The 288,358-nt window shown below is 37.3% G+C and overlaps 2 protein-coding genes and 1 non-coding gene across 7 annotated transcripts; 1 reads left to right on the forward strand and 2 right to left on the reverse strand.

The window, feature by feature from the left end:
• Positions 1 to 6,998: 6,998 nt before the first annotated feature.
• Positions 6,999 to 128,233, reverse strand: PTPRC (protein tyrosine phosphatase receptor type C). Of its 4 annotated transcripts, none has more exons than XM_053909091.1 (33): positions 128,107 to 128,233; positions 127,910 to 128,025; positions 73,146 to 73,160; positions 70,102 to 70,299; positions 67,459 to 67,593; positions 64,529 to 64,672; positions 63,714 to 63,770; positions 62,263 to 62,289; positions 60,300 to 60,518; positions 58,162 to 58,290; positions 56,661 to 56,801; positions 50,891 to 51,010; positions 50,342 to 50,497; positions 48,247 to 48,458; positions 42,967 to 43,027; positions 34,470 to 34,578; positions 33,725 to 33,759; positions 30,972 to 31,081; positions 30,433 to 30,523; positions 30,266 to 30,342; positions 26,450 to 26,486; positions 26,256 to 26,353; positions 25,428 to 25,553; positions 23,440 to 23,597; positions 23,084 to 23,219; positions 20,836 to 20,985; positions 16,386 to 16,476; positions 15,002 to 15,135; positions 14,213 to 14,347; positions 11,798 to 11,920; positions 11,397 to 11,575; positions 9,500 to 9,635; positions 6,999 to 8,159 (listed from the first exon to the last, which is right to left on the reverse strand). In XM_053909091.1, the coding sequence occupies exons 2-33, from the start codon at positions 127,980 to 127,982 to the stop codon at positions 7,884 to 7,886; spliced, it is 3,888 nt and encodes a 1,295-aa protein (XP_053765066.1). In that variant the 5' UTR covers positions 127,983 to 128,025; positions 128,107 to 128,233; the 3' UTR covers positions 6,999 to 7,883. The 4 variants fall into 4 exon arrangements, with proteins under 4 accessions (XP_053765066.1, XP_019286218.2, XP_053765067.1 ...); XM_019430673.2 differs by having other exon boundaries at positions 50,342 to 50,500; XM_053909092.1 differs by lacking the exon at positions 64,529 to 64,672 and having other exon boundaries at positions 50,342 to 50,500.
• LOC128778942 (U1 spliceosomal RNA) lies at positions 56,990 to 57,153 on the reverse strand. Its single transcript, XR_008424801.1, has one exon. It is a non-coding gene; the product is annotated as a U1 spliceosomal RNA (small nuclear RNA).
• A 90,195-nt stretch (positions 128,234 to 218,428) lies between the features above and the next one.
• ATP6V1G3 (ATPase H+ transporting V1 subunit G3) lies at positions 218,429 to 243,674 on the forward strand. Of its 2 annotated transcripts, none has more exons than XM_019430659.2 (4): positions 218,429 to 218,570; positions 230,904 to 231,004; positions 238,244 to 238,443; positions 239,744 to 240,012. In XM_019430659.2, the coding sequence occupies exons 1-3, from the start codon at positions 218,489 to 218,491 to the stop codon at positions 238,415 to 238,417; spliced, it is 357 nt and encodes a 118-aa protein (XP_019286204.1). In that variant the 5' UTR covers positions 218,429 to 218,488; the 3' UTR covers positions 238,418 to 238,443; positions 239,744 to 240,012. The 2 variants fall into 2 exon arrangements, with proteins under 2 accessions (XP_019286204.1, XP_019286200.1); XM_019430655.2 differs by lacking the exon at positions 239,744 to 240,012 and adding an exon at positions 243,559 to 243,674 and having other exon boundaries at positions 218,434 to 218,570.
• Positions 243,675 to 288,358: the final 44,684 nt, after the last annotated feature.

Below are 288,358 nucleotides of genomic sequence, written 5' to 3' on the forward strand. Positions count from 1 at the left end.
AAGTGAGTATGGTAAGCATAGGAATATATATTTTAAAATGAATAAGAAGAAAATCAGGTGAGTGGCTTCTATTTTTTTTCTTTTTGTTTTCCTTCTCTTTTTTTTTTTTTTTTCCAGAAAAAGAGTCCATGGAATTTGATGAAAGTAGTAGCCTTGGAGAGGGTCTAAGTGTGGAAAAACACCAAGAAAGAGAGTAGAGGAAATCAATTTTGAACTGAAAATAATCCATACACCACACTGTGGTCCTGAATCAGATTTGGAATCACCCATGTTTGATGATACCAGTAGGAAATTTAAGTGTTTGGTGTCTTTTTTTTTTTTTTAAATAACAGTAGTTTCAGGCAGGGAAGCTGCAGGAATGGAGGAGAGAACAGAATGGGGGAAACAGGACTAATGCACCCTCAGTTGTCAGTTGGGCAGGAGTGCTTGTGGGCCAAGATGGTTTGCATAAGTATTTGAAGTTAAGGTACAGAAAGGAAAGAATCAGGATGGGAAGAAGGGCTAGAGTTCTCCGTGGAGTAACTAGAAATCCCAGACCATACCCAATTCTTACTTCTTTTGTTTTTGTTTTCTCTTGTGGAAATTAATACTAAAACATGTCTTGCACTTGTAATAATTTCAGTGGCTACATAAAATCACCAAACGTAAATCTCAGATGATATTCCCAGAGAGATATCTTATATGTAAATCTCCATAGAATTATGTTAGCTAATGAATAGCCTACAAAGCGTATCATCTTGCAGTGCTACATAAAATTAATCTCTCCCTTTAACATTGTATAAATGTAGGGTTGCTATTATTTCTGAAATTCATATGGGCTCTGAATCGCTACAGGACAGTGAATTGAAACATATTATAAAAATCTGTAGAAATTCAGTGGGTTTTAGTAATATGACTAAACTTGTCATTGATTTGACTGGTTTTTGACCTTTTCTAACTTCCTGCAGTTAAATTGTGAATAAATATTTTGTGACCTCTTGAAAGAACAAATAGAGTTTATTTCCTACTGATTCTCACCAAAGAGAAATTTGACTTCCTTGATTTAATGCTACTTTAAACAAAGGGAAAACTGTCAAAGCATGCTTTATTTACAAAAATAACTTGTTTCATTTAAAAAGTCATTTTATAAAACTAAAACAGATTGTGATCCCAGATGAGAAACATTAGTCCATCTTCAGGGAAACCCACATACTTGCACACACACACTGAAAAATCCAGGCCAAAGTTTCCTGCTTTTATATCACTGCTATATATTTACTCACATAACTGACATGACCCTAGATGTTGAAAAAAATGCTTCTTGTATGTTGAACCAAACGTGATTCGTTATGGTGTTCGTGTGTTCTTCAAGAGGGAAGCAGAGTTATTTCGGGTTGCCAGATATTCAAAGATAGTATGGGGATCAAAGTCAAGGTGCAGCATCTGAGACAAAGATCTCATGGATTATTAAAGACTTGTCACCTAATCAGTGCATCCCTGTGGGAAACGAATAGTGTGGAGGGGGAGGAAAGCATTTGTTTTTTTAAAGATGCTGTCAAAATAATAATTGCTACAGTGTTCTACAGGGTGTTACTTTAAGTAACCTACAGCTCTTTGCTATTGTTTATGAAGGTCCACTCCAAGATGCAACAAATGATGGAAAACTCATTGACCAAGGCTATTTAAAGTAACTCAAAACAGATAATAGATGACCATTAAGTTTAGTTTTTTATTTCTGTTAATTATGAAAAAAATCCAAATTTATGGTATTAAATCTTCTGCATATTTACCATCCCTGAAAGCAAACAATTAAATATCAGTGGGAACTCCTTTATAAAAGGATTTACTACCTGTGAATTTCTTATAAATATAATAATTCATTTCTCTCCTTTCTTTTTTATAACTTATAACACATAACAAAATCCATGAAATGTAATTCGTGAGGGATAATACCGTCTGAGTTAATGAAATATCTGAATTATTGATTACCAGTAAAAATTCACAGTACACAGTTACCCAAGTATACCACCAGGAAACCCTAGCTTTGAGCCTATGTCAACCAGTGGGACGGACAGGTTCTGTGGGTATCCTGATACTATCCTACTTTTCATTCCAGGTCTTAATAATGGGCAGATTGGTTCCTTTCCTAGTGCCACATTTTGTCCCCCCTTCTTAGGGTATGTATGCAAAAGATTACACAACCATAAAAATTCAAGACAATGCTTATACTTTTTGATGGTTCATCTGCCTCTATAGATCTGATTTGCCTGCTGTATATGAGAATATTAATGAACCCAATAAGCCCTCCTTTCTTGGAAAATTAAATATGTATACCAGAGGTCCCACTTTTATTATGGGAAGAAGGTGTATATGAACCAAGAAAGCACTGGTTTTTCTAGAGGGAAATGCATGTGTGATTTCACATGGAAAATCCATTTCCAGTTACCTGGCATTCTAAGTTTGGGGACAGCTGGGTCAGAAGAACCAAGCTCCCTTGGACTCACTTACCAGAGAGAGTGAATGAGTCATACTCTCCATAAATGTGGTTTGGATTTTATGGTGCCCTGTTAACTTGTTTCAAATACTGATTGATGGGTCCTCTGACAAACACAATGAAATGTGATCCAAACAGTAAGAACTTGTTCTGATTACCAAATCGAAGGACAATGGAACAGTGACATTTGTAATTTATTGTTGTGTTTTATTTCCTGGCACTCACTTTAGCGATGAGGTGATCTTTGTTTATATGTACTATGAGAACAATCCTTTCCCATGGATGTTTAAGAGTGTGTTTATTTTGTATAATAATTTCAATGTTATGAGTTCAGCTAAGCTTACTATGTTGTGAAGTGTTGTTGAGTGTATGTTACACGTGGTTTTGTTTTTGTTTTCATTTTAATCATGGCTAAAGAAAAGACAGAAAATAAATTCAGATTATTTTCTTCACTAATTTTTCAAAACACACAAACCAAGTTGATACTCAGAGCCAGAAGAGCAAAAGGTTATGAACATAGCCTATGGTGCCAGTAAGAGCTGCTTCAAATCCTGGGTCTGTCACTCACTAGATGTGTTACAACAGGCCAGGTACCAAACTTTTCTAAAGTTTAAAAAACTTTTCTAAAGTTTATAGACAGTTTCTTGCCTATAAAATGTAAAATGGAGATACTAAGAGTCTGTGCTCTATAGAATTTTTCTTGGCAAACAAATGAGGGTAAAGCAATTAATAAAATACCAGGCGTGTATTATGCCTCAATAAACATTAGTTATTACAATATTTTTTATTTTTTTGGTTAAAAGTAATGACATAGCATGAATATCCTTTGGGCTAGTAGTGAACCAACCAACCAATCAAACAAAAAAACAAAAAACAAAAACAAAACAAACAAACAAAAAAGCCAATGCATTTGCCAAGAAAATGTAGAGAGAAATGTTAAGAAGTTTACTGAAGAATGATTACAGAAAATGGACCCTTAGCAAAATTAATCTTTTCACCTGAAATTGGAAATGAAAGAGCTGAGTTCTGAATGTGTCTTCTGGAAGAACCTTTCAGATTGTTCCAGTTGTAAAATTTGTATAAGAGAATGAAAGCACAGCCTTTTCTACTTATTTCAACAAATATACGTTTCCTTTGAAGTTGTACATGTGGAAGTCTTCATATCAAGGAATATGTTACAATTAAGCAGGGACAATTACCACCCATTTATTTTGACCTAATATAGTTCAATGAGAACATTTTATAACAAATCTCCAGTGTAAAGTAAAAATTAAGATCAGTCCTAGTTAGTTAAAAGAAATAATAAACTTTATATTTTGTGGTTTTTTAGCAAAATTAGATATGAAAATTTCAAGGGCGTCTGGGTGGCTCAGTCGGTTGAGCGCCGACTTCGGCTCAGGTCATGATCTCGCGGTCCGTGAGTTCGAGCCCTGCATTGGGCCCCTGTGCTGACAGCTCAGAGCCCGGAGCCTGTTTCAGATTCTGTGTCTCCCTCTCTCTGACCCTCCCCCATTCATGCTCTGTCTCTCTCTGTCTCAAAAATAAATAAACGTTAAAAAAAGAAAAAAAAAGATATGAAAATTTCACTGTACATGTATTGGAGTTTTGGGTAGAAGCTTACACTTCTAAAATTACCATTGCAAAGACATTCAGCTAATCACTACACACAGTTTTACAATTTCAAGGGACTATTAAAACGTATATCTCTTGGCTGAAAATATTTATCACTGTAAAACGTTAATGATTTGGGAGCTCAATTTTTTAAAAGATTTTTTTTGTGTGTTTATTTAATTTAAGAGAAAGAGAGAGAGCACAAGCTGGTAAGAGGCAGAGAGGAAGAGAGAAAATACCAAGCAGGCTCCACGCTGTCAACACAGAGCCTGACACAGGACTCGATATTATGAATGGTGAGATCATGACCTGAGCTGAAATTAAGAGTCGAACACTTAATAGCTGAGCCACCCAGGTGCACCTTGGGAACTGAGTTTTAAGAACAGTAAACGTATCTTTTATTTCCAATGATTCCTGGTACCAGAAATAAAATAAACTTTAAAAGAAACGTAACCTAGTCTCTTTTAGCCCAATAAATATAAAACGGGATCCACAGCCCTGTCCCTAAAATGGACCAGATTTTATTAAATTGGAACTTTGCACTCAATTTTTCTAACTAGATCTTGGAATTACTAATGGCAGTACCAAACTTTAGAAAATGAGTCTTTTCTATCTCATGGTAGATTCTCTAGGAACGCAACCGGTAGTCATAGACATGAGTCTATAATTCACACATTATTTTTTTTCAAATAAAAATCATAGACATATAATTCTATGTTCTAATGCAGTGAGCCCTACCTTCTGACTGGTATACATTCTCAAATTTAGTGGGCCTTCTGACCTCCTAGTCTATCTCTCCCTTTACCACAACTTCTCACTTGAAGAAGAAAACAAAAAAGTTTCCAACTCGCTTTTTAAACTAATAGAAACTACCATGGATCTATTTTCTAACTATTTATTTTGTTATCTTCTCAAAAGGATGGACTCAAGTGGAAAATACACATTAAAAATACACAGCATCTACATTTGGAAGATGTCACTTGCAGCTGAAACCCCAGAGGAAAACTTTACCTGTAGACTATTTAAAATTCAGAACTTTTGCTGTTTGTATTTTGAAGCAGCTCACAGATAAATAATCACAGTTAACACCAGTCTACCGCATATTAAAACTGTGAATTTTAACATTATCTAGTAAATGGCAACTGATCACATTTCAATTGGAGAAACCAAGGTATAAAATCTGGGTGATTAATTTTTTTTTAAATTTTTTTTTTAACGTTTATTTATTTTTGAGACAGAGAGAGGACAGAGTATGAACGGGGGAGGGTCAGAGAGAGGGAGACACAGAATCGGAAGCAGGCTCCAGGCTCTGAGCTGTCAGCACAGAGCCTGATGCGGGGCTCGAACCCACGGACCGTGAGATCATGACCTGAGCCGAAGTTGGCCGCTTAACCGACTGAGCCACCCAGGCGCCCCTCTGGGTGATTAATTAAAGAAGTGAAAGCAAGCTTTCTTTTTGTTGCCCATAATGGATGCTTCTCAACCCCCTTTTCTTATTAATAAGTAAGGAGACAGTAAATAAACTCAGTATAAATTAGAAACTATTGTTTCATTCTAAAATTCACCTCTTCTCATAGTTAACAAGGTACTATCCAATAATGTAAGAATTGATTCCTAATTTCACATGTCCAATAAAAGAATTAGAAAGATGAACATAAGGTAAATTGAGTTGAATGGAAAGCAACTGATGATGTATAGTTAAGACACTTAAAATCAGTCAGGAGAGAGAAGATACAGAAAACCGAGCCAACCTAAAGGTAGTGGAATTAATGTAATATGCTGATGCAGAATTCACCAAAAACAGTGTTCTTCATTATTTTTTGAAAAATACCATTTTTCTTAATTTTTTTATAGATCCTAAGCAATTGTTAGACCATGGATCTTTTAAAGCAATTGAGACCTGTGACATTGTTGTACAAATGTTCATTGCATTAAGCTTATATTTTAGTATGTGCTTACATGGTTCATATATGAACATGTAACACAATATGTTACATATAAGAAAATATAATGATTGGATTTTATTATGATTATTGATGTCAATCTCTGGTAAAAGCAGTCTAAGAATTTTTTTAATTTTTATTTACATTCCAGTTAGTTAATATACAGTGTAATATTCGTTTCAGGTGTACAATATAGTGATTCACTTCCATACATCACCCTGTGCTCATCATGACAAGTGCCCTCCTTAATACCCATCACCTGTTTAACCCATGCCCACACCCACCTCCCCTCTAGTAACCGTCAGTTTGGTCTCTGTAGCTAAGAGTCTGTTTCTTGCTTTGTCTCTCTCTTTCTCTTTCTCTTTTTTTTTTTCCCCTCTGCTCATTTGTTTTGCTTCCTAAATTCCACGTATGAGTGAAATCATGGTATTTGTCTTTCTCTGATTGACTTATTTTTCTTAGCATAATACTCTCTAGCTCCACCCAAGTCATTGCAAATGGCAAGATTTCATTCTTTTTTAATGCTGAGTAATACTCCATTGTGTATATATATCACATATTCTTTATCCATTCATCAATCAATGGACACTTGGGCTCTTTCCATAATTTGGCTATTGTAGTCTAAGCATTTGAGAAATTCAAAGCAAATCACTTCTGTTGTGATGAGCACTGGGTGATGTATGGGATTGTTGAATCACTATATTGTACACCTGAAACTAATACAAGACTATATGTTAACTATACTGGAATTAAAATAAAGTAAAATAGAATGGGTAAAATCAAAGTAAATGTACTTGGGTGAAAGCCAAGGATAAACTTTAGCATGGAAAATATGCATGTGCAATATTACATTTCTCATATCGGGATTGCATTCCATAAAAATAGCTAGATTAGGTTTCAAATGTAAATATTTCACACAAATACATTTGCATAATTCTATTTTTATCCTATGAATATTAATATCTATTGCATTTGTTTAAAGATGTTTATTTAAATTCAACTGCAACACACATAATTTTTGGTCAAAAGTATCAAGCAATGAATTTCACATATTATACAGAGATTACTGCAAAATTATAAACACCATGTGAGTATAACAAGATAGGCTTGCTTGAAAATTTTAAATTAGATTAAATGAGCTTGAAAGATAGGGACTAAATGCTAACATATGGAATGTAAGATTTCCAAATTTTAATATAGTTAACTTTCTTGTAGTAACTACACAAACACACACACACACACACACACACACACACACACTACTTTTATGTCTATTTCTAGAAGTAAAATAGTAAACTATAAGATTTATATGAGTAGAACAAGGAGGACATCTTGAGGTCGTTTCAGAAATGTACATTTTATTCTTAGATCCCACACACAATTTATGATTTAAAAAATAGGTCCTTTAAGCTAAGTTAATATGTTCAACATAAAATGGGTTTTTTCTACAAAAAAAGGCAAGGTTTCTCAAAAGCACTTAAATTCACTTAAAAGCATCCTCTCTCCCTTTCCTGTTGCCATCTCTGTTTCTCTCTGTCTCTGTCTCTGTCTCTCTCTCTCTCTCTCTCTCTCACACACACACACACACACACACACATACACACACACACACACAATCTAAGTCTACAAAGACGTTATTTTTTGCTTAATCGTGGGTAAAATTTTAACATATGCAAAAGACTGTACAAAACATTTTGGCAAAACTATCTTAAATATGTTTCTACTGTAGCAAAATAGAAATTTCTCACAAATATTGGTCCAATGCACTTCATTAATCCACTGTTTATCTATTTTGCCATTCTACTCCTAGAAAAATAGAAATCACACAACACAATGAGTCCTGTATACATCTTTTCCTATGCACTTTGAGTTAAACCTGGACTCGCAGGACCATTGGCGGAATGTTCTGGCTCCTCAGGGCTACTTGTGACTTTAGCACCTTCATCTTCTTTATTTCCTTCACTGGCCTTATCAAGGGCATCAGGTGAACTAACACAATTAGCATCCTGTTTTGCTTTGTCCAATTCATTATCAAATTCAATTTTATCTTCTTGATTGTTGCTTTTCTTTATTTGTCCATTCTGGGCAGGATAGGCACTAGCGATGATATCGTATAGGAGTTGGTATTGCTCCTAGTAAAAGAAAGAAGCAAGAAAGATTATGTAATTATTATAAAGGAGGTTTATGTAATTATTTGTATATCAGATGAAAATTAGCAAGAACTATTAATTTACTTGGAAGTCTTGGTCATTCTTACTTGTTCATTCCCCTCACAGGCCACGAGGTGTCTCATTTCCGTGACATGGCCCAAGATGCCACTTTTTGAGGTTAATGCTTCAGGAAGCCTATCCTGATCCCCATAGGTTAAATTAAGTGCCCTCATTTGTGTCCTTGTTATAATCTCTGTCATTTCAACTACTACACTGTTTAATAAATATCTGCCTTTTCCTCATGCTAAATGGTGAGTCTTTTAATGGCAAGAGCACATAACAGGCACTCAGTACACTTTTAAAATCAATATATGCAAGTTTAGTGTCATACATAATTAAAAGCTGCATATATTTGAGTGAGTAGCTAAGTTTATATGGCGACTGGTTATTAATTTCCAGATTGCCCTCTGCCAGCTGCAGAAGATCCATGCTTGATTGATTACAAAACTGCCACACTTATTATCCTCTCTGAATCCACACTTCTTTGCAATGTGACTTTGCAGACCCGTTCGAGAAGAGGCGGGTCGATCTCCACATTCTTAAAGCTGAGCTGCCCCTGTGACTTGCTTAGATAAGAAAACGCAGAGGAGGACACATTGTGCCAGTACCAAGCCTGAACCTCAAGGGGTCGCGCGCCCTGCCACCCTACCCCTTGGAGATCTACCGCTTTTACGTGAATATGCGTGGGCTTGTCTTTTGGAGACAGAGAGACCTGCATTCTACTCATCCCTGTTGCCAGAGCTAAATGCCAGCGACTGCCAATCTGCTGGTCGTAGAGATCATTTTGGACAAGCCAAGCTTAGTGGACATATCAACAGCAGCAAACCTATGAGTGAGCTTGGTCTAGATTGGCTGAACCTGACGTCATTGGCAGAAAGATTTCATTGTTCCCATATACTATTGAACTATAATAAATGTGTTTTTTTTTTCTGCCACTAATTTTGGAGTGCTTTGTTACACAGCAATACACATTAATACAGGCGTAAAGATGGGGGAAATTAGGGAATTCATGAGCGCTTGAAGAAATGTCTGACATGAATTGCCATAACAAATTGCTGGCAAGCTCCAGTTAGGTCTCTTATTTATATTAATGATAATTTCATGTGAATCGTCATGTAAAAAAGGAATATAAAAAAGAATAGAACAGTGACTAGAAGACAAGAAAAGGAAAAGAAAGGAGAGGATTGGAGAAGAGGGAGAGAGAAGAAAGCGTCAAAATAAAAATGCAAAACACATCGAAAACAGCTATAAGGTCTACTTACAAATGTGGGAACCATTCCTGGTCTAGCTCTGCGCAGAGATTTTACTACTTGAAAAACATCTATCACTTCTTCTGTTTCTGCACTTTCCAAGAGATTTAACAAAGCACAAAACAGTCCTGTTTGCTGAGATCCATCTCTGTAAGAGGGAAAAAAAAGATTTAAAAAGAAAATAATTCTACATTTTATGGAAAAAGTTATATTAGAATAAAAACTGAAAGGGAGAGATAGAATGCATTCTTCACTTCATGTTTATTGTAATTATAGTATTCCAATCTTGTAAGAGCAAAACATTTCTGCTAAATCCATTTTTCGGGCAAATTTTTTCAGTTTGAGACTATAATAATCTTATACTTAAAAAAATAATTGTCTTAGGCTTTAAGCATATTTTTTCCTCTGTTTAACACCTTATAGATCATAACGCATTTTTATTTACATCTGAAGTTATTAGGACAACTTTCATAATTCCAATTTGCAGATGAGGACATCGAGATTTAGGAAAAATAAAGACATGGCTAGACGCTCTGGAAAGCAGTGTGGAGGTTCCTCAGAAAATTAAAAATAGACCTACCCTATGACCCAGCAATAGCACTGCTAGGAATTTATCCAAGGGATACAGGAGTACTGATGCATAGGGGCACCTGTACCCCAATGTTTATAGCGGCACTCTCAACAACAGCCAAATTATGGAAAGAGCCTAAATGTCCATCAACTGATGAATGGATAAAGAAATTGTGGTTTATATACACAATGGAATACTACGTGGCAATGAGAAAAAATGAAATATGGCCTTTTGTAGCAACGTGGATGGAACTGGAGAGTGTGATGCTAAGTGAAATAAGCCATACAGAGAAAGACAGATACCATATGGTTTCACTCTTATGTGGATCCTGAGAAACATAACAGAAACCCATGGGGGAGGGGAAGGAAAAAAAAAAAAAAAAAAGAGGTTAGAGTGGGAGAGAGCCAAAGCATAAGAGACTGTTAAAAACTGAGAACAAACTGAGGGTTGATGGGGGGTGGGAGGGAGGGCAGGGTGGGAGGGAGGGCAGGGTGGGTGATGGGTATTGAGGAGGGCACCTTTTGGGATGAGCACTGGGTGTTGTATGGAAACCAATTTGACAGTAAATTTCATATATTAAAAAATAAAAAAAAAAAAAAAAAAAGACATGGCTAGAAATCAATGAAACCAGAAATCCTGGACCCAATATTTTGTATATTATTAGAATGCATGCTTTTCTCCTCTCTTCTGTTTCTCTAATGCTTTTACAAATGTCCACATTTCTGGATCAATCGAAAACTGATGCTTGGTGAAATTTTTCATTAAAAAGAGGACAACTCGATAATTTACCTAACTGTGAGAAGCATGTTACATTATAATAAATATTCAATTTAAAGAATATGTTATTAGCAGGATTTTATTTATTCAAGTCTTTTCAGTTAATATACAACTTATAATATGTTTGCTGATGGCAAAGCGTTGATTCTTCTGGATTCTGTTAACACCTAATAGAGTGGATCAGTGCATAGAAGCATAAATAAAATGTAATATCCATCCATCTGTCTGTTCATGCATTCTTCCATTCATTCATTAACTCATGCAGGACATATGACATTCCAGATTCAATGTTAGGCACTGGGACTGAAAGATGATATGACACTGGTAGTAAGAAATTTAGAGACTAAAATGATTACACTATAATCATTTCTATCATATTTCTGTAAGAGCTATGCTGTGGGAGCAAACCTGAGAGAGTGACTGATTCCACAAGAGGCTTTCAGGGTTTCAGTGTGGGCCTGCATTTTATGTATTAGCATAAATAATCTAACGGGAAGTGTGGACCATGAAGTCAAGCATTATGAAGATTTTTTAGAGAATATGCTATCAAATCCCACCCACCCGCAGTGAATGAGGAGAGGCACATTCTTGTGATGCTTAGTTCCTTCAGTGGAATTCTTCTTGGGAAGTTTTTCTTTGAGAATCTGAATCATAGAGATTAATTCTTTGGGTTCTGGAGGAAGCTCATCCACATTCCAGTTATTATACTGGTACTGGTACACAGTCCGAAAATCTTTCCTCTAAAACCAGAAAAGAAGAGAACGTTAACTCACGTAAGGTTCAGTCCCTCTAATAACTTGATAGTCACATTTTCTTCGCAATTACTTTCATTTAACTCATCTTAAAGTTATAATAAAACATAATATACATTTTGCCTTACTTTTATAGAGTAATGTTTATTAGTTCTTCTACCAGACCAATCACCAGATCAAAAATATATACTCCTGAAATTATTTATGTACCTTGGAATGTCTCAGTTCAAATACACGGAGGGTATAAGCTGAAGATTGGTTGGTGTCTTTCATATCAACTTGTATATCTCCATATGTCTGCTTTCCTTCTCCCCAGTACTGAGCACAGACTTCCTAGATAAGAAAGAGCATGATTCAACACCTTCTTCACAAGTGTTCTGTTTGCTTTTTAACACATTGAGATCACCTCTTACTGTCTCCATCTCTCTCCTCTCTCTCTTTCCTCCCATTCTATTAAGTTGAAATTACTAATTGTGTTCTAAAATTAAAAGCTGTACATAAAACTCTACAATCTATCTTAAGTATCTTGGACATCCATTCTACAATACCTGGTGTTTGCTTGTGCAAATCAAGGGAACTGAGAAATACCCAAAGTGGCCAGGACATCACAGGAGTGGCTCTGTCACTGCTAGTGTAGGTCTTTGAGATTTGTTTCTCCCTTCCATACCCTTATTATCACCTCTTCAAAATTTATAGATTGAGCTGGTGTTGATCATGACCCCTGCCATAACAAGTCTCACTGTCCCTCCAGTGGTCTTTGAGGAAAGAGATTTCATCCTTTAGTGCTTTGTCGCTGTATCTTGATGACCAACACCATGAGCAGTTTTTTATAAGTTAACTGCAAATCTAAGTAAAGGGTCAGATTGAAGAGTAGGTGGGTCACAAAAGTGTGTTCTCTCCCTGCAAATGGCTCTGTACCAACTACAGTCCCACAACTTCTGACAACAATAGGCAGATGCCTAAACTACCATTTCATTTTCCAGTTTTCACAGTTTGATGAAAAATATAATTGCTAGAATACCATGCTGGAATTCCTAACAAGTTATTTAAAAAAAAAAAAGTAGGGTGTCTAGGTGGCTCGGTTGGTTGAGCGTCAGATTGTGGCCTGGGTCATTATCTCGTGGTCCATGAGTTTGAGCCCCATGTGGGGCTTGGAGCCCCATGTGGACAGCTTGGAGCCTGTAGCCTGCTTCGGATTCTGTGTCTCCCTCTCTCTCTGCCCCCCCCCCCACTTGCACTCATGTGTGCTCGCTCTGTCTCTGTCTCTCTTTCTCAAAAATAAATTAAAAAAAATAAAAATAAATAAAAAGGAAAAGAAAAAAACCCCATAAAATAAAAACAACATTCTATGTCAGGGATAGGGAAACAAAGAGAAGACAGAGAGAAAGAGAAGGCATATAACTGCATACTTATGAGAGTGTTCATTAAATAGGCTTTAACATAGGGGCGCCTGGGTGGCTCAGTTGGTTAAGCGTCCGACTTCAGCTCAGGTCATGATCTCTCGGTTTGTGGGTTCGAGCCCCGCGTAGGGCTCTGTACTGACAGCTCGGAGCCTGGAGCCTGCTTTGGATTCTGTGTCTTCCCACCTCTCAGCCCCTCCCATGCTCATGCTCTGTCACTCTCTGTCTTTCAATAATAAATAAATGTAAAAAAAAATTAAATAAGCTTTAACATATGCCATATAATGTGTTAGGTGCTAAAACTAAGTAAAATCTACTAGCAGAGAAATTTAGATAACTCAAGGTATTAAGCGGAAGATCAAATACATGTCATAGGCATTAAGCAGATCAAAATAGACCTTAGGTTCACCTCCAACTATAGAATTTTATAATGCTGAATATTACATGAACATAAAGAAGGCAGGATTTAGATAAATTTTTAAGGAGTTCTATCTAACTAGAAGAAAAGGATCAAAATGGGAATAGAGGGCACATTTAGATATATGAAATGCCAGTAAATTAAGTCTCAGTGATGAAAATGTAGATTGTGTGTTAAGATTCAGTCAGAAAACCTTCTTGTCCAGAATAGAAATTATGGAAAACATAAAAATATGAAGAAAATGGAAAGATATATGAGGGTCTGATTATTGAGGGTCTTCAATATCAAACTGAGGAGTCTGGTTCTCATCTTGAAGAAAATAGGAGGAAAACGTGTCAGTTGCTACTTGTTTGTAGCAAGGAGCGACACAGAGACAGCTGTGCATTAGATGATCCACAGTTGGAGGTGGCTGGGTGGCTCAGTTGGTTAAGTGTCCGACTTTAGCTCAGGTCATAACCTCACGGTCTATGACTTCAAGCCCCATATGGAGCCACTTCAGATCCTCTGCCCTCCTCCCCCTGCCCCTCCCCCGGCCCCTCTCTCTCTCTCTCAAATAAATAAATAAAACACAAAAACAAACAGACAAGCAAAGTTGATCCGCAGATGGTGTGCAGTACTAGACAAGGGCCACATGAGAGATGGTCAGAAACCAGACATGAGTTGCTAGCGGCCAACACTGGGATGGAAGATGGTCAGGAGGAACAAAGGCAACTGTGTAACAGAAGGGTCAAAAACACTTGGGTAATCCAAGAATGGCGAATGATATTTTATGACAGAAAAACAAAAAATATTCTTGAAAGTACAAACCTGGTCTCCATTCTTCAGCCCTGTCAGCATAACAATAACTTTGACTTTTCTTTGGAATATCATCTGCCAAAAGTCACCAATGGTCTCTTTTAGTGGTCCCTGAGCAGCAATCATCACTTCAGGTTTCCAGTAACTCTTTAAAAGAGAGAGAGAGAGAGAGAGGGAAAGAGAGAGAGAGAATCTGTTACTCTCGCTCACTGGTGAGAGAGCAGTGGATTCTTAAATATTTGGAAATATTGTCACTTAATTTGATATCCATGCTTTCATATAAAAACATTAAGATTCTTAGGTCCTAGGAACAATGTGGTATCTCTATGTAAAATACTTATTTGGTTTATGACAATACTTAGCTAATAGTATGAAATCAAGTTTAGAACATACACTATCCTAACAAAACTAACAAGTTTTCCCTTCCAAAAAGTTTTAAAAAGTTAATGTGGTTGAAAAAGAAAATACATAAGCATTTCAAATTTCTTCATCATGTCTCTACCTAATTGATGTATTTTCTCAAACTGTATTATTTTTCAAACTAATATGAAGAGTCATGTTTGTCATAAATTGTAACTAATAAGCATTGTTTTATTTTGTATCAACCCATTAGGTTTGGATACCGTTAAGTCTTTCAGTAAGTTAAAATATAGTATTAAAAATTAACACTTTTTTATCAATTAATATATAGTTATGGCTAAGCTCATAATTCTTTTATAAATTCACTTAATGAATGGCCATAGTAATATAGTAGATTTTTCAAAGGGTTAGATCCTGGGCTTTGGAAATTTAAGTACCTACCATTATAAATGACGCATTGATGTATTTACTTGTTTCCTCTGAGTCACTGTCATCATCAGAAGATTCCTCTGAATCATGCTCACTCTCTTTGCTCATCTCTAGTTCATGTTTAAGTGGCACTCTGTTAAAGTCATCTATGTAAAATAAATTAGTAGTAAGTCTCTTTAAAAAATCAAATCTCTGCTTGATTGTCAGGTAGAAATTAGAGAAGTGACAGACTGCATCATGAAAATTTACTAATCTATATGAAATGAGACCCTACATAAAATTCAGTTCTTAGTGATTAACAGATTATAAAAATGCAATCTGAGAAAAAGAAGGTCACCAAAAGTTTCTTGGAAAAACATGGGATATACCTCTGTGTTAAACAACGGATAGATACCATAATATTCCAATATATCATTCGATCTTTGACACATATACTTTAGTTTCCCATGAACTATCATCATTCTGCTAGATATAAGCTTAAATTCATAAAGAAATTAAAGAAATGCATGGTTTAGGTAAAAACCTAATTTCTTAATTATGTCAATTAACATCAAATTAATAATCTAATAAATATCTCAGATGACTTATTATTTAATCAACAAAATTATTTAGTCCCATAATTTCTCACTTTCTCAATCTCTTTAATATATAATTTCCTAATCAGATGATCTGATTAGCTATATAACCATCAACTCCAGATTTTGAACTAATATTTATAAGGACTTCAGAAATTAACTAGGTCAACCACATATTGATATGATTTATCCAGCTGTCTAGCTTATTAGCTTGGGTTATATTTTCTCCATGCTAATTTTACTTTATGCCAATGAATAAAATTATAGTTTTATCAGACATTACCTACCAATTCTTAAATAACAGAATTCAAGTATGGAAACTGTACATGCTTTGATCTGTTAAATTTGATGATTAACAGTTTATAAGGTAGTTTCTACCTACTGTCAATCTCCCAGATAGAAGGAAGGGGTGAAGAGAACACAGAAAGAAAAAAAGAAGTAATTTTTGCTACTGGCAATTACCCTGAAACAAACAACTGAAATCAACTAAAGATGAGAAATAGTAAAGAAGACTAGGCCTTTTTTTCTCCCACCTGCAGAGGATACATCTTTCTGACAACGCATTTCAGAAATAATTGGTAGAATGAAAATACTGAATACAGTCTATCCTCCAAAGTCCAAAATTCTTTGGAATTGGACTTTCAAAGAATTTGTTATAATTCAATATAAACAGACTCTTAGCTATTCTCTACTGTCAATCCAATGTTGAAAATTTGCTTCAACGTAATTTGTGTGTGTGCATCTTACATTAAGCAAGTCCGAAAGAGAGTTTAATTTTATCTAATACCAAAAAAAATAAATAAATAAAATGAACTACATACATGGAATGATGTTAGAATTCCTGTTTTTACTTTTATTTTGTTCTTGATTTCCAATGTGCTGTGTCCTCCAGCTCCTATATGAGGGAAGTCTCTGAGGGTAAAAAATAGAATGGAACACTCCTTTCAAGACGTAAATATTGCTTTTGTTTATTATTGTGACATAAGATGCTCCCTAAAGAAAAGTATTTCATCAAGTTTTGTGAAATTTACATGCATTTCCCATAGTTCACAATTTTTACATTTGCCTCTGAATTGTTCCTTTTAATTGTTCAAGCATTTAATATGTATTTTTTTAATTTTTTAATGTTTTATTTATTTTTTTTGAGAGAGACACAGAGTGTGAGCAAGGGAGGGGCAGAGTGTGAGGGAGACACAGAATCCGACGCAGGATCCAGGGTCTGAGCTGTTAGCACAGAGCCCGACACGGGGCTCGAACCCATGAACTGTGAGATCATGACCTGAGCCGAAGTCAGTCGCTTAACCGACTGAGCCACCCAGGCGCCCCAGCATTTAATATTTTTGACATGGAAATTTTGAACTAAATATATACAATTATATAACAAAATATGTTTCCTACTAAAGAGCTGCTGAAAAGCAAAATAGCATGGTTTGTTCTTGTATAAGTTGAAGCACTATGCAGATGTTGATTATTATCCATATTGCAAGAGGTAACGGTAAATTATTTTTAAATGATCATAAATAAACTCTCCAGATACGGCATTCACGGGAGATTTGGCTCATGCTTCAAATAATTGATAATTGATTTGTTTATGCCTTCCCTACTGCTTTTCCTCTCACTCACAGTTGCTAATCAGTCAGCAAGACCTATCATTTCTGCTGGTGAAGCTCTCAAACCCTTTTGCTTTTCTCTCTTTCTACTTAGCACAGTCCACTTTAATTTCTCACTTGAAAATGTCAACAGTTTCTTCACTGGCCTCTTTATCTTCAATCTCACTTGCTCTAATCCTCTTAAAACTTGAAACAGAGTCCACTGAGGCTCCTCAGAGGTCTCCCATCATTGGTAGGAAGTATTCAACCAATCCCTTTACTACTGCACAAAAACCTTAGGGAATGCACTCTTGATTGTCCGTCCCGCCTCACCCTTTGATAGGCCCCTTCCACTACAGCCAAACCAACGTCCTCAACTCCCCCTGGGAAGGGGTTGAATTGTCCTGAATCTTAGCAGATTCGCACGTGTGTTTTCTGCTTGGACTGCCCTTTCCCTTGTCACTCTAATTTCTACTTGCCCTTTAGCTATCAGTTTAAGTGTCCTTTCTTCTGAAAGGTCTTTTTGCTTTCAGCCCTTTCTCCCCATTGGTCCTTAAATAAATATTTGTCAAGTGGATGAATAATCTAAACCAAGAGAGCTCATCATGTACAGTTTAGCAGGATTTTATACACATACAAACATATGTGCATGTGGATGTACATGTGAGTGTGTGTGTATATATATATATATATATACACACATATGTATATACATATATATATATATTTTTTTTTTTTAAATATGGTTTGCTCTTTCAAACTAAATATGGCACCCTGTTTCAAACCCCATTTATTGCTGTGTAACTGAATGAATGAAAACCTCACCATTGAATACTAGGCCACTTGAACACTTCCATGAACTGCTTGAAAGCTGATGCCTTGGAAAGTATTACAACCCTTTTTTTGCTCTTGTCTGAACAGTCACCCAGTGGTCTCTTCCCTCTAGTCAATACCCAGTATTATAGATAAAACTAATGGTTCGCCTTCCTTGGAGACATGGAGGGGTTTTCACACCTCAGCCTGTGCTTGTTTCAGTTGCTACAAGTCTAAGCCTCCCAGGGCATCCATATTCTCTAGAGCTCTACTCCTAAATAATTACCTAAATGATTATTCTAAAATACAACAAACTCAATGTCTTATATCCCATCAACCAATGTCTTCCTCTCTGCCCTCTGGTGCTCATGGTCTGTTGTCAACAAACTGCCATCCATCTTAATGCTTTTCTTTCAATAGTCCCTTCACCTTTTGTCTGGGGAAGGGGCAGGTGCACCAAGTGAAACTTGAGTGCCCCTTGAGAACATCGCCAAAAATGCAGTAGCTCTTTAAAAAAAAACAAACAAACTGAATTCTCCCCTCATACCCCATATACTTCACAGCGTGAAAAGATATGTGCTGTCGGTTTCTACTTGTAAACCATTTCTACTCCTTTCTCCTTCCAAATACCCAACTACTTTGATTTTCCTGAAATCACGTCACCTTCCTTTAACCTTTTTTAGAGGCTTCAGGTACTGATTACTGGATCATCCCACCTCCTTTAGTTTCGGACTTGTTTAATTTTTTTCCCCAGGTCAGTCATCATTCTTGCTTACTTCTACATTGACAAGCATGATCTAGCCAACACTCTAGTCTCTTCACTTCTTAGCTTCTTTACCTCCTATGACCTTTCCCTCTACTCCTCTGCCATCCACTTTCTCCATTCTACCTTTTTAAGTTTCATTTCAAATGTTCATTTAAAAATTACAATTTCAACCATCCCATTATTGAAGATTACCTCTTTTCTTCCCTGTCATTTGTTCTAGTATCTTCAGTTTAGCAACGTGCAAGTCTATCAAAACTTCCCATATACTGTCCTTAACATTTTCTCTATGTGCCCAATGTCCTTCTGTGGCCAGTTTGCTCTTTATCATCCACCACTGTATCATTCATTTGCAAACACCCTCAATTTCTTCACCTGGGACTTTCAAACTGTCACGTTAAGAAATCCTCTATGGGAGTGGGGGATGGGCTGGGTGGCCCAGTCGGTTGAGCATCCACCTTCAGCTCAGGTCATGACCTCGAAGTTTGTGGGTTCAAGCCCAGCATCAGGTTCTGTGCTGACAGCTCAGACCCTGGAGCCTGCTTCAGATTCTGTGTCTCCTTCTCTCTCTGACCCTCCCCCACTTGCCCTCTGTCTCTCTCAAAAATAAATAATAATAAACAATTCAAAAAAGAAAAAAGAAATCCTAGATGGGTTTAACTCAACTATCTGCATGCACAGCCCCTGTTTTCAATGTTTCTGTAGAAAACAATGAAACCAGATGACTCTCTTTAAATTCATGACCATAAATTTCAACTTTCTACTTTGATATAACTATTTCATATACTTCCCCTTTCTGAAGCATAAGCTCTGCTTTGCCCTTCTTATTCCTGTACCCCTAAAAGTTTAACTGATGATCTCTTGCTTCATACCCTCTTTAGAAAAAGCAGGCAATTGGATGAGAAATGCCTCAACTTCCTATCACCAATTCTACGAACTGACCAACATCTCTACTCTCATCTTCTTTCTACCTTTATGCTTAGATGGAATAATTTCACTGCTCCCATCAGTTATAGTCTCTGGGTTACACTCTCTCACTATGTCTATCTGCAAATCACTTTGACTCTTATGCCCAAAATTGTACAAAGGGAGCAAAATTGTACACAGAGCAAAAACCCAATCATATTTGTTCAGTGAAAGAAGTTCCTCTTTCTTTTAGGGGCTTTACGTAAGAATGTTGAAATGGCATTCATAAATGTTTCCAAACGGCATATAGGGGGGCAAGCAGAGTTAGTGTACTGAATACGCTTGATTTATCAGCTGAAAGAGCAAGAAAATAGCAATTAAACATCCTTCCCCTCAAGACTGCTCTGGTAGACTGCTAGTTCTTACACGATAGTACAGGTCTTCTGGTGGATTGTGTTACGTGGAGATTATTATATGCTTCACCTCCACCCCCCACCTCATCCTTACTTTGAGCCAAGACATTAAACAATTCTGCATCCGATTAAAAGCATGTTCCTGGTCTTGTGAAACTCTCCAATTTGACCAGTTTGGCAGTTCACAGACAGTTTCAGTAAACTTGATATCAGTAGTGAAAGAGAAAAGGTACAAAACATTTTGTTTGGACAACTGAGCAATCTGGAGATAACTCCACAAATTCTTGGAATGAGTGAACTACATCCTAGGCTGGCTTTCAGAGTAATTGCCTAATAAATAGGTTAGGACACATGTATTTATCCTTTAGTTTCTGTCTACCAGCTCCAGCCAGTTAAACTTCCTAAGTAGTCATAAACTCCTCTAATTATTTCCTTTACAAACCCAAACCAGATGTAGTTTTAAAAGGTGAGATGCTACATTGCCTTTGGCAGACCAATTTTGTGGGTATTACTATTATTTTGACACTTTATTTTATACCAGCTTAATGAGAAATAGTTAAAAGGGGAGGGCTGGGGATGCATTTCTAGGCTTAAACAAGTCTCCTGCATAACAGCTGTGTGCTTTTAGGTATTTCTCTTAAACTCCCTTTGTCTTAGTTTCCTCATCTGTACTCCATTGGTTACGGTGAGGCCCAAATTCAGGAATCATGCCGAATGCACACCCCCAGAAAATAGCCCTCGTGAAAGTTAACTTTAGTAACTATTATTATTGCTATCACATCATTACCTGGAATTCAGCCTCTAGGGGAGACGGCTCACTGGGGGGATCTCTTTTCTTCATGTTAAGTAGATATGGATGTAATTCAGACAAACTCACTTCTGTTTCCCCAAATTGGTTGTATTCCACCAAGGCCTGGTGGATCAAGATATACTGTGCCTACAATTTCAAAGAAAAATATGGATAATTAATTGCTAACTTCTAGTCTTATGAATCATATTGAAATAAATTATGCATCTCTATAATTGTGCTCAGATTGGGACAATGTTTGTAAAAGAAAACCAATGCCCATAACATTTGAATAGTATGGAATTTGGCTCTCACAATTCTCTGGAATGTGAGCAAATTCTACTTCAGATCATTTTTGCAGAAAAAAAAATAGCTTGGTAAATAGATTAAACATACACTATGTAGTGCATAACTTTTATTTGATTCCTAAAAATTAGAAAACATTACCTGTTACTTCCTTCAGTGACCATTATTGAGCCAGTGAGTCAAATTACTAATATATAAAACTATAATAAATATCTAAGAGGAAAAAAATCAAATTGATACTCCATACAACACATTAAAAAAAAAGCTTTCTAGAATCTTTTAAAATAAAGAAAATTATCAAGAAAAACACAATACTCCAAATCCACATTTAACAACTCCTAACATTTTTATCATATTTGAATCTACTATTTTTAAATAAGTGACAAATTTGTGATAACATTCAAGCCTCTTCAACTACTAATGTTAGTTTCCTGAGTTTGACTATATCCTTTTAGCCCATTTACTTTTTCCACAGGAAATAAGTTTTCCTTTTGTTCCTGGTTGACAATCTATTTTTATTCTTCTATAGTGACACCCATGTATCTGTAAGCATTGTACAAATTTGTGTGCTTTTTAAAAATTGTGTAAATTGGGGCGCCTGGGTGGCTCGGTGGGTTAGGCATCGACTTCAGCTCAGGTCATGATCTCACGGTTCGTGAGTTCAAACCCCGCATCAGGTTCTTTGCTGTTAGTGTAGAGCCCACTTCGGATCCTCTGTCTTCGTCTCTCTCTGCTTCTCCTCTGCTTTTGCTCTCTCTCTCTCTCTCTCTTTCTCTCTCTGTCTCTCGAAAATGAATAAACATTTTTTAAAAAATAATAAATAAATTAAATAAAATGGTATAAATAATATCTTACATGTTTCATTTGGTGACTTTATTCACTCTTTGTTTTCATCTGAACATGTAACCAGATAGATAGGTACAGACTAAGATTATTCCTTTCACTGTAGCATAGCATGCAATTGTGTGTCCACGTATTGTTTGCCCTTTATCCCATAAAGTGCTTCCTTTTTTTTCCCTTTTGCTGTTCTATCAATGCTGAATTTAACATTCTTTTTTTTTTAAAGTTTATTTACTTATTTTGAGAGAGACAGAGTGTGTGTGTGAGCAGGGGAGGGACAGAGAGAGAAAGGGAGAGAGAATCCCAAGCAGGATCCTAGCTCTGAGCCCAGTGCAGGGCTCAGATTCACAAACCGTGACATGAGCCAAAACCAAAGTTAACCAACTGAGCCACCCGGGTGCCCCCAATGAACATTCTTGCACGTGTTTTTAGTTATGCACATTTACAAGTGCTTCCCTTGGGTATAGACATACATGTGGAATTGCTGGGTCAAGTGCAGGTATTTTCAATAATAACCATCACTTACAATTACTGGTTACATACTTGTGCCAGAGACTTGCCTATGCATTTTCCTTGGATTACCTTTGTGTCATAGGGTAAATATATCACTGTGTCCATTTTACAGATGACTTAACTGAGGCACAGAAACATTAGAAACTTGTGAAACTGTACATACCATTAAGAATTAACAGCAAGATAGGAACCTTGGAAGTCTACTTCAAAATCTGGGCTATTATTCACTCTACTACTCCGTGTCCCTAGCTCTAATTTTATGAGATGCTATCAAATTAGTTATCAGTGTTTTTGTTTATTTTTTTCCTTTCTAACATGTGTAAATGGTATCTTATTATTAATTGGTGTGCTTGTTTGTTCACATATATTTATAATCATCCTTCTTCTGCAGGACTTTCAGCCACTAACGCGAAATGTTCCTAACTATAATTGGTGCTTATCAATTGATTTAGTTTTCATGAAATAAAAAGAAAACTATTTTCACTCAGTTGAGAAGAATTTGGATTTCTTTTAAGATCACCATTCCCGCCACAAAAAGACTTCAGTCAAAAAGCAAAAGGGATAACAGTGATTGAAGGGGAGCACATACCTCCACTTGAACCATCAGGCACCTCTGTCGCCTTAGCTTGACGACATAACCATAAACGTCCACTTTGTTCTCTGCCTCCAGGCCTTCTAGCATGGCGTCAATTCCAATATAAGTGCCTGTGCGTCCAACACCAGCACTGACGAAACAACAAGCAAACAAACAAACAAACAAAGTGAAGGCATGATCATGGCGGGGAAATGAAAAGACAACAGGGGTGAAGCAGAGGAAAGGATAAAAGTCTCTCCTCACAGACTGTTTTCCAAAACAGCAATCGCCAAAGGGAAGGGTGTTCTCTAACAGCCCAAGAGGAAGAGTTGGGACAGCACTGGTGCCGGCCTTGGGAGTTCTCCATGTACCTGCAGTGCACCACAATGGGGCCACTGAAGAAGTTGCTGAAAGCGTTCACTCTCCTTCTCAGCTTGAGGAGCAGGTGAGGATCCTCAGGAACCCCGTGGTCAGGCCAGCTGGTGAACTGAATGTGAGTCACCTCTCTTCCGGTTGCTTTTTCTTTTTTCTAGGGGAGAGATAATTTTTTCTCTGAGATGATTTTCTTGCAAGCAAATTATCTGACATACATAAGTGGGGGCAGGGGGGAATCCAGTATCAAAAACTCCTCGTGCAAAGGTTTTCAGCCATTATTACATGTTTCCTTTCCAATCAATCACCAGGAGTTGAGATGTCATGCAGGGGTGGCATGCACTAACCAGCAAGCAATAACTTACCAGTAAGGTAAGCAAGGTGTGGTAAGTTCGTGGAAACTGCTGGGAACTTTCATGCTGCCATGCCAAAACCAAACAGCAAAAACAAACACACACACCAAAAAATGGGAGTGTGGGTAGGTGGAAAAAGATATGACGTAAAGGCCATTCTCACAGCTCTTTGAAATATTTCCACTTGGTAGGCCAGCAAATTTTCTTCATGTGAAGAAATTCTGATTAATTGTTCTGTTAATGCTATACTTCTTAGCATTAGAAAGGTCAGCTCAGACTGTAGAGAGACAACTGAGGAAACTCAGTCCCAGACTATAGCTCGTATTTGTCCCAACTTCAAGATAATCACTACAAGATGAGTAATTCATAGTTCTCTGACCTGGTGTGAAGAAGAACCACCTACATTTAGGTAACAGAAGAAACAACAAGACTTGGGTGGTTGTAATTGTCTGATGGGAAATGATTATGTTAATTAAGAATAATGATGAGACTAATCAATGCAACCAGATCTACATATTACCCATAAGTATGGATGGGGTGGGGGTGTCATGCCTAAGTCCATCATGTATTTAACCCCAAATATTGGTGGTGGAACCACTGTTCCATAGCCCTCTGTGGCCCATAGTAGTTAGTAATGCCATGGGAGCCTTAGAAGGCCTTGGAAGAAATATATAATTGAAAGGGGTTGTTTTTGCATCTTTAAACAGCTTTAAGATATATTCACATAGCATAAAATTCATTCATTTAAAGTATAATTTTTTTTATCATATTCCCAGAGTTGTACAATCATCACCACTATCTGATTACAGGACATTTTCATTACCCACTCCCAAAAGAAACCCCTACTGATTACAGCCATCCCTCTTCCTGCTTCACCTCCCTCAGTTCCAAGCAATCCTAACCAGCTTTCTGACTCCATAAATTTGCCTATTCTGGGGACGCCTGAATGGCTCAGGCGGTTAAGTATCTGACTCTTGATGCCGGTTCATGTCATGATCTCACGATTTGTCCGACATTAAGCTTTGCACTGACAGTGCAGAGACTGCTTGGAATTTTTTCTCTCTCTCTCTCTCTCTGCCCTCCCCACTCTATCTCTCTCAAAATAAATAAGCTTTTAAAAAATTTGCCTATTCTGGATTTTTCATAAAAACAGTATCCTAGAACACGTGAGGACCTCTGTTTTAACTATTATCTAAAGCCCTACCGACTGTTTTTTTCCAAACTAACATTTTATCTTTACTACATAGTTAGTGCTTTGTATTTCTTACAGTAGTCTTTAATTGTGCCATGTGTATATTCTTTCCATAATGGTAATTAATAGACCAGTAGAGAATAAGGGCCATTTTACCATTCATTCGATAATTCAGTCATTTATTCAACACAGTTAAAGAGCTCTTTTCTTTATATGTCAAGAGTCACAGAATTATAAATACTTTTGATAGGACTTGGACAGACAGATCCTACTTTCACCAGTGATTTAACTTGACCTGCTGGCTTGTGTTCTAACCCAACTCCTCCTCCTGTAGGTTGTTAAAAATAATTTTTCTTAGATATAATTTCTCACATTTAATTCCATAATTGTATTTTTAGACAAACCGTATGAAAATAAAAAATATGTGATGAAACAAACTCACGTTTGTAATGTTCAACTTCTGAATGATATAATCTGGACACCTTTTGTACTCGGTGATCTTTACCACAACATCTCCAAAAGTCCGTGTGCCCTCTTCCATTGACGGCCAGTATTCGGCACACTTGTTCTATATTTTAAAAAATATTAATAATTTTTGTTTTTAATTTAAACAAATGTATGTATTAAGACTCTTTCAAAAACAAAACAAAAATCATCCATCTGAAAGTCTCAAAACATTCATGTATTCTCCTTTAAGTACATATACACCTTAAGCTGTGATGCTTGAAATGTATTCCATTTCCCATTAATGGCCCTGATAGATTTCCTTCATACTACGTAGCCAGAGGATGATCTTCCCAGGCTTAGCTGCATATTAAAAGGAGATGTGCTCGGTTGTCAGCAGAAATGATGTGGTTGCATGTGGTTAATTTCAGGCTGGAGGATAGGGAGGCTTTCACGCTTCCTAAAGTCCCATTCCATGAATTACCATGTATCTGCCCAAGGACAGTTTTCTTTCAAGTATTCTCAAGTACTTGTGAAATCATTTCACAGAAATGCACTAAGCTTGTAACAATAGTGCAAAGAAATAGGAGTCAAATGTAAGTCCAGCAATTAAGCAGAAACACTTAAATTTTATTCATATATACATATATTTAGGTATGGACACTATTTTTCTACATGTGTAAAAAGTTCAAATCAAGTGTCATACTGATTAAAATAGAGAACTCTCTGTTTTTGTCATCCAGCACGTGTGTGTGTGTGTGTGTGTGTTTTGAAATATGATTCAACACTCTTTTCCTAACCCCAACCTTTACCCTATGAATCCTACCCTGTTTCCTTCTTCACATCGAGTGACCATGACAATGACTGTGGCTTTCTGTTCCCAGATCATCCTCCAGAAATCATCAACAGTTTCATCCCTGGGACCTAGGAAGTAAATAAACACAAACTGATAAGAAATATTTTCTTAAAAGCGCTATGAAACAATTTTCAAAAAGAGTGTTAGACTGTCAGATAAATTACCTTGTGCAGCAATGTATTTCCTGGGTTCTTTGAAACCCTGTTCAAAAAACACACAAAGGCATATCATTTACTGAACACTCAATTATTTCTTTATGTGCAAAATCATGAGTTAGAGGAAGTTAATTTAGATCCACCGTCTCTTGGTTGTGGATTTCTCTGGACATTTTCAAATCATAAAGGGGATTTTATTAACTCATGGTCACCCTTTAAACTGTACCAAACATGTTAGCACTTACAAACACCATTCGTGACCTTTATGTATCTTTGCTATATATCCAAAACAATTTTGAAAACTGGACTTCATCCTCATCGGGATGATGCAGCAATTTACAAAAGTAATCCAGACATTATCCCCACACATCTACCTTTTAACTAGCGCTGGGATAGACCACCGATTCCCTAGACTCCTTTTCTGCCATTGTAGATAAGAGAAAGAGTGACTTTAATTTCATTACCTACAAGGTTTGCTTTTTCCACTCCTATTACCAAGGCAAAGAAGGAGGACAGAGGCAAATAAGATATTGTGCTAGTTTCTTCCAAATTATGTCATATTCCTTAAATTCACCTCAGCAATCAGAGAAGCCCTTCAGAGAGATAACCTTCGCCCATTAGATGAAATATTGTTACATGGGCCAACCTTCTCCCATTAGGTGAAATATTGTTACATGGGCCACAAGACTTCAGGATTAATATTAGTAACTTCTTGAAACTTCTATCTCATGACATAGTATTATTTATACATTAGCTCATTCAACACTTATTTATTAACGGGCTACAATATGTCAAGTACCTATCTAAAAGCTGAGACACATTTTTCAGGAGCTCCTAGTTCTGCTGGAGACAAATAAGTAAAAGTCGATACCATAATTCCCACATATATTTGAATAGGAAATATAAGGGGTTTTTCTCAGAGATTATCTAAATCCTTATAAAATCTTCTGTCAATTACTTTACTTTGAAAAACAATGTTTGGAAGAAACCCTATATACTAAAATAAATATCAATGCTAATTGTGAAAGCCTACAGAAGTCACCTGCAGAATCGGTTAAAATGGAGGTCAAAATTATGGCACAGTACTAGTAATTATCTTTAGACAATGACCTCACATTTGTAACTGTTGCTTGTGATTATAAACAACCCTTTGAGGATAATATTAAAAAGGAATGAAATAAGAAATGGTATAAGAATATCATAAGCACATGTCATTTGTTGCGTGGGATAGAGCTTACAAGGACAACAGCAAGCAAGGATACAAAATTGTCTTGTATCAAACAAAGTCGATGGGAGGCAGGACATTAGTACAGGTTAAAGTGATGTCTTTAGGGACAGAATACTTGAGAAGAAGAGTCCCAGCCCTGCTTCCACTTGTAAAAATGTTTCATAAATGATCTGAATAAAAAATATTCTTAAATATTTTTTTTTCATTTTACAGAATATGTGTGTAGAGGATCGAATAGCATTTTTCAAAACTCATATCTACTCAGAACGTCAGAGTGTGAGTTCATTTGTAAATAAGGTCTTTGTGGAAGATAAGGCTATACCCCTCTGAGGCTGGGCTCTAAATCTAATGACTGGTGTCTTCTTTTTTTTATGTATTTTTTTTTACTTATTTTTGAGAGGCAGAGAGAGAGAGAGAGAGAGACAGTAGGAGTGGGGAAGGAGCAGGGAGAGAGGGAGACACAGAATCTGAAGCAGGCTCCAGGCTCTAAGCTGTCAGGACAGAGCTTGAGAGGGGGTTTGAACTCACTAACCGTGAGATCATGACCTGAGCCGAAGTTGGATGCTTAACCAACTGAGCCACCCAGGAGCCCCAAATGGCTGTTGTCTTTATAAGAGAAAGGAGACACAGTGCTGTAGAATCACACAGGGAAGATCATGTGATCATAGAAGCACATTTGAAGGTGATACAGGCACAAGACTAGGAAGGCCAACGATTGCCAGGAACCACTAGAAGCTAGGAGAGGCAAAGAGCAATTTCCCCCAGACCCTTCAGGGGCAGCTGACTCTTGTCTCTGCTGACACCTTGATTTTGGATTTCTTGTCTCCAGAACTTTGAGAGAATACTTTTATGTTGTTTGAAGCCATCCTGTTTGTAATACTTTGCTATGTCGGCCATAGGAAACTAAGATACCATGTGAATAAATAAATATATAAATAAATAAATAAACAAACAAACAAATATAATTTGACCATTTTACCTACTCCACTAAAAATTTATATATTCATGTACATCGAAATAAGCAAACCTCAGTTTCAATGTCTTTCTGCAAGAAAAGCTGGTGAATTGCCTTATAGCATAGTATACAATTTGTCTACTATTTGACTGTCAAAAAAACTTTTTTGGCATTCTTCATATATTGCTGGTGGAATGTAAATCAGTATGACCCAGTGGAAGACCATTTGGAAATATCTTTTAAAATTGCAAATGATATTCTCTTTGGCCTAGAAATTCTTCTTTTAGTATTTTATACTAGATACACTAAAACCCATTGTAAAATAGTAAGTCAAGATTTTTCATTGAACCATTGTTTATAACAGAAGATTCTAAACAGATTTAATGTCCATTAATATAGGCACTTATTAACTAAATCACAATACAGCTATACCATGAATAACTCATAAAACATAAAAAATGCAGAAATTTTCTATGTCCAGGGTCAACAAACTACAACTTATGCCTGATTTTGTTAAAAAAAAAAAAAAGTTTGGAATGCATTCACATTGTGTATGGAATTGTGGCCACTAAACTTCAGAGCTAAGTAGTTGTGACAAAAATGGTATGTCCTGGAAAACCCAAAATATTTGTTGCCTGGACTCTTACAGAAAAGATTTGTCAAACCCCGTTCTTGTAATGATATTATTGTAATGTATGGTATTGTAATTATTATAAGGATATATCCATATATATCTTTATTGTATCATTACTATATATATATATACACAAATCACATAACTTTACAGGTTTATAAAGCATGGCACAGAAAAATGTGAATATTATGTTAACACTTTTGGATAAAGAGAAGATAACAAATGTAAGTGCCTTTGGACTGGATCAATAAGAAACAATATAGAGGTTACCTTGTGTAGTAGGTGGGAGCATTGCACAAATGGTGGATTGGGTGGAAAGAAGCTATTTTTCAGTCTCCCTGTTTTTACACTGCTTATTTTTTTTTAACGTGTGATGCATTACTTATTCAGCAATTATATAATAAATAACATTTTAAAATATTTTGGATAAATTAACCATATGCAACATCTATTTTTGGCTAAATATGACGAACAAATGATCTGGGACAATGAAGCATATCTCTGCTGAAATGCAATGTTATGTAATTGAAGAACAACAAGTTGGAGTCAGGCTGACCCGGGTTTGAATCCCAACTCAACTTTTTACTGATTGAATGAGGATAAGGATAACTAATTAACCAGAGTCTCCCAGTCTTCACCTCTACAGTGAGTATGGTGTACGTGGTCGGGGCAAATGTGGGGCTCTTATGAGAAATACATATACAGATCATTTAGTCTAATATCCAGCACAATAGTAGGCACCAGAGTATTTTAATTATTAGTATCACTCTTGGTAGAGAAAAATTTTATAATATACCTAGCATGAATAACAAATAATAAATAACTATTCCTGTAGATATTAATGATTTTGTTGTTTATGTAAGTGACATGAGGAGTTTACTTCAAACTATTTCTAATAATATTTCTAAACTTTTGACATGACAAAGAAAGAACTGAATGGAATGTATAGATACAATGACAAAACAACAAAGACATAAAATAATCTGGCAGTTATGCGTTTTTACTCACGTCAATATAGCTGGCATTTATATAATTTGATCCTGCATCTCCATTTATATCAGAGAGTTCAACACGGTTGTAATCATCTGTTCAAAGAAAAGAAATATAAATAAGTGAAATAATGAATAATAAAGTAGCCTAAACATATAGAAATTCAATTCTCAATGAGTACTTACAAGGAAGGATGTCAACATAACGATTTTTGTTCTGGTTAAAGGGTTTTCGAGCATCCTTGATGGAAAACTTGCTAAATACCCGTGGAATGCTCTGAAAGACATAATGGTCCTTTGGGTCATGGCAGATTCAAGAAAAATAATTTTCCCCTTGCCACTTACCATTTTGAGCAAATGAGACATCCTGGAACGTATTTCTTTTTTGCTGATGAACAAGTTGCATGGAGTAATTGAAATTAACATTATTAGGAATTATGCAAAAAATACTAAAAATGACTGATGGGCTACTTTGAGAATAAAGTTGTGACACAACTTTATAACTAATAATGATAAAATAAAGAATTATTTTGAAATATTTGCCAGTTTCATGACTATGACGATCTCTTCTGGTCTATAAATATCTGCTGATAATATCTGTTTTGACTATGTTGCTAGATTACGTAGAATAAATTATAAAGACAAATCATTATATAATACATTTAAAATGGAATTATCCTGATAGTTGAGTAAATTTCTCATCACGTATCAAGAAGAACACACACCTGGAATTCAGCCAGAAACAGTCTTCCTTCATCAGCAATCTTCCTCTTATAAGTTTCCAACAAAATATCTGCATGGATTGGCTCCACACTCATCAGTTGCTTTTCATCATCTTTAAACATATTAAGGATTCATGACTAGGGTTATGTCCATCTTTCAAATGTTCATACAAATTTCATTAAATTTATCGCTTGGATTAATCCTTTGCTTTTTCCCTTCTCACACATACTACCTGGAAAGTCTCAGTCACATACAAAGATTCACCTATGACTTCTAAATGTTGTACTCCAGACCTCTTCTGGGCTTTATTTTAACCTTTCAATCTCCCAGATTTTCCAAAGGGTTATCGCACATGTACATCAAAGTCAAAATGCCCAAAGTAAAAATCATTTTTCCTTTACTCCAGTATTTCAAATCTCAGTAAACAAGATCACCATTCACAAACTAATTTAAGATGGAAACTTCCACAGTTATAGATTTCTCCCTCCCTCTCCATATCCAGCAGGTGACTGGGTACTTTCCATCCCTCTGCCAGTGGTCAGGTGCAGGCAGGCCGCCTCATCCATGTAACTACATCTTCCCAAGTCCTCTCCTTGTCTCTAGTTTTTCCCCATACTGATCTGTCTTTTAAACTGCTGCAAATTAGTCTTCCGAAATAAAATAAAAGCATGCAACTTTACTTGTTAAAAAAAAAAAAATCTGACACTCTTATTAGTGTTTCATTGACTAAATGCTAAGGTTTGAACACATAACGTAATATAACAATTACCATACTTATTTATCTATATCATAGTTATTATTTTTTCCTTTCATTATTTCCACGTTTAAGTTATCATGAAATTTTGTAAACAGACAAGTAAGAGAATATGATTAATATCCTTATACTCAAGACTCAGCTAAAAAAAAAAAAAAGAGCTTAGAGTGGGAGAGAGCCAAAGCGTAAGAGACTGTTAAAAACTGAGAACAAACTGAGGGTTGATCGGGGGTGGGAGGGAGGGGAGGGTGGGTGATGGGTATTGAGGAGGGCACCTTTTGGGATGAGCACTGGGTGTTGTATGGAGACCAATTTGACAATAAACTTCATATATTGAAAAAAAAAAAGACTCAGCTTAATTTGCTAATCCCTTTATACTAGGCTATGAACAAGTTGTGTTCATGTGTTAGGCCTCCAGAGTACGAAGCACTTTATATGGTATGCTTGCTTAATAACTTACTAAGGAGTAAGAATACATATTACCCATAAAGAGCTACAATTGTATATGGCTCCTGAAAAGCAAAGTTTCAGAAAATTAAGCGAATATAAACTGCCACTCATGTAAAAAATGTGTTTCTCCTATTCACGTCAGTGTTCTCTATCAGATGATGCAAGACGATGTCCATTAAGGTTGCACATTTGTCTTAGTGTCTGCAGAAATTTCCGTCCAAATACAGCTATCAAATTGGCCGTGTACAGTCACTTCTTTGGGTTGTTGGGAACCTCTGGTATTCATTCGTTCTGAACTCAAGGCCACCTTTGAGGTTTTAGAGGGTTTGGGTAAGTTCTAATGCATGCCAATGGACAATTAGTACGAACTTTGAGATAAAATGCTTCTTTGACCCCCCCTAGTCTGCTCTGACACCTTGAAATTGATTCCCCTTCTCTGCTCAGGTACTTGTTACTCTTGTGCTCTTCATTCTTCCCTCAGGCTTTCAAAACGAATCCTCAGAACATTTCATCTCATTCATCTATGCATTCTTTGACATTTATTGAATTCCATATACTCACATAGATACTCCGGATAGAGCAGTGAAATGAAGGGAAAAAAATCTCACTTTCACATCCCTAGCTTACATTCTAGTCATGGGAGGATAGTTAACAAATAAAATATATAATGCAATATCAAGTAGTGATAGATTTTGCAATGGAAAATAAAGTCAATGAGAGGTTCCAAAGAACCAACACTAAAGCTTTTGTTTACTGATTTGGTACCTGCTTTTGCAGAGGGAAAGCTTTCAGAGATAAGTTAAAACAAGACAGAAGAGTTCTTAAATTTCTCCTGTCTTGACTATGAGGAGACAGATCATTTTATTTATTGTAAACAGTTTCAGTCTTTACCTCTATCCCCTTTAATGGATCAAAATCACATTTAAAAAATGAAAGAAATAATGTACAGGTTGAAAAAGAAGGGGAAAAAATGGGATTTCTTTTCCTCTCTTAAGTCAAAATGCATGTTTTGTCATGTCCTTAAATGGGCCTTATGTGGAAACAGCCACCATCCCACCTTTTAACCTTTGCAGAGACTTGACCACACTTACTACCTCTATCTCTATGTGACTTTTTGTCTACTCTTGGACTCCCTTATTTGTTGGCCTAATGTCTCCCCACAATCTTAGGTGACTCAGATGCCTGCCTTTCCCACTCACAAGCTTCTATCTTCTATCTTTCTCTAGAAGCATACACATTCAACCACTATGGCATTTACCAAGTCATTGTCATATTTGCTGATACTTCTGCCTTCCTCTATTAGATTTTCAACCCTTTAAGAGCAGGGTCTGTGGCCTATCACTACCATATATTCAGCTCTGGCACAATACTTGCCAAATAGTTGGAAATTCATAGTACTTACTAATTGAATAAATAGATAAGTGAATCTAAGTTTCTTCATTGTATCAACAGAGGAAGTCTAGGTTAGATAAAAAATGTTGAATTCTTATTTAAAACGAATAGATTCAAATATGAGGAGGATATTCATCAGTAAAAAATTGGTATACTTACCCCTTTCAACAAGTTCCTGCTGTTCATCTATATCACTGTGAAAATAAGAAACGTAAGTGTCTATATTTTTTAAGAAACATAGAATTCAATTGGGATTTGATTTATATTTAATGAATGTATTGAAGGAAGGAGGGAATGGAAGCGGGAAGGATAAAGAAAGAAGAAAGGACAAGAGAAGGGGAGACAGGAGAAGGAAGAGAAGGGAGGGGGAGGGGGATGAGGAAGGAAGGAGCTTAGCAGGGGAAAGAGGAAAGAATGAAGGGGAGGAGAGGAGATGGAGGAGAATGGAGGGAAAGAAAGAAAAAGGAAGGAAGGAAGAAACCAACCAAGGGTTGTCTGCTAAACTCAGGTAAGTGACTAAATTATTTTATTTTAAAATTCTTGTTTTTCATAAAATATGGTTGTTCCTGGCCAAAAGAAATACCTATAGTTCCCTCGACACTTCTTTCTTTTCTTTTTGCCTCTATCATTTCTACATCCCTTTGACCCACTTTTAACTAAAAGAATAAATACCTATTCTCCCCCTTTGTTATTATTTAAAAAAATCTATAACAGTATTACTGTAGAAAATGTTACTCTTTACTACAAACCAACAAGATGTTGTGAAGTTTTTGATCAAAAGTTCATTGATGAACTGGACTTAATGCTGCTTCTCATTCTATACGTAACTGGTTCTAAACTTGCCTCATAGATAGATGTCTTCATCATTATTACTACTATTTTTCATTTTGAAATCAACTCTTACCTGGACCTTCTGTTGCGCAGGTCATAGATTTTGTAGAGAACGAAAAGCAGGGCTAAGAATGTCACAATGATCAGAAATACCAGAAATGCAATCAATGCTTTAGAATTATCTAGAAATGAAACATAACACATGAAAGGAGATTATTATGTCAAATACATTGCTGGGTTCTTTGAATAATCACATTTAACATACTTTCATTTTTATTATGTCCATGTCTTTTGAGGCTTTCAAACAAATAAATTTTTTAGCATGAAACCAAACACAATAAATTCCTGATATTGTATATTTTGCCCATATTATTCAAAACAAATAAAAACATCTTATATTTTAAGAAAGCAATTAGAATACAGAAGAGAAACTCTCCTTCCACAAAATGCTATTCTTTTATGCAATGCTATCATTTAGACTTAATTCTCTTTCTTTCAGTCACTCCATTTGGAAGGGATTAGAGAGGGAGTCTAGTTATTATAGATCTCAGAGAGAAACTCATTTGGTGTAACTTTATGTGCACAAGTGGATAGCCTCCCACAAAGATCACAAAGGCTTCTGTCCCACACAGATAAACTTTCTTACCATTGAGGTATAAAATCAATTAACCGAAGGACAAATTGTTTCTTTCTACCGTTAGGATTACTTATCCTGATGTAAATGTTCACCAGGGTTTAATGGGAAATCATACCCTCTTCTGGAGAAGGACAGAGAAAAGACAGTGTACTGGAAACATCCGTTGCCCTGGGGGAGTATCTCCTACTTTTCATATACAATGAAAGGGCAGAGAGGAATGCAGTGAAACCAGGGCCTCACTTGGGAGCTAGACTGCTTCAGTTCCAACCCTCGCTGTACCACTTCCTAGGTGGGGCTTTGGCTAGAATCTTCATTATGTTTGTGACTCCATTCCCTAATTCCAAAAATGAGGTTAAATGAATTGATTTACAATAAACACTTGGCACGGTGTCTTGGACATACAAGGACTAATTACTCACTATTCAAAAAGAAAAAAAAGTTTTGAGTCCTACTGTATGCCAAACACTGATTTAGTTACATAAGATATCTCAGAGAACAAAACAAGGATCCGTGTCCTCATGGAAATGACCTACTGACACGACAGACACTTAACAGTGCACATAATAAATAAGCAGATGGTAACGTAGGTTAGAAGATGATAAAGACTGTGAGCAGGTGAGAGAGTTAGCTAAGCAGATATCTGGAGGCTGCCTGTTTGAGGCAAAGGAAGGGTAGGGCAAGAACCCACAGGTAGGAGCATGGCCGGCATGTCCAAGGAATAGCCAGAATGCCAATGTGGCTGGAGTGGAGCCAGTGAAGGGTAGCAACAGGAGCTGCCACGTAAGAGTATGACACGGAGAGGGGAGAGGCAAGGGCCAGATTTGTAGGGCCTGGAAGCCATTTTAATGATACATTAGCTTTTTTGTTACACAGGCAGCACCTGCAGGATTTTGAGCAGAGAAGTGATATACTCTGACTACACATTTTACAGGTTTTTAGGACTACTCGTTGAGAATGCCATAATCCAGGCAAAATATGGCAGTGGTTCATACCAGGTTGGTGGCTCTAGAGTGAGTAGAAATAGTTACATGAAGTTATAATTAATGGCCATCAGGAAGACTGTGGGTGCAGCGGAGAGCAGGAGCTCACTTTTGGATTTGTGAATTTGAAAAATAATTAGACATCCAAGTGGAGATGCCAAATAGGAAGCCTGAACGTGCAAATGTGGAACTCTTGTACCATAAATCTTGCAATAAAGGGTCTGGGGCTGGACATAAATTTGAAAGTTTTCATCATGGAGCTGTTATTTAAAGGTAGAAGATTGAATAATTCACCAGGAAATTAAAATTAGATAGAAAGGAAAGAAATCCCAAGACTAAGTCCTCGGACACTCTAATATTAAAAGTTTGGAGAGGAAAGATAGAACCAGGAAAGGAGACTAACAAGTGAAATAGAAGAAAATCAAGAGCGTGTCCAGGAAGCCAGTTTAAAAGGAAGTCTTTCAAGGAGGAGGGGGTAATCAACTATGACGAATGGTGTTGATAAGTCAAATTCAATGAGGACTGAGAATTGACCTTTTGATGTACTATCAGAGAAGGCATTGTTGGATTTGACAAGAGCGGTTCAGTGGAATAGGCAGACCCAAGAGAAAAATAGGAAAAGAACCAGAGGCAGTCAAAATACAAATCTCTTTCATAGAAGCTTTACTGTTGGGAGGTGGGGGGTGTGGAGATGAAATAAAGGGGTGGCTGAAGAGGAAATAGTGTCAAAAGAAATATTGTGGTTGCTGTTTGTTTTCAACAATTGCATACCGATTAGACTTATCTAGCACAGAAGGGAAATAATGATGCAGGAGAGAGAAAAGAAAGCTGTTGGATGTGGGAATTGGGCGATTCCCACATTGGAATCAATTGGGATCAAGGGATTCAAGAATAATTTCAAGGGTGATCATAATGATTGATTATGAGTTTACATTGTATATGGAGGGATTGGAGGACACCAAAGGGATGTGGAGTGGTGCACCAGTGTTATATATTGCTACTATGGTTTGCTCTGGCTAATGGAGATAGGAAAGGAAATGATGTTCTTACTATTTTAGATGAGGAAATTAAAATTCAGTCATCCTAAATCATGGGTTTTTTTTTTAACTTTTTAACGTTTATTTATTTTTGAGAGACAGAGAAAGAGCACGAGCATGGGAGGGCAGAGAGAGAGAGGGAGACACAGAATCTGAAGCAGGCTCCAGGCTCTGAGCTGTCAGCACAGAGATCGACGGGGGGCTTGAACTCACAAACTGTGAGATCATGACCTGAGCCGAAGCCAGACACTCAACTGACTGAGCCACCCAGGCGCCCCCTAAATCATGTTTTTAAAACAATACAGGAATAATACATTTGAAGCAGTTTGGTAAGACTGAGAAGACTGGGTATGCTGGGTATTTAATCAGCCCTCCTTTCTTTCTTGTGGCAGAGATTGGCTAATGCTGAATCCACCTGTTTTCTTTTCCTTCTGAATCAGCTTTACTTGCTGTTCAGTGTAGCCATGTGACTGAGATAAAGGTAGAAGTGAGATATGTTAGTTCCAGGCCTGGTGCTTAAACCCTCTGGAGAGATGTTACACACTCTCTTCTCCAGGTTGCCGGATGGATGTTGGCAACCATAGCAAAATTAGAAGCTATATATGAAAAACGGAAACGCTATGTCAGCCTAGAGTTTTGAATGAATATGTAGAACCTACCTACACGCACCACCTACACGCACACAAACACCTACCAATTGGTGTAGGGTAAGAAATAAATTTCAATTCTGTTAAGTCACTGGGATTTGGAGGTTTATCTGTTAAAGCATCTGTGGTTACATTAATTCATGGGTACCCCTCATTGACCCCATACTTACTGAGAAGTGCTACACTGGGATAGTCTCTAAAGATACAGCAGAATATAAGGCATGAGAAGTTACCAGTTCTAAAGAAATTTTCATTCTTTTGGGGGGAAAAAGTGCTAAACAGGTAAACCAACAAATAAAATAATAATGTATTTTCCTTAGATTTATGAAAGAGTGAGTAGGTGGAAAAAAAGTAAGGGGAACTTATTTTCTACACGTTCAGGAGTGGCCTTGGGCATGAGACTTTCTATAACCTGAAAGATGGAAATGACCCAGCTAAACAGACAGCTGCCAGAGACCATGTGTCTCATGTTCAAAATGTCTATAACTGGAAATTCTTAATAGTAAGAATAAATTAATTTCAAATAGAGACTGGCAGATGTTGGACCTGAGTTTGAATTCTGGCTCCACCACTTCTTTGACTGGAAACAAAAAATAAATTGATTGAATTATCTAAGTTAAAATTTCCTCGTCTATAAAATGGGAACGATTTTATTTTATTTAAAAGGATTTTGTGAGGATACATGGGTTGTATTGAATATTTTAGAGAAGTTCTTATTGCAATAGACTCCCAAAATGACCCAACGTGTTTTTCTCAAATTCTTTTCACTAAAATTATCAATAAACCTGTGATTACTGGTGTATATATTGATCGACATGATTGTTTCCAGAATTTGTGGATAAAAACCTCATCAGAGGAACAATCATCTAAACTCATCCACCTCAAGGAAATTACTAAAATGAAAGCATGTTACGAGAAAAACAGGACACCTTGAACTGAGATTTTGCAAGAAACTGCCCCAAATGACTATGAGTAAGCGTTTCATTCCATAGCAATTAATTAGGGTCCATTCTACAGAAACATTAAGTAGCTTCAGACTTGTCTTGATAAACTTATTAATGATAAAACAACCAAGACCTCAGATATATATCATGACCTAAGAACATGTCTCTCTCCCTTCTTTCCAGGAATTCTGCTAATATTAAAGACCTAACAGTGGCATAGATCCATAATGCCAGAAAGAATGGGAGAAGGGAAATTAGAGTTAGAGAGATTTCAGCAAGTTTTGGAAGGTAGAAAACAAAGGAGAGAAAGCCAGCACCAAAATAGCACACTGCATAAGATCCATACCAGTTACCCAGAATGCCTGAGTCTCAAATTTGGAGGCACATAGACAGTGGAAATGAATCATAGGACCAAAAATGGTACAGTTGAATGTCCATTTACAGAGAAACCAAACACCCTTTGAAAAGACACTCCAGGGAGGAGACAGAAGTTTATTCTCTGAGAAAATTGAAAGGAAAAGGTTAAGAGACTCAAGGTAAAATCAGGCTCAGAACAGAGCAGGGATGTGGCCCAGGACTGAGATTAGGAGGGCAAAGCCAGTGTCTGCCTATGAAATGGTTGAACACCTGTCCCTCTGCCCTACTATGGGAAGAACCATTCCCCTACACTGTAACACTACTATAAGAAGTATTACATTGATTAATTTCCAGAGATAATAAATGGCACTGGAGAAAACAAATCATAAATATTACAAGGAATCTCCTCAATCAACAGTCCCTGGAAGGGCTACAGAACTTTTTTTTAATAATTTATTATTTATTTTTTAAATTTACATTCAAGTTAGTTAGCATATAGTGCAACAATGATTTCAGGGGTAGATTCCTTAATGCCCCTTACCCATTTAGCCCATCCCCCCTCCCACAACCCCTGCAGTAACCCTCAGTTTGTTCTCCATATTTATGAGTCTCTTCTGTTTTGTCCCCCTCCCTGTTTTTATATTTTTTTTGTTTCCCTTCCGTTATGTTCATCTGTTTTGTCTCTTAAAGTCCTCATATGAGTGAAGCCATATGATTTTTGTGTTTCTCTGACTGACCAATTTCACTTAGCATAATACCCTCCAGGTCCATCCACGTAGTTGCAAATGGCAAGATTTCATTCTTTTTGATTAGGGCCATAGAACTTCTAATCAACCTTTTCTATGGTCTCCCTGTAACTTTGATCAAACTGCTGATAAGAACCGAACTGTCAAAGAAATCCTCAACAATAAAGGGGGGGTTCCAAAATAATAATTTGACTTAGGAGTTCCAAAATGGGACTAACAGGAGCTCCAGAAGGATTACAGGAAAAAAAAAAAAAAAAGTGGAATGAAAAAAAATTTCTCAGAGATAGAAGTCTCCAGGTCACAAAAGCCAACAGTATACAAGAAAAGACTCATGCAAGACAATGAATAAAGAGGAAAGCCTAAAAGTCCCAAAGAGAAAAAAGATATGAGAATACAGAAAAAGAACGAGAAACAGGATGGCATTAGAAAGTAATACTGGATGCAGGAGAACGAAACAGAAATACTTTTTCAATACTAGGTTTTTAAACTCAGAATTCTATGCCAGGTCAACCTATGGATCAAGTGCCAGAGTAGAATTAAAGCATTGCATTTTTATGTGTGCCAGAATTAGAATATTTTCTTCTTACACTAGAGAATATATACCAGTATTTTTTTTTTAACAAATGAGATTCAGATGTAGCAATTCTGAAACAGGAAACTAATGAAGGAAAATTTTACCACAGTAGCTAAGCTGTACACCTAGGTAGTCCAAATCAGTACAGGAAGAAAGGGCCCCAGGAGCTCTTTCGGGAACATTGTCAACGTGTGGCTAATGAAGTCTTATGCCAGGGAAGCTCAGCAAAACTTTTCTAGGAGGTGCATTCTTGGCAAGTCACAACCCAAGACTTCTCCTGGTGAAGACATTACTATTAAAACCTCATTCTGTCATTTATCTATTACAAAAATGCCATCGTGAGTGAAGTCAATAAAACTTTTTCTGCTTGGTGAGGAAGGGACCATGGGAGAACACTCTAGCTCCACGGACATGGAAATCTGATAAAAGCGGAATGTTAGCTGCCTTTCTAGGCAATGTTGCCAATGACGAAAATGATCCCTGGTTGCTCAACTGTACCTGGACAGGAAGATTTATGTGTGAACCACACTGTCCTGGTGCAAGCCCCGGTTTTCGGTCTCCCTGAGTGGAGTAACCCAGGGCACATCTCATTTTTGGGCACAATCCCTGTGGCATGTCTGGAAGCTACTCCCAAGCAACTATTCTAAGAGATACCGATTCCTTTCTTAACAGGGGGCTTCTAAGCAAGGGCAGCCAGCACACCCACACATGTGACCCAATTCTCTCACATCTCACTTGCCTCTGGGAGGGTCAAAGAACAGTTCCAGGGCTGCCATGGGCACTGTGACCACTATCGCTACCCCCCGCTTGCTGGCGCACTGTGTTTTCTGTTCTGTGTCTCCTTGAGTGAAATGGTATCACATCTGGCCTAGTAAAATGTGAGTGAGTGTGAAACGTCCAGTTGAGTCTATGACTCCCAAGAGTAGGTGCTGCAGCTAGAAGTTATCTGCATAGGCAGAAAAAAAAAATTCAATGGAGTTGTTTTTATTGTAAGGAATTATAAAAGAAAAGTATTTATATGGAAATAAAATCAAAGCTATCCGGTTGAATTTGGTGGGCATTTAGTATTAGAAGCTTTTATTTAATAAATCAGAGCAGGAAGAATGGAAACTTTACATGGGACCTGGGACAACAGTTTGGAACATGAACTTTTATATCTTTCCTCTTTTCAGAGACTTTGGGAAATAAGGCATTAGTGCTTGCACACATGCATGTGTGTGTAAGAGAGTAAGACTGAGACATTGCAATGATAGCATCAGAAACTGTCTAGAGTTGGAGTGCCTGGGTGGCTCTGTCAGTTAAGCACTTGACTTCAGCTCAGGTCATGATTTCACGGTTCATGGGTTCAAGCCCCGCATTGGGCTCTGTACTGATAGCTCAAGCCTGGAGCCTGCTTCAGATTCTGCGTCTCCCTCTCTCTCTGCCCCTCCCCCACTCTCTCTCTCTCTCTCTCTCTCTCTCTCTTTCAAAAATAAATAAACATTAAAAAAAGTAAAAGAAACTGTCTACAGTTGATAACACAACACAGAAATTTACATCATTTAATTTAATTTACAAACATACAGATGGTGAACAAGCTGAGAAACTTAAAACAGTGTACTGCCTTCTCCCTCCGTAGGATGAAATCCATGGGCAATGTTACTAACTCTAGAAAGAGGAGCAGCTAATATTCTTTACCCCTATAGAGATAACCATAAGAAGAACTGAAAACAGAAATTGTGAAAAGTGGCTGTCTTGGTGAGCAGGACAATGAGTGGGGAGTGGTGACACACAGCTGTTATTGTCATTGTTATAATGACATTTAAGTTTAAGTGATTTTTTTCTATCTGCAACTTTATTTTGATCAAAATATTTAAAATAGCAATGATAAAAAATTAAATCGCCATGTTGTTATTAAGCGATTTTTATCTTAGCTGTAGTTAGGTAAATCCGGACAGATTTGTATCTAATGCCTGCCTCTACCAAGCTCAACTTTGAGGGACAGAATAAGACAAAATAGGTAAGTCTCCAAAACGGTACACAAAACAAACATGTTTTGTTAACAGTCATGAAAAATGTCATAAGCATACTCATAATTTAAGTCTATACAGATACATCCTCTTACAAATTGTTTTATGAAATCTATCCTTTAATAATGTAATCTCTTAATTGAATTTAAAATACTGTATTTTACAGGGGACGGATTGATGGTTGCCAGAGAGATGAGAGGCGGGGCGGGGGGGGGGGGGCAAAATGGGTGAAGAGGAGTGGGAGATACAAGCTGCCAGTTATGGGATGAGTAAGTCACAGGAATAAAAGGCACAGCAGAAAGAAAATAGCCAACGATATTGTAATAGTGTTATATGGTCACAGATGGTAAGAACACTTGTGGTGAGCATAGGATAAATTGAAGAGAAGTCAAATGACTCCATTGTACAGCTGAAACTAATGTAGTATTTGTGTCAACTACACTCAAATAAAACATTAAAAATAAAACAATATTGTTTTATTCACCTACACATGTTTTTTTCAGAAAACAAAATATTACCTTGATAGGAAATATATAAACATTTAATAATTAAATATAAGCACGAATGTAAAATAATAAAGGTTTGTAATGTTAATATATATTTTAGTATAATATAATAAAGAGCCACAAAATGACTTACAAGATGTTGAATGAAAAACAGATTCTGGAGTTCCATCATGGCGTCCGTTGTTGTAATAGACCTGGATTCCAGTAATAAAACAAAATAGTTTTCTAATGTGAATTTATCTATCATGATGCAACACATACATTATTTCTCATACAATGGTGTCGATTTTAATTTAAAATATACAGGTTAACTTTAATTTAAAAATAGAAACCTCAAGATTATGTCAATGTCTTATTATCAAATAGTTTTTCAAAGAAAATATTCAACAGTGAAAAAGACATAAAGAAATCTTAGCTTATTTGGCAACAACAACACCAACAATAATAGTAGTATAATCGGCAAGAGTAAGTGAAACTGAAGGAATAAACTCCAACACATCAAATTCTTCAAAGCTTAAATTTAAAATTCCCTATTGATAGGCTAATATCTATACATTTTATTTAAAAGGGAAACTACCATGTACTGTTTATAAAAGTTACACACAAAATGAACATACAATTTGTAAAAGTAAATAGAAACAATATGACAATCACAGTGTTTATAATAAATTGATATTTAGTTCACAAGGGTTAAAATTATAAGGATTGATACCCCCAAGTGATACAAGGTAAAATCTACAGTATTAACCTAACTAGGAAAACTCCCTGTGTCTCATAATATTGAATACAAATAAAGCCAAAACAATTTAGTTATACAAGGGAAACTGAAAAGAATAAGAGAGCAGTAAGAGGCTTTGGCAAAAAAAAAAAAAAAAAAAAAAATAGGTAAAAACAAATCTGAATAATATCATTAAAAGATAAACATGATACATTTGGACAATATATATCTAAGTTTTTACCCTTTGGAAGATATATAATTTCCTCAGTACTCACAGAATATTTGTAAATATTCATTATACATTTAACTGTAAAAAATACTCCATTAATTCCAAAAAATAGAAATTGTAGGACTTCTGGGTGGTTCAGTTGGTTAAGCGTCTGACTTTGGTCAGGTCATGATCTCGTGGTTTGTGAGTTCGAGCCTGCATCAGGCTCTCTTTTGAGAGCTTAGCATCCTCTGTCCCCCTCTCTCTGTCCCTCCCCTGCTTGCACACATTCTGTTTCTCACTCTCAAAAATAAATAAACGTTTAAAAATAATAGAAATTATAAAAGCTAATTATCTTTTAAAAGCTAGAAACACTATCTCTTTAAAAAACAGATAAATTAGAAATTCTTTCCAACTGTAATATAAATTCTTGGGAAATAATGATCAGAACATTCTACTCTAAAAATCCACTTGTTAAATTTTATGTCAGTCATTGAAAAATTAATAATAATAGGGGCTCCTGGGTGGCTCAGTCGGTTAAGCATCCGACTTTGGCTCAGGTCATGATCTCACAGTTTGTGAGTTCAAGCCCCGTGTCAGGCTCTGTGCTGACAGCTCAGAGTCTGGAGCCTGCTTCAGATTCTCTGTCTCCCTCTCTCTCTGCCTCTCCCCCACTCTCACTTTGTCTCACTCTGTCTCTCAAAAATAAATAAATGTAAAAAAATTTTTTTAATAAATAAAAAAAGAAAAATTAATAATAACACAGGCATGGGATACAGTCAAAATTTTACCAAAGGACAATTCATAGTTTAATTTTTCTTTTTTTGTTGTTTTTTTTAAATAATAAAAAAATAAAGAAACGGACCAAAAATGCTTTCAATCCCAAATTAGCAGAAGAACATAAAAATAAATCTACAAAAAGAAAAGTAATAAATGGAGCAATGATAAAAATTACTTTATTAATCTGTTAACCAGAGATCACAATGATGAATAAAGCTAAAATGATTGATCCCTCGTGATGGCATAAATGGTGTAGTGGAGACAGAAAGAAACATGAAAATGAATTATGGTACATGCAATGAAAAAAACAAGAGACAATCTTTTGAAGGCTGGGGAAAAGAATGAATAACTAAGTAATAATCTACTACTTTGAATTTGAATGTTGTATTTAAAAAAAAAATTTTTTAACGTTTATTTATTTTTGAGACAGAGAGAGACAGAGCATGAACGGGGGACGGGCAGAGAGAGAGGGAGACACAGAATCGGAAGCAGGCTCCAGGCTCTGAGCCATCAGCCCAGAGCCTGATGCGGGGCTCGAACTCACGGACTGCGAGATCGTGACCTGAGCTGAAGTCGGACGCTTAACCGACTGAGCCACCCAGGCACCCCTGAATGTCGTATTTTAATATGATGTTTACCTATATTTTTCCAGAATAACTTATATTGATGAATGGGAGAAGAAAATTCTAGAAAGAGAGAAGTACATAAGGTAAAGTACCTATGGAGAGCAAATTCTAGGTGCATTTGAGAAACTGAAAATAAATGGAGCTTAATGGGTGCTGGAGAAGTAATGGGAGATGAAGTATAATGTACATGATATGTAATAACAAAATATTTCTTTTATATGGATTATGGGAAAAATATAAATCCACAAAGTGTAAAATGTCTGAAAAGAACAATAATATTGAAAAAAAAATGGTTCTGAGAGGATTCCTCTGTGTTAAGAGGATTAAAAAAAATTTTCAGAGAACAAATCATTCCTATACTATTTAAGGTTATAAAAAGGCAAAGAAACAAGAAAATGTGCTATTTATCAGGTTAGCACAACTTTTATAGCAAAGTATACTAAGAATGATTCATGCCCACACCTATACAAATGCCTGTGCCCGTCATCTCTACCCACTTATTGAAGGATTTCATTTATGAATGTCTATTCATAAAGACTTAAAAAATTAAGCCTTTGAATTCAATAATGCTTTCAAAGAATAATACACAGTGACAGAGCAAGACTTTTTTTCTTGGAACGTGACATGGTTTATCATTACAAAACCTATCACTATAATTCACCATATGAACAAATCATATCATGTCATCACAACCATGGCATCATCTAATATAGTACAATAAAAACACAGGAAAAAGTCCAACCTATGTCTGATTAAACAAACAAGAAAGGTTATATATTTATAAATACATATGTTTTTGTATATAAACATATGTATATATAAACATTTCTTTAAGTTATAAAGGATATAAGGTCAATTGTCAACATTATTTTGAATAGTCAACTATTGACTGTTGAAATTTCCATTAAATCAGAAATAAAACTGATAGATCTGACTGAATAAAAATAAAAGGAAAAATTGTGTATGATTTAAAGTGTTATAAATAAAGTTAAAAAGCAAACTACAAGCTGGAAACAAAACTTGCAACTTATATGACAAAGAGTTTAATATCATTAATATCCAAAAACTTCCCCAAATAAAACTGGACAAGGGAGCAGCAACAACAAAAACTGTAGTTATCTTCGACAGTAAATAAAGAAAGCCATTCAAACAAAAAGAGATGTCAATACCATATCTCACCTACTCAACATCAAAGAAAAAGAAGGCCATGCCCAGTGTTGATGAGATTCTCAAGAGCAATTATTTAATAGACTGTATGGGAAGGGTAATTTGGTAACTTACAGGGAAAAAAATTTATCACAAAAATTCTTAAAATACAAGTAAATTCCTTTTGACCCGATACCTTTATTTCCAGGAATTTATTTAAATAGAAATCATTAAAGACACATTCAAAAATTGTGCTATTTACCAGTAAGTGTGTTAATTGATTGTTGTTTATAACAGATGAAAACTATAGTTAGTAGAATGTTAAAAAGCCATATAATAGAATCTTAGGTGACCGTTAAAAATTGCATTGTAGTGAAATACTTAACATGGAAAAAGTTCATGTTGTAGTGATATATGAAAAATGTAGGTTACTAAACTATGTGTTCAGAATGTTGATAATATATATGATGAATATATATAAATGCACATTACAATATTATGAAAGTTGTGAGATAATGGAAAATACATATTGGTTTCTGCCCTTGGTTCCTGGCACAGAACTCCTGAAACCCTTATAATTTCCCTGGTAATAGGAGTGTTTTTCATTCTAATCAGGTGACTGGGTGGACTCCTGGATGGCTCCTGGATGAGGGCTAGTCATTAGAAAGCCAAAGCTATGATTAGAAGCTTGGAATTTTCACCCCAGCCCCCCATTCTCTTGAGAAGGTAGAAGGGCTGAAAATGAAATTAATGATTGGTCACATCTACATGATGAAGCCTCCTTAAAATACCCCAAAGAAGGTGGCTTGGCGGCTATCAGGTTGGTGAACACATCCATATCATGAAGGTGATGTATCCCAACGTGATGGGGACAGAAGCTCCTGTACTTGGGACCTTCTCAGACATCACCCTATGTATCTCTTCATCTGACTGTTCCTCTGTATCCTTTATCACACATTTCAATAAATTGGTAAACGTAAATAAGTGTTTCCCAGAGTTCTGTGAGACACACTAACAAGCAACTAAGCCTGAGGAGAGGGCCATAGGAACCCCTGATTTATAGCCAAGTCAGACAGAAGTTGAGAGTAACCTAGGGACCAACTACTGGTAGTTAGAGCTGAAGTGGGGTGGAACAGTCTTGTGGGACTGAGTCCTTAACCTGTGGAATCTGCCACTATCTCCAGGTAGATAGTGTCAGATTTGAATTAAATTGCGGGATACCCAGCTGGTGCCACAAAGACTTGCTTGATGTGGAGGAAAACCTCCACACAAATTTGGCGACCAGAAGCATCAGAAGGGTGGCGCTGCACATGAATTGTACAGGAGACTCACAGAAAAGAACACACAAGAGAAGAGGGAACTACGGGTTTTCCCTACAACCAGGGCCAAGACTGAGTTTTTCCATTTCAGAAACACATTCATAAAATATGATCAGTAGACAGTAAGCTTGTAGATGAGTTTTGTTTTTTTTAATTCTCCATGTTCACTGGTATTTCCTAATATTTATTTCTACTATTTTCTAACCTCAGTGCACCTGTAAAATATTTTGCAATTTAAAAAGTCATGTTAGTAAAGATTAAAAGTCACGGTAAATAAAACATTTTGCAAAGTAATAATCTATTGTGCATAAATTTAAATTAATTTACTGTGTATAAAATGTTGTGCTTCTTGACACAGGCGCAATAATTTTGCTATGAGTAAATTACATTAAAGGTGAAAAATACTCCAACAAAATATTTGCTTGAAACCATTGTTCTTAGAGCTGGGGATAAGAAGTTCGGAGTCAACCATTTAAGACTTTAAAGTATGATTTCATTAGACGAAGAGTTTCTAAAGCTCATGTGAGCATCAATTGGTCTTAGTATTATTGAAGTATGGTGTAATAATCAGTATAATGTACATTAGTACTACAGTTGAGGATAGAAATTATCTTACCTTAAATTCGTATTTTGTTGAATATTGAAGATATAGTACAGGGAAGTGGCAAGTTTTTTGTGACTCATTTTTAACAAAGGCATCTCCAGTTTTGACTTCCATATGGTAGGATCCATTACTGGGGCCTTTAAAGTCCGAAGGAGGATCACACTTCACAAGAATACTATTATCTGATATCCGAGAAGCAAGTAAGCGCCTGACTTTGGTTGGCTCTATCAAAACGAAGGAATATTTGTTACTTTAATCACTTTGTACATGCATATTTAAATCAGTTGGCAATATTTGTGTACATTATAAATTATTATTTTAAAAAATTTTTAATGTTTATTCATTTTTGAGAGACAGAAACAGAGCATGAGCGGGGGGGGGGGGGGGCAGAGAGAGAGGGAGACACAGAATCTGAAGCAGGGTCCAGGCTCTGAGCTGTCAGCACAGAGAATAACGTGGGTCTCAAACTCGTAAACCGGGAGATCATGAGCTGAGCTGAAGTCGGTCGCCCAACGAACTGAGCCACCCAGGCACCCCCAATATAAACTATTTTCAGCATTAATTTGGAGATTATGGATGAAGAAGCTATAATAGTACATGCATCAAGAAGCTGTACCAAAACATCTAAAAATAAACCCCCCAGTCTTTCAATGAATATTAGCATATGTGTTATACTTGAAGTCATGGGACTTTGTGCCATCCCCTAAGGAGAGTATACACAATTAGAAAATAGAAGGAAAGAGGGGGTAGAGAAGAGGGGAAGAAAGGTGCAGGGGAGAAGAGTGGATGATAGAGGGATTCTGAAGGCCTACATACAGTAGAGTTCTTTGGTTCTTTTTTTTTTTTTTAAGATTTTATTTTTAAATAATCTCTACATCCAACACGAGGCTTGAACTTGTAACCCTGAGATCAAGAGTTGTATGCTCTACTGTCTGAGCCAGCCAGGCATCCCCAGCTTCTCCGTTCTTGAGGTGCTTACATTATCCTAGTAACTACCTACCTGGCTGCATTCTTTAGGAGGAGCAACAAATTATCTTTGTTTGCTATGACTTCACAGAAATTTAGGAAAATAGCAAAACCATAAAGCTCAAGGATCTGGACTTTTAAAACCAGAATCTAAATTACATTAAATTTCATGAAGAGCATTCTACATCCATCCCTGAATAAGACAATTTTTCTTCATGAACTTGGTGCCAGCTAAGGTCTCTGGAGCTACAGATACTGCCTTACACAGGGGTGTTTCTTCTTTCCTGACTTAATGGAGTTAACATTCACCACGGAGATAGATCTAGCTTTAGGCCTGGAAAATATGGAGACATCATACAGGTAGCAACAGGAAAATGCCTTTGAAAGGAAACTTCAAATGGAAAAATGTGCCATAAAATAAAACAAGTAGTTCGATGTAACAAAGAGAAGACAATGCCAGTAAGTTACTGTATTTTATAAGGTAAGCGGGTAAGTAGAGGTTAGCAAGTGAATGCTTTGTGGGTGAGATGTTATTAGGTGTCTCATTGGCAGTTACTAGTTCTAGATAATAAAGAAAACAATAGATAATGCATTTTTATCTATGTTGGTTAGGTACTTAAATTGCCTGAAATCTTAAAATTGTTCCAGTTAATATGGCCTCAAGCTTCATTCTTACAAATCTGTGATGGTCTATGAAGAATACAGAGAACCCAGGGTAACAGTTTAGAACATTATTGTATTTTAAATTATTATAAACCCTAGATGTTAATAAATGTGCCAGGTCAATGTGTTTCCCCAATGAAGCATAAAGAAAGATGGATTGTATACTAAAAAGTTCATACTGGGGTGCCTGGGTGGCTCAGTCGGTTGAACATCCGACTTCGGCTCAGGTCATAATCTCACAGCTTGTGAGTTCGAGCCCCGCGTGGGGCTCTGTGCTGACAGCTCAGAGCCTGGAGCCTGCTTCGGACTCTGTGTCTCCCTCTCTCTCTGCCCCTAACCCACTAACCCACTCACATTCTGTCTCTGTCTCTCTCAAAAATAAATAAACATTAAAAAAAAAAAGAATGGAAAAAGAAAAAAAAGTTCATACCTTGTTTCTTGCCATTCACAGAAAGAAGTATTAAGACTTATAACTTACTATCTTCAAGTGTTCGAAAGTCACATGTCACAGCAGGTCCATCACGTTGTACTTTTCCCATGGTGGAAGCCTTTAATGACACACTGTACTGTGTATAAGGTTTCAAATTTTGCAAATTATGTTCGGTCTTCTCTTTACCCAGAACTGTGCAGTTTTCTCCTCAAGAAAAAAAAAAAAAGGAAACATTTAAGTCATTAAAACTCAAGATTGCCACATATTTAACTTGCTGTGTACATTAAATCATTTTGAGCTGACTCTAAACTGAGGGATTAGGCATTTTTTTTTTTTTTTGCTTCTTTGTGGGCCTGAATAAGGAGTTCAAACTGTGCAACTCATATAATATTTGGAGGACAATAATAAGGATTATCTTCCTGAGGGTTTCTTTCTCCAGGCTTTAGAGAATAAAGATTGAATTTAGAGTGTAAAGATTGTACCAGATAACAAGGCATCGTATTTCTGTTGTTGCTCACTAGTTCAATCCACATTGCTAGCACTTCCCACTTCTTGGTTCATCTTTCCTGACATGGAATTAAATCTGACTCAAATTACCTGAAGCATGCAGCAAACAAAAAACATAATTATCAAAATAATCTTCAGGGCTTTCCCAGGTGATCATTGCTTCTGTTGAGTTTGTAGAGTTGCATGTAATATTTGGAGGTGCTTTTGGACCTGTTAAAAAATAAGAATGAAATATGAAATATGAAAAATAATACGTGGAAAAACATACTTTGTATTATAATTATGATTATCAACAGTCACATTTTAATTATGAGTTAATTATGAAATTAAAAGAAAGATATCTAGTCTCATTAAATTTGCTTTAGAGGTCGCTTAACATAGGAAATGTCACTCTACAGTGGCACTATGGAGCCCAAGTATTCCACTGACCTAAAATATCTGCAAATATCCTCTTCCTCTCAGATATAGTATTATTGTTCATCTACCTTGGAATTCCTAGATTTCACTGTGCTGAAAATCTGTCACTGGTAGTACTGATAAACTTAACTGTCATTATTTGGAAACTTCCAACTTGAGATGAAGAACGTAATAAATGCTTAAATCAATTTATGAGGTGTAATTTACATTAAAACACACCAATTTGAGGTAAAATTATGACTTCTGACAAGCATATTCATCTACATAACCACCACCACAATCAAGCTCTAGAACATCTCTATCATCCCCCCAAATTTCTTCTGTGTCACCTCCCAGGCAACTCAGCTTCTTTGCCCAACCCCAAGCCCCCTCTGAACTTTTCTCTGTTACTAAAGATTCAATTTGTTTCTTCACCCACTTCACATAGAGAAAATCAAATAGTACTTTTGTATGTCTATCATACTGCACTCAATATAATGTTCTAGAGATTCAATTATGTTGTTGCATGTGTCAGTAGTTAGTTCTTTTACTTCATGAGTAGCATTCCATTGTAAGGATCCACCACATTTTATCTATTCGTTTAAGTGTTGATGGGACATTGGGACTGTTTCCAGACTTTCGGCTACTAGGAGTGAATCTGCTGTGAATCTTTGTGTAGGAGTCTTTCTGGAGAGATGTTGTTTTTTCTTCTCTTTGATAAATACTTAGAGTAAAATTTCTGAGTTATTACATTACATTCACAAATAGTATTGTTGGTTATTTTGACGTTAGCCATTTTAGCGGGTGTGTAATGTCATCATCCTCTCATAGTTGTTTGTTTAATTTTTTTTTAATGTTTATTTACTTTTGAGAGAGAGAGAGACAGAGTGTGAGCAGGGGAGGGGCAGAGAGAGACAGAGACACAGAATCAGAAGCAAGCTCCAGGCTCCCAGCTGTCAGCACAAGAGTGTGGAGCCTGCTTAAGTCTCTCTGTCTCTCCTCCACTCCACTTCCCCAGTCACGTGCTCTTTCTCTCTCTCTTTAAAAAAAAAAAAAAATCCAGTTAGGCTTCTTTGTAGAAATTGACAAGTTGATCCTAAAATTCACATGGAATTCCATGGAAAGTTGAATACTCAAAATAATTTTGAAGAACAAAGTTGAAGGGATCATACTTTCTGATTTCAAAACTTATATCAAGCAGCAGTAACCAACAGTGATCCTAGCATAAAAATAGATATGTAGATCAACAGAATAGAGCTGAGAGGCCAGAAATAAGCTCATTATTATTAATTTTTTGACGATGGTGGCAAGACTTTTCAATGGGGAAAAGATGGTCTTTCTAGAAAATGGTGCTAGAACAAGAGAATGACTGCATCAAAAGAATTAAATCAAACTCTGACCTCACATCATATACAAATATTAACTCAAAATGGATCGATAGTGTAAAATTTAGTAGAGAAAATTATCAAATTATTAGAAGAGAACATAGGAATAATTCTTTATGGCTTTGGATTTGGCAATGGGTTTTTTTTATAATTTTTTTTTAACGTTTATTTATTTTTGAGACAGAGAGAGACAGAGCGTGAACAGGGGAGGGGCAGAGAGAGAGGGAGACACAGAATCTGAAACAGGCTCCAGGCTCTGAGCTGTCAGCACAGAGCCCGACGCGGGGCTCGAACCCACGGACCGTGAGATCATGACCTGAGCAGAAGTCGGACACTTAACCGACTGAGCCACCCAGGCGCCCCTCTCACCAGCATCTTAAAAAAATTTTTTTTAACGTTTTATTTATTTTTGAGACAGAGAGAGACAGAGCATTAACGGGGGAGGGGCAGAGAGAGAGAGACAGAGCATGAACGGGGGAGGGGCAGAGAGAGAGGGAGACACAGAATTAGAAGCAGGCTCCAGGCTCTAAGCCATCAACCCAGAGCCCGACTGCGAGATCTGACCTGAGTTGAAGTCGGATGCTTAACCAACTGAGCCACCCAGGCGCCCCATGGCAATGGGTTTTTAATGTGACACCAAAAGCATAAGCAAAGGAGTAAAAATTGATAAGTTTGACTTCATCAAAATTAAAGTATTATAAATTTCAAAAGTTATCAACAAAGTAAAATGACAATTCACAGAATGGAAAAAGATATTTGCAAATGATATATCTGACAAGACACTTGGGTCTAGAATATATAAAAAAACTCTTCTAACTCAATAAAAATTTTTCTAAGTGGGCAAAGGCTTTGAATAGATAAAAGAACAAATAGCTAAATGAACAAATCAGGAGACTATAGATGCTGGCGAGGGTGTGGAGAAATGGAAACCCTCTTGTGCTGCTGGTGGGAATGCAAACTGGTGTAGCCGCTCTGGAAAACAGTGTGGAGGTTCTTCAAAAAATTAAAAATAGAGCTACCCTATGACCCAGCAATAGTACTGCTAAGAATTTACCCAAGGGATACAGGATTGCTGATGCATAGGGGCACTTTTACCCCAATGTTTATAGCAGCACTCTCAACAATAGCCAAATTATGGAAAGAGCCTAAATGTCCATCAACTGATGAATGGATAAAGAAATTGTGGTTTATATACGCAATGTAATACTACGTGGCAATGAGAAAGAATGAAATGTGGCCTTTTGTAGCAACGTGGATGGAACTGGAGAGTGTGATGCTAAGTGAAATAAGCCATACAGAGAAAGACAGATACCATATGTTTCCACTCTTATGTAGATCCTGAGAAACTTAACAGAAGACTATGGGGGAGGGGAAGGGGAAAAAAAAAAAAAAAAACAGAGAGGGAGGGAGCCAAACCACAAGAGGCTCTTAAAAACTGAGAATAAACTGAGGGTTGATGGGGGGTGGGAGGGAAGGAAGGGTGGATGATGGGCATGGAGGAGGGCACCTGTTGGGAGGAGCACTGGGTGTTGTATGGAAACCAATTTGACAATCAATTTCATATTAATATAAATAAGTAAACAAACAAACAAACAAATAAAGTGATGCAGCCAGTTTGGAAAACAGATTGGCTGTTCTTCAAAATGCAAAACATAAGGTTGTCATATGATCCCCACATTCTAATCCTAGGTATGAACACAAGAGTAATGAAAACATATGTATACACAAAACTCGTAAATGAATGTTCATAGCAGCATTATTCATAATGGCCAAAAAAGTGGAAAAAACTAATCAACGGATGAACAAACAAAATAAGGTATATCCATACGATGGACTATTATCAGGCAATAAAAAAATAAACTGAAACATTGATACATTTTGCAACATGGAAGCACCCTGAAAACATTATGCTAAGTGAAAAAAAGCCAGTCACTAAAGACAGTATATTATACAATTCCATTTATATGAAATATCCAGAATAGGAAAATCCATTGAAGCAGAAAGTTGATTGGTAACTGCGTAGGTGTGGAAAGCAGGAGAGAAATGAGAACTGCCTGCTAATAGATATGGGGTTTCTTTTTGGTGTGACAAAAATATTCTAAAGTTGATTCTGGTGATGATTGCACAACTCTTAATATATTTAAAAAAACACTGAATTATATACTTTAAGTGGGTGGGTCATATAGTAGGTGAATTAACAAAGTCTTTTGTCTTGTTTTTAAGAATGTAGCTTCTTGAGGCACCTGGGTGGCTCAGCTGTTTTGAGCGTCCAACTTCGGTTCATGTCATGATCTCACGGTTCGTGGGTTCAAGCCCCGTGTAGACTCTGTGCTGACAGCTCAGAGTCTGGAGCCTGTTTCAGATTCTGTGTCTCCCTGTCTTTCTGCGCCCCCCCCCCCACCACCCCCGCTCATGCCCTGTCTCTGTCTCTCTCTCAAAAATAAATAAACATTAAACAAAAAAAGAATGTAACTTCTGTTGCAATGGTCTTGCAAAAATTCCCCCTTTCCTGAAGTAAATGGTATGTAAAATGGTTTAATTGCTATTTTCTAAGGTTGAAGGATTCTTACATTATTGGGATAAATCTTATTTCATGATTTATGATTATGATTATGATTATTAAAGACCTACTTTTTTAGAGCATTTTTAGGTTCACAGCAAAATTGAGGGGAAGGTAGAGAGATTTCTCATATTCCCCTGCCTTTGCCCATGCATAGTACCCTCATTACCAGCGTCGCCCACCAGGGTTTACAAGTGATGTACCTACACTGACACATCATTATCTGCTAGAGTCTATAGTTCATATTAGGACTCACTCTTTATGTCATGTGTTCTACAGGTTTGAGAAAACGTATCTTATGACATGTAGCCATAATTATGGTACCGTACAGAGTGTTTTTATTGTCTCCCAAATCCTCTGTGCTCTATTTGTTTCACCCTCCCCCACCTCGTCCTGGCAGCCACTGATTGTTTAACTGCTTCCATAGTTTGGCTTTTTCAGAATATCATATAGTTGGAAGCATACAGTATGTAGCTTTTCCAGATTGTCTTCCTTTCACTTAGTAATTAGCATTTAAAGTTCCTTCGTGTCTTTTCATGGCTTGATAGCTCATTTCTTTTTAGTGCTCAATAATATTCCAGTGTCTGGTTCCACCTACTGAAGGGCATCTTGGTTGCCTCCAAGTTTTGGAAAAATTATGAATAAAGGTGCCATAAGCATCCCTGTGCAGGTTTTTGTGTGGACATAAGTACCAAGTAAGTATTTGACATAAGTATTTGAGTAAGTACCAAGGAGTGTGATGGCTAGATTGTAAGGTAAGAGTATGTTTCGTTCTGTCGAAACTACCAAAACATCTTCCAAAGTGGCTGTACTGCCTTGCATTCCTCCTCTCTCTGCTCTTCTTTCTTTGGTGGTTACTCATAAATTGTCATACACATAATTAACATACTTTTCTAGCAGACTCTAGACTGGAATCTCCCTCCTTCCACTGAATAAGAGCGGAATTTTAGGACTTTTCACTTCCTTTCCGCCCCCGCCCCCCATCTCCCAAAAGCTATTATTTTCCAAAATGGATCTTTCTAATTGTCATTAGCTATTATAGTCTTGTTGTTATTTATATTGCTTGCATTTTAGTAACACTAATTATCATATCGCCACCAATCCTTAGATGCGCCACTGTGTTTTCATAGCCATGTGCCCACTTCTATCAAAGGCAGGGTTTGCTAGAGGGGCAGAGGGTGCAGGACGCACCAAGAAAGGAACATGGCTGCAGGAAGAAATGGGAAGTAAGTGAACAAACCATTTCATGTACCTCAGTTTTGTGTCCACCATAAGCTCATGATGGCCTAGAATTTGCAGTTTAAAAAAACAAAACAACCCAACCAACCAACCAAACAAAAAAACTTGTCAAAGGTTTGGATCTTCTATCATCCATTTTTGAAATTCTACTTTAAAAATTGATACATATCCATTTCCTGAAACCCTTTCTCCAAATCTACAACATCATTTTCTTTGATTCTCAAAGAACTGTAAGAACATAAGAAGAAATTTTACATATACATGTAAGTGATATACTCACTTCCAACATCTGTTTCAAAGGTTTCATTTTTGTTCAAAAACTCGTTGGCCCCATACGATACTTTTAAATTACAGGAATAATTTTGTTTAGGTGAAAGGGGTTCCAAATAAGTTTCGGTCTTATTAGATGAAGAAAAGTTAGCTGAAAGAAATAAGTATCATGTATCAGTACATGTATGAATACAATAATCATATTTAACTCTCTCTTTAGATTTCATATCTGTAATAAATATCTATTAGATTGAAAACTTTAGCAAATAGGAAATAAGTAAAAGATACTAAAAACTACTATAATAATGCATGATTTTGCCACACTCAATTTTTTTTTTCCAGAGGAAAGCGCAAACTCAGTCCCCCACTACCACAAATTATGCATTCGAGTTACCCACATTTGAGGAAGACGCAGGGGTCAGTGCATCTGGAGTGCAATGGATAAAACTCACCCTGGGAAAACCACCTTCATGATCGTGGTATCTCCCCTGCCAGATAAGTACACCACACTCGATTTTAAAGAAAATATTAAAAAGTCTAACTGAATTTGAGAGTGTCTCTAATTTCACTGATGGAATGAGTTCTCTGTTCAGAAACTAAGAATCCACCTGAGTTAGCCTTTGCCTAAGAGATATTTTAAGTACACCATTACTTTATCATCATTTCATTATAAATCTGTTCTTGCTTTCCTCATACCGCTCGTATCATAGCTATGAAGCTTCTTTACAACACGATGATTGCAATCAGTGTCACACTTCATCCTTTGTGTAGTGTGTGTGTGTGCATGTGTGTGTCTGTTTGCCTTGCCAAATACGGCTTAGCAAATGGCTTTACATCAAGGGAGAGTTTCTACTTTAATAAATTCAAATAAAAAGAAAAAAAGTAATTCATTAATTATTAAAAAGAACTGGTATCTCAATTATTGTCCCCCTTATGAGCCCAAACCCATATTCCTAGAGGAACTGATTGTGTTTTTCCCACTTTTCTTTCATGTAAATGTTCTTGAGATTGTCCATGAATTTTGTTGATGGAGGGTTGACCACATACATAAACTCTTGAGTCACATGATCTTACGTTTGCTTTTCTTTTTATTCTAACAGTATGTGTGTCATATTTTTTCTATGGCACCCTTCCCTGACAACCTTTTCAACAATGCCTTGTGTATAACAGTTGCCAAGAAAATTCTTATAAATTAATTGACTTTTGCTATTTCAAAGATTATTTTGGGGGAAAGTATTTGTCTATTTTGTGAATTTGAGTGGTATAGACAATACAATGTTTTGACTCCATAAAACCATAGACCAAAAGGGAGTGAAGGAAGGTAGAGGAAGGGGAAGAGTGGGGGGAAGAGGAGAGAGAGAGGGAGAGAAAGAAGGAAGGAAAGCAAGAGGAAGGGAGGGAGGGAAGGAAGGAAGGAAGGAAGGAAGGAAGGAAGGAAGGAAGGAAAGAATAGATAATATCTAGAACAACTTTCTACCATAAAAATATTCCAATCAAAGCTATATTCTTACCACAAGTAAGTACGTGTGTAATCTTTTTTTCCTCACAAGTAAAGTTTTTCTTTTTTTCCAGTCTTAAACAAATAGAAGTATTTGCTTTTGTTGGCTCTGTACAAGTTTTCAAATAGAAACTTTCAGGATCTGTCAAAAAGAAGATATAGAAATAGATGATTAATGATTCATAATGTGTGCCATATGTTCAATTAAAGTCTCTGAAACTATATTCGTGATATAGTCTTTGAGAGCATTTAGTTTTGAAAGTTTTGAAAAACTCCAATAACTCGGGGTTTAACATGCCTCAATTATATAGCTTATTCTTTTTTTAACATCACACATTTTGGAAAGCATTTAATTGGCAGCATTTTATTTAGAATTTATCTTACCTTTAAAAAATGGGACCCAAGCAAATTTCTAGATGAAATTGAATTTTTTTTGCACATTTTAAAACACTCACTTCATTTGTTCTTACTTATATCTTCAACTTTTTAATTTACTCTGTGATTTTTTTTTTATTAAATGACTATTAGAGTATGGGGGTCCTGTCTTGGAGAATACGTTTTTTAAATTGTCATTTTCTGTTTCTAAATGATAATTTATTTCAGTAATATTTGGAGAAAATGAATAAGTTACATGACATTTTTCCGAAAATACCAAAATTTAGCCTACTTTTTAAACTTTTCATTCCAGTTAGTTAACGTACAGTGTAATATTAGTTTCAAGTGTATAATATAGTAGTTCAACACTTCCATACATCACCCTGTGCTCAACACAAGTGAAGTCCTTAATCCCTAACCACCTCTTCAACCCATCTCCCCATCCCCTTCCACTCTGCTAGCCTTTAGTTTGTTCTTTATCGCTAAGAGTCTGTTTCTTGTTCTCTCCCTCTCTCTCTCTTATTTTTCCCTTTGTTCATTTTGTTTCTCAAATTCCACATGTGAGTGAAGTCATATGGTATTTAACTATTTCATTTCACTTTATACCCTCTAGCTGTATCCATGCCGTTGCAAATGACATATCTGATGAAGGGTTAGTATCCAAAATATATACAGAACTTATACAAATCAACACCCTACACACAAATAATCCAGTTTAAAAAGGGGCAGAACACTTTAACAGACATTTGTCCAAAGAAAACAGGCAGATGGCCAACAGACACATGAAAAGATGCTCATCATCACTTATCATCAGGGAAATGTGAATCAGAACTACAAGAGCTATCACCTCACACCATCAGAATGGCTAAAATCAACAACCCAAAAAACAACAGGTGTTGGTGGAGAAAAAGGACCCCTCACACACTGTTGGTAGGGATGCAGACACTGTGGAAAACAGTATGACCCTTCCTCAAAAAGTTAACGATAAAACTACCTTATAATCCAGCAATCTCCTGGATGGATATTTCCCCAAACAGTACAAGAACATTAATTCAAAGGGATACGTGCATCCCTGTGTTTAAAGCAGAATTATTTGCAATAGCCAAGATACGGAAGCAAACTTCAACCTATTTAAATGTTAACAAATCAGTGTTCTTGAATTATTATGTGATGTGAAAGAGTAGACAAATGTACACAGTTCCTGAATCCCTTTTCCAAAATGCATTTTGTTATATTCTTTGGTGTAGGGGGCTTGATACCCTTACCCCCTTCCCCTTCTCAGCAATAGGTGAGCCGGCAGAAGTGGTTTGATCACCTTAACATGATTATAACTCTCTTTTTTTGTGTGTGAAAGTAGTTTTGTTCTTTCCACAAACATCAAATCCTTGACTTTGGGGTTTACCCCAATATACTCCAGACACACTTGTATCTAGAAGAATAAATATGTGCACATCTATATTTAATGACTTGAACTAAGTACGGAGGGGGAAGAAAGCTTATGGGTAATCACTTATCCACAGTGGGATAAGTCGTACCTAATCTACTTGAAACACTCTGTAAAAGGAGTATAGGGAGGGAGTAAGGGGTAAAGAAGGCTTATGAACTCCTAATTTCACTGGGTTAGAAGAACAGAATGTTCGCCCACTAGCGTCCAGCTGACATCTTTCCCCTCACCCCTGTTCATTTACCAGACAGATTCCTTCACCCGCTAGAATGAAAAACACGTGGAATTGTATTCTTTTGTAAATATACAAATAGAAACCAATTTATACTTACCTGGTGGTATGTCCAATTCTATAATTTTATTTGGAGGATCACAAGAAGTATGACTGATAGTAACATTCTTATTTTCACATGCTGGTAGGTTATGGATCTCATTCATTTCACATGTGGCATTTTCACACTTCACATCATCGCTAACATTTAGTTTTGCTATAAATGAATTACTTCCATAGTCATAACGATATTTCACACTGATACCTTTATATTTCTCATCTGAAAGAAAATAAAAATGTGGATTCCCTTTTTAAAAATTTTTCAGAATAAGCTTACATCAAATGCAAACGCTTTAACATAGATTTTCAAAAGTATCAAATATCTAACAAAATGTCCCCAGAAACATAAAAAAAAAGAAGAAACACATCAGGTGTGTCCATGATTATTTTTTCAAAATTCCCTTTACATCGACTGCCTATCAAGGACCTCAGCTTTTAAGTTTATACTTGGATGATTAATAGATTAATGTCTTATCTCCGTAACTCGACTATATGTTCTATGACAGCAAAGGCCAGTGTATTTTGAACACCACCATAAACCCAAGTCATTACATAAAACCTGTCATTAGCAGGGGCACACTTGCTTGAATTACTTGTTGAAATGATACACGAATGAAACATCTGATGAATTTCTTCTTGCTTTATCATTTCCCTTACTTCCTAAAATGCAGTTGTTGATTACCTATTTCTCCAAATTTGTGGAACATTAATTCAGGGGCCACAGCCCTCATTATTCCTTTACTTAGGTAGAATTATTGATAACGAACCCTCTTAAGTACCTCCCCTTAGCGCTATGTTGCATTCTCTTCTTTGTTTAAAAAACATTGTTGAATGGTAAAAAATATCTTTTCAACAAATACTAATTTGTCCCTCACTTTCAATCCAATGAACATTATTAAGCCCTTATTATGTTTGAGACACTGTCCCAAGCACTAAGAATACAAACCATCGGCCTTTAGAAATGTGGAGTCTAATGTGGAGACCGACATAGACGGGTGGCTGCAGACGAGCAAACCCCTAAAATAAGAATGTGTACAAAGTAATAAGGGAGGAAATTAGGGAGAAATCTAGTCAGAGTGTAAGGATAGGAGAGGCTCTCAGAGGAGGTGGGTGACTCAGTTTGTATTTTGAAATATGATCGGGACATAGAAAAATAGATGGTGGGAACAGGGGTGCTGGATGAGGATAGAGAGGAATTCTAAGTGGAGAGGAAGAGCAGGAGAGAACACGGACGCATGATGTAAACATTATGTGTTTAAGAAACTGTAAGTAGTTTCATATTAGTTAAGTGAAGAACGTCAAGAGGCGATAACACAAGAGGAATATGATCATAAAAGACCATATTAATTAAGCAAACATATGAAGGCTGATCTTTACATTATAACGCACGGACAGCTACTGAAGGCAGAGACTTCGGTGGTGAGATTTAGCAATGTGCGGAGGGTTAAGCCCTGACCATGAATGACTACTTTCACTGGGAAGAGAGTAGGAACGTGCAAAGAGGGTTGTACAAGCTGTTCTCAAACATCTGCTTTGAGCCAAACCCTGGCAAGACAGAAGGACAGAGAGACAGAGACAAAAACAGATTCTTTTACTTGATAAGCCTTGAAGACATTCTCCACATTTCACATTTATTGTTACAACGCATCCTTAACTCCTGCCACCCCAAAGCAAGTTTGGTATTTTCCACTTCACACACACTCAATCTGAAGTTAAGTGGTTTCACCAAAGTTGTTTAGCTAGTAATTATTAATTCTGGTGCTCAAAACTTATGTCTGAATGTGACATCAAAGTTTCTTGCCTCTGAAGGACACAGGCTCTTAAGATTTGGAGCTAATCATTGCGGGGAAATGGGAGCCAGTGAGTCTAGCTTGTTAGTGGCTCCTGGAGGTTGGAATGAAGAAGCAGATAAGGAAAATGCTATTCTAAAGTGATATATGCTGCCTCCAAATTAACAAACTTACCACATGATTGCTTAGGTGTAGTAGGAACTGTAATAGAAAAAAAAAGAGAGAAAGCAAATTATTAAAATTTCATTTACAACATCTCTGCTATGGTCGTTTGGGGTGAGGAGGTTTACAATGCTTTCAACTTCATAAATTGGAAAGTCTGTGAGTTAGTTTTAACATACAACACAAAGTTTTGTACAATGTACAACACAGTGCTTGGTATAATGCTTTAATCTCAAAACTTCAAATGTTATAAACTAATGAGCTAGTTCTGTAAGACATTTTCATGAGTTTAACCCAATAAACATGAAGATAATAATGATAATAATAATAATAATAATAATGTTGAGGTTTTTTCCAGCACACATTCGATTATGGCGTGGTGACTTGGCTAACCATTCATGTACCCAAAAACATGTAAAGGTCCTCTTCCCCTCGATTACTCCCAAAATAGATTTATATCTGGGGCGCCTGGGTGGCTCAGTCGGTTAAGCGGCCGACTTCGGCTCAGGTCACGATCTCATGGTCCGTGGCTTCGAGCCCCACGTCGGGCTCTGTGCTGACAGCTCAGAGCCTGGAGCCTGTTTCAGATTCTGTGTCTCCCTCTCTCTCTGCCCCTCCCCTGTTCGTGCTCTGTCTCTCTCTGTCTCAAAAATAAATAAACGTTAAAAAAAAATAAAAAAAAATAGATTTATATCATTATAACCCCTAGAGAGTTCAGTTGACACTTTCGTTGAAAAAAAAATCAGAAAATAGGCAAAGGCGGCTTCACTCTCTAGTTTAACTTGTGTAAGTTCTTTGTACCTATAGTGGATCCAGGGTAGTGAATGGCTCTTTCAACAAATTGAAACATATCGTGGGGGAAGCATATTTGTATTTAACTGAAGAATGGGTGGAAATGTGCCAAGAGATCTTGCCCATCCGGTCTTTGAGTTGGAAGAATTTGGGAGAGGACCATGGGCTTGCCCGCTCTGCCATGGCCAGCCCACTGGCCGCCACCGCCAATTGCTGGGTCCGTTCAGATCTCTTGCCTTTGCTTGCATGGTCCATGCCACATGACTGGAGCTCTGCACTCAATCTTCTGCCATTCGCCACTTGGAACGGGGAGTCCCATGGATAGGCTTGTTCTTTTTCATGCTAATACCTAAGCCCACTCTTAGAGAAAGAAGTCATAGTATTTTTGATCGTTTTTCTATGCCTTTGCATAAAGCACACAACCCTTGGGGGATGTCATAATGATATGAAAAGATATCACAGTAACATTATGCCCTGATCTCACCAGCTATTGCACGGCTAAAATATGTGTTTTAAGACTAACTGCCATTCCGCAGCCCCCATCATTCGAATACTCAATTGACTTTCTCAAAAAAAACGCCCCCCGAGAGAGCAAATGGAAGACCCTTCTACGAGCACATCCCTGGTACATGGTAGTGGTATGACTGCATGGCTGAGGGTAAGATTGTCACCTGTTTCGGAAGCAGTCATAATGCTTGTTGCGGGTGACGTGGACGTAAGACTCTGATCTGCAAGGAAATGAACAGAGAATAAAAGTTAGTGAGTTTGTCATAATGAAGGGCAAGGGAAAAACTCTTCAGCAACGATACTTTCTTTCTCTCCTAACTGAATCACTGGAATTGACACTTGCTCCTTGTCAAAACAGGAAAGTGAGCCAAAGCCTTATCTACCTACCAATGGCCCTTTAAGATAACCAATAGTTCCAATAATTAGAGCTTGAGATTCAGTAAGTTGAGAGAAACTGTTCATTCGTTGGTGTAATTCTTACCTGATGTGCAATCTTCCTCAAACTACTTTCTCCTTCAATAGCTTCCTTATTTTAATTACTAATAAGGATCCCACTTATTCTTTTTAAATACTCACTGCCTCCCAGGCATTTTACATATTTGGTCCTCACATCTATCCCCTAAAATGAATATTACAATATCTATTTTTACAGAAGGGAAACCATCACACAAAAACTATTAGTAGCTTGTGCTAAAGTCAGCCAGAAAGTTAACCAGACTGGATTGGATCCCAGAGCTATATGACACTAAAGTCTATTTTCTTTCTTCCTTGCCCTGAACTTTCATAATATGAATAACAAAACGAAGCACGCCCAGAAACAAAGCTTACTGGCAAGTTTACTTTGGCTGATTTGATATCGGTATGTGAAACGTCGCTGCAAATAATATTTGGTATGAAATACGTAAAAGAACTGCATTCAGGTCTCAAATTTCCAGTTCATTACCCACAACTCAAAACCCCTAGAGCACCGCGGGCAAACCTGAGGAGTTATCTTTGGTGGTGATGCTGGAGATGAGTGAGGGTAGGGCAGCAGAGCTGCTGAGTGCGGGGCTGAGGGTCGCTACTGGTGTGAAAACTGTGTCTGCAGGGAAGGTGCTGGGTGGAATCGTCTCTCCTGGAAAACCTGCAATCAGAAAGGCCATCATCACGGTCATCCGTTTTCGCCACAGAAGGGCAACGGCCAGACATTCAGCGTAAACCGAGCATCGAGGCTTAGGCCAAGCAACGATTGAGCACGTAGCTGTCTGTGTTCTGCAAAACTGAATGAAAACCAGCCAGGCCTGCAGAAGTTTCACATTGTGCAACTCAACGCCTAGGCAGCTTTGTAATCAGAGCACCACTTGTAAAATATTTGGCACCTGAGGAGACAGCTGGTTTGCACAAGCCAGGGAGGCCAAGCTTTCCAACCAAGGGATGCCTTAGGTGATGGCGAAAATGCACCCAAGCGACAGAGTGGGGTGCTGGCTTGCGGAGCTCTGGGTGGCAAAGGGTGTGTGAAGGTTGGAAGAAGAGGAAGCACAACGTGCCATGTGCTGGAAACCTTGCCTGGGGGGCACCTCCCTGGGGAGGCCTTTCTGGGTGCAGATGCCTAGCTCTAATTTTCTTACATGAGAGCTGAATGGGCTTCTGCCTTTGCAGCTGCTGAGCTCAGGGTGTTTTCCTTTCCAGGTGGAGGTTACAATTCTACTTTCACTATGTTGATTGCCCTCGCCAGGAAAAAATCAAATTGGTTTAGAACCAAAGAACTTCTGCATCATCCAGACACCATTTCCTTATTTTCCAAGCAAACCTAAGCAAATACGTATAGAATTAGGTGTCGTAGCTGAAGAAACTGCACAGCGTATTTGGTTAGGACTTGTCGTTGCCAAGCTTCAAAGCACCCAAGGCATGCTACATCTTCCTGCAGACATCACACCCAGAATTCCGACACAAGCAATCAGTATGTATTCACTGGATGCCTACTAGAGGACTGGAACTCCGGTAGTTGTCGCGGCAAAAACAAAGGACATGCTAACTAGCCTTTATTTGACCTTGTTTGGTTATTTCCCTGTCATGGTCCCTGGGGTCATCAGTTCAATGATACAAGATTAGTCTTGCATTTGTAAGATTCTCAGGGTTTCGGAAGAATGAAACAGGCATGCACATTCTGGAAACGGTTTCAGGACAAGCATGCAGGCATCGTCCAATTATAAACCGAGCACAGTCCGTAACTTCACATCTACAGCCATTAGCAATGAAAAGGCATCTTCCAAAAATTTGAGTTTAGGTTCTCAGCTCAGTCTTCAAAAGCCACTACCTCCCCTGCATGTAAGTAAACCATAGAGTAGAATGAATAACATAAATATCAGTTCTGCAGTTCTGGATCCCCAGAGAAGGTCTCCAACACAACACAGAGAAGGGTAGGAAGGTTTAATTTTTCTTCTAAAAAAAAAATAGACTCAGAAATGACCCTCTGCTGAGCTTTAAAAATCAGTGGGTTTGGGGTGCCTGGGTGGCTCAGTTGGTTAATAGCCCAACTTCAGCTCAGGTTGTGCTCTCGGGGTTTCTGAGTTCAGCTCAACGTCAGGCTCTGTGCTGACAGCTCAGAGCCTGGAGCCTGGATTCTGGTCTCCCTCTCTGTCTCTGCTCCTCCCCCACCTCAAATAAAATTTAAAAACATTAAAATTTTTTTTTAAAAAATCAGCAGGTTTGTCTTTCTCCTTCTTCCACATTCTTTCCTTCTCTTTCACTGGCTTGTTCTCTTTGCCTCCCCTAAGAGTCCCTTGTCCTCATGCTGTTCTAAAGCCCCTGCTTTTTCAATTTTCATCAGGTTAATGAATCCTAATCAGTTTTTAATTAGTGGAATTAGCCACCGTGAGAGGAAGAATTTCTTCATGAGGACACGTAGAGTGGTTTTTGCAACAACCACCCCCTACAGGCCAGTCCTCTTCAGTTATTTTACAGCTCCTTCTCATCTGTAACTTCTGAATCTGTGGCTTTGCTAAAAGTTCCAGATCGTCTTACTGTAGTTCTCGTGGTAGCTGGAGTGGGCAGAACAAGGCAGGGAAGGGAGGGCAACTCTTTCCCAGGTCACTTTAAGTTTGTGCATTTCCTGTAATGATTTTTGTGCCAACGGAAGACTTTTAATACCTCATAATTATTCTATTTGATATGTTGGACTTCCATATTTGATTCATGTTCCAAGAAAGGCCACTTTAGTGCCTGCTCCACAGGCTTTCCCATTTATATCTTTTTATTTTCAGGCATTGAAGCCATCACATTTTTATATATGTCTGTGTGGATTTTTGTCTTTCAGGATAAAAAAAAAAAAAAAAAGTCAACATGAAGTGACTTAGACCCTGATTTGGAAAGATAAGGGAGGGAGTATTTTGCTTTGTTTTATATACATACAGAGATGCTAAGCTGAATCTTAATGTTTGGATGGGGAAAATGAAGCATCTATTTCCTTTTTCCCATTCTTTTAAAAAAACAAACTGTGGTTACAATTTCTTAGTGGCTTTCACTGAAAATGGAAGTCATCTACTCTTCAGGATTTTGTTTATTGGTTGGAAGTCTATTGGTAACATTTCATACATACTGTTCTTTATTATTAGCAAAAGTTTTCACTGTGCCGTGGGTCTTGCCCCAATATGAAGAAACGTATAGAACACCCTGGGTAACCATTTATTCCGGAACAGGTTTTTCCTTTATTCTGCGAAGTCTCATTCTTTATTATTTCATCTGTACTAGAAGGACCTTAGGTAGGTGTCCTCATAAACTAAGGATAAACATGAAAGTATGAAATACCAAATTCACCAACTAGCGAGTGCTATACTTTTAACAAGTGGTTGGATTCCCTGACACCGCTCTTAACCACAGGCAGCTGTCAGGCTCTTTCCACAGTTGCACAAATCTAAAAGCCCGGCAAACCTGATGTGTCATTCTTCCCCGGAGCAGGGGTGAGTGCGGGAGGGATAGCAGTGCTGCTAGGTGTCTGCGTGTCAGATCCGGCAGAGGGCGCCTGCGAGTCTGCGTGCGTGGGGAAGGGAGGCGGCTGTGTAACTCCTAGGGTAAGAAAGTGAAATCGTTTCAGTATTTCCCTACTGCAGATGAAACATTTAAATACTAGGACATTATCAGCATCTTTGTTTACCAAACCGTGAAATGACCCAATCTATTAAAATGTGTGTCTGCCTCTATTTAAGTTCGCCTGGCAGGAAGGTGGCACCAGAGTTCTTCATTTACATATTCCCAGAGGCTTCCTGGGGTCCTGTTGAAGTCATAGATGACTCAGGTTTCCAGGTGGCTTTTTTTTTTTTTTTTTAACCTCCAAGTCTCTGTGAGCTTTTTGGATTCTCCTTCAACTTTACGAACTGAAAGTTGGGGTGTTTCTTCGTAGGCAGAATCAGTAAAGAATCCCTCAGTATACAATATGCAAATCGTAAAAAAAAGAAAAATAGAAAAATGGACAAGACATGTAACAGACATCTAATATACGCAATGGCTAAAGAGTGTATGCAAAAGTGCTCATCACTATGAAATTTTTTGATGTTAAAATAAAATATCTTAACTATCATACTGGCAGAGTTTTGAAAGATTAATAATATCTAGTATTGGAAAAGATGTGGGGAAACAGTTGCTCACACACCCACATTCTCTCAGAGAATCACATGTCTAGAGTCTGTAGGATATACCGCCATGGATAAAATGGTATGGTACCTTTAAGGATCAGGATTTGGGAAAATAGTATTTTCAATGTGTATGTGTGTAAATACTTTATATATATACATATACATATATGTATATATATAAAGTACATACTTTATGCATATATATATATGCATAAAGTATGTACTTTATATATATACTTCTATATTGATATTTTGCAACTGCATTAAATATTTTTGTAAAAATAATATCACATAATTAAGTTTAATGTTATGCAAACAGATGCTTATTGTAATGATTTTTGAACAATTTTGAAAACGCTTGAAAATATTATACTGTTAGAAGCATGGATTAAGGGATTTTTTTTTACCTATGTATATCGGTAAGCAGGAAAATTGGATTGTATTCCACAATACGAATCAATTGCGAACATAAATTAAATAACACATACGATTCTATCCCAGTAGAGAATTGAAATATCACCGGAGAGCAAAGTTATTTTGTAGGGAGATCAAATGTCTTATTTTATTTGAAAGTGTAAGAAACCTTCCAAGCTAATTTCACCATCAAGTTAGTATTTTACTATTATTCATCCTTATTTCCAATCTTTTCCATTTTAAACATTTTCTCTTCACATTTTGCTTCATAGGGAATATTATATGTGTGTGTGTTTGTGTACGTGAAGCTAAATGTGAAAACTTTAAAATAGAAAACTGTGTGACATCAGTCCGTCAGTAAAAAAGTTTACCCTGGAATGTTCTACCTAACCATTAACACCCTCATCCTCACATTCTTTTTGTTAAAATTTTGGGCAATGAATTCAAATGCCTGCAATGTTTAGATAGATCCTAGCCATTACTCTGCTAAGGTGGAAGGAAGAAATGGAGGAAAGATTGAATTTACAGTTCTGTAATCAACATAAGGAGGCATTTATCATTTAATTAACTGCTTATTATGGCCAATAAACTTCATCAATATGGTATTCAAAACACGACAATGTACCCCTCCACCAAATTTCTGAGACAGTGTTGAACATACTTGTTTTTCAAACTAAGATTAATGGCACTGTTAAGCGAATAGCTTAGTCTCTAATGTCTATAAACCTGTTTGCCTCAGAAAATGACAACATAGCACATTATTTCAGAAAAGGCATGAACAACCCTCATGATGGTGGATTTATGTGCCAAATACACTGGCAGACCTAGCATCAAATATAGAATGAGCAAACCACAGATTTATTGGGATTCTGAAAAGCATCAGTGGTCTTCACTGGTAAAAAATACCTCCCACATCACTGTTATGAATGTGGTCACATTCCCTTCAATTCTGCCCTAAGGCCCACAACCTTGATTAATTTTTTTAATGCCAATATCCCTGGAGGAAATTCAAACAGCAAAGCTGGATTATTGATCCTCGGTGTGGTTTTTCAAAAATAAATTGTTTATCTCCAGTAATTTCTGGTATTGAGATTGTGGAGTTCAACAAAGAAAAATTCTACTTTGGAATTACAGCCAGGGAGGGCAAGACTGACAAAGTGCTGAAATACCGAGTTCTGACCCGGCTGGCACTGCAGAAAACCCAAGTGAGCAGAACAGTGGCGATGACCCAGCACATGCAGTTCACTGGCTACTGGAGAAACTCCCCTCCCCCTCCCCACCAGCCTTACTTGCTGGGGCTTCCCTCCCTCCCTGTCCACCGGCTCCTCAACAACTTGCCTTCACTACTTTGGTCAGTCAAAATTGCATGAACGCCTGGATGTTCTACACTTTACATGCTTGAATAAAACCACATTTGTAGAAACTGCACACGTATTTTAAAGAAAAACAGTTCTGATAACTTTCAGATTCAAAAAGGAAGACAAGTTCTCCTAAACTCATTTCAGTTAATTAACACCTCTGTGCCGACCTGTCACATTGAGAGTATTAGCATTATCCAAAGAGTTCAGGAAGTCTTCAGTTGAAGGATTGTCTGGACTAAGAGTAGGCGTGGTCTCTGAGGAGTTATATTCTCTTTCAGAGATGCTTGTAAGTGAGAATGCAGTGGTGCGGGCAGGTAAGGGGTCGCTTGGAGCCAGAACACTGGGCTTTTCTGTTGAGTTCAGTCCTATTGTATTCATGGGAGATGGAAAAAGGAAAACAAAATAAATACATGAATCATATCCTGCAACATATACTCATCTGAGTTAACTAACTCCCCAGTCCACTGCAGTGTGTATATAAATATATATACATATATGTGTGTAAATGCACACACAACATACAGAGATGATATACGGCGTGTGGTAGTATGTATATTTTACCAAATACATAGATAGATAGATGGATAGATAGATAGATAGATAGATAGATGCATACAGAGGTATATAGACTTAGATATAGTGGCTAAAGATAGAAATGGGGAAATAAAGTTGAAAGCAGCTATTCCCTGCCTACTTCCCTTTGGATTGCTGGTTTCTTAACTGTCCAAAGCAGTTGGGTTCAGAAGGACGGAGCACACACATAAAGAAAATCAATTAACAGAAATTGTAAAAAAAAAAAAAAAAAAAAAAAGAAAAAGAAAAAGAAAAAGACTTACCAATGAGCACTAGAGAAAGAGAAAGTTTAAAGGGGATTATTAAGAGGACTAGTGTTTCTAGGAAAACAAAAAATGAAAAATAAAAGTTCTAGGTACACACTGATTTTTTTTTTTTACAATTTTATTTTTAATTATTGTTGAAGGTAAAATGAAATCAGTGTTTACCAAATACAAATAAAATACATCCAAGCCTTATTGAACTGCCCCAATGACAAGCACATAAAATAATGTAGAACTCTTCTGTGGTTACTGAAATCCAAAGTAATTTCAGTACATTTGTTACAGTTGTTATTTTCCAACGAAAATTTTCAATCTCTAGAATTTCATAACCTAATAACACACAAAGCAACGTATTTACTAACAAACCTCTACCCGAGATACACGTCAACATATCTAGCAAAGTGATAGGCAAGTCACCCCTTCCTGTCTTCAGTGTAAAATCCTAAATCCTACTTGACTTATTCTCTCACCTGCTCTTTGTTGAATAAAAGAAGGGACAAGGGTGGAGGCAAAGACAGGAAGAAGACAGATAGGGACAGAGATTGAGAAGATGAAAGGGAGAGGGGGAGGGAGCTTAAAATTATGTGCAATAACATTAATATACTTCCATCATTATAGACGTGAACAATTATTAGTTTGTTGCTTTTAGGTTAACCTATCTTTGGTTTTGGCAGGATTCCAATGATCCCCTGTGCTCTGAGAGAAATGTGATGTTTTCCCTTTATCACCCACTCCCACTTATCTTTTAGATTTGAATTACAAAAAGACTAGAAGGAAAACCACTCCAAATACCTCGCATAATAGTGTTATGCTTTGTTGAAGAGTAGCATTCCTAAAGATTATATATCATCAAGTAAATTCAGTCCAAGGTCTATGAAAAAACGGTATTCAGAAAACTACCCTCCTACCTAGAAGCCTTAATGTTCTTGCACACATCTTAAGCTCACTGCACATCCCCTGGTTCAATAAATAAGACTTTAATTCAGGATGAGAAAAAATGCTCCGATTGCCAATTCTACATTGGCCTTCATCTTCACTTTGGAGATACTACTGGTTTCCACTGATCACATTCTTGTTGATATTTGCAGGAAGCCATTCTCATTGGCATTTGGGGTCACTATTTTGACTTACCTGATGTCATCATTTGGATGTGTCATCCATCATTTTATAACAGTGCAAGGATAATGGAAACTCCCTCAATAAGGTGGTAAGTCGTCTGCATTTTAAACATTCACCCCCATTCTACCCCATTCCCAATCCCCTCCTGCAACAATAACCAGTTTATATGGTTGGAATGAACTTAATCATTTGTAAAAGGTGGAAATGCTAAAATGGATGAGAGTAGCTGGCATAAACCAATCACAGTTGCTATACCTTAATGACTTTCATGTATTTATAAAGCTTCTCTACCATACTATCCAACCGTAAAATTCCAATATTACATGTTTTAAAAAATAAGAGAATGTGCTTCTTATGCAGATTCAAAAGCATTTTGTTAGTATTCACATGCTTCCTTGTTTCCATAGTTTGGAATGAATTTTCATTTATTTACAAAAATAATTCCTTTAATAACTCAATTTGCAGAACATTTTGAATGTACCTAACTAGAACCGCATTAAAATGATTAAGTCAGAATTGTCTTAGTGGCTTTACTTACCTTCTCAATGCATACTTCAACTGTATGATGAATCAGGAAATCAGTAATACATTTTACATAACACTAACATTTAAGTGATATAACTTATTTTTAACCACATGAAATGTATGTTTATCTCTTATTTTTGCATATAATATGTATGAATTTATTTTTAACATCTTCATTGTTTAAATTTAATTGGTCTCAGGATTAGAATACTCATTAAGACTATTAATTCCATTGTGACAATAGAATTTGAACATGATTATTACAAAATATCTTACTACTCTCAAAGCTTTTCTTTTATATATATGTATATACATATATGTATTTGTATATATACATATATAATATGTTTAGAATTCTAATTTCTCAGATAATTCTTTAACCAATTTTTGACTATAAAGTTTTGCGACCTAACTTGAATTATTTGCAATGTTAAAATTTAAAAAGAGATTGGAATCCTGCTATGCAATTTATTGTCAAGTTTAAGAAAAGCTATAACTTATACACAATAATATATTCAAGTAGTTAACAAAATTTATATGTTATAAGCAGGAATATTAAGAACAAGAAAGTGTCAAAAACATTTTCATAATTCAAGAAATAATTCATAATGATAACATTTGTCCTTGTAAAATGATTTTACTAGACAATAATAGAAAACTCTATCAACATTAAATATATAAACTTTGCAACAAAATAATAAAATAAGTAAAATGAAAATATTAATTCTTACCAGGACTTTCTTCTCCTGAAAAAAGGAAAACAAACATCTATTAGAAAACTTCAAATTTCATAATACATATGTAAATATAAGTTAAATTTCATAATACATATGTAAATATAAGTTAAATTTCCATATATACATCATCTCTGTGTTAGTTAACATTCACAGAGGGGCAATTTTCAGTACCTTTTACCACTGAAACTACATTCCTTCTCTTAAGGTCATGTTTACAATGTCCAAGTGTGTTAAAACTATGGTATTAGTTTTTGACTTCTCAGGTAAAATAAAAAAGTAATAGAATAAAGGAGAGCTATTAGAATTAATCTCAAGCCTATAAAAGACTTTGGACTTTTTCCCCATATGCATTCATTTATTTAGATAATGATTATTTATTGAGTGCCTACTGTGTGCTATATGCCACATACTAGCGATACAATATGACCAAGGTAGAGACATTTCCTGCCCCCAAGGAAGTGAAAGAAGAAATAACTGTCATGATAATTGTAAAGAATTTAGCATATTGCCACATTCAAAATATTCGAGTTAGTTCGAGTGTATAAACACATTTCATATAATACACCTCTTTTCTTTATCTGAGAAGTATATAAGTTTTTAAATATCTAAAACCATTTTGGGGGCGCCTGGGTGGCTCAGTCGGTTGCGCGCCTGACTTCGGCTCACGTCATGATCTCGCAGTTTGTGAGGTCGAGCCCTGCGTGGGGCTCTGTGCTGACAGGTCAGAGCCTGGAGCCTGCTTTGGAGTCTGTGTCTCCTTCTCTCTCTCTCTCTCTGTCTGCCCCTCCCCCACTCACAGTCTGTCTCTCTCTGTCTCTCAAAAATAAATAAACGTTAAAAAAAAATGTAAAACTATTTTGATATGTCCCTTCTCAATATAAACATCTAATTCCTTGGAACTTCAAACAAGTTAACTTGATTTAGTTAAGTTTAAACCTATTTATTGTTTTGCTAACTTGATATTAGGTGCTGGGTTTGAACATGTAACAGGTATGGTCCTTTGCCCTAGGAAAAATTACAAACTGTAAGATGTATACAGATAGATATCTACATATATATATAGCTCCAATGGTTTGCAAGATAAAGAGAGAGAGAGAAAGAGAGAGAGAGAGAGAGATCCAGTAGTCTGCAAAGACATTTAAGTCATAGGTGAACCTGATTATGACTAATAATTAAAATTCCTTCCATTGGCGATCAGCAAGAATTACACAATATGAAGAGGAAGCGAAGCAGCTGAAGCTATGTAGCTAAGAGCCTTGCATATAGTAAGTGGTAGATAAGTAATTGTTGAATGGTTTTAAGCATGTGTAAATGCAAGGGAGAAATCAAACAGATCTGATGAAAACACCTTTGGGAGAAGAGCCAAGAGCAAGCCTTATAGGCCACGAAAAGAGATTGAATTTTTTCCTGAGAGTGATGGAAGTCATCAGATCAATAAATATAGAAGAGAAATCAAATAGATTTGATGACAGAAAAAAGAGGAATCTTAATGTTGCCTTTACTAGACCCATCACTAACTCCACAGACCATTATACTCTGTTCTCATTTATTAGTTTGTTACCGCCAAAACATGTAGCATAAATGGTATATAATATGTTATAAAAAGGAATTGCGATTTGTCACATATTCATTATGGAAATGGAAAAGGAATATTGGGATAATAAGGAACTTTCTTTTTTTAACATAAGAACCATGAATACTAGAGTAAATATGCTAGAAATGTTCCAAACAGTAGACTCTTCATCAGGCCACATGCATGTTAAATGCCCCAGAGATATTAATTTAATTCTAACTGGTTCAAAAGCAATGAATGTTTTGAAGACAATATGTGGTGTATAGTATTTTAATTCAAGTTTAGAAAATGGTAAATTACCAAAATGGAGAAGACAATTTCTACAGATGTGTCTTTTTAAGAGAATAATTCAGAAATGATACTTTATTGTTATTAATTGCTAATATGTATTGAGTGTTCATGGTGTATGAGGCACTATAGGAAGCCTGTTGCTTGTATTTTCTCTCTTAAGGATCACAACACCCTAAGAAATTAGAAAAGTCAAGTGTCTTGGCTAAGTTCCCAAGGCTGGTATATGCTAGCCCAGACTTGAACCTGAGCCTGTCTGACTCTGCAGACATTGCTGTCAATCCTCAGGCTTCCAGCTTTCCTCATTAATTTATCCTTATAGCTTTTCCTCTACACCTGACCTTTCAACATGAAAATTCTTTTAGCCAATGCTTTAGGCTACACAGAGATTGATACTTATTAAAAGCCCATAGGCTAAATAAAAAAACCTCTTAATCAGTATCGGACTACAGAATACATGACTAATAATGTTACAAATGCTAAAATAAACTTGACCCTAAATATAGACATTTGCAGTAAATTATAGTTTTCTGGATAAATGCTCTATGTATGGTATAGACAAATATTGGAGAAAAATCAGAAGTGTGCCGGTTTAATTTACTGAAGAATATTATTTTGACAGGGAAGTCAACCAAACTACAGTAACAGTAAACAAAAGTACTATAACGCACAGACCCCATGTTTATCTGTGAAGAGACTTCCATAGCTTGGAAACAGAAAAACAACTTATTTCTATATGTGTATCTCCATCTATGTATTTCTGTTCTAATCACGGCCCCATTCAACATTTCCCCAAATCCTTTAATCTTCAATGCAACAAAATTTAACATCCATGGCAAATAACATATATCTAAAAATGGATCACATTTTCCTTTCATGCTTACTTCCCATAAAGGCTTCTTAGATTGAACGTACGTTTTCCATTATACCCCTTTAGCTCAGAATCTGATTCTAAAGTCCTCCACTGAGTGATTTTCAGGCTATTTTGAAATCTTGTAGCTTATTTTAAGGTTTATTTCATTTTCTTTATTGAGTATCACACACACATACACAGTCTTTTATCTCTTTGAAAGAAAATTCCAAGTCCAGCATCACAGTTTAGACTCAATAGAAGACTAAATTTATTCTCATAGTCACAAAATCCCTATAAACAGATTTTCAATCTCTGTAACACTTTCAGTCAACATGATAAATCACATGAAAATTACTTAGGCACTCAATAAATCTTACAGAAGCTCACTAAAATAAAATTTCAAAGATGAAAACCACTTCCAAATTTGAGCTAATGTCCTGAAGAAAATATTCAGGAACTACAGCAGTGTGATTGACATTAATTTCAACAAGCCATATCTACTAGATTACATAAAATAAAAAAATGTTCAATTATTTTTATTTATTTATTAATTTTTTAATGTTTATTTATTTCTGTGTGTGTGAGAGCGAGAGACGTAGAGAAAGAGAGGGCACAGGTGGACGTGCACTGAGGGAGGGACAGAGAGGGGGACAGAAGATCTGAAGCAGGCACCACGCTGACAGCAGAGATCCTGATGTGGGGCTCAAACCCACGAACAGTGAGATTATTACCTGAGCTGAAGTCAGACACAACTGACTGAACCACCTAGGGGCCCCAATTTTCAAATTTTTTTAAAAATTTTATTTATTTTTGAGAAACAGAGAAAGAGAGAGAGAGCATTGGCAGGGGAAGGGCAGAGAAAGAGGGAGACACAGAAACCAAAGCAGGTTCCAGGCTCTGAGCTGTCAGCACAGAGCCCAACGCAGGCCTGGAACCCACCAACTGTGAGATCATAACCTGAGCAGAAGTCAGACCCTCAACTGACTGAACCACCCAGGTGCCCCTCAATTACTTTTAAAATATCAAAAAACTTAAGTACAAATCTCAAAGTAGGAACATATATAAAGACAACCTACATGAAAGAGCCTAGTTAAAAATCTAATATCTGAAGGACATATCCCCTCCAAAAACCATCTAATGACTTCCATAAATGTAAGCATGCAGTAACAAATACTTCCATGGAGACTATTTCTACATATCAGGATAAATAGGTGAAGCTACTTAAATATTTAGAAGAGACTGCACTATCGAAGATATCTCTATCACATTTTGCAATTCTTCCTAAATTATATGAACAATGACTTCAATTGTCTATTATATTTCCATATGCAGACATTATCAGAACATTACTGAAACACAGGAAGAAGCAACTGTGCTGAAACCTCATGATTAAACAGTCCGACCCTATCAGACTGGTTATACGAAATCTTTAGTTATTTCATGACCTACTCATTCTACTGCAGGTCAAAGACGGATCTGCTTGGCCAATGTGAAGCGAAAGAACTAATGTAGTTATCTCAGCCGTTTGGCATAGGCAAACATCCCCATACTCTTTATGCTCTAGTTCACATATAACTTAAAAGCAACCATATACTGTTAGTGGAGTCAGACTTGGAAAAAGCAAATAAACGTCTGCATAAAGTACTTAATAACTAGTGCATAATAAATACCTATTTAATATTAGGAAATTGTATTAATATAAGTACCATTAAAATACATGCAAACATTCTATATGAACAATGCTGGGAGGGTGTGGAAAACAGGTAAAGAAAATAGCAGTGGGGATTAAGAGGGCGTGTGTGACAATAAAGAGAAAGCACTGGTACTTCTAAAAGTATAAACTGCATTGAGCACTTTTAAATTCTATAAACACAGGAGATAAATATAATAAAATAGACCATAGTAATAGACTTAGTATTTCCATATATTATCTTTTGACTTCACTCTTCTGGGATAACATTTTCTGCATTTTTTTTTTTTTTTTTTTTAAAGGGAAGTGCCTGTTTTCATTATTTAGACAAGGGAATATTTAGAAATATTCCAGTAGGTGGCACCATAGCTCCAAAAATCTGTAAATCATGGTACACGCGCTCTTTTCCATGTTAATCCTGTGTGAATTACCAGTGGAATTGACTAAGTACATTAAACAGCTGAACATGCAGATAACAGAGCACTGGATCTTCAAAGCTTCTAACACGTGTATTGTTGCTGAATTTACCTTTTCCAATATGTTTCCTTTACAACTCAAAATGTTTAAGTGATCACAAATCAAAGTTACCTTGAAGTCATGCCCCTAAGTCCCTGTTCAGAAATTTCATCAAAAACTGGGAATCAGTCGAGTGAAAATGACATTTCAAAAGACGTACTTGGGCTTTAAATACCATCCATTCCCAACCCCACCGCTGCCCCCACCCCACAAAAAAAAAGGAAATGGAATGCCATTTCCAAAGGGATTTAAACATGTCTAATTCAGCAAATCTAAGTACAAGGACAGAAGGGTGAAACAGGATAGATGAAATAAATACGTATTCTCAGCATCTGCCCTAAAAGAACAGTGGCATGTTTTGAAGGCTGAGAATGCATATCTGACCTCTATAAATATAAAGGCCATACAAAAGTGAAGTAAGCACACCAAGACAAAAATTAAGGGTCAGCGAAAACAGATATGCCTGGTTTTCCTTGTTTGGTAAGGCGTGATAATAATAAAGCACATAAATAAAAATGAAAGGATTCTACTTTTAGTTACTCTATAAACCTGGTATATGGTTCACAGACAGCAAATCCCACAAATTACATCAAATTCATAAGTTCTATGGAGTAAGCACTCTGAGCAAGGGACAGACAAGGTTTTATCCAGATTTCATAGAAACATGGGAAATAGTCTATCCTCCATTAGCTTATCAGTAAATATAATAATCACAGAGGCAGTTTTACTGAAATGTTATGTATCAGACACCATGTTAACATCTTTGTGTGTTTTTGTATTTACTCATCCAAGCAAAGCCAGTGGATTAGCAATTATTTTTCCTATTTTGTAGAGAATGAAACTAAGACTTGGCATTTAGTAAATTTCTCATAGTCATACACCCAGGAAGTGTTGACTTTGAAGGAGTGTCTGTCTAATCACAATTTTCTTCTGCTTCACTCAGACTTTATGTTAAAACATTGGTTGTATTGTGGAAATGCCTGGAATCTCATGAATGAAACAGCTACTGCTTACCACCAGAAAATAATTTCAGAGATTTCAACTTCTACCGAAACATAGGATGTTAATATCTATTGACATGTAGTTCATTTGATAGATAAGGAAACTAAAACTCGGGAAGCTTAAATGCCTTTCTGATTTCGTGCAATTTAGTAAGACTCGTGATTTCCAAGCTCCACCAATTATCACAGAATTTCAACATACTTTAAATAGAAATGGACCTTCAAGGGGCGCCTGGGTGGCTCTGTCGGTTTGGCATCCGACTTCAGCTCAGGTCATGATCTTGCGGTTTGTGGGTTCCAGCCTGCATTGGGCTCTGTGCTGACAGCTCAGAGTGAGTCGGGAGTCTCCTTCAGATTCTATGCCTCCCTCTCTCTGCCCTCCTTCTCTCTCTCTCTCTCTCAAATAAATAAACATTACTAAAAAAAAAAGAAAGAAACGGACATTCAAGAAACAACTAGACCCAAGCCTCTAAGAAGAAAGATAGAAGGCCAAATAAACAGAAGAGAGACTTGGGAGAAACAGAGACAATGCAAGGAGCAGCAGAAACCCTGAAGCGAACAGTCGTTCATATTGTCAGAAATGAGACAACATGGCATCCATGAGCAAAGAACAAGGAGTTATAAAAAGCAACATTTCAAGATCAAGAAAGGAAGCCAATAGTTACTGGATAAAACATTTGAAACGAAAAAGAAAAAAGAAACAGCAGTACAACAGGAAATATCATTTAAATGCCAAAATATCTTGAAGTATTTATGTTTGCTTCTGGAAAGCAGGAATTGAGGACGGGAAGTGGGATGGAGACAAAGGACTGACCTTATGTACTATAAACCTTATAGTACTATCCAGACTTTCAAACTACACATACACACATGCACACACACTTGAATAAAAATATAAATAAAGTTATCAGTATGTAAAATTGAGGATAAAGAGGGCAAATGCATAAGGCCTGGGGTGGAGGAAAATCAGGGAATACATTACTTTAAATATAGCAATCATACCTAGGTGTTTTCTAAAGAACTTGTGTGTGAAACATCACAGATATTCTTGTTTCATTGTGAGCACATACGAGTTTTCAAACACATTCACCTCTAAAACCAGGCATACATTTATATGTCTTTTATATTTGGCTGAAAACATCATATTATCAATTTTAGCCATGCTGATTAAATAAATAACAATATTAATAAATCCAAGATGATCATCTGTAAAAGATTGGTTACTTTGCCTTATTTTTTATCTTAAAATATTTATCTCTATGTCACTGTGGGGCGGGGGGATTTTAGGAATAGCCAGATTATCACTTCCTGTCTAATGATAGTCAACCTGAGATCTTTGATTTAGATTCACAAGTCTTAAAATGTCCCACAGTCAAATTTGTTTCAGAAATATTTTGTGCTACATGTCCCTCAGAGACATTTATTAAGTGTTAACATATTAAGGGCAAAGAGAAATTTATGTAGCTTTGTTTAATCAGAATCTCCCAGAGGTATTTGCCACCGGTCCATTTTTTTCCAAGGACATAATGTACACACTATCATGAAACAAAAGCACTTTGGAACCTCAATGGAACACAGTTTATGATTCTGGTTTGGATTAGTTATATATAACTTCACGTGTGTATAAAGAGAAAGAATAAGCAGTGTTATAATCCTGATAAATATAAAATCAGGATTTGTATTTGCACCAGATTAAAAATTCAGATTAAATTCCGTGAAAAATTCTGAGCTCCACCTGTCCACATGCTGATTCAGTAGGTTTGAGGTATGATTTGGGTTCTAGTAATTTCTCAAAGTTCTGATGGCAATCATGGTGGGGCACATGGCTTAAGAATGATTCATAAAGCTACTTCCCTTATGCACGTATAGTTAACCCTTGAACCACACGGGGTTGAACTACACGGGTCCACTGACACGCAGGTTTTTTACAGTGTGGTACTGTAAATGTATTTTCTTTATAATTTTCTTAAAAGCATTTTCTTTTCTCTAGCTTACTTTATTGTAACAATACAGTATGTACTACATATAAACATACAAACTATGGGCCAATAGACTGTTTTTGTTACCAGTAAGGCTTCCAGTCGAGAGATGGCTACGAGTAGTTAAGTTTTGGGAGAGTTGAAAGTTGTACTCTGATTTTCAACTGCAGGGCGGCTGGTACCCCCTTACCCTCCTGTCAGATTTACAGGGCATACCTCAGAGATATTGCAGATTCAACTCTAGACTACCACAATAAAGCAAATAGCGCCATAAGAGAGTCAAATGAATTTTTTGCTTTTTTTAGTGCATATGTTATGTTTATACTACACTGTAGTCTATTAAGTGCGCAATACCTTGGGTCTAAAAAAATGTACATACTTTAATTTAAAAATACCTTAGTGCTAAAAAATTCTAATCATCTGAGCTTTCAGCGAGTTATAATCACTAATCAAAGTCACCATAACAAATACACTAATAATGAAAAAGTTTGAAATATTGCAAAAACTATCAAAATGTGACACAGGGCCATGAATTGAGCAAATGCTGTGAGAAAAATGATGCCAACAGACTTGCTGGAAGCAAGATTGTCACAAACCTTCAATTTGTAAAAAAATCCAGTATTTGCAAAGTACAGTAAGACAGTGCAATAAAAGAAGAACACCTGTATTCTCCTGTTAAATGTCTTCTTGTTTCTTATGAAAATGTCTGTTTTTATTTCTCTAAATCCAGGCATAAGTATCTAATTTATAAAAAATACCTCAGATAGCAAAAACTTTTTAATTATATTAACAGGGGCACTTGGGTGGCTCAGTCAGTTAAGCATCTGATATCAGCTCAGGTCATGATCTTAGGTCTTGTGGGTTCGAGTCCCACGTCAGGCTTCATGCTGACAGCTCAGAGCCTGGAACCTGCATCAGATTCTGTGTCTCCCTCTCTCTCTCTGCCCCTCCCCTGCTCACACTCATACTCTGTCTCTCTCTCTCTATCTCTCTCAAAAATAAACAAACATTAAAAGAAATTAATTATATTAACTCCTTAATGTATGTTTTTTGTAGCTTTTGGCTTTCTCTAGGATAGAGTAAGATTGTACGCAAAGATACACAAAGAATCATCAAAGGATGTTTGTACAAGTGGTGAAATTGATTAGTGTCCTTAGTAGTATTGATAATACCATTTAATAATCAGCTACTATGTTGATGACATTCCTCTTTTTGCAGATGAAGTCTCAAAAAATAAATTTGTGCAAGGCTAGAGAACTCAGACCAGAAGAGTTTGATTTCAAATGTACATCTGACACTAAAAGCCTCATGCTTATTCAACCATACTGTGCTCGAAGGGAGAAATATTTATGCTAAATCCAATAATTGTGCGAAAGACCCATCAGAGACCCAAGCATGAGTACAATATCACGGATGAAGCATTAAAATGGGATTCAGAGTTAAGTCACACATTAAAATGTATTTTTAAAAAGTGCAAATTGCTGAATAATGACCTTAAAAGAGTTAGAAAAAACATTTCTTTAGGGAAAAAAAAGTGAGGGGGGAGGGTGTGGACAGGCATATCACCAAGTAAAACTGGGGTATGGACTTAGCCTTCATTATTTTCACCCACATCTTCAAGAAAGGAAAAATAGAACATACTTGAAAATGCTTTACGCGTATTACATCTGTGCTTTAAAACAACACAACACAACAAGCTTGTGCAGATCAAACCTATATCTTGTGGAAGTGGGTGCAGGAGTGAATGGGTGGGCGAATGAATGGGGGGTGAATGAGTGGGGGGTGAGTGCATGGAGGGGTGAGGCCCCACATGGGGAAGAAGTCTGCCAAGAAGAGTAAGCACTGTGTGTTTACTCCAGGTCTGTAGTCAGTGACTTAAAACACCACCCACGAACCTCTCTAAATGAACCAGGACTGAACTGTAAATGATAGTAGTGTGTGTGTGTGTGTGTGTGTGTGTGTGTGTGTGTGAACTAAATACAAGATAATAAGAAATAAACAGAAAATAAATACAAGGCTATGGGGAGTCCGCCTACCAAACTAGACTCTTATCTCACAAACAGAATCGCATGTCCGCTGAAGCTGCACAAAAGCCTTCTCTCCTGAAAGAAAAGGCAATAAAAGCAAAGGCTGATAAATGCACTGCTACCTTCTCATTTCCCCTTAATGAAAACTCTGAACAGAAACCTTTGATTTACTTTCAGAATCATTAAAGGAATCCCAGGCATAACGGGAAAAGCTACACTTTCAAATAGAAAAGGTTTTCAAAATGTTGTTCTCACAAGTGTGCTGTTTGCACAGCTAAAAGCTAACAGCAGTGTCTTGACTGCTCTTGTGGTTTCTTCTCTTCGGTGTACTTCTGTTTTTCTGATTCGAAGTCTTTATAGGAAAGGAAGAGGCACATCTCCTGCGGTTAAGCACACAGCGCTTCCAAATGGTGAAATGGGTTGCCATAGCGCCAGCATAATCAGCCCTATCTCAGGGTTAAACCACAACTTCTCTAGTTGATGTTGAAGCTGTCTGATTATACATTTAACTGCTACCAAAAAAAAAAAAAAAAACAACAAACAAAAAACAAACAAACAAAAAACAAAAAACAAAACAAAAAAACCCTGAATTTCAGGTTGATTTGCTTTTGTTTCACTGAAAAGGTATTTCACAGGTAGGCTGATTATTATGATAGTGATGTTTCACTGAGCAAGCACTCCATTTTGAAAAACATTTGCAAGTGATATTTTAATGAGGAAAAAAAATGGTAGATCCGATCGTATCTTTCATAACATACAAAGTGACCATCTCTTTGGCCAGCAATTAACGTTGATTAATCAGTCACATAATGAAACTTGAGGAAAACAGATTACAAAAAAAAAAGAGAGAGAGAGAAGAAGACACAGGTGTTTGTTTATTTGTAAATAGAGTTCAGATTCCTTTTACTTCAAGATTATGAGAGGACCGGAGAAAAGGCAAGGATATTTCCCATATCATCACATAGGAGCACAGCTCTCCCACGATGACAGTCTACCTCACATCCCGTGCAGACAAAGGTAAATCAGTCGAGCGACTTCCCTAATGTCGCACTTGAAGCCTTATGAGAGGTGATGCCCAAAAAACACAGAAATGGAGAGGAGCATTTTCCTGCCTTGCCGCGTTACCTGGCATACTTCAGCCCTGAGAGGTAAGTGGTAATATCAAGCTGAGTATTTCTACCAATTATCTCACAATCTGACTAAAAACAATTGTTTCATGGTACAGGAAGTATTAAAAAAATATATTAACAGCTCCTGCATTTGCTACTAACTGCATAATGCCACCTCCTAGGAAGAGAGAATTTAGAGCATTCGTTTCATGTCATTCTCTGAGCTTTAGAACCTAGTCCTTGACACCTGGGGTCTGTGCTTCCTTTTCCTTTCCACTGTTTGACCCTAGTCCAAGTAGTTCTATTTCACTGACTTTGTGTGTGTGTGTGTGTGTGTGTGTGTGTGTGTGTGAGCTCTATGCCCATTCTGGGGCTCGAACTCACCACCGGAGATCAGTAGTCTCATGCTCCACCAACTGAGCCAGCCAAGTGCCCCTGTCTCCTTGACTTTTACACTCAGTTTCCAAGCTGCAACTTCCTCCCTCCCTTCCCCGTGCATGTTAGAGATTGCCACATCAGTCTACTTTTTAAATGTACTGATATGTTTCCTGTTAAAATATGCTTAATTCCAAAATTTTTACAATCATTGTGGAAAGCCCTTCACACTCCATCTCCAACCTGCCTCTCCAATGATGTTATCGATGTGCTTAAATGAAGTCACTTTTTTCATGTGAAATTTAGTTCAGAGGTAACTTATTGTAACCCAACAAGTTTCAGCACATGGCCCCTCTCTCCCTTTCAGTTTAACATTTCGCCCAGAATACCATTCCTTCTTTTACTGACTCTATGTCGTAGCCCTTTCAAGACACTGTTCAAATTCCAACTTCATGACCACTGTCCTGGTCTTCTCAGACCACCGAAGTCTCCTAATATTTACAGTAATAACCACGTGTGCCACTCACAGGGATGCATATCATAAATTGACTTATGTGATTAGCTATCTTTCATAGAGCGTTCCAGTTAAGATCATAGACTTTGGAAACCACACACAGAAGTTTGAATCTCTCGGTTGCAGCTCCCTCACTATGTGACCTGGGGAAAAATGACATACTGTCTCTGAGCATCGGTTCCTCATCAGTTAATCTATAATATCTACTCATAGGGTTGTTATAGCTTTTAAATAAGACAAGACAATGTTTGTGAAGTTCCTACTAAGGAAGTAAGCCCTGAGCACTTCCTCACTTAGGAGCCCAACAACTGGTAGCGATCATTGTTATTCATCATCATGATTACCACCTGGAGGCATTTGACTTAACTCGGTTTGGGTTTCTTAAGGGCACTGCTGAAATCAGCATCTCTTGTATCCTACACAATAACTAGTTTATGAAGATACATAATACATATTCTTGGTTTTAATCTTAATATTGTTTGGGCCTATTGGTCCCATGTTAACAAAACTTTGAGCAATGTAATTTTGAAACTCATTGTAAGATGTGGCATGTGTAATTTCTCATTTCATAAGATGGTATTGCATTTCCTCTTGGCATTTTCATATACTTTCAGATTTTCATATATGTCTATATTTATGTCACACAAGGAAGAGCAAAATGCAAAACTATACCCGGAAAGAGCTGGGCTTTGCACTGTACTCAAACTGAGGTGGGTTTGGATCCTAGCCCAGCCACTTAGGGCCTTGTGTGGGATAAAAGATGTTTGGGAGTTTTATCCTCCTTGTACGTAGAGATAGGATCATTATACTTAGTGGATGTGTAGTTTGATAAGAGGATTCGACGGAGTAATACTTGCAGGGGACTTTACAAAATGGATAGCAGGCACACAGGTGGTGTTAAATAAATGTTCATTACAGTTAACACCAGTCTCTCCCTCTGCCTTCTCCGTTGAATGGCCATCAATGGACACTTTTCAAATGACAGTCGGGAATCCAGTGATATCTAAAACTATATTAAGAACGTATCGGGACTGAGCCATCTATGTGTATAAGTGGTACACGAAACTTCATTTTATTTTTAATTATGAGTCAGATAAGAATCTATATGTGCCTACTATCTTGAATTCTAGATTTTTGCATAATGTCTCTATTATTATGCAATTTTTGCTCATCAAGGAAGAAAAGAAAGTGAGTTATATTCCCAGATTATAGTATTTAGTGTGCCCCTTTGCTTGAATATGCTTATTACATTCAATTGCTGTATTTTATCATATTCCTTTTCCACTCTCCCTCATCCTTTGGAAGCCATCAAAGAAGTTTTATCAAAACCAAGGCTCACTCGGCGATCAAACAGAATGAAATCTTGCCATTTGCAACAACGTGGATGGAACTAGAATGTATTACGCTAAGCGAAATAAGTCAGTCAGAGAAAGATATCATATGATTTCACTTATTTGTGGAATTTAAGAAACAAAACAGATGAACATAGGGGAAAGGAAGGGAAAATAAGATACAACAGAGAGGGCAAAATACCATAAGAGACTCTTAAATAAAGAGAACAAACCGAGGGTTACTGGAGGGTGTGAGGTGGGGGGATGGGCTAAATGGGTGATGGACATTAAGAAGCACATTTGTTGGAATGAGCACTGGGTGTTCTGTGTGAATGATGAATCACTAAATTCTACTCCTGAAACCATTATTATACTCTATGTTAACTGACTTGGATTTCAATAATAATAATAAAAAAGCTTTTGAGTCACAATAAAGATCTTGACTTCCAAAAACACATAATTTTCCAATGACCTATCATCTATGATTCTATTTTCATGCCAATAATGGAAATGGCTGTATCCCCCAAGTTCTGAATCCTAGGGTTCCCCTTACAAAGGTGCTCAGGCGGTGTCTGTGCCTTGTAATCTCGGGGGCCAGCTTCCTGCAAGCATCCCCCAAATTACCTCAGAACCCTTTCACGGACTGATAGAGATCTACCATATGTTTCTTACATTTGACAACTATACACAAAAAGTATCTCACAGGTGGATGGAAAAGGATGTGGCCCCTTTTCAGACTCCTACTTAGTTTACGTTTTCTCCTTATTGATGCCCAAAAGTCGAAAGAACACCTTAGGCTTATGGTACGCCTATGTCAAAATAGTCACCATTTAAAATCTGAGGACATGACTCCTCTGGGCTTGGGTCCTCCATAGTGTGTGCGGTGTTAACTTGAGCTTCATACAGCACGTCAATGCTCTGCGTATGAAATTAAAACCGGTTGGACTAGATCAAGTGGTTTAAAAACAACCACAACAATTATAAGTCCCTCAACAACATTTGGAGAATGGGCCTATACTGGCCTAAATCAGATGACTTATTACTGGGTCTGTTTCTTACTCCAACCATTTCTTTTACTTATTTGTATACTTCAGGTGAAATTTTAATCTCATATAGCATCCATAGCCTCAGTTGTGAGGTACAGTCCTTGACTTTGAGGCAGGAATAGGATGCTGGTCATTGGCACAGTTCTGGAATAATGCTTCTAATATTCTCTAGTTCTCCTTGTAAATGGAATCAGCAGTAACAACAGAAATCACCCCACTCATTTCAGATCCAGGAATGTAGCCACTGGTGGATACAGCTAGACACGAAGGAAGCTGCTTTCCTTTCATAGTATTAAAACCTCCCCAGAAAAAAGGACCCCATATTTTTGAATTGTCAATTCCTTAACATATTTTCATAACTTATATGTAATTTACAGAGATAGAAAAATATGTTTATGCCTGGTCTATGACAAAGATATCTGGTTCTTGATACAATATGTCATTTCATGTCATAAAACAAAGACTAATTTGGATTGAAATAATTTTTATGGGAAATCTTATAAAAAGTTCATAGATTTAGTTTCTTTTTCTCTTCTTCTGTGTGTTATTTTGTCTCTTTGTGAGGATCTCTTCCAGTTGATCCTAATGAAGGCGGAGGTGAGGCTAAAATTAAGTAGGTCCTCATTGTTAGTGGATATTATCAATGACATATACTTTTTTAAAAGAATAAAAGCTAAATGTTGATAATGAAGTAAAGGTATTTGAGGCACATTTATTGAGAAAGCTTTGGGATTTTTTTGTACTAAAAATACTTTTTTCATAGTCTGTTACCTACTTCAACAAAATTATGTTCTCTTGAAATTAAAAAAAAAAATTTTAATGTTTATTTAACTTTGAGAGAGAGAGAAAGAGAGACAGACAGAGAGAGAGGAACAGGTGAGGGGCAGAGAAAGAGGGAGACACAGAATCAGAAACAGTCTCCAGGCTCTGAGTTGTCAGCACAGAGCCGGGGCTCAAAGCCACAGACCATGAGATCATGCCCTGAGCCGAAGTCTGACGTATAACCGACTGAGCCACCCAGGCACCCCCATTCTCTTGAAAATTTAGATGTTTGTGACTCACAAAAATTAATTCCATGTCAAAAACTATAATTACTATATTCATAAAGTGAGTAGAACTGAGAGATATTCAGAATTTTCCAAGGGTGACTACACAGTTTGTTAAGAGTCATTTTTTCCTTTAAACCCTTGAAATCAGGCCTTCAGATCAAAAATAGGTGAGATTCACATGGTGTATGACCATTCATCACTTGCTTAAAGGGTTGTGCCGACTAATGGTGGCAATGCTCAGTCTCTGTAAGTAGAGTGTGGATTCTCATGGAGTAGTTTTAGAATATAAGGTAGAATAAATTTTTTGGTAAGCAAAATACAGACACTTTGATGCATGCATGGGGAACAAAGTCTAGGAGCATATACATCATTATATTAGCATTAACTATGAAATATTATTAACTATCAACATTATTATCCATGTAACTCACATATTTCTCTGTTTAAATTGTTAATATGCACCGATTGTGTTGGTAATTAGAAAACTAATCCTGATTGTAGGTGTCCAAGAGAAATTTCTTTAAAATTACATTTAATTGGTTTTGATAAAATGATCGAAAGAAAATAAAAAGAAGGGCACCTGGGTGACCCTTGTCAGTCAAGCGTTCAACTTTTGATTTCAGCTCAGGTCATGATCTCAAGAGCCATGAGACTGAGCCCCACATGGGGCTCTGTCCTGGCAGTTCCAGATGGAGCCTGCTTGGGATTCTCTCTCTTCCTCTCTCTCTGTCCCTCCTCTGCTCATGCTCATGCTCTCTCTCTCTCTCTCTCTCTCTCAAAATATATAAATAAACATTAAAAAAAAAGAAAATAAAAAGAAACAATTTCTTTTAGAAGGTAAGGATCATGTTATTGAGTATCTTTAATTTGTGGATGCTTCAATAATTTGCTGACACATTTGTAATAAGTCAGAACAGTTGCCCTATTGAGTATCAGAGCACAGAGCAACATCCTCTTAAAACGAAGCATATAGGGGCACCTGGGTGGCTCAGTCAAGTAAGCGTTTGACTTCGGCTCAGGTCATGATCTCACGGTTTGTGAGTTCGAGCCCCTCGTCAGGCTCTGTGCTGACAGCTCAGAGCCTGGGGCCTGCTTCGGATTCTGTGTCTTCCTCTCTCTCTGCCTCTCTCCCGCTTGTGGTCTGTCTCTCTCACTCTCAAAAATGAATAAAGATGTAAAACAAAATTTTTAATGAAGCATATAAAATAGCAGGACTGGGAAAATGAGAGAATACTTAAAATCACCTGGAGCTCCACCCTAGTAGCAGAAATAGTGGCAGTAATAATAACGATGACGATGGTGATAATAGCTAATAGGGAGCCCTCACCATGTGCTAATATTACACTGACGTGCTTAAACACACTGTCCCTTCGTGAAGCATCATGCCGCCCTCTGCACGTTCCTTGACCAATATTGATCATCTCTCCCACATATGTCCCAACCCTCTCGCTTCAAGATCACTATTTCTTTAATATATGTCCTGGGAGAGGCAAGGCAGTATATTAAAATTACCATGGACTAGAGGGCCACACAGACAAAGTGCATGGTCTCCTGGTCCATGGTAATGTGGTAAAAGGTCCTACTTCTTACTACCGCTAGAATTAGTCACGGAGAGTAAGCTTTGCCTTCTTATCTGAAAACTGGGTAGATAATCCCTATCTTGCAGTGGTGTGGTAAAGATTAGAGATATGTAAAGCATCAGATATGTAGTAAGCATTCCCAGTAATAGGCAGAGGTTTTCATTGCAGAAAAACTATAGCAAATTTGGGTTGGAAGTTTCTGTAAGGAAATAGGAATTCACTAATATCTGTGGAAGGGGATCTACGATGTATGCTCAATCGCGTGAATTTCAGAGGGGCAGTGACTAGAATGTCAGTGAGAAAAAAACAACTATGCTACTGATACAGCTGAGTAGAAAACATGGGGGCCAGGAGTAACAGATCTCCAAGTCAGTGTCATTGAGAAACTCAAATGGTATACTGTTAGTGACAATGCTATAAATTACCCAGTCATAAAAAAATGATAGTTTAATAAAATTCTCTTGAAAATTACTTAAGATTAGCATCTCTGTTGAAGAAAGAACCTCACAATTCATTTCAATTTGGACATCAGGAAAACCCAGATTCAAAGATGTTCTACAAAATATCTGACTAGTAACTCTTCGCAAGTTTTCATGAATAACAGGGAAAGACTAGAAAGTTGTCACAAATCAGAGAAGGCCAAAGAGACAGGAGGAAGAAATCCAAAGTGGAGCTCTAGATTCGCTGAAACAGCATAAAAATGACATTGATGGAAAACTGGGTGAAATCTGAATGATTATTTCTTAGTTTTAACAAATGTTTTGTGAAATTTTTACATTAGAGAAAGTTGAGTAAAAAGTAAATGAGAACTTTCTATTCAAGTTTTAGGTAAATCTGATATTATTCTTAAACTAAAGGTTATTTTTTGTTTCTATAGTTCAGACAAAGATGAAGCAACTTTCGTTTCATTTAAAATAGAATATTTTTGAGATTGGGCATTTTCATTGCACATCTGATAAATGTTTGCAATAGTGACTCCAGTCTTCACACAGTCATAATGTAGATGCCATAAGTAACGATCCTAAAAAGACAATGTTATATATCAAGCCATGTTTAAGGAATCAAAATTTCATGACTGAAAGATATAATAAAGCTTACCTAACCACCTACCGTGAAACTACTTTCTAAAATCCCTACAGAGGGAGTTGGGTGGGGGCATGTGTGAGAGAGATAAAGGGCATTAAGAGGTGCAAACTTCTAGTTATAAAATAAATAAGAGATGAAAAAGTACAGCGTAGGGAATATAGTCAGTAATACTGAAGTAAAGCTGTTTGGTGACAGGTGGTGACTATACCTATGGTGGAGAGTACCGATGAATGTATAGAACTTTCGAATCAGCATATTGTACACCCGAAACTAATGTAACATTGGGTGTTAGTTATCCTCCAATACAAAAAAAAAAAAAAATACAAGAAAGAAAAAATCCCTATTCACTAATTTTGAGTTCATTCTTAAACGTCTTTATTGAAAATTCACTCACAACTTTCTGTGGATGTCTGTAGGATTTCATTATCTAAATCCGAAATGGCAATAAACATGAGATGCTGCTCCAGTGCCCGTAAAAAAAAGGATATGGTCTTTAGGCCAAAGAGGCAATGTCATTTCTACTGTCCAGAAGGAATAAGGAATAGCAGGGGGAAAAGGGTCTTTGGTTTAAGAAGATAAATCCAGATTAGGTTGAAAGTGTTTAAACAAAATTGGTTTCTCAAAAAAAATTTGTTTGCTACCTTATGGTGTACCAAATGAAAACACAGAAGTTTACTGATCTATGAAAGAAGCTTGTTTTTAGGGGTTTTGCCCCCATGTTAATACATGATTTACCCAGAGCATAAAAATCATTTAATTAAGACAATATGTGGACAGAAGTATATTGTGGGCATCTCATGACTTCAGAATCCTTAAATTTGAGTTTGCCCTTTAAAAAGTACCAGCAAGTAGGGGTGTCTGGCTGGCTCAGTTGGTAGAGCATCCTAATCTTGATGAGTTTAAGCCTCATGTGTGTGAGGCTTTAGAAAGAGAGAAAGAGAGAAAGAGATAAAGGAGAAAGAAAGAAAGAAAGAAAGAACGAAAGAAAAAATACTAGCAAGTGTGTATGTATGTATGTATTTTACAGTATTCCTGGGGAAATATTTTTTCACTCTGAGAGTATATTATTTGGTAGTCATTCATCATACTTTGTTTATTTTCCCAAAAGATTGCTTGCCTTAACAATACTGCAAGAGTGATAAAAATTAACTCTTTCATTTTTGTGAACAAGCTAAGGGTGTGAAAAGGGGTTTTGCCTCCATCATGGAAACAATAAAAAATAATGTCTTTTCATTTATTTAAAACAAACACTTTACTCTTTATTCACTCAATAAATATTTTCAAATCTCTATTACATATAAGATACCATTGTTGAAGCTACTAGACAGATAATCCTTGGCCTCAAACAACTCACAGCCTCACTCACCAGACATTTGGTACACCTAATCCTTGGCCTCAAACAACTCACTTGCTAATAAAAATAGCAAATTATATAGATGCAGTCATAATAACAATTAATGTATACATAGTTCTTATTATGCATCAAACACTATACTAAGTTATCTATAATATCTGTAAATATGTACTATATATATTAGCTTCTTAATCATTGTAATCATATGAGATATGGATAATGGCCATCCTGATTTAAGAGATGAGGAAAGCACAATAAGGCATACCAAAAAACTTGTCCAAAATCATTCAGCTTGTGAGTAGCAGAGACAATATGGATCAAAGTCAATTCTTTCAACCACTAGGCTATAACCAACCACACTGTGAGATGCTAAGTGCTATGGGAGAGTAAGCATAGTGTGCGATGAAAGCCAAGAGAAAGTGCCCAACCCATTCTTGGGGTAAAAATGGAAGACTCCCTGAAAAAAAAAATGAATGTCTAATTTGAAAAGGAATTAGGCAGGAAGGAAAGATGAATCCTTCAGAGAAAGAGAACAGTGTGGTCCAGAGCTGAAAACCTCATACATTTCAGAAAGTAAAAGTTCTTCTTGGCTAGAAAGCAAGATGCAAGGTAGAAAGGGACTAGAAGTGTTTCTGGAAGGGAAACATGATGCTGCTGCTGAAGGACATCCTATTATATACTAAGAAGTTTGAACATTATCCACAGGCAACAGAAATTACTGTAGAGCAAGGAGTAATCCAACTCATGGTATTCAGGGTAGAGTTTAGGCATGCCAGATATGGATATGGGTTAGGAGGCTGTAAGATGTTTTTAAAATGCTGTTGACATACTTTTGGCCACAATTAACAGAAAAAAAAAAAAGAAGATACTTCAAACAGAATACACACTAAGGAGTTTATTGTTTCACAAAAAGGAATGAATTCAGTGGTTCAATAATGGTTATCAGAGCCTGGGTTTCTTCCATATTTTTCCTCTGACATTCACAGAGTATGGGGCCTAACTGCCCCGAAGATCTCAAAATGACTAGGTGTCACATTTTCATAAAATAACAACCAGAGACAGGAAAGGAACCGTTTTTCCTTTTGTTTCCTTTTAAGACTAAGGAGGGCACTTGGGTGACTCAGGGGGCACCTGGGTGACTCAGTCGGGTTAAGAGTCTGACTCCCGATTTTGGTCCAGCTCATGATCTCACAGTTCATGAGATGGAGTCCTGCACTGGGTTCTGCTTGGGATTCTCTGTCTCCCTCTTTCTCTGCCTCTCTCTCTCTCTCTTTCTCAAAAATAAATAAACATTTTTTTTAAAAGCAACTAAGGACAGTTTCCCCCAACCCCCTTTTTGTTTTACTGGTCTAAATTGCATCACTGTCAAAGAGAATATAGTCACCATGATTCATGTTGACCAATCAAGACCTAAGTCGAGGTCACACAGAAATAGCAAAATCTGGTTGAACTTCAAGTCACATAGAAAGGCATAAGTAGCTAAGTAATTAAATAAATACAAAATAAGTTTATTTTAAAAAAAATGAAGCTTCCATTAGTTAGAAAACACAGAGGTGTGAGGGATAGCAATCTCAGAGGCTACTGTAGGAAGCAAAGTGCTCTGGAGTAAGGCGGTGGCAAAGGAGGTGGACAGAAGTGAATATTTCAAGAGATATGAAGAAATTCAGAATAGGTCCTAAGTTTCTGGCTTGGGCAATAGTGTAGAAGCTGATAGAATTCACTGGTATAGGAAAAATGAGAATAAAGCAGGTGAATGGAAAAATATTTTGAGTTCAGTTTTGTTAATGTTGTCTTTGAAATACCAATGAGATACCATTGAAAATGCCTAGTACCCAGTTGGACAAATGGGCCTTCAATACAGAAGAGACAGCAAAGCTAAAGATACCCATGTGGAAGTCACCACTTAATAGAAGACAAATTAAGCAATGGGAGTGAGTGGTATCACCCAGGAGATACAAATGCCAACGTTTAAGGAGCTATCAGAGAGAGAGGAGCCAGAGTACCGAGATGAATAAGAAAACCCAGAAAAGGTGGTTTTAAGTTTTATGGAAACCAGGGGAGGAAAGAGTTTCAAAAAGAAAGAAATTGTCAATAATTTCCAATGTCTCTGAGAGGTGAAGCAAGTAAACACTCAAGCTTGGCCCATTGGATTTAATGTTTTAGAACCTTGGGAACAGGGACAGTGATACTAGTGTATGCATGTATGTACTTTCAGTGGCATGCTGGGAGAAAAAGCCAGAAAGTAATAGGTTGGTAAGTGAATAGGAAGTGAGAGAGTGTAGACTGTGAGGCTGGAAAAAAAAAAAGAAAGAAGGAAAGAAAGAAGGAAGGAAAGAGAAAGAAAGAAAGAAAGAAAGAAAGAAAGAAAGAAAGAAAGAAAGAAAGAAAGAAAAAGAGAAACTTTAAAAGCTCTGTGAAGGAGGGGTGCCAGCTGGCTGGCTCAGTTGGCAGGGCACGTGCGACTCTTGATCTCAGGGCCATAAGTTCTAGCCCCATGTTGGGTGAACTTGTACTCATTGCAATTCTCTCAAAATTGTGTTTTGATAATTCTATTTGTAAATTGTTTTGGGGTCTAAGGAAGTAAAGCTTTAGATCTAACAAATGTAATGTAAAATTAAAACACTTAGAAAAAACTTTAAGGAAATTCCCTAATGTTTTTAGTATGTAATAAATTCATCAGGAAGTTTCTTTACATTTTTTTTTAAGTCTTTGTTTTAATGTTAAGTACTGGATGGGTCCAAAATTATCTTGCATCCTGTTTTCTATGTATTCCTTCAGTGTTGTTTCTTTTTATTGCCAATCTTTCAACTCCAATCTGATCAGGTTTCATATTTAAGAAGCTTTATACCTAGTAGGGTTGTATAACAATAATAAATTATTATAAAAATGTTGTCATGGAGATTTTGTCTTCCACTGTCTTTCCTTTAAAATGCTAAAGAAAATCAACAATAGAAACATTTATATTTAGTATTTAAGGCTGAGTCTGTCATGTGGACTCTAGCTGAGCTATGCCAGGGGTGTATTTCACTCATGACCTAATTTATAAAATGTCTGTATCACTGTCAAAACTTCTGAGATGCATAAAAAAAGTAAATTCAAAGCAGAAGCTAATAATATTACTTCTGAGTTCCTTTAGCATGAAAAAACAGCACTTGTTCTTACAGTTCTGAATTAAGATGCTCATAATAGAAAAATAAAAGGGGAACATATCTTAATTCTTCTTTACTAAGGTCTTTTGAGTGAGGTCAAAGAAATATCCGATTTAAATTTATGCTCTTTTCAAATGTAATTTTCAGGATGATAAGAATGTGAAGAAAGCAGTGAATGATAAGAATGGAGAAGAAGAAAGTATAGTTTGGAAAAAATGACTCTATTGTTCATTGGACTTTTCAGCTCAAAGACTAGCTTATTAGTTCGGTTAAAATACAACTTGAGTTTTAAAAATTCCCCAATTGTATGTCATTGTACAAGATAGGTTTTTCATTTGCTTGGGGCAAAAGGGGACTCTGGAGCCCTGGATTAGAGGCTGGCTCTGTTTCTAACAGAATAGGCAAGTCAAGGATGCACCATATCTTCGGTTTCCATAGGATTCAGCAGTAGGGTGTTTAACAAAAGTTAAAGTTTACACTTTACAAATGGAGGAGAACATATTTTTTAATGTTTAACCTTTAAATCTAATTACATAATTTCTTTCAAAAGCAGTAAGTCAATTTATTTCTCAGACTTTATGATTTGAAAATCTTGATCAAATAACTCCATTACCTTTCCACTTCTACATAAATGAAATCCATAGGTAGTTTCTAAGCCATCAAATTATTTCTTTTTAAAAAATTTTTTTAACGTTTATTTATTTTTGAGACAGAGAGAGACAGAGCATGAATGGGGGAGGGTCAGAGAGACAGAGGGAGACACAGAATCTGAAACAGCTCCATCTCTGAGCTGTCAGCACAGAGCCCGACACAGGGCTCGAGCTCACGGACCACGAGATCATGACCAGAGCCCAAGTCGGACGCTCAACCGACTGAGCCACCCAGGCGCCCCTAGCATGGAATTATTTCTTAGAGAATCAGAGAAGTTAATTTTTTTCCAAGCATATAACACCTTCTGGTTATGGTTAAAAACAAATGTGAGGGGCGCCTGGGTGGCGCAGTCGGTTAAGCGTCCGACTTCAGCCAGGTCACGATCTCGCGGTCCGTGAGTTCGAGCCCCGCGTCAGGCTCTGGGCTGATGGCTCGGAGCCTGGAGCCTGTTTCCGATTCTGTGTCTCCCTCTCTCTCTGCCCCTCCCCCGTTCATGCTCTGTCTCTCTCTGTCCCAAAAATAAATAAATTAAAAAAAAAAAAAAAAAAAAAACGTTGAAAAAAAAACAAATGTGATATCATTTTCTCTGTGAGCACACACACACCCACAAGCAATGGGCATCTTCATGAACTAAGAGCAATTCATTTAACAATTCGCTAGATGGATTATTGAAGACTTATGAAAGTGAAGAATGAAGACACGCGAGGCGTCTTAAAAACCTAGTTTTATGAGTCCACAGCCGAGTAGGTAGTAGCAAGCAAGAAAGGCAGAAAAGCATAAAAGGAGGATGTTGGGTGCAGGTGGGTGGGTGTGAGCGCCAGAAAAAGCTGGCAGGCAGCCAATGCGAGCATGACCCGTCAGAGATAAAGAACCTTACATAGGAATCTGGCGGCAGAGGAAACAACGCTAAGAATTAGTCATTTCCAAACATACTCTAAAATCTACCACAATTTGAATTCTGAAAATAAGCATGTTCATTTTGTGTGTGTGTGTGTGTGTGGTTACTATGCAAACACTTAGCTATTTCTTTGTAATTTTTGCCCAATGTGATAGTTGTGGGTACTATTTCAACCATGTTATTTGTACAGAAGTCATTCCTTTGAAACTATTCCCATTAGGCTGAACCATATAAAATGGTTTCTTTGTAGGTCACCAGCAATGACCACACATCATCATTTCCACATGTTTCAGACTCTGTCACATGTCACCCAATGAACATTTGAAAATACCTTCTAGCTAAATGTTTCATAGCCTTCCCGTGGTCTTGTTGCCACTCGCATTCTGAATGAATGGCAGGGTTTTGTTAAGTTCTCTTCATCTCCCTTCAGTATAAATCTGTTCACCATAAGGCTCCAATTCTTCCATTAGGAGAAATGGATTCCTCAGTTCTGAAAGGCTAGAACATCTACCTATGCCCTTTGGACCCTGATATCTCTATGACTCCATGTGTATCCAATTTACAGTCTTAGTTTTCTCTGCTCCTCTACTTCTGCTCTTAAACGTATACTTCCCACCTAATCTGGAAGAATCTTTGATTTTTCCTAGAGTACATTTTAGTGCTGCTATGGTGCTCTTTCTTCCCTTTGAGAATCACTTTTCCTGTTACGGAATCTGCCTAATGCCTTCTCACCCATTCTCATCTTAACCTTGATCATTTGTCTTTCCTCCAAACCATGCAATTGGGATTATTATCCTCACTTGGTATTTGCTTACCAAAAGCAAGGGCCCTTTTCTAAGTCCTTAGGTCCCCTTACTTCCTTTTTTCTAAATACTGCCCATTCTTAGTAGTGGTATGGAAGGTGCTTGGCAAAATTGAAGCACTCAGTTTGTATGCAAGTTCATACTTCAGATGCCTCAACGACTTCTATTTCTTCAGTGTGTTATGCCCTCCCTTGTCTTCTTTATCTAGCTAATTCCTATATGGTGTTTAAGATCCTAAGTAAAATAAAATAAAATAAAATAAAATAAAATAAAATAAAATAAAATAAAATACAAAGTTAGATGACACTGTATTATGGTACCATGTCACTCTATGGATATGTTTATATAAAACTCATCACATTGTGTTTTTACATTTGATTTGGGTACCGGGAATCCTCTTCCCCCAGGTAGTCATATGGCTGTACTCTCTCCATTTCTGTTCTTTGTCCAGTGTCTGCTTCTGTAAGGCCGTGCTGACCATGCCACAATTAATATTTCACTGTTATGAGAGCCCATTTTAATTCTGTTGTCTGTGTCTAGAGTTATCTCCAAGCTAAATCCCTGAGTAATTTTCTAACATTTCTTCCTTTACTCTGCAAGCAAATATAGTACCAGCTCACTCACTCTATCTTGTGTTTGTTTTTATTACCATATTTTCTCATCCTGTGTACTGCCTAGAATTCTTGTGACACAGCGACTATTTATGCAAATCTTATGATTTAAATTCCATCAATTACTTGAATATTTCTCTGAACATTCCAGTTTTCATTGATATCTTTCTTCTGTATTTCTATGGCATGTTGTGAATTGTTGGTTTGCATACCTGCATGTGTGTGTGTGTGTGTGTGTGTGCGTGTGTGTGTGTTGTCCAACAAATAGAAGAAACATATTTTCAAGGCAGATACTGTGACTTCTCTGTCCTCTTCTCAGTGTCGAGCTCACTGCTTTGCAATTAGTAAGAATTCAATACCACATCTGGAATGACTGAATGAATGGATAAATGCCCCCACCTTCTGTTGTGCATCCATCATTACTGACAGATTCAGTAATGACTGATGACTGACGGAGTCATTACAAGCAAACCAAAATCTTGGCTTTCCAAATTCATTTGGCCGAAGAAGTTGGGATCTTACCTCACCACTAATTGTAAGATAGAACTGTTCCCATCTGAGGCAAGCTTACTGTTGTTCTTTGATCTTTGGGCATTACGAAGCTTGTCTAATAAAATGGCCCTACTATAGATTCAATCACATGCAGTGACCACTAGCTGTAGCAACTAACAGACAACGAGAAATACTCAAAAGCTATTCATAAGCCCATTCTTTTTTGTCTAGTTCTACAACAGAGTCTGGGACGCTAACATTTTCTTTCTCAATGCTTTGTTCTCACCCTTTATAGCAACGGATGGCCAAATGATGTATTTCTGGCCAATAAGCGTACACAAAGTCTCTGGAAGAAGGTTTTCATCCCTGAATAAAGAGGCAGAAGCTCATTAGGAAAGATATCTTGCTACCTAGTCCTTCTCTTTCTTCTTGCCTGGAATGTAGATGAAAGGTGTGGATGCACAGCAGCCATCAAGAGACACGAGATGGCAAGCATGAGGACAAAAGCCTATATAACAGGATGGTAGAAAAGAAACATGACAAGAGATGGGGTTGCTTAAGTCTTCCTAATATCTTTCTGCCAGCCATGGATTAAATTCTTCTAGATCTCTAGTTGTGTAGCTCCTCTCTGTTTAAACCACTAGTAATTATATTTTATTTTGCTTGTAAAATGAATACAAAGTTGACTGATGCAGTAACCCACAGGATTATGACTGAGTTTTCTTGTAGTCATCCGTTTTTGAGCAACACTGTATTTAACTTCTAAGATAAATAAAAATAAATCTACTATTTTTAAAAGTAGAAATGTTGAGAGTCTACCTTGAAAATAGTATTATGTTAATTGAGATCACTTTTGCTCTTCGAATATATCATGGTGTTAACTTCTGTGTCTGATCTTGCTAAGACTGGATAAAATCTGTCCACTCCCATCTCTGGTACAGACCTCTGCATATGTAAAACCTGCTCTTATATCATCTCTCAAACTAAGTTTCTTAGATTAGAATAACTTTTAGTTTTACATTTACTTCAGCATCTAGACATGTTTAGCAAATGCTTTAATTATTTCCTTTTCTTTATAAAATAGAACAGTCTTACTAACAGTTTCTTTAAAAAAAAATGGCCCTGAAAAGATCTGCTACATCCAAAGAATCTGTTTTGGGGCCACCATGATCACCAAAAGAGTCTTTTCCCTGTTCCTGACCTCCCCTTCTTACTCAAGCGAAAAAACATACTACTCCAGACACACGTTTGCCTCCTCTTGTCCAAACGTCTGTGAGTAGATGTCCACAACTCTCCCTACATCTTTCAGTGTGAATATTTGAACAGACTGAGGGATAAGGAGCTGCCCTTTGTAGATAAACTAATGGCGATAGAAACACTGCATGTACTGGAGCTTTCTTCCCAGGTCTAGGAAGAGATTCACTCATATGTCTCCATATTCTCATTTTATCCTTCATGTGCCAATCAGAATGCATTTTCCAACACTTCAACACTTTGCCAAATAGGATTCTCAGTCTGTGCCATGGTATTTATTGCCATGCACTACATTGAACATACTTGAACGTTTCTACTGTGTTTATTGATCAGAGGGTAAGGAACCAAGGAAGAGGGACACATGAACCAGGTTCAGAGTTTTCTTATTCTTGGAGACACATAAGTTCTCGGAGAGATGATGAAAATATCATTACAGTCACCCGAGTTACCTTGAGGTGGGAATCTGGGTCAAACTGTCATGAGAGACAGCCACTGCAGAATGTCTCTGCATGTACTTTGGGGACTTGGCTGCTCATTGCACGGCTTACTGTCTTTGCCTCCACCTGGCTCTCACTCTACTCATGACTTATTTGACTACTTGGGCCTATTCTGATGTCAAAACATACCCATCCGAATTATAATAAATAATAGAATGTATTTCCTTATGAAATATATTCAAGGGATTTATTAAACTGCTATGAAAGGCTACAGGAATACTCCAAAATGGTGCCCCTTGTCCTGGCTCTAATTCCATTCAGATTTAAAAGATTCTTTTCCAAATGGGGAGACGTGAATTTTTCATGATAGATCTCCCAGAACATCAGCCTCGAGAGGGTAAAGATCATACTTTTCTTCTAGTTATCATAAACCGCTGTTGATAGGTGAGTATCACAAGGTCAAAAGGAAAGAGCTACTCAACCATCTCATCCAGTGTTAGAAATAGAAGGAACATGAGGAGAGGGGCCAGGGTGGTGGGACGGTAAGTCCTTGACTTGTAATCTGGCAACCCTCAGGGCCAAGTTAGCCTCAGAAGGGAGATTTTGTGTTCTTTTCTGAACAGCCTGTTCCACAGCTTCACATACACAAGCCTGAAATAAACTCCTGAGACAAAGACAGAAAATAGCTCACGGCTTTTCTGAGTTGGAATTTTCTAAACTTTCAAAAAGCATTCACTTAAATATCATTAAAGCCATTCTACTTGATGTTGTCATCAAGTAACATGACTATTAAAAATTCTTCGTTGACAAAGAGAAAAAAGCAGTTGTTTTCTGTAGGGAAATTGTTTCTACAATGAGATAGTTATACGGGTACAAGGAAAGATCATGTGCTCTGAAACCAGTTCTCAGAAATACAGATAGGCACTTGGTTTTTCTACACACATAGCAACTTTAAATCATTTCTTGCCAGCCAAATAATTTTTATTTATTTATTTATTTATTTTCGCTGTCAAAACACTTCATAGCTACAGCAGAATTCATGTCAAACAGCCGCTTTGAACAAGCATTTTCCCATTTTTATACATTTCCCTTTAAAATGTGGGAAGATGGTCTGTTCCTTATTTCTCACAGAGGCCCACAAGCACTGTCGGAGAGAAACAGAATGAACACCCACACTCGCACTTCAATTTTCCACAGAACAATTTTCTTAAAACATAAAAGTTTATCTGGAAGTATGAAAGTTATAGTAGACACTGCCTTAATTAATATTATTTCCTTCTTCTTCACCCCCATATAATCTTACTATTTGATATACCACTCTTTAGGTGATCTTAAAGGCATGTGGCGAGGGTTGGGGGGGTGGGGGGAGGGAGGTTTAGTTCCAAAGCATTGGAAGTGTTTATTGCTGTTATTAACGTTGGAAAGTTATTTTGTTTGTGTTCTCCTATTCTGTTGTAGACATGTAACATGGTGTCATGCAAAAAGGAATAATAATGAAAAGAATGATAGCACAATAAAGCTCATAATAGTTACTGACATATATTTAATACTTTCTATGTGCCGATCATTTATTCTTTAATACCTGTAAAGTAGGTACTCAAAGTACCACCATTTACTGATAGGAAACTGAAGCATAGAGGTTAAACAACTTTCCCAAAGAAATATAATAAGTGGTGGAGCGACAAGTTAACTCCAAGAAGTCTAGTTATTAAAATCCACAATCTTAAAAAAGTAAAAAAATAAAAAATAATATACAAAGACCCACCAGGTCAGTTCTGCGTTTGGAGGAAGGCTACAGGTCTCCGGTGTCCAGGGCTGGGCATTATCTGTTAGACTAAGTAGGCTTCTCTATTGTTTTAATTTTTTTTTTTAATTTTTTAAATGTTCTTATTTGTTTTTGAGAGAGAGACAGAGCACAAGCAGGGGAGAGACAGAGAGAGAGGGAGGCACAGAAGCTGAAGCAGGCTCCAGGCTCTGAGCTGTCAGCACAGAGCCAGATACGGGGCTCGAACCCATGAACAGCAAGATCATGAGCTGAGCCGAAGTTAAGCTGGATGCTTAACCGACTGAGCCACCCAGGCGCCCCTATTTTTTAAAAAATTTTAATGTTTTATTTGCTTATGAGAGAGAGAGTGCTGGCAGAGGACAGAGAGAAATGGAGACAGAAGATAAGGAGCGGGGTCCACACTGACAGCAGCAAACCCTATGTGGGGCTCGAACCCAAGAACCCCAAGACCATGACCTGAGCCGAAATCTGACGCTCGATCTACTGAGTTACCCAGGTGCCCCAGACTAAGTAAGCTTGTAAGTGAAGTTTCCATTGACTGATTCCAGAAGGTTGCCAGTACCTCAGATCGTTCCGACCCGGGATTGTTTCCTTCGACTTCCACAAACCTACCTGTGCCCTTTTACACTTCACAAGAAGTTTAAGCTTATTTAATTGGATAGAAGAGCCTTATGGCTAAAAGTGTTCTCAGAATTCTATTTTTTAAAGAAAGATAAAAAGTTAAAGACCATTATTATTCAAATTGTTACCACTCCCAGCTTGGGTTTGCTCCGTTAATGGGCTGAAAAGAATGAAATTCAGCAAGGTGTAGAGGAGAGCAGGTGTACTCAGCAGGGCTCAGGTCTAGGGAATTCAGAATTACATAGAAGAAGTAGTCGTAAATTCCATCCTGCCTGCAGTGCAATTGTGTTGGGAGAATGTCTTCATTCAACAATAGACTGATCACAGACTCAGGAGTCTGTTGCATTTCCTAGGTGCAGAGACCTGGGAAGTAAAACACAGCTGCTTCATTTCTCCTAAGGCAAAGGGGTTCGTGTTCTGGCTAGGACCATGGTAATTCTGCGCCCCTCTCTCACATTTGCACAATGGACACAGGGCGTAGTTACAGCAACTGCACAAAGGGAATGTGTAGTCCAGAACGGGAGCCTGCTATATAAAGTCCTCAAAGTTAAGGGAGAAACCACAATTTTCATAATTCCTGTGAAAACATCTAGATGAGACAGTTGCAGAGGCAGGTATGTTAAAAGAACACAAATGTAGCTGTCAAATAGCTAAGAATGTCTGTAGTATCTGGAAGGCTGTCCTCAAAAAGGACAGAGTAAAACTGGTCAGTGTGTGGAAAGTTACTGTGGATTTATTTTTTTTTAATTTTTTTTTTTCAACGTTTTTTATTTTTTTATTTTTGGGACAGAGAGAGACAGAGCATGAACGGGGGAGGGGCAGAGAGAGAGGGAGACACAGAATCGGAAACAGGCTCCAGGCTTCGAGCCACCAGCCCAGAGCCTGACGCGGGGCTCGAACTCACGGACCGCGGACCGCGAGATCGTGACCTGGCTGAAGTCGGACGCTTAACCGACTGCGCCACCCAGGCGCCCCAAGTTACTGTGGATTTAAAGCTGAAAAAAAAGACAAGAGTATCCGGCATAAAGAGAGAATTAGTTTGGGTTTTTTTTCAATCCTCATAATTACTTTTTTCTTTCTTCTCTGTCTCTCCATCCTTTTCCATTTCTCTCATTGCTACCAAATAAACCGCTCCTACGTATGACATCCTAGTTTTAGAATAAATATCGATATTTCTGTTTATACTAACCTAGGCTTATGTTTATATTTTTATATACTTATCTAAACACACGGCTCCCAGAAAATTCCTAATCGAAATGACTCTGGGATTGAGCTGTTTGGGATCAAATCCTGGCTCTGTGTCCTATTAGCTATGTAATCGTAAACAATTTATCTAATTTATCTGTACCTCACATTCTTTATCTGTAAAATGTGGGTAATAAATATATGTACACACAGGATTATTGTAAGATTTAGGTGAGTGATTGAATATATTGCCTTAATCACAACATCTAGCACTTTCCAAATACTGACTATTGTCTGTCTATAATTTTAATTTTTTTTAATGTTCATTTATTTTTGAGACAGAGAAAGAGCACGAGCAGGGGAGGGGCAGAGAGAGAGGGAGACAAAGAATCTGAAACAGGTCCCAAGCTCTGAACTGTCAGCACAAGAGCCTGACGCAGGCCTCGAACCCACCAACCGCGAGATCATGACCTGAGCCAAAGTCGGACGCTTAACCGACTCAGCCACACAGGTACCCCTGTGTGTCTGCAACTTTAATGACTACACTTACTGATATTATTATTAAAATAACCAGTACAGTATGGAGGAAACTTTACTTGAACCTGGTTAGGTTTGACTCTGAGATTGCTAGTGTTTTGTACGATATAAAAAGTTGGCTAACCCGATGGACAGGGTAGCCTCTCCATAGCCATTTTTTGGAATATGTATGTTTGTTGAGTCAAGGTCCCAGGTTCCTGAATTTCTGTGCTCACTCTAGGGTAACACGCATTAAGAATGCAGCTGAATTCCAGAAGTATTCAGAAGAGGTTAACCCGAGGGCAGGAGGTAGGGAGGGACGTCATATAGCATGCCAAATATAGAAAACTGAAATGAAAATGCAGGCTATCTTTTTCTAAGAGGAAATGTGTTAGAATACAAGAAATACATTTGAATACTGAAAATATTATTATATGGAAGAAAGTATATGCAGCTGTGAGGGAAAGAATTTTATCCAATTGGTTTAAGTCACTGGTTCTCAAAGCGTGTTCCGGAGACACAAGGGGGGTCCCCAAGAAGCTTTCAAGGCGCCTTCAGAGTCAAATTATTTTTATAATAATACTAAGATATTATTTGCCTATTTTTTTCTCTTACTAGTAGAAATAGATGCTTTCAGCGGTTATATGGCATATAACATTTCAACAGATAGAGTGTAAAAGCAGATATGGAAATCTGGATACCTTCTACTAAGGCAGACATTAAAGAGATTTGTAAAAAATGTATAACAGTGCCACTATTCTTATTAAATCTTTGTTCTGTAATATGTCATTATCTTTTATAAAAATATGCTATTTATATTAACATGTATTGGCTTTATAATTATTATTAAATTAGCAGTAAATAAATATCTTTACATTTTCAGTTTTAATATTCATTGTGGCAAATATACATATAATCCAAATCAAGAAAATATATTTCTTCACGGCATATAATTATGTTTAAAAGTGGAGCTTATTTTCTTTCTAAGACCATTTAAAGCATACTGAGGTTAAAATGTTTGAGAACCACCAGTATCAGCTATAGGAGATTTAGAAAGCACCAATTTCAAATAATTTGAGTGATTCACCATTAAACTAGGCTTTTCATTTAAAAAAAGAGGCTTTAGAATATGTTCAAACACTGAGGGTTTGTGGTAAAATGGATTACATACATTGACCTTAATGGCCTCTAAGGTTTCTTTCGATTCAGATTGTACAATGCCCCTCCAAAAGGAATTGAGAAAGGAGCTTACTGAGAACATTGTTCTCATAAGGCTGCTGTGAAAGTTGGTAGATAGGCATGTGGTTAGGGGTGGAAGTTTTGGGGTGAAGCAAAAAAGTGAAGAGTGCAAGATAATGTTCACTTTGAATCGCTGTGCTGCTGGTAGGTTCTTTGAAGAAGATAACGCGGTTCAAAGTCACCCAGAATTTATAACGGGGATCTCCTCCTGGGAGGATGAACACTGATTTCCATGATGGCCCCCCAAGTATACCTTGAACATTCCAGAAACTAATAGTTAAGTGTTTTTCAGAATGGAAAATAGACAGAAGCACATCCTCCTCTAGATAGGCCACAGCCGACAACCTAGTAACTTCTACTTATGGTCCTGGTTCTAACATTTGCATCAACTCGGAATACATCTATTCCTCTCCTCTTCCATATAAATTGGGATACAAATTTAAACACAGCTGCGTGAAAGATAAGCATGCAAACCATATGAATGCAAGTCACAGAAGAAGCGATGCAAATGATGATATACAGACGAAAAAAATAAGAGAAATCAAATTAAATGCAAAATAGAAATTTTAAGAATTACCAGTTGTACTTATAAAATTAACATATGTTTTCAAATGAGGAAATTAAACTCCAGCAAATGTGTGCAAAAGGAAACTCATACGTTGCCGGGGAGAGCTGAGCAAGAAATTTTTTCTGACGAGCTGCTTATAAAAATGCACGAAGAGACTTCAGATGTTCCTGGTCTTTGACACAGAAATTCCAGGTCTAGGACCTGATCTTAACCAAATGGTCATATAGCTATAGATGAAGGTTTCTGTATAATCATCTGCATTTTCAGGAAAAAAACTGCCAAAATAGTCTTCTTTGACTACAAACTAACGAACTAGTTGCACAGAAAAATTAAGTAGAATATCCTTGAGGCCCAATTTGGTTCGGTCGTCAAATATACATTGTCCATTTTTTTCAGATAATCCCCACTTATGGTGGCCTCAGAGGAAGCAAGGGCCCCCTCCATTTCTCCACAATGGAACACCTCCTTCCTCACGGAGAAGGGCACACGTCTTAACCACCTCTTTATATTCTGTGCCCTGGCGTAGAGTGATACATGTGTCGAATACTTGTGGGACAGGTGTCTGTCTTTTCTACAAAATAAGCAAATGATTATGATGGCACAGTACGTATCCAGAGAAAGAAAGAGAACAAGAAAGAGAACAAGGCAGAGGGCAGAATAGGAAGAAGCTGCTACCGTCTTAGAAACTGAGGCCTCCATGTGGATATGACCCTATGCCCAGGGGTCACGGGGCCATCTTAAGCAGCTTCTGAGTTTCTAACCTTCATGAAATATAATGTCACATCTCCAAAAGTGTTTATTTTCCATGAAATAACTTGCTCCTTCATTTTAAGTTCATCATCAAGATTTTTTTAAAATGTTCATTTTGAAACATCTTGTCTGGAAGAAAATTGTTTCTGTCGTTTACCACGAAGGCAGATTGCTGCCTGCCAGTGCAGGCATTTGCTACATGCTTCTGTCAGGGACGATTGTGTCATGTACTCAACTTACCACTCTCCAATGGTTGGACAAAAAGTACTTTTTCTTCTAGAGACTTTTACTCCAAAGGGAAGGGAGAATTGGGTTTCTTTTCTGATTATTATGTGAAACAGCCAGAAAACTGTGCTTGATTCTCTAAAGTCTTCACAGGAGGCCTTGATTATCATAATTTTCCAGAAACTGGTATAAGTAGAGAAGATAAATTCCATTAAGTCTAGTCGTGTATATATATTTGTGTGTGTGTGTGTGTGTGTCACAGAGAGACAGAGAGATATGTTCCATTTAGTATTCCAAATACTGAAGTGTTAACCACCTTTTTGGGGGTGAGAGGGACAGGAAAGGGTGGAAGACACATAGAAAATGTGTTACCTTCATCCCTAAAAGGTCAAGCAAAAAGTTGCATGACATATACCACTTCACACAGAAGAAATTTTTTTTCATATACTAGAGATTTTGTCTCAAAGAAGGAAAATATTTATGTATTGTATTTCTTTCATGAGTACAGCTATCCACATATTGCCTTATTTTATACCCTCCTTATGTAAGAAAGTAACATAGGGGCACCTGGGTGGCTCGGTCTAGCTGTTGATTTCGTCTCAGGTCATGATCTCATGGTTCATGGGATCGAGCCCCATGTCAGGCTCTGTCCTGACAGGGTCCAGTCTGCTTGGGGTTCTCTCTCTCTCTCTCCCTTTCTGCCCCTCCCCTGCTCATGTGTGTGCTTATTCCCTCTCTCTCTCAAAATAAATGAACTTTAAAAAAAGAAAGTAACATGATAAAATAATACCCAAATTCAGTAGTTTGCTATTATTCTATCAGCATATCAGTCATCAGTATCAGTCTATCTATTCAAAACAGTCTAAAATATTCCCATGATACCGAGTTATCTCAAAGACTTATAGGGGTCCAACCATTCATTCATTTTTTTATTAATTAATCAAATCTATGTTTAAAGGCTACTGTGCAATGTCAGGCACTGATGATACAGAAGCAAATAAGGAAAAGTTCCTCGTCAGCGGAGATTGCAACATTGTACAGAGAAACTGAAAGGTAAATAAGAAAGGGCTTTCCAGTGAGACAGGGATCTGAAAAATACCCCTGTGGGCATGTGGGATGGCAATCTACGTGACTTCACACCTCTTCTCTGGGAAAGTAAAAAAAAAAAACCCAACAAACAAACAAACAAACAAACAAAACACAACTGTGCTGTTCCACAAAGCTGGTTATGTGGTTACAGCTCAATTTACCACATTCATGGATAACCATAATTAGACTATTTCTGTATAATTATGGAAGAGATGCCACCAATGTATATTTTATGGGGTACAGAGGTAGCCAATGGCAACAAGAAACCTAAAACAATTCACTCAGGATGAGGACAGGGATGTTAAAACATGAGCAACAATTCTGAATGGATAGAGGGCAGCTGAAAAGAGGGAAGTGAAGAAACGCGGTAAAGATACAACACTGACTTGGGCATTTAGCAAAAATGGACTTTCCTCTCAGACTTCTGTTATTTCTATGTGGGTGGAGATTGAAAAAAAAATAAAGCAAAAATTTTCTCACAATGTTTTGCAACTTCTGCTTCCGGACTCAGAATCCAGAAGTAGCAGCAGGGGTAAAAATGAAAACATTTTTTTATATTTTTAAATGAGAATTGATTTTTATCCACAAAACTGACTGTACTTTATTCAGGAATGTTTGAGATTTTAGATGAATATCTATAATGAATCTATTTTGTTTAAAATGAAGTAATAGTTTTTTCGTGACATCCTTTATCTTAGCTTGGGGAAAAAGATACAATGGCCACTGTTTGACTCCAATAAAAACAGAAAGTAGTAAAGTTTACAAGAGCTGAATTTCTTTAACGGAAAATAATCTAAAGCACCAGTAATGTGGTGACAGTATTCCGTATCAGAAAAATATTTTTTCCTATTAATCTTTTATCAACTAGTAAAATTGGAAAAATTAAATTTCTGAAATATTAATTATCAACACTGTGATTAGGAAACAAACCCAGCTAATTTCCTCTGCTTTAATAATCAAATATTTGGGGTCTCAGTCTAAATTATGCTTTACTGGAGACAGATAAATCATAATACTTATTTTAGATAATAATGCACATATATACAGTAAGTGTAAAATGATCTTCATTCCCTCATATGATGGTATTAAAATGTTCAATAAAATGAAGAAAAAGATCTTCCAATTTAAGCAAAGTTGATTTTCCCTCTTTAACTTAATCTCCTTTTCTTCTGCATTTTACTGTTACTTCCGTATAGAAGTCTACCTACTTTAACTATTTCTAGTCACAGGATGTGGCTGCCTCGAGTTTTATCTCCATCTGGCAAAACATAACCAATCTATCTGAGCTCTCAGCTCCCACTTTATAGCACCCAAACTTTCCTTGGGCACCCACCCCCCCCCCAGACCACCTGCATGACCTGTGTTTCTCCTAAAACCATAAATCAGTAAACTTCCTTGGGGAATTTGTAGCAATGTATGAAAAGTAACTCTGTGGTGTGCAGAGTGTGGAGTTCATTAGATTAGCTCTCTGGGCTGCTGTCAATTGCTAAACACAAATTTCCAGTGTCCCTTTGTAGCTCCTGTGCATGCACTGTCTCTATAGGAGGCTCTCATCCTCTATGGGCAGGTATCTAGATCCACTTGGCCGGGGGGGTGGGGGGGGGGGGTGGGGTGGGGAGTGTGAATGGAAGAGGGAAGGAAAGGCAAGCAGCAAAATCTTTTAATTGAAAATTGAGGGTAATAAGAGTCAGTCTATTTCTTCTCTGTGCAAAGGATGAAAATATACCTGTGGCCGTTTCACTATGAAATACTTAACATTTCTTCTAGAAAACCTTACCAGAAATAACTGTCCTTTACAGTTGAAGTGGTCTTAGAAAGAAACATAAATAGTGGACACCTATGATTTGAAGTGAGTCTCTACTAATCTATGAAACAATGACTAAAGTGTTGCTGTGCCTTTTGGTACAACTGGCAAATACGTAGGTAAATCTTACATGAAAAAATTTGCTAATTACATTGAATAGTCTTAATATCATTTTGTTAAGTCTTCCTAAACCTTTCTAATATTTACTATTTCATTGATACTATAAATATCTTACTTGTGAATATTTCTGATCCTTTAAGTTTCCAAAAATTATATGATGTCCCCTTTGGTCACTATACCAAGTACACAACAAACTTCATGGAATAATGCTTAGCAAGTGCTTTCTAATGAAGCATCTAAGAGTTGACCATGTAGTCTGGAATAGCACAATGTTGTTGCTGGATAAGTCCCAAAGAAACTATTTCAAGTAAATTAGTGGTTCTAAAGGAAGGTGGCAATTTTGCCTGCAAGGGACATTGATTGCCTGGAGACATTTTTGTGGATTGCCTTGACTGTTGGGCAGGGACGGGGGGGAGGTGAGCTACTGTATCTAGTTTGTAAAGGCTAGAGATGCTGAGACACATCCTTCAATACACAAGACAGCTCATTTATCCAAGCCAAAATATCAATCAAGTCGAGGCTGAGAAATTGAACTAAGCAATTCATTTCACTGAAAAGGGAACTGAGGCTTAAATAAGTTAGATAATTTAGCCAACACCACATATCAGAGTGTAAGTCTAGCGAAAAGGATTTAGTGCTAGACTTAGGATTCAAAGTTTGTCCCTGAATATCTACTCTGATATTCATTTCACTATAGCGGGCAAACCTGATAAATGGGAAAAACTTTATGATACATTAGAGGAAGGCTGGACCAAGTTCCTTCATTTTTGGTATAACATGGACAAGTCATTAAATGTTTTAGAGTTTCAGTTTTCCCATTTGTAAAATAGATGAGTTAAACCAGATGATTTCCAGTCTCCCTTTCTCTAAAATTGTATTGTTGTGTAAATAATGAGGGCTTATATTATTGCAATATCCAAATTTCCAAATTCCCTTCCTCTTTCTTTAAAATTTCTTCTCTAGGAATCTGAACTCAAATAAAGGCAGGAAATATTGCTGCCACTTCAATAGAATCCTGTGTCTTGAACAATACTTGACTCTCTGTAAGTAGTGAAGAACATGATAAAATTTAAACTCATTATCTAGGGGCGCCTGGTGACAAGGTCAGTAAAGTGTCCAGCTTCAGCTCAGGTCTGTGGGTTCGACTCCGGCGTTGGGCTCTGTGTTGACAGCTCAGAGCCTGGAGCCTGCTTTGGACTCTGTGTCTCCCTCTCTCTCTGCCCCTACCCCCAACCCCCTCAGACTCTCTCAAAAATAAATAGACGTTAAAAATTTTTTTTAGTGAACTCATTATCTAAAAATAAAAGGCATCTTCATTTTCTACTGTTTTAACGTGAAGACAAGTTCTTCTGGTCCTTTTATATCCTGTGCATGTATTAACTTATTTTGACTATATACCTAGAATACAAAGACCATAAAAACAAAAGAAAATCAGCCATGTGAATAGCAAAGTGTTGTTAATTAATTCATTGAATTGGTTTGACAGATACAACCCATTGATATATTTCCTGAGGTAAAAGTTCCCAAAGTATTTATGGATCTGTAAATTCATTCTTAGCAATTTAAATATCGTAGACAAGAAACATTGATCACTTTTTAAATTTTTCATTCTAATACTCATGTATTTAGAGCAAAAAAAAGACCAAAGTTGCTTGTCATATGTTACATTTTGCAGACTGAAGAGTTCAGTAGATCAATTGCTACGATTGTAAAATAGAACAATAGATAAAAAGAGAAAATGTATACTTGTCCTCTCTCACTGAAAACAAAACTAGTATTTGTAATATGTGTGAATAAATTTTGGGCATGCCATATAGCCCCTCACTCCTAATTATTTCAAATCTCCTTTCATTATAACACAAGAGAGTGAAATTTTAGATGTCAGATTGCTTTGTTCTGCTAGCTAGTTTTTTTTTTCAATTGGAAGAAAATAAGGTATCATTTAATTTTTTTTTTTCACAAAAAAGAATTTTAATCTTCCCCGTGCACCATCATTATTGTTAACCTTTGGACATTTTAACAACATGTTTATGGATCTTAAATCAATGAACATTATGGAGGAAAACATCTGTGGTTCTAATACTTTAGACTGGCTCTTCATATCATTTTCATACAAATTTTAAAGTGATTTTAAAAACTAGCCATTGAAAATTTTCTAATTCATTGTTAAAACATTAAACATGAAAACTATGTCAATGTTACAGACAAACATGAAGGATGTGTATCTGTTAGAAACGATTATTAGAAAGGCCAATGGAAGGAAATGCTTCCTTACCCATCAAAGCCAGATGTTTAGCCCATAAAGTGGAGGCTTAGAGTGAAGGACAAGTTATGGTATCTGATATCCTTCAGAAGTGTTGCCTCAGGGAAAATTCATGGATGAGGAAAGCCAAAATAGATTTTAAAATGAAATATGCTTTACTTTTGTTTTACAGGAATTATAGAAATATATTTTCAATTAAATAAGGAGTAGACTAATGGATGAATTAAAATCAAAAGCACATGATTTTTTTCCAGAAACACCATTAGTTACATATTTTTATTTAAAATCTAAAGGTCATAGTTCAGTAAAAAAAAAAAAAAAAAATAGGTCTATGGTAAGCATTTTCTTTCATAAATTGACAAAACATATACCAGAGCAAAGAGTCTACAAAATCATGGCCTTGTGTGTGCACTGATTCTTTCTTCTCCTTCATCTATTAGCTCTTTAACAAATACAGCCATTTGTAGGATAGCTTACTTACAAACGAGGAATCCACATGGACAGTGGCTTGAACATTTCATATTCCTATACTTTGACTTAGAGATTCATACGCAAACCATTTCTTATTTTTTCAATCAAGGTTTCAACTTGTGTTCCAAGTCTTAAAGTGAGAAAGCAAGAGAAGCTAATTATAATAGTAATCACAGAACTTCTGCACTCCTTTATAGTTTTGCAAACACTTAACGCATGTAACATTTCATTTCATTCTACTTTATGCAGTGATTTCCCACTCATTTGCTAAAGCCACCCTATACTTAGAAACGTAAATATTAAAATTTAGTTTAAGAGAAGGTATTCTATTAAGGACAACAACAAAAAAGACATTTCGGACTCTGAGCATAATACATTCTTTTTTCTTTTGGAAAACTGACTAATTAAGATAGATGAGAAAAATATGTACAGTTAGATTGATGTTAACAGAAAATGTCTTTGGTTTTACAGTGCTCTCGAAAAATAAAATGTGGCAAAACTGGCACAAATTTTACATTTGACAACTAAAGATATTTTTATTATTTTTGTTTCCTTGTCTTTGAAGTACTCCTTATATTGTATCTGACTTGTTCCACTTCCAGAATTTTGAGGTTCCACTTGTCTTTGATCTCCCCCAAGCCATTCTCAACAGCTCTTTCATCATGCCTCTAGCTGCCCTCAACATAAAACCGACTTCTTTTCTTAGAACAGGGATAATCTTTTATTTCAAAGGCTTTGGTATTTTCTGTTGCAGATCACCCTGAAAATATCTTTAATCCTCCTCTGTTGGGAGCACCTCTCTTCCCTGAACCTGTAGATGGACTGGTGGGTTCCATTTGTTCTAAAGTCACCAGGGGAGACCACAGCTCTTCACACTGAAATGATACTGACTCCTTTTTTTGTTTTGTTTTGTTTTTAGATGGACAGTTATTTCCATCATTCAAACTTTTATCCTTGAAACAGTGGGCAAAACAAAAGTGGTATTTTCTTGCGTAAATGAGGTGACACATCTTAAAATGGATTACTTAAGTTTACTAGGCTTCCCCCCCCCCCACTCACTACTTACATACAACTAAATTTTTCTGCTTTACAGTAAATTATGCTTTCTGACTCACTGATGATAGTGCCTACATGTGTGATTATGTTTTTTCCACACACTAAAATATTGTTTGCAAAACACTGATTCGTTTTTTCTCATTCCCTCCCTCTCCCCCATCTCTCTCTCTCTCTCTCTCTCTCTCTCTCTCTCATTCTTTCCCCATCACTCTCTCTCACACACACTATGAAGCAGATGTGCTTAGCTACTGCTTTATATCCCTATGAAAATGAAGCAGGGCAGGAAGAGAAAGCTGCACAACTTTCTCCCGTGATGAGCCTTTTCAATATGATTTCATTTTTGAGATCATAGCAACATCCAACCCGCCCATTTTTCAACTTAAGCAAAATACTCTAATACAAGAGCAAATATCAATAGTATTTAGATTACTTACTCTTTTGGCTTAGCCACAATTCTGTTCCCCTCTATTCACACTCATGACCAAGGGTTTATCTGAACGTTTATTTAATACACTGACCAATTAGAAACAAAATGTAGAGATATAAGGCTGAATAGGACAGTGCTAGCATCTGTTAGAATGCCAGGCACAGGGAAGGAGCTGATTATTACTTCCCTCTCTTCACTCCTTTCTCAATTTTAGTATTTAAAGTTAGAATAAGAAAAATTAAAAATAGCGATTCCCTTTTAGGATATGATAATCAGTAAATGTTCTAAATATTGGGAAAGAAATTAACAAATTTACTGATGTTAAAGACTAGTATAAGCTAGACTCCATAATGATTTGTATACTTAAGTTAAATGAGATCACATTTATAAAATGTTGAGAACGGTGCCTGGCACATGGTAGCACTAGTTTCTTATTAAGGAAGAATTTATCTTATTAACTACCTACACCTGTTAGTATACAAACAAGTTGCTATAAAGCTATATGTCTTTTAAGAAAAACTTCCAAGCCTGAAATTAAAATATTATATCTATAATTGTATACATATATATATACATGTATATGTATATAATCTATCAACCTGCGTAAAAATATGCCATGCAAGAGATTCAACACAGCATTACCTTTTCAAGACACTTTCAGTTAAATTTCTAATTTATTATGAAGTCTCGATGTATTTTACATAGTTTTTATTTAAAAAGTTGTTTTAAGTCACAGCTTTCTTTTTTCTAATAGTTAAGCTCCCAAGGAAGATATATCTATCTATACACACACATACATATGAATATATACATGTATACATATACATATATATTTAATTCTTATGAATATTGTGACAAATTATTTTCATACTGTTGCGACAATATTGAAGTCAAATAAGGAAAATTGACATTAGTATGTTCCCAATCACTGTTCAACCAACCTTTCAAGAGACACGATTTTGGACTTTTATGTGAAATTAACTGGATTCTCATTATATGCCAGCAAGCATGCTCAGCCCTTTACAACCATTAGCTCTGTTTCTCAACATCCAAGTCAAAATATTTTTGTTTTCCTTTTCCACTTTGGCTACCCCTTCTCACTTTCTTTTCCTAGGCCCTCCTACTAATTCCACCAAAATATGAAGTGTTCCAGAGCTCGGAATTAGGTCCTCTGTACTCCATCTAAACACTCTTCTTACACTATCACATTCGGTCTCTTCGCTTTAAATTCCATCTGTATACAGTGACCTTCAAAGGTATTACTCCAATCAAGAGCTGATGAACCCCATACTCTTAACTCCAGTTGAAATCTAGATACCTCTAATTGGATGTCTACTGAGAATTAAAGCATTAATATATATTAATATAGATAAGACAGAACCCTTGATTGCCTACCCCAGCTGGGGTGTTTTTCATCCTAATTGCTCATGAGAAAAAAATGAGTCGTTCTGTATAACTTTATGTTTTCTTCTACCCAGCAACTTCTCTTGATCCTATATACACCTGTCCTTTATTCCCCCTTCCACTGCCAACACTTGGTCCAGATACCATCCCCTTTCTCTTTTCCACCAATCCAAATGACTCCTAACTGGTCTTTAGGCTTTAACTCACTTCTAATCTATTCCCACAGCAGCAAGTGTCGTCCCTTTAATATCGAAATAAGATTAGCTCATTCTCTGCTTAAAACGTCCAAATAGCTTCTTCTGTTTACACTTAAGGTAAAAATCCAAAGTCTTTCTATTTGCAACAAGGTCCCCAAGGAGCTTCCCCTGTGTGTATCTCTCCAACTTCACCACGAACCACTCAGCCTTTATCCACCATAGTGCAAGCACCTGACCTCCTTTCCTTGTCTTGAACCCACCATTTTTTTTTTTTGCTTTTTCTGAAGGACCTTTGCACCTGCCAGTTCCTCTTTACATAAATCTTCACATTCTTGTCAGCCAGCATTAGTAGCCTAATGACACTACTTCAAAGAGGCCTTCTTTAATCACTGTCTAAAAGGCCATTTTGCTCCCTGATCTGGCCTTCTGTACTATCATACCACACACACTGTTTTATTTCACACACTTATCAATATCTGAAATTTCCTCAATTATTTACTTGGTTTTTGTTACCTCTTTTACTAAGATGTAAGTTTCATGAAATTTGGTACCTTTTCTGTTTCATTTACCACTGTGTCAGCACTTAGAATAGTTCCTACCACATAGTCAGGGTTCTATGTAAAAAATGGCTACATCAGTGAGTAAGTTATCTCGCTTAATAGCTACTGCTATTATTATTATTATTATTATTATTATTATTATTATATAGATACAGAAACTGAGGATTTGAAAGGTAATTTCCCTAATGTTTCTAATTGGAAAGGTCAGGATGGGATACAGGCAACATTTCAAAAACTGATTTCTTATGCACACTGAAGGTAGGGCTTGTTTGAATCCAACATTTCTAGCTGGATCTCTTTACTTTATTTTCATCAGCTTCCTGACACTTTTCTTTTGCTTGTCTGCCTCCCACGTAGCATCACTCCTTCTCATACTCAATGCTCTGAACTAATATCTTCTGTTTATTTTTTTCTTAGCCATTATATATCTTGAACATACTTAAAGTTTCAATAAGTAAACTCAGGAAAAAATAAAAACGTGGTCACTCAAAAATAGAAAGATTTAGGGCTTATTAGTAAAAATCTTAGTTTAAAAACTAAAACAGGGATTTGGAGACCTAAGTCTAGAATTCAAAGTAGAATACTTGACCTAAATTATTTGATTGACAGCCCACATTTATCATAGTAACCAACATTTTTTCTTTGTTTTCCCTGGAGTTTTAACCGGCTTGTCCATGGAGTAGAAAACTGTAAGGTAGCTCTACCCAATTCATTTCACATACCTCTTGGATAAGTATAAAAAGCTTATCTTGTGTCTACACTTCCTGGAATAAGATGAGAACCTTATGTGTTTTCCATGATCAAAGTGCTTAACAAAGGTCAAGTTACTTCCCTTGCACTTCAAAACCAAAAAAAATCTAGATACTTTGGTAAATTATTCAATGGCTTTCACTTTATGTAATATCAAAAACAAATTAGGTTGGGGAAAAGCCATTCGTTCCATCATATCACTCACCTCCAGATAGACTCAGTGGTGTACCTTGTAAAGCTCCTTTTCGAGGTGATAGTACCACATTACTTTTGCATTACCAATGTAGTGTCGACATTCATAGTAAATACAAGTCCATTAAAGGTGCCTTTTCCTTTTTATAAAAGACAAAATCTTAGGTGATTGAGATCTTGTTAAACATATGGAGTTTGCTGGGTTCACAACGTTTCACCTTGGTAGCTAAATTAGCTGGATGGGGCTGAAACACATGTTTTACACACATGACCTCTGAGAAACTACCAAGCACCTTTCAGTCTTGGGGTGATTTGCCTGCCATCAAGTACTCATGTCTTCAGTTACCTGGTTATTAGGCTGACCACGAAGAAGGCTGAATAACCCAGGGGAAAAAGAACAGACCTAGAGTCAGACCAACCCAGGATGAAATATCAGCCCTTACTAGCTGATGACCTTGGAAAATTACAATGAAAGCTCACCAAAAAAACTTAAGGGTTTGTTTGTGTGGTGTGTATGTGTGTAGGTTTTAACATGTCTTTCCAAATGAAGCCCTTATTTTCAGTTCAAATCACAAAACAAACAAACCAAAGATAACTGGGACTTTTTGGCTAATTCCTCTTTGCATCTACCACCTTTATTTATTGAGTATCTGATAATAATCTACACAACTCAGGGGCGGCTTCAGAACTTCTATAACTGAAAGCCTACAAAAGCCCAGTTGGAACAGAGGCCTAGATGTTGTCTGGCAAGAACAAAGCTTTTTACTTAGTGTATTATATGTAGATTTAAAAATAATAATTTTTAATCTGTAATTTATGAAAGATTGAGAACACAAATAATTATCTCTTGCGATGTATATTGTTACTTTGAGGAGAAAGCTTATGGAGTAATTGGAAAATTTTAAACCCCAAGCAGCCACTGCCACAGTAAGATTATAGACTTCCCAAGAATAGGCATAGAATATGGCATTCCCAACTGAAGATACAGGGAAAGCACTCATAAAATATTTGTTCATGAAATGAATTAATGCACAAGTAAACAGATTTCACTAGACTAGAGAAATAAAATATTCAGAAAGTTTTCAGTGTTGATTATTGAGAATTCATGAGATTTTTATTTGCCTATTTATTCATCTCCATGTTTCTCAGCTTGCCTTGATTATCTTAGCTGCATAATGGGATATGCAGCTTTAGACATAGCACATAATCAAAACCGAGATAAAGAACAAGAGAGAAAGAAAAAGTGTAAGCAAGGGTTTTAAGTAACTTCTACTTCCTGAACATTTCATGTAGACACTTTATCATAAATAATTCACTAAAATAACAACAACAAAACGACAGACTTAAAATGGTTTTTATGAGTTGTTAAGCACTTTCTGCATATGAGGTTAGATTCCACTGGCAAACTATCCATTCACTTGACAAGTTCTGAGGACCTACAGGCACTCTCTGGTAAATAAGTAGAAACCCAATGATAATCTACATGAGCTCACCAGCTGCTATGGGAGACAGCCAAATAAAGAAATCTCCAAGAGGATTATTCACAGATCATCGCAGCCAACGATGATCAGGAGCAGAGCAGGAGTGTGCACGAGGGCTGCCCAGAGGAAATGACCATTGAACTCAATCTTGAAGAGCAGTTATAATTTTCCCAGTTAAATATATATATATATATGGAGGGAAGAAGAAACAGCATGGCCAACAGTTTGGACACAAGAAAACATATTTTTGGGAAAATGCAAGTTACAACAGGAGTATACAGTTGACCCCCGAACAGCACAGGTTTGAGCTACGCAGGTCCACTCGTATGTGGATTTTTCTGATAAATACAGAATAGTACTGTAGATGTTTTTCTCTTCTTTATGATTTTCTTAATAACATTTTTTTCTCCAGCTTATTCAAAAGAATACAGTATATAATACATATGACATACAACATATGCATTAATCAACTGTTTATGTTATCAGTAAGTCAACAGTAGGCTATAAGTAGTTAAGTTTCGAGGGAGTCAAAAGTTATACATAGATTTTTGGCTGTGTAAGGAAGGCATCAGTGACCCTAATCCCTATTGTTCAAGGGTCAACTGTAGAGTACATGTCACTAAGTAGTTACAGATAAAGTTGGAAAAATATGCAGGGATTCAATTAAAGCTGTGTACACCATGCTAATAGCCTTTATTTTTCCTAAAAGTAGAGACAAAAGTAGAATGATTTGACACTGTATGGTGATCCCACCCACTGATGTACACTGGGGACATTAAACTTATCATCTTGATCCTTCTCTTTAATTTTTGCTGTACCAAGTAGTAAGAAGTTGGCACAAGGTGTATAAGCTACTAAGAATGCCATAGAGGAGCGCCTGGTGGCTCAGTCAGTTAAGCTCTGACTTCAGCTCAGGTCATGATCTCATGGTTCATGGGTCTGAGCCCCACATCAGGCTCTGTGCTGACAGCTCAGAGCCTAGAGCCTGCTTTGGATTCTGTCTCTCCCTCTCTTTCTGCCCCTCCCCTGCTTGCACTCTCTCTCTCTCTCTCTCTCTCTCTCTCTCTCTCTCTCTCTCTCTCTCAAAAATAAACATTAAAAAGAATACTACACAAATGAACAAGATTTAAAATACAATTCTAAACTGTACAGCAGTCTTGTAAGTATTTCTAATGTTTCCACTGGCTACTTGAGGAGTAACCAAAACTCGTAAAATCTCAAAATGAATCTTGCTGAAAGAGCTCTCAATCACAAAATGATTATTACGATAGAAATAGCAGCACAATATAAATTTGAAAATGTCTAATACTTCCCAATGTAAAATTTGACAAAGGTTAAATAATTGCATTAAATCAATTACATTTTGTACAACATTGAAAGGGAAAAAGAAGGAAAGGAAAGGAAAGGAAAGGAAAGGAAAGGAAAGGAAAGGAAAGGAAAGGAAAGGAAAGGAAGGAGAAAGAAAGAAAGAAAGAAAGAAAGAAAGAAAGAAAGAAAGAAAGAGAAAGAGAAAGAAAGAAAAAAGAAAAAAAGAAAGAAAAGCAATGGTATAAACTGAACACAAGTAATGTTGTTTCTGGCTAAAATGGAAGAATTAAGACTTTTTGGGAAATTTAGATCCGTCTTATTTGACAAAAAAATAATAATAATAACACTTAGAAATGTGATAACCATAAAGGAAAATTCCTAGAGGCATAAGTTTATAATCAGTACAATTGGATGTGACTAAAAATTGATTCATGAACTTAACAGTAACTGGAAAAATTGAATGAAAAATAACACTATTTAACACTAGTTCAGTAAAATTCTTTAATGAAAACATTGGTAATGATTTAACCAGACTCTTTAAAAAATACTCAGGGAATTAACTTGGCTTAATAAAGATTTTTTTTCTGTGAAATTTGTTTTCAAGGAAAACTCATAAGTGTAGGTATATTCTAATTAAATTCTTATTTTCTTCAACATCTTTAGGATCACATCATGGGTCAGTATGTTCTCTATCGAATAGAGAGCCACCAAAGAAAGGATGTACAAAGGTGAGTTTTGCCTTTTACAGGGATTATCCCAGTAGAGGTAGGTATGAGCACACTAGGGACTGAAGAGAGGCAAGATTGCAGGCTATTGTTACAATAAGAAATAATAATAATCTCTAGCAAAGAGTTGGATTTGCAAACTATTTAGGAGGTAGAATCCAGAGTAGCCTGAAAATCCCTAAAACAGGGGATGCAAAGTTAAAAGAACTGAAAGATCTCTAAGGGTTTATAGTTCTGCCACATAGCCTAAACTATATCTCCTCTGAGTCTCTCAAAGGAAGAGATGTGATTTGGAATCAGATGTCAATGATAAAGAACTGAGTGCTGTGATTTTATGGGATCACATGAATAAAACATACAACTTTGCAGGGTATCTCATAGTTTCAAAGCATTTTCACAAATATTATCATTTTTAATGCTTATAACATTTTATAGATGACAAAACTGCATATCAAAGATGGAAAGCCATTTGAATTGAGATCATAAAATTCGTAGAATTAGATTTCTAAAATGCTTCTCAATCCAGATGCCATCTCCAGCTCAGAATGGCACCTGCTTCATTTCCTATGATGCTTAGTATTTCTTTTATCAATAAGCAAATTACTGTTTGTTTGTTTGTTTGTTTGTTTAAGTGGAGATATTTAAAATACGGTGACCACACTTTATTGCCATGATATAGTACCTTTGCTTTCATTTCTTAACATCATTGTTATTTATATAGGATTCTCTGTTCTATTTTCATGCCTATAAGGACAATTTATTATTATTATTATTATTATTATTTACAATGCAGAGAGTTTCTTCTTGTATATCAGTGCTCTTTTACATTCACCAGAGTAACTGTTCATTTACTAATACATATGAGTGTGATGCTGAATTGCCCTTAGCTCTTGATTTGTGCTCTGGTATTAACAGATTACCTTTTTGGAGGGCTAATGATATTCCTGTAGTTGTTCATATTTTGGTTGGAAGCAGTTTTTTCTAATATACAAACGGCGATCATTTTCATTTGAATATCATTGCATACAGTTATAATTTTATCACATAGTATATATTAGGAGAAATTGAAGTTTTGGAAAAATAACTTTTTCATTTCAGATATTTGTGTCTCATTTTTAGTAGGAAATAAATGTTTATTTTTTTGTTTTTATTTTTTTAGGAAATAAATGTTTAATCTTTAAACACTGTAGAGCTAAGTACCACAGAAGAATTTCAAGTTCGAGTTGGGTCTTCAGTAAAGAATCTAATAAAAGCATTGATAATCTTGTTCATTACCTTTTCAGAGGTGAATCAATTGAAGATACTATAAATGCACATAGAGAGTGCTTATATATTTCCCTAACATTGACTTTATATGTATTTATGCTACGGTTTTCATTCTTTATCTTTTCTTGTTTTGTTATTATTCCTGAACATTCAATACTCTCTTATAATAGTCATTCCACAGACTCTTGACAGATTGGGTTTGAAGTAGCACATTGACATATAAAAATGAGTGCGTATTAAAAACTTTAGGCAATAATTAGATATTTTCTCATCTAAATATTGGTTATAGCCATGTATACAATATACGTCTATATATTTCAGTATTATGCAGAAATAGATATCACATCATATGGCTAAATGAATCGCTTGCAATATTCCATTTTTTTCTTCATCCTTTTTTAGAGTATTACGTTTACATATATAAAAGTTATAGCACTGTCCTTTAGTAATCAGTAAATAGTATGTGGTTGGGTATCTAGTACCAACAAAGCTATTTAGAATAGACTGAAATTAAGTTTAAACTGAGATTTAGCTCCATTTCCATTCCAATTTTATCCTGTGTAAATACTCCCATAAATTTATAAGATGACTGAAAAAAGATCAAAAGTCTGTGGGGATAACAAATTCTTTCCTCTGCACCAAAGTGACTTACATTACATGATCTGAACAGAAAACCTTGTCTGTGTTCACACTGTGCTTTCACCAACGAAATTGACCAACCTGACCATAAATCTCGGCTTCGTGCCTATCCAAATTGAGATTTGTTATCACATTATTGAGGAAGAAATGATGCCCAGACTCTCTACAAATTTTCTGTGTGCACACAATGTGATGCCATCTTCCACCTGCCCTTGAAAATAGTCCCCCAGCCCTACCAGTGTCCATGCCTGAATTTGCAAGGACTGGATCTGATTCCATTTGTCTTGTCCCCATTAGATGCGTATGCCCCTGCCCCTGTCTCATTCCTTACTTTTCTTCCTATAGGCATCTGTATCTGAAAAACAAAACTAACCCTCCAAATGAAATGCCACTAGCCAAAAACGTCCAAAGAGTAGGCCAGGGAAAATTTGGGAATAACATTCTTGAACTACAGATTTTTAAGAAGTTAGGATGGTATTTCCAAATAAGAAGGAAAAGAAGGAAATAGCAAAATAATAATCATGAATTAAATTCTTAAGAAGGCAAAGCCTATAAAGATCCAGATTCAAAATCATTTTATTTAATCTTGACGACATTGTCTAACTCTATCTTTCCACTTTGTCGTTGGCTAATTTTTTCATCTCAAGCTTTGTCTCTTCTTCTGTCCTCTCTTTCTGAAATTCTTTGTACTCATCCTCTCTCACCTCCGTCATTATAATCTTCAGTTTTGTCAAAAAACGCCCATTGCTTTGTCAGTGTCTGGTAAATCAGTTACAGATGAGAGTTTCCGCTTTCACACAGGTTACAATAGAAGTAAATGCACTCATTGGTAGATAATAATACTAACACTACCACCATCAACAAATTGAATTAGTATGTGGAAAGTGTCACGGAAAGGTGGTAACAAGTGTCCAGTTTCAGTGGAGATACTTTGTGGTATGAGTGACGGAAGAGAAATAGAACTATCGCGGAGCCTTAGAGGTCCAGAGGAAGTGTAGACGAGCCAAGCGGTGTTGCAACTGGCTACTGCAAGTTCTAGTTTAATGAATCATACAAGAAAAAAAGAAAAAACAATCCCTGCCCAGCTACAGGCCCAGCTCCTAGCTCAGTGGTGGACTCGGTTGTTCTGGCAAGGAGTTGAGCACGTATACCGAAGACAATGAGAAGATACCAGAAGGTGTTTTGTTTTGTTTTGTTTTGTTTTGTTTTGTTTTGTTTTGTTTTGTTTTCCCCCTTTTCTTTTTAAGGTGTAGAACAAGGAAAGAAATGAATGAGACTGCAGGTAGATTAGGAAACTATAATAATATTCTAGGTAAAACATGATAAAGGCATAAATTAAGGCAATGTCGATGGAATTGAAGAAGGGGAAAATATTGTAGAGACTGTTAAAAACTAAAATTACAAGACTAGAGGAGGAATTAAATACTTAGGGCAATGAGTCTGGAGATGAGGAATCAGGATTGTCAACACATAGCAGGTCTTTATAAGGAACTCTAATGATAGAAAATAAGAATAAAACTGACCAAAGGTTAAAGCCCATAGAACCCCAATATTTAAAAGCAGACAAATACGAAGAACCAGAAGATAGATAGGTAGATATATGTGTGTGTATATTATAAACTCACATATAAAAACTAGAATATATATGTGTGTGTATCTGGATATGTGTATTTATATGAAGAGTGTAGAAAAATCTATATTCCTACACTAGCTAATTGTCACTGGTTGACGTCTATGAAATAGCCCAGAATAGAGAAAAGACTTAGCTCAAGCTAACCACTCTGACCCTCTCTTTAGCTACAGAGAGCAAGAGAGAAAAAGGAAAGACAGATTCCTAAGTCCACCTTACCTTTTCCCTTACAAAATGCCTTTCAAGTTCTGGCAATGATAAGGATCACAGGCAGATTTTTTTAAAGAAAAATATCTATAAAAAGTTCATAAAAGATAAATTGTGGAATATTCAGAACTAACTGATTGCTAATCAAATGTCAATTCATACTTTGTATTGAAAACTTGTGTGATGTTCAAGGCATAGTACATGTTTGTAACATGAAATATTTCTTTAAATGTAGATGGAAAAATGAAGAATTATGACCAGGAAATGACTCTAAAGTGATATGACTCATAACTCACATAACATAACCCATGTACCCTAGCTGGTATGGTATAGAGTGATAGATTTCGCCTGCCATCGCACCTGGTTTAAAGTCAAAGAACATTCATCATTATCTGCATTCTCAAAACCATCATCGTCTCCTAGAATTATTTAGAAATGTTCAACAGAGTTTTGGTTTCCGGCTATCATGGCAAAGAGGCACAGAGCAAAGAGATTGCAAACTTTTGTGTAAAACTCACCCCAGCATGATTGCCATGGCAAAGTTTAACTTTGCCTTTCTGTATTTGTATTTTAGGGATTAAATGACATATCTGAATTGTGCATATATTTGTCCATTAATTGATGTCTGTCTACATTTGGCTCTACTTTTTTATTCCATTAGAGTACACAATATAAATGTGATGCCTAAAAGCCTAATATTTCCTATGATCCCTAAACTCAATTTTAACACAGTAAAATCAAAGATAATGATCAAACTTATTTGTTGCTAATAAAGAAAAATATGTAATTTAAAGCATTAATAACTTCCCAAATCCTACATTGAATCACAAAATGACTCTCAGAACTTTAAAGGATGATAAATGAGATATGCAGACGCAGATGATTATATCTACTTTTTCCAAAAAAAAGTATTGATTCCAGGAAGACTATCAATGCCTTTTAGAAAAATGTTTGCTCTCAATATTTACATAAACAATTGAAGTTAAGCTTGATCCTTCAAAATAAATCTATGTATATCTCTCCATTTATTTAAGTACAAATTGTTTAGCAAAATAGATTCAAAAGTTTCTAGATAATTTTATACTTTCTTATTTTGACCATAAGTTCGAAGATATTTCTCATGGTAAAAATCCTTAATTGACTGAGTTGAAATTTCATAGTGGTTTCCTCTGTGTCCTACAAAATATTTCAGTGTTTCTTTGTGCTCATTTAGAAATGCTTTGCTACCGTTCTTGAATGAGGATTTTTAATGAATATTCATTCTGATTTATGATAATCCACATATTATTACCACCCTGCTAAAATCATTATTCATTACAGTTTGCTTTTGATCATGATAGCTAACTTTACAGGGAAGTTCCCTTGATAGACATTTTCTGTACTAAAACAAAACGCTGTATCCATACAAAAAATTTTAGACCACCTTTGCAGTTAAAAACACAACAGTATCTTCCACTGCTTTCCACTCTCCCTGATTACACAAAATACCAACTGACCACATAACCAGCTCAGGAGGTAGCTACCGCCCTGCCTTTTAGAAGAAGGAAGAATGGTGGAAAGTCGAAAACAGATTTCAATGAATTCCAGTAAGCGAGACTTTTAATTATTTTTCTTTTTTTTAAACTTCTTTGGATTTTCTGCAAAAATGCCACTTTCAATGTCCTTTCCATAGTGAAAAACAACTTTTAGATACTACATCATATGGAGTATATTTAACATAATTCATTAGTTACATTTAACAATCAACTGAAATGCACTCATGATCCAAACTGAAACTATTCAAGAAATGTCCATTAAATGGATAGCATGTAGCCAAAGATCTCCAGCTTAAATGAGTACTTGAGATCCCCATTACATTTTCCTACAGAAGACAGCATTTGCATGATTCCTATGAGTTTAAGTATTTTTACTGCATCAAGGCTCTAATATTTACCCATCACCCAGGAAGGGCGGTGGCCCCGTAACAATTTCCAAGGCAAATAATCACTAAAACTACTGAGAAGAAACCAAAATCTTGATTTAAAATACATTCTGTGCTAAGAATATGCATAAAATGAAAATTTTATTAAATTCCCAAATGGATTATTTAAACTATCCTATAGATAAGTATTCAATAAAATATTTTAGTAGTAATCAAAATTTGAGGAAGCAGACTCCAGTTCAAAAAGAAAGAGTGGCTTACATGCTACCGAAGCCATATTATGACTCAAAAAAGGCATTTTCTGTTAAAAGGATGAAAATTCACTTATTTTGTCATTAAGATCTCCTCAGATTTTCATAAACTTATGTTTACGCGTTTGAGGGTTAAGTAACAGCATTGCTTTTGTAATATCCTTGAACTGAACACTTTGCAAACAAAGATACAGTCAGACAAGTTTCTTTTAAATTGTGATTTTTTTCCCCCAAACATTTATGCCTTTTTAAACAGAAACAATGTATTCTGTCACATAGCAAGCCAGGTCTCTCTGAGCTCCAATAGCCTTGACCATTTTCTCGTGAGCTTCCTCATTTCCAGTCACCAACACTTAACTTATTTTTATGTCTATTTCAAACCAATATCCCTCCACAAGGAAAAAAAAATAACTAAGGACATATTAATATACTTGTACTTACCTGTAACAAACACGCCTGTATCCAGAAAGGCAAAGCCAAATGCCAAAAGTTTAAGCCACAAATACATGGTCATATCTGGAAATCAGCTGTATTCCTATGAAACAGCATGCGTCCTTCTGAAAGGCAAAATAATAGTTATCTTTGCAAACGTTTTTCTTTGCGAAAGAGAATAAAAAATAAAAGAAATGAGTGCATACTCTCTGCTGTTGTCTTATCAGACAGGGAGCAATTTCCTCCTCTGTTACCCCAAGAACAAACCACTTTGCTAGCTACACAAACTGCTAGGTAGTGATGTCAGATTCGGTTTTACTAACTTCTCCAAAAATACTGTAAAGGATCTTCTTTGCAGGAAGTCAAGAAAGTTGTTCAAAGTCAGTGCAAAAGCATCTTACTTCCTTAATTCAAGTAACTAATTACTTGAATAAGTTTCTAGGCCTTTTAAAAGATTTTTCTCCTTCAAGAAAGATGTTTTTTAAGTATCCAAATAGTACTCCCTTACAATATTCATTACAACTTAAAAAAATAACATCCCCACCCCAAAATAATCAATAATTCTCTTACCTAAGAAGGAATAAAATAGATTCAGGACGGGTATAACAAAATGGGGGTTGGCAAGATGACACAGTGAGTGATTGAATTAGTAGAAAATACCTGTATTTGACTCAAAATGACCAGATGAGTGACCTACCTGGGTTTTTTTGGTTTTTGTGTTTTTTTTTGTTTTCTTTTGGTCTTTTTTTTTTTTTTTTTTTTTTTGCAACCAGGGTCGTTTACCAGGCAGGCATTCAAACTTCACCAATAGGACAGTTTTAGAGGTCAAACCCATTTTCTATGCAAACGCACTCTCTCAGAAAGCTGAACAGGTTTGCCCCAAATCTTTCACAGAGCTCCTCGTGGTGCTAGGAATGGAATCAGAAGGTCACTTCCACAGCAGCAAATCCTGCTTCGAAAAAGGAATGCTGTCCCTGGCTTGAGAGATTCTTGGTGCTGTAGATGAGGGAATCAAGGGCAATGGAATTGAGAACTGGGGTTTTTTTTTTGTTCGTTTTTTTTTTTAACAGAAGTGAACCTTTTCCCTCCCGCCCCCCTTCAGCAATACTTTCACAATTTTTTTGATTAAAAGACAGCAAATTAACATAGAGCATTTTCCCTGATACTGATGGTGTTTTTAGTAAGTCCATTGATTAGGAAAACGCATACTGGCAAAAAGCTGCTATGAATCCTGTGATACAATTAAACAAACTGGTATCATTATCACAATATCTGGTTCATCTACAAAGACTAGTGCACATGTACACAAGGATTATTATTGGAGCCACACAGGACACCTAAGGGACTTACAGACAAACAGAACTCTTGTGGTAACTTCAATCCTTGGTTAGAAAACACTATTGCAGGCTTCTTGTGTTTAAGTAAATAGAACTTTTTGTATTTACCAACTTACTTGTTTTACTCTTATGTTGACTGCTGGGAACTACAGAGCCAAATTTGCACACCTCCTCTTTGAGCAAATAAAAATAATCCCACATGTGAAATTCTGAGTAATAACATCTCATTATAATCTTATTTTTAAAAAAAAAACTCATTAAAATGAGATTTTTTGGTATGATTTTGCTTTTATTATTAAGTTCATAGCTAACTTTCGGGGGTGTTGCCCTGGCCAGGAATATGCGTAGCACTTTAACTGCATAATCTAATTTGTACAACACTTCAGACAGATAATGTTATTATTCCCCATTTGACCCATAAAGTTCAGAGAGGCTAGGTGATTTGCAGGTTCTCACAGCTAAGAAGTAGACAAAGTAAGTTTTGAACCATCCCCAAATTTCATGTTCTTTTTCTTTCTTGTTTTACTACCCTTCCTTTTTCTCACTTCCTTCCCCAATCTTTTTAACTATGTATTTTTATCATTTTTAACCTCTAAAAAGTAGAACATTGATTTGATAAAAAAGATGTTGCCCTCTTTTTGCAAATGTCTTCCTAAATAAAATAGTTGTGACTGTGGGGACTACTCTTCGGTAGGTAAGCCTAATGAAAACTGTGTGCCAGGGGTCACAAACGTAAGTACTCAGCTACAGAGTCTATTTCTTCAAATACATTTGCAATGGAAAACTATCTGGGGGTTAGCTCTAAATATCTTTAAGCCAATACTTGTGTTCTGTTAGCTTGTTATTATGGCCGAATATTTGCCAAAACTAGAGGCCAGGAAGAAAGTGCATGACATTCAAGGGAGTTAAGTATAAGAAATATACTCTATAACAAGCTAAAGATAGGAGGGGTTTAGAAGCCTTAAAGAGGTATTTTTAAAAGGGCTTTGAAGATCATGGATTTGAAGAAATAGTAAGAACTTAGGAGATTCAGCTCCGTTTTAGACAAGTGGCCAGAGAGATTCTACCCAAGATATACTGAAATTAATTAACACTACATGAATGGAATTGTATGTGCTTGTTTTAATGTGTTAAAGTTGAGTTTAGTATCTACAGGAAGTATGACTTGGGGTAGCCAAATTTATATTGTATGCTACAAAGTTATAAAGAAATAGAGCCTAGGGGCACCCAGGTGGCTCAGTAGGTTGAGCTTCTGACATCAGCTCAGGTCATGATCTCGCAGTTGACGAGTTCGAGCCCCACATCAGGCTCTGTGCTGACAGCTCAGAGCCTGGAGCCTGCTTCAGATCTGTGTCTCCCTCTCTCTCTGCCTCTCCCCCGCTCATGCTCTGTCTCTCTCTGTCTCAAAAATAAAGATAAACATGAAAAAAAATTTTTTTAAAGAAATAGAGCCTAATGTAGACAGATACCAAAAAATAAATATGTGCTCAATTCAGATGTTTTCAGAATGGAGCAAAGGTGAGCCAGAAGGTTGATATCCTTGAGACACAAACTGTCAGGATGGAGACAAGAAGGAAGACCCTAACAGTTTGCTGGGGGGAAAGATCATAGTTCCCCTGTGACAGTGGACGGTACTAAACTGGATGACCTAGTCAAGAGTTTGGTTAGTAGCTGGCCTTTCCACAGGTCATCTGAAGAAATCCCTGCTTTATCATATATGGGCTTAGCCTCCAGGCCCTAGGCAGGCAGCACCAAACTCTCATAGAAATAGGACTATTTGTGGCAAACTGATGTGATCCACTGTCTTGATTCTGAGAGAGAAAGTAGGTAGGCTGCTGATAAATTTACACACACACACACACATACACACACACACACACACACACACACACACACATATAGATATATGGAAGCAACATCAGAACATATATGTAATAAAGAGGGGCACTTGGGTGGCTCAGTCAGTTAAGCATCTAACTCTTGGTTTTGGCTCAGGTCATGATCTCACGGTCTCATGAGTTCAAGCCCTGTGTCGGGCTCTGTGCCAGCAGCACAAAGCTTGTTTGGGATTCTCTGCCTCCTTCCCTCTCTCTCCTTGCGCTGTCTCTGTCTCTGTCTCTTTCAAAATAAATGAATAAAGTTAAAAAAATGTATATGTTGTAAAGAGTATGATACTTTCTGAGTGGTTGAAATAGGATGTATCCAGAACAATCTCAAAGTTTGATCAGTTAAATTTCAAAATAATCACAGCTGATTCATTTGTAACAGATTTTTAAAGCTGTCGTATTAAATAAGTAAATAATATCTTATTTAAATTAATCATCACTTTCCAGATATTTTATCATATAATAATGTTATGTAAGGATAGAAACAGATTACATGAGATTGAGTCCAGAAGCAGACATTATCCATTCATGCATTCAACAAATACATAGTTATTTCCTAACCTATAAGACAGTTATTTTTTGTAATGTGAAGAAAGAATGGTGAACAAGAACAGACACGTTCCCTGCCCTGATGGAATCTACACTCCAGTGAAAGGGACAATAATTAATTAAATAATCACTGTGACAACTTTAGCACACAGGAAGTACTTGATGTTATGATTTAAGGATATAACAGCGTATTTGGTCTAGTAGTGAGGTGAGGTTTGCCTGAAAGAAAAATCAATGAAGGTATACCTGAAAAAATAATGGAAGTTAAATGGGCGTATGGAGAAAAAAAAAGAGCATTCTGGGCAGAAAGAATCATGTATTTAAAGGATAGTGTGTTCAAGAAACAGAAAAAGGCGTGTGTGGCTGGCATAAACAGAAGCTGAAGCCTGGAATGTTGCAATATGTTAAAGTATCAAATCCACACATTGCACACCTTAAATTTACACAATGTTGTGTAACAATTACATCTCAATTTAAATAAAAAGAAGTAGACATGAAAAAGAAAGAAAACAACAACGACGACGACGACAACAACAAAACATGAATTGTCAGAGAGAGATGATACCAAACTCTGCTAGGCTTTGTGGTTCTAAGAGATTTAACTTTATCTTAAGAGATATGGAGAGCTATTGAAACTTTTTAAGCATTATTCTTGAATCTTCTTGCCAATGATATCCAATTTGCCAGATCTTATACCATCACTCATTTCTCATCTAATGCGATTTTTCATCAGCATTAAATATGGTTAGCCTCTCCTCCAATCCTTATATTTTGCCAGTTTCAAAACACCATTACCCACTGTTCTTTCTTGACCTTCATTGTCTTATCCTCAGCAGCTGCCATGTTGAGTTCTATTCCTCTATCTGATTTCTAAGTATTGTGATACATTAAAGTTCAGCCCTGGGTCCACTTCTCTCTTTCCGAGTGAACTCTTTCATGCTGATGACTTACAAAACACATACCTCCAGTCAGATCTACAGTTCAGATCTCGGGATTCACATTTGGTAGTGCATTCTTGACAGGTACATTAGATTACCTCACAACCAACTCAGTGGAATGTGAAAGTTTTCTTTAAACCTGCCCTAACTCTCAATCCGTATCTGCAAATGCACCAACAAACATCATATAACTTACGATGGAAGCCTTAGTGTTATTTTTTATTTCTCCTGTTCTGTCATAACTGCATTCAATTTATTACCAAGCCCCTTTTATTCTGTCTCCGCCACCTTTTTTAAAAATTTATTTATATATTTTGAGGGGGCAGGGGGTAGGGGCAGAGAGAGACAGAGAGGGAGAGACAGAATCCCAAGCAGGCTCCATGCTCGATGAGGGGCTCGAAATCATGAACGTGAAGTCATGACTTGAGCTGCAATCAAGAGTCAGACACTTAACCCACTGAGCCACCCAGGCACCCCTCTATCCCCACCATCTTAACTGTGCTGCATTTCCAATCACTTAAGACCAAGCCATCATCACTGCTCACACAGCCTTTTAACTGATCTTCAAGCTTCTATCTTATTTTCCTTCAGTATGTACTCCATGGAGCAACAGATCTGAACTTTTCTAAGTACAAATAAAGTTGTGAGAGATCCTTAAAACCTCAGTGGTTTTTTCCACTTTGCACATTGAATAAAATCCAACTTTGGCTCACATTTCTCAACTCGTTTAATGCCACTTTCCACCTTGTTCACTATATATGCCAGCCACCCTGGTCTTTTTGTTCTTGGAAATGCCAAATTCTTTGCCGTTTCAGGGCCCGTGCCCTTCATTCTGCCAAGAATGCCCTTCCCCCTCCACTCCCACCATGCACTCTTCACGTAGCTTTCTTTAAGGAACAGCTTAAATGTCCCTTTCTCAGTCAAGTTTCCTTGACCATCCATTGTCAAAGAAGCCCTTCTATGTTTTCTGTTTCAAAATCATGTTTTTTTTCCCTCCAAATCTAGGGATATGTTTATTTATTCATAACCACCTTCCCCCTAGAACATTAACTTATGTTCTAGATGGTAAACCATGAGGTCTAAGCGATGCTTAGTACAGTGGTTGCCATAAATGATATTTGTTGAATGAATGAATGGAAAGACATACATATGAAACCATGGTGTGGCCAACATATTGGGAGTTGGCAAGAGTAGAGCCAGCAATAAGCTTGGGAAGATTTGCTATAGTACGGACAAAGGGTGATAGCAGTAGAAATGTTTACCAGTTAAATAAGTGACCAAATTAGTTAACAGCAGCAGTTATAAAATTTGATACATACTGTTATCAATTAACAAAATGTTCTAAGAACACAAAGGAGGGAATACTTTTACATCTTTATGATATATACATATCATATATATATAAATGTATATGTTCTTATATATATATAAGTTCTTGCAAGTATTGAATCTCTCTTATATGGAGCTAACCATACTACCTCAGTGTTATTTTGAGAATGAAATTAATTAATGTGGCAAATATCCAATTAATAATGTGAGCACCCTGAGTTAGAATTAAAAACATATATAATAGAATATACATTGTATTACTCCTTCCAGCCCCAACCAAAAAAAAAGGAGTAACGAAGGGACAGAAAGGAGCTCCCCTCGAACCCTACTGTACCATTTCCCTTCTGCAAATCACATGGGCAAAGCCCTGTGAAGTGAACATGAAGTTAAGAAGTGAAGAAGTTAAGCTGAACATGAGGTGGAAAGGTTTGATTTGCTGGAGCAAACTTTTGTTTTTTGCACTCAAAAAATAACTACGAAGTTATGACACCTGCCCTATATATTGTTAAGACATGGAAAAAGGAAATTCTCTATTCAGTTTTCTTTAATGGACTTAAAGGCACTGTCAATTGCAAGATGCATCCTGATTTCAGCGATGTTAAAATATGTTTTATAAGATATGTATCTTCAAATCAATGAGACGTAGCACTATAGCTGACCAGTGGCAAGGAAAACATACAATTATTATATGTTTATATCTCAGTGAGTTCAGACTGTTTAATAAACTGATAATATATACAACGAACTATAGGCAATGAATTCTGATACCAGTTTCCAAATCTGCCTCACTAAGAAAGTCTTGTAGCTTTTAACAAACTAAGAGACTATTCCATTCTGGCCTTATCTTCCACGGATTCCATGTCATTCTTGTTCCAAAAGCTCTAAGCTGAGGTGTGTATGTTTCACTTCAGGCCCCACATTACTGATAACAAACCATGTTTAACATTTGTTGATTCCTTTGAAGGCTACAGGAAGCTGAATTCTCTCTTTGGATTTCTTTCGACACTGCCTCCTGGCAACGAATGACTTTCTGGACTGTGATAGTTGCATAGCTAGATGCATGTACAGGATATGTAGCAAATACAGCACTGTAGATGTATTAGCTTCCAAATTTATGTTAAACTATAACATTGGAAAATACAATGGCATATGATAGAAGTCATGACTCCATTTATAATCTATTGTGTATGCTTTAACTATAACATGTTCACTCTAAATCATTTATTGCATGCTTGTTTAATTAGTTAACTTAGTTTCACAACTGCACCCACATAGTATTATTACTTCTTCAACAAGATAGAAAATAAAAAACAAAATATGATGCACGCTTTGCTATAATCTCAACTGTCACGGAGGCCTCCCCCACACCCTGTCTACCCAGATGCTTGGATGTGTGTGCACCTGCGTGCAGTTTTCTGTCACTTGAACAACTCTCAAATTTTTCACCAATTTAGTGTGGAAGCAGTGATTGGTGGTTGCTGCTTTCTTGGTAGCTCTGATTATTTCAAAGTAATGTTAAATGGTTGTCTGTGTTTTACATATTTTTTTCATAAAACATTTCTAAAGGCCCATCTTTGAATCACACAGTGGTCTGGACAGCACAGTGAAATAGCAGCATAACATCAAAAAATAACCAGTGGGCAATGCTGTAAACTAAATAAAGTTGCAAAGTATGCAGTTTTAAGTTAAAATTTTTGAATCCAGCTTGCACGTAGTCCAAAAGGACAATGGGAAAAAAAAACTTTTTACAAAAAAGCTAACAGCAGATCTCAAAATTTCAAAGAACATAGGTGTGCAGATGTTCCCAGATTGTAATACAGAATCACAAAGTAAAGAGTGTTAGATGAGCTATGGATTGGACTCTGGTAAATTAAATAAAACTAAATTAAATAAAACAAGGGCCAAACACAGGAGAGTGTGTATAAATTCGATGTCATGTGTTCTTAGAACTTCAATCTGTTGCAATTCTTAACAGTCAAGTTCTTGGCATCTTAAAGCCACTGCGCATTGTGTTGGTCAATCACTGCAACACATCGAAAAGACTCATTCTCTACTCTGACTTGTCCCGAGTCTTTAACACATAAGCCCTGGTTGTGCTGGTTTCAGTGAGAGGCAATCTTGAGTTTCTCTTTAGGTTGACAACATGGAATACAGCACGCTATTTCGGGGTGAAAAGTCCTGTATTATTAAAAATCAATTTGGAAAACATAAATTTCTCATTGTGTTTGCTTACGTAAGGCCCACTTGGGGGCCTGGTCATCTGGCCCCTCTCCCGACAGCCCCTGTGTGCAGAATTATAGTCCTTTTATGCTTGCTGCCACACCAAGATCAAGTGCTTCATGACAAATACCGTGTGGGTTACATTGTCCATGAGGAACAAGGCCAATGCCATGGACGTCTAAGTTCTACATATTCTTTTACAAACCAATGAATGGAGAGTTGCAATTGCTGCAAAACCCTGCCTAACTAAGCATCATAGCTGCTGCTTCTGAGAATAAAAAGGTGAGAAAACCTGCTGCCTGGGCCACTGAGTTGGGCAAAAGTACTTCTTAGGGTGGTTTCTGAGAAGTTGAACTCCTTTGGAGAGTGAGAAGAGACGTGTGGTGTATGACTTTGTGAGTCACGTGTGTAGGAGACCCACACTCAGCTTTCCCTATGGTCTAGTCTTCTGTGCTTTTTATCTCCTACTCTGACTTTTGTATGTTTTACTCTGTCCACTGTACTTAAAACAAGAGTGTCCCAAGATGTCATGAGAGCATCCAGGAAAATAATTAGAACTCTAGCAGTGTAGCTAGGATTCAAGGGAACTTACAGGCTTAGAAAATGGACCCAGTGGACGCACTGGGGCAGGGATTCATTTAGTAATCGTTGTCCCCCAAATATGACTTTATTCTAGTGTTGTCTACCTCAATCTGCGTCACCACCAGCGATCCCATTGTGAGAATAGAAACCTCGGGACTACTCTCAAAACTTAGTTCCTCCAATCCATCACCAGCTTCTCTCCATATTTCTTTCTAACTGTATCACAAATCGAGCAGCTTCTCTCCCTCTACACCACCACCACCACCTTAGTCCAAATTATTAATATCGCTTGAATAAATAGCTAAAATGGCCTTCTAACACTTTGGCCTATATCTGCCCCCAAATGATTTCTCACTCGCCAATCCATTTTCCACCCTTTACTCAGAGAGGTCTCAGTCGGTTGACCTCAGCTCAGCTCATAATCTCACAGTTCAGGAGATTGAGCCCTGCGTCAGGCTCTGTGCTGACAGCGTGGAATCTGCTTGAGATTCTCTCTCTCCCTCTCTCTGCCCCTCCCCCACCCCTCAAAATAAATAAAACTTTTTAAAAAATTAAAAATAAATTTAAAAAATAATAAAACTCTCCTATGTAGCAATATTCTTCCAACCCTATAGATAGGATCTATCATCCTTGTCCATAAGGAGTCTTTCTTTACTTCTGTGATTAGACTAGATAACCTCCCATTCTTCTCCTAGTACTGTTTTCTCATCTTCTTCATGGGACTTGCCATATTGTTTAAGTGATTATTTCGTTTCTGTCTTTCTGTTCCACTAAAGCATTTGTTTCATGAGGACTGCTATTCTAGCCCATGGACAGAGCTTTATAATTAATAATATATTTAATAATATATTTAATATATAATTTTAAATATATATAATTTATTTATATATTTAAATATAAAATTTAAAATTTAAAATATAAATAATATATTTAATAATATAATTAATAATAATTAATAATTAATTATTAAATGCATAAATAACTACAGCATCCTTCTTAATGTATTTGGGAAGTCCAAGGTTTACAGAATCACTTTTTGCAACCCTGCCATAGTCCTTCCCTTTCTGGTATAAAATTGACAGAGGTTTAGACCTAGATTGAGTTACAGAAAATGAAGAAGTGGGATGATTTTTGGACACCTGAATTAAGGTTACAAAATTATGTCTTATGTCTGCTATACTTGCTTAGTTGGGTGCCTTTATTCCTCCCGTTTACAAAGACAAATCCATTTTCTGTGCTGTATACAAAAGGAAACAGAATGAACATATCTTCCGAAGATTTAGCTCTGTTTTAATGTAAGTCTCTTTCACTCTAATGAGCTCTCTGTTCATCAGGGCTAATGCTACCTGCTGGAATAAATAGCCCCTCATGTCTATAGAGGCTCCAATACAGAAGGAGCTTATTTCTCAGTTGCAAAACAGACCAAGCTGCCGTTCTGAGGTTGTCCGTTGACCTTCTCCACACAGTGATTCAGGGACCAGATCCTTTCCACTTGGAGACTTCAAGGTTCCCTGGCCTTGCTATTGTGTGTGTTTAGTGGCAGGAGGGGAAAGAAAGCCTCGATAAATTACATACAATTCTTAAAAACCTTGGCCTGGAAGTGACACACAATACTTTGACACCCACGCTGTGGACAATAACTTGTCATATTGTCAGATCCAGATACAAGGGAAGGGGAGTAATGGGAAAATATAGTCTCCGGTTGGGCATCTACTAGCCAGCATACTATGGAAGGGGGGAATAAATATAAGTTTCAGGGGATGGCTAGACATTTCTCCCAAAAATACCCTGACTTTGGATAAGACAAAAATTTCCAAGGAAACTTAGTAGAAACGAGAGAGTGCCAAAACATTCTACTATGTGTAGAGACAATGCATATAAAGTGCATATAAAAATAAGTGAAAATTATCCATGCCTCCTAGGAGTTCAGGCCAGGGAGAAAAATGACAAATGCACAAATATAATATGATATGATATGATATGATGATATGATAGGATAGGATAGGATAGGATAGGATAGGATATAAATGTAGGTGATGTATGTATGAACAAATATATGTTCATGTATGTGTGTATTTGTGTGTGTGTTCAATTTTTTTGATGACTATAAGATGGTTCAAATCTTCAGGATACACTTAGGTCTTAAGAATCATTTTAGTTTAGGGGCACCTGGGTGGCTCAGTCGGTTAGACATCCGACTGCAGGTCAGGTCATGATCTCATGGCGGGTGAGTTAGAGCTCCGCGTCAGGTTCTGTGCTGACAGCTCAGAGCCTGCAGCCTGCTTTGGATTCTGTGTTTCCCTCTCTCTCTGCCCTTCCCTAGCTCGTGCTGTCTGAAAAATAAATAAACATTTCAAAAATTAAAAAAAAATAATTATTTTAGTTTAGTTTTAGTTTTAGTTTAGTTAGTGGGTGGCCTGTCGGTCAAGTGGCCAACTCTTGATTTCAGCTCAGGTCATGATCTCACAGTTGGTGAGTTTGAGCCCTATGTTGGGTTCTGTGCTCACCGAGCAGAGCCTGCTTGAGATCCTCTGTCTCCCTCTTTCTGACCCTCTCCTGCTTTCTCACTCTCAAAAATAAATAAATGTTAAAAAAAAAAAACTTTAAAGAATTATTTTAGTTTTCTTTCAGATGATTGTCAAACATTGAAATTTTTTGGTACTGAAGGAGTATTATCTTTAAAAATTTACTTGTTTTGGGGTGCCTGGCTGGCTCAGTCAGCTAAGCGTCCGACTTTGGCTCAGGTCATGATCTCATAGTCTGTGAGTTTGAGCCCTGCGTCAGGCTCTGTGCTGACAGCTTGGAGCCTGCTTCAGATTCGGTGTCTCCCTCTCTCTCTGCCCCCCCGCCCTGCTCATGCTCTGTCTACCTCTGTCTCAAAAATAAATAAAAACATTAAAAAAAATTTTTTTTAAGTTACTTGTTTTACAGGAGAAGCATAGTATTTGCGATACCTTATTACTTGTCAAGTAGTCCTGACACTTTAGTTTTTATGGATTGCTGATAAATTTAATATGTAAAGTAACCAATTTTCATGGTAAAAAAAAAATTAAATAAGCACTCTAACAAGGATACCATAGTGGGTAGTGAACGAAAGTAAAAGGGAAAAATATCATGTTCCTGTACAATTCTATAGGACAAGATTATTATTTAAAGTACCAAAGAGGAAGTTTCAGCTTTAATTAGTTATGTTTTCTCAGATACTGCTGCTACTAACCACAGCATCCTTCTTGGCTGTAGGAGGGGTGGCAGGGTAGAAGTTGTATATTCAGCTTTACTATGTACCAAACACTGTACTAAACACTAATGTGAATTTGCCCTCTTCAACACAGCACCTGTATGAAGGAGTAGTATTGTGTCATCATTTTTTCAGGTGAGTCAACAGGCCCGGATTAGTGAAGAAACTTTCCCTAGTTCATTTATGAGAGACAGAACTTAAATTTGAATCCAAGTTCTGAATTTAAGAATCTGAACCCGACCCCCCTCCCCAAAATTCCGCATTAAGGAACTTTCACTTACAAACAAGTGTAAAGCTAAGTAACTCAAATGGAAACAGAAATAACACAGAATCAGGTAACATGTTAACATCAAACATTTTAATCAAACATTACCAGTCCTTTAGAAGTAATCAACAGCCCTATCAGCAGCTCAGCAGCCCAAAAATTGAAAGCAATTTTTTAGGGGCTTAATTCTTAAGCTCGACTCTCCGCCTTTTAAATTTTATAATTCGAGGCCCTCTTTTTCTTCCACACTTTCTCCCAGGATTATTGTATTGACTCCGATGAACTGAAAAACCATAGATTTCCACGGATTCATATACGCATTCATATTTTCTATGCTCAGCCTAAACCTTACCTCTCTGCCTCTGTTTCCTATTGCATAAAATGTCAGGGCACTTTGGTGTTCCACAGACAACTGTGTTGAATCTGAACTCTTGACTTCGCAGCTCACCACACCTGCTCTGCCCCAGCGTACTCCCCTACCTTGATGTAGGGTACGGACACCTACCCAGTTACTCTCAAGTCAGATACCTGTAAGTCACCTTGCATCCCCGTTTTCTCATCCTTCTTCTCTATGTAGAGCTACCGAGCCCATCCAGAAACACGTTTTTTCAGTTCTGTGTCCAATATGGCAACCATGGTATTTTCTTCTTCCTGCTTCTGCTAGTGCCATGTCTGTAGGACACGACTTCTCTCCTAGAGGACTGGTACAGCATCCTAACTGGTCTGTTATCTTCCTCTCTTCCTCTCCACCAGGCGAGAGGAGTGGTACAGCCCTAGAGGACTGGTACAGCATCCTAACCAGTCTGTTATCTTCCTCTCTTCCTCTCCGCCAGGCCATTCTCCACACTGCAGCTAGGGAATCCCTTACAATGTAAATAAGTCTGCACTGTGTCCTTGCTTAAAGTCTGTTAATGGATCTCTCTGCAATTCAAATAAAATCCAAACCCCTTATCAGAACCCACAGGGCCCTGTAAATGGCAGCCGAAGCCTGGTTCTCACACTTGACCCTACAGACTTTTGCTCTGTGGTTCTCCCACGTTTGTTTTGGTTCCACTTGGGTCGTTACATATGCTGTTTACTTGAATAATGCTCTTTTCTTCCCACCTCCTAGCATGTCCTTCTCATTTTTATATCATGGCTTAACTATGAGAAAGGTTTTCCCTGACCAGGTTCTAAAGAAGATGACCGATTTTCATTCACTCCTTCATCTCAACCTCTTAATCTTTCCCTTTGTAACATTTTTTTTCAATAATTGTGATATTTTATTTGTGCATTTATTTACTAGCCTTCCATCTGTCCATTCCACTTAAATATAAGCTCCATGAGAGAAAGGGGTCTGCTTGTTTTGCCCACCATTGAGTCACTGGTGTCAGAAACAGTGCCTGTCTTCTAGAAGGTGCCCAGTACATGTCTGTTAGTAAAGGAGAGAGTGATGGCATTAATGAACATTAGGTTAATACATGAATACGTGAAAAATGTGTGTTTCTTTTTCCCAGATGAGGAAACTTTAACATACAAATAACTTTGTTAGATAGAGATACAGTTTACACTTTCAAGTCAGTTTTCCTTCCTAAAAATTTAAACGCTGCCACTAAGTTTTGAGACCTTAGAAGAAGTTATTTTGTTTCTGCATTTAGTGGCACCTTTTTTCTTAGCCCAGTGTTTTCAATATAGAATAGTATAAAGATAGCATTAGAATGTGAACTAAATGCAATGTCAAGCAACTAACACAATGTCTTATACGTGGAAGGCGTTCAAGAAATGTTAGCTCCTTGGAGAACACACTTGTGATCTAGACGTTGATCCAGGAACCAGAAGACCTTCCTTCTATTCTTGGGTTTCCCACTTACTTGCTCCCTGACCACTTAGCCCTTCTTTATCTTATTTCTCTATTTATGGGAAACTATTCACCTCTTCCTACTATAAAATTATCCCTCAGACTTTAGCGTCCTCAGCTAATGATTGGACAATCCATTATTGTCTCAATTGGAAAAGTTTAGGAGAGTTTCTGAGTGAACCTTAATGTTGGCAAAAGGGACAAAATTAAAATGTTAACTTTTTCCAAATAAGATTCTAGTCAATTTTCCAAAATATTCCAACCCATAATTTGTAACCGTCTTTAAACATGAGTTCCAAAAATCTACAAGTCCACCCTTTCCAGCCTCTTCCTTAACAATTTAATAACTGAATACAAGCTCTTTAGAATCACTAACCTGAGGGAATCTGCCCCCCAGGTCTTCGGATGACACCTGTGATTTGGTTTCATATATAATCAGTTGCCTCAGATGGACTGTTAGGGGTTTTTTGACCTTTGTTCCTAATTGCTTCATTATGTTTTGGGGAACCGGTCAAAGGAAGCTATCCGCCCACCTTGTAGTCAGCAGACTGGCCAAGAATCATAGATTTCATTGTTCAGTCTGAACACATGAAAGTATTTGTTAATACGTAATAAAATCACATTTCATTGTGATTTGGCACAAACTAGAAAATCCAGGGGATTGCTATTTAATAATCAATAACTTCTTTATTAAAAAGGAATCGGTTATCCTACTTTGGAAACATCTGGATATATTATGGATATATTGTATGGTAAGATCAGAAACAAAATGTTTTAAAGTCTATTAAAATGAGGTCAGAACACTGAGAGAGCCATTAAAATTCTAAAATCTTCAGTTCGACATTTGATCTTCATTTCCAAATTAAAAGTAAAAACAAGATAAAACTAGCTTTTTTGTTTCAAGGTAAAGAAATTTCATCAAGGCAAAAGGATTTCATCACTTTAATAACCGAACAGTAATTACAAAACATTCACTTACTTGGGAAAAAAATAATTCAACAAATGCCCTCTGCCGTTCCAAATGTTCTTCTTTGGAAAGAGATTATAGGTCAAGTGTGAGAGGTTAAAGATGGACACACATTCTTTGATATTACTTGAAAAATAGAAAAGGCTTTAAGAAAATGGCAGCTTCCATTTCCTGTCTCTTGAAACTGACTCTCAAAGCCTTAAGATTAGCATAGCCATATATAGAAGTCATTTAAAGTAGAAGTCAGGAAATTTTTTTGTTAAGGGTCAGATTATAAATTTTTTAGGTTTTAAGGGATATATGGTTGCAGACAGTAGACAATATTTAAACATATATATGTCTGGCTGTATCCCAATAAAACTTTATTTTTGGACACAAAATGCTCCATACCTCATGGTGCATTATTCTTCTTTAGATTTTTTTAGCATTAAATAATTTTTAAATCTTATCTCATGACTGTACAACAATAGGCTGCAGATTGGGTTTGGCTGAGTGAGATCTTGAGAGAAAAAGAGATTTTCAGCCAGTCTTCTATTCTAGCCCTCAGACATTTGAGTGATCCCAGCTGAGGCCCCAGATAGCAGAGCGAGATAAGTCAGCTGCACTATACTCTATCCAAATTCTTGGTCCCCAGAATCATGAGATACGACAATAATAAATTGTTTTAAACCCTAATTTTTGGAATAGTTTGTTAAGCAATAATAGACAACTAGAATAACTCTTATCACAAACACGATAATTAAAAGCTACATTTAACTTGTTTTTTTTTTTTTTTTTGACAACCGTGTCTATTTCACTAGTCTTATCCCTTACAAACGCCCTCCCCCATGGGCTACATGAATCAACTATCTTGACTGTATTGATCAAAATATTTGGTTTTCTTGGTACCACAAATACAACTCCATTATCAAAATGAACGAAGTTTCCATTTAAAAGATGGACACTGAGTGGTTAAGAGTTACACTAAAATCAAATAGGAGGTGACTTTTCGGATTTTGCCTTTAGCAATTAGGCAACAAATGAAGCTTCCAACTTCCCAAATCTTAGTTTAAAGGAACAAAGTATTTCCTTCATTACTCTATAATTGACCTATTGTTTTTGCCACCCAGCTTTCAAGCTTCCTCCTGCTGGTGACTCTGTGAGTTTGTCCTCTCCACTGTCAGCCCCTGTGGCCCCAGAGAAGCAGCCTTCATAGGGAGAGCACATGGCTTGGCCCTAACTCCGTCAGAGTAGAACACTCTTCTGGCCAGAGAAGGTGGCTCCACAATGAGCATATAATCCAACCAGGCACATTTAACTGGTATTTCTGGGAAAGAACTTTCACTTTTTTTTTTTTGTTTGTTTGTTTGTTTGTCTGCTGGACTGGACTGAAAATTGAAAAAACAAAACAAAACAAAACAAAAAAGTTGGAGTTTGGACATTCTCTTGCTACCATACCATTTCTAAAGCTAAAGCCAAAACAGCAAAAATGCAACTACGGGTGTGAGAACTAAGAGATGTGTGGGAAAATGTGATATTTTCCTATGTTCAATCTAGTGGTTTCTAATCTAGTGATATCCCTAAGTGTTTTACCTTATGTTAGCCAATAATTTACCTCTTTGCTTAAATTAGATTAAGTCAAATTTTGTGACAGTTGCAACAAAAAGTGCTCTGGGTAACCACATGGGGCAAGGCTTTCTTACAGTGGAGTGTTCATTTATTTACTCTTTAACAAATACCTCTGGAATTATATCTAGTACATTCTAGGCATTGGTAATAGGACACAAGAACACAAAAATAAGTAGGAACAAAGTTTATACCCACCAGCAGCTTACTATCCAGTAAGGAAGCAGATTTATAAACAAATAATTAAAATGCAGTGTGATAAAAGTATAATAACATTGTGGCATAAAGGAGGAAGTGATCAACTATGCTTGAATGGTCAGTAGAAGGTGCACAGAGGAGATTGTTGAGCTGGGGTGGGGGGTTGGGGGAAGAGTAGGTACAAATGCACTGCACAGAGGTTTTCAACAAAACACTTTAATTTCACAGAATCATGGTGTACAAACTTGGGTATTTGGACGGACAGGTCATTCTTGGACCAGGAAAGGCCTTGGATATGATACTAGCAGTTCAGATTTCAGCCTGTGGGTAATGAAGAACCAGCCAAACAGCCAAAGTAGGGAAGGAATATAATAAAAATGTATTCCTAAATCTTTTTGTCAATAGCATAGGGTAGATTTGACTGAACGGAGGGACAATAATCATGACACCATGATGAAGAGCAGAACCAAAGAAACAGCCATAGGGCTGATGGTAGAAACCAGAAGTAAAATATATTAAAGATGTCTCATCAATGCATTTGACATTGTCAATTTCAGTGAAATTGAGAACTCTTGAGTATTCACCAGTATTTATACTAGTCAGACTGGTCAGGTAAGGTAGGGTAAATGTGGGTAAAAGTAAAGATCTCACTATTTTCAGGATGCCTGGGAGGCTCAGTTGGTTAAGCATCCAACTCTGGATTTCCACTCAGGTCATAATATCATGGTTCATGGGATCAAGTCCTACACTGAGCCCCAAATCAGGCTCCACATTGACAACAAGGAGCCTGCTTGGGATTCTCTCTCTCCCTCTCCCTCTCCCTCTCTCTCTCTCTCTCTCTCTGCTCCACCCCACTTGTCTCTCAAAATAAATAAAAATAAACTTAAAAAAGAAAGATCTCCCTATTCTCACTCAATCCCAACTTCTCCTGTTTTGTATAATTTAAACACTTCCTTTTTTTTTGTCTTCACTGCTACGAACTCATTTTCATTTTCTTTCAAAAATGAATGTACAAGTTGGTAACATCCTTTTTTTTTAACGTCATGGCCCTTTTAATAAACTTTTGGTTGATTCTTTCTCCCTTTCTTTCTTTCTTTCTTTCTTTCTTTCTTTCTTTCTTTCTTTCTTTCTCTTTTCCTCAAGCACTCAACATGTGTCTAGTGACATAAAATCCCAAGATGGAGAGTTTGTTTGTGAAGAATGTTACAGGGAAGCAAATGTGACTAAGGAAAGACTTCTCAAAGCCTCAGAACATTTAGAGCTAGGTCCCCCTACGACACTGTGTCCACGTGGTCACCCACTAACACATGGTGTAGGAAGTGGCATCTTGGTCTATAAGATGTAAAACAGCTAATGGAGGGCTCAAATGCTTCTCTCCACAAACTCCTCTGTTGCTTCTGATGTGGGCGGAAATGAGCTCAGCCTAAAATGCTCCACTGGTTTCACTCCTCCTAGCTGGGTGCTGCAGCTGCAAAGTGTGTGCGGTGAAGCTTGTGAGCGAACCCCTGAGAGCTGCAGATCCATGACTTGTGGCCCTAAGTTACAGACATAGAAAACCAGAGGCGTGGTGACTTTAACAATGGGAAGGCGGGCTTTTGTCTCACTACAGAATGCCTTCCTCACCCACAATTCAAAGCTCCTTGGAGCAGCACCTCCAGGGTGCTGAGAGCCCTTCCTTTGTGATGAGCTAAACAGCCTCTACTTTACAGCAGAACGAGGGTAAGACAGGACGGCATGTTCACAGGAAGTCAGTGGTTCCCTTTTTAACCATACCTGCTCACGGTTTAGTCTTCAGTAACTGCCTTCTAAAACTTCTCTGTGTTGGACGGGCAAGAGGAGCTGTACTCTTTGCCCTGCCTTCCTGGGGGACTTCTTTTCAATAGCTGATTAGAGGGGAAGTTGTGGGGCAGGAGGCAACCACCTGAGTGTCACCACACAGGTTTTCGCAAGGGTGAAACAGGGCTCCAGGCTCACAGCTGCAGGAGCTGAGTTCCATGCCCAGGTTAGAGTCCCCTGTGGGGGCGGTAGAGGAGAGCAGCATGAGTGTTCTTCCTTTCTTGTGACAGCAGATCAACACTCCCGTGTCTGTTACGTGCACAGTAGGGACGGCAGCTCCTCCTCATCAGGAGAGAGCTCCTTTCCTCCCACATAGAGAACTAACATTTACATCCTAACTCAACACAGGATCCTTCCTTTAAGTAATGTCTGATTGGAGAATAGGTGGAAAATGTCTGCTGTGCCTAGAAATGTATAAGTGAGCAAAGACCCCTTTCCTTGTTTCCATGTTGTTGACTATCTCTGCAATGGACTGAAGAGAAAATAAAAGGATGGGGGTGAATAGGACCACATCAATGACCCAATTGACTTTGTCTCCTCAAGTGTATTATGAAGAAAAGTATCCATTTTGGTCCCAGTCTGCTGACGAATAACTGCTGAAAGAAACCCGTTCTATTAAATTTATCCCTATGATCCCTAGTGGTTCCGTTGAGTAAAATTCTCAGAAGCCAGCTTGTACTTGTTGTCTGTTGCTTCCACCTATGTTTCCCTGCAATTTCAGACCCAGGTCCATGTTTTACTGTGTTCGAAGAGGGGTGACCCACTGCCTGATGTTCTGTGGTAATCGTTTTAAAGGGATGTAAGTGAATCTAGGTTTTCTGAATAGAAGACGGGCTAATTGCACAAACATGTAGTGCTTAAGGACATAAACAGCTATTTTACCTTGAAGCTTACAAATGTTAAGACCCGGTGGATTCTCTGTACAAAAAATGAAGTGCCAAGTAAATTGGGTGCAAAATTCACGCCCCCAAATATTCACTTGAAAAATTTTCATCATGAAATAAAAAATATCTTAATAGTCCACATGGGTACACACTGTTATAATATTTGTATTTGTGTTCACTGGGAAATTATATAACACCAAGATAAAATCCATGAGTCAATCGTGGTTTAGAGTCAGCTTTTAAAAAACTATTTGTGGGGCTCCTGAGTGGTTCAGTCGGTTGAGCTGCCGACTAAGGCTCAGGTCATGATCTCATAGTCCGTGAGTTCGAGCCCCGCGTCGGGCTCTGTGCAGACAGCTCAGAGCCTGGAGCCTGCTTCGGATTCTGTGTCTCCCTCTCTCTCTGCCCCTCCCCTGCTCATGCTCTGTCTCTCTCTGTCTCAAAAATAAATAAAAACATTAAAAAAATTTTTTAAAAACTATTTGTATGAAAAGAATCAACCTGGCCAATTGGAATGAAAAGGAATTTTTTTTCTAACGTTTAGAAGTTGGCTTTCAGACCAAGTCAATTCTCAATATTCAAGCATATTAAAGAATTTGTGGTAATGTTGTCAAAGGTGTGATATTGGTATGATAATACGAATGCGAATGAAGATAATTTTCATAATTTTTTGTTGACTCCGGCTGAGATCATTAAAAGCAAAGTGTCATGATGTTTCTCTAATACTTCAGAAAAAAAGTCAAGGAGATTAAATCAAGAGTTTCATAGGCAGACAAAGAAAATACAGTGAAATGCTAACAACTGGTGATTCTAACTGCAGGGATGTGGATGGTCACTGCACAATTCTTTTTCTTTTCCTTTTTGCCTAAATTTTCATAATACAAATCTTAAAAAGGGATAAGAGTAAGAAACATGCAAATTTACCTCACAGGTGGGGCTTCCAGTTAATGGTATCTTATTATAACTATTTGATTTTCACCCTCTGCAATATTATTATTCAGTGTTATATTATTCAGTACTACTCATTTTGCTACTGTGTTAAAAGCATGTAAAACTGAAGCTCAGTTAAGAAGGAGGTCACTTTTAAGTGCACATTTGTGATGAATTTATCCATCTTCCTGTGAAATGGGCAAGTTTATTAATGGATGGAAAAAGATTCTGCAAAGCACATTTTGTAAGATTCCATTTATGTGAAAGTGTGTGTGTGTGTGTGTGTGTGTGTATGTGTGTGTGTGTGTGTGAGAGAGAGAGAGAGAGAGAGCACAAATGTGTGCATAGAGAGATGTCCAGAAGTATGTATCACAAGAGGGAAACACTGATTATCTCTGAGCATCAGACTGTTGAGTGATATTATTCTCTTCTTTGTACGTTTTAGTGTCATTTAGTTTTTTGGTATGAATGTAATATCCTTTTAAAACACTAAAGTTTTAAAAAATTTTTTGGCACATAAATGGCACATTAACTTTAATCCTATGCTACTTCGAAAATACATAAACTTATTGAACAGCAACATATTCTATGTACATAGCACATATGCATGCTATTGACTTCTTCAAGAAAAACGCAATGACATTAAGCTCTTTTTAAGGCTGTGTTTACACAAACATTTTTTTTTCCTTTTTCACTTATGATGGAATTTAAGTGTGTGGTTTGTATTTCAAAGAATTTGAAATTCTAAATAAATAACTACCTTAAAACTGTATTTTCTCCATATCTAAGGAAAGACTTATTCATACACTGTAAGCAGGCTTAATCGTAAGAGAAGTTAAATCAAACTGACTGTTACACTCAGTGAAAATCTCTTTCTACTCTTTTAAAATATCATTAGCTAGGCAAGCCTATACATAACCATAGAGCTGACACTTGACTTTCACTCCCACCTCATGGCATAGCTTACAAATGAATTGCCCATGTATTGTTTTCATGTAGGTATGCCTAATTATGAGATAGAATAAACTCAAAATCACATTATTGTATAGTTTATACTTTCCTTCACCATGTTTATTAAAGTGATGGAATTTGTTCTTAATTTTTAACATCTACAGTCATGTAGATGTTCACCATGGCTAGACATGGATCCCACTTACAAAGTAGCACACTTAAATATTTAAAAAATTAGCAACATGCAATGAACAGAATAAGATACCAGTTATTGCTTGAAAAGGACAGAGATAACTTTCTCTACTTTCTTCCTTACTGGATTAGAACGTGTTCGATGTTGCTCATGTGAATGTAGTCAGGGTAGTTCAAACAAAAAACTGTGAGATGACACAGTTACTAGTCCCTTTCTTTCTGGTTTGTTCCACTCGTCTTTCTGAGTAAACCCATTCTCAAGAAAGGATCAGAAAAATTCTTTAATAGTGATATAGTGGATGGAATCCCCAACTGAAAATCAAAGATCTAGAATCCAGTTTTATTCCTCGTATTAATTAGCTGACTGAATGACTTCTACAAACTGGTTATCTTATCTGATCGAGTGCCAACTTCATAACTGGCAAAACAAATGCTTTGGGTATGCTAATGTTCAAATCTGGAAAACATTGTAAAAGTGGAAGGGCTGATTTCCCCTGAATAGAGGAACATGATGCACAAGGATAATTCGGCACGACCAGGTTCTGGAGCTGTGTCCAGCCCTGATGGATAAATCAATTTCCTCTGAAGCTGGCAGATCTCTTCAGTATCAGTTCAAGACAACTGAGTTCTAAGCCCCTAACTCAAGGGTCCCCTCTCTTGGTTGGTTGCATCAGATATAGTAGGTAACCTGGCTGAAATCAGAAAGTTAGAATATGACTTCAGTTCCCTTTTGAAGCCATTTTCCTCCCTCCAGCTAAAGAGATTTTTCCATCCTTCTTTGTTTCTGGGGCTCTTGTATTTTCTAACTCGACATCTCCCTCTGGCCATTCCCTCTTCCCTGTGTAACATCGAATACTGTTTGCTAAGATCTAGCACCAGTTCAACTCTCTTGGGTTCCTGTAGTGAAAAGAAGATCACAATGAAACATGGAACTGAAATCTAAAAGTGTTATATATTGGGGGGCCTGGGTGGCTCCGTCGGTTTAAGTGACCTACTCTTGATCTCGGTTCAGGTTATGATCTCACAGTTAGTGGATTCAGACCCCATGCTGGGCCTTGCGCTGAAAGTGAGGAGCCTGTTTGAGATTCTCTCTCTCTCTCTCTCTCTCTCTCTCTCTGTCTGTCTGTCCCTGCCTCGCTCATGCTCTTTCTCTCTGTCTCTCTCAAAATAAATAAATAAACTTACAAAAAAATAAAAGTGCTATGGCACAAGGTGTCAGAGCAAAGCTGCTGACTGCTTCTAGAGCAATAGGGTATGGAGCCAATAGTTTCTACTGTCATAAGACTTGTGGCCCTTGGCATAGACATTGACAGCCTCAGTAGTGTACATCAGCCGCCTTAATGTGTGTGTCCATGGATTTCAGCAGCAGTGGCAGGTGTCAGTAGCACGGGCACTGCCATCAAGGATTGGAGTGAAGGAGACATGTCATCAGAACGTAAAATAAGGAAGACCAAAGATGGGGAGGACTGGCATAAGTGGATGAGTCAATGGTGGCACATGTGAGATTACCTTCTCCTGCCCTACAGGTGATGCTCATAACTGTTTGAATGGAATATGAAGAAAGCAAGATGGAGTTCACAAACAGTAAAAGGGATATTGTGAACCTATTCTAACCCTCTGCCCAGAATGGAGTGGGAAACACATTTACATGTCTAACAACACACCTATTTAACTCCAGCTGCCAGAAAATGATCTAGAACTAGTCTAAGTCATCTATAATTAGCCTCTAAATTTTCCATGATCTCCAGAATCCTAACATTTTAAAATGTTTATTTATTTGTTTATTTATTTATTTATTTATTTATTTATTGAGAGGGAGACAGCAGGGGAGGAGCAGAGAGAAAGAGAGAGAGAGAGAGAGAGAGAGAGAGAGAGAGAGAGAGAACCCAAAGCAGGCTCCAGGCTCTGAGCTGTCAGCATGGAGCCTGACGTGGGGGTCCAACCCATGAACCACGAGATCATGACCTGAGCCAATGTGGGACACTTAACCAACTGAGGCACCCAGATGCCTCTCCAGAATCCTAATGTTTAAAAAATTTTTTTAATGTTTATTTATTCTTGAGACAGAGAGAGACAGAGCATGAACAGGGGAGGGGCAGAGAGAGAGGGAGACACAGAATCTGAAACGGGCTCCAGGCTCTAAGCTGTCAGCACAGAGCCCGACACAGGGCTCAAACTCGCAGACTGCGAGATCACGACCTAAGCCTATGTCGGACGCTTAACCGACTGAGCCACCCAGGCACCCCCAGAATCCTAATGTTAATACAATATTCCTTGATACAGTATATGCCATCAAAATATTGTCAAATATGCTGAGGTGAGTGTATAAACATAGGTCATTATTAATCAATCAATTCATGTATATTTAAGCCACAAATTTGTATTGAATATCTACTCTCTGGTAGATGTGATGCCAACATAGTAATGGTGTGCAATTTCAGTGGAAATATCCACCAAAATAAAAGATCGTTCAGATAAATTTTAAGAGGCAGATTATGATTCCAAACAGCACCATATTAATAGCCACCATTTATTAAGCACTTGCTGTACAACAGGCATTTTAATAAACCCCTCAATACATTTCTTCATTTAAGTGTTAAAATCAGTATTGTATAGTGTAGTACTATCTCTGTTATAAAACTGAGAGATGAATTTCCGAGCAAGCACTATAAACTTGTGGCTATTATTATTTTGACCCACATTGTTGTTTTTGTGGTTGTTTTGCTCTGAGCTGCTAGCATTTAAAAGTAAGGAGTATTGGGGTCCCTGCCTGCTTTAGTTGGCAGAACGCTCGACTCTTTATCTCAGGGTCGTGAGTTCAAGCCTCACGTTGGGTGTGGAGCCTGCTTAATAAAAATTAAATAACTGATTAATTAATCTAAAAAATAAAAGGTAAAGTAAGAAGGATTTACTTTAAAAATTTGTATTTTTATTTTCTCTTGAAAAACTAAAAGACTGCGGTATACTAGGGCCTACATTTTTGCCTAACAATCATACGCTAAAGCTGAGTAACTGATGCCTGCTCTAAACAAAGCATCCAACTGCCCACTAATGCAATTCTTAGAAAAATGCAAAAAACTCACAATCAACTTGATGAATCTTCACAGTTAATACAAGATTAATTTTCAGAAAGGTAAGAAAAGATAAACAGATCATTAACAACATTTGCAACCCCCTGTGCTTATTCCTGCTAATCCCCATCCAAAGGTCACTGCTATCTTAATTTTAACACAATATTTTCGCTTGTCTTTAAATGTTTTTAATGCCTATTTATTTATGAGAGAGAGACAGAGTGCGATCAGGGAGGGGCAAAGGGAGAGAGGAAGACACGCAATCCAAAGCAGGCTTCAGGCTCTGAGCTGTCAGCACAGAGCTCGACAGGGGCTCGAACTTATGGACCTACAAGATAATGACCTGGGGCAAAGTTGGACACTTAACCAACTGAGGCACCCAAGTGCCCCCACTCGTTTTAAAATTTTGCATAAATAATATACAATTTATTTTGTGTGTGTGGCTTCTATCACTCATCATTGTATTTTTGAGATTCACTCACGTTCTATTGTGTCTTTGTGTTCTAGAATTCCATTCATGAGTATATCAGCTATGTCTCTCCATTCAATTCTTGGTAGACACCTGGCTCTTTTCTACATTTTGCCTACTGCAGATCATGCTGCTGTAATATTCTGGTGCATACGTTTTGGTGAACATACACACAGTTTCTTATGAAAATTAGCCTCAGACCAGAATTTCTGGGCCATATGCTGTGCATATATTAAGAGTTAGATACTGCCAAAACTATTTCCAAAGTGACCATACCAATTCACTCTCTCATCAGAAGGGTGTGAGCATTGCAACTGCTCCCAGATCTCAACAACACTTGGTGTTGTCTTCCTTTCTTTTTTTCCCTTCCCTTCCTTTCCCTTCCTTTTAGTTATTCCAACAGGAGTGTATAGTGTCACATCATACTTTCGATCTGCACTCACCTGTTGATGAATAAAACTGAGTACTTTTTTTTCTAACGTTTATTTATTTTTGAGACAGAGAGAGACAGAGCATGAACAGGGGAGGGGCAGAGAGAGAGGGAGACACAGAATCTGAAACGGGCTCCAGGCTCTGAGCTGTCAGCACAGAGCCCGACGTGGGGCTCGAACTCACAGACCGTGAGATCATGACCTGAGCCGAAGTCGGACGCTTAACAGACTGAGCCACCTAGGTGCCCCAAAACTGAGTACTTTTTATATATCTATTGGCTATTTGCATATTCTCTTTTGTGAGGTGCATTTCAAAGTCTTGTACCTAATTTTTTAAGTGGTCTTTCCCTTCCTGGTTGGTTTGTAAAAATTATTTATATATCCTAAATTTAAGGCTTTGTCAAACATATGATTGCTTCTCGGCCCTTTGGCTAAGATCAAGTGAAGACATTGTCGGGCATATGTATTGCAAATCATTTTCTCCCACTATAAAGCTTGACTTCTTATCCCTTAACAGAGTTTTTTAATGAACCAAATTTTTCCTTCTAATGTAAACCAATTTGCCATTTTTCATTTCATTCCTTTTTCATTCATTCATTCATTCATTCATTTCGTTTATTTTTCCTTCGATTAATTTTTCTGTCCTCTTTATAAAGTTGCCTATCGGAACTTCACAAAGATAGTCTGTTATGTTTTCTTTCTGAATATTCATTACTTAACTTTGACATTCAGATCTACGATGCCTCTGAAGTTGACATTTATCCATGGTTTTGAGGTATGGGTCAGGATATATTTTTTTTATATGGATGTACAATTGACCCAGCACCATTTATTAAAAAGAATCATCTCTCCCTCCAGTACAAAGGAGTGGCAACTTTGTCATAAATAGTTACATAATAAACCAATGTTTGAGTTTTTTTCTGAATTCTGTTCAGTTCTTTGCATGGTTTATTCTTATACCAATACTACAGTGTCTTAATTACTGTAATTTCATCTGAATAAAATTGATATATGAAAATATCAACCCTCCAGTGTTATTGTATAAGATTGCCTTGACTAACTTTGGTCCTTTGCATTTCCTCATAAATTTTAGAAATAGTTTAGAAATATTTCTCAAGACATATTGTGGGTTTTTGACTTAGATTATATTACCTAGATCAATTTTGAGATAATTTATATCTTTATGTGTCTTCCAAATTATAAATAATATGGTATATGCCTCCATTTATTTAGATTTTCTTTAATTTTCTCAGGAATGTTCTGTTGTTTTCATTGTAGATGACTTGTACATTTTTGTTAGATGTCTTCCTAAAGATTTAATGTTATTTGATACTATTGTAAATTGCATTGTGTTTTTACTTTCAATCTCTATTTGTTTGCTCCTGACATATATAGAAATGTAATGGTTTTTTTATAATGACCTCTTATTCAGCAATTGTGGTTTCCATATTGTTAAATTCACTTCTGAATTTTAGTAATTTGTGGGTTCGTCTGGATTTTCCATATACTTGACCATATTTCTTGCATTCTTAGCCTTATGTCTTTTATTTTATTTTATTTTATTTTATTTTATTTTATTTTATTTTTTGCCTTATTATACTAGGTTGGATCTCCAGTACCTTGTTGAAAAGCAGTGATGATACTGGGCAAGAGTTTCTCAGCTCCAAACTCAGAAGAAAAGCTTTCAATAATGTACAATTAACTATGATATCTGGTGTGGGTTTTTTATAGAAGTTCTATATTTAGATTAAGGAAGTGCTTCTCTCTTCACAGTTCACTGAGTTTTTTGTGTCACAGTGAATTTATTTTTCCTGCATCTGCAGAGATGATTATGGGATCACTCTCTCTTTTTCTCTCTTAATTATGTGGTAAAATATACTGATTGTTTTTTGAATGCTAACCTTCCCTTGCATTCTTAGACTACAGTGTACATAGTTTGGATGTATATTGACCTCTTTATACTTCTTTGTGTTTGCGTGCTAATATTTTATTTAGCATTTTTACATTCTTATGTGCTTTTCCTTTCTTGCAATGCTGGTATAAGCTTTTGATAACAAGATTTTGCTACTGTCTTAAAATTAAATAGAAATAGATTCCTTTTTTCTGTTTTCTGGTAGAGTTTGTGGAAGATTGATATCACAAAAAACATCTTGGCTGGAGGGTATTTGAGGAAAGAGGAGAGTATTTTAATAATGGAATCAACTTGGTTAAAAAAAAACTTTTAGATTTTCTAATTTTTGTTGAGAAGGTTTTGATAAATTGTGTTTTCAAGATATTGTTTATTTAATGTAAATTGACAACTTTCTTGATACAAAATTGCACTTAATATTCTTTTACTATCTTTTTAAAGTTACTAAGATCTAATTGGTACAGGCTCGATGAAAACCACTAGAAAGTTTCCGCAAAAAAAAATTAAAAATAGAGCTGCTATATAATCCAGCAATTCTACTTGTGGATATATATCTGAAAGAAAAAAAAATCACTATCTTTAAGAGGTATCTACACCTCATGTCTATTGCAGCATTATTTACAATAGCCAAGACATGGAAACAACCTAAGTGTCCATCAATGGATGAATGGATAGAGAAAATGTGGTGTCTATACATAGAGTGGAATATTATTCAGCTATATAAAAGAAGGAAATCCAGCCATTTGCAATATCATGAATGAACCTTGAGGGCATTATGATAAGTGAAATAAGCCAGACAGAAAAACGCAAATACCAAATGTGTTATCCAAACACACACACACACACACACACACCCTTGAACTCACAGATATAGAAAAGAGATGGGTGGTTGTCAGAGGTAGGAAGGTGTGGGATTGGGGAGTGGGTCAAATGGGTGAAGGTGGTCAAAAGGTACAAACTTTTGGGGAGCCTGGGTGGCTCCGTTGGTTAAGTGTCCTTCTTCGGCTCAGGTCATGATCTTGCGGTTTGGTGGCTTCAAGCCTCACGACGGGCTCTGTGCTGACAGCTCAGAGCCTGAAGCCTGCTTTGGATTCTGTGTCTCCCTCTCTCTCTGCCCCTCCCTTGCTCCTGCTCTGTCTCTTTCTCTCAAAAATAAATAATAAACATTAAAAAAAAGTTTTAAAAAAAGGTACAAACTTTCTGTTATAAGGTAAAAAATTACAGAGATGTAATGTACAGAATGGTGACTATAGTTAACAATCAGTACTGCGTATTTAAAAGTTGCTACAAGAGTAGATCTTAACAATTTTCCACAAGAAAACCAAATTGTAACTATGTGAGATGATGTATGTCAACTAAACTTGCTGTGGCAATTATTTCACAACATATATATCTATCAAATCATCATGTTGTACACTTTAATAAGATGTTATATGTCAAATTATATCTCAGTGAAACTGGAAAAAAATGAAATTTTATAAGGTCTGTGGTGATACTGTTTTTTATATTACTGGTTAATATTTTATTTTTATTTTATTGTCTTTTTTCTTGATCAGTTTTACTAAATACATACTAATCTTTTCAAAGAACCAATTTTAGGGGTTTTGTTGATTTTCTCATGTATATTTATTTTATATTTAATTGAGGGTTTTTTGTTCACATATATATTTATAAATGTCAATATATATGTATAGTATATATATAGTACTTTCAACATCTAATATTATCTTATACTGCCAACTTAACTCATTTATATTACCTCCATCTCTGACAGCATTTGAGTTTATAAATCCTTTAAATGTCTCTTAAGGGGTGCCTGGGTGGCTCAGCCGGTTAAACATCTGTCTTTTGGTTTTGGCTCAGGTCACGATCTCATAGTTTTCGTGAGTTCAAACCCCACGTCAGGCTCTGCACTGGCAGCACGGAACCGGCTTACGTATCTCTCTCTCTCTCTCTCTTCCCCCCTCCCTCCCTCTCTTTCTGCCCCTCCCCCACTCATGCTCTTTCTTAAAAAAATAAATAAATAAACTTAAAAAAACTTAAATCGCTCTTAACTTGTTGAAGTCAGTGTGACATGTTTTTAAGTTAATAAGTAACAGAACAAAGATTCAAATCCAGGATGCCTTACTCCTAAGTCCATAGTCTTTCATATTCATATAGGGCTGATCATATAAGCTATTTGGTAAAACAAAATAATAAAAAAGCAAAAGTAAAAGAAAGAACCTTGACTGACACTTCTTGCTGAGTAAAAATCAGCTTCTGGAGGAGATAAAGAAGAGAGGAGAACTGGGTGAGTTGTGTCTAGATACTTTCTTTCTTTCTTTTTTAATGTTTATTTTTGAGAGAAAGGAAGAGAGGCAGAGTGAGGGCGGGAGAAGGGGCAGAGAGAGAGGGAGACACAGAATTTGAAGCAGGCTCCAGGCTCTGAGCTGTCAGCACAGAGCCCAACAGGGACTTGAACCCATGAACCGTGGGATCATGACCTGAACCCAAGTCAGATGCTTAACTAACTGAGCCACCCAGGTAGGAGCCCCTAAGATACTTTTTTTTTTTTTTTTTAATATATGAAATTTATTGTCAAATTGGTTTCCATACTACACCCAGTGCTCATCCCAACAGGTGCCCTCCTCAATACCCATGACCCACCCTCCCTTCCCTCCCAACCCCATCAGCCCTTAGTTTGTTCTCAGTTTTTAAGAATCTCTTATGCTTTGGCTTTCTCCCACTCTAACCTCTTTTTTTTTTCCCTTCCCCTCCCCCATGGGTTCCTGTTAAGTTTCTCAGGATCCACATAAGAGTGAAAACATATGGTATCTGTCTTTCTCTGTATGGCTTATTTCACTTAGCATCACACTCTCCAGTTCCATCCACGTTGCTACAAAGGGCCATATTTCATTCTTTCTCATTGCTACCTAGTACTCCATTGTGTATATAAACCACAATTTCTTTATCCATTCATCAGTTAATGGACATTTAGGCTCTTTCCATAATTTGGCTATTGTTGAGAGTGCTGCTATAAACATTGGGGTACAAGTGCCCCTATGCATCAGTACTCCTGTATCTCTTGGGTAAATTCCTAGCAGTGCTACTGCTGGGTCATAGGGTAGGTCTATTTTTAATATTTTGAGGAACCTCCACACTGTTTCCCAGAGCTGCTGCACCAATTTGCATTCCCACCAACAGTGCAAGAGGGTTCCCATTTCTCCACATTCTCTCCAGCATCTATAGTCTCCTGATTTGTTCATTTTGGCCACTCTGACTGGCGTGAGGTGATATCTGAGCGTGGTTTTGATTTGTATATCCCTGATGAGGAGCGACGTTGAGCATCTTTTCATGGGCCTGTTGGCCATCCGGATGTCTTCTTTAGAGAAGTGTCTATTCATGTTTTCTGCCCATTTCTTCACTGGATTATTTGTTTTTCGGGTGTGGAGTTTGGTGAGCTCTTTATACATCTTGGATACTAGCCCTTTGTCCGATATGTCATTTGCAAATATCTTTTCCCATTCCGTTGGTTGCCTTTTAGTTTTGTTGATTGTTTCCTTTGCTGTGCAGAAGCTTTTTATCTTCATGAGGTCCCAATAGTTCATTTTTTCTTTTAATTCCCTTGTCTTTGAGGATAAGATACTTTCTAAGTATGTGAACTTGGATATGACTTTCCGTCTTCTCTGGCCACTATTTCCTCATCTCTAACACAAGAAATGGGACTAATTATTTCCAAGGTTCCTCTCCATTCTAACAGCAACATTTCAAAGAGGAAATCATAATATGAAATGTTATAGAAAGGTAAAAAATATATAGTTTAAGAAAAGAGTGATGCATGTTTTAACCAAGGAGTCATTATATTACTGAAGGTGGGAGCCAAATTACAGCAGTTTTTAGATTAAATTGATGTTATGCCTTTCTCAAGTAGATAGGGAACTCTGTGCAGCAAGATATCTGCAACAGCATTGTATTGTTGGGGAATGTCAGAGCAGAGGTAGGAACTATAAACTTCGTCAGTCAGAGAGTGACACTTGGTTTACTGAGTCCTCTTTTTTCATAGTTACAGAACTACGGAACCACAGAACTATAAACACCGTCCCTGGAAAGAATTGGTATTAAAAAAAATCTAAGAAAAACAACATCTAGATAAGACAAGCTTCAGTAGGACAAGCCTTTGCACAAAGATGATTCCTGAGACACTTGTGACAAAATCCTCTCTCACTGACCTAGATTTTTTGTCTATGACATTGTAAGAGCAAATACAAATTAAATATAATGGGCTTAATCTTCCCTGTTGAAACAGAAGACGATGATTTTCTCTCCTTTTTCCTAGAGCATTTACCTTGGAAAACTTGTAATTTTAAGTACTTCTTCCTTAAAATGTATAGACATACCCTTTTGACAACTAAATGAGCCTGTGTTAGCTTTATGACCCAGGAATCTCTGAGGGACCTGGGAGACATCACTTGGAAATGTGAACATCAAGGGATATTTCACTTTTATCTTTCAGGTTTATGGGAGGGTAGGAGCTTAACTGTGATGGGTGCCTTGTTCCAAGTTGCAAAACTACTTCCTGTCATCAAGACATAGAAGTTTGTTTCTCCTCTGAACAAACCAATCAGTTAATATAGATAGTGACTCCAATGAACAAACCAAATCAGTTAATATAGATAGTGACTCCAATTATGCTAAACTTAGGATGAACTGTGCGTGACTATCAAAGTTCTCTTATTTGAGGACTGGTTATTTTTTATCTTGAATCCTGAAAACACGTATGTAATGGATTGTATCTACAAGGCTATATTAGGGGATGAGATTTCTTTCTATCTTTGCAATCTCTTAGCAGATTGTTTGTGATACACATCACATTCTGGTTTAATGCTTATTCAATGATAAAAGTGTTACTTTTTTTTTCCTTTTATTAAAGAGACTTCCCACCCAGCTAGATTCCTTTGATATCTGTTCTTAACAAAATAAGCCAAGATCACTTGGCTAGATGTGGATTGCCCTGAGAGGGAAAAGGGGGAACAGAAGAGTCATATACAGCCTAGACATCAGGAAGAGAATTTCTTATATCAGAATCCTTTTGCTTATCTCCCAGTAATTTTGTGGAACCAGGTCAGTATACCATACATGAGCATTCTCCCACATGAAAGAAATATAGGCAAGTATTAACTCCAGTGTCCATGAGTTGAGAAATAAAGCAGAAGTGAAATCACGTTGAAACCACTGAAGAGGGTTTCAGGGATCCTGGACTTTCAATGCCCTAGGAAGGTGTTTGCACGGTTGTATGCTTCAGTAAAATTTGCAAACATAAGATCTTCTGTATTCCTTTTGATAAAGAAGACCCATCAAATCAAAGAAGTTTTAGGCTTCTACTGGGAAAGGCAAAAGAGAAATAAGAAGGGATCAAGAAAAGGTGAGAGGGTAACACCGAATTTATGTATGTTACAAAGACAAGACTTTTGTGAGAAAGTGGGCACTTTCCCAAAATAGCTACTATATTTTTTTAGGAAAAAAATATATTTTTTTAAATTGCTGCCAAATGATAAGATATTCAGTTACCCAAATGACCTGAATTCATCACATCCATCTGAAAAGCCTGTCAGAAAACCATTGACCAACACATCTGCTTTTCTTCCATGTAATTTATGTCATGCATTTAAATAGTGCCAGCTAGGGGCCCTTGGGTGGCTCAGTCTGTTGGACATCCAACTTTAGCTCAAGTCATGATCTCATGGTTCATGAGTTCAAGCCCCACATCAGGGTCTCCTCTCTCAGCACAGAGCCTGCTTCAGATCCTCTGTCTGCCTCTCTCTCTGCCCCTCTGCAGTTCACTCTCTCCTTCTCTCTCTCTGTCAAAAATAAATAAACATTAAAAAAATTTAAGTAGTTCCAGCTAAACATAAAATATTATGAATGTTACAGCAGTACAGTACTTTGAAAATAGAATTTTTTTAAAATGGCAAATTTTAGGAGTTTTAATTATGAAAAGCCAAGTGAATATTCTTTTTGTTTTCATACACCAAAAGTCAGCAAAAATGCACCAATCAATATTTACATGCAATTTGTTCATATTATTATAAATATATTAGCTACTTGCAGAAGGCATTGACAACTCTTCCCCAAACACCCTTATTTTTAAAAGACTCCGAATTAAAAAAGACAACATTCATTAAGCACAGCACCAAGTGGGTCCAAGTATAGGGGAGGTACAGAAAGAGCAGCCAGCAAAAGCTAATTTACTTGTCTTGTAACGCCACAAATCTCTAATATGAAAAGAACATAAAGGAAATCCTCTGCTGCTGGAATCATGAAGGATCCTGAGATTGAGATCTCTTCCTTTGTGCAGACGTATAGTTTTGCTGAAGGTGGAGGAGTGAGTAGAATTCAGACCCAGAGACTGGAAAGGAATAGATCTGGGAGTTCACAAACATGAACGGGAGACCATGGGCTAGCTAGCTTTCACCCCCACCCCACTCCTCCTCCGCAGGCCTTAAGCTTTTCAAAGACTTACTCTGTGAGACCTATGGGGTTGTTGATGTTGGCTAGAGCTTTAACCTCTGTCTTTCCTTGATTCCAAATTCCCTCTAGATTTCTTTTGCCCTTTACAAAATAAGTGTGCTGCAGAGGCTGGAAAGATCTCTTCCACCCCGTTAGTTTTCGGGCTCACGTTGAGAAGGAACTTTGGCCTACCCCCAGTCTGCCACCAGGAATTCCAATGAGTGGTGGGAACAGATAACAGCGGACACTAAAGGTAGATAGAGGTGGGATTCCCTGGAGTACAGACAGCATTCAGACACGGTGTGTGGCTTCACAGTGAGGCAATTCAGGTTAGCTAACAATTCCTCTTGGGCACGTGTTTGCTGGGGGAGAGGTACAGGGAGTTATGAGATGGAGGGAAGAGACTTCAACAAGCCATGTGTTCAATTTTTTATGTCCTTCTGTAAATAAAACAAACCTTAGTGATTAAACACATTTCAATAGTTGTTGCAATAAGAGCTTTTTCCAACCAGAATGATAGATCCTGACAGTCTTTTCCTTTTGATTTGTTTTCCTTTTTGTTTTTGGCTCTTTCTTTCTGTATGACAATGCTGTACAGCAGCAGTGTTATGTTTTATAATAACAAGTAATTCATTGTAAATTAATAATATTATAATAATCATAAGAACTCTTGTTCAAAATCACAAGTGGAGAAAAAGTTCTGTTATGTGCACATTTAATTATGAAGTTATTTTAGGAACCTCAAGTTTAAATACCAAACACATAAATGAGTTGCTTATATTTTATGATTAAAGAAATCCATGTGCTTTTCCTTTATAGAAATGAATGCAAATAATGTCTACACTGGCACATATAAAATATTTTCTTGATCTCCTAAAAATGTAACAGAAGCCCTGAAATTTCAAATAGTAACTTAAAATAAAAAACACTAACGAATTTAAGAGCTTTAAGTGTTGAGATGATCTGTTCGTCATCCACTGTGCATAGATATATGACATCAAGAATGGCAATAGTTCACCAAATTTAAAGTAACTCTTCCCAAAACTCAACTATTTTGAAAGGATAAGATTTTCTAAGGCATATGCTTAATGAGATGAGTTTACAGCTTCATGAAGCTCTTCTACTTTACATGGGAGGCAACTGAGGCCCAATGATCATACCCCCCACAGGCCAACGGATACTGGATAATTATTGTCAGATGTGGAAGTTGAATCAGATTTCTAAAATGCCATTTCTAGGTGCTATTCAAAATAAAGGTTTTATAATTGTCCTTTTTATTTAATCTGACTTAATTGTAGTGGCCCTTGGCTCTTTAGGGATAATAAGAACATTTAGTGTGGAGATGGTTACAATATTAACCTAGCGGTAAATGGAGACATCCCGTTATCAAAGCTCAGAGGTTGCTCCTAAATTCATTTAATAAAATAATGCATCTTAAAAGAGTTTAATGACAAGATCTATCATAGTGAGAACAATATTAAAAATAGCCCTTCAGTTTTCACAGCAAGTACTGCTGTGTATTTTACATGACATGGCATGTGTTGATTTGACAGACATGAGGATTTCAAATGTTAAGTCATGTGCTTCTACCTGTAGAAATCTGCAGGTTGCTAAGTACATCTCCCATTAGCACAAAGACTTTATTTATACCGTGTAAAAGAAGCCGTTATTTGGGAGCCTGCTAAATTTGGCAGAAAACGTGCCTCGTTTATTTTAGCACTTCCAAATATAAAAGAAAATATAAACATTTAAAGGTCAGAAAATGCCAAGAGCGTGATGAATTACATAAAGTACATAGTTTGAACACCGTGTCGTGTAACCAAGGGCTGACCACCTAAGTGACTGCAACAATAGAACACTTACATAATTCATAACAAATCCAGCCATGTAGGCTGAGTTTTATATTTTACAGGATCAAGACCAACGATTTGGCCCAAGAAAAGCGTGCATGGACCATGACTCAACATGATTTAGAATGAGTATTTTCCTGAATGATTTTCATCTCAAGATTTTTGCTTCTCTGTACTCAATCTTGCAATATGAAAAATGCAAGCAGATAATTAAAAAAATAAACAACAAACTTGTGATATTCGCTTGTATTTTTAAGTTAGCATTTATTTTTTTGAGGCTTGACCTAGGTGTCTTGAAATTATAATAGTCTGGGTCTATTTGGAACATGTGAGACTTTTAAGTTTAATATGATAATTATTACATAAAGGGATTTAAATGGGGGACTGCTGACATTATAGTTAAAATCGTCATATCTGATTTACAGGAGCTAACTCATTCATGTATGAACTCCTGTAATCACTTTATATATCAAGTTTATTATTCTAGGGCTTTATTACTCATAACTTATTTATAATAAGACATCTTTTTTGGACAGAGAGGTGTTCTTGAAGTGGTGTGTCTGAGTATGTGTGAGTTGAAAATGTTTTTCAATTTATTCCGTACTCAAAATCTGCAACATGATTATCTTTGAAAGGCCCAGAAAGTTTGAAGGAAATCTTTTGACTCCCAGCATTATTATTGAGTTTCTTTAATAAGTAGATGGAATATTTAGCACTGAGTTCCATTTATGTCCTTGACATTGGACTAGGTCAGGCTTTCTTAGCTTTGGCACTATGAACACTGTGGCCAGACAATTCTTTGTTGTGAGAGTCTGTTCTGAGCATTGCGCATGTCCAACAGCATTCCTGGCCGCTTCCCCCTAGATGCCAGTAAGACCCCAACTGCAATAACCAAAACTGTCTCCTGGACAATGTCAATTGTCCTGGAGTGGGGTGGAAGGATCAGGGAGGAGGTAAAATTGCCCCCAGTTGAAATCAACGAATTGGGCTAGGAATTTTTTTAAATAAATTAAAGATAATAGAAAGATAACACTATCTTAGCTGGTGCTGCTTTCAAACCATTTTCAATTCACATAGGTAAATGATGTCATTCTTTGTCCTTTTTTTTCCCCCCCATAGCTGTGAAGCGTAGTCATAAGAGAAATGAAGAAGGATGTTGCTGGGTTATCAGGGAAAAGGGGAATGGGACGCTGCTGAATCACACCAGCTAAACCAGGTAGAGAAAACATGCACAGGAATTGTCACTGGGTAGTTCTGTGGCCCAACGAAAATCATCTCTTGCACATATGAATGCAGAAATTGGTAGCTTTTCAAGTGAAAAAGAATAGGCTTTGTATAATCCAAAGTGATTTTCAATGAAACAGAACATTTACATTTGTCCTTGCTACTCTCCCGGGGTGTGCCAGGACAGAATCCTCACACAGGGTGAACCTCCCACTGAGGCCCCATCACACTGGCCCGCCTGTTGTCATTTTTGATGTGGGTTTCCAGAGTCCTGCTCAGAGCTGACTTAGCCCTGGGCTGCTCCTTACAGAAAATGTTAACAAGCGTCGGCATTGAGGAAAGGGCTCTCCTGCAGGGATTCTGACCCGAGGCCACCGTTTTCGGTAGTGAGTTTATAGCTTCATAGCATGTTTTTAATTTAGTCACCTCAAAGATTTGTATTCCTCAGACTTGCAAACTGCCCACCCCCTCCCCTCCCTTGCGTGCCCCCCTTCCCCCATTCCCAACCCCAGAGGAAGTTTCTCTTAAAAAGAACAGAGAGTCCAGTTAGGTAACTAATGAGCTACATACACTCTGCTTGAGATACAGTTTTTTCCTTCTTCAAAAGGCAGCTCTTAGGGGTGCTTTGTATTTGTGCACTGCCAAAGTCACCACAAATACCCCCTACTCGGTCACCGCCACCAAATTATTCCCTATTTATCAGAGTTGGTCACTCCGAGTAGCTTTAATCTGGATTTTGACAATTGAAAATTTAGATTTCTGTAAAAAAAGAAAAGATTTACTCTTGGAATTAACTTCTTCCACAGAAATTTCACATTCTGATGACTTAAAATGATAGATTTTTCTTCGATCTAATAAGGTCTTCTCCTTATTTACATTTTGGTTGGCTATTCTTTGTTGTGGAGTCTTTCCTGGGCAGAAAGAATGTTCAGCAGGATTCCTGGCCTCTCCCCACTAGGTTCCAGTAGCACCTCCTCCCCTCTGCCTCGAATGTGACAACCAGAATTTTCTCCAGACATTGCCAAACGTTCCCGTTGCCAAATGGGGGTGAGATTGCCCCTGGTTGAGAACGAATACAGCACACAGTGAGTACTTGTCATTTGATTACGTGCTGGAACTTTAGGACTGTTACACATTTACTACAACGAACAATAATAGGCACAAAATCAGATTTTTTTTCCCAAAAGGAAAATTCTTATAGACTTCATTTTTAAATTTTGCCAAATATCTTGATGCATATGAAATGGAGAGAAACCCATTCAGTAGGAAACCATAGATTTTCATTTTTTGTCTTTAAAGGGTCTTTGGAATATCTTTTCCATAGAAAAGAAGAACTTGTTCAAAGAGGTACGACTACAAATCTTTTATATACTATGATAATAGTAACTTACAATGATTTAAGCGATAAGCAGATTTTTTCACAGCCAAGAGGAATATGACAGTTCTCTCTGGTTGTTACATACTCTATACAAATGGTCCTCCCATTTTCCCTGACCAGGTCCAGGACCTCTGTGTTGCAGAGAGTTCTAGGGAAAGCGGGGCCATGAGATAAGATGAACCTGTTGTCAATCACACGTTTGTGATTGGATAATAGGGAACCAAGTGACTTAAGATTTTTTAATAAAAAATATTGCCAAGACAACAACTGTCAAATTATGCCACATAAAATTCTTCAAATTAAATTAATTAATGTGGTTCTTACATTGCTAGAAAAGATGATACATTAAAAACATTTTTAACTAAGGGGCGCCTGGGTGGCTCAGTCGGTTGAGCATCCAACTTTGGCTCAGGTCATGATCTTACAGTTTGTGGGTTCAAGCCCCGCATCAGGCTCTGTGCTGACAGCTTGCTCAGAGCCTGCAGCCTGCTTCAGATTCTGTGTCTCCTCTCTCTCTCTCTCTGCCCCTCCCCCACTCATGCTCTGTCTCTCTCTGTCTCTCAAAAATAAATAAATGTTAAAAAAATTTAAGAAAAACCATTTTTACCTAAGTGCATTTTGATGTTATCAAATGGAATAAATATCAGTGCAACTGAGTAATTTCTGATTTAATTCAAGGCAAGGATTAAAATAGAGCTTACCTATTGCACTATAAAAGAATGATTCTTGACACCTAAACTTTAAATAAGGGCCATTTGCTATAATTCATAAGAAAAACTATGGTAGAGAGAATAGGGGTTAATATGTAACAAGTAGAATAATCACAAAACTTTAAAAAAGACGGAATCGAAAGAAATAGTGACACTTAAAATATAATATTTTATATTTAATAGCTTTGTATTTTAGAGGACACTAGTTTTTACACATTATAAAAAATTAAATAGTAAGATCCCAGTGAACAAAAAGCAGGTAGTTTTTAATTATTGCTACTGTTTCTAGGAGCAAGGGTGGGATATAGAGTATAAACTTTGTCATGCAATAGGTGAAATCAAGTAGGAGGAAGGGCTTCTGAGTAACACTGCAGAGTGTTCCAGGTAAAATCAAAAACGAATGTCCGTCTATGTAAAACTTCTTTTACTGTGCAGCTTTTATATAACAAGGAAAGCAAGCTTGCTTGTAAGCATTATGTAGCTAGCACCTACAATTGGAAGGATTCTATTGCCTGGATCTGTGAGGTGCCAAACATGAACAGAAATGGCAGAACTATGACAGTAGAGTTCAAGGTTAATGAAGGCACTGTACTTTAGATGACTGACTTCGGAGTCAGTGTGGAGAGACAAGGGATCATCTTTAATTAGTGTATGACTTCTGAGGTAAATTACCATCCATGTGAACTGTTTTGGCTTAACACGGGACATAGATCAGAGTAAGGCACAAATGATGAACAGAGATGTCAAGAGAAGAAAATCATCATACAAGGCCAGAAAAATTTTTTTAAATGCATTAATTTCTTCTAAATTTCTCATTAATAGTTTAATGAGAATAAACGGAAACTAATACAAAAACATTGTTGTTAAGCTTTTAGATTACTTATAGATCGTAGATATGTTTATGGTTAAATTAAACTGTTTAATATGCTAGTCATATTATCTCGTAGAAGAGGGTATTTTGCTGCCAGGCTAGTTATCTTATTTGCTTTATATAGTCTAACGTAAAAAGAATAGCTTTGAAGTATCATTTTAAGACAGTGAATTGGTGGATCCAACTATTTTTAGACAAAATCTGACACTTAAAGTAGGAAGATCCTATAAAATAACAGAATTCAAAGTACCCTAAGATATAGTATGCCTTCAAATACATTATTTCAGTGTTAACACAGTGTAAGTAATCAATACTATTTTGTCTCATTGGCTATATGATCCCATTATCCAAATGGTAGTGTAAAGGGGTCTTTGGAATATCTTTGCCACAAAAAGGAAGAACTTTTTCAAAGAGTTACTACTATAAATCATTGATATGCTATGATAACAGTAACTTACAATTCTATCATTCACTCATTCTTTCATCAAATATACATCTGCGTATACAGTAAGCACTGACTTATTTGCTAAATGTAGAATATGAACAAAACAGCAACAGTACCTCTCCTCAAGAAGGTTGTCAGTCTAGTGGGGTATGGTCCATATTACAGAGTATGAAAGTTACACAATAGGAAGATCATGAAGAGTTTTAAGCAAGGAGCAACACAATTTGACTTACATTTCTAAATCTTCTTTAACTACTCTGCAGAGAAACTCCTATAGAGAACCTAGAACATAAGTAAGGAAATCGACGTGGATGCTATTGCAGTGGTTAAAATGAGAAATGATGATGCCTGGAAATGAGGATGAAAAGAGTGGAAGGAAATGGACAGGTTGCAAATATAATTTTATAAAATTGCCAGGACTTGACAGCACCATTTTGAACATGACGGGGGGGATGGGGCAGGGATGAAATTTGAAGATAGAAAATTTCAAAGTTGGAATGCTCTTTGCAGTGAAATTAAATGTTAATTTCATTTGAATATTAATATAATATGTTTCATATATATGTGTATGTATACAGAATACAGGCATCAAAAGAAAATATTACAACTGCAAGAAATTTTTGGTAAATTGAATGATAGATTTTTTTGAATTTTTAATTGAAGGATAGTTATAATATTGAAAATGGGTAATGAGGTGAACTTCAAAACTGAACAAATAAACTATTTTTGAATCATTTAATACTGGACTGGAGGCATGTGGCAGTCATAGTTGGCTAAACTATCTAATGTTGGTTTCCTAACTCTTCTCCCATTTTCACCACACGCAACAAATTCTGGAAAAGTACCACCCACCACAGACATGCTTCGGTGGTTCAGTCCAACTTTGGCCCAGGTCATGATCTCACAGTTCGTGGGTTTGAGCCCTGCCTCAGGCTCTGCTCTGATAGCCTGGAGCCTGCTTTGGATTCTGTGTCTGCCTCTCCCTCTCTGCCCTTCCCCCACTTGGGTTCTCCGGCTCTCTCTCTCTCAAAAATAAATAAATAAACAAACTTAACACCACCCACAACAAATTTTGAAAAAGTCCATACTTCCTTGTTCACCTCCCTTGTAGATAAGGATTGCAATGTAGACTTGTTATCATCAATAAGAGGTAAGTGAAAGCATGCTCCTGCTGCATGAAAAAGATGTTTCTTGCTTGAGAAAAGAAAGTCTGAAAAAATCTCTTTCCTCTTCCTCTTCTTTCCCTTGCTCTTCCTTAGATGTCCCTTTGCTTTCTACCCATGTCCTCTGAGGTTTGAGCTGTGAACCATTGTCTTTTCAATGATGTGGTTCAGTTGTCTCTACTCAAGCAGTTGCCCTGCCATTACCCTTGCTTGGATCAATGCTTTGTAATAGGAAATGCTGTATTATTTCTAGGTGTTAGCATTAAGAAATCCTGCAGAATTACAAAATACCACCTCAGGATTCTGATGAATTAACATTGATATCATCTACTCCAGACTTCTTGTTAGGAAAACAATAAATATCTTTATGCTTGAAACTATCGTTAGTAGAATTTTCAGTTATGAATTAATTCTTGCTGATAGCAAAATATCCATGAGGCAATTTAGGCAGGAAAATAAGTGGAGAGCAGGTAATTCATGATATGCTTCTAGGAATTCAAATTACCTGAAGTTTTAATTGATACATTGTGATGGAATAAACTAGACTTTTTGAAGTTATTCTTAGTTTAGAATCTTTTCTCAATAGACAAGGTAGCTTGCCAAACTTTTTTTTACATCTTTTTTTTTTCAAGTTTTTATTTAAATTCTAGTTAGTTAACATATAGTCTAATATTGGTTTCAGGAGTAGAATTTACTGACTCATCACTTATATATAATGCCCAGTGTTCATCACAGCAAGTGCCCTCCTTAATACCATCACCCATTTAGCCCTTCCCCTGCCTACCTCCCCTCCAACAACCCTCTGTTTCTTCTCTGTACTTAAGAATCTCTTATGGTTTGCCTCCCTCTCTTTTCCCCACTTCCTCTATGTTCATCTGCTTTGTTTCTTAAATTCCACATATGAGTGAAATCATATGGTAATTTGTCTTTCTCTGACTGACTTATTTCACTTAGCATAATACACTAGCTCCATCCACATTGTTGCAAATGGCAAGATTTCGTTCTTTTTGATGGCTGAGTAATATTCCGTTGTATAATACATATATGTACTGCTTCTTCTTTATCCATTCATCAGTCGATGGACATTTGGGTTCTTTCCATAATTTAGTTATTGTTGATAATGCTTCTATAAATATAGGAGTGCATGTGCCCCTTCAAATCATTGTTTTTACATCCTTTGGGTAAATACCTAGTAGTACAATTGCTGGGTCATGGGATAGTTCTATTTTTAACTTTTTGAGGAATCTCTGTACTGTTTTCCAGAATGGCTGCACCAGTTTGCATCCCTACCAACAGTATAAGAGGGTTGCCCTTCTCTGCATCTTCACCAACATCTGTTGTTTCCTGTGTTGTTAATTTTAGCCATTCTGACAGGTGTGGGGTGGTATCTCATCATGGTTTTGATTTATATTTTCCTGATGATGAGTGATGTTAAACATCTTTTCATTTGTCTGTTAGCCATTTGGATGTCTTCTTTGGAAAAATGTCTGTTCATTTCTTCTACTCATTTCTTAACTGGATTAATTTGGCTTTTGGGTGTTGAGTTTGATAACTTCTTTATAGATTTTGGATACTAACCCTTTACCAGATATGTCATTTGCAAATATCTTCTCCAATTCTGTGGGCTATCTTAGTTTTGTTGACTGTTTCTTTCACTGCACAGAAGATCTTTATCTTGATTAAGTCCCAGTAGCTCATTTTTGCTTTTGCTTTCCTTGCCTCCAGAGACAGGTCTTTAAGAAGTTGCTATGGCCAATGTTAAAAAGGTTGCTGCCTGAGTTCTTCTCTAGGATTTTAATGGCCTTGTCACGCATACAGGTCTTTCATCCATTTTGAATTTATTTTTGTATATGATGTAAGAAAGTGATCCAGTTTTATTCTTTTGCATGTAGCTGTCCAGTTTCCCCAACACCATTTGTTGAAGAGACTATTTTTTTCCATTGGATATTCTTTCCTGCTTTATTGAAGATTAATTGACCATATAGTTGTAGGTCCATTCTGGGTATTCTATTCTGTTCCATTGATCTGTGTGTCTGTTTTTGTGCCAGTACCATACTGTCTTGATGACTATGGCTGTGTAATATAGCTTGAAGTCTGGAATCATAATGCCTCCAGCTTTGCTTTTCTGTTTCAGGATTGCTTTGGTTTGGGATCTTTTGTGGTTCCCTACAAATTTTAAGATTGTTTCTTCCAGTTCTGTGGAAAATTATGGTTGTATATGGATAGGGATTACATTAAATGTGTAGATTGATTTCGGTAGTATAGACATTTTAACAATATTTGTTCTTTACCTTTAAGTTTATTTATTTATTTTGAGAGAGAAAGAGAGGGAATGAGAGTGTATCTGTGTGCACGTGTGTGCACAAGGGGGGTAGGGGTTGACAGAAAAAGAGAGAGAGAGACAGAGAGAGACAGAGAGAGAATCTCAAGCAGGCTCCACACTGTCAGCACAGAGCTCAATACAGGGCTCAATCCCACAAACCATGAGATCATGACCTGAGCCAAAACCAACCGATGCCTGATGCTCAACCGAGCCACCTGACACCCCAACAATATTTGTACTTCCAATCCATGAGCATGGAATGTTTTTCCATTTCTTTGTGTCCTCTTCGGTTACTTTCATAAGTGTTCTATAGTTTTCAGAGTACAGATCTTTTACCTCTTTGGTTAGGTTCATTCCTAGGTATCTTATGGTTTTTGGAGCATAAATGGGATCAATTCCTTGATTTCTCTTTCTCTTTCTTCACTATTAGTGTATAGAAATGCAACAGATTTCTGTATGTTGATTTTATATCCAGCAACTTTGCTGAATTTGTGTATCATTTCCAGCAATTTTTTGGTGGAGCCTTTCGGGTTTTCCACATACAGTGTCGTCGTGTCTGCGAATAGTGAAAGTTTGACATCTTCCTTGCCAATTTGGATGCCCTTTATATCTTTTTATTCACTGATTGCTGAGACTAGGACTTCCAGTACTATGCTAAATAACACTGGTGAGAATGGACATCCCTGCGTGATTCCTGACCATAGAAGAAAAGCTCTCACTTTTTGCACGTTGAGAATGCTATTAGTTGTGGGTCTTTCATATATGGCCTTTATGATGTTGAGGTATGTTCTCTCTATCCCTACTTTGTTGAGGGAAACAAAAAACTTAATATGAAAATCCAGTCCTCTATATTTTAACTTTGAGATTTTGATAAAGTTACCTAACAGTTTTGTGCCTCTGTTTCCTCATCTGTGAATAGTTATCGGATTAACCAAGGTTGCTGTGAGAATTAAATGAGATAATCAGTTTAAATATGTGTAATGCACAGGGCCTAGAATATGGTAAGCACTCGGTAAACAGTCATGATGTATTCACAGGCTTGATGCAAGAATCACGTGATATAATGCATACCAAATGTCTAGCAGAAAGTTCTCAATAAATATTCATCATTCCATTTCTAGAACAATAGCCACAGCAACTTTATTATGGGAGTGTCTATAGATGATATATATTTTCTTATATAATGAAGTATCTAGTAAAATAAAATGTTTTTGCAATATGGTGAAGTACTTTGAAAAGTGTCAGAATCTACTTAGTTTGAAGTTCTTTGAAGTCAAGATTTGAACCTAAGTATGTGGAGGCTATAAAGAACCAGAAATTCTATGTCCATTGGAATTAACATTCGAATAGGTATCAGGTGGAAGAGGAGATGAACAAAGAAAGCTTCTAGATATCCATTCTAGATACTCTGTAGAGATCCTGCTATCTGCCTCTTCAACCTATTTGTTAAAGCTCAGAAGTTTGAATTTATCCCAGCTAAGTCTCACTTTGGGTTCTCCTTGTCTTTGGAATGCTTTCCTGACCTGTGTTCCTAGCCTTGGATCATTAAACTTATAGCTATTATAGCCCCAGATATTGGCAGCTGTGTTTCTAACCACGGCCCGGTAACCCTGCCATGAACCCTGAGAACCACCATCTAGTTTAATGATGTGGTTTTGTTGTTCTCTACTCAAGCCTGAATAGTTTCACCATGGTATTTGCTTGGGCCAATAAAATGTGAGTGCAAGTGACGTGACATGTGACTTCTGGGTGGCAGCATTAAGAGCCAGCCATATATGATTCACTGAGCTACCTATTTCCTGCTACATAATTGATGCAGATCCATAGCTGACCTCTGAATGACTACAATGGGCAGAGAGAGAAAAATCCCCTGCCATTCCACATAGTATGAGCAAGAAACAGAACTTTGTTCTATTAAGTCTCTGTAATGCTGAGGTTGTTGGCTTCCACTATCTAGACAAACCTACCCTATCTAGACAAAAATCCTCATTAAAAGAAGTTCTTTTCTCTTAATTTAAGAACTCAGATATACAGATCAGGACTAGCCATCCTGAAAATGCTCAAGGAAGATCCCCTAAGACATCCAATAACAAGATATGTTTTTTCAGAGGCCATGTTTTAGCCTCATTATTTTATTTGTTAAGCTCAAGAACAAAATGGAGGGTATATTAGTCAGGGGTCCCCAGGAAAACAGAACCAATAGAAAATATATCTACATATCTATATATTTATATCTATATCTATATCTATATATGCATACATACATATATATGTATGTATATATATTCATATTTATATTCATTTCTCTATATATCTGTCTGCAAACTGAAGACACAGGAATGTCAGTGGTATAATTCAGTTTGAGTCCAAAGGACTGAAAACCAGGGAAGCCAATGATGTAAATCCCAGTCTAAGGTAAAACGTCAATTCAACAGTGGAGCAAAAAGGGAGGAATTTCCTCTTCCTCTGTGTTGTTCTTTTCAGTCTCCCAACAGATTGGATGATGCCCACCCACACTGGGGAGGACAATCGACTGTATTGAATCCACTGATTCAAATGATAATCTCAGCGACAAACATCCTCCCAGACACCCAGAAATAATGTTCAGTGTGAGCACCCTATGGCCAGTGAATTTGACAAATATAATTAACAATCACAGAGTGTGAGATTTAAAAAAAAAAATGCTATGGCTCAGAGTACTAACAAAGCAGAGTAGAGGTTCTCTACTTGACTTATTTCTTTCACTCTTGTCTGAGAGAAGCTATGTAGCTCCTGGCTCCCATCACACTTCAGTACAATTTATTTCTATAAAGTTATATGGTTGCAAGTAAGAGGTTTTGTCCCCATTTTCTTCTTGCAATCAGATAACAAGAGTGTTTCCTTTTCAACGTTGGAGGAAGGGCCATCAAGTGGGCGTGATAGCTTCTTGCACCTCCATGAAAGAGTCGCTCTCCTTGGTGAAGAGTGTCACGGGTAAGACCCTCCTCATGGGGGGAAGAGTGCACATTTACAGCAAACACCCACTTCTACTCTGTTTCTAACCCTTAAAAACTCTCCCAATATGTTTTCCCCAAGGCTACCACCATTTCTGATAAAGTGTTTGCTTTATTTAGAAATATATTACTTATGGATTGTTTAAACCTCCCCAAATGGCATCTAGATAATTAAGTAAACAAAACATGTATTGTGCAGAGTAGAGTCAACTCAGATATAAAGAATGTAGTAGATTAAATGAGGGAACTGCATTTGTAAAGTTAAAATTAAACCAACATGTTGAATCATGCACATAAAATATTGAGAAAATTAATGAGTTTATTAATAGACATTTATTTTAAAATTCCTTTTTTAGTGTTTAAATAAAACATTATCTAAGGTAAAAAACACAAACAGGGTATTAGGTTTTATAGTTAATTATTTTATTTTGAAATTTCATTCTTATATTTTTATTCACAGATGGAGTGAAGTATTTTTAATAGAGTGAAAAGTAGAGTGTATTCTTTATCAAATTATACCTTTGGATTCTTATGGATTACAAGTATCTTTGGGGGTACATATAGAGTATGATAATATTCAAAAATAAACAGAAAAACAAACTTTAAGTGGAATACCGGCTTCTTACATTAGGTCCTGGTCAAGAGAAGTTAACTCTTCCCTAGGCACAAGGTGACCTCATCCTCTACTACGTTACTGCTCATGCTGTTAGAAAGAGTTCCACTAAGCAGTCCTTCCAGGAACATATCCCTCAGATGGTGTGGCTCTGGATTCCATATTGAGCTTCAACAACCTAGTGAGTGAAAAGTGGAAAACATGGAGTATCTTAATTTAAACACGGATAATTAAGAAAGGCAAAATTTTCATCCAAACTCAGGAGTAAAAAAAGTGGGTACATCATGAATATTAATTTAATTAAATAAATGGAATGCCTCCAGTATTTGAGGCTTTGTGGAATAATAAAAAAATGAACAATTAGTGAAAACCTGTTCATTGAATAATCCAAAGTCAATTCTCAGTTTTTAACTTATTTGACCTCTTGGTAACAGTTGATATGGTTGATTCCTCCCTATTTCTTGAAATACTTTCTGCACTTGGCTTCCAGGATGCCACACTTTCCCGCTTTTTTTTCCCCCAATTTACTGGCACTTCTTGGTCTTTTCGTCTCTTGCTGATTCAGCCTCAATTTTCCAGCCACTACATTAAAAAAAAATTTTTTTTTAATGTTTATTTCTTATTGAGAGACAGAGAGAGACAGAGCGTGAGCATGGGAGGGGCAGAGAGAGGAGAAGACACAGAATCCAAAGCAGGCTCCAGGCTCTGAGCTGTCAGCACAGAGCCCGACGCAGGGCTCAAACTCACAAACTGCGAGATCATGACCTGAGCCGAAGTCAGATGCACAATCAACTGAGCCGCCCAGGCTCCCTGTCCAGCCACTACATTTTGAAATGCACCAGAATTCAGTCTTTAGACTTCTTTAAGCCTCACACTAACTAGTGATCTTCATTCATTATAAGTATGCTAATGACTAGAATATCTCTAGAATAGTGAATATAGAAGAGTTGAATATCCAACTGCCTACTTGACTTTTCCACTTACATCTCAAACTCAACTTAATTCTCCCCACTAAAACTTTTCTCTTCATTGTTATCTGTAGTAGTAGATGAGACCACAATTTAGGTCAGAATATTGGAACTATATTGTTACACCTTTCTTTTTTTCATACCCCATATTCATACCCTTTTCATTTCACACCCCCTAATCCATTTCATATTCAGCATCTCTTTTAAAGTATTTTAGAATTGAATCAGTTGTTACCACCTCAAATGTTAGTACCCTTGTCTAAATCAGATCATACTCTTGAGCCTTTATAATCTATTTTCTACATACTATCTAGTGTTACCCTTTAAAATGTTAAATCCCTTCCTTTTAAACATACACCCTTGCTAAAAATCCTACAATAGTTTCTCATAGTACTTAGTATGAAATCTGAAGTCCTTCCTTCCTATGAGCCTCGTATTATTTGAATACCTGGCTCTCTCTCCTATCTCATCTTCTCAGTCCTGTTGACTGTCTCAAGCCACATTGATCTCCACAGTGTTCTTTGACAAGTTAGTAATACTCTCATCAGTGTTCTTAAATTTTCTGATCTCTCTGCCTCAAATGTTCTTCTCCAAGGTAGCCTCATGGCTCACTGCTTCAATTCCTTCTGTGTGTCTTCAGATTAACCACTCATAGAGGGTCCTGAGCAGCCCATCCAAATATATTCCATGATGATCTCTACCTCCTACCTTGTTCTATATTTCTTCATAGTCACCAAAACCCAGATTGAGAATATGAAGCAAAATCTTCAAGATGTTGGACACAAGGCAATAAAGATGAGTAATCCCTGAAAGATTAGAGACAAAGAAAGGAAGCTGTACAATTGCCTTGGCTTACCACTTGAATGATACTGCTGGCCATGACCATGGAGCAAGAAAATCCCAAGTTAAGGAGATGGAACTAAGAGCCTTGGAAGACCGACATAGCTAGAGTTTGTGGAACAGAGTACAGAAAAGTAGAAAGCTACACAGAAAAACTCCAGAAGGTCCTCATGAGTATTCATCAGAATACTGATCAGCACATGCATGTGAGTAAATAACAGAGGACCAGAGAAAGGACTACTCAAGAGGATTAGAAAAAACAGTATCTGTTATTCACACATGCTGAGAATAGTGCTTGCTCACATCAATCAGAATGGACAATATCGTAATTCATAGGACTTTGATAGGGTACTCAGAAGGAACTTGCCTCAGAATCAATGGATACTTGAGTTGTTCTATATCTTGGATATTATGAATAATGCTGCAAGAACATGGGAGTGCAGATACCTCTTTGGTATAGTGATTTCATTACCTTTGTATATATAACCAGAAGTGGAATTGTATGATTATATGATAGTTCTATTTTTAATTTTTAAAAGAATCTCCATATTGTTTTCCATCATGGCTATACCAATTTACATTCCCATTAACAGTGCACAAGGTTCCCTTTTTTCTACCTCCTCACCAATACTTACCTTTTATCTTTTTGTTAATAGTCATTATAATAGTTGTAAGGTGATATCCCATTGTGGTTCTGATTTGCATTTTCATAATAATTAATGATGCTGAACAACTTTTCATGTACTTTGGCTATTTGTATGTCTTTTTTGGAAAAATATTTATTCAAATTCTTTATTCATTTTTTAATCTGATTATTTGTGGTTTTGCTCTTGAATCATATGAGTTGCTTACATAGTTTGGATATTAACCCCTTATCAGATATATGAATAGCAAATGTATTCTTGAAGAACTCCTTTTAACATTTCTTGTTAGCAGGTCTAGTGATGATTAACTCTCAACTTTTGTCTGGTAAAGTCTTATCTCACCTTCATTTCTGAAGATTAACTTTACCAAATAAAATACTCTTGATTGACCTTTTTTCTTTCAGCATGTTTAATATATCATCCTACTCTCCTACTCTTTATGGTTTCTGTTGAGAAATTTGCTGATGGACTTACATCAGTCCTTTTATAAGTTACAAGATTCTTTTCTCTTGCTGTTTTCAAGATTATTTTGTCTCTGATTTTTGACAGTTTATCATAATATGTCTCAAAAAAAATGTCTTTGAGTTTAACTTTTTTGTGGACCTATGAGCTCCATGAACTTGGATTCCAAATATTTCCCTAGTTTGGGGAAGTTCTCAGACATTATTTCTTTAAATAAGTTATCTGCCCTTCTCTCCTTCTTGGGACTCTAAGAATGCATAGATTATTTCTTTTGTTTTTAATGTTTATTGACTTATTTTGAGAGGGGGGAGGGGCAGAGAGAGAGAGGAAGAAACAGAATCCCAAGCAAGCTCCCTGCTGTCAGCACAGAACCTGACCCAGGGCTTGATCTCACAACCATGAGCTCATGACCTGAGCCAAAATCAAGAGTTGGATGCTTAACCAACTGAGCCACCCAGGCACCCCAGATTGTTTCTTTTAATAACACCATTTAAGTCCTGTAGGCTTTCTTCATTCCTTTTCATTCTTTTTCTTTTGGTCCTCTAACTGGATAATTTCAAAGGATTCATCTTCAAGTTTCACTGATTCTTTCTTCTGGTTGGTCCAGTCTGCTGTTGAAACCATCTGTAGAATTCTTTGGTTCAGCCACTGTATTCTTCAGCTCCTTCTTCATTCCTATCTGTTTTGAACTTCTCATTTTGTTCTTCTATTGTTTTCTTAATTTTGTTAAATTGTTTTTCTGTTTTCACTCACAGGTCTCTGAGCATTTTTAGGACAATTAGTTTGAACATTCTGTCCAGCAATTCATGTATCTCTGTTTTGGGGGATCAGTTTCTAAAGGCTTACTGTAATTAAATGGTGATGTCATGGTTCCTTGATTCTTCACAATTTTTTGTAGCCCTGTGCAAGTATTTGCATATTTGAAGAAGTGGTTTCCTCTGCCAGTCTTTATAGAATAACTTCAGTAAGGAAAAACCGTCATCTGTGGGTAGGGGTACGCTAGAGCATGCTGTGGTCCTGGGTCTAATGTTGCAAGGTGCTAAGTGCAGAGCATGTGGTATGTATGGTGGCTCTGGATTCAAGCTGTGTGATGTCTTGGTAACTCAGGCCACCAGGATCAACAACTGCATGGTTCCTGGCAAGCACTGTAGGGTGGGTCTTCAAGGGCTGCGAGGGTTGCTGGAATCCTCAGGAACACCTCCATGTCCATCAGCTAGGACCAGAGAAAGCAGCAATGGTGGTCTGAGTAGTGGTGTGTACAAACTCAGCTGCAGGGCTGGTTGCAGATCCTGTGTGGTGACAAAGGCCGATTGCAGACATATGTAGTGCTAAGGGCCATGGCCAAAAGCAAGGGCAGTGGTCAACTTCTGCGGCACATCTGTGGGGACCCTGGCTGTCAATGTCTACTCCCATGGCTGCAGGCTACTGCCGGGGTACATGCATAACTGAGATTCAGTAACAGTGAGGTTAGGGGCATGCAGGTGCACAGATGGTTGGGTTAGCTGCAGATGAGCCCAATGGTGCATGCCTGTGACAAGAGACAGGACTGAATCTGTGCCCACAAACAGCTGTGGGAGCTCTGGCTGTTGGTGTGCACTACCATGGTTGCAGGATCTTACCATGGGTACACACATGACAGTGGAGGCCCGGGATGGGAACCAGGACAATAGAGTGCAGGCATACACCTGGAGAGGTTAGCCCAGACTGTACACACAGCAGTGGCAGTCAGTTGTGAGGTTCCAGGCTGGTATCTTGTACTTGTGCACCAGCAGAGCCCACGGCTGGCTGCCAGTGTGCATCCTGGGCTCCAGATGGGGATGGGAATAGTAAGAGGGAGTGGGGAGGTATTCAAGCATCTGTGAACATGAAACCTATGGGGGAAAAACATCAGCACTAAAATCTGTAGGGTCCAAAGTGGCTGTGCTGGCTTTGGTTTCTTCAGTGGCACAAGCTCCTGGGATCCCCTGAAAAGCAGGGGATCCCATGGCCACTTCCACTATGTGGCTGATACTGGCTGCCTTTGCCCTCTTCCATGTTCCAAGCAGTCTCAATTTGTCTCAGTTTTGCTGACCTTTGGGTGAGGTGAATCTAAAATGGGTTTCTCATGCAATACCCCCACGAGTTTCAGGAAGCTGATCACCCGCCCCATTCTCTCTTTCCTGTCTAGGGAAATTCTTTTGAGCTAGGGAGTTCCCTCTTGGCACTGAACAGTTTCAGCCTGGGGGATGGGATAATGCAAGCAAAATGAAGTTGTTCTTCCTTCCTTCTTTGTGTGGTTATTCTTAGGGTTTTTTTTTTTTTTTTTGCACCACTGTGTTGCCTAAGTGTCTTAAGTGAACTCCTGAATTCTCCCAGAGCTATTTTTGTTCAAGAGAACTGTATAATTATTTACTTTTGTGAGGGAACAGAGGCTAGGTTCTTCTACTCTGCATTGTGGTGATGTTACTCCCTAATAGGCACTTAATTGGAGTCCTCAGAAAGGCACAGATAGAAAAAACGTTTGAAAAAAAAAGGATGAAAATTTTCCAAACTTAATGAAAACTATAAGCCCACATGTGTTCAAGAAGTTTGATGAAACGTAAGCAAAAATAAGTAAATAAATTGAAGAAAACTATAGCAAGTCTCATCATAGTCAAATTTCTCAAGATCAATGCTACGAAGAAAATATTGAAAACATCCAAAGAAAAACAAAACTTTACATACGTAAGACCAAAGATAATGACCACAAATTCCTCACTGGAAACACTACATATGAGAAAATAGCATTGTTGAAATACTGACATTTAAAGAATAAAACTATTGAGAATGCTCTAGGTAAAGAAAACACCTGTCAAAAATGAAGGCAAAGACTTTTTCAGAAATAGAAGTTGAGGAATTCATTCATCACCAGCAGATCTACACTACAAAATAACAAAAAAATATTAGAGGAAGTACTTCAGCAGAAAAAAAAAATGGTACTGCATAAAAATAGTAATGTATACAAAGGAATGAAGATCTTCAACAATGGTAATTAGAAGGATAAATGTTTTCCCTTATTATTTAAACATATCTAGAAGGGAATTGATTATTTGAACAAAAACCAACAAGGTAGTATGGATTTTATGACATACGTAAAACTAAAATGTATGTAACAATATCATGAAGGACAGGAAAGATAAATGAAATATACTACTGTCAAGTTCTTATACTATACACAAGGTGATATAATATCACTAAACGTTCACTAATAAGTTAACTAGGTATACAACCAACTCTAGTCAATCACTAATAAAAGTTAGGATAGCTAATAAGTCAACAAAGATATAATAGAAACAAAAAAATTAATTAATTCAAAAGAAGATAGATAAAAGAAGAAAAAGGAACGAAGAAGAAATTAGACAAATACAAAGCAAAGAGCAAAATAATGTATTTAAATCTATTAACAGCCATACTGAATGTGAAGTCTAAACACACCACCTAAAAGGCAAAGACTGTCATATTGGATATAAAAACGAAACTTAACTATATACTGCTTATAAGAAATGATGTTTAAATACACACAAAGAGTCTAAAAATAATGGATGGAAAAAGATATGCCATGATGACACTAATTGAAAGAAAGCTGGAGTGGTTATATTAAGATCAGACAAATTTGATTTCAGAATAAGAAATATTATCAATGATAAATGTGCTCATTTCATGTTGAAGGAGTGAATTATTCAAGAAATCATAGCAATATTAACTATTTATGCATATGATTACAGAGTTTCGAAATATAGGTAGCAAAAACTGATGTAACTGCAACGAGAAAGAGACCAGTCTACAGTTATACTTAAAGAGTTCAATACTCCTCTGTCAATGATTGATAAAACAAGTGCCTGGGTGGCTCAGTCGGTTGAGCGTCCGACTTCAGCTTAGGTCATGATCTCGCGGTCTGTGAGTTCGAGCCCCGCGTCAGGCTTTATGCTGACTGCTCGGAGCCTGGAGCCTGCTTTGGATTCTGTGTCTCTCTCTCTCTCTGCCCTTCCCCTGCTCTTGCTCTGTCTCTCTCTCTCTCTCTCTGTCAAAAATAAACATTAAAAAAATTAAAAACAAAAACAAGTAGACATCACGAAGTACATAGAATACTTGAACAACACTATCAATCAAATTGACCTAATTGACCTATTTGTAGCATACTCCTTCCAACAATAGGAATGATCTTCTCAATTGATGCAGAGAATGCATTTGACAAAATTTGATATCCATTCCTGATAAAAAGTTTCAGCAACATGAGGAATAAAAGGATAACCTAATAAGGTGCATCTATGAAAATTCTACAACTAATGTATGCTTAATGTGAAAACTAAATGCTTTTCCCTAAAGATCAGGAATGTGATAGAATGTCTACTTTCACCACATCCTTTTCTTGTGTGAAAGATTCTAGCCATTAAGGCAAGATTAGCTACACAGAAGTAAGCCTTACTGTAAGAAAGAAATATGATTGTCTTTAGTTGAAGACAAGATGATCATCTTCATAAAAAAATCTGATGGACAATATGTTACTGGGGGGAAAAAAGTGAATTTAAAGAGGTTGTAGAATTAAAGATCTCTATATAAGATCAAAATTGTATTTCTATATTAGCAATGAACAATCAGAAATCGACATTTTAAAAAATAATATTTACAGTATAGCATAAAAAATGACTTCGAAGTGAATCTGACAAAAGATGCTCATTCCACGTAAACTGAAAAGGGTAAAACATTGCTAAGAGAAATTCAAGAAAATCTAGGGGTGCCTGGGTGGCTCAGTTGGTTAAGTATCTGACTTTTGATTTTAGCTCAGGTCACAATCTCACAGTGTGAATCTCACTGACAATGTGAAGCTTGCTCGGGATTCTCTCTCTCCCTCTCTGTCTGCCCTCCCCCATTGCACTCTCTCTCTGTCTCTCAAAATAAATAAATAAACTTAAAAAAAGAAAATCTAAATAAATGGAGAAATGTTCTTTATGCAGGCCTCAGAAGACTTAATTTATTTTATATTGATTCTCCTCAAATTGATCTATAGATTCAATGTTGCTCCATTCAAAATTCTAATGGGTTTCTCTGTATAAATTGATAAGTTGATTCTGAGGCCCCTGGGTGGCTCAGTTGGTTAGTCATCCGACTTTGGCCCAGGTCATGATCTCATGGTTTCTGGGTTCAAGCCCCACATGAGGCTCTGTGCTGACAGCTCAGAGCCTGGAGCCTGCTTCAGATTCTGTGTCTCTCTCTCTATGCCCCTCCCCTCCTTGTACTTTGTCTCTCTCTGTCTCTCAAAAATAAATAAATGTTAACTTAAAAAAATTGATAAGCTGATTCTAACATTTGGTTCTAAAATTCTCATTAAAACTCAAGAAACCTAGAAAAGCTAAAAAAATTTTGAAACAGATCAAAAGAGGATTAACCCTACCTTACTTCAAGACAAATTATAAGGCTAAAGTAATCAAGACTGTGGTGTTTGTATACAGATAGACAAATAGATCAGTAGAACAAAATAATCAAGAAACAGCCCATACATAGATAGACAGCTGATTTTGGGCAAAGGTGAAAAGACAATTCTGTGGAGAAAAGATAGTCTTTCCATCTATTAGTGCTTGAACATCTAGAAAATAATATGCAAAATATAAACTTTGATCCACACCTCACACTACATATACTAGTTAACTAAAAAGGATTCTAGACCTAAATGGTAAACTGAAAACTCTAACATTTCTAGAAGAAAATGGGAGAATATCTTTGTAATCTTGTGTTAGGCAAAGATTTCTTTGATATGACATTAAGAACATACTTATAAAAGAAAAAAATTGATAAAATATGTTTCACCAAAATTTAAAACTTCAGTTCATCACAAATTACTATCAAATTAATGAAAAGTTGGGGCGCCTGGGTGTCTCATTCGGTTAAGCGCCCGACTGCGGCTCAGGTCATGATCTCAAGGTTCGTGGGTTTGAGCCCCGCTTCGGGCTCTGTGCTGGCAGCTCAGAGCCTGGAGCCTGTTTCGGATTCCGTGTCTCCCTCTCTCTCTGACCCTCCCCTGTTCATGCTCTGTCTCTCTCTGTCTCAGAAATAAATAAACGTTAAAATAATAATAATAACAAAAAAAAAGTCAAATTGAAAGAAAATATGATAGGTATAATAAGGGATTTGTATTCAGAATATATAAAGAACTCTCAAGACTCAAATATAAGGGGAGAAAAGCTCAATTTTTTAAATGGAAAAATATTTGAAGAGTCATTTCAACAAAGAATATATGTGATGACAATGAAGGCCATGAATACATGCTTATTCTATTAGTCATTTGGAAAATTCAAACTAAAGCTCAAGATACCAGCAAACTCCTATTAGAACAGTTAAAATTAAAAATATTAATCACAGTAAGTATTAGCAAGTATGTGAAAACACTGAAATTCTCATATATCAAGGATGGAAATGTAAAATGGTGCAGTCACTTTGCAAAACTCTTTGACATTTTTAAAAAGAATTAAATGTATGTATATTATATGTTCTAACCAATCCACTCTGAACAAAGACTTGTGCAAAAGTGTTCATAGAAGCTTTTTATTTTTTTCTTTTTGTGATGGCCCCCAATGGCAATCCAAACATCCATCACAGATGAATAAACAAATAAATTTTGGTCTATCCATTTGATGGACTACTACTCAGCAATAAATAGGAATAAACTGCTGTTACATGTAACATGAATGGATCTCAAAGTACGTACACTGTGTGAATGAAGTCAGGCAGTAAAAGAGCACACACTGTGGGATTTTATTAATATAAAACTAGAAGACACAAACTGTAGTATCAGGAAGTAGATAGCTGGTTGCCTCTGAGCAGAACTGGGTGGAAAGGGGCAGGGTGGAGTGGTACAAAGGGCGCTCAGGAAACTCTTGGAGGTGGCGGATATGTTTATTGTCTTGAATGTGGTGATAGTTTCACAGATATATACACATGCCAAACTTATCAACTCGTGCACTAAATAAATACGTGCAGCTTACTGCATGGCAATTATTCCTCAATAAAACCTGCTGTAAAAAAGACAAGTATATATAGAATTCAGACCGTAGCTAGGGAGAGAAGTTTTGTGGCCATCATCTTGACGGCAATAGTTCAGGCGTCCCTTAAAAGAGATTTAGGAGGCCATGATTCTGCTAACAATGTGTGCAGAATTTGCATGCCACTGTATGTTTATAGTCAAACTGCTTGGGTTTAAAACCTAGCCAAGTTCCTTACCCAACCTCATGAGATTGTTGTAAGGATTTAATAGACACATAGCAAGTATTCTGCAAATGTTAGCTTAACAAATGTTATCTTCTCACGTGGAAATTTGGGTGAGGGGTTCCTAGCCTTGGTCAGCTGCTCAAAGAGTCCCTTTACTCAGAAAGTCAGCAACTGTGATCACTGAAGCTGTGAAAGGCAGGAGAGATGACTCAAGAAGATTGTGCAGACGCAGATAAGAAAAAATGAGTGCAGGGTCTTTTGGAGGACTATCTGAGCTTAATGGGCAAGTGATAGAGGGGAAACCAGACAAGAAAACTGAGAAGTAATACAAAGGTAAGAGGAAATCAGGAAATGGCAGGTCACAGAAGCTAAAAGAGGAAATATTTTCAAGAAAAAAATAGCAAATACTGCAGCCATATGAAAGAAGGTCAAATCTATGAAACATCTACTGGATTTGACAATAATGAGTTTGTGGTGACTTTTTTTTACTGAGATGTAATTGACATATAACATTATATTAGTTTCAGGTGCACAAATAATGACCTGATATTTGTATATATTGCAAAATGGTCACCACAGTAAGTCCAGTTAACATGTTGACCTTTGAGAGAGCAATTTCACCAGAGAGGTGGGGAAACAAGGCATACAATAGGGGGATATAAATGAATGCTAGAAAGTTAGGCAATTAATCCAGAGAACTTTTCAAGAAATTTAGAAATTAATTTAAAGACAAACAAACAATAAGGCTATAGCTGTAGTTAGTGTTAGGGCAAAGAGAGTATTTCCCATGGTAAGGAGTACCTGAGCATGTTTTCAAGATAACAGGAAGAAACAGGTGATTGGGAATGAAAAAAGACAAACTTAACCCTTTCAAAACCAGGTTTGAGAAGCAATAAAAAAGGACAGGAAATGGGGTATACAGGGATGTCTTAGAAATACCGGAGACCTTACATTTTATGGAAACTAGAAAGAAGAAAGGAAGAGTGAAGACCAGAGACATTTTGAGTTGAAAGGGAGCAAAATTGAGGTCTCTGGTATCGTATGGCTGCAACTTCGTTACAATAATTACCAAGGTCATCATCAAAAAAAGATCAAGTGGCATTGCCAACACAAGCATAATAAGGATAAGTGACTTGAATCACCTAGAGTTTGCTATTACCACATACATGATGTGCCCGATGCATATTTGTTGAAAAATTTAAAGAGATAAAGAGTTTTGCAACCTCATATACCTGACAACACATTCTATCACATATGCAAAGTTTTGTTTTGTTTTTAGTAACTAATTATATTGAGGTCAGAAGCCACAAGCAATAAGCCACAGTATATACACAAGCATGAAATGAAGGACTTGGTTATTAAGTACATTGGTTCTTGAACCTATTTAGACCTTGGTTCTAGTTCTGATTCTGCCCCATGACCTTGAATAAGAATCTTTGCCTTGCTGAGCATCAGTGTCCAACTATAAAGTTTGATCCAGGTCACACATGGTAAAATGAAATATTTTTATTTTAATTCCAGAGATGATATCATTTTTGGTGTAATGTGTCTCGACAAGTTGGGCTTTTTTTCTTTCAATCCAAAACAAAATATGTTATTTTCGTCATTAGATGAGAATAAATAAATAAGAAAACCCAAAGTCAACTGTCAAGCCCTGGTACCATGGGAGCTCAAACTTGTTGTAAAGTCATGAAGTAACCCTTAATGTCCAACAGATAAAACAAGAAAAGGCCATTTGTCTGGCTACATAGGCCTCCTCAATCACAGAGGCAGCCATTGTCCTTCTGGCTTCATATGGCTTGTTCTAAACAGAATGCAGAGTTTCACTTTAGGAATAAAATTTTAAGCTATTTATCTTTATGTTTTCCAGAGAACTTGATCTCACATCAAGGAAAAGCAGTACTTTATTTCAGAAGGACAAGAATATAGTAACTCAATATGAACTCTCAGGAAGGAGAACACCTGAGTTTTAAGTTCTGGCCCCACTGCCTACTAGTAATAGCTTAACCCTTCCAAGTAAAAAATTTCAGTAAGTGCATGCTTAGGATAATATCTGGCACAAAGTAAGCAATAAATATTAATTGTTCTTAATGTAAAGGCACTGCATTGTGGGGAAAATATTTTTTTTCTCAGTGAATATTTCTTCTGTTTGGATAATATTCAATTGGATAAGTTATATCTTTAGCCTGAATATAAATCGATTTTAATAATCTCGAGAAAGGTGTGGTCCAGGGGTGCCTGGGTGTCTCAGTCAATTAAGCATCTGACCCTTGGTTTCAGCACAGGTCCTGATCTCACAGTTCGTGAGTTTGAGCCCTGCATCGGGCTCCACACTAACCTTGGGGAACCTGCTTGGAATTATCTCTCTCTCCTTCTCTCTCTGCTCCTCCCCTGCTTGCAAGCCTGCTCTCTCTCTCTCTCTCTCTCTCTCGCTCTCTCTCACTGTCTCTCAAAACAAAAATTTAAAGAAATTTAAATTTAAAAAGAGTGTGCAGATGTGGCATTGAATAGAGGGTGGCATTTAGAATATTTTCTGAAGTAAATCTGATTAAATCTTTTCCTCCTTCTTTCTCCTACACACTTGTCTCCACTCTCATGGGAACCAGTCAATGGTCTAGATATTGTTAGCAGAGAAAAATAGAAAGGGGCCTATCAAAAACTGGATATGGCAAGTTGAATAGCTTAGAATTTATGTTTCAAACAATGGAGTGCCTATTCAGAGTTAAACAGAGAGATAAAAAGTTTAAATATGCATGTTAGACGATAATTTGGGGATAACTATAAAACGCAGACTGGCAAACTTTCTCTGTAAATGGTCACCTAGTATTTTTTAACTTTTGCCAGCCTTTGTTAAAATGATTCAATTTTGCTGCTATAGGACAAAAGCAGCCATAGGTAAGATGTAAATTAATGGGTGTGGCTGTATTCTAATAAAACTTTATTTATAAAAGCAAGCAGTGTTAGGAAACAAAATTTGACCTTTCTATAGAAGATGAATTGGACAGTATAAGACTAAACCAGAGTCAGATATTCCAATGAGATACTTAGCACAATTGGCCAAGCAAGACATGAAGAGAATTGAAGAAAGCCATGAGCAGAAGAGGCAGAGAGGAGGGAATATATTTTAAATATACGTAAGAGATAGAAACCACAGTTTCCAATTAGATATAGGTGGAAGTGATAATGAAGATCCAAAGTTTAGATCGGATTTGGAAGATAGTGTGCAAGGGGTATTCCCCACTCAGTCCCCTTATGGGCACGGAGCTATCACTGAAGAGAACACAGCACATGGGAAAACTCTGCTCTCTGGCCACAAACCACAGCCCTGACCAACATTCTCACCTCAATGAAGGACCAGCTACACAATTTCCATGACCCATTATAAAATAAATGAACACGTGGGAGCCCTTATTCAAAATGGTTAAGGCTTTCAAAACAAGACAACAGAGCATTAAACCAAGCATGGAGCCATTCTAGGTCCTGGGCTTTGTGCACACAAGGATTCATAGGACCATGAATCTGACCTTGCCCCCATCTCCAGCCTGGCATCCTTCAGGGGTGGGTTAGCTACTGCAATTCCAGAAGCATACTACATTTACAAAATTGAGCCTCTAGTCATGTTTCTTTTGACTAGTGGATTTCAAGAATGTTTTCCCATAGCGTATGGATTTACTATGCCAGTAACTGAGGAACTTTTACTGGGGTCATAACATTTTAGCATGCCGGCACAGCCCATTTTTGTTAGCTTCCCAATCTGTCACATAGAATAAATAGCTGTACTTCAATGGTGGCTTCAAGTTAAAGGAGCTTTTAATTTTTTATTCCCTCAACTCACAGTCAAGAGTACACCAGAATGGCAGTATGCATTCTCCATGACTGACCGAGAGTCTTTTTGAAGATGAGTTTCTCTCTGTGAATCAAATTGATGAGTGTATTTGGGAATCTTCATTGAAAAGGAATACAAGTTCCAAAGTCCTAGGCAGCTTTCCACTTTCCAGCGCAGCTATTTCCTTGAGGGGTCTATATATGTCTATGAAGGCTAAACCCATTAGGAAGCTTGGAGAATAATCTGTGGTCAGTAAAGAAGACTTTCTCTGATCAGAAGTCTAGAAATACATGCTGTCTATCCAACTTAGCCTCCATTGTTTTGTACTCTTAATCAACTCACTTGACGTTACTTAGTACATCTTCCTTATGGTACCACATGAGGTGTGGATCTTCAAGACCTAAAATTCATTTTTTATATTATCTTTGCTCTGATTCCACAAAGTTTTTGAAGACCTACCATGTCAGGAAATTAGTTTATGATTCATAACAAAGGGAAAGAAAAAATTAAAACAGCATCTTAGTCGATTTTGATGTTTATATACACATAGACTTTGTAATCAATTACTTCCCTATTTAACAAGAATTTTTTCTTTCTATTTGGAGAAGGGGAAGTTGGATACCCACATGCTAGAATTCCTGCAGAGTGGTCACCAATGGAGGATTGAAAGCTAAAATATAGGACAGTAAGTATTTGCAAATAGTTAGGACATAATTATACTTTAAAATGTGTTGTTTATTTGAAATTACTGGTAAATCTGGCAACTTTACACTTAAACTGAGTGGGAAATAGAAATACATGACTTCTAAAGTCCTGTCTGGCCCTGAGATACTGAATCTAGACATGATTTTACCATTTCCAGTAAACCAAACTAAGACCAAAGACTAGAATTTAAGAGAGGTAAGATAGTAATTCAATAGAAGATGAATCTGTTAATCAAGCAGAACTGTACCCCCAAATGTAATCCATTTAATCCTAACTCTAATCCTAACCCTAACCCTAACCTAGCCTGATGGTCTATAAAGTGGAATGTGCCCACCCCACAGCAGGAGACATTCAAGGCAGTCCACTTCAGTGAAGGAAGAAAAAATGAGAACATCCAATATTTAAATAAGAACGAAGTTAATGGAAGAATTGAGCCTGGCCCTCTGTCTCCATCAGGACTCGAAGATATCATGACGGATATGTGACAGTTTCACAACACAGGTGGTCAACAGAGAAATACATATATTAGTGACAGATAAAAACGTTTCCAATTTTTGTGCTCTGTTTTGCCACAAAGGACAGGGCATCTTTAAAAATGTATGAGCATGTGGGACACTTGGTTGGCTCAATCAGTTGAGCATCTGACTTAGGCTCAGGTCATGATCTCATGGTTTGTAAGTTCATGCCCCACATCGGGCTCTGTGCTGACAGTTCAGAGCTTGAAGTCTGCTTCAGATTCTGTGTCTCCCTCTTTCCCTGCCTCGCCACTCTGCTTGCATTCTCCCTCCAAAAAATAAATACAAATATTTAAAACATAAAAATAAATGCAAATAAGAATGTATGAGCATAGTTTTTGAAACTTAAATTTTCTTATACAATTTCTGCAGTTTAATTAATTTCAAAAATATAAATTGCAAATTTATTGTGCACCAATATCTCATGGACATCAAAGATGACAGGAACTTGATGGATGAATTTCAACAAAAGATTTTGTTTAGTGGATGAAATTTAGCACCATAATTTAAAACTCACAGTTAATAATGCATTCCTTTTGTATTTATATATCAATATGACATATTTTTCAATTATGACAACCATTATAACCAAGGATCAGAATTGCTTTATCATAAATTTTTATAATAATAAAGTATTTCCATATTTTTCATGTATGAAAATATTCTTACATGTATTTTTGTGAAAACAAAACAATTTAGACATTTTCTTTTACATGTTAAAACATTTCAGGGAAATTAAAATGTGTTGAATCATTCATAAATAAAATAAAATATAGCTTATTATATTTTTGATCTTTACCTCATCCACTCATTTTTTTAAATTTTGAGGATATTTTGCTATAACACAGTACATTGGAAATTCATATAATTTTTAAATAGGTAATATTCAGAAATCAGAGATAAATGTTTAAAATTTCTATATTTCATAGCTTTGTATTAAAATATATATTTAGCATCTGCACAAATTATCTATAAGAGATATTTAGGAGACATTCCAAAATGAGCTGGGGATTTACTCTAAACTCTAAGTTTTGTTATTTTTTTTCCACTTTGAGTTTATTATTTTTGACAATTCTAGTTATCCCAGGTAAAACTGGTCTTTATCTTGGAGGGGTATGCAGTCTCCTGTTTTGGCAAAAGAAGAGTGTACTTTGGAGACCCAATTCAGAACTGTTCTTAAACTGCCTTTGCCTCAAAATTTAGAGGAACAAGGATAACTCTTCATCTTTGCATATCATACATAGTTCAGCAGTGCTGTATAATAGCTATTTTAATAATTTCTACTCCACATGAAACCTATTTCTTCTGACAACGATCCAAAAAAATTACTTGTAACTCTGAACTTGAAGATGATTGTCAGGTTCTTTTCTTCAAAAACTGGTTTTGTCATTTCTAATTTGGTAAAGGAGAGTGCAATCCATTCTTTTCTCTCCCTCATTTTGTTAATTGGCCTACTTTTAAAAAATCCATGCACTTGTAAAGAAATTGAATTTAAAAAAAAAACAATGATTTTATTTTGTATTTAGGAATAAAGAGTTAACCAACAAATTCAGAAAATATTAGATAGAGCAAAGAATGGATAACTTAGGTCTCCTTAAAATTGCTTTGAATTCTTGGAGAGCTAAAAAGAAATAATGACTAGACTAGAAACTGCAAGAAATTAGATAAAGGTTGGTAGTATGCATAAATGTGGCATTTTATTTTATTTTATTTTATTTTATTTTATTTTATTTTATAAGCTCTAGGCCCATTGTGGGGTTTGAACTCATGACACCAAGATCAAGAGGCACATGCTCTACTGACTGACCCAGCCATTCACCCATAAGTGTAAATTTTTATTAGTGGCAACTCAGTCTCAATAATTTAAAGTTAAAAGTTATCTTTAACTTAGGAATGATATAAACTAACAACTTTAGGACAAATGAAAAATACTTTTAATATTTTGACTAGGTCATATTTTATAGGCAAACTAAGTATAATTGAGGAAAATATTTTAGGAGTCTAAATATATTGTTGCATGCCATTCTTTTATGTAAAAATATGTGGTAGAAATGATATATGTATATATATGTGTATATATATATATGTGTGTGTGTGTATATATACATATATATATATATTTAAAAACAATACACATACTGATTTTTTTCAGCCTGGTTAAAGTAATTGAGTTTTCTAAAATAATGTTTTGGTGACTTATCAAGAAAACTCCCTAGAAAGTGAAAAGAGAAAAAAACATTTCAAATTGCTCACTAGGTTACATTACACTCACAGCAAATTATGCAAGTAAAATGGGCCATGGACCTGAGTGCTCAGATCTTGTGGGGGAACATTGTGGCTTCTTAGGGTTTCACTTGACTATGGACCTTTATAATATGCTATATTTGAAATATGAGTGTAGTGATAAAGTGTCACCAGCTTTGTGGTTACCAAAACCACCCTGAGAAATACAAAAAAGAATAGGAGGGAAAGAATAAAGAAAGTAAGGGCCCAAATGAACAATTTTAACATAGTAAAAATCCCATATTTGTGCTTTTTCTGAGATCATAAACCCCTTTGCCAGGATCATCTAAGTTCTTTCCCTCAGGCTAATTCTTACTCATTTTTAAAGGAATATTTGGAAATCTAGCATCTTAATTGAAGCACTGGTTCCCAGCACCTCTTCCCCATCCATCTGAAAAACTTATCATTGAAAGCTCAGCTCATTTGCTGCCTCTTTTGTGAAAACATCCGTGATGAATTCAGAATATTTAATGCAATGCTATTTCACTGATTATCATCAATATTTGTTAAATCCTGTCTTGTCTGTTGGAATATGAGCTCTACACAGTAAGGCACACACTTTATTCATCCCCATATACCCAATGCTTACAATAGACCAGCTTAACATTGTCTGACAAATCCAAGGATAGAAAGAAGGAAGAGAGGGAGGGAGGGAGGGAGGGAAGGAGGGATGATGGAAGGAAGGAAGAAAGAAAGATTAAATACATGGATAAATGAATGAAGAATGGTTTTTGGAGGAGGTATCGGGTATGTCACAAGTTATTAGAGTTATAGGAGGAGTATAGCATATTTCTTATTTAATATCCTCTGTTAGGCCAGCGTTAGACTCAGCCCTGAGCAATGGATCCAGTGAAAACCCAAGAGTTTGAAGTTAGAGCCAAATGTAGTAGGTAGCAATAAAAAGTTAGTACTAAATCAAAGCTAGGCAGATCATTAAAACAGAGCTGTCAATTAAAAAAGCCTAAGTAAAAAGTCAGAATTCAAATCAAAAGCAAAAGACTAGAAACAAGGAACACTAGATGAAAGAAGAAGAGAAGCAGAACCAAGAGAAATCCCAAAGGCCAAGAAAGTAATTATTACAATTCCTTGTGTACTAGTAATGACCTTCACATTCCATAGTGACTAAGAGTCAGATCCTGCATAGGCTGCTTGAATTCAGCAGAATTCTGTTGCTTACCAGATCCCTTGCTTTTAACATGACACTGTCCTTGTCGTAATTAGAAATGGTAATAATACCTATCCATAGGTTTGGTGTGAGAACTAAATACAACATGTCTGTAAAGCATTTAGTGTAGTTCCTAACACATAATCAGTAATAAATGTTAGCTATTGTTATTAGGAGGTTTTAATTAGAGTTGGACAGATATGTTAGGGTAGATTTTTTTTAAGGTGTGGGGGTGCACCTGGATGGTTCAGTCGGTTAGGTGACAGACTCTTGATTTCGGTTCAGGTCATGATCTCATGGTTTGTGAGTTTGAGCCCCACGTCCAGCTCTGTGCCATGTGGAGCCTGCTTGGGATTCTTTCTCTTTCCTTCTCTCTCTGCCCCTCACTTACTCTTGCTTTCTCTGTCTCTCTCTCAACAATAAAAATAAATAAAATTTTTTTGAAAAGGTGGAGAGAGTTGGTCCTGGATAGAGTGACAGTATTTATCAATTTGTTTAGACCAAGCCTGATTTAGGTATGTTGTCTTGGTATCTTATATGGCTAGTATGTTCTTTCACTATCATAGAAACTTTAAAAAATAAAATGTGTTAGAATATCTTTTGGATGTCAAGATAGGGAATAATTTTCTGAAACATGAAATAAGAGATACAAATTACGAATAAGTTAAATCAGACTGTCAAAATTTAAAATTTATGAAAAAAAGACAAAAAAAATTGCACTAGTAATCAAGAAAATGTAGATAAAATACAATGATGGCTTCACTTCTATAATAACACAGAGATAGCTGTAAAGCAAACCTCCCATAGGGACCAAGAGAAGCTGAACAAACTGCAAAGGATTTAAATCAGACAGATATATTCTTTGATTACATTGCCAGACTAGAAGCCAATAGCAAAAAGATCACTAGAAAATACCTAACTGTTTAGAAATTAAATGATGTATTTCTAAATGACACATTAATCAAATCATTAAATAAAATGTAAAGGATATCTATAAGAATTAAAATATGGCATACAAAAACATTGGGAAGTAGCTAAAGCCATGCTTAGAGGAAAATTTATAGCACTGATGAATATATTAGAAAAGAAGAAAGGCTGAAAATTAGTGAATAATTTTCATTGATCTAAGTATTCATTTTAAGACACTTGAAAAAAAGAGAAAACTAAAACTAGAGCAAGTGGAAAAAAGGAAACACAAAAACAGAAAGAAATGAAAGGGAAGATGTTTATTAGAGCAAATTAACAAATCCAAGTGTTGTCTCTTTGAAAAGACTTATAAAGGTGGTCTGTCTGGGTGATTCTGTCCGTGGTTAAGGGTCTGACTCCACTCTTGGTTTTGGCTCAGATCATGATCTCATGGTTTCTGAGTTCAAGTACCTGCTTGGGTTCCTCTCTCTCCTTCTCTCTGCCCCTCCCCTGCTCACGGGTTCTCTCTCTCAAAATAAATAAATAAACTTAAAAAAAATATATTGATAAATCCACACCCACCGACAATTTTTTCAAAAGTAAAGATATGTAATACCAGGAATAAAAAAGAAGTCATCACTACAGATAGGCATTTATATTCAAACACCAAAGTAATTTATCACATTAATGTAATAAAAGGAAACAAGATATGGTATTTTCAATAGATACAGAAAAGGTATTTGATAAAATTCAACATTTATTCAGAACTACATTTACTAAACTGGAAATACTAGGAATTTCACTAATCTGAAATTAAACACACACACACACACACACACACACACACACACACACACACAGGGGCGCCTGGGTGGCTCAGGCGGTTAAGCATCTGACTTTGGCTCAGGTCATGATCTCGCAGTTTGTGAGTTTGAGCATGCTTTGGGTGAGCCCCACTTCTCTCACTGTCCCACTCTCTGCCCCTCACTCAGTTGTGCCCTCCCCCTCTGTCTCAAAAAAATTAATTAATTAAAATATATTTAAAAAATAAAAAAAAACACAGTAACTATTCCATTTCATGGAGAGATATTAAAAACTTTTCTCCTTGGATCTCAAATGAGACAAGGATGTTATATCATTTTCCCAAATGAAAGCAGAAAAATCTGAATCACATCAGTGTTAAAAATCCATGCAAATCTTATGCATCTGAACCTGTTTTCTCCCCAGAGCTCTAGAGGAGGCAAGGAGAGGAGGATAAAAAGGGCAGAAGGTAATTAGATCTCTCAGCCTTTTTTCCTTCCTCCCTCCCTTCCTCCCTCCCTTCCTTCCTTCCTTCTTTCCTTCCCTCCTTCCTTCCTTTCTCTTTCTTTCTTTCTTTCTTTCTTTCTTTCTTTCTTTCTTTCTCCTTCCTTCCTTCCTTCCTTCCTCCCTTCTTTCTTCTTCTTCTTCTTCTTCTTCTTCTTCTTCTTCTTCTTCTTCATATGAAAAGCCACTTAAAAGACAGAAAAATGGGGCCTCCTGGGTGGCTCAGTCAGTGTCCAACTTCAGCTCAGGTCATAATCTCATGGCTCCTGGTTCGAACCCCGCCCGTGTTGGGCTCTGTGCTGACAGCTCAGAGCCTGGAGCCTGCTTTGGATTCCGTGTTTCCCTCTCTCTGCCCCTCCCCCGCTCACGCTCTGTCTGTCTCTCTCAAAAATAAATAAACATTAATTTTTTTTTTAAAAAGACAGAAAAATGTAAGTAGTCCCAGAGGCTAGTATTAACATGTAGATGTTGATGGTGTACAGGAAAGAAGGAAAACATGGCAGAAAGCCAGACTACTCAAGTGATTTACAGAAGCACAGAGGGAAAGAAAGGCTGGGGCCTGGGAAATGAAACACATGAGAGACTGAGGGAGCAGGTTTTTGAATGTCCCTATGTTTTATGTTTTGTTTCTTTTTCACTATTTTATTATGGTGTAATAAGTACTCTTAAATCCTGGTACAAATTAGATTATTTACTTTCCCCTGAGTTGGAAATAGTTGTCTCTTTTTACTAGGAGAAGAAATTATCAAAACAAAGAAATGAAATGGCTTAAGATGATCCTAATTCATTTCAACCTGCCCCCAAAATAAAACCAACTATTTCTATCATCACCCTAAAAAAAGACAGTCAACCACACCCTAAATTTAATAGAAATAGTTGAACACAAACAATAATAACCCAAGGCAGTAGAAAAAGTCTAATAATGACAATTTATAAATTGATGTTTTCATTTATCGCGACACATATTACAATAATCATTAATAAAACTGCTCATTCCAACTAAATTTAATACTAGGACGTCAAGTGAGATGAACATATTACTCTCTGTTGTAGATCTTACAGGTTAGCACAAACAAATGGTTTCCCTTTACAGAACCTGTATTAAAAAAAAAAAAATCACTCATACAAGCATACTCCACAGTGCACATTTTTACATGGATGTTGTAATTATGTTCACTTTCTATTTCTGTTAAAGTGGTTGAATATCTTTAAAAAGTAACATCAGAATTGTTAGACACACAAAATAGCCAGTCATACTGCATTTTGCATCCGACCACGTTGGCATGTTACAGACATAGCCAGAAATTCTTGGCAAAATCTAAGGTTCTTAGCTACAACAAGGGTTCGTAGTGTAGACTTTGAAATTCTGGATTCAATCACAAATGGGCCATTAAAAGCTAACTTTATAAAAAATAAATAAATAAAACTACCAATCTGTTGGCTGAGTTTTGCCAGTACATCTAGAGCTGAACCTCACCAGTCCACTATACTCAAAACTGTAAACTACCTGTTATTAAATTGTTTTTCCTGTGCTAAGCACACAAAGATACATTGAAGTCAAGCAGGTAACAGCATTAGCTCCCGATTCATTCTCCAGACTTTATGGAGCCAAATTTTGTGTTGCTAATCAATACAGAGCCACACAGTTGTTTTTAAATGTCTTGCCACAGGAATTGGCTCGCAGCCACTGTAGCAGGGTGGTGTAAAGGAAGCTGATATTATAGAGGAAGGGAGTAAATGCTGTTTGCCTCCCTGGAGTCTGTTTATTTGTATATTTTGCTATCCAATCAGTATTTTAAAAGAAAGCTATAAATTTAGATCCCTTAAGTCAGAACTCTTGGAATATGGTTTTAATCTGGAGAGGACAATTCTAACATGCAATTCTTGCTTGAAATCTTGAATCTTCCCATGTGTCCATTCTAAGCCTAAAGGGGCAGAGACCCAAGTAGCAGTGTATTAAATTTTAAACATTTGGTTTACTAATTTTGATTTTTATCATATTCTATAATTTTGGAATTCCGTATGCTCTTGCAAATTTCACGTGCTCAATGTCTCTAGCAGAGAGGGATCCAGTTTTTAGATATCCAAGGAAAAAAAAAGATAATTGAAAATAAGACAAATATCAAACGGAATTTAAGTTTGTAGTTTCTAACTCTGCCTATAGAGCTCACTTTCTTGCCATATATTTTTTGTTTTATGTCCTCACAAGAATACTGTATTTCTGCTATTTTACAATGAGTCTTCAGCAAATAAATCAGAGGTTATTTAAATTTGTTTAATGATAGAAGAAAAGTATCGAAAAGGTCATTATGAGTAGCAATAGAAGTTGAGCATTTATGTATGATTATTGCATTTGGAGATAATTGTCTACAGCAGAAAGCCAGATTTTTGAGAATTCTAGCCCCCATAAGTAATCTGCCATAAATAATGGAAGATTTCCTGCCTTTTTTCTGCTGTGTAAAATGGAAATCCCTTGGTAATTCAATCAAAATCTGCATTGATATTTCTCGTATTGCATTTTTTATCATTTTGCTATGACTCAGGCCTCTGAAAGTTTGACCAGGTGTATCTAGGAGTCAAGTAACAAGGAACTTTGTCTTCTCTAGTTACTTTTTCTCATTCTGGGCATATAAGCACTTATTATTTTTTACTCCCTAGGGAACATTATATCCTCCAAATATGCACAATAAATGTCATAGTTATCCACTAAAGGTACATGAGTTGTTCAGATGAAGAGAGGGTGGAATGTGGTTACATATCTGGGAGAATCAAGAAGAGTTTCTTTCAGTCTAAGTTGTAAAGTGTCCAAAATGCATGTTCGATGTTATAGATTCTGATAACTCTTAGAGCTAGGATATTGCCCAACAATATATTTTGCTTAATTGAGTTGGCATTTCTCATCTCATTTACTGATATACACAAATAACAACATTGTCAGGTTCTGCCTTCAACCCACAACTGGGAAAGGCTGTGTGGTACAGCATGTTGTTTCTCCAGTTGGTTTATACCTACTTTTGCTGACATTGATGGGATGCAAGAAGGTCTGGAAAGTCATAGGATGAATATGGGTACTTTCTGAAGTAGCAGTTTTACTTGAGGGGGAAGGAGAGAAAGAGTCAAACCATGTAAAGTAAATTGGTACGTTATTTTAAGAAAACAATATTGAAACAAACAGACAATGGGGTAATACACTAAATTTGCACAAACGTTAAGATAAGAGAATTATGTAATATTTCAAAAAATGTAATGTTTCGGTGAGACATGTTCAGTTACCACATCTCATATCATCCAGGGGTGATGTCTTTTAGAATTTTCTCTGCATTCTGCTTTTAGGACCACTTTGGTGAGGAAACATGAGAAGGATGGTAAAACAACAGTAACACTGAGCTTCTGTTTTTCTCCCTGCTGGTGGTGAAAACCTGGCCAAATCCTGCTCAAAGTAATATAAAATGACCAAAATACTATTACTAAATTCATATCACAACAATTTTTTAGAAGAATCAAATATGGCGGTGCCTGACTGGCTCAGTCAGTAGGGCATGTGACTCGATCTTGGGGTTTTAAGTTTGAGCCCCACATTAGGTTTAGATTGCTTAAAAATAAAATCTTAAAAAAAAGAATCAAATGTGATAATGCAGTTAAAGCTCTTTATGAATTAGAAAAGTAATTTTTTTTGTTTATTTGTTCTTTTATTTAGCAGGCATTTACTGAAGATTTCCTATGTGACAAAACTCTACTAGGTATTGTTCTTAGGAGCCTAAGAGAAAAGAGACAAATAATCACTTCAGCACAGTGCATAGAAGTCAATGATTGATGTTTTCTCTGCGTTTAGTGACATTTGAGGGAAAACCTGATGGTAAAGGAGTAAGCCACCGAAGATAGCTGAGGAAATGGATTTCTGGGCAGAGGGGACACTCAAAGGCCCAGAATTAGGAGCGCGTTTCATTCATTAGAAGGACAGTATGTTTGAGGTGTCCTTTGAAAGTGCTTTGAGGAATCAACTCAGATGTATGTTTTTCTCCAGCTGTATTTCATGTGGAATTGAAAGGTAGTTCAATTTTTTGAGATTTAAGCCTTTACCAGGTGATTAAAAAGAAAGGGAGTTGAATGTATAAGCAAAGAAGTGATTTTATGGAGGGATCAGTAAATTCAAAGGAGACATGGTTGAAATTACTGAGATAGAAAACGTGGTAAGGTCAATGCACGGATGGGTCTGCATGAGGATGGAGAATTGGCCGAGTGATACATTAAAACACACTGAACAAAAGGATAAAAAACACATAAAACTCAAGGGGGAAAATCAGGTGACAAAGCAACATGTAGAGTATCATCCCAGTTTTGTAAAACTAAATACTTGGAAAACAACAGAATGTTCATGATGGTTATTGCAGGATGGTAGAATTATGAGCCAATTTTATTTTATTTTCTTTGTCTTTTATATTTGCCAAATTTTCTTCCTTGAATATATATTGCTTTTGCAGTTGAGAGAAAATTAAAAACAGATGTGGTAGCCCAGAAATATGGGAGTAAAACCAAACAGGTAATTAAAGACAATCATTCCCAGGCCTGAAGAAATGGAGAGTGACATTGGGTACCATAGAAGCATCGCAAACTGATTCTGAGACGGATAGGCATGCCACATTTACTGTGCTTCCTTCACATCTCTGCTCTGCATACATCCTCCCCTTCCTCACCCAGAAACACACATCAAAACTCACACACACACACACACACACACACAGTGAGAAATTCACACGCCACACACACACGTACTTCTGCACTTCCTTCTTCTGAAGAAGACAGGAAGCCCTAAATACCATTTACATAGGAAACCACACCCAATGCATCTCTGAACATTTCTGCACGGCTGTGGATAGTTTTGACTATTTCCTTTGGCATCACACGGTAGGCTTTGGCACAGATTAGTGTATTGGGAAGACTAATTTAAGTCAAGAAAATTCCCTATTGAATTATTCCAGTTTCCCTCTTCCACCTCTGTCTGTCCACTTTCACCTTTGCTTCCAATAAAACACATTACTGCGGCACCTGGATGCCTAAGTCAGTTGAGCGTCCTACTCTTGATTTCCACTCAGGTCCTGATCTAAGGGTTTGTGGGATCAAGCCCCACATTGGGCTCTGCACTGACAATTTGGAGCCTACTTGGGATTCTCTCTCTCCCTTTCTTCCTGCCCCTCCCCCAACTCTCTCTCTCTTTTTCTCTCTCAAAATAAATACATAAACTTAAACACACACACACACACACACACACACACACACACACAAATACATTTCTAGACATAAATGTATTCCCAGTCCAGTCCTGGAGATGTGGTGTGGCATAAAGACAACAGATGACCCTCAACCTCTAACCATCCCTGTTACTTACAATTCCAGTTCCATGTCCACCACAATATAGCACATGAGAGTAGCTATTTACAATTTTTATTTTACATTCAGTTCAAAGAAATAAGAAGAGGTACAAATTAGGTATAGATTACTCAATCTTTGTTAACTTTTTTTTATATCCTTCCCCTCCTCTAATCCTAGTTCTTGAATCTCTATTGCTTTTTGGCTAGTATATTCCGCTCATCCAAGGGCTAAGTCTTTATCTTTAGTCCCACGTTGGTCCTTGGAAAAGCAAATTGTTTTGTTTAATCTGTAGATCCCAATTTCTGTTTCAGTTTGGGCAGGATGTATCTTATACTCAACTGGATGGCGTCTCCTAGTTTTGCTGCACACAGGATTTTCTAACACAACTTTGGGTTTGCTTTCTAAACTCTTCAGATTCAATTCTGTGGTAACTTGCATTACTTATTCTGGAAAATGCAATACACACGATTTTTTAAAAGGACTTTAGATCTTAAGGGAAACTAAGATAGTGTGCGCATGGATTCCTCTTAGCTGAACCGTCATCAGCATAAACAGGAATGATCCTGACCTTGACTCAGACAGACCTGTGTTTAAATTCCTCTAGTGCTATTTTTTTTAACGATATGACCTTTACACAATTACTGAACTTATTTGAACACTAATTTTCTTAACTAAAAATGGGGTTGTAATTACCTAAGACAGTCGTTTTGAAGTTTGGGAGCTAACGTACACAACGTTTCTAGTAGAGTGACTGGCAATAATATGCAGTAGTTGACTTCCTTCCCTCTGTGCCTTCCATTTGAGAGTATCTTTCCATCTGTCAGATGTCAGCTGTAATGTTAGCATATCTTTAACCTAATGTTAACCCCAAGCACAAAGACATTTTTTAAGACCAGAGACTTCTGAGAGAGAAACATTACCCTGCCTAAAAATTCAGATGAGAATTGTCAAAGGATGGTCTAACATTGCAATCACACCAAAATTTCTTAGTAATAATCTAAAGCCAACTTGAGGAAAGATTGAGTTCAAACACTTATTTGGTCTTAAAATCAACCTGATTTTCTTGAATAAGAGAGAACCTCCTCAGGGGTCCTGGGTGGCTCAGTCGGTTGAGCGTCCCACTCTTGGTTTTGGCTCAGGTCTTGATCTTACAGTTTGTGAGTTGGAGCCCTGCAATGGGCTCTGTGCTGACAGTGGGGAGCCTGCTTCGGATTCTCTCTCTCTCTCCATCTTTCTCTACCCCTTCCCTGCTCATTCTCTCTCTCTCTCTCAAAATAGATAAATAAACTTGAAAGAAAGAAAGAAAGAAAGAAAGAAAGAAAGAAAGAAAGAAAGAAAAGAAAGAAAGAAAAGAGGAAGGAGGGAGGGAGGAAGAACCTCCCCGGGTCATTTGCAAGCCCAGACCAGCTGAGACTCCTAGGATCATTCTCCCAGCCTGGGTCTGAACCTGCATCTGAATCAGGAGGAGGAGGAGGAGGAGGAGGAGGAGGGAAAGACAAAGAAAGAAAGAAGGAAAGACAGAAAGAAGGAAAGAAAGAAAGAAGAAAGAAAGAAAGAAAGAAAGAAAGAAAGAAAGAGGGAAGGAGGAAGAAAGGAAAGAAGGAAGGAAAGAAGGAAGGAAGGAAGGAAGGAAGGAAGGAAGGAAGGAAGGAAGAAAATGAAACAAGAATTAGTTGAATTCTTGGAGGAGAGACCAAAAGAAAAATCTGTTAATACTCACCTTGTGGCATGCTGTAGTTCTGTATTACACATCCAATGAAACCACTAAATTGTAGACACAAATCTCTCCAATAAAATTAATTTTTCTATTAAATTTAGACTTCAATAGTCTTTCAAAGTTATCGAACAAAATTTTCTAATTGAGCTAAAGCACTAGAATCTGTTTTTGATCATATATATTTTTTAATTTTTTTTTTAAGTTTAATGTTTATTTTTTTGTGAAAGAGAGAGAGACAGAGCATGAGCGGGAGAGGAGCAGAGAGAGAGAGGGAGACACAGAATCTGAAGCAGACTTCAGGCTTCAAGCTGTCAGCACACAGCCCAAGGCAGGGCTGGAACTCATAAACCACAAGATCATGACGTTGTGAAGGTCATGAGCTGAAGTCCAAGGCTTAACTGACTGAGCCATCCAGGTGCTGTGTTTATATATTTTTCAATGTTAACTCTCTCTCGCTCCTCCATGTTATTTTTTTTTTCTCCAGCTCTTCTTTTTCCTAAATTAAGAAAGTAAAACCTCTGTCAGAGAAAATAATCTCAGAAATAGCACACCAGATAGACTCATATGAATAAGAAATCAAAGAGGGATATAAAAAGAAACTAAGAATACAATAATCCTGGCTTTGGATCTGATGCTCTGACTTGCTGGTTTCGAGGACTCCTCGGTTTCTTTCAGAGCTTAGTTTTTGGATTTGGGCATACTGAATTTTCCAGATTGAGTGATGAGGGGTATCATGGGCTTCGGTTTGTCTCCCTGTTCCTATTGAGATCACAGTAGAGAGAAGAGAAACACAATGAAGGTAAAAAGAAATTAAAGTCCATTCTGGCAACAGGCCCAGAAGTTGCAAAGGACCTAGGTGTGTGAACGCAAAACCACTGATGCATGAACTGCAATCAGGAAATCTGCTTTCTTCTGATTAAATATTTAGCTTTCCTTAATAAAGCTAAATTCTAAAAAGCAATAGATTGCAGAAAGGGCTAAGGTATATTTTTTCGGCCAATCCTAATGCTAGTAATTTCAGGCAGAACAGTCTGGAAACTCTTTCGAGTCAGCTGAGCTTTCCTGAACACTGGAAGCTCGAGGCCAACGGGGAGAGTTCTAAAGCATGGACCCAAATCCCTAAGTCAGTCTTGAGACTACACTGTTTTTATGAATGCTTCAGCTTGTAGATTGGTAGACAGGATCATCTGCATTTCCAATACTCTACATTAGATAGGTGTTTACTGGTCCATAGCAGCAGCCCTGGGAATTGGCTTCCAGAAATGGGAGACAGAGCATCATTCATAGGCTAGTAATCTTACTTAAAACTATACAGTCTTATATTGACAACGATCCTGTTCACTGTTACATTCTTAACATCTAGAATAGTGCTTATCGTGTAGACGTAGATAGTTGTCAAATGAATGAATGAATGTAGTGCTTGCATTGTGATAGACCCCTAGCTTTACTTTTTGTACATCATTGCATTAAATTTACAACCTTAATGCCCTGCAGGGCATTAAGTATTACTGTTCCTATTTTACAAACAAGAAGATGAACTTCAGAAAGGTTAGGCAACTTGCCCAAGCTAGACACAGCTGTCTGATTCTAAAACTCCTATAGCAATGCACCACCATCCCATCTCACCTTCAGTCTTACAATCAAGAATAATTGATGAACCATTTGATACTGGCCCTTATGTAAACAAAATAATTACCTTAAATTATTCTAAAGTATCCTTTCAAGAAAGTCAAATTTTCCTATGTTTATTCATGCATTGAGGCAACAAGTATGTGTTAAATACCTACTGCTATATGGCAAAGACATTGCCAGGTTCTGAGGTGGTATAGACAATGAAGCCTTGAGTCCCTGTCCTTGAAGATCTGAAGATATCCGCACATAAGTTGAAAATCTTGATGCAGAGAGCTGAGCACCATTTTTAAGAGGTGCATAAGGTATTGCCAGCATGCAGAAGAAGGAGATCTATATCCCCCTTCCTTAAAAATATCCCCCCAAAATGACATCAATTAAAGCAGCACAAGGCTGAAAGTACTCTGGTAGATTCTCAGGCAGAGATTTGATTGAGATTATCACATGATAATGCCTGTATCTGTGTGTTACCCTTAATGCCCCAGTCTCATCGGTCATTTCCAATTTTGGTAAATTGTCACTTATCCTTCTTCCAGTTTGAAAACTCTGTGTTATTTTTTTAAGGGTTAAAAACTCTGTGGTAAAATACTCGGTTCTCAGATACTTCGTTTTCTAATCTTTTGATCATGTTTGCTGTTCTCTCTATATCCGTCACATTCATTTTAAATTATGGAGCCAAAACTTAAAATCATTCCCCTAAAAAGCACTGGAGCAATAATACATATCACATAAAAGAGGAACTCTCCTACTATTCTACTCTTGTTTATATATCCCAGGGTTATGTGGATAGATTTCTATTTGTGAAAGCAATTCTTGAATAACATATCATATTCTTGATATCCTATCGAGTCCCTTAAACTACACCAAGCACAATTTTCCTATTTCCTCTTTTCCTTTTTAATCACACTTCTCCAATCCCACCACAGCTTTTGGATTTTCCCTGTCTTTAGAAGTGTTCACATGTTGTGGGTTTTAGGTTCACCTCTAAGCAAATTAAAAGTAGTTTAAGAGACGAAACTAGCTAAAGCAATCACACAAATAATCTGAAGATTCTAATTAAACAAGTCACTAATTCCAGTGTAATTTCTTCTTATTTACAGTAAACAACCAAAAACATTTGTTTGTTTATACTAAAATATCCGCCCTACTTGATGGACCTTCCATTGTGTGTTTCCCATCACGATAGTCACAAAGCAAGAATGCATCATGGGAGCTCACAGTTTTAAAAGACTGGGAAACTATTTTGAAAAATGATTAAATTATGATTATTCCAACTGTCAGTAAAACACTTGAGATGTTTTTCATAGCTATAATAGTTAGCAGGAAATACAGAAACGCATCCCCGTTCAACTCTTTCCTTAGGATTCATGTCTAATTTATAATTGTAGTTCACTGAAACGCTAACAAAAAAGAAGATGGAGACAAAGACAAAAAGGAAAATTAAAGAAGAAAAAGAGAGAGAGAATGAAAGAGGGAGAGAAAACCAGAAATAAAACTATGATAAAAGCACTTTGTATTATTTAATGCTTCTGTCACATCCTGTGCTGCACATACAAATACACATTTGTTTTAGGTGACAAAGTTAACAGCCAATATGTGATGATAGATGATAGATAGATATATAGGTAGATAGAAAGATAGATAGATGCCTAAATTATCTATATCCCAGATATTCTTCCAAAGACTTTTCAGATATCTAGTCATTTCATCTTCATAACTCAATCACTTTACTGTTGAAGAATTGGAGGTACAGAGAAGTTAACTAACTTCCCCAAGGATACACAGCAAATAAATGGCAGAATTAGGCTCAAGAGCAGCACTGCCCAATACAAATAAATTACGAGCCACCTATGTAGTTTTAAACTCTCTAGCAGTCACATTCAAAGAAGTAAAAAAGAATGGATGAAATTAGTTTTTATGCATTTTATTTCACTTGGCCCATTCAAGATACTATTTCGACACGCAATTGATAAAAAATGAGATATTTACATTCTTTGATGCATATCAAATTTTCAAAATCCAGTATGTAGCTACATTTGTAGCATATCTCATTTGGGGGTAGAGTCACACTTTAAGATCTCAATAGGCAGGTATGACAAGTAGCTGGCATCTTGCACAAGGAAGTTCTAGAGTCTGGACATTTTTTCACGCATGCTGTTGGCCAGTGTCAGTTTCATTTTGGGTGTGTACATCCGACGTACATAAATATACAGCAGTTCTAAACAGTAATGCAAGTATTTTATGTCTACTTTGACTTGAAAGGTACATGGTGGCCACACACTGAGAATTGAATGTTGCGTACATTTGAAGAGAATGGGAACCCGTTTCATGCAGATGAGCTCAGCCGCTCACGTTTCATCACATGCCTCAGTTCCACGCTGCAACATGAGGCCGCCTTCTTTCTCCTTTTCCCACCGTGATCCATTTCCTTCTGCGTGGGTGTACAGCTTCTGCTCCACGTGGTTCTTCCAACCACCCCTCTTTCTCTGAGCTCTTCTTGGGTTTCAGTTGGTTCTTGTCGGCTCCCTAATAGCTTTGAACTCTCCCGTGGTAATACCCTCTTATGTCTACCGCAGTCAGGTGCTTCTTTGGCCAAGGGGAGATGACATCTTTGGAGCCAGAGTCTCAGAGCTGAGAGTGTCCCAGAATACAGAAAGAGTGCATGGGGACAGAACCTGTCTGGGTGAAAAAAGTGCACTAGGCAGCTCTTTCTCTAGGTTTGGTACTTGGCCCTTTCTCTTTGATACTCCCTTTTGTTGAGGTTTCTGACATTCTCTGGGGTCCCTTGTAAGTGGCTCCATGGGGGTTTCTTCTTTTCCTCTCATGTACCTACAAAGGGGAAACAAGGCTAAAGGAACATTTGGGACAGTCCTAGAAGATTAAAATAAAAGGTCATAAAAGTGCAGCCTCGGGGAAGGTGAAAGGAAAGAGGAACACCCTCCCGCCTCCACATCTCTCTGACAGAAGCTTCTAGTGAGGGAGGTTATGGGCAGATGGTGTGCAAATCAGTGTTGGTTCTCTATAAGACAAGCTGGGAAACACCCTCTTCTCTCCAATCTTATGATGTCCTAAGTCTCCCAGGAGCAATTTTTACCCCAGCCAAGGACTTGGGGACACCAAGGACAGCCTCGTCAATACTTTAACAATGGTTCAACATGAGGTGTCTCAATCCCACTTTACCTCAAAGTACTAGTGTGGAGGCTACTCATTTTCAGACTCCATCTCAAGCTTTTACCTGCAGCTTTCTTCATTTTGGTGAGGGTGGTGAAAGGTAGAGAAGACAACTACAGTGGCTGTTGATGGTGAAAGCTTACAAAATGTTTGGATATACTGCCCTCCTCCAGCCACCTCCAAACAATCCGACTTACCTGTAGAATACTCAGGCTCTTCCAGGCAAATCCATGAGTATTTTTTAAATTCTTAAGTCTCTTAAGAGTAAGATAAAATGTTAAGAAGGAAGAATTTTTTTTTAACGTTTATTTATTTTTGAGGCAGAGAGAGACAGAGCATGAACGGGGGAGGGTGAGAGAGAGGGAGACACAGAATCTGAAACAGGCTCCGAGCTGTCAGCACAGAGCCCGACTCGGGGCTCGAACTCACAGACCGTGAGATCATGACCTGAGCCAAAGTCGGCCACCCAACGGACTGAGCCACCCAGGCGCCCCTAAGGAGGGAGAATATTAAGAGTCACACTAAATGTCAAATCCTGGTCCTAACTTGACCTTTTAAGAGTCATATGAGTTGAGCAAATTACCTGAGTTCCCTCATCTCAGTTTCTTTGTATGTAAAATGGACCAAATTATGCTGGTAAAGCCTGCCTCATGGCACCGTTGCAAAATTCAAATGGGGTAAATATATATGAAAGTGCTGAGCAAAGTGTCAAGTATTAGGAGGACTGTGAAATTTGTGGAGATCAAGTCAAATAATTTGTATGACAAAAAGGCTGGATGATATATTGGCTTTCCATAACCTATAACTTCTAGGCTGATCTAAAATATCCCAAATTTTTAAAAATGCATTTTTATGCCGTTTATTTTCCTTTGCTGTAGAGCCATGTCTGAAAGACCAAGGGTGAAGGCTCAATGTAAGTCTACTACATTGACATAAAAACAAACAAACAAACAAAAAACTCTGAATGACTTGCTTTTCCATTATCTTGCTTAATGTTCATAAAACTAAGCAAATCTAATGGCATATGTTATGGTTACAGATTAATAGTACAACCGAGTAAAGCAAACATTCCAGGCCATCAGGAATACTTCCCAATTGTCCAACCTCCCATTCGCCATTAGGCATTTGAGAACTGCCTGAAAGCCAGAAAACTAGAATACCCAGGTACTTTTTTTTTTAATGTTTATTTTATTTATTTCGAGAGAAAGAGCAGGGGAGAGGCACAGAGAGAGGAAGACAGGGAATCCCAAGCAGCCCCGTGCTCTCAGTGCAGAGCCCGACACGGGGCTTGAACTCATGAACCGTGAGATCATGAGCTGAGCCAAAATCAAGTCAGATGCTTAACTGACTGAGCCACCCAGTACCCCTCCCCACCCCCCAGATACTTTTTCCTTTGGTTCTTTCTTTGGTACTAAGTCAGTGGTACTCAAACTTTAGGATGCATGGAATTACTATACATAGTTATGCAAATCTAAGTAAACCAAGTTTTACATATATCTTGACATGGTCAAGCCATGGACTTTATCAGACACAAGTCAACCCCAGAGGTAGGACTCTTCACTATTGCCACTGTCAATTCCTTTATTCTCACCACTCCAACAACTGGCATAAACTGGCCATTTATAGGGATAATCATTACAATAGGCATCTTTCACGTGTTATCTCTGAGGCCTACAACGACCGAAGGTGGGTGCAATTATAATCATTTACAAAGAATGGAAACAGAGTGGCAGTCAAGGTGAGCAACGCTTTGAAGGCTGTATGGCTCCAAAATGGTATAGTCAAAACCTAAGCCCAGTGTGGATCCAATGTGTACGGCTCTTTCCACCATGAGATAACCACAATAATAATTACCTGAGTAAAATCTTCAAGAAAAACATCTGTCTTGTGGTAAGCAGACCCAGATGGGTTATATGGCCTATGTGGTGTTTCTGTTTGCATGTTTGCCTGGTGAAAGACACTGGTTTGTCTGAAGGTTTGACAGGACTGTGTTTATAGTTGTACTAACATTGATTAAGAAAGAGGCTATAGCTTTTGGTGCTGCTTCTCACAAACTTCTAGCAAGAACTGACTAGTCAGGCACATGGTCAACTAATTTAACTTCAGGGCAAACCTGCAAGGTAGGTACTGGTTTTATCTCTCATTTTACAGATGAAGAAACAGGCTCAGATAGAGAAATGGCTGACTCCCGAACCCATGCTTTTAACTAGTTTCATGTGGTTTATTAGTGACAATGTATAATACCAGCTAGAATGTGAGGGCATGGAAATTAAGATATACTCACTTAATGACTTGCCCAATAATTTTGGAATGTATTGTAGTATTGTTTAAACCTAATTGAACTTCTTTGCAAAGAATAAGTTATACAGAAAAATTTTTAAACATGCTTTTTCTCCCGGTAGTAGAAACCAACTAGTCGATTAAAAATAATTGATTGTGGGGCGCCTTGGTGGCTCAGTCGGTTGAGCGTCCGACTTCAGCTCAGGTCACGATCTCGCGGTCAGTGGCTTCGAGCCCCGCGTAGGGCTCTGGGCTGATGGCTCAGAGCCTGGAACCTGCTTCCGATTCTGTGTCTCCCTCTCTCTCTGCCCCTCCCCCGTTCATGCTCTGTCTCTCTTTGTCTCAAAAATAAATAAACGTTAAAAAAAAATTTAAATAAAAAAATAATTGATTGCTCTTTCTCTTCTTCTTTTCCTCAATTCCTTCTTTCTTTTCTTCCCTCTTTTCTGCTTCATTAAGCTTTAAGTATACATTTGATTAATATGTACAGGAAGGAGAGAAAAGAGGTAACATGGTGGTGAATGTACTGTAAGAAACAGATCTCCACAGACCTCTTACACACACATTCACCTTTATTACCAGATAGATTAGTTTCAGGGATCATACTCTCCCTGGTAGCCTCATATTCATCTGCTCATGCGACAATATCTGAACATTTACCAGGGACTGTTCCAGATGCTGCTCATAAGAGAATGAATTAAATAGGCAAAATCTATGCCTTAGTGGAATATAGTATTCTAATGGAAAGAGGTAGAGTATGGTTACAGAGTAAAATAAATAAGGTAGTGAGTATCTGGGTAGGAGAGAGAGGATGAGTCTGTAAATTTAGATCAGGTGTTCAAAGAAGTCGTCTCTGAATCAGAACGTGAAGACGAAGAAGCAAGCCACGTGGTTACCTAAGAGTAGCATTGCAGACAGAAAAACGAGTATATGGGTTTTGAGGCAGCAGCATGTGGCACGCAGGAGCAGGGAGGTCAGAGGAACTTGAGTGGAAGGAATGGTGGAAACCTTTAGAAGCCTTGATAAGAATCTGATTTTGACCCTAAATGCACTGGACAGTCATTATAAGGCCTTGAACAGAGGAATGAGATTGTCCTCACTGTTTTAATAGGATTATTCTCACTGCTATATTGAAAATACATTTAAGTGGGGTCAAGAATAAAAATAGAAGAACACTTAGTAGACTGTGACAAATCATCTACTCAGGAAATGATGTGGCTTTGACCAGAGCATTAGTAGGGAGATGGAAAGAGGTCAGATTCGGAATTTATTTTGAAGGGAGAGTCAACAGATGTATTGAAAGATTGGATATGGGGAATAAGAGAAAGAAAGACTCTGCTTTGAGCAAATATGTGAATGGAACTATCATTTTTTTAAATAAGGAAAAATATAGGAGAAGCAGACTTGTTGGGGTTCAGGAACTCTGATAGGGCATGTAAAGTCCAGAATACTTTTAAGCACCTAAGTCAATATGAGGCTGACATTCAGAGGAAGGGTGAAAAGTAGGAATTTAATTTGTGAGTCATCAGCATATAGATGGCATTTAATCCCATGAGCCAGGATAAGATCACCCAGGGAGTGAATATAAATGAAAAAGGGAAATGGTCCAAAAACTGAATCCTGGGTAACTGCAACATTTGTAAGAAAGGAAGGAAGAAGGGGAAAGGGGGAGGGAGAGAGGGAGGGAAGGAGGCAGGGACGGGGGGGGGGGGGAGAGAGAGAGACAGAGGGAAGGAGGGAGAGAGGAAGGAAGGAAGGGAAAGAAAGAAAGAAAGAAAGAAAGAAAGAAAGAAAGAAAGAAAGAAAAAGAGAGAGACAAGGAAGGAAGGAAAAGAAAGAAAGAAAGAAAGAAAGAAAGAAAGAAAGAAAGAAAGAAAAAGAAAAAAAGAAAGAGAGAGAGACAAGGAAGGAAGGAAGGGAAAGAAAGAAAGAAAGAAAGAAAGAAAGAAAGAAAGAAAGAAAGAAAGAAGAGAGAGAAGGAAGGAAGGAAGGAAGGAAGGGAAGGGAAGGAAAATAAGAAGAAGCCAAATAAAGAAAAAGAGACTGAATGGGAGCATCCAGAAGTAGAAAAAAAATTCAAAATGTTGGTGTCCAAGGTATGTGAAAGAAGTATTTCAAGACATTCAACTATGAGAGGCATCTGGGTAGCTCAGTCAGTTAAGCATCCGACTTTGGTTCATTTAAGGATCTTGGGGTTTGTGGGTTCGAGCCCCGCATCGGGCTCTGTGCTGACAGCTCAGAGGCTGGAATCTGCTTTGGATTCTGTGTTTCCCTCTCTCTCTGCCCCTCCCATGCCTATTCTTTCTGTCTTTCTCAGTCTCTCTCTCTTTCTCTCAAAAAAAAATTAAATAAACAAGCATTAAAAAAATTTTTTTAAAGAAAACATCCACTAAGAGTAATGGGATGGGGTAAAAGAAACTCCAAAGATGCCCCTGCCTACCTATCAGAACAACATGGTTATTTTATCTTTAATCTGTTTGAATAAACACCCACATACTCCAGTGAAACTTACTATACCAGTATGTGGTAGAAGAAAGAGCTAGTGGGGAAGGGAGACAATTACACAACAATCTCAGAACTTCCTCAGACTAGAACTATCCAGATTTCCCAGAGAATCCATGTTGAGAAGTAGCATGAGCTTCACTAGAAATGGGGAAGCCATTTAACATGGCATAATATTGTGCTCTGTAGAAGCACCCAGGCTAAGTCTTAAGAGTTTTGCTTAACGATTGAAGTTGACAGTTTTGAAATACCTGGAAGCCCCAGGCCTTCAGGAAACCAGGGGCTAATCTACTTTTCATTATTATCAGATTCAGGGGCTAAACCGAAATGGGCAAAAGAGAGAAGGATCATATGATTAGTTGAAATATGCCGAGGTGATGATACAATGGATAATAAGAGGAAGTCTGAGTAGAAATGAAACGTCAAATAAGAAAAACCAAAAAAATACGTATCTATACTGAACACTTGCTAAATTTATAATTACCACTGTTCAAAATGTTTTATATTAAATTTTTTCCAGGTTAAGTGCAAGTAAAGATAAGAGGCATTTCCCTGTAATCCTTCACTTTAATTCAACATTTAAAACTTTTCCGAAGGGCACAGATTTTGTTTTTAAGATTTTGTCATTTTTAATATTTTTTTTTCATTTTTCACTAATAAAAAATAAGTGTGAAAGTATTTAGAAAAAGTCATCAAACAACTGTGACCTAAATATGTGCTATACTGATTTTACATTTCCTTTTCACAAAGTTACTATGAGTGATATATCCATTTCTGTACTTCATCTGAAAAGCCTAATTCCTTCCATTCCTTGGAATTTTTATAAAAATGTTTAGCTAGGTACTTAATCTATCTTTGAAAATAATATTCACTAATAAAATAATATAATATAAATAATAAGTAATCGTATCAGTAAATTGTGTTTCTTATATGGTCACTCATAAAAATCAACAATGTTAATATTCCATTAACATAGAAACCCCAAATGATTTATACCACTCAAATTAAAGAAAATTCTGTTATTTGGTTTAATTTCTAAGTATAAAAGAATAAAAAAAAGAATATAATAAACCATAAGACCAGAGCAAGTGGTCCCAAATGAACAGAATAGGAAGAAGTCTAGTTGCTTAAAATGAGCATTCCTGGGATGCCTGGGTGGGTCAATTGTTCAGGCATCAGATTCTTGATTTTGGTGCAGTTTATGATCCCAGCATCATGGGATTAAGCCTCACGTCAGGCTCTGCCCTGAGCATGGAGGCTGCTTAAAATTTTCTCTCTCCCTCTGCTCCCTCTCCCCCACTCATGCTCTCTCTCTCATAAATAAAAAAAAATTAAATTAAAAATAGATAAATAAATTAAATTTTAAAAAAAAGCATTCCTGAGGGGGAATCTTTAACAAGCAAGACCTTGGTAAAGCCAAATCTCACTTTGTTTTGATATTTTTATTATCAACTGTTTGAGCATCTAGCATTTTAATTGATTTGTATTTTAATAGTTTTTTATACAGAGGGAAAAGCCAACAGATAGTCCTTATTTTCTGTTTATATTTTTCATCAAGAAAAATGAAATATGGAAGGAAAGTTTTTCTGAGAATAGAAAGAGCACTGTGCAGCAGGAAGATGATTGACCTTGAGATCAGTTCGGTCCTTCCACTTAGGAACTCTGACCTTGGGCCTGTTATTCATATTTTCTGAGCCAAAGTTTCTCAACCATTAGTCTTGCTTATTTGGTAGAAGTTTTGGCCTCTCTATTGGTAAAGTCAATGTGATGTGTGATAACAATACCTGTGGCCAGTGCTACTGTGAGAATCAAATGAGCTCATGTATGGAAATATGCATTATAAATTGTAAACTATTAGACCCAGTTTTGAAACGTAGTTGTATTTTATTAGTGAATACAGAAAGAAATGCTTGTCCACTGATACCTGAATGCTACAAAACCTTAAAAGCACAACTCAAAATCCAGGTCATTAGCAGATAAATTTTTTCAAAATAGGATTATCCTTAAAGTGTAAATTTTATCAATAAGTAGACATATCAGGAATTAGCTTTGCTTTAAAAAAGGGAATAACTCAGTTATACTAAGTTAATAACATGTAGTAATAATATAATAATAATACAGTAAATAAATATGATAAAAAATAACCCATTGCTTGCATGATAAAGTTTAAATTCCATTGCCAGGCATCTGACTCTATCTACCACTATACTGCCCACTCCTCCTTGACTTCACCTTCTCATTTCTTTTGCAATTTAGATTGTAAGCTTCTGTTCAGGATGGCTTTATCTCTACGGAACACCCTGGTAATATAATTTCAAACCCACACATTTTTACTTGTTTTTTTCTTTTCACCTAGAGCCCAAAATGGAAAAGTAGCTTCCTTTCCATTTTTCTCTGTTATAGGTGGTTTTTTCCATCCCTCCTTTTCATTAGGAGGGTAATCCTTTGTGGGTCAAGAGAAAACAGAATCCATTCTAACTCCCTACTTTGAGTTATGCCCTAAGTCTTTATCTCCTCAGTAGACAGTCTCGGATATTCCACTTTGCATCTTTTCGTCAATAGAGATTATGCAATGTCCTGTCTATATTTTTGTGCCCAGCGGAGACATTTCCATTAAATAAAAGAAGAAAAAACTTCCACCATGAAATTAAAAATTGTGTGTTTTGATCGTAAAGAAAATATGATTAAAATTTTCTGCCATTGATTTGCTTACTGAGCATAGCAGACATTTAGAAGGGGGTCTAACAATATTATTGTATTAACAGCAACTACCAACAGGTGATTCTTGTGTTCCACTGAAGATCTAGGTTATTGAAAATTGTCATGACTGCTATCTGACATTACATGCAGGATTCTGATAGGAGTGTGAGAACTTTGTCAGACTAAAACTTTTTTTGTTTTTATTTTTTGAGAGCTAGCATGCATATGCACACGAGTGGGGGAAAAGCAGAGGGAGACGGAGGGAGAGAATCTTAAGCAGGCTCCAAGCTCAGTGTGGAGCCCAACCCAGGGCTCATTCCCATGACTATGAAATCATGACCTGAGTTGAAATCAAGAGTCCAGTGCTTAACCAACCAATTTAACCCAGGCACCCCTGTCAGACTGAAATTTAATCAAGGTATTGCTGAGTTACAAGTGATTGAATTTGCTAGTAGTACAATTAGTCCCAGTGTGAATCACAGATGTATATTTCCTGGTGGTAGGGGCAGGAAGTGATGTTAAGTATCTTTTGCATTTCACATAATATATATTTTCGGTTCTAAGCAGATGTCTGAAAGTATAATGTCCTCTAAGATGACTTAAGATACATGCAGATTCATATGAAAGTATTTCTGCAAACTGATTCTAATGAAAAAAATTAAGCACACGGGAAAGGAATAAAATTGGGCCAGGCACGTGTTCATTGTGGACGCGGGAAGACGTTGCTGGTGAGAATTTCATTAAGTACCTTGTTCAGATTATGACAGTCATATCTGTCTCTTCAAGCTTTTAGGAGACATTGTCGTTTCCTATGCCACAGGAAGGATTATCTTTGTCACAAAATCCTTCCTACCTAATTCCACTCTAGTAATCTCACTCCATCTGAATTATCCTTTCTCAGTAATTCAAGATTGGCCCTCGTTCAGGGAAATGCAGGCAGGAAATAGTTAATAAATTCTGTTACTACAAAATTAAGGCAGGTTTCTTATCATAATCGCCACATAACTATTCACAGAAATCATTGAAAACCTCCATTCTCTCTGCTGCTAAAAGAATCCTAACTGATGCCTAAGACAAGCCCAACCTGAAGGTAACGAACTCCAGTTTGCCTTCAACATCTGCTCCTATGAGTTGAAATATGTTTTCCAGCCAGTATTTGTTCACATATCTGTTTATCCCAGCTACACCAATCATTGTAATTATGCAATAGAAATTAAATTTTATAAACTGATTACATATGAATGCAAAAAGAAAGGCATTCCTGTGAAAAAGAGCTGCTCCTTTCAGAAAGATTTGCTAAAAACGACGTACACATAACATTGCGCTACAGGCATGGACAACGAGATAACTCTAGAATATCAGGGGAAAGTTATCAGTAAAGCCTTAAAAGATTTAGCTCTCAGATTATTTTGCAATTATTTTTAAATCCACGTGCCTCTTGAAAGAAATTCGACCTGGTGTTTATAAGTGAGGCAACAGAGGCGTAGTTAATGGAAGTAACAATATGTGAAATTCCAATTTGCAGACCATTTCAGGAAAAAGAAAAGCCTTGGCCATAAGTCAACATATTAGCTTTTCATTCTTCTATAACAATTTTAGATGCATATGAATTATATTTTATAGTTTTCCATTTTGATTAACATTCTCACTTGTTCCAATCACTACTGGATTGAATCAAATCAAGGTGGATTTCACTGTACTTACTATGTTAGGACAACACCCAGTATAAGGACTGAGTAATATAAAATGCATGTTTAATTTATTTTAATTGAACCTCAAGACCTACAGTTATAATTTCCCTTTATCCTGATTTTGTCACCACCCTGAGATCTCCCTGAAACTCTAGCATATAGCATTACTAACTAAAAAGCACTCAAAGCCCCAAAGAAATCTTTTCATTATTATCACCTGAGGCCTACAAAAAGAAAAGAATAGATTCCTAGTCTATGTTGTGTGCACAAAGCCAGGACATCTCCTTCTTAGCAAAAAGTTAATAAATTTACCCAAAACAGAAAATTGTACCCGCAGAAACAAGTAAAACAAAAAACCTCTAAAACCAGAACTGCATGGACAAGAACAAAGAAAGGTCTTTCAACTTGAAAGAAAAATTTTGTGGGGCGCCTGCATGGCTCAGTCTGTTTAGCATCCAACTTTGGCTCAGGTCATGATCTCATGATTCGTGAGTTCGAGCCCTGTATCGGGATCTGCTGACCTCTCGGAGCCTGGAGCCTGCTTTGGATTCTGTGTCTCCCTCTCTCTCTCTGCCCCTCTCCCACTCGCCTCCCTTTCTCTCCCTCTCTCAAAAATAAATAAACATTTAAAAAAAGAAAAAAATCATAAATAAGTCAATATTTCTTGGAAGAAAGAAGCTAATCTGCCAAAAGGTATCTTACCTGTTTTTTTTTATAAGTAGACTCAATACCCCATGAAAATCTTATTTTGTATAGAAGACTGAAGTTAGCTGAAATGACAAGTTTTCAGCTTCCTCATTTTGACTGAACTTGTTTTTCTGGATTCCACCCTTGGGCTCTCCTTGGGGCCCAGCTATCTGGCCCAATCAGGCCATTTGGGAACAAACACCTGTGTTTAGAACTCGCTGTTGACCCAACAATCTGAGTTATGTGGTGATTTCTTAAAGGATAAATAGATGTGCCACTTCCCAGATTTCACAGAAGCCACCTAACTCGAAGCAGGCTGCCATGACCAGCCAGTCTCAGGGGATCCACCAGCTCCTTCAGGCAGAAAAAAGGGCCAAGGACAAGCTAGAGGAAGCCAAGAAGAGTAAGTCTCCGTCCTGTCTTACTTAGAAGGGATTTGTCACAAAATGATTGAGGCGGGTGCGACGAAATGAGCATGGGCCTTTAGGGGCAGACAGACTCTGCTTCAAACCCTGTTTCCACCACACCCTCAGAAAGCTTGGCCAATTCACTGAAACTACCCAGTCATATGTCCCTCTGGCTACACAGAGGACGAAGTTCTCTAACCCAGATCCTCCAAAGAGGTCATGTGCTAAATGAAATGACAGTGGACATTGAGTTTACAAGGAGACAAGGCCTTGAGGCTTGTCTCTGCACCTTCCTTAATGTTGCCACGCCTCGGTTTCTCAATATTGTGAAACGGTTAAGAGATAGACAACTTCCAGACTGAATCTACTTGTGAGTGAACGTGAGCAAATTACTTACCCTCTGTAAGCATCAGTTTCTGTTCCTATAAAATTGTGACAGTAACAGTTAACAGTTGGTTCCCATCCCTCTTTAATATTGGCTTTTAACTGCCAATATTTTTTAAATATTTCCATTTTATTCTCATTTTCTAACCTTCTTTTTATGTAGTCATGCATCTCTATATCAGTACAGAATGATCTGAGTAAATGTCAACCCCCTTCCTATGCTCTTTGATATACACCACAACCATATGAATGAGATGTTACTATTATTTCCACATGATGTATGTAAAAACTGAGAATTCATCATTTGCCAAAGGTCATATTTTAAAGATAGAAAATATCACGCAGGCACCATGCTTAATTCTTACTTTATTTACTCACACCAACTCTTTTGGCAAAGAGGAGAAATGATGCTCAGATAAATTAGGCAACTTGCCTAAACTCACACATAGTACGAATGGTACAGAGAAGATCTTAACAACTGCACTATACAAAACTTTCATAATTTTCATAATGAATAAACTGACATGTTGTCAATGAACAACTCGAATTTAGGAATAAGAACTATGCTTTTTCCACTATCCTGTTTCATATCACAGTATTATTTAATCTATAATAATTTGCGTCTATTACCTTCTTCCTAATGACATGTCTTGCCCCTGCAATTAGATTCAAAATTCAGTAAGAAGTGGCCCCGTCTTAAAAATGTTGATGCAACTCTTTGGGTGAATATAGTGATGGGAACAGAGTACGTAGTGCAAAAGCTTGTTTAGATGTATGGAATGGGATGCTGTAACAGAGCATTATAATGCAAGCGACGAGACCAGGAGCGAGGCAGTACTCATTCCACAGGGTTTTTTGATCACAGGTAAAATCATTTTTCTTTCTTAAGTTGATCTCTTGAGCGGTGGGCAATGTAACTACCGACAGCGGCAAAAGGAGGACTTACTTCATCATGTGGAAGGTGCTCAAAGAGAAAAGGAAGGAGAAAAACTCAAGACAAACTGTACCTACTTCTCCATTTCTTTTTCTATAACAAACCATGCAAATGACTGCAAAATGGTATGAATGCAGAGTAATTTTATAGAAAACAAAGCAGTCAAGGACCTGCTGATTGAAGCAGTGTAGAAAACTTCCTTATCTTTTATGCAAATTTTTAACCACTTCCAGAACAGAAGGCCAACTTATTTTAAGATGTTAGAATTGCATTACCTTTGCTTCCTCATCATGGAAAAAGCAAAATTACAATATTGAGCACATTAATACTATCATATGATTCAGTTGCTTTTTGCCAGTGTGTCTTTTGCAAAGCCGTTCGAGAAGAAAGGCTTTGTGAATCATGCAAGTTGTTTGGAGGAGAGGACCACTCAAAACTTTCTAGACACAGATTTCATAGTAAAAATAAAAGCCAACCTTGTTTGCCTTTCGGCGAGCGAATATGCTGTCCTTGGACAATCTTTCCCAGAAGGCAGTGTTGTAAACCACATATTATCTTATTTTCATACAAAACATTCATTTGATTTGCCAGTAACTTGAAGTTACTTGTGTACCTTTTCCCTTGGTCTTCAGTCATAAATATTCAAGCCAATATGCAACCAGTAATCATAAGTATCCAGGCCATAAAAACATTTTGGAAAATATTTTTTCAAATGTTATTTGCACAACCAACCTTTGCGCTATATTTTACAGAGAATGTCAGTCTGTCCTCTTTGCCTCACAAAGCATAGGCTTTAAGGACAGTTTTCTCCAGATAGTAGCTGCTTTCTTACGTAGCTATGAGCAGGTAACAGTTTATGGTTACAACTTCAGTTACTGCGCCCGTCATACTGACTTCTCAAGCTTCTGTAGCAAATAAAATACTACCTTTTGTACCCGGTATTTTGCCACCTTTCTCATATTTCACTGGTTTTGCAATTTATTAATTTATTTAATTTAGTAAATATTTATTGAGGGCCTACTGTTTCCAAGCCATTTTGTTATATACACTAATGAGTAGACCTAGACTCTTCCGTAAACAATTCTAGTGAGATAAATGCATAAATGAACATAAAAAGGAGAAAGGAATAATGCCATGAGAGGTACAGATCGCCATCATTTTTGTAAACCCATATATTTCACTTTTTTCCCCCCAAAAAGCAATTCATTTGAATATCTGACAGAATAGTTTCAGATGAAAACCAATACATTGCAATAGTGGCCACCATCATGGGAAGTCTAGGATCACTTTCTCTTTGTTAAATCCATTTATGTGAAAGCTTCTCAGAAATCTGCACATGGAAGGACTCCTTAATATATACCTAAAAGAAAGAAAGAGAAAACGAGAGGGAGAGGGAGACAGGGAAGGACGGAGAGGGGGGAAAAAACAATGGCAATTCACATGTTAATCATTTTAGAAAAATGCAAGATTAGTAAGGTAGTATATTTATATATAATGCTGCAAAAATATTAATATATTCCATTAAAAAGGACTGCCTTGGAGCTCAGTGAAGTTGCTACATAATACAATACAAGGTATAAATGCTTTGCCTTAAAGGATATAGATAAGAGTTTGTAGACCTGATGTATCAGGAATTCTCCTGAAGGCTGTTAGGTCTCTGGAAATGAAATATACAGGTCTCTGCTCTCAAGACACTCACCGGTCACGAGAGAACATTGTGGCTGGGCTGATGTGAGGGAAAATGGTGAGCAGACTCAAAAAGTTGGGCTGTGAAACAACAGAGTAGAAAAAGCATTGGTTTTTTTCTTATGTTTCCACATCTCTGAGTTTGACTCTTTTTTAGATAGAAATACAAGATATATATATGAAATATATAAATATCAGATAGATATATATATGCCATATGTATGATAGATAGATAGATAGATGGCCATGATGTTTTAAGGATCAGAAAACTATACCTAAGATAGAGTATAATCAAAATAGTTATTTTTATTTTTAACTAACATAATATGTATACTTATATATTACTATAAGTAATAAAAATAAGAGAATGGAATAAAAGATTAGGACGATCTAATTTTTTTTTTTTTTTTAACAATTGCTGCTAGTTCTGGGTCAGCTTTTCCTGTAATGAGGGAGAGTTGGACTGCCTCTAGTAGATGGCTAGAAAAGCTCAGATATCGGCCTGTGTTTACTGATTACGGATTAAATTATATTTATCAGTTAAGACACAAATTTTTATAGTCTTGCTGTTAGGTCGATTTTAGATGGAATCACAGTAGTTTGGCACTATTTTAAATTATCTTACTTGAAATTAACACCTTCTGCCTTAAAAATTTGCATTAATCAAAACATAAAAGTGAGTGTGTGGGCCCAAGGCAAGTTACATATTTTACAGCAGAACATCAGACCTGTCCTGGAGTTCCAGGTATGGGCAACTGAACTACTTCCAACAGAATTAGATTTGAAATTCAAGGTACCATCATCAATAGGAGGAAAAAAGACTTGTGTTCCTCTGAAATATTTGGTATTTTTACTTGTAGTTATGACTTGTTATGAGATCAGCATTTATTCCGTTTGCACCCATTGAAACTTGGAAAACTCTACAGCTCTTTTGAAATGCTCAAATACAGGTGACTCAACATCACATAGAGAATCCATAATCCCTAATTATTTCCAAAGATGAACCATAGCCTTTCTCACAAATAAACACTCAGTCTATCTACTTTGGCAGCTGACAAAAATAGTGTTTAACTCAAAATTAGAACTTGTATTACAGAATATAGATTGGAAGGTGTGGTAAACAATGTAAATGTTCAAATCTGAACATGAGAAAAACTGAACAAGTAGGTATATTTAAAATGTTCTAAAAGCAATAGACAATCTTAATAACAGTGAAGGACACACCTAGAATTTTCTGCCAAGATGGTGTGGTCAGTGCTCGCTTTCTGGATCTGGTCTGCCTGGTGGCAAATCCAGTTTTTGCCTCCTACTGGGTGGGTGAATTGGCCAGATTATCTTTGAACCTCAGTTTCCTTGGCCTCAAAATGGAGATAACACTATCTGCCTCATGGAATTTTCAAGATTGCCTGAGTTAATATGTATAAAGGACTTAAAACACTACTTGGCACATAGTAGGTGTTCAATAAATATTAACTATGAATATTCTTCCACTACTTAATAAAAAGAATTCTGTCAAAAAGTACAGCAGAATAATAGAGCTCCACTGATCTCTGAAGCACAATCTTCCATGAGGGCCTCTCTGAATTATACTTTAGAGCAAAATAAATAGTTAAGACAATATTTTGACTATCTACTTTGATGATACATCAGCTAATATAATAATGCAGATTCGTTTGTGTTGGGTCTATAGGACACCAACCATAAATATTTTTTTAAATCATCTAATTGCCTATTTGCTTCCAAATAGACAGATATTCCAAATTATTTAAACAAGCACCTTGATTTGATTTAATAAATTCTTCTCTATGCAAGTGAATACTTTGGTTCATGAAGACATGGCTTTTAATAAACTAATAAAATAAAAGTTGTTATATTAGAATTTCATGGTCCTGTCTTGTGTGTTTTGTAGGCCTGTAAATTTTTTCTCTTTTTTTTTTAACAGTCCACAGACTAATGGGGTATTTGTAAGTATATTGGACTTTCATTTCTTCAAGTGGGACATATTAAAACAGCCACAGAACATTTTCATCTAGGAATAGCAATTGATTATATTCAATCCAGAATCTACACAAAACTACTAACGATTTTTTTAATAAGGAAAATACAAGTACAAAGAATTGCAAAAGAAATACCAAGGAAGCAAAGATATGAAATGAGAGATTAGGGTCGGCAGAGAAACTGTGTAACCAAAGGAACTCTGCTGCTCTGTTTTTCTGGTGACATGACTTTATCTAATGTTTGTAGCAAGTGAGCAAGATAATGACATTCTTTGAACCAGGTTGGTTTTATCATACTATTCACAATCCCCAAAAGCCAAGGAAGGTTGTTGTTGTTTTTCTTCTGCACAACAGAATAAAAATGGCTATTCGTAACAGACCGCAATCTCCGTTCACAAAGTGCTCTTTGTTTTCACATCAAGTAAGGCAGCCTCTGTTTGGTTCGTGCATATTTTTGTCAGGTGGCTCATTCACTTGGATGTCTACTCTCCCTGCCACGCACGTGGATACCTGGCCTTGCTTCCAGTGCTCAGCTGACACTTCAGTCTATTTCTTGTGCGCCCCTGTATTAGTTTCCTAGAGCTTCTGTGACTATTACCACAAACAGGATGGTTAAAAAAAAAAAAAAAAAGATCAGAAATGTATTCTCTCACAGTTCTGGAGGCCAGAAGTCCAAACACAAGGTGCTGGCATGGTTGGTCCCTTCTGGAGGCACTAAGGGAGAAGAATCTGTCACGCCTCTCTTCCAGCTTCCAGTGATTGCCAACAATCCTTGGCCTTCCTTAGTTTGGAGCTGCATCATTCTAATCTTTACCTCTGTAAGTACAGACCTTCTCCCTTATGTGTCTTCTCTGTGCCTCTTTGTCTCTATGTCCAAATTTCCCTCTCCTGTAAGGACACTCCTATAAGATGTAGGCCCCATCTTAATTCGGTATGACCTCATCTGAACTTGATTGCATCTGCAAAGACCTTATTTCCAAATAAGGTCACCTTCACAGGTACCACAGGTTAGGATTTAAACATATCCTTCTGAAGGACACAATTGAACTCACAACATCTTCTGTCAAATCCACTTGACTGACTGTCTTGAGCCTTTATCTTCTTTGTCCCCTTTTGTAAAAAGGTGCCTGTATTCCTTGTGTCTACCTTTTTTTATTCAAATTTCTCCTGAACTCCCCTTTTTCATTAGTTTTTTTTTATTTGAGTGTAGTTAACACACAATGCTACATTAGTTTCAGATGTACGATATAGGGATTCAACTTCTCTATACGTTACACTATGCTTACCACAAGGGTAGCTACCATGTGTCACCATACAACGCTGGTGCAATATCATTATCTATATTCTTTGTGCTGTGCCTTCTATTCCTGTGACTTACTCATTCCATAACTGGAAGTCTGTCTCTCTCATTCCTCTTCACCCATTTTGCCAATCCCCCCACTACTCTTCCCTCTGGCAACCATGAGTTTGTTCTCTGTACTTATAGGTCTAATTCTGCTTTTTGTTTATTTATTCATTTGTGGCTTTGTGCAGATTCCACATATGAGGGAGATCATATGGTACTTGTCTTTCTCAGCCTGACGGATTTCACTTAGCATAATACCCTCTTCAACCAGATTGTTGTCGCTATAACTCCACCAAAGTTCCCTTTGCCGAGACCACAAATATTGTTAACCTTTTTATTAATTAGATACCTCGGTCACAACTGGATCCCTCTTTCATCTTTGAAACTTTTCCTTCATTTGACCTTGGGACACCACTTTCACAGTTGGCTATCTGCCACCTTTCTAATCTCTAAAGTTGGGGTCCCAATTTGAACCTGTTTTCTTCTATATCTGTAGATATTGCCTATGTGATCACATCTAACCCATGGCTTTAAAAACCAGCTCCATAAATGATGATTCCTAAACTTGCTATTTCCAGCCCTGGGTGCTTCTTCAATCTCCAAAGTCATGCGAACATCAGCCTTCTCATTACCGTCGCTAGTTGTTTACCAGGCATCTCAGTTAAATTGCATCCTCAACTCTATTCCCAAAATCAAATATTGGAGTCATCATTGCCTTATCTCTCTCTCTCATGTTCATCCATCAACTCTGCCTTCAAAGTATATACAGCTTCTTGCTAATTCCTCTGCTACTTTACCATTTCCGGTTAACATTTATCTGAACTATTGCAATAGATTGCAAACTGGTCTTCCTGATTCTCTTTTGCCCCTACAATCTATTCTCACCACACCGGCCAAAGAAATTCTTTTAAATCATACATAATGTCATGCCCCACCTTTGCTAAATACCCTTCATGAATTTAGCATCTCAAGGACCAAACAAGCCTTATCGTGCCCCATGAGCTCTGTGTGACCTGCCGTCACTGCTACCTCTCTAGTATCGTCTCCTAACATTCAGTCATCTTGTTCTCTTTCTTCCAGCCATGATAGTGTTTTGCTGCTTCTCGAGCATGTCACATACCCAAGGTTTTTGCATCTGCTGTTGCCGCTACTTGGAATGCTCTTTCCCTTCAGATAGCTGCATGGCTAATTGTCTTCTTCTTTTAGGTCTCTGTTCATATATCACTTCATCCAAAAGACAAGGCTTACCTAAGTTAACACCATCTCTCTATCCCTTAGGCTCCTTCTTTCTTCTTCATAGCACTTATTATCACTATCATATCATAAACTCTGTTTTCTTTTTTTTTTTTAATGTTTATTTATTTTTGAGAGAGAGAGAGACAGAGCATGGGTGGGGGACGGGCAGAGAGACAGGGAGACACAGAATCCGAAGCAGGCTCCAGGTTATGAGGTGTCAGCACAGAACTCAACACGGGGCTCCAACTCACGAGCCATGAGATCATGACCTGAGCCGAAGTCGGACGCCCAAACAACTGAGCCACCCAGGTGCCCCTAAACTCTCTGCCTTCTATCTCCACCTAATACGTTCAAATTACAAGCTCCATGAGAATAGAAAGTTGGTCTGTTTATGGTTTTCACTGTTGTATTTATAGTTCTAGAAACAGTGTGTGGCACAAAGAGGATATTCAGTAATATTCGTTGCTTAAATGTCTCTTTTTTCCATTCTCTGTAGCATTTGACACTGTTGGCCACATCCTTCTTGAATGTTTCTTTGATTTCCCCTACTCCTCTGACCACTAACTCTCAGGCTCTTCCTGAGAGTTCTCCTCCTTTTCTTATCTCTTGAATGTTGGCAGCCCCCCAGTTTGAGACCTTAGCTCTCTTTTCTCCTCCTTCTGTACACTCACCCTTGGTTGCAGTCCAAATCCTATCCCTATGACTAGCACATGTACAAACCCAGACGACTGACATCCATTTCAGAACTTGCTTCTGGATCCAAACTTGTCTGTCCAGATGCCTTAACTATCTCCATTTGGATATCCTCAGGGAAGCCCACAGAGGCTTTTCTAGTGACAGCCTCAGGACTTTTCCTCAAACTCACATTGTATTAATTATCTTTGTTCTTAATCAAAGTTCCCCAGAAACTGGGCTCATTTTCCTCATCATGATTAAAAATAATCAAATAGCTGTTCTTTGTCAAGCATTTTAATTACATTTTTTTTTCCCTAAAACATCTAATGACTTATTGCGGTAAATTATTAAATCTGTTTTATAGATGAGAAAACTCAGGCTCAGACACACTAATTTGCTTCAGGTTACAAAGCTTCTAATATCTTACTGCCGTTGTGCCTAGTGTATAATTTTGATTCTCTTCTGAAATAATAATAGACATCCCATCATCCTCATCCCTAAACAAATTCCAAAACCAATATAACAATCCAGTCAACAGAACAGGGTCTCTGTGTCTCAAGGGCTCATTCGCATTTGGGACACTCAATTTACATGGCCTCTCCTAACCACAAAACCAGGGAGACCCCATCCTTCACATTGCACTCCCTCCTCCCAAATTGAGTTTTACCTGCCCAAATTGAGTTTTTAATTCTTTTCCTACCAATCACCTGGAAATCAATTCAAACATCTTTCCCCTTCTCTTTCCCTTCCACAAAATTTCCCGTAAAATATCTCAATCAGGGCATGTTGAATGTAGGGCATATTTGCATGACAAGCCACATGTCTAAAAAATGAATACCTTTATTAAGGTGTAGCCATTTACAAAGAGTGTCCAAAACTAGCTTAGGAAGGGTCTCTGTGCTTTGTTCTAATCTCCAAAATGAAATATTCATCCCCATGGCTGTCCTGCCTAAAAAGTCAGCTCAATCATCCCCTCCTGGGAAGTCTCCCCTGACCCCGCTTGGCAGCCTCCTCTGACCCCCATTCTACATATCTGGGTCCAGTTGTTTATATTTTGACTGACCCTAATAACATAATTTTTAAAAACTTTTTTAATGTTTTATTTGTTTTTGAGAGCAAGAGAGACAGAGTAGGGGGGCGGGGCGGAGAAAGAGGGAGACACAGAACACGCAGCAGGCTACAGGCTCCAAACTGTCAGCACAGAGCCTGACATGGGACTCGAACTCGTGAACCGAGAGATCGTGACCTGAGCCGAAGTCTGACGCTTAACCGACTGAGCCACCCAGGCGCCCCTGCTTACCCTAATAACATAAGACATAACACAACTATTGGGATGGATGGCAAGCACTGACTGTCTAGAATTTAAGTAATGAAAATTTCCATACATGTGTGATTTTCAATTGCCATGGAACAAACAGAACCAAAACATATGTTCCGTTGTTTTCCTACTTGATTACATATATTCTTCACAATTTTATGTATTTTGCATTTTCTTCTTGGAAGCCAGAGCACCATGTACACATTTCCAAATTACACTGTATTTGTGCAAGGACCATACCACATGCATTTCACTATCTTCTATCTGTAGCCCTATGCAGAATGTATAGTAGGTGTTCAATAAACAATGAGTGAATAATGGATGGACAAATCAAAACCATCCTTTCCTGCACAACTCTAGAGCACCTGCTTTAGTAGTATAAGATAACCACGTCTTCTAAAGCAAACAAGCCTTGGGCCTGATAAGCCTGTATGACCTTGTAGGAAGTTTGGGACCAAATATTTGATTGAAATATTTAAAATCTGGACTGTTCCATAGGATCATCCTCATGTTTGATACAGACAGTGTTGAGAAATAAGAATATAAACCTTAATGCTTCTTAGGTCCCAGAATACTTTTAATGCTTAAGAAGATAAGGCATAATATTAAAATTTGGAAATCTTCCTACACAGACAGAGAAGAAAGCTAGAGGTTAATGGAAGTTGATTTCATGCATGCATTTTGCTTCACCTCTAGTCAAACAGCAGGCTTTAGGCTCCAGTTTCTTCCACTGGATTAAATCAGGTGTAGCATATGCAGGCTCTCACACAGCGGCAGCTGCTGAGTCTGTCCAGAAAATGGCTGTGCCAGCAGCAATTTCCCTGTGGCTCTCCTATTTAATTGAATGAGAACCAGCAGGTGACTGGTGCCATGACGGGGGAATCACAGACACACTCTGAGCCTGTCACTGTATGATGGAGGTAATATACAGCCTTTTAAGTAGAGCACTGGATTCTGCTCCAGGGTAGGGCACACAGAGCTTTTCCTATTATTATTATTATTATTTTTTAATGTACTAGAGTTGTGACTTTGAACCCAATATTTTTATACATTATGTAATTAACGTGGAAGAGTAGTGACGTCTCAGGTCATTTGTTTTATAAGTGATTATGAATCCTACAACCCATTATTACCAACAGAACGTTAATACACATTAAATATATGTTTGTCCTAATGTTAATGACAGCCGTGATAAGAAAGAAGGCTGAGGATCAGGGGATAGTTTCCCCTATCAACATATTGTGCATTTGTTCCGTGAATAGTGTTTAGTTGCCACAAAATGGTTAGAAATGTAGAGAATTAAGGAATCTGTAAATACAAAATGATAATGAGCATTAACTAAGTAGAAAAAAAGTAAGCAGTGTTGTTAATGTTCCATTAAGCCTCAAGCATCAGAAGAACACTAATTTTCACCAGACCTTGGATTTTATAGAGAGTAAAGACGTAGCTAAATGTCTGCTCTGCATGAGGCTTACTCAGTCCCATTCAAGGACAATAGGCATTAAAAGAGACACGTCAGTTTGTAACTCGGGAAATCTATCTTTATTCCGCATATATGTACAGTAACTGGCAAAACACCACATGCTTAGAAGGGAGAGAGCTTCAGGAACCATTTACACTCAAATGCTACAGAGGTATGTAAAAATGAAGGCATATAAAAACATGTATGTATGTGGATGACAGAAGTTTATGTTAAGATTTTCTTTCACGCTGCTTAATGAAAACATGCTTACTTAGTTCAAGGTCTGCACAATATAACAAACAGTTGACAAAAATTCTAAGCAAAAGCTTGAGACACTATCAGAGAAACTGTTAAATAAGCAAAAGAATGAAGGCATTTAACTGAAATTGAAGGACAATGGGTTCAGATAAAAAAAAAATTTAATACAGTTTGGAGTTTCTTTAAAGTTTTAATGACCACAAAGCATTAGTACCTAACCCCCTGAAGGTGCTGGGGGGCATAGCAGCAATTAATATTAGTCTATAACCCCCCACCCCAAATTTACTCTGGTTGTCAAAAAAAAAAGTCATGTGTCTAGCTAATGATCCCCGCAGCATTGTATTTGTCTGAAACTTTCATCTACATTGCTGTCTGCTGGCTTAAGGCTTACACCTTTGCTCTTAATAAAAGAAAAGAGAGCTATTTAACTAAGTCTCCTAACCATTAAAAACAATTGGTTTTACAGCCACTTTCAAGTCCCCCTCAGAGAAAGCTACTACAAAAAAATACCTACTTTGATGTGCTGTGGGGCTTAATCAGACATTCTAGAGTCAACAAATGCTAAGAAAAAAAATCCCAATAAAATGCTTTAAAAAATTGTAAGTCAGTTTGATAGAGTCTGAATTGCATGTTTGTAGTGTTTTTGGAGATCTGCCAGTGTTAAATCGGATCCAGTTGGTGTGGACTGAAGTATTCCTGGCAGCAAATCAGGACAGAAAATCTGACCAAATAATGTCTTTCCGAATAAGTGACAGCTAAAATCTGTTCTCTGGCTGTTACTGCTGTGAGTAAATGGGCAGATATTTTATTTAAACATGTAAGTGTGAAAGAAAGTTGTCATTTCCATGCTCTAAAAAACCCAATTGAAAAAGTAAGGTGTTTTTCAATACTGTTCTTTAATGAACTTCACCATTTTAGAGAAATTTATCAGGAAAACAATGTAGACCTCGCCTATTTTATTTTTTTAGAATTGAAGTTTGAAATTCCATGTCGATTAAAAAATTCATTCCTCCTTTGCCACCGTTAATATTCAGGGAAAGAGAAGCGATTGAAGCAAGCTAAGGAGGAAGCCGTGGCAGAAATTAACCAGTACAGAATGCAGAGAGATAAGGAGTTTCGACTGAAACAATCTAAGGTAAGTAAGAAAGTTAGCACAGCTTTTCTATGTGGTATAGATTATAATACATTAATATTCAAGAGGTGTAATGCAGAATATCAAGGGGGAAAAATGCAACAGATTGAGCAGACACAGTTCAACTAAGCCTGAACATCAGACTAAATCTTATACGTTACAGAATTACTGATTTTACATGTTCACTTTCCAGACTTTTCGATTTGCTGTCTAAAGTATCAATCAATAGTGAATGTCTAATATGTAGTCCATATTAAAAATCATATTTTCAAATATTCAAACTGAAGGGACTGGTTGAAGTATTATTCCCACCACAGATGATGAACACATTTTATTAAGAAAAACACTTCAGAAAACATATTTTTGTGCCTACTAATATTTACCACTACAATCAATAAAAAGTGTTTCACACTGTTATAGAATGAGTTTCTTGGTCAACTTTCTTTGGCATATTCAAGATTTACAAATGACCAAAGTAGATATGGTAGATTCAGCAAATTGCTACAAAGTCTTCTGGTATTTTTTTTTTTTTATTATTTCCTTTTCAATTGTCTGGCTCCATTCAACAAATGTTTCATGAAAATATTTTTAAAAGGTTTTTCCGGGGCGCCTGGGTGGCTCAGTCGGTTAAGCGTCCGACTTCAGCTCAGGTCACGATCTCATAGTCCGTGAGTTCAAGCCCCGCATCCGGCTCTGGGCTGATGGCTCGGAGCCTGGAGCCTGCTTCTGATTCTGTGTCTCCCTCTCTCTCTGCGCCTCCCCCATTCATGCTCTGTCTCTCTCTGTCTCAAAAATAAATAAACGTTAGAAAAAATTCTTTAAAAAAATAAAATAAAATAAATAAAATAAAATAAAATAAAATAAAATAAAATAAAATAAAAGGTTTTTCCTCCACTAGCACTTTAAATGTATCTATAGTTTACAGTGAAAAAAAAAAAAGTGCATGAAAATTTCAGAACCAACATCCTCCTTTTCCTACTGCGATATGACTAAGAATTTTTTTTTTAATTCTGTGTGTTACAACTAAAGTTTATATGATATAAGGGTTTTTCCCCCCAATAGAAACATAAGTAAAGCCTGACATTGAAAGATGAACTACAAGCACTTTGGAAATCCCCTTACTTACAACTTCTATTTTAGCGGGAGTAGATGTGGGGCTGGTAGAGGGTCAGGGAAATCGAATCCCATGATAGGAAAAACTTTTCCAGGGGGGCTCCTTCTTAAAAGAAAAAGTCCTTCCCAGAATGAAGTGGACCACTCAGCAAAAATAAATTCTTCTCATCAGCCTTTCAAAAATCGAATCATAAAATCCTAGGTCTATACATGTGTATACAGCCCTCCGTGATTGGCCCTTGGCTATCTCTCTAACCTGTCAGTTCTGAAAATGTCATGCACCCACTTTTTACTGTGAACTGCAGATATTTTTTAAATGCTCGTGTAGGGAAAAGCATTTCTTTATATTCTCATGAAAGATTTATTGAAAGAAACCAGCCAAATGAGAAGGAAATCATAAGGGAATACCAGAACACTTTTCAGCAACGTGCAACAAGATCTGCTTTGGTCATTTGTAACGTTTTCTACTACTTTTGTCTCCACTTGGTCTCTTGCAGCCATATCGGTCTTCCTGTTCTTCCCCAAACAGATTGAACACACAACTGCCAACTGTGCCTTTGCACATCCTGTATTTGCTCCCTGGAATCATTATCTTCTAGACATATTCATCCTTCTTCAATCTCTGTTCATTTGTTAGCTCATCTTTCAGATCACCTTATTTAAAACTGTGTCTTTCATTAGAAAAGAAAGTAGTTTTCCATTATATTCATATCATGCAACACTACTAGATACATCATATATTTACATTTTTTACTTATTGCCTGTCTTTTCTTCTGAACTATAAACACCAAAACAATAAGGTCTATGTGTTGTTCTCTGTTATTTTCCCCAACAATGAAATAGTGTCTGTTCCATAGTAAGTACGATAAATATTCATTGAGAGAATAAGTAACTAACATTTCTTCTGTGACTTTATCTTTCTTATTGAGTCCTGTCATGACCCATAACATATTGGGACCTGAGAAAATAGTTATCCCTAATACCAGTCAGCATTTATTATTCTATGCAGGATATTTCTGATGTACTTATATTTCTAAGTCATAACAAAACTGACTGTAATTTTAGAAAGTAACTGGGTTAAATCTCTTGAAATGTTATTTCTTCAGAAGAATCTCATAAGATGTAAATCTGGCTCAGGATATTTGTTCTCTGCTTTGGAAAATAATTAAAACTCCTCATTGCTCTCATAATTAGAGCTCTAAGCCAATTTTACAGCTAGTTGATCAAAAGCTCACATCGAAAGGTCAACATGTTTAGGCCTCCACTAACTTCAAGCATATTGTAAAACCATTAGCACAGATATTCCTTCCTTGGCATGACCTCCATATGTCAGACATATTGCTATTCCAGTTAAATCTCATCATCATTAACCCAGGGCAAGTAGGAGGCCTGGGAGGAGACCCAAGAAGCCAGTTTTCTGCCTGCTGTGGGTGAGACACCTCGATGTTACTTTTTTTAGTTGTGTCTTAGCTCTTGTTAATGTATGTGTTGTTTCCATTCCCCTGACATATCAACAAAAGCAGGTATCCCGATGTCGGTTGTATAACAACAAATATTGTTTTATTGAAGATTTATTTCTCCCTTCCTTATCATTGCTACCAAATATAACATCTTCTAAAGGAGATATGACATTGCTAAAAGGAATCGGACCACAGTGGAGACATTAAATCTATTATTAATGCAGAAGTCAGTGGGATCATGAATCCCAACAGGAGAAATGAAAATAGTCGCCTGGAGCATAATGATGATTTTTGTATCTTCATCTTCCTTCCTGAATTCATATCATGAAAACATTTTGTTTCCTTGAAGCAACCATATATTGAGCATGCCAAACGGTGTTTTGCTTATGATAGTGGGGCCCGGACTTCCGCTTTCTCTTAGACAGGAACATTTGAACAATTTATAAAGAAACGTACTGAATATTGAAAGATTCCACCAGCATCAGTCATTTAGCTGTAAATCTATATGTATCAGTCTCAACACTGAAGTTTTGAAAATCAACAGTGAGAAGTCCTTAAAGGGTGTCCTTTGATCAAATGTACCTGCCCCATGTCACACAATGATCAACTTCTAATTTCTGTAGTGTCCTAAGCATTCAGATAGAAGGCTTCTGCCAATGAGAGCAATAGAACACAGGTAATAAGTTCTCTGTAATATCTAGAGATCTGATCGTTCTATTCAGTTCAACAAATATGTATTGGGCATCCACTTTGAGGTGTTTGAGGCACTTGTAATACATCAGTGGACAAGATGCCACTGATCCTTTGTGGAGCTTATGTTCATTTCTTTACTCACCTGCGTGGTTTAAATCAACACTGTCTGCAGATATAAAGGTATGGAATTCTTTCCATGGAAGGCCGTCTAAAATAGTATATGGTGCCAGAGGGGAGGTGTGTGGGGGGATGGGTGAAATAGGTGAAGGGGTTTAAGAGGACACTTAATGAGCACTGAGTAATATATAGAATTGTTGAATCACTATATTGTACACCTGAAATTAACATAAGATTGTATGTTAACTATATAAGAATTTAAAATAAGGTAAAAAATAAAGTAAAAAAAAATAGTGCATGGTTAGTTATTGGTATAGTAATGTCTAGGGAACAATGTAGAAACTCAAATTACTGTGCATTAAATAAACTCAGAAAAAAATATTATATTTAATTATGCAGGATGAGACATGAGATTATGAGCCATTTTTTAAGGGTATCCCAATGTTTCTGAAAGTGTATAATGGCTTTAAAAAACTAGAAAGTACAAGCAACACAATCAGTGAAAAATCATAATAATAATCACTAACACTTACTGATTAGTCGCTCAGTGCTAGGCTCCTTGCTATGTACCGTCTATACTATAATCCTTTCAGAAAATGATCATGTTGTCTTAGAAAACCACGTTAAGAACACAACTAATAGTAGTAGCTGTCATCTGTGGATTAAACCTGCACTGTCAAAAAGGGTGGCCACCAAACAGACACATGAAAAGATGCTCAACATCACTCATCATCAGGGAAAAACAAATCAAAACCACCTTGAGATACCACCTGACACTGGTCAGAGGGCTAAAATCAACAACTTAAGAAACAATCGATGTTGGCAAGGATATGGAGAAAGGGGAGCCCTCTTGCTTTGTTGGTGGGAATGCAAACTGGTGCAGCCACTCTGGAAAACAGTGTGGAGGTTCCTCAAAAAATTAAAAATAGAGTTACCATATGATCCAGCAATAGCACTACTAGGAATTTATCCAAAGGATACAGGAGTACTGATTCACAGGGGCACATGTACCCCAATGTTTATAGCAGCACTATCAACAATAGCCAAATTACTGAAAGAGCCCAAATATCCATCAACTGGTGAATGGATAAAGAAGATGTGGTTTATATATACAGTGGAATACTACTTGGCAATGAGAAAGAATGAAATCTTGCCATTTGCAGCAATGTGGATGGAACTGGAGGGTATCGTGCTAAGTGAAGTAAGTCAGTCAGAGAAAGATATGTTTTCACTCGTATGTGGAATTTGAAAAACTTAACAGAAGACCATGGGGGAAGGGAAGGGGAAAAATAGTTTTAGAGAGGGAGGCAAACCATAAGAGACTCTTAAATACAGAGAGCAAACCTAAGGGTTGATGGGGCGAGGCGGGGGAGAGGGGAAAAGGGTGATGAACATGAGGAGGGCACTTGTTGGGATGAGCACTGGGTGTTAGAGGTAAGCGATGAATCATGGGAATCTACTCCCAAAGCCAAGAGCACACTGCATACGCTGTATGTGAACTAACTTGACAGTCAATTCTATTAAAAAAAAAAAAGGTGGCCACTTCACATATAGCTAATTAAACTTGAAATGTAATTAGTCCACATTAAGATATTCTGTAAGTATAAAAGACATACCAGATTACAAAAAACTTCATATGAAAAACAATGGAATAATTTTTGTGTTGCTTGTACCTTAAAATAATAATATTAAGAATATAAGCTTAAATAAAAAATATTATTAGGGGCATCTGTGTGGCTCAGTTGGTCGAGCATCCGACTCTTGATTTTGTCTCAGGTCACGATCCCAAGGTCATGGAGTGTGGAGCCTGCTTAAGATTCTCTCTTTCCCTTTGCTCTTCTCCCACTCACACAGATGTGTGTATGTGTGTGGGGGAGATGGAGGAGGGATATGCACACGCGTGCACACATGTTCTCTCAAATATATATATATATTACGAAAATTAATTTTACCCAGTCTTTTTACCTTTTGAATGTGACTCTAGAAAATTTTAAATCATTTGTATGATTTTCTTTGTGGGTCATATTACATTTCTATTGGACAGCTTTGAAATAAAGAACCTAAGGTTGAGGGGCGCCTGGGTGGCTCAGTCGGTTGAGCGACCAACTTCGGCTCAGGTCATGATATCACGGTTTGTGGGTTTGAGCCCCACATCGGGCTCAGCGCTGACAGCTAGGAGCCTGGAGCCTGCTTTGGATTCTGTGTCTCCCTCTCTCTCTGCCCCTTCTGCACTCATGCTCTGTCTCTCTCTGTCTCAGAAATAAATAAACATTTTAAAAAATTAAAAAATAAAATAATAAAATAAAATAGAATTTAATTTAATTTAATTTAATTTAATTTAATTTAAAAAAAAGAACCTAAGGTTGAAATAAACTTTTCCAAAGTCCTGCAGGATAGTGCAGAAATCTAACCTAATAATAGCTATTTTAACACTGCTCTAAAGAAAAAAATGATAATAATTTTATACTAGTTTGTCTTTTAAATATTTCAACCCTTAAAACATTGGATTTAGGACTTTTTTTAGTGGGGTAGAATCTCACTTAATATAGTAGATTTAGAGGAAAAAATTGATTTTGGTAGAATTATTTTGGTAAATAGTTCTCTTCCATTTTTAAACTTCTACCTAGCAAGAGAAATTCAGTCCATATGTCTGCTCCTTGTATGCTCACTTATCTCAATGTTATTTTATAAAAGTTACTTGATGTCTTAGAAGCTATATTTCCTTAAAATGATTTTCTTTGAACTGGGAAGCCCTTATTGCATGGTATATAAACAGAAAAGAACTTGAACCTGATAGCTTTCAATTGTGTTTGATTTCAAGTTTAGGACCCAGAAAGATAATGCGAATTCTAGAATTTAGAATAGTCTAACAACCCTGAAATAGAAGTCAATCATTAGTGGAGTCTCTTGGACTGAACTTAATGCATACCTTCCTTGTGTGTAAACATTCACAGAAGAGAAAAACAAACAAAAAACAGCTGTGTTGCCTTAACAATACCATGTTTAAGAAAGGCTGAGTTTACAAAGGAGATGAATTAGGAGTTGATTGCTTTACAAAGGGTAACTTTTCAAAGGATTTCACTGAAGAATCCCTTTAAATTAGTAACTCCCCTGGTGAAATTATATTTTGGTCGAATCTCTTGGAGATAAATGGAAATACTGGGAATCACTGTCAATAAAAGAGCAACCAGAAAGATATATTAAACTGTATCTATATAATGTAAGTAAATGGACAAGTATATCTTAATATGAAAGAAATCCACTTTATATTAAAATTTTCAAAATTATCTATCATCCAAAAAGAGATACGTATGCATGTAAAAGTACCTTACTGGGCATATCGTGACTATATCTTCCTGGAAAACAACAATTAATCAGTTCAGATAATATATTTAAAAAATCGGCAAATCAGTTATTTGCTTTTTGAAAACCAGCACAAGGGGTTTAATGATGTCTTACCACTTTACTTTCCAGACTTTTAATTCAGAAAAGTAAGCAATGGGGAAGATAGAGGAACTGAATGGCAACTCTTACAAATATATGAAAAATGCAGTACAGGAAAAACCTCCTGAGTACGGAGGATGATTGTGAATGTGCCTCCAATTTGCACTGTGTGGAGACCAGCCTAGAAGTAGAAGTAACTGACCATGGCCACCTTTCATTTTTTAGGAAAGTTTATCCATCCCACTTATGGTATTGGTGATCGTATCCATTCTCTGAGAAAGTTCTAGAAAAATAATACGCAATGTGTACACTCTAGAACAATCTTTAATAAATAGGCCAAAACAAGTTTAAGTAGTAGACCAGTGACACTTTACTATGGATAGTGTGGTGAATTCTGTCCGTTGTATTTTGTCAGGTAATGGGGTCTCAAAGTAATCTCTCAGAGGAAGTAGACGAGCGAACACTCGGAAAGATAAAAGAATTGAATGGAAGCTACAACAAGTACATGGAAGTCGTGCTGAAACAGCTTTTGAACATGGTTTGTGACGTGAAGCCGGGAATCCACGTAAACTACAGAGCTACCCACTAAACGTGCACCCTACTGCTCAATAAATGGTATGTGCATGAAATTTGAAATGTAAATCTTAAATTCACTAGACATTTACAGATTTCAATGTGACATAATTCACACATAAGCACTGAATTTAAAAGCAAACAAACAAAAAGTTGTTATATCTTTCTCGGTAATGGGCGTGACTTGTCATTTAACGTAAAGTAAATCGAGCCGGCAGAGTAACATATTTTTTGACACTTGGCAGAAAAATGTGAACCTGGCCACTTTTTAGCGAGTATGAGGTTTAGGGGGAAAAAAAAAAATGCTTCTTCTGAGCAATTTAGAAAATGTTTTCTTTGTTGTAGCTGTTAAAAGATCATTTTTAAAGAAAGATTTCTATCTCAGACAGATATAAAATGAACAGATGTCAAGGATTTTGTTTAAGTCATTAGTGAGGAAACCAGTCATTAATCAATGAGGAAATCAGTAAGATGTTACCACTAATTCAAAGAACAGTAAGAATGTCATAGCTACAGAAATGATAGAAAAATAGATAAATGATAGATAGATAGATAGATAGATAGATAGATGATAGATAGATATAGAGGCACCTGGGTGGCTCAGTCTGTTGAGTGTCTGACTCTTGATTGTGGCTCAGGTCATGATCCCAGGGTCGTGGGATCAAGCCCCACCTTGGGTTCCACTCTGAGTGTGGAGCCTTCTCCACACACTCTCTCTCTCTCTCCCTCTCCCTCTCCCTCTGCCACTCTCCCCCTAAATAAGATAGATGATAGATAGATAGAGATTAGAGAGAGAGAGAGAGAGAGAGAGAGATGATACAGAAAAAGATATGAGTTGGTTATGTAACCATTCTCTCTACCTACCTTCAACTAACCAGATATTCTTCTTTCAACTATCATTTTTTTATTTTTATTTTTTTAATGTTTATTTATTTTTGAAGGAGAGAGAGAGAGCATGCATGAGCGCTAGTGGGGGAGGGGCAGAGAGAGATGGAGACGCGGAATCTGAAGCAGGTTCCAGGCTCTGAGCTGTCAGCACAGAGCCTGATGTGGGGCTCGAACTCAGGAGCCATGAGATCATGATCTAAGACGAAGTGGACACTTAGCCAACTGAGCCAACCAGGCGCCCCTCAATTATCATTTTTTAAAAGAGAAAAGTGAATGATAATTAAATGAGCTGTTAGCATAGGTGTTTAGGCTTAAAAACAATCAATCAATCAATCAATCATTAAAACAAACAAACAAACAAAAAAAGCCCCAGGTGATGTAGCAGGTTAGTATGTATTATGAATTGAATGTTTGTGTCCCTCCCAAAATTTATATGTTAAAATCTAATCCCCAGGGTCACCGTATTTGGAGATGGGCCATTTAATAAGTAATTGAGTCAGGAGAGTGGAGCCCTCGTGATTAGAATTTGCGCCCCTATAAGAAGACACCAGAGAGCTAGTTCACTCAGGAGAAGTTGGCAATCTGCAACCCGGAAGAGGGCTCTCACCAGCCCCTGACCATGCTGGTACCCTAATCTCAGACTTCCAGCCTCTAGAACTATGAAAAATAAATTTTCTGTTATTTATAAGCCACCCAGTGTGTTTGGTACTTGGTTATAGCAGCCCCCGCCCCAAACCAATGCAGACAGTATGCCATTAGCCCAGCCACCTAGACAGTAATCACTAAATTCTTGTTAGGTACCGGGCACTTTAAGTACAACGTATGAATTATCTTGATCCCATTATTGTGGTTGTGTTAGCACGCATCCCTGTTTTACAAAATGGGAAATAGCAATTAAGGAACTTGTCCGCAGTTGCTTGAATGACCGTGACATGGGACTTCCAGTCTGGCCAATGACTCCAATGTCCTCACCCTTCATTACTTACTCCCCGAAAAGTTTCTATATTTACATCATTAAGAATCTCGGAGTACTCTGCTTCTCCAAGAATATATGCAGACAAAATTTAGTTCCAGTTGAAACACAATTTAACTGGTAAATTTTAATCATTACCAAATTACTCAATTCCAAATATAGACTAAAATTATTCTAATTGATCACTGTTTTAGATTAACCTACACTAGATGTAGGTCCCCCTCTAGCAGACAAAATTAAAATTTTACCACATAGTCTTAAATCTCAGAAACATTCAATTTTATATTGACATTGGGCAAATGGATGAAAAATTTAATATCATTTGCTTTTCCCAACTTGTTGGGAAAACAGGTTAGTTTTTTTAAAAATTTCAAATAGATTTCTCTATTTGCCAGAAAGACAACTGATTCTCCAATTAATGACCAGAAGGGTATCAACCTTTCCTAGGAACGATGTCCTTTAGTTTTGGGGGGTAGAGGGGGAACGAAGGCAAGACATCAAGTAAAGTTGCCTCCCTCAAATGAGGACAGCCACGGAGGATTTCCACTTTAACACAGATTTGGAGATTTTGATTACTCCTTCAGAGGTGAGTTATGTAAAACAATGACCAAAGCTGCACTTTTGAAAAATTGCCATGTGAAAAGATAATTCTAAAAGACATAGCCTTGTGATTTGCCTTACATATCTTACCTCATGAAAAATATCTTAAATACCTTATTATGAAAACTATCGAGATGTCAATTTTCTGTGTAAGAAAAGCTTGAATATGTAATCTGGAACACACAAGTTGATAAATTCCTGAGCCTACACGGGATGTTTTTTTAGGCTTAAATGCAATAGAAATACACTAAAATCGGTAGAGGATTTTTCTCGGCAGTAAAGGAGCTACGACAGCCGGAAGACAGTGGTGAAGATTGGGTGTCACTAGCCTCTGTGTCTGGTCCTGGCTGTGCCCCACACTCTCTATGTCCTGTTGGCAACTTACTCAATCTCGCTGGTCTCAGATTCTTTTTCAATGTTTTAATAGACAAAATGGCATTCAACTAAATGATCTCCATAGGTCCTTCAATATTCAATTCTACATACTAAATCAGACCATTTGCAAAAGTCAGTACTCATTACCTGTAGTTTTCTCACTTCTGTAGTATTTGTTAATGTTTTTAATGACCCCACATCTATTCTCAACATCTGAACTATTTCAGAACATCTCCCCAAAGTGTGCCACTTTGGCATGTGGGCTATTTTGAGCTGAAAGCAATCAAGACCCAGCAGACTCAAGAAAAATCTTTACCTCTCCCTTAAACTACCTACAAGAATTTGAGAAAGAGAGCTATTACCAAGAGATAACTTTTGCATCTACATGACCTATCTGTGTGGCAGGACAAACATCTAATTACCAAACATCTGCTCCTGTTATTATCCTGTGAATCACCCTCCTTCTTTTTGAAACTCCAGGCCCTTATCTCGTCCCCTCGTGTAAGATGGCATTTAAGCTTCAATTGTCCCACTGTCCTTGGGTCTAATCTTCTCATGGGCATCCTGTATGTGTGCAATTAAATTTATTTTCCTTCTGTTAATCTGTCCTATATTAATTTGATTACTAGACTATCCGAAGAACCAAAAAGGATGGAAGAAGCAAACATACTGTGTTGGCAGGAATATGTGGTGATCTCCAGCATTCTTAGCTCTGTAGCTCTGTAAAAGTGTAGTTTTTACACTCAAATATGGTTTCACATCTATGCCTAACTGAATGAGTCATTTTTCAAGAGCTCTCACACTCCCACATATGGCTAAGCTGCCAGGTTTTACTTTATTTACATATGAAAAAGGTTTTACATATTTCAGAGACAACTCACTTATCTATGACAGCTTTCTCAGTCACAAAAAAAATGTTGACTTTTTTTTTTTGCACAGGTACTTATCCTAAAATAATTTTCCTGTTCATACAGGTCTTCACACAGAAATGGAATAAAGTAAGAATGTGTTTAATCGTCCTTCGTCCTTCTTTTGATCGTTGGCACGATCAGAAACTGCAAAATGAAAAATGACTCCATTAAGTTCTTACTTATTTCCATTGTACCTAAAAGCAAAGCCATGCAATTTACAGAATGTAGAGGAATAAAATGGTTTCTGATTTATTTCTCTGTATTACACACAAACACGCACAAAGTCAAGAATTGCCACCAATAGATCAGCACTATTATTTTCTAGATGAACAGAACTAGGAGAATGGAGTTGGCCAGTGTATGAAAACCTGCCAATTTCTAAATCTCCAGATGAGGCTACTCTGGAAACATCCAATCCTCAACATGGAAAAATCCAACCTAGATCAACAGAGGTCAACAGAGCCACATTGCCCACGGCGGCCCATAAACACATAAGTGAGAAAAGTGAAGACCATATAAACCACTTAGAAGACCTACAGTCTCAAGAGCAATGATAAATTGTTATTTTAAGCCCCGAAGTTTTAGGGTGATGTGTTATGAAGCAATAGCTAACTGATATCCCCATTAGCTATCGCTTTAAAAGAGGAGGGAGGACAATAAGACAGATATGTGACTGTCAGACTCAGATCTGTGAAGGAGGCCTTTGAGGAGGAGATGCATGGTGAGCAAATGAGAGACACCAGCTACAGGCTAACTAGAAAACTACGAAAATGGTCAGAGATGGGGCTACCACATGAAGGGGAGATGTGGCAAACATGTGTTTTTGTTTGGATAGGAAATGCGAGAGCATATTCGTACACCAATTGAAGTTCTCCCAGAGAAGAAAATATTTCTCTAAAGAACAGAAGAAAACTATTGCGGAAGCAAAGTCCCTGAGAGGGCAGGAAGCATAGGATTCCCATCTGAAGTAAAAGAGTTGACCTGACACTAACAGGAAGATGACATACAAGTGGAGTTTGACATACAGGTGGTAGGTAGGTCTAGCAGTAGGGAGATGAGAAAGTTCCTGTCTGATTGACTGGTGTTTTCAAAATAAATATGAGGGAAATGATTAGGCGAGAATGAACAGAAATTTCAGGAGACTTATCCAGACAAGAGAAAGAGTGAATGGTTGTTTTAGAAAGTGACCAGATGACTGTGCTGGGGAATTATAATAAGACTGTCAAGCAGGGTTGAGTGTCCAAAGGAGACATATTGTCGTACTTGTAAAATGAAATAAAGTCAGTTGTGTGCTTTTGTCTGGTGATGGGGAGCTGCTCAGGTGTAGGCATGGGGGAGGCAGAGTCTGGTTCCACCTCTCAACTTCTGAACTGAGACCTGACATCAGCTCCCTTGTTCTTTTTCTTTCAGCTCTCAAGTTGAACTGGGATAATTCTCCTCAGAATGGATACTGTATTCCTAAATTTAAAGAGAACAAGATTATTGGAAGGAAAGTATGATAAAATAAAGCTAAGAATCTAAGCACAGAGGCCATTAAAAATGTAATGATTCTGGGGCACCTGGATGACTCAGTCAGTTAAGCATCTGATTCTTGGTTTTGACTCAGGTCATGATCTCACAGTTCATGAGTTTGAGCCTTGTCAGCTCTGGCTGCCAGTGTGAAGCCTGGTTGGGATTCTCTCTCTCTCTCTCTCTCTCTCTCTCTCTCTCTCTCTCTCTCTCTCTCTCTCAGTCCTTCTCTCTTTCTCTCTCTCTCTTTCAAAATAAATAAACTTTAAAAATGTAATGCTTCTATTTCATCCAGGGGAAGAAATGTAACCGCTGTTATTTCTATGTGATTGTCCCATATCCCATCCCCCTACCTCCATCCTCTTGGTGCTGCCGGATGTTGGCACTGCAGGAAGTGGTTAGGGCAGTGGGTTTCTTTTCTCACTTCTAAGAGTAGCCTGAAGGAGCTACTTACCAATGACATAACTGGGAGATCTTACATCCCGTGCAGTACGAATCATTCATTCACTCTTTCATTTATTCAATTAAGATTGCTGAATCCTATTATGTATCACACATTTGAGATTGGTTTTGGAAACATAGCCGTGGACATTACCATAACGGACAAGTCTCATATTCTTATTCCTGCCATCTCCTGTGACTCAAGATCTCACTTCCAGTTTAAGACCATGTAACTTTTGAGTGCACGAGGTTCCCTGTGTTTGATTGTTTAAATGAATTGGACCTGTCCTATGACAGTGTGAAGAAAAGCATATTTACTATGACTGCTATCAAAGGAGGCAGTGTTGTTAAGGGCATCATCCCTGGGACCAGGCTGTCTGGATTCATATCCCAGCACCATCAGTTATTAACTCCATGACCTTGAGCATGTGACCAACCTCTCTTGTTTTAATTCCCTCATCTGTAAAATAGACTATGCTAGTTTTACCACAGAGTTACTCTAAGTATTAAATAACTACGTGCCCATAACATGCTCTGAATGTTACCTACCTAGCACATCATGAGTGACATACATGCTTATAATAATAATGTCAGTTAATATTATTGCAGTTGAAAAAGGAACTACACAACAAAAAAGCTTATTTAAGGATAGAATGAGTGTAGAAGGGGGTGGGAAGGGAAGGAAAGGCAGAACATCACTGTAATTTACTCGCAGCCAGTGTAAGTAAACTATTACCTCCTTTTTGAAGTAGAGCAAGTCTTAACTGTTTCTATTTGGGTAAATAGGATTCAATGGAACAGAGGTTTAACGAAGCCTGTTTTATCATGCTAGCACTTCCATTGAACAATCATCTACAACTGCTAATTGGTTATCATTTTTATTAATGTGTAATCAATTAATAAGAACATATGTGTTCCACAGACAAACCCCAAAGATATTTAAATAGAGCTTACAGGAACATGAGAACCTTGCCAATATTATAAAGACCTGTTTCCTAGTGGAATTCACAGTTTCTCATCACGGTTCAGAAAGATGCTTTCCTAAGCAAAAATGTAAATATGTCTAAACACCCCAGATAAACCGCCGGCACCGAATGTGATACACGTTTCAGTCTACCCAAGAGGCAGAAAGTTTCTCACGGTGACAACCCAGGCATCAGCAAAGTTTGAAAGAGCTGTGGTCTTGCCAACTGAAACTCGCACATGCCGCCCTTTATGAAGAAACTTCCCAAGTTGTCTATGACCACACAGAAAGGAACCAGGAACACTCAGGCAATAAATATGCGCCAACACACCGCCACTCCCTACCCCAGATGTGAAATAAGTAAATGGGTCTGGTAAAAATTAACCGGTGCCACTCTCTATACCGCAAGTTAAGGCCTTGCAAATGGTGAGGAAGTCAAAGCAGAAGTGTTAGCAAATGAAAGAACAATGTTAAGGCCCATTATTATAATAATGTACTATACACTTTGTCTAGACTTTCTCTTGTTTCCTTCTTAACCTGGCCAATCCTACTGGGTTGTTTTTTGGGGGTGTTTGTTTTTTGAGAGAGACAAAGACAGCACAAGTCAGGGAGGGGCAGAGAAAGAGAGGGAGAAAGAGAATTCCGAACAGGCTTTGCACTGCCAGCACAGAGCCCGATGCAGGGCTTGAACCCGTGAACCGTGACATCATGACCCGAGCGAAACCAAGAGTCGGACACTTAACCGACTGAGGCGCCCAGGTGTCCCTAGGTTTTGTCGTGTTTTAAGTAGCGTTTAAGGTTTGACTAATTTGGGAAGTCTTACCCAACTCCCCTAGGAAAGGGGCCATGACTTCCTTGGTGATTTTATAGCTCTATTATAACACTTGCCATATTGGAAGATACTTAGTCACACATGTCTCCTCCTAGACTGTGAGTCCTCAAGTGCAGAAACTATGTCTTACTCATCTTTATCTCCTAAGGCCTAACTCAGTGCTTGGCACATTGTCTTTATTAACAAATTTAATGTCCGTAAGCAATCAGTAGTTAGGTTATGATGTGGGAATAGTGTCTCATGAATATTGCAACAAGAATCTCACAGCATTAGAACTTAAAAAGGTTTTCGGAATCTCCTACAGGTCTGCCAAAAACATGAGGTTGATGAGGAGTTAGCCGGGTGAATATGCGGTGGTGCAGGAGGCGGGGGTGCTATCACCAGAGAGAAAACATGTGCGAAGGCCAGAGGCGGAGAAAATAGGAGGCAGACATAGAAAGCCAGCGTTTAGGGAGAAGAAGACTTCAATTGCCATTGAAGAGGTTTGAGGAGGGGATTTTGAAGAGTATTTTAGGCCACGCAAAGTTGTTCGATCTTTACTTGAAATGGATGGGGACGGGGCGCCCTGGTGGCTCAGTTGGTTGAGTGTCTGACTTCGGCTCAAGTTATGATCTCACGGTCTGTGGGTTCGAGCCCCGCGTGGGGCTCTGTGCTGACAGCTCGGAGCCTGGAGCCTGTTTCAGATTCTGTGTCTCCCTCTCTCTCTGTCCCTCCCATGCTTGTGCTCTGTCTCTGTCTCTCAATAATAAATAGACATTAAAAAAATTACAAACAAAAGAAATGGATGGAAAGCTTCGGAGCAGCTGTGAGAGGCAAAGCAACATGATTAGAATTATTCACGTATCGAGCAGGTTGCGTCCAGCAGGTCTGAAACGGAGACGGGACTGGAGACCAAGGCACTTCTTCAGAGGCTGTTGTAGGAATCTGGGAGGGTGATAAGCAGGTCCTTAATCTACAGCAGGAATGGACATAAGAGGATAAAGAGATAATAAAGAGGTAGGACTGTGAACTAGCTGGATATGAAAAAAAGAGGGGGAGAGCACAGAGAGAAGAAACAGAGAACATGACAGAATGCTTAAGGCCATGATATTTTAAGGAGAATTCAAGGGATAAAAGACTGAGCACTGAGAGGAAACAGTCCTTGAGGACAAGGAGGACAGCCAGACATGAGCAGTCCTGCAAAAGTGGGCAGAGCATACAGCCAGGCTCCCTCATGCCAGACAGACCCAGGTGATACCTGTTTTCTTGGTGAACTACGAGTAGCTCCCTCTTCCACTCCCACGGTTGTCCTCCTATGCAGAAGCCGAGACTCAGTAGAGACGTGACTAATTTACTGAGTATGAAATCCTATTGAATTCCAAGTTGTCTCCTTTGACCTGCCACAACTTCTGCCTCCCCCCTTCTTCCCACCAGAATCTTGCCTCCCAGTTTTTGTCTAGCTCTTTTCATCCGATCCCCTAATACCTTCCAGCCCAGGCCATTGCCTCCTCCCCCAGCCCCTAAATAGTACCAAACGACACAGGCTGGAGACCTGGGAGGGTCGGAGGATGTGTCAAATAGCTTTGCAGGTTCTACATACCCGTTACTCCACAGGAAATACAGCCGGCTTCTGACATACGTGGGTGGACTCTGCTCTGACCTGTGATAACCTGGAGGCAACCCACGTCATCCTCAGCTTTCTCAAGAGAGCTCATGGCCCCATGCATCTCAGGGGTTTTATATTTTTCCTGAATATTGCTGGAGTCAAAGAGATTATTCATGCCCTTACCTGCAGCATTTCCTTTGAAAAGTTCCTTTTGCACCTGTCCCTCCCCCCAGGTCTCTCTGGCCATTCCTTCAGGCAATCATGCTCTGCCATCCCCAATAGCACAGAGACCAGCCACCTAGCTTTCCTTCTGGTATTTCCTTTCTTAAATTGTCTTCCTTTCCCTCCCTTCCTGCTCACCCCTCACATTGTATATTCCCTGTGTAACAAGGATAATTAAATAGAACATCAACTTCTATCTCCAAAAGTAATATTCTCTTATCCATCACTTTGCTCAGCAAAGAATCATCCAGCTACCAGGAACCAACCTCTGCTAAGGCAGTAGGGGATTTTAAGTGACAAAGCCCCTAACCTTAAATTAGTTACGCTACACAAGTTCCCAGGATAATCCATAGAACATTCCTTCTGCAGGATGCAACAAATCTTAAATTCCAGGAAGGCATGGTAATACTGGGTTTTAAATTTATCTTCTTGGGGCGCCTGGGTGGCTCAGTCGGTTAAGCGTCCGACTTCGGCTCAGGTCACGATCTCGCAGTCCGCTAGTTCAAGCCCCGCGTCGGGCTCTGGGCTGATGGCTCAGAGCCTGGAGCTTGCTTCCGATTCTGTGTCTCCCTCTCTCTCTGCCCCTCCCCTCATGCTGTGTCTCTCTCTGTCAAAAATAAATAAACGTTAAAAAAATTTTAAAAAAATTATCTTCTTAAAATAGTGGATTTGGGGACCCCACTATAGAGAATTTGATTCAGTGGGTCTGAAGTGTGGTCCATGAACCTGCTTACCAGGCGCTCTTGGTGATTCTGATGCAGGTGATTGCTTGGTGATGCTTTCCTTTGAGAAATGTTTGTAAGACTCAATTATTGACTACCATTTCAGTGAAAAATTTGAGTTCCAATCCAGATGCTAGAAACAATCTGAGGAAATTCGGCCCCACAAGTGTGGCAATGACTTCTTCCCTTTCCTTATGGTAACAGCATTATTTCTGAGCATCAGAGGCAGGAGGGAGAGAAAGGAACAAGCTAGACACATTTCTCATTTCAGTGGGGAGGGCTTAGAGTTAACATCATGGACATTAGAAAGAACCAGCAGAAAGGGAATAAACAGTTTCCATTTAAAGGTGTGTGGGAGGTGGCTTCCATGCATAGAATTTTCATATTACTGAACATTTTTTAGTTCAGAGAATATGTATACTGGGATTAAATTTTTACTCCATCACACTAGAAGTTGTCATTTTAAGTAGATGAATAGAATTCAGGTAAAAATAGAGAGCACATGAAGTCAGAGTAAATAACAAAAGGATAGCATAAATCAGACGCAAAATCTTATGAAAATACACTGGAAAAGACATCAAGATATCATGTATCCAAATACATGATACCTAAATAAAGGTAGTATGAGATAATGCTGGGCATGTAGACTCTGGAGCTGGACAGCCTGAGTTCAACTCCCAGATCCAATACTTACAAACTGTGAGAATGTAATGCTTTGGATTGTTTTTTATTTATAAAATGAGGCTAATGATAATGCACCTTATAAGACTGTTGTAAAATATAAAATGCTTAGACAGTGCCTAGAACATAAAATACACTCGAATAAAATAAATGGCAGGTATTACTATTAAAAAGTTTCATATCTGGGGGGATTTGATTTGGGGGTTTCAGTTTCTCAAAGTATGAAGTCAGCAGGGCAAAGAGGGTAGAAGGAAGGAAGGGAGGGAGAGGGAGGGAGGGAGGAAGAGAGAGAGAAAAAGAGCAAGAAGGAAAAAGAAAGAAAAAGAAAAAGGTCAAAGAGGTAGAGATTATGAAAGTAGAGGGCAAAACCACGAATAATCTGAATCTGGTGTTAACTATGGTGAGAAGCTACTAGAAATGTTTTAGAGTCTCCTTGTGTACTACAAGGACTCCATTCACCAGGGGCTTCCAAAGTCAGAAGTCCAACAACTTATCTGATGAGCAGAAGCATGAAAAAACATATATATTTTTAAAAATTTTGAAGTGGGTTGTGCCCTGTAGCTCAGTAAAGAGCCCCTTTAACAAGGATGGGAGGAGAATGTTTCAGAATTTGGAAAACTATACTTTTCCCCCAACCTTTTTTTAAAACCAAATGTCATATCTTAGAATTTTAAGAAAATGATAAGAGAAGAAAGGACAGAAAAGAGGAAGAAGAAATAATAAGAAAACTTGGATAGAAGCATAATCCATATTTGGCCATTCTTGCTCACCTCTTAGTGAGCTACTTCACTGAACAAACATTTGGATATATATTTTTATATGTGTGCATATAAGTGTATATATATCCCCCTGGATTCTGATTCCTCAAGTGCAGAAGCTATGTCTTACTAATCTTTATATTGTTTTTTTCCCAATCCTAGTCTTTAGTACCATTATTTCTTTCTCATTTACTTGTCGGTTTTTCTTCAGCAACTACAAGTCTGCAGGTTCTGTGGGGACATGAGCCACGTTGGGCTTGGTTGGATTTTTGCAGTATAATATGGGCCTGAGTGTAGCTCTAGATTTGAAGACTGTTGGCTATCATGCTTTTGTTTGTGACAGCAGTAAATTCCATTTAAATTGGTTCACACAATACAGGGGACTTTTTGGCTTAAGATAACTAAAACTTCCAGCAATGGAGCTTAATTCAGATGAGGCTTGATCTGATGATGACATAAAGATCTGGTTTCCAGTCATGGCATGAAGATCTTCACTTTCTGCTGCTTCACCTGTGATGGTGAGGGTTTCATCCTAAGGGTGAGCACGGTCTGTTTGCAGATGACATGATCGTATATGTAAAAACTCCTAAAGATTACACACAAAATAACTTAGATCTAATAAACAAATTCAATAAAGTTGCAGGGCACAACGTCAACTGTATTTCTATCCATCAGTAGTGAACAATCCAAAAAGGAAATTAAGAAAAAATCCCAGTTACAGTATCATCAAAAAGAATACAGTACTTAGGAATTAAATAATGAGGTGAAAGACTTGTGCAATGGAAACCAGAAAACATTTATGAAAGCAATTTAAAAAGATATAAATAAATGAAAAGACATCCCGTGTTTATAAATTGGATGGCTGAATATTCTTAAAATGTCAATACTAACCAAGGTGATCTGCAGATTTCATGAAGCTCCCTTCTAAATTCCAATGACATTTTTTTGCAGGAATAGAAAAATCTATCCTAAAATTCATAGGAAATCTCAAGGGAACTTGAACAGCCAAAACAACACTGAACAAAGAGCAAGGTTGGAGGGCTTACGATTCCTAATTTCAAAACTTACTGATTTCAAAACAAAACGGTAATCAAACAACATGGGACTGGCAAAAAGACATACACCCAGATCACTGGATTATATGGACTCTGTCTCAGAGAAAAGCAAATTAAACCCACTGTGAGTTTGTACCTCACACCTGCTAGGACGGCCATTATCAAAAAGCAAACAAACAACAAAACAACAGAAAAGAAAATAAGAAGTGTTGACCAGGATGTGGAGAAATTCGAACATTTATGCATATTAGTAGAAATGCAAGGTGGCGCCAGTAATATGAAAACCGGCATGGAGTTTCCTCAAAACATTAAAATAGCATATGACCAGCAACCCCATTCCTGGGTATTTATCCTAAAGACTTAAAAAACAGGATTTCAGAACGATATTTGCAGTCCCATGTTCATTGCAACATATTCAAATAGGCAAGAGGTGGAAACAACCTCAGTGTCCATTGACATTAAAGGGATAAAGAGAGTGTGGTATCTATGTACCAAGAAATGTTATTCAGCCTTTTAAAAGAAAGAAATTCTGTCAAATGCCACAGCACAGATAAATCTTGAGGAAATTATGCTAAGTGAAATAAGCCAGTCACAGAAGAACAAATACTGCATGATTTCACTTATATGAGGTATCTAAAATAGTCAGACTCATAGAAGCAGAGAGTAGAATCAAATTTGCCAGGGGTTGGAGATGAGGGAATGGAGAGTTGTTATCCAATGGGTACGGGGTTTTAGTCAGTAAGTTGAAAAAGTTCTAGAGATCTGGTGTGTAACAATATACAAATAGGTAACGAACTGTACTATATGCTTACATTTTATTGAGGGTAGATTAAAAAAAATAGATGCTTTTGTGAAAATAATATTTGTATAAATTTAGAGACAGAAAAAATAAAGTGCATGAGACGCAAGCCAAGCATGAGTGTGTTAAATGTGGGACGTTGAAAAGAGAAAATTGAGTGAGAAAGAAATTGAGATGACACTATAGATGTGCATTGTGTTGAATTATTCATTATAAAATAAATAGCACGTGTTTTATTTTTTAGGGCTTGAACTTTTGCTTAAAAATAACCTACCAGGATTTATACTTAATTGTATAAATAAAAGCAAGTGGTACAAATAAAACCTTCAAAAAAAACCTAATAAAATTTTCACAGAACCCGTCTACTATTTAATTCCTCTTCTTCCTCCACAATTAGATTTCTTTTGGCCTGTTATCCATTCGTGTGTGTGTGTGTGTGTGTGTGTGTGTGTGTGTGTGTGTGTGTAACTATTTCTTTATTCTTAATATTCTCTCTTTGTCACTTTTCTCCCTTTTACATTTCCTTTACATACTTCTTTTTTGTGATACATTTGCCAACTGCTTTTCTTTTCATCCTCAGTGGTTCCAAAATCTTTTGCTGTAGACCATTAATGGTTCTAGGTGGAGAAGTAGGAGGCAAAGCTATGTTCAAGGTAGGCATCTCTTAATTGAAATCCTGGCTCATCAAACTGTACAGTTAGCCCTCAGCAAGTTACAGCACCCTCTGGGAGACTCAGTCTGTCCATTTTAAAAAGCAGAACACATAATGCTAACTCACACATTTTCTGCAAACATTAGATAAAGGAAAAAGTAAAGAGCCTAGTACACAGCCTGGTACATACTTGCAGCTCAAAAGATGTATTTCTTTTCTTGATTTCACTTTCCACTGAGAAGGCAGCATCCCCCCCCCAACCCCAGAGCTCGAACGTTTCACAAGACATTTCTGCTTTCTCTGAGTTCCATTTCCATAAACCTTTCAAATACCCTCCAGTCCTTATCCGCAGGTTCTGCGTACATTTATTTTTCAAAGTATCAAGTTCCTTGATCGTTCTCTGTAGCTATCCAGGTTTTCCTTTTCAAGTCGTTGACTTTTATCCTCCACTCTGCCTCCTTCTTTGCCGTGTCCTTTTCTTGGGTCGCCAAGTGCCCTTTTCTTTTCAGAACATTCTTTTCAACAGAATATTCTATTTCTATTGGTCATATTACCTAGAAAATGGAATACAAAATTTGACCCGGGGTTGTTGGAATCTTCCCCTTTCTTAAGGTGAATCACATTATAGTATAAAGCAATTGTAAATTATGCTTAGCATTCCTGCCAGATGTGTCTTCTAAGAGGTTCTTACAGCTATGCAGGACCACCAAAATGTCTCCAGTACCTGTACAGAATAATCATAGAGGCCAGACACAAAGAAATGTACAAGGAAATTGGCTTATTTTTTAAAAGAAGAACAGTCTTTTTATTTTCTATAACAGAAGTTGAAATTCTTGTTTTCATCTTGTTTTCTTTTTTCTTCTTTTTTTTTTTTGCTATAGTCATCTTATATTGTTTTTAAATCTCTGTTTATAGAAGTAATGTTCTTCTTTTATTTTAACTTACTAACTTCCTCTTGCTATGTTATTCTCCTTAATTCAAACAGTAAAATGTTTCATTAAAAGCCTCCATTGATATCTTTAACAGTGTAATATTTTCATTTCCTCCCATGTCTATGGCTTTAATAGTGTGGTATATAGCTTTAAAGGCCAAGTATTGCTTGAATAATATTTTCATTTTTCATCATTCATTTTAGCTTTATGCTTTTACTGGATTTTCTTTATTCTCCTGAACAGCATTACATATTTGCTCGTTTCCTATTTTTCTGAAGAAATGTCATCCTTTATTCAGGAACTTAGCATTCTCCCTATTTCACAGGTGAAAACTTCAAGGCTCCCAAACATTAAATATCTGGCACAAGATGCCACAGCTATTACATTTGCAGAGGTAGATTTTTTTAGTGGTTATTTTTCATTTTTGAGAGACAGAGCACAAGCAGGGGAGGAGCAAAGAGAGAGAGAGAGAGAGAGAGAGAGAGAGAATCTGAAGCAGGCTCCAGGCTCCAAGCTGTCAACGCAGAACCTGATGTGGGGCTCAAGTCCATGAACTGTGAGATCATGACCTGAGCTGAAGTCGGACACCTAACCAACTGAGCCACCCAGGTGCCCCTGAATTTGCAGAGCTAGAATTTAATTTCATGCCTGCTGAAACATGGGAGGCCTGTGGGGACAGTGCTAGAGCAGAGGAGAAGTGGTGATGCACCAGCAAGAAAAGAAAGGCATTTATTTTTTTTTAATTTTTTTTAATGTTTATTTATTTCTGAGGCAGAGAGAGACAGAGCATGAGTGGGGGAGGGTCAGAGAGAGAGGGAGACACAGAATCAGAAGCAGGCTCCAGGCTCTGAGCTGGCAGCACAGACCCTCACGCGGGGCTCGAACTCACGGACCACGAGATCATGACCTGAGCCGAAGTCGGACGCTCAACCGACTGAGCCACCCAGGCGCCCCAAGAAAGGCATTTAAAGGAAAGTAGCATTTGAGCAACCCCCAAAGATCAAGAAGAAATTTGCTGCTGTAGGTAGCAAAGGTATGTCAAACAGAGGGAAAAGTCAGGCCTTGTCACCAAGTTAAGCTCCACTTCACAGAAATTTTATAAGCAAGATCCCATAGAAAGTTGAAAACTCAATTATTTTGACATTTTTTATATTCGCTACATATATTCTCTTCAATTCTTATATTCTCTACATTTATTATGTTCAATTTTTACATTCTTCACATTTCCTTTTAAATGTATCATTGTCTAGCAATGGTGCCAATCATTTCACCTTTTCCCCCTTTACCTGCCACTGAAAAATGGAACTGAGGAAGCTTTCCCCGCTGGTGATCAAACGTGCATGGAGTCCAGTGGGATAACTTTGGACCAGAGAACACCTCACCTCCATCAAGTCCCATCACAGCCCTCTTGTCCTGACCTGTGCCTTCTGTGTTTTCTTCCACACTTTTATTATTTATGTATTTATTTTTAATTTACATCCAAGTTAGTTAGCATATAGTGCAACAATGATTTCAGGAGTAGATTCCTTAGTGCCCCTTACCCATTTAGCCCATCCCCCCTCCCACAACCCCTCCAGCAACCCTCAGTTTGTTCTCCATATTTAAGAGTCTCTTACCTTTTGTCCCCCTTCCTGTTTTTATATTTTTTCTGCTTCCCTTCCCTTATGCTCATCTGTTTTGTATCTTAAAGTCCTCATATGAGTGAGGTCATATGATATTTGTCTTTCTCTGACTAATTTTGCTCAGCATAATACCCTCCAATTCTACCCACGTAGTTGCAAATGGCAAGATTTCATTCTTTTCCATCCCCGAGTAATATTCCATTGTATTTATATACCACATCTTCTTTATCCATTCATCCATCGATGGACATTTGGGCTCTTTCCATACTTTGGCTATCTGTTGTCAATAGTGCTACTATAAACATAGGGGTGCATGTGCCCCTTTGAAACAACATACCTGTATCCCTTGGATAAATACCGAGTAGTGCAATTGCTGGGTCATAGGGTAGCTCTATTTTCAATTTTTTGAGGAACTAATTCATTTCCTTCTCTCCACTTCGAAGTGACATTAATTCACATTGTCTCTTCTCTCTGAGCGGTTTTTTCTTGCTTTTGAGCAAGGTGCTTAAGAGCTTCTCCATCATTCACAGTTTTTCTTTGTCTGTCAATTTTATTTTTTTAGTTTTATTTATTTATTTTCGAGAGACACAGATACAAGGGTGGGAGGGGAAGAGTCAGAGAGAGAGACAGAGAGGGAGAATCTCAAGCAGGTCCGCACTGCCAGCACAGAGCCCAATGCAGGGCTTGAACCCATGAAACCGTGAGATCATGACCTGATCTGAAGCAGAGTCAAATGTTTAACCAGCTGAGCCACCTAGGCATCTGTCTTGGTCTGTAACTGACCACTCCAAATGCCCCAAGACCCCCGGATTCTGTGCCTCTTCTCTCCCTGCTCAAACTCTTTATCTTCATGTGTCACTTAAACCTTGTCTTATGAGTATTTCTCTCCTGTTGCTATTCCTGATATACCTTATGCAATGAGTGTGTATCAGCCAGTGCATTCTATCAATCTCCAGAAACTATTCAAGCTCATTTTGCGCTTCACAGTCTTCCACTTTCCTCCTTTCTAGAATGTTTTCTATCTTCATAGTCTATGGGGTAGCATTCCCTACCACTGTCCTCTGGTCTGAAAACATGCAAGATTTCCCACATATTTGTCTTATTTTAAAATTTAAAAAAATTTGTTTTTACATTTATCTATTTTTGATAGGCAGAGAGAGACAGAGCACAAGTCGGGGAGGGGCAGAGAGAGAAGGAGACACAGAATCCGAAGCAGGCTCCAGGCTCTGAGCTGTCAGCACAGAGCTGAACGCAGAACTCGAACTCACAAACCTCGAGATATGACCTGAGCCAAAGTTGGACACTCAACTGGCTGAGCCACCCAGGCGCCCCTTAAAATTTTTTAAAGCTTATTTTTATTTATTTATTTTGAGAGAGATAGACAGAGAGAGAGCAGGGGAGGAGCAGAGAGAGAGAGGAAGAGAGAGAATCCCAAGCAGGCACCATGCTGTCCGTGCAGAGCCAAATGCAGGGTTCAAACACACAGGCTGTGAGATCATGATCTGAGCTGAAACCAAGAGTCGGAAGCTTAACTGCCTGAGCCACCCAGGGACACCCCCCTATTTTTTTAAATGCTTATTTATTTATTTTGAGAGAGAAAAAGATAGAGCATGAGCAGCAAAGGGCAGAGAGAGAGGGAGGCAGAAAATCTCAAGCAGGGTCCTCACTGTCAGCATGGGGCTCAACCTTGTGAACATTGAGATCATGACCTGAGCCTAAATCAAGAGTGGAACACTTGACTGAGCCACTCAGGTGCCCCCAAGACTTCTCACCTATTTTTGATGTCTTCTCCTTCTAACAGTAATTTGCTCACCTTCTATAGATTTCTGCAATGTTTCCAAGTTTTGGAAACATTAACTTTAGGGAAGGAAGAATGTTCCATTATTTTTACCATCTCTCTTCCTCTGGCCTCTTACTCCTATTAATTACATGGCCTCCTTTTCTTTTGGTAAAAAGAAAAGGTCTCAGCCTTGCACTGTAACACTCGTTATTAATATTACTTTCTTTGAGACTCCTGTCATATCAAGTTTTTCTTTACTCAGTACATTTCACTTTAATGCAATGCTTTATTCAAAACGTTCTGAAATATTGAGTTCATTTTTGGGCAATAGCTCAACCTAAACATTCCCTTACTATCTCTAGGAAATTATAGTGAAATTAATAACAAGGGCAGCCCTGTGCCTATCTAATGAATCACAGGTTCGGCTCTAAGTGTTCTACTGTGATTTAAGTGGTCTGCGATATTGGGAATGTCAATGGTTAGCTTATCTTTTATATGTCTTTCTACAGACATAACTATAAAGGTTGAATTAGGGCTGATTGGATTCAGGATTAAAAAGCACATTTTGAAAGTGTGAAGCTTGTCTAGAAAAATGTTGAGATGAATTCGGTGAAGGCTCCAAGTGTTAAAATGAAATGAATGCTATTACCTCTCTAATAGGTGGAGGTATTTAGCTGTTAAAAAATATCTAAATCTGCCCTGTACTACTCCTCACATTTTTAAAAATTTTTTAAAGATTTATTTTTAAGTAATCTGTCTACCCAACATGGGGCTTGAACTCACAACAGCGAGATCAAGAGTCACACAGTCTACTGACTGAGCCCAGTCAGGTGACCCATAACTGCTCACATTTTAAACAGGAATTGTTTGTCATCTGCTTTGTCATTAAGAATTTGGCAATTTGAGCAAAAGACATTGTGTAGTTATGACAGCACACATGAGTACATACACATGCACACACACACACGCACACACACACACACACACACACACCTCACCTCCCAAAACTTTGGCTTGTTTTAATAAACACAAATATGAAATAAGCTGAGAGATCTGGAACAATGACAGTACCCAACTTTTAACATATTCGTCTAAATAAGTAGTGATCAACCTTGGAAATATTTAAATCTGTATATAACATTTAGACTATTTTCATCACTATTAACGATTTCTATCACTGTTTCCCATGCCCAGTGGAAATACCTTCCCATGTCTTTCAAAAAACGACTATTCACATTCCAGAGTCTAACATTCCTTCATTTTGAAGTCACATCTGTGTATGTATTCTCAGTCCAGGTTTCATATTTAGCTGCCCACTCGGTAGAAAGAATCCTGGAGTATAAGTCTGCAGTTCCAGTCCTTGTCTGACTCACATTTTTGACAATACTCACAAAGCCACAGTAGTATCGCCCTCACGTACATCACTTACCTGTTTCCAGCCACAGAACCAAGTTCTTTCCATGCACCATTTTTTTCTGTCTTATCAACCTAGGAGGTTGATGTCAAAGTTCTCTGTCTCCAGACAGAGGTCACAGTCACAGATGTTGGTCCTTCAGCCTACAGCCAGCTGCCACCCTTCCTTCTGTTCTCTGTAAGTGGCTGGAGAGATGTCCTAGGCTTGCCTCTGCTCTGGAGTTTAGGATGAAGTTTCTCCAGCATCATCTGCAAAGTGATCAAAAGAAGGTGCTGGCAACTGGCTTGCCGCCTTCACGTTATAGGCCAGATCTGTTGAGATCGCCTTTCTCCCCGTGTTAGAGATGACAAAACTAAAGCCCAGAGAGGTTAAATGATGTGTTCCAAGTCACAGAGCCATTAACTGGTAAAACAGGGGCTTCAACCCGAGTGTATGTAAATCCAAAGAATATCACGGAAATTGTCTCATTCCCCGTATGACCTAGCAATTTTACTTCTCTCACTTGGAACATTGGTACTACCAAAGGAGCTTCCCTCATTCTCCCTGACCTTGAGAAGATTCAACGTTTGAATATGGTAGGAGTTAGGGTAGCCATTCTACCATTCCTTAAATGCCTTACGTATGCACTGTATTCTGGTAGTAACCTGCTCAGGAGGGCCCCTTCATTTTTGGCCACTTAGAAATCTTAAATCCAGAACCTAGGTCTAAAATACATGTTAGTCTTTTGAGTCATATTACAAGAAGACCATATTTTGATGCTTCCAGAGTTTGAGAGACTGTATTGCTAGTTGCCATATTCTTAAGTGTCAGAATATATTTCTACTTGAAGCTGCACTAGCTCCATATTTGTAAAATTTTAGGTTCCATTCTCCAAAGGCTCATTTTCTTTCCACTCCTCAGGCATGAAGCTTTACCCTCGGCTCAAGCTCCATAGCCCTCCCTCTCTCTGTCTTGGGCCTGGGTCCCATCTACAGAAGACCTATTATTCCCATTTCCTTTGCTTTTCCCGGCATTCAATTCTATGATTCTTTTCCTCCTCTTTGCTTTTCATCTCGGGACTCAGACAAAGCTCTCTCGTGAAGTGCTCTCTATCTTCATGAGCCATCTTCTTCCTGCTGCTCTCCCGGAACAACCTCTTATTTACCCTCTGCTATTGTGTCCATTTTCCTTTGTTTTCCCACCACAGCTAGAATTCTATATTCTTTATTTCTCTCTCACTTCAAGAAGCCTCTTCCCATGTGCTCTTTCCCGTCACAGCCCCAGAGCTCCATGAATTCAGGTGGGTTAATGTGACTTGTTCCAGTGTTTTCTGTCAGACCCTTTCATCCCAGAGCCAGAAGAGGGCACAGCTGCTTCTGAATCTCTTTCATTATAACAAGCTATGGGGAGATTTGCCCTTCACCGTGAAAGTTACAAGCAGTATCATTGTGACAAGGGACTCTCCGATGTCCTTGCTCCCCACACCCAAATCAGTCCTTGGGAGCGATGATGATAACTTCACTAATCCTCTAAAAGGCTGAGCACTTCCCTTGACTTAACTGAAAAAAGCTACTTGCAATTAGCTGCTTGCTGCCTGTACCAAGTAAGTTGCAACTTACTTACCCCTCTCTTTCTGAAGCTCTCCTCCTATCCTGAGGCTTTCTCTCCCAGGTTCCCAACAAATGAAGTACCCCAGGCTGTGTAAACTTTTCTATATTCTCAAAAGTGCACTCCTACTGCAAACTCTTTTTCCACATTCCCAGGTTACAGCTGATGTTAGCTACGTATAGATGGATTTAACCAATCTTAAGGGTTAGAAGTCTGAAAGAGACACACCTCCCCCCCCCCACCTTCCTGTTGGGGCTTCCTGTCTCTTTCCACACTCTACCAGGCAGCGATGCCCCAGCGTCTTTGGACTCTTCTCTTCTGTGTGTCTACCATCGCGTATCCATCAGCGCTCTGCCGGCCGGCCCAGGAAATCAGGACGATTTGAGCCTAGAATTATGACTCATTGAATATGCAATCTCTAGTCCATTCGAATGGCAGGAGGGGTGGGGGAAGGAGAGAAGATAAAGCGCATGGAAATTCGAGGATAGAAATTGAATTTTTTTTTCCCAGTTCAAAAAGACTTCTATTGTTTCTGCGAATGTCTTTTCTACTAAGTTCATTTTAGAGTAAAAACTTCTGGCTTTGATATGCCATCCCAAAGGCTTCCTGAATCGCAAAGACGTAAACACAACTCCAGAGCACAATATTATTCTGTGACAACTGTAAGTGATAATACAGTAGTTTTTAATAAACTAACTTATTAAAGACATCACATATTAGAAAGCAAAAATTGAACATAAAAAGCGTTCTCGTATCTGTCATTTCGTAAGTCCTTTGAATTTGTCAGCAGTGATTGAAGCTTATCTAAAGCACGAGAACAGGAGTTAAGGTATTAGAACTGCGTAAAACTTAAACTGTTTCTAATTTGTGCCATACTTTTGACAATTATTTCATATGTGCTTTTGGGGGGGGGTTGTATTTGAGAGAGAGAGAAAGAGGGAGTGCAAGCAAGAGAGAGGGGCAAGATAAAGAGAGAGAGAGAGAGAGAGAGAATCTTAAGCAGGCTCCAATGACTTTTTAAAATACAAAGTCTTTATTAAATGTTTAAGATAAGATTCTGGAAGATTATTATTTTGGAACGGTCCTAAGCCCAGGGTTGTTTCTCAATATGTCAATTTGTAGTTAATAAAAATTTATAAGTCATGATAATCGCATGTGCAAAGCATCAGTGAACTTATTCTCTGAAAGTAGTCAGTTGGTTTAGCAAACAATTGTTCAGCCAGTCTCATTCTGAAACTCCTGTTGAAGCAAATATCATGAAAACATACTGGATTAAGCACTTTGATATGTGAAATATTTCAGTTCTTTAAAGCTTTCCTTGAGTAAATGACACATTGTAATTGAATCTTGTGGCAACATGCAGAGATGAACCAATGGCATTAGCCAATTTTTCAGGCATGCTATAGTTTGTATAGCCACTGTTTATAGGATTCCCGCCATAGTGGAACTTGTGCATCTCCCTTTGTCTTCCCATCATCCCCTGATTTCTATAGGTTTACATGGTTGACAAAAGACCTTCCAGACACAAATCTAACGAAGACAAAATTGACACAAGTCAGCCAACCAATGCTTTTAAACCGTGGTCAGAGATATTGGTGCCAGGTGGTCATGTGACCCAGTCCTGCCCCATTAGCATGAATCTGAGGATTGTTGAACATTGTATGTCTCAGCAGACATAGTGCCTATAATCACAGCAAGCACTTTGCTACCCTGAGGCAAGTCTGCCTGAGGATGAAGCAGACACACAGTGAGAGAAAAACCTAGAAACCCTCAGAGAAACAGGTCAAAGCCACCATGAGGCTCACCCCACCTCTAGATTTCCATTTACATAACCAACAAATGCCCCTGTTTAAAAACTGGTTTGAGTGTGGCTTCTCTCATTTACAACCTAAAAATGTTTAGCTGAGACATCTCTGCTGTGCTTTGAACTCTCCCTGGAAGACTACGGGGGCTATACAATGCCACACTCGGGAAGTTTGGTCTTTGAGGTGTTATGACCTGTACATGTACAACAGTAGCTTACAGTCATGAGATAGAACAGAATGCACAGCTGAATTAGTCAATGATGAAGAAGGCACAAAGATTCTCAAAAAGAAAGAGATCAAGAAGGGCTGTCTCAGAGTGTCTTCACAGGTCTGGGCCTTGAGAGACGGGTGAGATTTGGATATAAAAGGCATCCGCCGAACTGGACAAAGTAAGTGAAAACACTAGGCAGGAATGGGCATATCTCTGCTTGGGAAAGAACAGGTCATAAGGTTAACTGGGTCACATTACAGGAGATCTTGAAGGACAGCCAAGGGAATCCAAATTTTATTACAGAGCATGAATGTGTCTTAAATTTATATTTCCTATATCTACTTATAAAAGGTTTACACACCCACTGTAGAGAAGTCGGGGGGGAAATAACGTAAAAAGGAAGTAAAATTACTCTAATAACATTACTTAAAGAGAACCATTATTTTCTTTTTTTTGATGTTTATTTATTTTTGAGAGAGAAACAGAGACAGAGCGCAAGTGGGGAAGGGAGAGAGAGAGGGAGACGCAGAATCCAAAGCAGGCTCCAGGTTCTGAGCTGTCAGCACAGAGCCTGACACAGGGCTTCAACCCATGAACCATGAGATCATGACTGAGCCACCCAGGCTCCCCAGTAACTGCTAGTTTCATTTGAACATATTTCATTAATCTTTTTCTATATGAGTGCTTATATATAACAAAATTGAGATCATATTGCCTATGCAGTTTTGTATCCTACGTTGTTAATCACTACAAACCTTCCACTGTGTAACTGCTGGATCCATTATTTTGTCATGTTCTATTGTTAGATAAGTGGAATTATAATTTTTTGTAGGAAAATGTCATGCATGAAAACAGTATTTAAGAAAGGCTTACCTTCAGGAGTCTGGGTTGTAAATAAAGAGTAGGGGAAAATCTTTCATTCAGCTAAATATTTATCTTAATCTCACTAGGAGAGACTGTGAATCAGGACTAAGCTGAGTATTGAGAGAAAAAAAAGGATAGATGTTGATGAATTTTGAATGATATTGCGCGGCCCTAATAGGAGAATAGTCATGATAGAAATAAGTTAAAGGGGCACCTGGGGGGTTCAGTCAGTGAAGCGTCCAACTCTTGACTTCGGCTCAAGTCATGATCTCATGGTGGATTTGAGCCCTGGATGCGGCTCTCTGCTGTCAGTACAGAGCCCACTTCGGATCCTCTGTCTCCCTCTTTCCCTGCCCCTCCCCAGCTCGCGCGGGCATCCTCTTTTTCTCTCAAAAATAAATAAACATAAAAAAAAAATGTTAAAGACGGTTAAAACAAAACTTGAATAAGAAAAAGTTAATGTAATTATCAGGAAAGGATAATCTAAAAATAGAGCCTTTGAGGAAGATAGTTGTATGTTACACATACTCAGAGTGAAACCATCTCAAAACAGCCAAGTGGAAACATCTATCAATTTGAAAACTAGTCTCAAAATTAGTGGGAGAGCCTGACCAGAAATCATACTAATAGCTTCTTTTATTTAGCACTGACCACGTGGCAATTGATGTTTATGCACATTCCAGATACCGCCTGTATATTACACACAAGTGCGACTCAAGAGGAAAGAGGTTATGTGTGGTGCAGGCCGCCAAATGGAGTAAGAGACCAAGAAATGGGGCATCGTGAAGTCTGACGACGAGAGAAAATGAAGTCACTTTCGGACACCTAGACGAATGAAATTAGCAGCAATCATTTTGTGTCCATGTATCATTCAGGACATAAAATCAGTAGTTCGCAAAAGGAAAGTCAAGGTGACGTTGAGAAGTTAGAGGAATGAATGTCGGGCACGAAAAACAACCTTGCTACAGAAGGCAATCGTTCCAATAACGACAGCCAAACTTTACTGAGTGCCGAGCCTTGCACCAACTGGTGTACACCCTCACAACAAATTTCAGATGCGGGTACCCATAGGAGTGTCTTGAGGCTGTGAAACAAATGGCCGCAAGCCAGGCGGCTGAAACACACAGAAATGTATTCTGTCGTAATTCGGGAGCCCAGGAGTCTGAGGTCAAGGTTTCAGTAGGCTGTACTCCCGGCAGGGCTGGAAGCTCTGGGGAGAATCCTCCTTGCCTCTTTCAGTTTCCGATGGCTGCCGCAGTCCATGGCTTCCATGGCTTGCGGTCACCTTATGCTGCCTCTGCCTCTTCCTTCACCTCACTTTCTCCTGTGCTGTCTGTATCTTCTCCTCTTCTAGGTCTTATAAACATACTTGTTGGATTGAGGGCCCAACTCAAGATGATCTTTTCTCAAGATCCTCAATTTAATTACAGCCACAAGGATCCTTTGTCCAAATAAGGTAACATTCGCGGGTTCCAGAGATTAGGATGTGAAAATAAATTTTTGGAGACCACCATTCATCCCATTACAGTATTATAATCATCTTCATTATGCAGAATGTAAACTAAGGCCTATAGGTTCAGCAGCCATCTCACATCTATACAGTGAGGACAACCATATTCAAACCCGGGTGGTCTAACCCTTGCGTCTGTGATCTAAACCACTGCACTGTATGTGATACACAGAGTATAGGGGATGAAATAATGCAGAATAGGAGTCAGAATCAGAGACCTAGAAGAAAATGCTTCTACTAATATCAAGACAGAGAAAATGCCCCTTGACCATAGAGGGCTATGGGCTTCACCAGTTTGGAGTGAGCATATATTGTTGAACATCAAGATCAGACTGCGTGTACGTATTTGTTGCCAAAGTGAGTTGTTTGGTAAGCTGCTATAAATTTGATTTCACAATATGGGACTCGTAACTAATCTTTTTTTATCGTCTTTTACGTCAACTGCTCCAGTTAAAAGGAAAAGATCCCTGAAATAGATGGGCCTCATTCACTATAATTGTCATCCAAAGTTTAATCCATACAATGGGAAAACCAGGAAAGGAATTCTCCATCAGAATGGTGCTTGGACAATATAGATTGGTGTCTGAATAAATCATGTGTTATATCTATTCATTTCCTGGAGTTATTGCTGGTGCCTTATTAAATTACACACTATTACATTGCAAGATATGTGCGTGTGTGTGCACACATTTAGCCCTCCAATTAGACTGTAAGATCCTTGAAGGTCGACTTCCATCCTCAGTAGGTAGGACAGGGCCTTGCTTATAACATTAAACCAATAAACATTTTTGAGAGGCTAATTTCTCAATCTGTGCAAGTATCTGACCTAGCAAATATCACACATAAGTACGATATTTAGCTAGTATAAAGTTGTTTTGCTTTCTTCTTTAATTGTCCTTCACTCTACAGTAGTAGAAGATAATTCAAACCATAAGAAATTTCCCTCCGGAATGGTCACACTGGCTGCGAATACATGATCCAAACATCATTACTGCAAAATGGTAGTAAATATGACCTTGAAATAGTATCAGTAATCAGTGTAGAATTTCCATGCCAACTTGCTAACGTAATATATTTGGGGGAGTGCCATTCTTCCTTGATAAAGAGGTGTTAAGACTGTTAGGAAGATCTATGCTGACCTTTTTTACGGTAAACATACTACCATATGTGGCTCATTCTTATATCGCAGACATATTGATTTTTCTCCTATTTTCCCAGCTTTTCAACTATACAGACTATTGCTTTCTTAAATCTGCGTGTCAAGGAGATATTCTTGACCATCCCACCTCAAATCGCTCCCATTTCCAACCACCTAGTTTTCTTTTCAATCTCATTTTATTATTTAAAATCAGCTTGGCCATTTCCAACCTCGCTTGCACTGCCTGCCTTCCTTCCACTGTTACCTTTATTCCTGGAGTGTAGAATGGTGTCAGGCACATAGTAGGTCCTCAGGAAATAGTTGCTGAGTGAAATAATGAATCATTGAATTCCAACTCTTACGTATAATTAAAGTCCTCCATTGAACTCAGACTAATAGTATAATCTGCTCCTTGGCAAATACAGGAAAGATAGAGAAGAGACCAGGAGAGCTTTAAATTACACTGCAGTTTTGGCTTTTATTTCTGGGAGCATTTTTTCTACAGGCCAGATCTTTTACTGGAAATACTTAGACCACTCTATTATTTCAGAAAGTAGCAACATAATTTTTATATCTAAAGAAAACAGTTTCCTAATAAACGTTAGTCATGATGTTTTGCTCAATGCTACGCAGTTCGATGTAACAAGCATCACATTATAACCTATTAATTAATTCCTATTAATTAATTAATATAATTCCTATTAAATGTTTAATGTTTGGGGTTAACCAAAATCTATTAGAAATGATTCTGCCATCTAGCATAACGTAAGACTCTGCAATCAAATCAAGGCCCTCCTTCCCATCCTTTTCCATCCTTTTCCTTTGCTAAACTATTTATTGCTGTCTAACAGTTGGAAGTGAACGGTGACTATCCATATTATTGCTATAACTGTGAAGCAAATAACAGGGTTATTCTCTAACTGCCACCATCCCTCACACACAGATGCTTCTCTTTCCATTGCACAAAGGAATTGTCCAGAAACAATGGCTAGTTACCTGCTTTGTTCAGGCCTCATGTCTGACTCCAGGAAAGCAAAGGTATACAAAAAACAGAGCTGAGCGTCTAGGACGGATGCAGCAGAGAAAGTGATCACTGTGGTGTACAATGTACAACGTATAACCATAAAAATATCCCCATTGGGTTGGAACAGATGAAGAGCATTTAGTCCAGCCCGGTTGGGAAGGGGGGAGAGGCAGATACCAAATAAGATTAAGGTCCACCTCTGGCTTCTTCACTTCTCCCTAAGAGGAAGGTTTTGTCTATTTAAAAGTACATAACAAAAAGTCACGTTCGTGGATATTAGCTATTGCTTATTCTCACCCAGTATGCAGCTAGGATGTTTTTCCCACCAGTTCACGTAGCTATAGATACTGTTTTTCCCCAGCTCATTGTCAGAGAACTGAATGTAGTTCGCTTATTCTCCACAATCCCTGGGAGAAAGACAGTATCCATTTTCACTTATCTTTAAGATCAGTAATGACTTTGTTGAAGGATGATGGATGCTAAATGTGAATTATTTCTCATCTGCCCTGACTTTCAGCCAGAGCTAGAGGCTAGGTTTCCGCTTCACTTATTCTTTTAATAAAGATTTTTGAGCTCCTATTCTGTGTAAGCCATGTGAAGACCTGAGGCAGGCACTGCTTGAGACACTGGAGATAGCCACATCCCCGATCTGAAGATAACATTCTGGGGAAGGCTGGGGGTAGTGGGAGATGGAACAAATATACAGGGTAATTCCAGCTAGCAATAAGAACTATAAAGACTATAACACAGGAAACAGTATAGAGCTACGTAGCTAGAGGGCTCAGGAAAGGAGCTTCAGCAGAGGTGAGTTTGATTATTGCCTGAATGGCAGAAGGATCTATCAGGTGAAGAACTGGGAACAACAAGCAAGTGCAAAGGTCCTGGGGTCAGGAATAAGAATGCTTTGATTGAGTGATTGAAATAAGACTGTTGTGGCTGGGCTGTGCAAGCGAGAGAGAGACAAAGACAGAGATAGAGAGACAGAGAGATATATGACAGGATAGTGAAAAGGCGGACTGACACCAGATCTATTTTTTATCTCAAATTCAATAATGGATCACAACCCCTTTATTCATGCCTGAGTCCTGATCCTTTCCACCTGGGCAGGTATTCAACAAATATTTGATGAATGATGAATACATAAATAAATAATTAAATGAATGAATGAAGAGGTGAATGAGTGGATGAAGGTATAAATATATGAAAGAAGTATACTGAGTAACCAGGCACTTGATTTGTTCCACAGCTAAGACTTAAGTCACCTGGCCACAATTCCTTAAGGCACATACTTAATATCTACCCAAAAGCTATTTTCTCTTCTAAGGACAGAAGCCAAGTACCTATGGCAAGACTTAGGAGAAGATGCTGTATGCCAAAAACTCTACCAACGTTGTAGTCATAAAAAAAAAAAAAAAAGTAAACATTATATGAAAATATATATTTAATATATTATATAAAATATATAAAAACATTATATGAAAAGTAATCCTTCATTTTGTATAATTCTTTAAAACTTGCATAGTATTTTATATGTATGTTTTTATATGATAAAGATAACCCTGGGATGTAGTATTCTTTTTAATATTTTTTAATGTTTATTTATTTTTGAGTGAGAGCGACAGACAGAGCATGAGCAAGGGAGAGGCAGAGAGAGAAGGAGACGCAGAATCCAAAGGAGGCTCCAGGCTCTGAGCTGTCAGCACAGAGCCCGATGCTGGGCTGGAACTCAACAAACTGTTGAGATCATGACCTGAGGCAAAGTCGGATGCTTAACTGACTGAGCCACCCAGGCGCCCCTGGGATGTAGCATTTTTATGCTCATTTTACATAAGGAGAAAACAGATCGCACACAGTCCAAAGAGCTGATATGCAAATAAGCTTAATGAGAGCCTGGCTGTTCAGCTCCATCCTCAGAACAGCACGCTCCCAGGGAGTGGAACCACGGTGCAAAATCACCTGTCTGCAGAAGGAAAAATAGCATCCTAAGAGCTCATCTTTCTAGAAAGGTTCCAACTTAACAGGCCAACGAATTAAAATAGTGGCACTAAAACTCTCTTTCTGTTTCCCACCTTGAAATAGTTTCCCTCCTCAAACTTTTTACTTCCCTCCTTCAAAGAGGAGAGTCTCCTTGTCTGATTATATACTTTGTATCAATCCATTGCAACTGTGTGCTGTTCTTACATCCAAAGACAAAGTCAAGAGAAGGAAATTCTAGCTGCTGGAAATATATTGAGACTTTTTTCTTTATTTGCATGAATGCCCATAAAAAGTATTGAACTGTGCATGAAAAAAAAGCTGTAAGTTCTAATTGATGGTGTGTCAAGATGTTGGAAAAGCATCAGAGACAAGAGAAAACATTGTACATATTTGATCGAACCATATACATATGACTCTTGTTCGTATTAGGTACTATGAGCCTTGCAAAAGCAAGCACCAGTGTTACTGAGTGTAGCCCTAGGCCCTGAGTAAGCTTTATTAGATGCTCACTCTAACTCCTGTTCTAAGTGTCTTCCTTCATAGTTGACTTTTTGTAAAATCACATCCTCAAAATCACATGGAAAACATTTATTTTGATGAACGTTTAGTGAGCTCTTATCATACACTAGTCACTATGTGAACACTTTACATGATATCTAATTCAATCTTCACCACCATCTTACAAAGTAGGAATCACAGGTATTCCCATTTTGTGGACTGTTGAGGAACCAAGGCACAAAAATGTCATGAAACTTGCCCAAGGTTACACAGCCTCCACTGTGGTAGACAGAACTAAAACTCTAGCAATCGCCTGCTTGTGTCTTTTTTTTTTTTAGTGTATATTTATTTATTTTTGAGACAGAAAGAGACACAGCGTGAGGGGGGGAGGGGCAAAGAGAGAGAGGGAGACACAGAATCCAAAGTGGGCTCCAGGCTCTGAGCTGTCAGCAGAGAGACTGACACCAGGCTTGAACTCACAAACAGCGAGATCATGACCTGAGCAGAGGTCTGACGGACACTTAACCGACTCAGCCACCCAGGTGCCCCGCCTGCTTGCATCTTTTTTTAAACTCTTCAGTGAGGGCACTCTAATTGAACCTTGAATGTCCAGAGATAAAGTCAGCTATCCAGTGAACCCACAGATGATGCTTACATTTACAAAATGAATATTTTCCAGGTCATGCTCCTTCCCTAGAGGTTATATAGAATTGCAGGTTGACTATTTTGGTCCTCAATGTGTGCAAAAACACCTCTATTTTTCTACAATCCAATTTAAATCTGATTTGAGCCACCTGTCTTCCTAACAGGATCTCAATCTCAGTCAACATGGGTGTTCCCTTTTCTCTGAAGTTAAGGCTAAGTTTTCTCTAGTGTCGAAGCAGTAGGGGGAGGGACATCCGCCCAGCCGACTGCATTTCCACCTGTTCCTCAGAAGCCCACAAAACTTCCTACTGAGTCACCCCTCACTTACGCTCCCCAAGACGGCTCTAGATCTTACTCACCCAGCTGCTCATGTCTCCTCCATGAAAGCATCAGAACTGCCTACTCCTGAATACCCTAAGAGCTATGGTAGGTCGTATGGTGCTACCCAAGGCCATTTGTCACACACATGTTATTTCACTGACACATCCTGGAGCCACCTCATGTCTAGGGTCTTCTTGTACACCAGGGCTCTACCCGGGAAGAGAAGCACCAAACGCCTCTACGATTAAATTCCTCCAGACCCCTTCAGGGATTTTTTTTTGCCCCAACCTGGGAAAAGAGCTAAGGTTTGGTGAAATACAAGCCTTGAGTCTTTCCCAAAGACTCAGAGTATCAATACTTCCCTTCTTAGGGTCTCTTTTTCCTCCCTGACGCACCTTGTCCAGACTTGGTGATATGCCCTGCAATGACATCGCATATTCTCCAGGGTTTTGTTTTGGGAGATTTGTTTGTTCCTGTCTACGGTCTTTGTTTTGTAAACTCAACAACCCGGTAAAAATTTCAGTGCAAAGTTCTCACTGTTGCATTGTTCTTTCCTTGAGGCAATGCATATCTAGCCGTTGATTCCATGAAAGGCCAAAAAGTAAAAGAAAATATCGGAGAAATATATCTTTATATTTCAAATATTATACTATGACACGGAAAGATACAGTTGGCCATCCCTCTAAACGAAGCTCTTGATGAATAGCCCCACCTGAAATGATAGTGTTTGCCAGTATCTCACCCTTTGAAGAAATAGCAATATTTTTTACATTTTTCTAGACAGAGATACTAAAGGTCTGACATCAATTCCAGTGTGTGTATACGTGTGTGTGTGTGTGTGTGTGTGTGTGTGTGTGTAAGGGGGATGGTTTCCCAACCACCAAGAAGTTCTTGAACACTGGCAGAGGAGTGTCTTACAATACAACTCAGCTATGACGCTGTCTATCTATAGACAGCATCAGATCCCACAGGTTCGGGGCTCAGTCCTACAAGACTCCTCACCCCACCCTCCATCCTCTCAGACACACTTCAGGCACAATTCACAATTCCAGGTCATTACTTATGCTTCTGGGCGACCACCTATAGACTATAGGTTCCCACACCTCCTCCTCAGGTTCAATTACTTTGCTAGAGCAGCTCCCAGAAGTCAGTAAGACATTTTACTTACCTACCAGGTTACAGGTTTGTCATAAAAGGATATCTCAACAGCAACCAGATGGAGGGGATGCAAAGGGCGAAGTATAGGGAAGGAGCAGAAAATTTCCGTGCCCTCTCTGACTATGCCATTCTTCCAGCACCACCATGAGCTCACAGCCCCAGAAGCTCGCCAAACCCTACCTTTTGGGTTTTTATGGAGGCTTCGTGACAAAGGCATGATTGATTCCATCACTGGCCACTGGGGATTGATTCTACCCCCCTGCCCCTCTACCCTCCCCGAAGGAGGAGGCTAATGGAAGTTTCAATCCTCTTTATCCCTTCATCATACACAATGGAATACTACGTGGCAATGAGAAAGAATGAAATGTGGCCTTTTGTAGCCACGTGGATGGAACTGGAGAGTGTTATGCTAAGTGAAATAAGTCATACAGAGAAACACAGATACCATATGTTGTCACTCTTATGTGGATCCTGAGAAACTTAACAGAAGACCAGGGGAAGGGGAAAAAAAAAGTTGGAGAGGAGGGAGCCAAACCAAAAGACTCTTAAAAACTGAGAACAAACTGAGGGTTGATGGGGGGTGGGAGGGAGGGGAGGGTGGGTGAGGGGTATTGAGGAGGGCCCCTGTTGGGATGAGCACTGGGTGTTGTATGGAAACCAATCTGACAATAAATTTCATATTAAGAAAAAAAAAAGGAAGTTCCAATCTTCTAATCATATGGTTGGTTTTTCTGGTGACCAATCCCCTATCCTTAGGTGACCCAGAGACATTTCAAAAGTTACCACACTATCATAACAAAGGAATCTTTGTCATTCTCCTCACTTAAGAAATCCCAAAGGTTTTAGGAGCTCTGTGCCAGAAATGAAAATGAAGACCAAATATACATTTCTTATTAGAAATCACAATATTACACATACAAAAGAGGAAGGGAGACGGTAATACCAATCTTTAAAACAACTTATACAAATGTGACCTCATGATGTATTATCTTTAAAATATCCACTGCCTGCTTTTCATTCAACCCACAGAGTATTTTAGGGAATAGAATATGATCTTCCTATATAGAGTTAAAAATTTACTCATGTTCTCCTGAGTCTATAGTCTTGGTTGCAATTCTTCTTCTTGCCAAGGTAAATTCATCATTTCAAGAATTCCCTAATCCTTCCCTAATCACAATATTCCCTAAAGTCTCCTATCAGAGAGTTTATCTACAGCATACAGTTATCCTTTGTTTTGGTAACAGAGAATGACCACCAACATAGTTGACAAGCCATATTCTTGTTTTCTTTTTCCTCTTTTTCTCACAATGAATAATGATGTGATGTGATTCATGTAACTAATTTGGCCCAGAGTCAACAAAGTATTTTGGGGGTAGGATGCTTTTGCAAGAAAGAGACTAGTATTTACTTGGAACTTTCTCTCTACCCAGCACCAGTGCAGGACCACTACATAATCATACTTTCTAATTTAATTTTGAAACCAGATTGTAAGGTAGGTATTGTTATCTTCATTTTACAGATAAGAAAACTGAGGAACCATATCACAGTTTCACAATCAGTAAGGTAAAGGCCTTCAAAATCATGTGTTTTAATGTTTTTTCCTCTTCTTCAAAAGGTTGAATGTCTGTAGAAGAAATAGTGAGAAGATATCAAAGCGTGTCACTTGTGTGGCGGGAAGAGGAAATATGTCCACAATGAGCCAAAATATGGGATACTTTGAGGGAGCATGAGAAAGAAACTTAAGCACAAATTTGCTGCTAGAGGTACCAGATGTCTTCAAACTTACATTAATTTGCATTGTATTGTAACAAATGAAAGACGAGAAGACCCGAGCCCCGGGGCAGTACAATGACTGAGAACCAAGAGAAGGAAGAAGATCCAAGAGATGTCAATGATGTGGATGGATGCAGATGTAGACCCTGCGTTGCAAAAATAGCAGAGAGCCACCAACAGGCTCTGGCTTCCTCACTTTGAATATGATAGTCTTGACTTGGGTTTCAGTTGGATCCTACTGGAATGGGGGTCCTTTCTTAACAATACATCTAGTCTTCAGTTTCTCTTCTTTGTTAAATTTGGAAGTACTACACAGTTTTGTCTAGAACAACCAAAGTCATGTTTACTACAAGGTAAGCTTCAGTGAATGTTCACAGGCCAACAAAAAGCAATTGTTTTTCGTTTACCTGTTCATCTATAACTACATTGGAGTGCTAGTCTCAGATGCCAGCCCTCCCTCAATGAGATGAGGCACTTAGCTACATATATTTGTAAAACAAAGTGTTTTTGTCTTGGTCCTCTCCATGCTCTTTTGGTGGTTGTGCATGTGCATGTGTGTAGGGTTACACACGCATTCTGTTCGCCTGTGTTTTATGCTAAAGAACTTACGTCACCTCACCTGGATTCTTTACTGTGTCTATTTGGATGCGCCAATAACAAAATGCTATCAGTCTTTCAGTCTGCAATTACCAGCGTTCTTCCGCTATCGTATTTCCATTACTTTAGCTTTTTATTTTTGTTTTCCTATGTTCTACTGCAGCAATCTATGCACATGGGGAAACCTGAAACTATGACACATTCTTCCAAGCATGCACTGGGAACGATCTCTTCACACACTACTATTTTAAGCGGGTTTTATAGGCTGCCATGAATTGTGATAGGAGGGGAACAATTTCAGGATTCATGTTCTCTCCATAAATCCCTCCATGCAAAACAGAAAGAGAGAGAAGAGCGAGAGAAGGAGAAGAAGGGAGGGAGGGAGAAAACATAATTATTTTTCTGTTTGGTACCGTTAAACGCTTCTTACGCCGACAGTTATAGTTAAGGCAATCTTTATTAATCCATTTGAATTTTCTGTCTAATCATGACATGCCAATGTATTTATAATAGAAGTACACACAAAATCAAATTCCTTGAACATGGTTAGACTTAAACAAATGTTAATTTTTTTTAATTTCCCTTGGAAAAAATGTATCTAATTGTCCCCTTTTAGAAATAAAAATGTTTTCTATAATAAAATTAAGAATAAAATACTATCTTTTAAAAAAATACAGAGAGTTGGCCAATTCTAATTATGTACAGAAAAACTAAAATATGATTAAGGAAAAACAGATTGCCAGACAGGTACAGGCATAAAACTTGGCTGGGTGTTCATGCTGTTACTTTCACAAATCGCATGCTTACATATGTTATGCAACTTCTAAAACATATTTGATCGACGTATAATACTAACTTGTCTTCACTTTAACTTTGAAACATCTTTTTATATTTTTTAAATTCATTCATTCAACAAACAAACCATTCAACGGATACTGCACACACGTTCTTTGCTAACCTCCAGGTGGTACAGCGATGATTTCCAGAATCTTCCACAAAGGCCAGAATGACATAAATGTAATAGAGTTTTTAAATGTTCAGGCCCAAGGGTGGGTTTAGATGAAGTGGAAGGTTGATATTTTCAGGAAAGTAGGAAAATACAATTTAAAATAACTCATGTTCTTTATTCTAGAGCTACAGAAAAACAATTACTGTATTGCCCTATTTGGAATTGCAAGTTCCTGCTGCCTAATTTTTTGTGGTTGGAACTCACTGGGCACCAGCTCATTTTTTCTGCCAGTGCAGCTAAGGTATTCCGTAGATTTCCTGTGAATGCAAGTTTACACTGTGCTGGTGGAGTGAGGCTCCAGGCAGGAGGGCTGGCCGGGCGCGGCATGGACAGAACTTGTGGACAGAACAACAGCTAAATCAAATAAAGGCTTTCGGTGAATGATAAAATGTCAATGCGGTCAAACAAATATGTTCTTCTAACTGCTGTGGCAAATATTTTCTTCCTCCTGACTGCCAGCTCCTTTCAAAGATGACTCCCAAAGGCTTTTTCCCCATTGTTTAGGCTTTGTGTGGGGCAAATTAATTCATGATTTGTTGTTATTAAAAATACAAAACAGGGCAAAACAAAACAAAAAAATACCCATTTCCCCAACCGTCCTCAAAATGCCCACGGGAGCCCACCCAATAGAATGGCCTGAAACAAAACAATTTTGTTCAAAGCCGGTAAGACTGGGCAAACCTTGCAGGTCTGCCCATAGCTACCTGTATCACGGGGAGCTGCAGAGAAATATGCAAACTGGCAAACCGGGTACATTTCACTGTTTTACAACAATATGTTTTATTGTTCTCTCGCTAAGTTCTTTGCCAAGGGCAAGGAGCACTGAAGTAGCTGGCGGTAGCCCAGACACAGCCGTCAGCATGAGCCTTACCACTTCTGGCATTGCTTTTTTCGCCAAGAGGCACCACGATTGCTTACCAATAAGTCGTGATGAGTTGATAATGCAGGTAGACGAAATCATAAATATTTCAGCATCTAAGCATGTTTCTCCACCCAGAGCAACATAATACTGCAAGGGCAAAGGATTCTCCCCTACCAATTAGAGAGAGGTGGGAACCGCTATTAGAAAATCCATTGTGATAAAACTGCTTTACACGGAATACATTAAATGGCCGATCTATAATGGTCAAAACAGAACACTCCTTAAAATTAAGCTTCGTTTTAAAATGTTTTAAAGTCTAGGCTATAGGAGCATTTTTTTAATTATGAAATACTTATAAAACATGAACTTGTTTCTGGGGAACATTAAAACCAAAAAGTAAGTTATGTGAAACGAATCAGAATAGATAAGAAAAAGAAAAACAAAATTGGTTGTATGTGAGTAGCCGCAATTGACAGGCTGGTGCTCAGTATGTTGCACGATCTCCCTACTGAATTTGCATTCGCCCCTTACATTACCAATTTCCATTAAGTGTTTGATAATTATTAATAATCTACTTAGGAATATGCCATAAAAATATATTGTTTACCATAATTCTTCCATTCTTTAGGGAATTATGTGGGCTACAAAGCCTTGTATAAAATGCTGCATGAAGCTTTCACAGCCTGCCTCGCTGGTACCCACCTTGAGCTGCCTTCTCTTCCTGTCCAGGGCACTTAATTCTCCCCTCCTTCTCTACTCCTTTTCTTACTGTTCCATCCAAGCTTTCAAACCTCCGCTAAGGGAACTAAGGACACTTGTAGCTGTGAAAGCGCCGTGGAAGATAGGAGACAGGTTGTGGATGCCAACCCCGCAGCTCACCGTACCTGGGGCTAATAATACCTCACAGTGCTAGTGGAAGAAGAAATAGCACATACAAGGCTTCTAAGTGAAGAGAAATACGTATAAAGATACTTCAGGAACAACAACAACAAAATAATGTAAATATGTCGCCTACTTGTGCCTTGATCAGAAATGCTCCCAAATCAAGAGGCTCTTCACTGTGTGTTTCCTTCATAAATTTTAAATCAAGTTCTGAAACTGTCAGAACAATTTTCTATGGGAAGGGAGGGCAACCAAGGCAGAAACTGTTTGGTAAACAGAGGTCGGTTTGTTTTCTTGAAGAAGAAGCAAAGTAATTTGCTTTTTCTCTTCAGTGAACATTTTCCTTTCTGGATTTTCATTCCAAACAGACTCAGGGAATATATTTTTTCATAAGTATATGGAATAAAATAATATCTGTCTTCAGATCCTTCTACTGTACTACCCTATTTGGATGGAAGGAGACCTAATTTATCTAAGGTTGCAATTCTCATCATTTATCAAACGCAGTTTGGCTTTATTTGTGGGTTCATTTCATGCTTAATACTTTTAAAAGAAAAGAGACATATGTTTCTGGTTATGTTTTGGGGGTTCTTTTCAAGCTGTACTTGAATCAATGATTTCCCACACCAGTTAAGTATCATAAAAAGTCAATACCCAATCAACTATGAGTAATAACCCAAAAACACTAAACACTAGCCTGAATCAGCCAAGTGACTTGTTTAAACAGGGAACTAAGGATATTGTGTTTACACCCAATGCCTGATTTGAAATTTCTTCACAATTGCACAGATAATTCTGTTTTAAAGCACTAGATGGCAGTATGAATTCACTTAATTTGGAGCAAAACAAGTCCATCCATAATTTCAAAGAGAAAAAAAGATGAGAATTTTCTTTAACTGATTTGATAGTCTGACACATAGTCTTAAGGAAATGAATTTATATGATGTAACAGTTATTACATTAAGTTTCAGTGAAAAAAAAAAAACACTAGCATTCTCTTTTGGCAAGAAAAACATGACTGTTACTACAAACACACACCAGTCAAATCAGCACTCAGAGTCTAGTCAGAGAAAAAGAGTCAGACATGCTTGTTGGCTAACTTGACTACTTTCTGACTTTCTTGACTACTTGACAGTCAAAACAGTCAAGCCAGTTTGTGTGTGTCAATACAGGCTGCAGTTTTTATGTTACAAAGTCAACTTCTGTGTTTGTTAGATTTCTTTTCTGCTGCCTTTGTAGTCTGCCTGGTTAGTTCGGTTGGTTAGGGCACTCTACTAATGAGGCCAAGGTCACCCTGGCTTCCATCCTTGCCTGGGGGGTATGTTCTCCTCACAGAGAGAAAGGCTGCTTCTGGACTAGAAACTGTGACCTTAACTCTGACCAGCCATCTCATGAATGCCTGATCTTCAAAGATTACTGCATAAGAAAATCTGGATGATCAGAATAAACACATCATTACAAGAGGATAAAAGCAACTCAAAACGTATATCCTATTAACAGCAGATCTGCAATGTCATTTTTTTTCTCTAGAAAGGACCCTGAGACTGCTTCTAAAATCAACTCCGTTAACTAGCAAAGTTGCGTTCCTTGTCCATCCATTCGAAGATAGTGTTAAGAATCTCTTCTACGCCAGGCAGGGCACCTAGATATTGAAGAGCAGAGAAGGGTGTAAGGACCTACCAGTAGCCCAATGACATAGCAATCTCATTAGGAAGATAAAGAGTCCAAACAACGCTAGATAATGTGACAAATACCATATTAGACATATACGTACACTTGCAAGGAAGCACAGAGAAAGTCTAATTTCTAGGCAGTCATATGAGCTAGATCGTAAAGGATTGATGTGATGCCACTACCAAACTTGGACAAGAGCATGCAGAAGGTCAAACGGTGTGTGGAGACACAGGTGCATGAGAAAGAGACATGTTTGAGAACATAGAAGTGTTTCCTGCGCCTAGAATTTTGGGGTGTGTGGTGGACAGTGGCAGGAGTTGAGCTGGCAAGGGGTCCAAATTCCATCAGATAAGCTTTATATACTCTAAAAAAAAATCAATGAAAGCCAAAATATAAAATACATATCCATGCGTCCTCATTAATATGAATAAACAGTTGAATAAATAAGTGGGGGAGTCTGGATAAACCTCCTATCAAGGAACATCCCAAGTGATGTATGCAGATACTATCCCCTCGAGGAACATAATTCCTCTTTCCTTGAGTGTGGTCTGAGCCCACTAACTTTCTTCCAAGCAGTACAGTATGGGAAGAGGGAAAAAGAGTGATTTATCATGGAGAAACCTTGCAAACACCTCAGCCAGGTGATCCAGGTTAACATTAACAGTGAAAAGTCATGTTTATGGTTTTTTAACTTTCTATTATTATGGCCTTCTTCCCCCAAACCCATAACTTCAATTTAACCATGATATCAGACAAATCCCAACTGAAGAACATTGTACAAAATATCTGACTGGTGTTCCTCAAAACTGTCATGGTCATCAAAAACAAAGAAACTGTCACAGCCAAGAGAAGCCTAAGGAGACATGACAGCTAAGTATTATGTGGCATCCTAGATGGGATCCTGAAGCAGAAAAAGGACAGTTGGTTAAAAACCAAGGAAATATGAAGTATGGACTTCACCTATTAATGTAGCAATATTAGTTCAATAACTTTGATAAATATATCATACTATTATATGACAATAATAGGAGACACTGGGTGCGAGATACATGGGAACCCTCTGGACTACGCAATTTTTCTATAGATACAAAGCTGGTCTAAAAGCAAAAAGTTTAAAAATCTGAGTGGCAAATAATCATTTTGAATAAAATTAATGCATTATTTTTTCAAGAGCTACTTGCAAAATAGAGAATTTGCAAATTCTCTACCTCTACCTACTCTCCAAAAGGAGGGGGAAAAGGAAAGTAGGAAGGGAGGGAGGGAGGGAGAGAGGACTGGACCCTGGCTTCAAAAATATCTACACATTGTGAATGCCACATAACATATCCATGTAGCACAATGAAGTGATTATAAAATAACTGATGGGAAAAGCCACTGTCAATCTTATCCATGATCGATGGACAAGGGTGAGGAATACATATGCGTAATATTCACCAGAGAACGTGGATTGTGCTCCCATATTTTTCCTTATGGGATAATTGAAAACACACCAGGAGAATTCATCTTAAGTTCTCCAAAGTTTTATTAAAATATAAACAATCAAAGGATACCACTTGAAGTCATTATTACACAGCATGCAAAGCTTGAGCTCCTTTAGGCACCAGAGACAGGGAAGAAACATAATGGCAAGAATTTAGAAGGTACCAAGAGAGATTCCTTCTTCTTCTTGAGCTAACGTGGCCCATTAGAAAGAACAATGACTATGAACAGGGTAAACTCGCTCCACCCACTTCCAGGTGAGGAAATGAAGGCTCAGAACACTTGCTCCCATGGTCACAGCAGTGGCAAACGAGTGGCAGTCTCAAACAGTTTTGCAAAAGGTATTTTCTGTACATTGTGTTCTACATAAATGGTACCCCTAGAATTGTACAGCCTGGTGGAATTGTAGACGTCCTAACAAATCCAGGTCTTCTGAGCTCTAGTTTTGTATACATGTTTCTCCTTAGGGACAGTTGAATAGGAACTATTCACCCGGTGATATTTTTATTATTGCAAAAAAGCAATTGTTTCGTTCTAGATTCTTTTTTGCTCACTCTGCAGCTTGCATTGGCAATGAGAAATACCACCAGCGCACCAATCCAAGGGCAAAAACATGATGTGTCCCTTAGTCAGCAATTGAGGGGAAAGAGCATTTATTTCCAGTAATACCTAATAGGAGTGCTTAATACAAGTTCATTAATGCTGAGAAAAAAAAGTTTGGCTACCTTTTATTGTAACTCTCAGTACATTTGTGATATTAAATTTGTCTTCCTACTTGATAGTTATTCATTTACTTACATGCTGAGAAGTTTATTTTATCTAAGATGCTTTGTTGGAAATTTTTTATCATCTTTTGCATTATCTCTTTGAATGGTTTTGAATTATTTTGACAGTTAACAACAGTAGGGAATACATTATTTAGTGATGCAGTAGTCTCATACAGGCATAGACGACAGTTAACTCACAATATATATGCTTCATTTGCACAATCACCCGTTTTCTTTTTTCTTCTTTTCTCATTCTTTTACCTAATTCTGGCTGAGACCCATTAATTTCATATCATGACTTACAGTTTAAAGAATATTACCTTGAATATTAATTCACAAAAATATATCCCTAATATTACTAAACAAAAAATATTTTTAGAATCCCTTATATTTTAGATTTTATACTGAAACAATGGCAGGTATATATTTAGACTAAACGTATTTTTATTAAATTATATAAGTGGGTTAACTTTCTAACTTAAACATGTTGGTCGTTTGTTTTAATAGATAACCAAATGATTTTAACACACCTTGGACACCAATTTTTTTAATTTAAAAATCACATTAAATATGCTAACAGTAAAACTGATAAAGATAGATATAGTTAATATAGATATATATTGTAGACTATATATAATACATATCTATTAAACTTATCTCCTGGGAAATTACCTTAATGGCATGAATCCTAACTGTTTAGGATATTTTTTGGAAATATAAAATAGTTGGAAAGATTTTCAGGGCCGATAAACAGGTGTAACATATGATTGACAAATTATAAATTAAAGGTATATAAATCTTTTCTTCAACATAAACATGAATCTTGATTTACTTTTATATGAAAATTCCAGAAATTTTCTTTGTTTCAAGGGAATGCTTCTTTGTTTCAAGGGAAAAATATATGAAATTTCCTCTTCCTCTTCTCCTTCCATCCTGTCTTCTATATTTTCCCCTCTTCCGCCTTTCCCTTTTAAGTTTTCTTTTCATTATATGTGGCTAGATAAAGAAATAAGTGTAGATATAAGTGTAAATGCATGACCGCTTGTATATACACACCTGCATATACCCCCTTGCCTTTTCCACTGAGACAACAATGGGAACAGCAGAAATGACTTATTCCAGCGATGGGGTAACAAAAGTATCAGTCGAGCCCAAGCATCTGGTTTCACCAGAAAGTAAGACAGCGCTCAAAGAATAGTAGGGGTATGCTCTAAGGACACGGCAATCAGCTTGAAGGGATTTCCATTGGCAAAATCTGAGATAATTTGGCCGTAAAGGTAATAGGTATATTGTAATAAATATACCGTAAAGCAATAGGTAATTACTACCCATGAAACAAAAAAGGAATTCATGAACTCATGCTGGTACTAAATAATTGAATTGAGAAACTGATAAGGAATGGGATATTGCCAGAGTCTGAACGTATCACACCACCAAATCTTTATTAGTTACAAAAAGAAGATAGCTTTAGTGTGAAGAAGGCTGAAAGACCTCCTTTAGTGAAGCGAGCAGAGTGGACATCTCCGTTCATGAGATCGGCTGAGGCCGTGAGCCCCGGATAGGATATAACGAGGGAAACTCAGTGTCATTTCTGTTACATTCGTACCAAAGATGCAAAAGTTGAGTATAGTCATTAGAAGGATCTGACATATTTGCTTATTTGCTTAATCCCCTCTGTATACGGTCAATCTCCTAACCAAGCCCAGTCAGCTGCTTGGCCCCCACCCCACCACCAGCTCCTCAGTCCTCAGCCGCAGTAGCCCTCAGCCTCGTGTCCTTCCTTCAAGGGGTGGATGTTCTCTCCACTATCTTATGTTATTACTCACTGGGGAAATTGTTACTGCACTTTTAGTTTTATAAAATGTTTCTGTTCAGAGACAAACACAGGTGTTTATTGTAGAAACTGCAAGATTTGGAAAGCACCATCCAGAATTACCTGTTGCATTTTAGTGTATAATAAATACGATTTTTTTCTACGTTGTTCTTGTGAGGCGGGGAGATGTTATGAGATATTTTACAATATTAAATAATATCTTATAATTTTCCCCTTAATAATACTTCTTAAATTTTTATACTAATAAATACTCCTTTTTTTGTATTATTTTAATGACTGCGTATCATGCCCCAGATTAATGTAACCAAAATTTTGGACATTGAGGGTGTGTCCAATATTCTTCTACTATAAACATTACTATATGTGTGTACTTTGCATAGGCTTATGATTATTTCCTTATGATATAAAATTTCTGGAACAAAAAATTCATAACCTATTTTGATATTTATTACCGAAGGGCCCTCCAGATGTATTATAGCCATTTTTATTTCTGCTGACAGTATGAGAGCCCTGCAGCCCTTCCACATAAGCTATTATAGCTTTTTAAGGGTCTTTAATTAGTAATTTTATTTGTTATAATAATCTTATTTTTGCGAGATTAAGTATTTAAAAGATGTTCATTGGTGGGGTGCCTGGGTGACTCAGCTGGTTCAGCTTCCAACTCGTGATTTCAGCTGAGGTTCTGATCTCACAGTTCATGAGCTCGAGCCCCACTTTGGCTCCATGCTGTCAGCAGCATGGATTCTCTCTCCATCTCTGTCTGCCCCTTATTTATTTATCAAAATAAATAAGTAAACTTAAAAAAAAAAGCTCTTAAAAATGTTTATTGGCTTCTTGTGTTTCTTTTTTTTTTTTCATGAATTATTTCAACCCTTTTCAACATTCTTTGGAAATTGTCTTTCTTGAAAATTTATATTCATTTTCTGAGTTCGCTAATCCTAATAAGATATGATAATCCTCGATGTCAATTTAGATTTCCATCCCTGTCCTTCTAGAGCAATGAGAGATGCAGACACGTAACAAAAACTACAATACAAAATGAAAAGTATTTTGGCAGATACTTTTAAACTTTGATATGGAAATATACCCCAAGAAAGCATAAATCCTCTGTTGGAGGTCAGAAAAGTCTTCAGGAAGGAAACAACATTTAAGCGGGACTTTGAGGAGAAATGGGAGCTTTCCAGATGGTCAACTGAAGAAAATGTCTAGTGCGAAGGAATAACCATGATCAGACACATGAAACCATGAAAATGAGTGGCTTGTTTAGGAAAACATGGAAGAGTCTTATATAACTAGAATTTAAGATCCATACCTATTCCACACACACACACACACACACACACACACACACACACACACTATGTATGTATGTATATCGCTTATATACTCAAAAAATTTCCAATTTAACCATAGGTAATTGTAAGACTCAGATCCTATTATAACTATCAAATGCCATATAAAAAGAACGAATGTAAGAGATGTTTTCCTTTTTAATTTCCACTGAGATAAATGTTTTTAACTGAGTTGTCACTTTTCACTTGGTAGCCAAAACCTTATATTTGGGGTTCGTTTATTCAAGGTTTTTGATACTGATCCCTTCATCCCTTCATTTATTTTTAAAGTGTTTATAGACCACCTATATGTGAGCAACCAATTGTGAAATTCAGAGAGTCCCTTTACACGGTTTTTAAGAAATGTGTGAAATTCTTATGAATCTGTCACAAATTCATTGATATCAAAATGCAGTTATCCAAATGAAGCAATAAGTAAGTCTCTATGCTTCTGGCAAAAGTTTCACACCAAAACAAAAATAATTCTGTAAATGATCGTTAACATTTAGTGGCCCTAATTTTTTTTCTTAAGTTTCTATTTTTAAGCATATTATATTTGTCCTGTTTTCTAAATATCTATTAATAAACTTAAATAAAATTTTAATTTTAATTAAAAAGTAAGTTGTTTCCATACATACATAATGATCTCAAACACCTTGTCTTGTAAGTGTTCCTTATGTAGCTCATCTCAAATATGCACAAAACATGCTAGTTTCACATGATAGTTTCAGACACACTGTATCTGAAACTTTACAAATATACTTTAAACTCTTAAGCCTATATAAAAGCATTAAATCATAAATTAAAAAGTACTTAACTGAATTCCTCTTCAATGAAGTCACTTGGAAAATACTGTAAGGAATGAAAATTTGGGGCAGAGCCCTGTAAATAGAAAAATCTCCAAACCAATTAAAGAGGAAAAGTCAGTACCAATGTTAAAAAAGTAAAGAACAACACAAAAGTTAAATAGTAATTATGATAATTACTCAAGGGTTGTAACCAAGCAGTATATTATTAATAGCCAAGTGTAATGCATATCCATGATGTACTAAAATGTCAGAAAGAATTCAGAGTGGAGCCAGAATGACTTTGGAAGGTTCTTTGTCTTTAATTTCCAGAAAATGAAACCCATAGTATTCATCAACATCTGTTAAATCTTTTTCCCCATCCTGTAGAAGATATTTCATCTACTTACTTTTTCTTTGTTCTCCTTTCCAAAATGTGGCAGTTTAAATGACTGCGAAGTCGATAATGTCCTTTGAAACATAAATCTCTGCCAACTTGTTCAGATTTTGCTGACCACACGACTGATTCCACCATTTTGGCTGAGTCAACAGTTTCCTATCAATTTATTCAGATGGATGAATTACTTGCATGTGTCACTACACTGACGTAAACTCAGGTGAGATCCTCTGAATTTTCCCATAGGAGCCCACCCACCGGTCATAACATCAGCCTACGTTCAGTTCCGCTGGCTTCCTGACACAAATACTGGCAGGGTCAGGAGGCTCAGGTGAGCTCTAGGTTTCCAATTTGCATGCCACCATTGCTAATATTTTTTCCACTCCTTCCCAGTGTGAATCCAATCTTGACGTTCATTAACATAATTATAACTGAATCCATTTCCACATCTAGAGTAATTAGTCATAAAAATCTTACACATTTGTTAAAAACAATGTAAAAGAACTCTCTGAATTTCAAACTGCTTGTTCGCATGGAGGTGATCTATAAATACTTTAAAAGTAAATGAAGGGGGCGCCTGGGTGGCTCAGTCGGTTGAGTGTCTGACTTCAGCTCAGGTCACGATCTCACCGTTCGTGAGTTCGAGCCCCATGTCGGGCTCTGGGCTGATGGCTCAGAGCCCGGAGCCTGCTTCTGATCCTGTGTCTCCCTCTCTCTCTGCCCCTCCCCCATTCATGCTCTGTCTCTCTCTGTCTCAAAAATAAATAAACATTAAAAAAAAATTTTTTTTTAAATTAAAAAAAGTAAATGAAGGCATGAATGGATTAGTATCAAAAGCCTTGAATAAATGACCCCCAGTACTAAAGCTTCAGCTGATAAGTGAAAAGTAACATTTGGGGGTTCCAAAACATCACATTGTACAAACTAAATATATGCAATTTTTAAAAATAAAGAATAAAAAATAGGGGACATCTATGTTGATGTATTTCTATATTTTTTTCATGTGTACGTATGTATAATAAACATTTTCCGTGTAAGTAAATGTTCCAAGAACATAATCCAGAAGTAAATATTAAATATAGTCTTAACAATATTGCACAGGATGCTGGCATAAAAACCCTAAACAGTATTTTGAAGTCAGGGAAGCTGTTACTCCAGATTTCCAAGTAGTTGCAGTTAGTGGATATCATTCAATTAAATATAGATGCCAGGGAAAAACTACGACTCTTAAAGTAGACAAATATTGGGGCGCCTGGGTGGCTCATTCAGTTGGGCGTCTGACTTCGGCTTAGGTCATGATCTCGCAGTCCGTGGGTTCGAGTCCCGCGTCGGGCTCTGGGCTGACAGCTCGGAGCCTGGATCCTGTTTCAGATTCTGTGTCTCCCTCTCTCTCTGACCTTCCTCCGTTCATGCTCTGTCTCTCTCTGTCTCAAAAATGAATAAATGTTAAAAAAAAATTAAAATTAAAATAAATAAATAAATAAAGTAGACAAATATTTTACAAGACAGGTTTTTTTTTTTTTTTCCGTTTGCCAACCTGAAAAACATCTTTCACACTATGAAGCAATGCATGTATCATACAGGAAGGAATTTTGTAGCCAAGCAGATTATTCCTTCTCACACCACATAACAATGCACTTAGCTGGGCCAAGTTTTCAACACAATGTAGTTATAGAGAATTTTCTTATAGACTCACATGGAAGGTTTTTAAGAAAAATAACAATAATAATTAATAAGGGTCAGAATACAGATAGCTAAATATTGTGGGAATGTGTATTCGTGAAGTTACTGATTGCTAAAAGTAAATACCAGATACCAACTTTTATCCGGAGTGCAATTCCAAAGCAGAGCCTCCCTTTACCTCAGCTTCCTGATGCTTGATTTCTAAAGCGATGACCACCAAGGGGAAGTTTCATTGTCATGGAGGCAACATAGCCTAACAAGGGCAGACCTTCTAGCAGTTGGTCAGGAAAACTGTGATTTTTTTTTTCCTACTTAGAGAGACCACAGGCGGGGTGGTGGGGCGGGGTGGGGGTGGGGGGAATCAGATTTTTGAGTATCTGTGTATCTACATTAAGTGGAAATAATCTCTGTTTTTCCCACCTAGCGGGACCCCAAATGACACTGAATTTTGACAAAATGTGTTATCAGTTAACGAGATAATAACGATGTGCCTTGCTTCTAACACAATTCTCTAGGTTTTGGTTTGTGTTTTGTTTTGTTTCAGGTAGAGATTTTTGCTTCGAGTTTTGTTTGTGTTTTGTTTTTGTTGTATTTGGGACCTCACCACAGACACGGTCCAAGTTTGAAGGAGAATCATTATTCCCTAGAGTATAATTGTTGGTTGGCTTCAGTAGAGACAAGGTGGGAGGGGATAGAAAAGTCACAACACCTCAACACACTAGGATCATATTCTCTCCTGTAACACAATGAGAATAAATACAGACTCCCAATTCATTGTAATAAACGCAGAATCGTCCGATTCTTTCGTCGTTCTGAAATCAAGTACTAAATGATGCTGAAAATAAACGCGCCATGGATAGAGATGGAAAATTTTATATTCTAAATGTTATAAAATAAAGAAACAAAATATTTTTAATAATTGGATGTGATCTACTTTTAATTTTTTAAGATTTTTCTTTAGTGAAGCTCAATTAATTTCATACCTATTATCTCAATTCCCTTTACAACTTTCCCGTGCAAGTGATCCTCAAATTTTTCACACCATTACTTTTAAATGAAAAGTGTTAGAATTCCATATATAAATACATTTGAATTTGTTAGAAATGGTTGCGAGAGAGAACAGTATAATATTTTAACACCAATTTGACTGTATTTTACATGGTTGGTTGTTGATAGGGAGCTCCTCATAGAAACTCAAAATGTCGAATCTCTTTCATCCAATTTCTTGCAGAATAATTTTAGGTGCCATACATCTTATAAAGTGAAGATTCCTCTTTTTACTCCTCCAACTCCATTTCTTTGTTAAACCTTTCAATATCACAAATAAATCCTGTCTTAGACATTGATTTGGCCACATTATTTCAACTTAACATAGATGAGATTTCAATACCAATTTCTATTTCTCAAATGTGGATTTAACGTTTGATCATTTATATGTTGATCCAATGAGAGATATGATGAAACTGGTTCCATTATCTTCTCTTAGACACCTGCAGTCACTCACTAACATCACAAAGCTGTCCAAAGTTCTATAGGGTCCTCTGCTGCTAAAAGCAAGTCTAAAATGAGCATCCAAATATCTCCATGGGAACAGCCAAGCATACCAGAATACTGAGCAATGTGTTTGGAAGGCCAAGTGTATTTTGCTGAAAGCCTCCATAACAAGAGTAGAGCCTTTGAGAAAAGAGATTCTAAAAGGGGCCATTATATAAAATCGAGTCAACTGCTTATTTGGAAAAGATCTTTGGTATACAAGACGCTGATCTACTTTATCTTAAATATGTATATCACATTGACTCAATTTATTATAATGAATGGAATATGGCTAGTTCTGTTAATAAATAGATTGATACTTCATATTAAGAGCATAAACCTTGGCATCAGACAAAACTGGGTTTGTATCCTGGTGCAATTGTCAATTATGTGGTTTGGGGTAATGTACTTGAACTCTAAATCTGTCTCCTTTTTAAATCAATAATAGTAACTACTTCATAGTTTAGGGTTACTCTAAAGATTCAATGAGATTATCCATGGAAAGTATTTAGCAGTTTTATGAACATTGGTAAGTACTCAATAAGTGATAGCTACATTAGGAAACCTATGTCAATCCCGCTACAAAGACTTCCTTCACACAATAATGCTACTTGGGGCCCTATCATTAACGTATTACAGTATTTGGCTTAAGTTTCTGAAGTTTTTGTTATTGGATGATCACCATCACAATTCTTATCCACTATAATATTCCGGGTACAATCTAAGAAGTCAAATTAACAGCTAAAAGTAGCCGGAATGTTTCCAGAGTTACCTAAGATGTTTTATTTGTAAGCACCATGTTTACTTAGAGCCTTTCAGTTTTATGTTATTCAGCCTTTTAGCACTTAATATTTCCCAAGCAATACCTGTAGAAGTTGTGAGCAACAAACCAAGAAAT

This window comes from Panthera pardus, unplaced genomic scaffold, assembly GCF_024362965.1.
Source record: "Panthera pardus isolate Hobbes unplaced genomic scaffold, ASM2436296v1 HiC_scaffold_21, whole genome shotgun sequence".
Lineage (NCBI taxonomy): Eukaryota > Metazoa > Chordata > Mammalia > Carnivora > Felidae > Panthera > Panthera pardus.

Excerpts from the sequence above, each read along its gene's own strand:
- ATP6V1G3 (XM_019430659.2), top strand. The coding sequence starts at position 218,489 with ATGACCAGCCAGTCTCAGGGGATCCACCAGCTCCTTCAGGCAGAAAAA. Across the intron at positions 218,571-230,903 it reads GCTAGAGGAAGCCAAGAAGA|GGAAAGAGAAGCGATTGAAG; the intron begins GTAAGTCTCCGT and ends GTTAATATTCAG. Across the intron at positions 231,005-238,243 it reads TTCGACTGAAACAATCTAAG|GTAATGGGGTCTCAAAGTAA; the intron begins GTAAGTAAGAAA and ends GTATTTTGTCAG.
- PTPRC (XM_019430673.2), bottom strand. The coding sequence starts at position 127,982 with ATGACCATGTATTTGTGGCTTAAACTTTTGGCATTTGGCTTTGCCTTT. Across the intron at positions 31,082-33,724 it reads GCAGGAACTTGTTGAAAGGG|ATGATGAAAAGCAACTGATG; the intron begins GTAAGTATACCA and ends ATATGTTTAAAG. Across the intron at positions 30,343-30,432 it reads TTATGTTGACATCCTTCCTT|ATGATTACAACCGTGTTGAA; the intron begins GTAAGTACTCAT and ends TTCTTTGAACAG.